This window comes from Eumetopias jubatus, unplaced genomic scaffold, assembly GCF_037043125.1.
Source record: "Eumetopias jubatus isolate StellerSeaLion01/CBP00866 unplaced genomic scaffold, mEumJub1_p1.0 scaffold_10, whole genome shotgun sequence".
In the NCBI taxonomy this organism is placed as follows: Eukaryota; Metazoa; Chordata; class Mammalia; order Carnivora; family Otariidae; genus Eumetopias; species Eumetopias jubatus.
The window spans coordinates 46,156,239-46,443,889 of NW_028274816.1; the positions used below are offsets into that span (position 1 = coordinate 46,156,239).

The window sequence follows — 287,651 nt, forward strand, 5'->3', positions numbered from 1 at the left end:
TCCGGGCATCACGGCGCCGCCGGGGCCCCCGGGGGCGCCCGTGTAGTCAAAGTCGCCGCCGCCGGCTCCTGCGGGGGCCGCAGCCGCCTTGGCCTTCTCCTGCTGCCGGCTGTGCTGGAACAGGTCGGCCAGGAACTCGTCGTTGAAGGCGGCCGGGTCGATGTAGGCGCTGATGTCGATGGACGTCTCGTGTTCGCAGATGCCGCCCAGCGGCTCCGGGGCGGCAGGTGGGGCAGGGGGTTGCGCGGAGCCCGCGCCCCGGGGAAAGCCGAAGGCGGCGCTGCTGGGCGCGTGCGGGGGACTCTGGAGGTGGCTGCTCATCGGGGGCCGCGGCTCCGCCTCGTAGAAGTCGGCCGACTCCATGGGGGAGCTACAGTCCTCCCGGCATGGCGAGCCTCGGCGGCCTCCAGCCTGCGCGGGGCGCCAATGCTTCCACCGCCCACCCGGAGCCCCGACTCCTTCGCGCCCGCGCAGCTCCCGGTCGCGAATGGCCAGGCCCGCGCGGGCCCCGCATTTATACCGGGGGCGTCGCCCTTTAGAGTCCGACGGCGGAGCGGCGCCTCCTGGGTCTTAGCGCCTGCCTCCCGGAGGGGGTGGTGAGTGGGGCAGGAGTGCGGCGCGGGCCGGGAGGCCCCGGCGCAACGCCCACTAACACCCTGCCCCGCCAGCGGGACCCGGACGCGCGCGCGATGCCCCATCCTGGGCCGAGCTGTCGCCCCCGCACACACGTGGTCGGTGACTGGGCCCCCTCCTCTAGCTTCCCCGAGGCACCCACTTCCAGCCAACGGTCGGGGAGTCCGGGAGCACCCAGACGCTGCGCGGGGCGGGGCGGGGCCGGGAGGGGGCGAGGTGGCGGGAGGCTGGTGGAGGGCCAGTCTTGGTCTCTGAGCTACTGCGGCGCGGACTCGCTTTAAAAGCTAGAACTAGTCCTGTTCGGGAGCCGCGTCTCTGCTAGGCGGCGGCGTGGAGAAGGGGCCGGAGCCGGGGGTGGGAGGCAGGGAACAGTTTGGGACGTGTGGCCCAGCGCACACAGCTGCACGGAGAGGCCGAGGGAAGCGTCCTGGAGCGCGGTGATTTTGCGTCTTTATCTCTGATCTCCAGGCGACCCCACCGATTCCTCGCAGAAGTACCTCTCCCCCGCTCCGCCTCTCACAGTCCTTTGGGGTCCCACGGGCTCTGCACCGCCGGGCGCTAGGACCCCGCGAGGAGCGGAGGGAATGGGAGGCGGCTGAGGCCGGGGAGCCTGGAGCACCCTGCCGGTCAGTCCGCTTGGGCTGGAAAACTTTTTCTTTTTGATTACTTCTCCTAGCCGTAGCGCTAGGGTTGCTAGGCGCGCGGGGCTGGCGCTGCTATCCGGCCCTGGGCCGCCAATTCTTTCCTGTGGGACGGGCCCAGCTGGATTCCAGGGCTGGGGTACCGGGGCGAGGTGGGGCGCATAGAGGGAGGGGGCGAACTTGACTCGGGACGGCGATCCCAAAGCGGGGTTGGCAGTCAACCGGACCAGGATCCACTGTCTCCCCCCACTCCCTGCCCATTCTGGTAGGAACGGGGTTGCCAAGGGAGCCGGGGCGTCCCAGAATCCGAGCACCTACTGGGAGAACTCTGCCGATGGTTCGAAGCGCGCGTGGTTCCCGGGATCTTGGGGAACAAGGTGGCCAGGCCCGGGTGCCCCCTGGCCGCCGCCTCCGCATTCACTGCCGCCGGGGGAAGGGGTTTCAGGCAGCGCGTCTCCCCAGCCACGTGGCGCCTCGCAGTTCTATTCCCGGGATCGCGGGTGGGGGCGGGGGGCCGCCGCCGGCTCCCGTGGGGCCTCCCGGGACCGCAGGTCGTCCCCACCGCCCCTTACGACTTTGTGCGCTGAAGCCCGACACCGCCTGGGTGCCGGTGGGAGGTGTGCCTGCTTGAGAAAAGCCGGGCTGCGCAGGTCAAGACCCCCTCCCGGCCCGCGGCCTTCCCAAGCCTGGCAAGGCGCCAGAGCCCGCCCGGGAGCCCTGGAGGAGGCGCCCCGCAAAGGCACGGCCGGCCCCGGGAGGCCAGGCTTCCACTGTGGTCACTGTAAAGAAGCAACTTCGTCTGGGGAACACATACTGTGCTTTAATCAAGTTCCTATTCAACATATTCTCAATGATTAATGGCCCAACTGCTTCTTTATTATTATTATTATTATTATTATTATTATTATTATTATTATTATTGGTCCAGAGCTCATACGCGAGATATTTTAAGCTTTTGGCCTGGGAGTAAAAGTAAATATATTAAATAAATAACCTTTGTGCGCCCAGAGCCGCTCTCTGGGCCAGAGGCAGGACCCATTTCTGCACCATGCCCCCGTGGGGACCTGGAGGGAAACCCATAAACGCTCAGTGGAATTTTCATTTTTTTTTCCTGTGATGCAAAAACTAACGGCCCGTGGCAGGGTATTAAGAAAGCAGAGGGTCCTGAAGGTGTCCCGTGCCTCGCATGCACACCTGGTCTGCCCTCCCCCCCCCCAGGGCTGCTGTTGCCAGGACAGGCAGCAAGAATGTCTCCTCTTAGGCTGGGAGGACACTGTAGAGGCTCTGGGGCTGGGGAGGAATAAGGCTTCCATAACAAGGGAGTGTGGGGGTGGGGGTGGGCAGAAGCACAAGTGGGGCCCACACCCAGCAGCCCCGGGTCCTCCCACAGTGGAACTAGAATTCTCCCCATGAGGCCGGCTCAATGCCCACAGATGAGAGGGGGCCTTGCCCTCTCAGAGCTCTGGGCACGGGGGGCGGGGGGGGGGGGAGACGAACAGGTCAGCACACAAAGTCTGCTAGAAGACAGTGGCCTTCCCACAGAGGGGGTGACCCCAAAAGAGCAGGGGATGGGACGGGGCAGAGAGCACTCGGTCCCTTAGTTCAGGAGACACAAATGGGGTTGAGGAATAGGGGTGCTCTAAGAAAGGGACGCCCTCCCCTGGTGAATATGGGGCTCTGAGGGGAGGCAACAACCACATTTGTCTGGGGAGGTACCCTGGGCTAAACTGTGCCCCCCCAAATTCATTCATACAGTATGACTGTATTCTGAGATGTGGTTTTTAGGAGGTCATAAGGTTGGGGTCCTAATCTGATAGGAGTCATGGCCTTATAAGAAGAGGAAAAGAACGAGGTATTTCTCTCTCCCTCTCTGTCCCCCACTGCCTCCCTTCCTCCCTCTGCCATGTGAGGCCAGAGAGAAGGCAGAGTGTGTAAGCCAGGAAGAGAGCTCCCACCAGAACCTGACCACGCTGGCGCCCTGATCCCAGACTTCCAGCCTCCAGAACTGTGAGAAAATTAACGTCCGTTGTTTAAGCCCCCCTGCCTGTGGTAGTTGGTGATGGCAGCCTGAGCTAAGACAGGTGGGTTAGAGAGGGCTTCATGCAGGAGTAGACCTTTGAGCTGCGCCTTGAAGGATGAGCAGGAATTTGCTGGAAGGATGGGCAGACAGAACGGCAGGTGCAAAGGTGGAGAGGCTGCGAGGGCATGGCATGTTCTGGTAACAAAGGACAAGATGTGTGGCGGGCTGGAGTGCAGGGATTGCTGGGGAGCGGCCTAGATAAGACTGGATCCACAGACAGGGCTGGGTTCACGGCCAAGGCCGCTCCTGGTAAGGACAGAACCTATCTCAAAGGCTTTTGCTGTCCAGCTCTTAGCAGGTGAGCACTGTGATCCAGTTTGGGTTCCTGAAAGGCCACTGTGGTAGGGGCTGGAGAGAGGAAGGTGGACCACATGAAAAACAACAGAGACCGGAGGCCCCGGGGGAGGGTAGAGGACAGGGATGGATTTGAATGTCAAGACTTAGAGTCTGGGTGGGGGCTGAAGGCCTGGCTTCTGGCTGGGGGTACCATCCCTCAGCATATGTAATGCAGGGAACATAGAGGGTCTGCTCCAAAACCCCTCAGGGTCACAGGGTCTTATCACCTGCGGTTCACCTGCCTGTCTGCTTTGTGGCTCTGGAGAAGGGGACAGTCGCCCAGGAACGGCCTCCAGGATCTACCTGCCATATTTTAGTTTTCCCTTTGAGATCTAAGAGAACACGTGGGGATAGGAGGAAGCCAGTTGTGGTCTGTGGGGCTGAGGTGTGGGAGCGTCCAGGAGCCTGGAGCAGGAGAGTCTTGGAGCTGTCCAAGCCCTGACTCAAGAACTGGCGGCCGCTCCGGGGTGAGACCCCAGGGCTGGTGGAGCCGCTTTGCACGGGAGGTGCTCACGGCTGGCCGGGGTTTGTGGCCCGATAGGACGCGTGCGCAGTCAGTGTTTGGCTGGAATCCCTCGGGAGGGAGATGGCTGCATGGCTCATGCACAATGGAGACAGAGCCGGTAATAAGAGCTGCACCTAAATCCTCTGACCACCTTTACTATTCTTTTTTGTCTTAATCGATGACACTTGGCAGCTCCTGAGGAGAGACCCGAGGGAGAACTCTCCAGTGTGCTTTGGCCTTGATATGCTCAGCAGGCAGGGCCGGGGGACAGGGACCCAGCCCCAGTGGGACCAGTGGGACCAGCGGCAGGCTCGGCAGACTCGCCAGGCCTGACTTCTGCCACCGCAGGGGCCAGAGGAGAGAAGAGGCATGCTCTGGCTCTGGCTCTCCTTTTTACAAAGGAGGAAATCAGCAACAGAAGGGAAAATGCCTTTTTCGTAGGTGTGAATTGTGCTCCCAGCAGGTCAGAAGAGGAGGCTCTGCCCAGCTGGGGGAGGTAGGAGCCCTCCCTCCATGCATGGTGTGGTGCCGAGTTTTGGGTGCTCTGGGACGGAGTCCAAGTCCAGGGTCATTCACAGCGCTGAGCATTCTGAGAAGACAACCAGAGCCCTGGGAAGTTTTTGTTTGACTCCGAGTCAACCTTCCTAATGCAACACACACAAAAGAATTCATATGTAAGTGTGAAACTTAATCAAATTCTGAAGAGCAAGACTGGAACCAACCCTTCTGATTACTTTTATCGAAAGCTTCGTGCTCTGACTAGGGGCCCTGAGTATCTCATACAATATGTCTAACAGAGTGACTCAATAAAATAACCCCAAAGATCTTCCTAAAACATAGACACGTGCAAAACAAAACCCGAATAACTCATTATGACAAATGCATGGGTTAATGAGTTTTACACTAAGTTGTTTTGTTTTAGATATTGGCAGGTACAGTGTATGAACTCAACGGACAGTCAGCCAAGGGTCTAGTGTTTCTTACCAACAGCGTTTGGGCAACTTGGAGAAGGCATTTTTATCCCTCATTAGATTATACATCCTGTTCCAGCAGCAGAAGGCCTAGTGATGTGGGGGATCCTTCAGACCTGTTAAAACCCCTCCTTCATCACTTACGAGCTGGGTGACCTTGGGCAAGTTGAATGTCTCTGAGCCTCCGTCTTCTTTTCTGTACACGGGGGACAATAATTCATTGTCGTGCATTTCTCAGCTTGTTCTAGGGCAAAGCACCCAGAAGTCACACAAGGCATAATTGACTGTATCAGCATGAGCTAAAAATTATTGAGCTTAGGAAATGTAACTATATTATATGTACACCATATGAAATCATAACCATGAAGATTCAGATCTGTAAAAGATCCATACTGTCAGGTTTGGAGAATCAACTGGTTTCCAATTTTCTCTTAATTTTCATCGACTGTGATATGTGTATGGGTTTCCGCCTCCCTTGTCACTGCTGACAGATACCAAAAATTTTAGAAAGAGAAAACTGAGCCGAAATTTAAAATTCAGAGAACTCTCTCCATTATCTTAGTGTTGTTTAGCAAATCGGGGCAAAGTCTCGAATTCCGTTTTGTTAGAAAACGCCCTTGGTAGATGATGGACGCCAGACCTCCCCATCCAGCATTCGGAGAACACTCCAGAAAGCAAGCAGTGCATGATGTAGGTAGGCCCACTCCACATTTTTGTGGGATCCGGAACAAGAATACTATTGGCAGCCCCCATACCATCTGTTTAAACACTAAAAGTTATCAGACGAACCAACTGTTTGATCAAATATGTTCTACGTTTCTGCCTTGACAAATAAATCTCTGTCATGCCCTAGAAGTCCAGGATTAAGTTTAGAATTTGACCCTGGGACATGATAGTGCAAGGAGAGCCAACCACCCCCTTTTCTTCCCACCCCTTGTGCCATCCCCCACTGGAAGGGTCCTTCGTTGGGTGGGAGTAGGTTCCCAGCCTGTGCCCCCCTGAAAATCTCTGCCCTCCTGTCACCCTTTGGATGAGGGGCATGCTCACTGCCAAGTCCCTGGTGAGGCAGCCCAAGTGGGCCCAGGCAGCTGGCTCTCGGCTCCGTGGGCAGAGCCTCTCTTGGCCCAGTAGGCTTCTCACCCCGAGGGGAGGGAGCAGCAAGAGGAGGGCATGAGCGGGGCCCTCTTTCCTGAGTCTAAGAGTGGTGGTCCCAGCACTGTGGTGGGGCCGCACTCGTTCCATGTGAGCAGGGGGGCAGTGACCCCAGCACATGCGGCCTTGTCTGGAGACCCCCGGCCCTGCTTCTGGGGGAAGGCCTAACAGTCAACAATAATTCCAAACCCTTTGTCCCCAGTTCATCTCTTCCTTCCGTCCTCAGATTATCCTGGTTCCACCCTTGTCCCCACCGAGGTAGCCTCTAACTGATCTCCCTGCTGCCCTCCCTGCTTCCTTGACCCCCGACTCCCCCCACCCAAAGCAGCCCGAGTTCCCCATTAGACAGGCACTTGGTTCGTGTCACTCACCTTGGTCAACCCCTGTGCCCGCCCACTGCATGTGGGAGAAGACAGGCAACGAATGTCTCAACCTGGCCGCGAGGCCCTGCAGAAATTGGCTCTCACCTCCTCTCCTCATGCCTCAGACTCCCCCTGGCTCCCCACTGCACTGTTTGCCAAGCTGAGCATCTCCCAGCCTCCGGGCATTGCACTTTGCTCTCCTGGCTCCCTGGAAGCTTCTTCCCGATGTTGGAGCGACTCCTTTCCTGCCATCCGAGTCTCACCTTCTCCAAGAGATTCCTCTGAGGTACAGAGAGTGACCCACGAGTCAAGCCCCCCCCCCACCCCGTCCCTCCCGAGGCCACTGTGCATTCTCATTTTCTCCTCGCACTCTCTGGAAAATGGTCTTGTTGACTTATTTTACTTGTTCCCTGTCTGGCTTCCCCCCCCCCCCCCCAACTAGAATGCCAGCTCCACAAAGACAGGACCTTGTCTGTCCTGTTCTGCCTATTTCCAGAGCTAGAACAGGCCTTGGCATATGGGAGAGCCTCAAATATTTGTCGAATGAACACAGAATGGATTCTATTCAAGAAAACTGCTACGCGGCCACCCTCCCAGAACTCGGTTCATTCCCAAGACTAGGAGGGCAGCTCGAGGGTGGCCCCCAAAGATGCTTGGGAAGACCCAACCCCCTAAGTCAGGGGTCCCCCAGGGCAGACCCATCCAGAGCCTCCTGAAGCCATGCCAGGCAAGACTGCCAGGGCCGGGAGAGTCTGCATAGTGCCTCTGGGCTAACTTGAAAGAAGCCCCCTCAGGCAGATGTGGCCCCCAGGGGCTTGGCTGAGCAGAAAGTACCTTTGCCAGGAGGGAAAAGAGCCCGTTTCTCTGGAGAGATGCAGCCCAGCCAGGACACAAGGCTTGGTGCATGGAGGCCTCCTGGATTGGGCTCATTTGTGTAGTGCAAGCGCTCAGCCCTGCAAAACAGCCCTGGGGCACCCTTCCACCTTGGCTCCAGAGCACCCTCTGTCTGTACGGTGCTGTGGGGTGGGTGCCCCAGGAGAGCAAGGCTTCATCCTTGGGCATGACTGGACATCAGATCCACCTGGGAAAACAGGCCTTCCTCCCTGCAGGCTCACATGGAAGGCAGGGGCTACTTCAGCGTGTAGATCTGGCAGAACCCCAATGCTCAGGAGATGGGGTACACTTCCCTCGCACTCCCACGCACCCACCTCTTTGACCCTGCTCCTTCTGCTAGATGGTTCCAAGTATCAGCCTCAAGGTGCATCTCTAAACACAGACAGGCAAACACTTGCATGAGGTGAGACACCAAATCTTTTGAAAATCAAAGCAAGAGATTGTAGGTGCTGGATCATGAAGGCTTCAACTCTAGTCCTCTTTCCTTATGGTTATTACTCTGCTCCCCCCAAATCTGAGCCTCTCCGCACGGTGGGCAAAACTGACACTGATTTAACAGGAGAAGTGAGTTGCACATGGTGGGGCTACCCAGTGTCTCCAAAGGCCCCATCCGTCCTGGCCCACTAGATGATTCCCCACGGAAGCCGTGATCAGGTCCTGCTCAGGCTGCGGTAATGTACTATCAGCTTCCAGAGTTAAAAAAGAAGTTGCAAAGATTACCCTTGTTGACACCCAGAATTAATCCTTACCTGAAAAAAAGCAAGGTGGGGGACAGCATGCAGCTTCCCCTTCTCTGGGGGGAAAATTATTTAAATATCCATATGTAGTCAGTGTACAGAAAGAAGGAAGACCTTAGGAGAAATACACACCAAGCTGTTAACAGTGGTGTTGCCTTAGTAGGACACGGGAGAGAACTTGTTCTTTTTCGTTTATACACTGGTATATATGGGACTTTTTAAACAGAGGAGTATATATTTATTACTTTTATAGTTTTATAAACTATAAAAATATTTTAAGTCACCTTAATTTTACAGTTTTATAATTTTTATAGTTTTATAAACTATAAAATGTTTTAAAGTCATCTTAATTTGCTCTACAAATATATAATGCCATAATGGATTGCAGAGTTTTGTAAATAACTTCAAAATGCTTTTTAATGGCTCTATTTTCCAAATTGAGAAATCCGGACATGTGCTCTAAGCATAAATTATGGTCTGATCTGTGACTTTGCTCATACGGAGAACCATACCTAGTCACAGACCCCAAATCACATTTAGTTCTATTTTTTACAAGTCAGCTTTATCTTAAATGAGAAAAGCACACGTATTTGTATATAAAGAACTTCTATAAATCCATGTGATGAAGAATCCCCAATCCAAAAGAAAATGGGCATATACAGAGAGTTTATAAATAAAAAAACAGCAAATGCATTTTAAATGTGTTTAAAAATACTAATTTTTTAGTATTTTAGGAAAACGCTTGATAATGTGCTGTGCAGATACATGGAACAAACACGTAGGATGATATATTGATCCAACCTCTTTGGAGGACGGTTTAAAAATGCCTATCTAATTTGAAAGTGTCATTTCCTTTCACTTAACAATTCCACTTATAGAAATTTAATCCCATAAATTCTCATATGTACCTACATGGATATTGCCCCAAACACTTCATAATTGCAAAAGGCTGGAAACAACAGAATATCTGTCTATTAATAGGAGACTGGTTAGGGTAGGGGCCCCTGGGTGGCTCAGTCGGTTAAGCGTCCAACTCTTGATTTCAGGTCAGGTCATGATCTCAGGGTTCTGGGATCCAGCCCCATGTCAGGGCTCTGCACTCAGTGGAAAGTCTGCTTGAGGATTTCTCTCCCTCTCCCCATACCCCTCTTCCTGCTCATGCTCCTCTCTCTCTCCCTCTTTCTCTAAAATAAATAAATCTTAAAAAAAAAAAATAATAGGAGGCTGGTTAAGTAACCACAGACAGCTGGTTAATTATCCTCTGTGTCTCTGTTAAAAAAGATGAAAATCTATATGAACACGTATGGGAAAACTCTGATACATTCATTTATACATACATATAATACATATACATAAAATACATATAGGCGTACATAATAGATCCATATAAAATACACATACACACATATGAATATGAATATATACATTTACATATATAGTGCAGAGAATGGGTATGTCTCCATTTGTGTAAAAAGAAGGGGGAGGGCCTACCTACATGCTTATCTCGGCCTAGAACATCTCAGGGAGGACACGTAAACAGGGAAACTAGAGAAGGAATTGCAAGTGGGTGAGAAATTTTTATTATACATTAAGATATATAAAAGAATTAAACAATAATTACATAATAAGGAATTGGGATTGCTCCAAAAATTGCAAAACATGATTGCTGAATATTCCCCAAAAACATTAGTTTTGGGATAATAAGAAGGGAGTTTAATTTAGCTTTTACATAATTGAACAGAACTAAACAAGAACTCTCAAACAAGAGCTTTTTTCCCCCCCAAGAAAATCTATAAACCAATCAGTTATAGTAAAATTCTTTCATGCAACATGAACTCATTTACCCCAAATATGGGACTGAGCTTCCTGTCCATATTGATTTAAGCAGTTTCAGGGACTGCGGGCGGGGCCGGGTTATACCTTCCTATCCCTCCAATTGGTTCTGTCTCTGCCATTTTCAGTCAAAATTCCAAAGGTCACTTGGAAAGCACAGGACCCACTAAGCTGTCCAGACACTCCCTTTTGGCTAGATAACCCCCCGCGGCCCAGATCCCAGCGCAGAGTCTTGGGAACCAGGGGAATGCTGTTACCAGGCCTTGTCCAGTTGGTCAATAACTGGAGGTGACCCTGAACAAATGGAGAGTTTCAACAAGTATATCTTTAGAATTTGATTTTTATTATAATTGATCAGAAAATCCAGCTTACATTCCAAATGCAGTCATTTTATCATAGTCAAGGTGCAATAACAGTTAAACAAAAACCAGCATGAGTCATGCTCCTATAAAACTGTCTGCTTACAGAGTTTGGCTTTTCTCTAAACGAGGGAAACTCAAAGTCAGGCAGCATAGAAAGGGGTTGTTCTGGCCTCTTACTGGGAGAAATTATTATAAGAAAAGCAGGTCACACGGGATCTGCCCAATGGCTCACTGACATGGAATGTGCACATTGATTGAATTCTTTGGTTGCCCAGCACCATTTGAACACCCTTCCAACATCCGGGGATGTCCCACCTCCCCACGCAGAAGCCAGAACCGCCCTCTCACAGCTGGGATGAAGCCTGTGAAGAAGAGTTGACAACGTACACACTGATGAGAGCCACTGGCATGACTGAGGGGTATGAAGGAACGGGTGCTGCTGGACCTCACTCTGGGAGGGTGACCAAGAGTGTCTGGGGGGCAGTGGGCATGGAAGCTGACCACACAGCTTCTATTCTGGATCCTCTGGTCCTACTAGAGATGTGGCCAACTTCCTAACATTTTCTTGAACTCTAATTTCATTCTCTTTAGCTAGTTAGCATGGATTCTATTGGTTATGCCCAGCTGGGATAAGTCCCTGTCTTGGATGACTAATGAGAACTGGGCCAAGATCAAAGTCGCAGATGGCTCTTTCCACCTTCTCTCTTCCAGCTATGGCTTGGTCCTGGTACCCTGCCCTCTTTCCAAGCCATGTCTCATAGCCAGATGAAGAAAGACAATGTGGAATAAGTGGCTGGTTTGAATGCCATTCATGCACAGTGACTTTGACAAGCAGCTTAACCTTTATTGCTCAGTTTTATCATCTCTAAAATGGGGCAATAAAGCCATCTTTGCCTGACAGAGGAGTTATACAATAAGCCATTAAGAGCACTTAACTGTTGAGGATGAACTTTCCCAGTAAGGGTACAAAATCGGACTAATGTGGGATGTTAGGAAATTTCTTATTATAAGTACTAAAAATCAAAATCCCTTTCACAATAAGATCAGGGATTCCTAGCATTTTTTTTTTTTTTCCTGGCCATGGACCTCTTTAGAATCAGTCAACAAAAATAAAAAGATATATCCAACTATAAGCTCTGGACAAAATCTAAAAATCGACTACTGGAGATAAGAAATCAACTACTGGAGATACTAGAGAATGAAAAAAGCAGGCAGATGCTGCAGGAAGGTTGACACTTAGAAGAAAAGAACATCACAGAGAGAGTTTCTTTCTTTTAAGGAAGCTCGAAGGCAGGCCCCAGTATATGCATGCAGGGCAGCTAAGTTCTGATAGGAAACCTGCAATATTATTAGCTTGATGAACCTGAGAACACAGTTTAGGACAACAACTGTCACTGGAAAGTGGGGAAAGGGATCCAAGAAAAGAGGGGTGGTGCCCAAATTCTGTGCATAAACTCTACCCAAATCTCTGATTGACTCCTAAGCTCCACATGCATGGGACAGACACCAAGCAGCCAGCTAAGGCCACCCACTACAGGGGAGACAAAATTTAGTGTGAATTTAGTCAAATTTACCACAAGCTAAAATCTAAATCAATTTTTTTTCAGAGGAACATAACAGAATCCAGCGATTCTACAACGTGTCATTCGCAATGTCTAAGATATAATCAAAATTCTCTAACATACCAAAAAACAAGAAAACATCGCTCATTAAAAAAAAAAAAAAAGACAACCAATGGAAACCACCTCCAACATGTTTCAGATACTGGAATAGCAGACAAGGATTTTATTTTTATATTTATTACTTATTGTTTTTATTTATTTATTTTTTAAATAGGCTCCACTCCCAGCACAGGGCTTGAACTCAAAACCCTGAGATCAAGACCTGAGCTGAGATCAAGACCTGAGCTGAGATCAAGAGGTGGAGGCTTACCCAACTGAGCCATCCAGTCACCCCTGGAATAACAGACAAATATTTTAAGGTGGCTATTATAACTATGCCCAAGGATATATAGGAAACATGTTTGCCCATAAATAGAATAATAGAAAATCTCAATAGAATATAAGTTATAAAGAAAGACCAAATAGAAATTCTAGAAATAAAAAAGCCAATATTAGAAGTGAAAATTTCAACATCAGAAATGTTAAAATCCACTTGATGGCTTTAAGAGGAGAAAAGAAATGACAAAGGAAATATTCAGTGGAATTAAAGAAAACTCAATAGAAGTTATCCATCCTGAAGATGACATTTTTTAAAAAGACTGGGAAAAAATGAGCAGTGCCTCAAAGTCCTGTGGGACAATACCAGAGGATTTGACATCCATGTAATTGGAGTCGTAGAAGGAGAGAAAAAAAGGGGACAGAAAATGTTTGAATAAATAGTTTAAAGAAATGGCTAGATTTGATAAAGGCATAAATTTCCAGATTCAAAAAGCTCAGAAAACTCCAAAGCGGGATCTTAAAAACAACGACATACCTAGGACATTGTAGTCAGATTGCTGAAAACTGGATGGAAACAACATCTTGAAAGTAGTCAGATAAGACGACACATTTCATACAGGGGAACAAACATTCAAATAACCTGGGACTTCTATCAGAAAGAAAGGAGTATGGAAGGCAGTGGAACAATATCTTTAAAGTACTGGTAGGCAAAAAAAAAGTCAACCCAGAAATCTATATCCAGTGAATATATCCTTCAAGAATAAAGGTGAAATAAAGATATTTTTAGATTAAAGAAAAGCTAAGAGAATTTGTCAGCAGCAGACCTGTACTACAAGAAATGCTAAAGAAAGTTTGTCACCCTGAAGGAAAGTGAAACCAGATGGAAACCCAGATCTGTAAGGTGAAATGAACATCATTGGAAATGGTAAATATGTGGAGAACTATAAAATATAGTTTTTGTCCTCAGTTTCTTTAAAATATAAATAATTGTTTAAAGCAAAAGAAAATGTAACACGGTATTATGGAGTTTATAATGTATGTGGGTGTAATAATTATTACAATTAGAGCATAAAGTTTAGGGGCTATAAATGGACCTATATGATTGCAAGCTTTCTACATTTTATGTGAAGTGGTGCAATATAAACTCTTAGCAGACTATGAAAAATTAAGGATATATATTGTAATCCTAGAACAATAACTAAAAAAAAAAAAAGCAAAGAGATATAGCTATGAAACAAGTGAAAATGGAATTCTAAAATATATTCAGTTACTCAAAAGGAAGGAACAGAAACAGGAAAAGAAACAGAAGGGGTAAACAGAAAACAAATAGTAAAATTTATTATATAAATCTAACTATATAAATAATTACATTAAATAAAAAGGATTCGTATTCTAATTAAAAGGCAGAGGCTGTCAGAATGGATAAAAATGCAAGGCCCAATTATATGCTGTCTAGAAGTAATGTACTTCAAACATAAAGACTCAAACAGGTTGAAAAATCAATGGATGGGAAAAGATATATCATGTAAAAACCTTAAACATAAGAAGGTTGGAGTGATTACAAAAACATCAATAAAATAGTATTAAAGGCAAAGAGTGTGATCAGAAAAGATGTTCCATATGATATAAAGGTCAATACATTATGCACCTGAAAATAGAGCCTCAAAATACATAAAGTAAAACTTGATAGAACAAAAGGATGCGACTGGAGGCTGAGGGTGGGAGATTTTTTTACTTTCAGTTTTATATACTTCTTGTGGTTTAAATTTTAATACCAAAATACATGCCTGTTTAGCATCATCATCACCATCATCATAGATTTCCAGAGAGATGAGAGGGAAAGGCATTCCAGACAAAGGTCATGTGTGTGCCAGTGCAGGGAGGTGTAAGAGCACCTGGTGTATTCTGGGACCATAGATTTTTGGCATGCCTGAAATACAGAGTTGGGTTGGTATCACTGAGGAGGGATACAAGGTAAGCAGCAGATGAGCAGAAGCCAGACTTAGAAGAGCCTTATAAGTATGTTAAGGCATGTGAGCTTTATCTTGATGGCCATGGATAGTCACTGAGGTGTTTTTCAAAAAGGAGAGAACCAAGAAGAAAAAAAAAAAAAGGAGGAGAGAGGATCGTGAGGATCACATTCGAGTTTCAGACAGATGATTCTGACTTCAAATTGGCGGATGGTTTAGAGGGGACCAGAGTTAAGGGCGGAGTGACTTCTGGATGATCCTTCAGTAATGCAGACTAGAAATGCTAGGGGCCTAAACTGGGAGAGGAGAACATCGATGGAGAAGAAAGTATTGTTTTGAGAGTTTCCTTCAGAAGCAATACCGCAAGAATTTGGCATTTCTGGATCCAGATGATGACACACACTGACATCTATTAACTCTCAAAGTTGTGTTATGAAGCCTCTTGGTGAATGCTACTTTATTCCCATTTCCCCTAAAATAGTAATAACAACATAGTAATTATTATACCATTTAAAGTTTGTTTTATTCAATACAACCCCTATCAGAATCTCAGCTGGCCTCTTTGTAGAAGTTGATGCACTGATCCTAAAATTTATATGAAACTTAAGGAACCGAGAGTAGCCAAAACAATCTTGAAAAGAAAAATAATATTTGGAAGACTTATACTGTCTGATTTCAAAACTTACTGTAAAGCAAAAGTAACTGAGACAGTGTGGTCCTGGCATGAGGACTGGTAGATCAATAAAATAAAATTGAGAGCCCAGTAATAAGCCCATGTATCTATGGACAATTGATTTTTTGACAAGGGTGGCAAGACTATTCAGTGGGGGAAAGAATAGTCTCTTCAACAAATGGTGGGACAGTTGGATATCTATATGCAAAAGAATGAAGTTATACCCCAACCTCATACCATATACAAATATTAACTCAGAACAGATCCAACACGTAAATGAAAGAGCAAAAACGATAAAAAAGGAAAACAAAACACAGGGGTGAATTTTCATGACCTTGGATTAGGCAATGATTTCTCAGATATGACACTAAAAGCACAAACAACAAAATAAAAAATTGATAAATTTGATTTATCAAAGTTTTAAAAATTGTGCTTTAAATGATACTATTAAGAAAGTGAAAAGAGGGGTGCCTGGGCGGCTCAGTTGTTAAGCATCTGCCTTCGGCTCAGGTCATGATCCCAGGGTCCTGGAATCAAGCCCCGCATCGGGCTCCCTGCTCCGCGGGAAGCCTGCTTCTCCCTCTCCCACTCCCCCTGCTTGTGTTCCCTCTCTCGCTGTCTCTCTTTCTGTCAAATAAATAAATAAAATCTTTAAAAAAAAAGTGAAAAGACAACCTACATGATGGAGAAAATATGTGCAAATCATATATCTGATAAGGGACTTGTATCTAAAATGCATAAAAAAACCTTTTAGAACTCAATAAATTAATACATTAAAAATGGGCTAGTGAACTGAATAAACATTCCTCTATAGAAGGTATACAAATGGCCAATGTGTACATGAAAAGATGTTCAATATTATTAATTACCAGAGAAATACAAATAAAAACCTCGATGAGAAATCAGATCTTAAAAACATTAAGATGGCTATAATCAAAAAGGCAGATAATAAGTGTTAGCAAGAATATTTTTTTAAAGATTTTATTTATTTGAGAGAGAGAGCGCGTGAGCAGGGGGAGGGGCAGAGGAAGAGGGAGAAGCAGACTGCCTGCTGAGCACGGAGCCCTGTACGGGACTCGATCCCAGGACACTGGGATCATGACCTGAGCCAAAGGCAGACTCTTAACCAACTGAGCCACCCAGGTGCCCCTGTTAGTGAGAATGTTGAGAAGCTGGAACACTTGTACACTGCCGGTGTGTGTGTGTGTGTGTGTGTGTGTGTGTGTGTGTAAAATGATGCAGCCACATGAGAAAAGTCTGGCAGTTCTTCATAAAGTTAAACATAGGTCTACCATTTGACCCAGCAACTCCACACTTTGGTATATACTTAAGAGAAATAAAAACATATGTCCACACAAAAACTTGTACACGAATGTTTATAGTGGCATTATCTGTAATAGCCCAAAGGTAGAACCAACCAAAATGCTCACCACCTGCTGAATGGATAAACAAAATGTGGTCTATCCATACGATGGAATATTATTTGGCCATAAAAAGAATGAAGTATTGCAACATGCTACAGTATAGATGAACTTTGAAAACATTATGCTGGGAGCGCCTGAGTAGCTCAGTCAGTTAAGCATCTGCCTTCAGCTCAGGTCCTGATCTCCGGGTCCTGGGATTGAGTCCTGTGTCAGGCTCTCTGCTCTGTGGGGAATCTGCTTCTCCCCCTCACTCTCCCTCTGTGCTCTCTCTCTCTCGCAAATAAATAAATAAAATCTTAAAAACAAAAACAAAAACATTATACTAAGGGAGAGAAGCCAGTTACAAGAGACCACATATTATATGATTCCATTTATATGAAGTGTGCAGAATAGGCAAATCTATGGAGACACAAAATGAATTAGTGGTTACCTAGGACTGGGAAGATGGGAGGATGGGGATGGGGGTGGTAGCTAAAGGGTATGTGGCTTTTCTTGAGGCTTTAGAAAATGTTCTGTAATCGCGAGGATGGTGGAACAACTCTGTGAATGTAAGAATCATCAAATTATACATTTTATTTTTTTTAAGATTTTATTTCTTTTATAGAGACACAGCGAGAGAGGGAACATAAGCAGGGGGAGTGGGAGAGGGAGAAGCAGGCTTCCCACTGAGCAGGGAGCCTGAAGTGGGGCTCGATCCCAGGACCCCAGGACCATAACCCGAGCCGAAAGCAGACACCTAATGACTGAGCCACCCAGGCGCCCCAAATTGTACATTTTAAATGGGTGAATTGTATGGTATGCAAATTACATCTCACTAAAGCAGTTACGAATAAAATTGCAAAACAAGGAAAAGGTTCATTTTATTTTTAATTTTTTTAAAAATTATACAGCTAATCTATGTATATTTCACACTTAAGACACTCAACATAGAGCAGGATGTAAAGGGACAAAACACTAAATTGCCACCTATCCCCAAATTCTAATCCTACTTTCAGTCCTGAGAGGAAGTCGCTGTTAGCAGCTTAATGAAAATCTTTCTTCACATTTTTCTTTGTATGTGCATATGCATGAACATAAACAAGATGTAGATTCATAACTTAGTTCTGGAATTTAAAAAATAGGAGGACTCATGCTGTATGTATTGTTCTGCTGCCTGCTTTTTTTCATTTAACACTGTGTTTTGGAAATCCTTCTGTGTCATTATGTACAGATCTTCCTTTTACAGAAACACTGCAGATTATATTTACAAAGTATTGCATCAGTAAAGATGTAGGTAGGCTGAATACGTAATAGGGGAATTGTTGGGTTGAAGGGGATAGGGCCTAAAATTTGGCAGATACTGTCAATTGTCCTCTAAAAAAGCAGTAAAATTTCACCTGCCCACCAGTGGTGAATATATATATATACCCTTCCCTACACCCATGCAAACCACAGACATTGTTAGTACTTTTAAATTTTATTTGTTTGATATCTCATTGTTGTTTTAACTTCTGTTTTCCTGATTACTTGTAAGGTTAATGAATTTGGATTCCACAATGTTTTCGTTCTATTTTTCTTAAGATATCTGGCATATTTTTTTTACAACCCTTTAAAACATTTTTTATCCTTTTTGTTTATCCTTGGATTTTGTTTTGTCCCTATCTCTTGTAAATAGCAAAGTGTTAGATTTTCTTGATTGTAGTTCTCATCCATTTGCCTGATCGGAGAACCAGAAAAAGGGAAACTTGCAAAACCTCACAAAGAGTTTGTTAATGATAAATCACTAAAACTAATGTTGTTTAAATGTCTGTCTCTATAGCTAACTGTATGTTACCTTTGTTTTGCTACAAAATTAAAGTTTTAAAGTTTGTTTATGCAAAGGGCACCTGGGTGGCTCAGTCGGTGAAGCATCTGCCTTCTGCTCAGGTCATGATCCCGAGGTCCTTGGCTGTTTTCCTGTTGGGATGCTTCTCTTAGAACTCAGTCCCCATGTTGTGAGGAAGCCCAGGCCACGTGGAGAGGCCCACATGAGGGGCAAGGCGGGGGGCTCCCAGGCCACAGCCAGCACCAACTGCCAACCCAGCTTTGGAGTCTTCAAACTGAGGACCGAACACCGGGAGCAAAGACGGGCAATCTCCACTGTATCCTATCCCAATGCCTGCTTCACAGAAGCTACGAGCAAAATAAATGGTTGTTTCCCACCGCTAAGTTTTGGAGTAATTTATTATGGAGCCTTAGTAACTGGTATATTTACTAATAAAGAGAGTTTTAGAGGTGTTCCTCAATACCACCCAACTGGGGTGGAGAAGAGAAGGCAAGCTGGCTCAGAAATTTTCTTATGTTTTTCTAATAAGTCACTCATCCACTTTCCTCAATGAGATATGTTTAGAACTGTTTATACCATCTTCTTTTGGGTTTTCTCCTTCTGTTTCTGAGTAGAAATATATATATTTTTTTATCTTTTTTTCATTAAAAAAATCTTTCGCTTGCTTTGAGTTAATAGAATGTTCTTCATCTCATTCTAGATTTTTTTTTTTTTTTTATTCGACAGACACAGCGAGAGAGGGAACACAAGCAGGGGGAGCGGGAGAGGGAGAAGCAGGCTTCCCGCGGAGCAGGGAGCCCGACGCGGGGCTCGATCCCAGGACCCCGGGATCATGACCTGAGCCGAAGGCAGACGCTCAACGACTGAGCCACCCAGGCGCCCCTCTTCATCTCATTCTTTTCCCTCTGGGAATTAGAAATATATAGAATTTATACATCATCTCTTCTTCTAGGATTACGATTACATTTTTTAACTCACATTTTCTATCAGTATCTGTATCCCCCCCTGAACAAGATGAAGAACTGAGCTTTCACTTCCTTCCTCCCTCTCTTCCCCGCCATGTTTCATGTTAACTGATCTGAGCTTGAGTTTCAGACGGTCTTAAAAAAAAAAATAGCCAGCAATTATTCATATTTAATTACGGGCGCCTGGGTGCCTCAGTCTGTTAAGCGTCTGCCTTCAGCTCAGGTCATGTTCCCAGGGTCCTGGCATCAAGTCCCGCATCGGGCTCCCTGCTCGGTGTGGAGTCTGCTTCTCCCACTCCCCCTGCTTGTGTTCCCTCTCTCAAATAAATAAATAAAACCTTTCTAAAAAATTTAAAAAATTATTTATATTTAATTATAAGCACCCCCTCTACCTCCGATTCTTTGCTTGACACTGATTTTAGTATAGCGTATCTTTCTTGTGGATTCATTTTCTGACTTGCTGGAATTCACCTTTTAGCAAATGTTCAGGACTGTCTGGGAGTAACTTTCTGAATCTTTGGATGACTTAAAGATGTCTTTATTTTGTGTCTTCCATTTGGGTGCTACTCAGACCTGGTACAGAGTTCTGGGTTTAAAAACAAATTTTTCCAGAACCATCTATGCAGTGTTCCATGGCGTCATAGTGACCAGTGTACCCAGGGAGACACAAGGCTAACACAATGGTCACTCCAGTGTGGGGACTCCGGTAATCCCTCTCCCCCGGCTCTGTTTTGAAGGATTTTCTCTTTATTTTCGGTATTCTGAATTTCATGAGTTGGGCTCTTTCTTCACTCTTCTTAGCAACCTAAGGACCATGTCTTTTCTTCCGCTCTATAAATTCTTCTCTCTGAAAACCCCCCATTCCCCTCTTGCTCCCCTTCCTGTGTCTAAACTGCGCCAACACCCCACTCTAGTCCCACCAGATAGGACCCCCTCACCTGCCTGTCTCACCCACCTCCCCTCCATTGTGACCAGGCAGGTGGTTTCCTCCCAGCCCAGGTCCAGGCCTTTCCTCCTGCTCTGGACCCATTGTTCTCCCCCCACCACCCAGGGGCCCGTCCATGAGCATTCAACCATGTGCTCCTCTCCCCACTTAAGGAAATCAGGTGCCTCTCTCTCAACTCCACACCCTCTCCACCCACCTCCATATTTCTCAACTCTTTATTCACAGCCGAGTCTCTTGACAGAGTTGTCTCCATGCGTCAACTCTACTTCCTCACCTTTCATCAGTTTGCCCACACAGTCCAGTGTACTCCCCACAGCGCAGGTGTGTTCCTGAAACTGCTCTGGGCAGGTGTCTTCCAGCTGGACTCTGCAGTCAGCCCTTGGCCCTCACCTGCTTTCCCTTCCCGGCAGCATCTCCACCCTCTCGTGTTGGAACACTTTCTTCTTTCAGCTTCAATCTGCTCCTTCTCCATCTCCTTTATTGGCTCCTCCTTTGACGGAAGTGATGCTGTGTCACTTCGAGCTTCCACTTGGCTGGTTCGGGCAGAGCCACCCCATCTTCTTTCTCTGTGCTCTTGTCCTGGGGGACCTCACCCTCTCCCCTGGCATTAAATACCATCGATTTGCTGTTTAGTTGCAGATCTGTGCCTCCAGCCCGCTGCCAAGTCTGAGCTCCATCCTCTAACATCTCACCTGTCCATGGATCTCAGAGTTGGCCAGTCTAAGACTGGACCTTGTTTTCCCTCTGAATGCCCCACCCGATCTGCTTCTTCTCTCCACTTACTCAAGCCCAAGTCCCAGGAGTCAATCCCTACATCTCCTTTTCTCTTGCTGCTCCATGTCTGATCTCTTAGCATAATCTATTGACCGTATTACCCTTCATTATGACTCAACATGAACGTATCAGGCTCTCCTCATGCCCAGGGCCACTACCCTAGTCCAAACCACTGACTCTCACCCGGACCACAACATCCCCCCAGCTGGGCTCCTTGCTTCCGGTCCTGCTTCCTTACAATGCATCTTCCATCCAGCGGCTACAGACATCCTCCCCAAAACACAATCCAGCTCACAGCTTCCCCTTACACCTAAAATAAATCCTACAAGTTCCTGCCTGGTCCAGCTCTTCTCCATCCCTCTAATGGCATGTGATGTCATTCTGCAGCCTCACCCTCACCCCTTCATTCATTCAGAAACCCTGGCTTTTTTACCTCCAGCCTTTCACACCAGCACAGGTACTTACGGATCACTCCATTTTGCAGGGAATTTGCCCGGTGAGGAGGAGATGGACAATGGAGCAAGGTGCCCAAGGATGCAGCAAATTGGATTAATGCTCCGGTGATATGATGACGGGTATTTAGCTTTCTGACTTAGGATGAAAAGGGGCCGGAGAGATCTATGCTGTAAAAGGCCTTGGAATGCACAGGGTGGATGAAAAGTGAAGATCCACCACATGCAAAGATCCTCAACTTGGGAGGAAAAACACAAAGAATCCAATAGAAAAATGAGCAAGGGATTTAACAGGCTTTTCACAGAAAGAGAAATTCAAAGAGCCAATAAGCATGTGAACAAACTGAGGTACTCTTCTTTTCTCTAAGCTCATGAGGTAGGGACAAATAAAAGAGTGGCTGGTGAGAATGTATGAAACCAGATTCTCTCGCACATTGTTGGTAGAAACATGAATTGCAGCAATGCTCTGGGGAAATAATCTGGCAGCGTCTATTAAAATTAACTTGCATGTCCCTTTTGACCCAGAAATGACACTACTAAGAATCTATCTTATAGGTATAAAATTACCAGCCTGGAAGTATATTTGCCCCAAGACGGCGTTTTAGCAACTGTTTGCAATATCAGAAATCTAAGGGCAGATTAGAAAAAGGTTGTAACAAAATGGAAAATTGTTCACAATTGTTCACGTTAAGTAAAACAGGAAGATAAAAAATTCTATCGACATGACTATGAATCCGCCAACATGGACTAAGCATATGGACAAGAATGCGTAGAAATATTGATTTAGATAGCTGACGGGATTGTGGGGGATTTTGCCTTGAATGTCTGTTGCTATCAGAACATTGTTTTGCCAATAATGTAATTTTTAAAAAACACATGTGGTGAGTCCTGGAAGTGATGGTGGTTTAGGGGGCAAAGGTTAATTCGCCTTGACGGCCATCTTAAGCTTTCAAGCTGTTCTTTGGGAAGCCGTGAGTGGTGGGTGGGTTTGGGGCTTGGGAGTGCTGGAGGTGGGTATGGAGGTGGAGGGGGTGAGGGTGGAGACTAGAGGGGAGTCTTCATGGGAGGGGAAGTCACTGCCACTCTATATAGATCAGGGTTGGCGAGGATTAGATCTGGGGCAGCAGAGAAGGAAGGCAGGAGGCAGATTCGGGAAGCCATTTGGAAGAAACCACCCAACTGGGTAAGTGAGGAGGAGGAGGAGGAGCAGAGGTGACTCTACCCGCCTTACCCGGCAGGGAAAGCCTTGCAGCCAGCGGAAGGTTTTTTTTTTTAATTTTTTATTGTTATGTTAATCACCATATATTACATCATTTGTTTTGGTGTAGTGTTCCATGATTCATTGTTTGTGCATAACACCCAGTGCTCCACGCAGAACGTGCCCTCTTTAATACCCGTCACCAGGCTAACCCATCCCCCCACCCCCTCCCCTCTAGAACCTCAGTTTGTTTTTCAGAGTCCATCATCTCTCCTGGTTCGTCTCCCCCTCTGACTTACTCCCCTTCATTCTTCCTCTCCTGCTATCTTCTTTTTCTTTTTTCTTAAAATATGTTGCGTTATTTGTTTCAGAAGTACAGATCTGTGATTCAACAGTCTTGCACAATTCACAGTGCTCACCATAACACATACCCTCCCCAGTGTCCATCACCCAGCCACCCCATCCCTCCCACCCCCCACCACTCCAGTAACCCTCGGTTTGTTTCCTGAGATTAAGAATTCCTCATATCAGTGAGGTCATATGATACATGTCTTTCTCTGATTGACTTATTTCACTCAGCATAACACCCTCCAGTTCCATCCACGTCGTTGCAAATGGCAAGATCTCATTCCTTTTGATCAGCCAGCGGAAGTTTTTAAAGACCTAGTGTGGGAAGGGAGGAAACGTAAGAGCTCGATTTCAGACATGCTGAATTCGGAATTTGAGAGTTTTCTGAACTCAATTTGGAACAGGGAAATGTTTGCTTTGAATGACAAAGTTAAAATATATATATATATATAAAATATCTATATATTTAAATATATATTTATATACTTTTTAATATTTATATATAAGTATATATGTTTATATACTTATATATAATATATATATTATATATATATTCAAGAAGCCAGAGATGGAATATTCTTCAGTGATTTGACTGACCTGTAGAAAGATAGAAAGACTGAACTTTCCCTTCAATAAGACAAAGCTACTTTCAGCAGAGGGATTTCCAAAAATAGCACTTCCTCACTTTCTGATATGGCTTTATCTTAGTATTTTTGTCTAATATTAAACCCAGATTCTTCTTTTTTAAGTCTTTGTGATCTTACTAGGATATTTTCCCCTCCTTAACGCCTTTCTTTTCTTCAAGAAAGAATTCCCGTGCTGGTTTTGCCCATTGTGTATTTGTAAACAGTGGACACCAATGACCCAAACTACCCCTTGGAGCTTTCGTCTTTGCTATGGACCAATTCCTCCATTCTTTTAATAACTTTGGTTCCTCTTTACACTCTGTCAGCCTTTTCCCTATATACTTGTGGTAGAAAGCAGCCCTAGCCAAGCACGGTTTTCTGGGTGTGGCTCTACTGCACTTCCCTCATCTGGGCAGCCATGGTTCTTGCTGGCTTTTTCGGGTTCTCTGGCACTAGCTGGTCCGTGACCTTCTCCCGCAGAGACTTCTCCAATCCCGACCACCCACTATGGCTACTTTCAGAACCCTCTGCCGTAGTTTATAGATTTACACTTTCCAAATCAGATGTGAGTGTTAGAACATCCCAGCTTGCCTACTCGGGTGGCTATGGCCATTTTTAAAAAAGGAAGACAGCAAGTGTCATCGAGGATGTAGTGAAATTGGAACACTGACACATCCCTGGTAGGAATGTAAGGTGTTGCAGCTGCTGTGAAAAACAGAATGATGGTTCCTCAAAAAATTAAAAATAGAATTACCACATGATCCAGCAATTCTACTTCCGGGGATAGCATCAAAAGAACTGAAAGCAGGGTCTCAGGTATTTCTACACCCGTATTCACAGCAACATTATTCACAATAGCCAACATGTGGAAGCAAGCCATATATCCATTGATAGATAAATGGGTATACAGAACGTGGTCTAGCCATACAATGGAATATTACTCAGCCTTAAAAAGGAAGGAAAGTCTGACACATGTTATAACCTAGATGAACCCTGAGGCCATCATGCTAAGTGAAATAAGCCAGTTGCACAAAGACAAATGACGTATGGTTCCACCAATATGAGGGACCTAGAGTAGCCAAATTTAGAGAGACAGAAAGAAGAACAGTGGTGGGTAGGGGTGGAGAGCTATTGTTCAATGGGTATAGAGTTTCCATTTTATAAGATGGAAAAACTTCCAGAGATTGGATGCCTAGCGATGTGAATGTGCTTAACACTACTGCATCACACACTTAAAAAGGGCAAAACTGGTAAATTTTGTTATATGCATTTTACCACAATCAAAAATTTTTTTGAAAAATTAAAAAAAGGAGAGAGGGAGGGGAGTCAGGATCCAAATCCACGTCATCCAATGACAATGCTTATTCTTAACACTAGGCTATGCGAGGCCTACAGGTAAAAGGATCCATGCACCTCAGAAGGCAGATTATCTGTCACCGGCTCTTGCCAAGGCACGTGCTTGGAGATGTCATTCCCCAACCTAAGGGGCTTATTGGTCGAGGCCTTATATGTCCATTCAGAGCACCTTCCCCTGTACCACCCCTGCCCAGAGATGTTCTAGTAAACCATTTCTGTAACTCCATTTATCCTCAGGAGCAGAGCCCCACCAGCAAGACCATTCTCAATCAGTTTAACATAAGTAGCACATCCTCTAACATTGAAGCTGGAGTTTCGGGGTGCCTGGGTGACTCAGTCAGTTAAGCGTCCAACTCTTGATTTCAGCTCAGGTCATGATCTCAGGGTCGTGAGATCGAGCCCCGTGGTTGGTTCTGTGCTCGGCGAGGAGTCTGCTTGGGATTCTCTCTCTCCCTCTGCCCCTCCCCCCGCTTGCAAGTGCTCGATCTCTCTCAAAAAATAAAAATAAATAAAAAATTTGGAGCCTTGTGAGTAGCTAACACACAGCCCCAATACTCACCTTACAAAATGCACTCATCTTTATTATTTGTGTGCTCATTTGGCTTCCTCATGCCAGTATAAGTCCCTCCAAGATATTCATATGTATCTGAGGGACCCTGAGTCTAGGCTTGCGTTCGCGAAAGCTTTTCTGCATGGGTCAAGAATATTCTGTTCATTCTTTTACCTTTTGCATTCTTTGAAGATAGGACCTTGTCTTGTGCTTCCCACAATACTACCATGCTTATACACATAATAAGCATTTAAAAAAGAACAACTTATAGAGATTTTCAAACTTGATGAAAGTAGAGAAAATAGTATAATGAACACTCATGTACTCCTCACTGTGTCAACATTTTACCATTCTTGATCCCTAAAATTTAATAAATACATTATGAGATGATAGCATTGAATGAATTTAGTCCAAAAATCGAGAATTTAAATGGAAGAACTTCTTGGTAGGTACATTCAGTTTTGTTTGTTTGTTTGTTTTTAGCAAGTTCCAATGTGGGGCCCAAACTCACAACCCTGAGATCAAGACCTGAGCTGAGATCAAGATTTGGACGCTTAACCAACTGAGCTTAACATTCAGCTTCTTAATAGGTGACAGTGTGGAATACACTATTTCCACATAGGTAGGCCAGATTCTACCTGTCTGAGATCATTTATATCTAATTCTGCCAAATGATAATCTGGAGATGGGCTAGCTAAGTTACCTCTTTGTGTATTTTCCCATTGTGTAAGTCCAGAATGCTGCAGGCTCCTTGTTTACAAACAACAGAAACTGAGTCTGGTTGATTTAAAGCAAACAATCTACTGAAAAGATTTGGAGGAGCTCATAGAATCCAAGGAAAAACAGGACAGCCTTGTAAACGACAGCAGCCAGGGCAACTCCGGGACCCTGAAGAGGAACCTATTGCTAAGTCTATTCAGGGTGCTGCTACTGTCCAGATGAGATGCGCCAACCATTCTCTGCTTGTCACTCCTGTCACCACTTGAATTCCTAAGAGACATCGTCCCCCTTTTGAATTCCCAGGAGAGAACGTTGATTGCTCACTCTAGCCTGGGTCATGTGTCCATGCGCATGTGCAGTCAATCACTATGACTCTAATTTGGCCAGGCCAGTCTAGTTCCCCAAAGAAGAATCTTGTACTCTTATCAAAAGAATAAATGAGGGATAACAAGAATGAGCAGAGTTCACCCAAAGACCCACTGGCACTTCTCCTTGGAAGCACCTTCCATCTTGGTGTCTTGTGAACTTAATTTGTCTTATGTGGCTTCAGACATGGGTTTGATTTTAAAAATGTTAAGTAGTTTCTAACTAATCCCTAAGATAATAGCACCTTCTGGTATATTGCCTCCCTGTCCTGTCTGACCTTTCGAGAACAGATCATGTCCAGAAGAGTAAAAAATCCACACCATCCATTTTTATCCCAATCTCCCCAAGTTTATTTCACTTTATGTCATCAATAAATGTTTGGAGTCTCCATACAAGTAATTTTCTTTTGGCAAATTGAGTTATACTTCCCTATTAATTTATTGCTAACCTCAAAGTTGTCATCCTTACATTCGACTCTTCTTTCGCAAGTGGTGGTCACGACAGTGAGATTCTCCTATGTGCTAAGTGGATGCTCTGTTCAAAGACTACTTCATGGGAGGTCCTGATATGAATACTTAGTAAGAAAAAGTTCTGTAAAGTGAAGCATTCTTCTAATTTTTTTTCAAAGGGATTTATTTGCATTTCATGCATTTTTTAAAAAGAATACATAAATAGATATTCTAGGGAAAGGAGATGGAAGAGACTGAATCAGTAGAGTAACTATAAAAATTTTCCATTTCCTTTTTCTACATCATTTCCACCTTTTATTTTAGTCCTTCATGTTTCAGAACTTAGCTGGTCTTTGAGTCAAACACTTGTGGACTGGGTTGAATGCATACCTTCAATTATGATAAGTATGTGTTTACCCCATCAATTAAAATTGGGACTGTCCCACAGAAGATTCCAGGTGGCTGGTAGAATCTGTTCTTCAGAATCCCTTCCTATTGTTTCTTTTTCCTTTTTATCCCTTTTCTCTTTGCTTATAGTTTGACTTTCAAAGTTTTTTCAAGTCTTCTGGTTACAGACATTCTTAGGAAACATTTGCTGTATTTTCCTGGCTTTGGGCAAGGCACCCAAACTCACACTGATCTTTCATGACACCTACTAGGCTCACTATTTTCAGGATGGTCTAGATTTCACTCATCGTTCAAAGGGGAATACACAGAAATGCACAGCATTGAAGCGTCATTTCCACGATGGGTAAGTATACCATGCCATTGGAGAGAAAGATGGATTTTTTCAGAGTTTCTTTTTCACCTGAGAATCTCTAGACAAATGGATAATTTTCATCAATAAATTTTTTTCTGTACAACATTTTCCATGAGCTAGCTTCTCCCATTATGCCACTCACTCCTTGGCTGATAGAAGCCTGTTCCTTGGCTAATGAATGCATTCAGGAACACAGGCCTGGGCCACTCTAGACCAGTGTTGTCTTAGAGAAATAGAATATGAGCCACATAGGTAATTTAAAATTTTCTGATAGCTATATTTAAAAAGTAAAAAGAAAGAATTGAAATTAATGAATTTTAACTTACACAAATATAGAAAAAATATTTCAACATGAAATCAATATAATAATTATTACAGAGTTGGTTTATAGTCTCCCCCACCCTCCGCAGTCTTTCTGAGATATAACTGACATTTAACATTCTATAAATTTAAGGTGTACAACATAGGGATTTGATATATGTGTGTATATATATATATATGCATTGTGAAATTTCAGGTTTTTTGGTACAATGTATTCAAAATCTGGTGTGCATTTTATACTTAGAACACATCTCCATTTGGACACTAAATTTTTATTGGAAATAATTGATCTGTAATTAAATTTCATAAAATTGACATTGAAAAACAGATTCACATACCAACATTTTAAAAATGTTTCCAATCACTAAATCATGTATTGGCTCAAAATTTTAAATATAAATTACTTAAAATGAAATAAAATTGAAAATGTAGTTCCTTAGTTGCACTAGTCACTTTCAAATGCTAGTTTTTTTTGGATATTACAGCTCTCGACTCTTATTACTCTAAGTATGGTCTATGGACCAGAGGAAGTTGTATGACCTGGGATCTTGTTAGGGATGTAGCTCCAACTCTGTTTCAGAAGCTAGTTTCCTAGCATTCGAAGCACATTAAAGCATAAAAAGGATACTCTAGCCCAGTGGTCAGTAAACTTTTTTTTAAAGATTTTTTATTCATTTATTTGAGAGAGAATGAGAGAGAGAGAGAGCACATGAGAGGGGGGAGGGTCAGAGGGAGAAGCAGACTTCCTGCCGAGCAGGGAGCCCGATGCGGAACTCAATCCCTGGACTCCAGGATCATGACCCGAGCCGAAGGCAGTCGCCCAACCGACTGAGCCACCCAGCCGCCCAGTAAACTTTTTTCATCATGGGCCCTCTTCGTGTGCCACAGACCATCGCTGTTGCATATTCTTATTTATTTTTTTACAAAAACTTAAAATGTAAAAATTATTCTTAGCTCATGGGCCTGTAAAAACAGGCTGCCAGCCACATTTGACCCACAGGCCATAGTTTGCTAATACTTGTCTAGACCGAAACTGATAAAAGAACAAAAGAATCTGTAGTCCTTTCTGGTGACCCAGTTACCTGGTATATTCTCATTATAACAAACAAAGGTAATTAAAAAGATAACATGAATTTTATAGGGTAAATTTGCCATTACCTACCCAAATGTAAATATGTACCCCTTGACCCACACATACCACTTCTGGACATCTATTCTACAGAAAAAATACAATTACACACACATACACACACACACAGGCACACACAACATAGCTATTATATATGTTCAAAGATACTCATTGCAGCAGTGTTTGTAGAAGCAAAATATCAGAAATATTATAAATGTCCATCAATAAATGTTCTAGTAAGTTATGATAGCTTCATTATCACAAAACACTGTATAGTTATCAAAAGAAATGAAGGAGATCTGTATACAAGGACATGAAATTATGTCCAGGACATATTGCTAATCGAAAATAAAGTTACAGAATGGTATATTCTCATTTTAAAAATTAAGAACACACATGTGCAAACATGCACTCACATAACCCAGATTAGTTCAGTGATTACCCCTGTGGAGTAAGAGCTGGGATAAAGGGGCAGAAAGTAGAGAGAACTTTCACTTTTTGCTTCATACATTTCTGTATTATATTCATATTTCAATAGGTGTGCATCATTTCTATAATAAAAGTAATTTAAAAGGCGATTTCGATTTGTGGGCATATGACCACCATCTTACTTTATACTCTTTTCTGTTCTCCCTATTTGTAGTAAGCATATTGAGCTTATACCTAAAAAATTAATCATGTCAGTCATTTTCCATTTCTGATAATGAGGGTCAGAGTCCTAGCTGAGATGAGCCCAACATTCTGCAGTTCTTTTCTACATGAAGCATTTCCTGATTCAAAATATTATGGAGGTGGGTTGCCCAACAGAAATCGAGATAGAAAAACAACGAGGAATCTGAGAAACCAAAAATTTAAACTTTCATTTAAAATCCAGGAGAGGCTACACTCAAAAAGGGTAAACTGGAAATAGACACCCTTCTCAAAAAACTGAATACAAACTTAGACATCTTTCAATCCCAAACTAGATTAAGGTAATTAGCTTTTCTCTACTTGCCTGCCAGGAGGCAAAATTAAATCCTCTTTGAAAGATGATAACATTCACCAGAGTGTCAAATTATTTACATAATTTGTCATCCATAGTAATTGTATTCAAGCTAATATTACCAGGATGTCTATTAGTTATAACCAAAACCAAAAGAAAATAGCATATAGAAAAATAGACAATAATAAATAAAATTTAAAAATGAAAGAAAAATAAAATAGTAGCTAGGAAGTAGTATAGGCAGGTCCTCAAGTGATCCATAATATTGTGATTATCAGAAATGGACTTTAAAATAACTGAATGAAGTCCTAGCTAGAAAAATAAGGCAAGAAGGGGCAATTAAAGTTACAACTTTAGAAATTAAAGGTATAACTAATAGAAAATCCCCCATAAAACTCTTATTATTTATAGACAATATGATGGTATATGTAGGAAATTCAAAAGAATCTGTAAGCAAACTCTCACAATTCACATGTGAATTTAAAGAAAGTTATCACATCAAGTCCAATATATAACAGTTTTCCATGTGTATATCAGCAACAAATAAGAAGTCACATGTAATAGCATAAAAACATCAAACGGCCTACAAATAAATCTAAGGAGAGATTCCAAGTGCTATAATTTTACCCTAACAACTCAAAACGTTATTGAGAAAAATTTTAAAAGGTCTAAGGATATGAAAAGATATGAGATGCTTATGGATTAGAAAACTCAACATAGGGGCACCTGGGTGGTGCAGTTGGTTAAGTGGCCCACTCTTAGTTTTGGCTCAGGTCGTGAACTCAGAGTCGTGAGATTGAGCACAGAGTCAGCTAAAGTCTCTCTCTACCTGTCTATCTGCCTCTTCCCCACCATGGGCGCGGGCGCTCTGTCTTTCCCTCTCTCCCTCCCTCTCAAATAAATAAATAAATCTGAAAAAAGAAAACTCATCACAATAAATATTTAATTCTACCCTATAGTAATCTATAAATTCAGTGTCATGCCAGTTAAAATCCCAGATTTGTGTGTATGTATTTACTAAAATTGGTAGGTTTATTCTAAAATTATATGGAGATGTAAAGGGCCAAGAATAGTCAAGGTAATTTTGAGAAAGAATAAAGCTAAGGACTTATATTATTAAATATCAAAACCTATTTAAAGCTATAGTAATTAAGACAGTATGGTATTGGCACAAGGACAAATGAACCAGTGGAAAATTATGTAGAATCCAGAAACAACCACACATACCAACAACTGATTTATGACAAAGGCTGTGGAGTAGTGCAGCGGGGAAAGAAGGATTATTTTTTTCTTAAAAAAAAAAAAAGATTTTCTTTATCTATTTGAGAGAGCGAGGGTGAGCAAGCAAGAGCACAAGTGGCGGGAAGGGGCAGAGGGAGAGGGAGAAGCAGACTCCCCTCTGAGTGAGAGCCTGATGTGGGGCTCCATCCCGGGAGCCTGGGATCATGACCTGGGCTGAAGGCAGATGCTTAACTGACTGAGCTGCCCAGGCGCCCCAGGAAGAATTATCTTTCTAACAAATGACGTTAGCCAATCAGATATCTATACAGAAAAAAATACATTTTTCCTTCTATCTTACCAACATGAAAATCAAATTCAGATGGATTGGATATCTAAATGCAAATGTAAAACAATCAAGTTTTTAAAAAGGAAACAATAAGAGGATATCTTTATGACCTCAAAGTAGGCATGGGCATAAAATGTAGTAACCATAAGAGAAAATAATTGAGAAAGTTGACTATATTAAAATTTGAAACAAAGTATTAGGAGAGTGATAACACACAAAAGTGGGGAAAGCTATATGCCATAAACATAGCGGACAGACTCATACACAGACTATGTGAAGATCTCCAAACCAATAAGAAAAACTCAGACAACTTAGTAGAAAAGTGGGCAAAATACTTGAAAAAACAATCATAAAAGATGATATCCAAGTGGTCAATAAACATATGAAAAGATGCCCAACTTCATTCAATATCAATTATGACAACCACTTTGGGAAAATAGTTTGGCCATATCTGCTATAGCCAAACATGCGCATACCTATGGCCCAGCAATTTTCCTCCTTGCTATATATCCATCAGAAATGCATGCAAATGTTCACCTAAAGGTATGTACTAAAATATTTCCTAACAGCACTATTTATAACAGTGCCAAGCTGAAAACTACCAAATGTTCTCAACCACTGAGTGGATAAATCAGTGAAATACTGTATATAGTGATAAGAATGAATTATCCATAACCAGACAAACAATATGAACAAATTTCACAAAAACAATATTGCGCAAAAGAAGCCAGACACAAAAGAAGACATATATAGTAGGTCGAGACTAAAATGGCCCTCAATCATTTTTGCCTCCTGGTATTCATGCCCTTGGTTAGTCACCTCCCCGCTCCCAAGTATGGACTGAACCTCATGACTCATTTCTAATGAATAAAATATGACAAAAGTGATAAAAATGTCACTTCTGATATTAGGTGGCAAAAGACTGGCTTCCCTCCCAGGTTCTCTCTCTCTCTCTTATTTTCTCACTGTGAAGGAAGCTGTTGCCATATCAGTGGAGAGACTCATGTGGCAAGGGGGTCTTAGTCCAACAACTCGGATCCCAACAACTCAGGGATCTGAATCCTGTAACAATCTGCCACTGGACTTTGATCTTCCCTCAGCTGAGCCTCCAGATGAAGCCTAAGTCATAGATGACAGTCTGAATTCAGGAGATAACCTTGAGTCAGAGCTACCCAGCTGAGCCATGTGTGGATTCCTGACCCACAGAAACCGTGAAATCGTAAGTGTTTCTTGTTTTAAGCTGCAAAATTTGGGGTTGATTTGTTATGCATGGGCTCAGCAACATGGGTTCCCACTCACCAAGGCCAAATAGGTTAAGGCTGCCACTGAGTTCCCAGTCTGCCAGCAGAGACCAACACACTATGGCACTATCCTCCAGGGTGGTCCGCTGGCTACCTGATGGCAGGCTGATTTCATTGAACTACTTCCAACATGGAAGAAGCAGTGTTTTGTTCTTACTGGAGTAGGGGCGAATGGGTGTCTCAGTCAGTTAAGCAACAACTCTTGATTTCAGCTCAGATCATGATCTCAGTGTCATGGCATCAAGCCCTGCGTTGGGCTCCACACTCAGCGTGGAGTCTACTTGTTCCTTTCCCTCTGCTCCTCCCCCTGCTCGTGCACTCTCTCTCAAATAAATAAATAAAAATAAATAAAATCTTACTGGAGTAGACGTTTTCTCTGGGAATGTGGCTTTTCTTTCCCTGTGCACAATGCTTCCACCAAATCTACCATCTGTGGACTAACAGAATGCCTTATCCACCATCATGGTATTCCACACAGTATTGCTTCTGATCTAGGAACTCACTTGACAGCAACATAATTGCAGTGATGGGCCCATGCTTGTGGATTTCACTGATCTTGCCGTGCTTCCCACCACCTTGAAGTAGCTGGTTTGATAGAATGAGAGAATGGCCTTCGAAGACTCAATCACAACACCACCCAGGTGGCAAAATCTTGTGGGGTTCTCAAGAAGAGTGTAAGTACTCTGAGTCAGCATCCTATATATGGTGCTATTTCCCCCACAGCCAGGATTCACAGGTCCAGGAATCAAGGCGAAGAAATGGGAGTGGTACCACTTAGTATTACCCCCTGTGACCTACTAGCAAAATGTTTGTTTCCTGTTCCCACAAATGTGTGCTCTGCTGGTCCAGAGGCCTTAGTTCCAAAGGGAGGGAAGCTTTCACCAGGACACACAATGATTCCATTGAACTGGATATTACGACTGCCACCTGGCCACTTTGGACTCCTTGTTCCTTTGAATCAACAGGCAAAGAAGGGAGTTACTGTGTTGGCTAGGGTGATTGATCCTGATCACCAAGGGGAAGTTGGACTGTACTCCACCAAGGAGGTAAGGAAGAGTAGGTCTGGAATAAAGGAGATCCCTTAGGCATCTCTTAGTATTACCATGCCCCGGGATCCAAAGGTCAATGGAAAACTACAGCCCAATCCAGCCCAATCCAGCCTAATGGTCCAGGCTCTTCAGAAATGAAGGTTTGGGTCACCCCACCAAGTAAAGAATCAGGACCAGCTGAGGCGCTTGCTGAAGGCAAAGGTAATATAAAAACAGTAGCAGAAGGTAGTTACCACAGAGCTGATTACAGAAATGATGACTGTCGTTGTCATGAGTATTTCCTCCTGATTTTGTTATGAACATGTGTGTGTGTGCGTGTGTGTACGTGTGTGTAGCAAATGTCTTTGTTTTCCTCCCTCTTATTCTCTTTAATGTAACATAATTTTATATTATATTTATATTATACTATAAAGTATCCTAATATACTTTATATTATACTATTTGAGTATTGTTCATTTGAAATCATAGTATTTAAGTCATAGGATATCAAGGAGAAGGGTAAACATCACTCAAGGACTTAATGCCCTTTTCTGGGAAAGGGGTTGATGGGTTTCAGTTGTATGCAGAATAGTTGTATCGTGTTAGGTGGAATTATGATTGTCTTTATTTGAAGATTCACTTGGTTTAAGAGATGCCATGGGTGCCAAGTTGACAAGGGGTAGAAATAGGGAAAGAGGGAAGACAGAAAACAATGTAAAAGACATGTTGAAAATGTTTAATGTCATATAACTGGGGTCCCAGAGCAAGAGGAAAGAGAGACTGGATTTAAAGCAGGCTATATGCAAGGAAAGCCACACCTAGGCACATCATAGTGAAGATGCTAAAATTTAAGATGATGAGAAATCTGAAAAGTATCTAGAGAAAAGAAAAGACATATTATCTTCCAAAGGAGCAATACAATTGACAGTTTTTGTTTTGTTTTGTTTTGTTTTTAAAGGAGGGATTTGGGGCAGAGGGAGAGAAAGAGAGAGAATTTTAAGCAGGTTCCGTGCCCAGCACAGAACCCGGCACAGGGCTTGATCTCACAACCCTGAGATCATGACTTGAGCTGAAATCAGGAGTCAGACATTTAACCAACTGTGCCACCCACGCACCCCAACAGCTTAGTTTTTGATAGAATAAAAGCCAGAAAAAAAACCCTAAAATAATATCTTTAACATGCCAAAAGAAAATAATTGCCAACTTAGAATTCCACTTCCTGTGAAAATATGCTTCAAAATGAAGCTGAAGTCAATAAATGTTTGGACAAACAACAACACAAAATGTTTAGACAAATGTTTAGAGAGGATTAATCACATGTATACTCACTGTAGTACAAATGGTTAAAAGGTGAAGAATTCAAGAAGCCCAAGAAAAATAGTCCCAGAGTTAAGGGTGGAAATTCAGGTAGGATTAAAGAGTGGCAGAGAGAGAAGATGTGTGTGTACATCTAAGTGGACACTGGCTACATAAGACAAAATAATAATGACTGATGAGTTTTATATACACGTAGAATAAAAAACATATGGCCACAATATCATGAAAGGTGTGAGGGAAATTTATCAGAGCAGACCCGAAACAAAGATGTGAGTTCAAATAATTGATTTGGGAAGTTTACCCAGATAATATCACTGTGAGGACTGGGCAAGTGAGGTGGGGAAGGGAAAGAAAGAATGAAGTGTGCATAATCCAGCCCTTTACCACTATGTGTAATTGGAGCTTAATCCTGCTTAGAAACTCTAGGGCCAGAGGAGAACAAGCACCTCTGAGTTAATCCCACTTGAGGGGCAAAGAATCTAGGATATTTGCCCACTATCCCTGGTCAGTAATTGGTTGAGGATTACTTCAGGGAGTTTTAAATTTCCTAGCACTTTCAGCCTCCTCTGCACCCAGCATCCGAAAAAGTGCCCAAACCAGGTTAAGTCGTGGAAGCTGGAAGTTGTATGTTGAGCCAATAGGCATGGAAATGGTAAACACCAAGGGGGTTTAGGTGGGCCAAAGAAAGTACTACAAAAAACAAGGGAGTTCAAAAATTCAAAATTTATTTTTAACCGTCCAGGAAAAAATAAACGAACAAATTTATATTAGACTCTAATAAGCGGAAGATGCATATTGTTATCTTGTGATGTCAAAGAGTAAAATTATATGTATTTGACAAGTTAGTGGAAGGGAAAAAGGATTGATAAAAATGGCTGGATTAATCAAAAAGAAGATAAAAAGGTTGAAAAGATGAGCATAGAAGAATGGAATGAATGCGGGACAAATACTAAGATGGTAGATTTTAATCTCGATGTGTCATTAATTGCAAAAATTGTAAAAGAATTAAGTATTCCAGTCAAAAGACAAAGACGATCAAATTGAACAATAGAGCACAAAAAATGCTGCTTAGAAGAGACACACTTTCAATATAGGATCCAGAAAAAACTGAAAATAAAAAGATGGGAAATATAGACACTGTAAACAACAACCAAAACAAATTGGGTGCAGTTCTATTGACAAACTCTATGTTAAGACAGAATGCATTACTAGGCCAAAAGAGGATTAATGAGACACAAGTCAGTCACCAAGGAGATATGACAATTTAAATTTGTATGCATCTAGGCACATAGCCTCAATATGTATACAGCAAATGAATGGAACTAAAAGGTGATTCACATTCATAGTGAGAAATTTCTAGCACATGTCTAAAGGACATACAGAACCAATAAGAATATGTAACATGTAAACAGGATTAACAAACTTAATCTAATTAATATATAAAATACTGCTCCTGACATCTGAAGAATACACATTCTTTGCAAGAATGTTGTAACATTTACCAAAATTGACCATATCTTGGGCCAAATTTTAAAAGACTGAAATCATATAGGATGTGTTTTCTTGCTATAATGGAATTAAACTAGAAACCAGTAATAAAAAAACGCCAAACCCCCCAAATGTTGAAAATGTAGAAACACTTTTAAAAACCAACCGAGGAATAACTGAACTCTATGTGTGAACTAATGATGTACTATTATGTGGCTAATTGAATTTAAACAAAAAAAAAGCTTCTAAAAAACCCCCAAACCTAACGAGTCAAAGAAGAAATTGCAATAAAAATTGGAAAATGTTTTGAACTGAATGATAATAAAAATGACATAATAAAATGATTGGATGAAGATAAAGCTGTGCTTTCTATACATAGCTTAAAATGTTTATGTTAGAAAAAAGGCTGAAAATCAATGAAATAAGTATCCATTTCAAATGCTAGGGAAAAAACAGCAAGTAAACCCAAAGAAAGTAGGAAGTAAATTATAAAGATTAGAATAGAAACAATGAATTAAAAACAAATGTATACTAAAGAAAGATAAAAATTAGTTCTTTGAAAAGAATATTAAAATCTATAAACTCTTGGCAGGACTGATCAAGAAGAAAGAAGAATCACAAATTATCAGCATGAGACTGACAAAGAGGATATCACACCCAATCTTCAGACATTAAAAACAAGAAGATAAACAATGAATTTTTTGTGACAATGAATTTGGAAATTTAGATGAAATTAGAAAAAAAAACAACCTACCAAGAGTGACAAAGAAGGAAGTAGAAAACATCTGAATAATCTTGTATCTATTCAATAAATCAAATTCATGATTAAAAATCTTCCCACAAAGAAAACTCCAAGTCCAGATGGCTTTACTAGTGAATTTTATTAAACAATTAAGGAGAATAAATATTTATTTTCCAGGGACTACTTAAAGAGAAAGTACTTCCCAACTTTTATGAGGCCAAAATAACCTTGATCCCAAAGCTCAGAAGGATAGTATAAGAAAAGTATAAGCCAATCTCTCTCATAAATTTATATGTAAAAATCCTGAACAAAACATTATTAAACTAAATCCGGCAATATAGAAAAAGGATAATACATAATGACCAAGATCTAAAAAAGTGTAGGGATATACCATGTTCATGAACTGGAAAACTCAATTTTGTAAATGTCTATTCTCCTCCGATTCAATACAATCCAAAGAAAAATTCCAATAGGTGTTTAGGGAAGTTGGCAAGCTGATTCCAAATTTATATGATACAAAGTGCTAAAAATAGCAGAGACAGCCTTGAAGAAGAATGAATTTGGAGGATTTATACTGTCAGGTGTGAAGACTTATTATAATGATACAACAATATGATGGTGTGCACAGGCACAAAGACAGACCAATGAACAGGACAGGCAGTCTGGAAATCCACACACACACACACACACACATACCTAATTTATTATAAATGTGACAAACGCAGAGCTGTAAGGAAAGAATGGCTTTTTCAATACATGGTACTAGATCAATTGGACATCTTCATAGGAAAAACAGTGAATCTTGACCACTACCTCAGATCATATATAAAAATGAATTCTTGTCAAACTGGTGATCTAAACATACAAGTTAGAACAATGCTTCTGGAAGAAAATACAGGAGAAGATCTACATTACCATGAGATAGACAAAGCTTTCCCGAACAGAACACAAAACATAAATTAAAAGGTTGATAAATTGGATTATATTAAAATTAGGAAATTCTGCTCATCCAAAGACACTCCTAAAAGAGTAATAAGGCAAACTGCAGAATTGGAGAAGATTTTGCTGACTTATGTCTGACAAAGGACTTATAAACAGGATGTATAAAGAACTCTCACAAATTAAAAAAAAAAAAAGACATCCCAATAGAAAATGATTTGAACTGGCAGTTCACCAGAGGATCTCCAAATGGTCAATAAACGTGGAAAAGGTTGCTCTATTTCATCAGGTATCAGGGAAATGCAACTAACAGGATAATGAATTATCACTGTATACCCCCTACCCCCACCAAATGGCTAAAATAAAATGACTGACGATACCACGTTAGTGAGGATGTAGAGTGGAGTATATTCATTTGGTAGGGCCGCTGTAACAAAGCACCACAGACTGAGTGGCTTAAACAACAGAAATGTATTTCCTCACAATTCTGGAAGCTGGAAGTCCAAGATCAAGGTGTCAGCTGGGTTGGCTTCTTATGAAGGTCTTGGCTTGTAGGGGTCCATCCTCTCCCTATGTCTTCATATGGTCTTCCTCTGTATATATCAGTGTCCTAATTTCCTCTTCTTATAGGGACAGTCGTATTGGATCCCAGGCCACTCTGATGACTATTTCATTACCTCTTTAAAGACCCTGTCTCCAGGGGTACCTGGATGGCTCACTTGGTTAAGCATCTGCCTTCAGGTCAGGTCATGATCTCAGGGTCCTGGGATCGAGCCCTGCATTGGGCTCCCTGCTCAGTGAAGAGTTTGCTTCTCCCTATGCTTCTCCCTCTCTCTTTCTCTCTCAAATAAGTAAATAAAAAAAATCTTAAAAAAAAAAAGAGGGGCGCCTGAGTGGCTCAGTCATTAAGCTCTGCCTTCGGCTCAGGTCATGATCCCGGGGTCCTGGGATCGAGCCCCGCATCGGGCTCCCCGCTCTGCGAGAGGCCTGCTTCTCCCTCTCCCACTCCCCCTGCTTGTGTTCCCTCTCTTGCTGTGTCTCTGTCAAATAAATAAATAAAAAATCTTTAAAAAAAAAAAGACCCTGTCTTCAAATACAGTCATATTCTGAAATCCTGGGGGTTAGGACTTCAATGTATGAATTATTTTAGGAGGATACAGTTGAGCCCATAACCTGGAGCAGCCGAACCTCTCATATACTGGGAGTGTGGATTGATATAAGTCCTCTGGAAAATGGCTGGGCACCACCTAATAAAGCCAAACAGACACAGGCCCGGGGATGATTCCATTTCTAGGTGTATACGCAATAGAAATGCAGACACAGCCACATCAAAAGGCATGTATGAGAATGGTCATGGAAGTATTCCTAACTGCCCCCAACTGGAGACAAATCAAATATCCACAGTGGAAAAATGGATAGATAAATTTTGGCATATTCATACAGTAGAATTCTATAGAATAATAAAAACGAACGATCTGTTGGCACTCCCACCATAGGTGAATCTCATGAGCATAACATTGAATGAAAGGAGCCAGATACAAAAGCGTACATTCAGCACATTCTGTAGAATCGCATTGACACTAAGTTCAAAAATAAGCAAAACTACTCCATGGTGTTCCAGGAGGGAGAAGGAGAGTGACAAGGGGCCGGGAAACACAAGGGGGCTTCTCTCCCTTGATCTGGGTGCTCGCCTGGTGCAATTTCATTGAGTGGGCACTTAGGTTTGTGCAATTTTCCTCAGTATATTAGTTCAGTAATGAAGATAAAGCCCTAACCCAACTGATCCCGCTCTGCAACGGATTTTAAAAAGCCACCTTTATCAGGACAAAGACCACGTCCCTGTTTTCTGTCCATGTCAGGTAGGAGGCCATGAGGACAAATTGGCATTATTCTCTCCCAGCTGCTCACGCCACTTTGAATTCAGTTCCTCAGCAAGTTTGGGAAATTTCTCCCCAAAGACTATACCTCGCATGGACAAAAGAACATTAAGTTGACTATTCTTAGAAAGAGGAGCTTAGATAAGGGGACTACTTTTTATGATGGCTTTGAGACAGGATTCAGGAGAGAAAAGAGCTCGGGTAAACAAGACGAGAATAGAGTCTAACAAATTCACGCAGGCAGCGTCTTCATCCCCGAAGGATCTAAACCTAATTTTCAGCACAGATTCCTCTTAAGGACTTAGATTCTTTATTCCCAACTGATTTTTTCAGCTGAATTTGGGCATTAGTTTGCAGCACCATTCCCAAAGCCCTCCTTTCGCTGCCTCTTCCTGACCCCACAGGGCAGAGCTGAGCGCCAGAAGCTTCAGCTTTGGAAGCCTCTAGTTTTGATGTAACAGGAAAAAAAATTGAGCTAACTGGAGAGTTACCTTTGGAACGCTAAGATTTGGCATCTATGGTCCTCATAGGTGGAAGTTCCCCATAGTTCCCCATCCCATGTGATTCTGGGAGTATCTGGCTCCTTTCATTCAATTCTGTATCCAAAACCAGAATTGTTTTCATGACAATCTCAGTTTTACAAAAACCCCAGAATTGCAGGTGGGGATTTCCTCCTACACAGGTGCCTCCTTGGCCCAAGGCCACATGACTCTTTTGCTTTTCCGGGTTAAGGAGAGCAAAATCCTGGCAGGGGTCAAGGGCGCTTTTGGAAATAGGATGGTGATTCCTAAACCCGTAGAAGAAAACACACTCTATTCCCAGGTGCGTCCCACTCGCTCTTGCTCGGACATGTTTTGGACCGATAGGCCCCTTTTAAAACATAATTCATTCAGTATGTCACTTGGGTGGGTTTTACTTAAATTTCAAATTAAAAAAAAAAAACTCCCTGAAGGAACAAATTTCATGTCAAGAGATGGCGACTGACTTTTCTCCTCAGTCTAAGTCGGACTGCCTCTCTGAGCACATATCCATACATAATCCTTGCGAAGTGGCTGGGAGGAGGGGAGAAGACATTTCCCCAAAGAACAACTGTGGTTATATCTACAATAGCACGTCCTAAGAGGAAAAATAAACCTGCAGCTCTCAGAGCAATGAGACACCTGTAGAAAGCCATTCTAGATAATTGTGTTGTCTTGGCATACTGGCGGGGGGGGGGGGGGGGGCGGGGAGAGGGGGGAGTTGATTATCTTGATTACAAATCCGCTCCCACACACCAAGGCCTACTCTGACCATCCTACTTAAATGTACTCAGTGCCACCATCTTTCCTCATTATTCTTCCCCTCCGACCCCCCCAAGATTTACCACCTTTTAAAACAGTGAGGAATGTGACCCCAGGAAGGCAAAGATCTCCTTCCGGTTTGTTCCCTGGTACATACTAAATGCCTAGGACCAAGCCTTGCACGTAACGAGCACTCAATAAATGCTCAGGGACAATTTGAAAATTCAGTACCTTCATTAACCAAGTGCCAAGCCTCCTAATCTTCTTGCCTCATCTTGAACTGAAAACTTTGATTACTGAAAAAGAGAACTAGACCCGTACATACAGGGAACAAACTGATGGTGGGCAGAGGGAAGGAGGTGGGGGGTGGGGAAAAAGGGTAAAGGGAAGGGGGGGTACAGGCTTCCAGTTTTGGGATGAATCAGTCACAAGGATGAAAGGTACAATGTAAGGAGGAGAGCCAATGGTATTGTAATCGTGTTGTATGGTGACGGAAGGTAGCTACGCTTGGGGCGAGCATAGTATAATGTATGGACCCTTCCAATCACTACTTTGTACCCCCGAAACTAACATGCGTGTCAATTTTACTTCATTGGAAAAAAAATCAGTCTTTGCTATTATGCAAAGGATATTGTAACATATTTTCCAGAGACAGAATTGGGTTATGTTACCCTATCCTTTTATAACGCATTTAAAATACACTATTATTGGGGCGCCTGGGTGGCTCAGTCTTTAAGCATCTGCCTTCGGCTCCTGGGATCGAGCCCCGCATCGGGCTCCCTGCTCAGCAGGAAGCCTGCTTCCCCTCTCACACTCCCCTTGCTTGTGTTCCCTCTCTCGCTCTCTCTGTCAAATAAATAAATAAAATCTTTAAAAAAAATAAATAAAATACATTATTATTAACAAATATTAATCTAATATGAGGGTATAAAAATTCTGGAAATTAAAAAAAACTTACGTATGTAAACATACATCCTCTATGATGTAAAGCAAATTTGGGGTTAATTGAAGATTCTCTAAAGACAAACTCAAAGACACAACACATTTGTCTTTAATCATGGCATGAAGTGTCTGTTTGAGGAACACCATATGAAAAGTGCATGTCCAATTGTGATTGGTAAGACCATGTAGAGGATGCCTGGTTTGTGCCAGACCTCTAATTTCCCCCTCTAATGGGGAAATTAGAGGTCTGGCACAACCCTTCAAGATAGTGTTACACATCCTTCAAGATAGTGTTACCATCCACATCTGTAGATGAGGCGACTTAGGCCCCAAAAGGAGAACGAACTGGCCCAAGGTCACACGGATTTCAGATGATAATCTGGTTTTGTTCAACACCAGGGTCTATCCCCAGATGCTGGCTAGCTCTCCAGAAGAGCGCCCAATGCCATTTCACGTGATATTCACATATGTCATTGGTTTCATATTCTTAGTCAACACATATGTTTTGAGTAATTGTTATGTTCTTAGCACTGTGCCGGCTTCCTTGGAGATTGCTCTAAGAAGCCTGCCCTCTCACTGGGAGGCACTCATGAACCCCAGGGAGACCATGTGAATGGAGGCGTGGGACCCACATGGATGCTAGGGGAGTTCTGAAGAGGGAGGAACCCTCATGGGCTGGGCTCCTGACCCTAATCATGGAGTGCCCCTTTGCCTTGTAAGCCAGGCAAGGCCATGGGTTGAGTTTGGAGCTCAGCTTCTGTCTCCCCTCACAGTGGCACCTCAGTCTTCATGAGAAGTGACCTCTCGCCACCGTGTGGTCTCAGCTGTGACTGTAGGCTGTTGCCTCCTGCTGCCCACCAGCCTCTGTGGAAGCCAGAGAGGCAAATCCTTCCTCTCTTGGATGCTGGTGGGATGTGAGGAGGCATGGGACAGCCAAGTGTGGGGCCCATGGCCAGCACCTTGGATCTTGCGTGAGTGACACAAGGATGGCAGGCCACTTGTAGGCATCAATGACAATGGTGGATGGAGGTCAAACCAAAGGAGCCATGTCTTGATTGGCTGCTTCTGGGATGAGGCAGGGACAAAGACCCCTGAGAACAGGTTCATCCCCTCCCAAGTCTGGGAGTCTAAGAGGTCTTCCCACAAACCCCTTTGCAGTTGACACAGTCCTAAATTCCTTGTCCAGTTTTGATTGGAAATGTGAGTTTTTTCCTTTACCCTTTATCCGGAACTTAACATGGATGGGTATCGTTCATGAGAAAAAACATTCTAGGGACGCCCATCACTGAATCAGAGGGTGAAGTCTGCTTTTAGGAAATGGTTGTTCGCTTACTCAGATGCTTTCTCCATCAGTTGGAGTGTGTCTGATTCTTACCTAATAATTCTGTATTCCTCTGAAGTTCCCTGAAGCTTGGTAATCGCACAAGAAGCCACCAGGAGTCATGGAGTCATGAGCGACCTCAGGCCCTCCAGGCTGAGCAGGGCTCAGCCTCGGGTAGTAAGGAGGGCAATGCCAGGGCCCTGGGTACCCTGCCCATCTTGCTCTGTGGGATGATGCAGGGAGAGGCTTTCCTATATTTTGGCCCAGAGCACAAGATCTTATCTGCAAAACCACAACACATCACTCTGGCCGGTCCCGAAACCATTAAAGAATTAAGCCCGGGATGACCCATTTATTGGGTGAATGAAGGCTGCACGCTCCAGCACTGTTCATTACCTTCCACAGTGTGATGTGCTAATTCACAGAGTATATTTTCAGTGCACATCTGCCCCTTTAAACTCTGCACCCATAACTACAGTGTACAACTGTAATTTGAATTCATCAAAGCCAATTATTCCAGTTCCTTTTTTTCAACTCAGGGTTTTTTTTTATTTTATTTTAAGTTGTCATGGGAAAATAATTCTTAATAAATCCCTTTAAGCACAGGGAACTAGGGCAATTACAGACATTTTAAGAATTATTGAAACATTTTAAAGTTTTTTGATTTATGTTCCAAAGGACATAAGTAATCCTTTCTTCTTCTTCTTCTCCTTTTTTCTTTTTGGAAGAGCTTCAGTTAATTTCAAGGACAGACATTGGGCACACAGATTGTTCAAATCTAATTAATTATCTGGCTTTGCCCACAACAGTCACACCTTCAAAACATTGAGGTTGTAGCTAATAATCTGAAATTCTCCCACACTGAAATAATTGCACACACCCTTTTGGGCCATGACAGATATATATACTGGGTGAATTACAAGAAGGGAAGGCACACCCCCAGAGGGAAATCAAGTTTTGTTTGTTAGTGACTCATCAATTTAATCATGTATTAAATATTCAATATCTGATGTAAAACATTAAAAATCCTGAGGTAGTACCTTGAAGCAAAAAAATATACTAGTAGGGTTATCCAATTGTATTAGTGTTTTTTGTACCCCCAATTAGATTAGAAAATCCCACAGCTGGGGAAAGCGAGGCTGGGAAGCTCCCAGGGATGGTACAGCTCACTGAACCTGATGAGGCTGAGGGGTGGGTTCCTTTCAGTTTATGATCCACGGGAAGCTGAAGGCCAGTGACCGTTGGCCATTGGAGAGCTCTCCCCATGCCCAGGGACATTCACTTGGAATTAACTGACTGCATTAAAGCATGCATCAAAAAATGAGTACAGGGTTTATGACTCATATTTGCAGTTAACCTAAAAAGTACTTGATTTTTCCATGCATTGATAAGCTTTAAAAATAGAAAGAGAAGGGAAAAATTGACCCTGAAACCTAAAAGCTAGAACGTGGCAGCCATACGTCTCTCACGGTTGAGAGCCAAACCCTTTCAGTTTATCCCATAAAAAGACCTGGTATACCAGGTTAAAAAATAAAACCATAAACTCTGTCAGAGTCAAAGTTGAGTTAGTGCTATGTAGGTCTGGAGCACAAATACAAAATGAAGTGTTAGCACGGGCCATGACATGCCCCGGGAATTATCAGATGCATCTTTTCTTTGGCACAGAAGTTTGGAATTCACGGCTCCAAAGAAAAAAACTGCTTGTCAATCCAGACTTTGGATCCTGACACTGGCAGCCAGCTCCGTGATAATTCCATGTGTGAATCGAGTGGTTTCTAAAGGCAAGAGAGCTCTCCCTGTGGGGCTCAGGTACTGTTGCCAAGGGGGCATCTTCCAGCCATGTTTCCTAAGATCAGCTATGATCAAGAGAAGCTGGTCTCGAGGAGGATGCCCTGCGTAAGGTGAGAGAGATGAGCCGCGAAATTAAGGCAATATTAATACAAAAGCTGGACAGGGCAGGCCAAAAGATGGACTTCCACCTAATGATCATTGATGATTCAAGGGAAATCGGTGTTTGGATTTGTGTGTCTGAGTATAAGTGCCAGACTAGGATGGTCTAAGGCTGATCTTCCATTTTCCGGTGCACAGTGGGCCATGAAGGACCACCCCCCGCCCCGCCTCAGCCCTCAGTCCCAGGACCAAGCCCTTCTGATGCAGGGCTAGTCCCAAAGTGCCCCAGCCTCTTGCCTTCACCCTGAAAGCAGTCTGAAGAAGAAATTCACACTAAGCAACCAATTGCTGACGAAAGGTTAATTTGTGGGAGGTTCTCATTATCCTAGGATAAAGAGTATCACATGCACACACGCGCAAACACCCACAAAAAATTGGAGTGAATCTAAAATTCCTTAAAACAGGAACCAAAACTTCATACTAGAGTGAAAAAAAGCTATGACTGGGGCTTTGCCTTGAATATTAAACAAGCATTTCCCTTATATTTTGTTTTATAATTCAGGAAAGTCAATTTTGTTTTCTATTTCAGAAAACCTGGGGTAAAATTGCAATCATGCACAGTCCTTGAACAAAGAATGTGTCAGGTGTTGATGGGTGAGGTTCTGTTTATGGTGTGTGATGATACTCTATGGATTTCCCCTTAGACTGTGGCAGTGTGATAACACTTTATTCATTTTCCCCCAGAGTTTCCCTTTGCTTTAAACTCATTCTGTTCCATGTCAGTCTCCTTTATCCCTCGATTTCCCCTCCTCAGTTGGTCACCTCTCCAAATCTTGCCCCATCCACCTCTGTCAAGGACTTTGCTTGTGATACAAGCGATCAATATGACTTGGACAGACTGTGTGAAATCTGTCCTTTTTTTTGCAACTTCACGTCAGGTTAGATTTATTGTATGTGTATGCCAGTCCGTTGCCCCAAAGAACTGACCCCTCGAAAGGGTCACACGAAAGGCAAAATCGCTCCCCTGTTGGGTCAGGAGTTGTGTAAGGGAGAATTAGTTTTGACCATGGCAAATTCATCATCCATGGCCATTCATATTTTCATGTTATGATTATCTTGGATTCTCTGAGCAACTTTGTAAATATCAGGCTTTGGGTAAAGAAATCCCCTTTTTACTTCCCAGAACTGAATGATGGCCCATTTATTCTTTTCCAATAATATAAGCCTAATCTTGAACTGAAGCCTAAAACTATAAATTTTCCTGAGTAACTAAAGCTTTGGCCATATCCTCAAAATTTATTTTATGCTGTTCTCATAATTATTTTCCGAGCATAACTGAAATTGCCATTTTTATTATATCTGAAAGATTTATTATACCCAGAAGATTTTCTTAAAGATAATTTTTCTTTTGATTTGTAAGTTATTCAATTATTTTGTTGATCCTTTTATTTAATATCTAGTTTTAATTGCATTGCAGACAATAGAAGCTCTATTTTTTTGGAATATATTCACATTTCCTTTTTTGCCTAATGTAAATTTGTGTGTGTGTGAAGGCTTAGTGGATATTTGAAAAGAATGCATGTTCTTTGACCAATACAGCACTGATACATTTTAGGTATTACGTCACAGTTATATGTTGTTATTCAGATCTTTTATGTCTTTTAAAAATAAAAGACACAATTTACATTTCATACAATGCACTGATTTTGAGGCATACAATTCAAAGTTTTCTGGTATATTCACAAGGTTGTACAACCACCGCCATATTCTAATTTCAGCCTAACCTTGAAATCTACTTCAGATTTATAATGACTTAGTCCCAGTGGAATAGACACTTTAATCCTAAAAAGCTCCATTCTGCCCCCTCTTTATGTTATTATTGTTATAAATATTACTCCTCTATATGTTAACAACTCAATAATACATTGTTATGATTAATGCATTAGGTAGTCTCCCGCATTTTTAAGAAATAGAGAAGAAAGGAAAGCAAGTACAGTTGACCCTTGAACGACATAGGTTTCAATTGCATGGGTCCACTTATATGTTGATTTTTTTACGGTACAGTCCTGCAAATATATTTTCTCTTCCTTGTGATTTTCTGAATAACATTTTCTTTTCTCTAGCTTCCTTTATTGTAAGAATATAGTAGGTATTACATAGAACATACAAAATATGTGTTAACCGAGAGTTTATGTGATCAGTAAGGCTTCCCGCCAAGAGTAGGCTATTAGTGGTTAAGTTTTGGGGTAGTTAAAAGTTAAATGCAGATTTTCACCTGCAGGGGTGGTCAATGTCCCCTAACCCCTGCATCATTCAAGGGTCAACTGTGTATATTTTTAGAGTTGTTATAGTACCTTCTTATTGACCCTTTCTGGTTCTCTTCATTTATTCCTGTAGATTCAGATTACCACCTTGTGTCCTTTCCTTACCCCTACAGCTTTGCTCCTACTTTCCTTCTATGTAAAGTTATTGTCAAATATATTGTATTTCAGTGTATTATAGACCCAACAATACAATTACATACACATTGCTTTATAAATCAGTTTAGGGAAAACAGGAGAAGAAATATATAATTATGTGCTGTCTTTTGCAATTACTACGTAATTACCTTTACCAAAGCTCTGTGTATGTGTGTGCGTGCGCATGCACGTGCATTCAAATTACTGTCTGAGGTCACTTACTTTCTGCCTGAATATATTTTGTCAGTCAGGTGGGCTTATCAACAAATTGTCTCAGGTTTTGTCTATCTCAGAATGTCTTTATTTTGCCTTCATTTTTTAAAGATAATTTTACTGGATATGAGATTATTGGTTTGACAATATTTCACTTTCCACTTATCTCTGGCTTCCATTCTTTCTGATTAAAAGTCAGCTGTTAATCTTGCGGGGGCATCCTCATCTGGGATGGGTTGTTTTCTTTTGCTGCTTTAATGATTTTATCTTTGTCTTTGTCTTGCAACATTTTTACTATGATGTGTCTGGGTGTGGATCTCTTTGTTTATCATACTTGGAGTTTGTTGAGCTTCTTGGCTACAAAGATTAATGTTTTTCATAAAATTTGGGAAGATTTAGCCATTGTTTTTTCAAATACTTTTAATGTTCCTTTCTTCTCTTTCAGCTAATTCCTTTATGTGTATTTTGGTGCATATAATGGCATCTCACATTTTTCCAAGGCTCTGTTAATTTTTTGTTTTCTACTTTATTATTATTTTTTTACCCTCTATAGATAGATGTTGACCTATGTTTAATTTCACTGATTTGTTTCTGCCAACTCAATCTTCTGTTGAGCCTGTCTCTCTAGTGAAGTTTTCATTTTGATTATTATACTTTTCAACTCCAGAATTTCTGTATTGCTGTTTAAGTAATTTTGTTTCTTTATTGCTGTTCTCTGTTTGATGAGACATTGCTATCATCCTCTCCTTTAATTCCTTAAGTATGATTTCCTTTAGTTTTTTGAACATATTTGTAGTAGCTGCTTTGAAGTTTTTGTCTATTTAACCACCTAGACCCCTTCAATGCCATGCCTTTGAAATATTTATCTGCTTGACCTGTCAGAAAAAAAAAGAGGCATATTAATATATCCCATTAAAAATGTGGTTTTGTACTTTCTTCCCTCATATTTCTAACTTTTAACTTTCCAAATTTCAATGCTGTTACGAGACACATAAATGCTTTTTCTTTCTATTTCGGTGTTTTTTAAACACTGAGCAGCTATAAATTAATACTTGGCATAATGAATGTCAGAATATGTACCCATCCAATTTAAGCAAAAGAACATTATCACTCATTTTTTCACTTTTTATTTTAAAGAATGAATTTGGAGGATTCAGTCTCCATAGTAAAGACATTTACTACGATCACAGCTGCTTTAATAGCTATGACTTAAGGGTATATTTTGATTTTTTGGGTAGGATAAGTATCTCTTGAGTACTTTTTCCTAAGTCTGTAGTGAATTCAGAGGGTACCTTCTAAGGTCTTCGGAGTCTAGATATGCTGAGGTCAGACAGAGCATGTAGGTCTTTCTTTAGAAAGAAATAGTTTTGGTCTTAGTCTTCATAGAAACAACCACAAAAAGACACTGGACAGAATTTTAGCCTCCAGCTTCTCTGGGCCACATGATGCTCTGACATTTCACTTCTCCAGAGTCAATTCTCTTTCCTATTCTTGTTACCTCCAATTTCACACTTAAATGTATCTGTAGGGGCACCTGGGTGGCTCAGTTGTTAAGTCTCTGCCTTCAGCTCAGGTCATGATCCCAGGGTCCTGGGATCGAGCCCCGCGTCGGGCTCCCTGCTCAGTGGGGAGTCTGCTTCTCCCTCTCCCACTCCCCCTGCTTGTGTTCCCTCTCTCGCTGTCTCTGTCTCTCTGTCAAATAAATAAATAAATAAATCTTAAAAAAAAAAATCTGTAAACCACTGTCTCGCCGTTGACTCCTTGGGGATGAACTTTCCTTCCGATTTACAGAGTAAAAACAAACCATAATATGAGAACTTCTCAACTTTCTAATGGCAAACTTACAAACCTGCACCGAAATCTACTCTTTCCTCTTCTCCTCTTGTTAAAATGGGAGGACCGTCCTGCCCTCCCAGGCTCTGTGAAGCGAGATGTGGTCCCATGCCCTCCCTTCCCCTTAGGAAATAGCTCCTGCCGTCCTTCCTATCTGTGTTTAAACATGCCTGTCCCTCTCACCCTTACACACACACACACACACACACACACACACACACACACACACACCCTTTCACTCCAGACTTCCCTGCAGCTATCCTGCTATCTCCTCTTGCTTCACTTGTAGAAAAAGCTGTCTAAACTCATCATTTCTTCTCCTCCTACTCATTTCTCAGTCTGTCACCTGTCACCTGTTACCTGTTAAATCTTTACTAATATTCTTGCCTCTGATCTTGCTTTCCTTCAATCTGTTTCTCACTGTAGCAGCCAGAATAATCCTTTTAAGATGCAAATTTGGACACATTCTTCCTCTCCTTTAAAGGCTTTCATGACTTCTTATTGATTTCAAGATAAGATCCAAACTCCTTGGCAAGGCCTCCACTGTCAGTCTCCTTAATCTCCTCAGCCCTCTCCAACTCCAGGCTCTGGTCACAGCTTGCTTCTCACTGTCCCTGACTGGTTCACTGTGCCTCCCCTGGTCTTTCATTTTGCACCTTCGCCAGGCTCACTCATACTTACCTCTTGCACTCCAGGGAGAAAAATGGGACGCCTTTTCTGACCTCTACCACTCCAAGACCAGATGAGGCCCCTTCCTCTTTATTTCCCTGGCACCTGGTACTTTATCCCTACTGTGTGGTGCTTACCATATCACACTGTTTATTTCTCTCTGTCTCCAACTAGACAGAAAACTCCTGGGAGTAAGGATCATTTCCTAATCACCATCTCACACCAACATTGAGCAAAGTGCCTAGCACATATCAGATGGACTGTAGATTTTAAAGTAAATGAACAAATAGCTCCTGTAATAGCCTGGAAGGTCAGCATCATCTGTGATTTTTTTTTTTTTTTTTTTGGCAACTAAAGAAGGCTGTTTGTTTTTATTGTGGTGAAAAAAACACATATCATAAAATGTACCATCTTGACCATTTTCAAATGTACAGTTTAGCAGAGTTAAAGTGCATTTACATTGTTGTGAAACAGGTCTCCAGAATATTTTCTCTTGCAGAACTGGAACCCATACCCATTAGAGAACAATTACTCTTTCTCCTCTTCCCCTCCCTCTATGGCCTGTATCTATGAATTTGACTCCTTTAGATACCTCATGGAATGGAATAGTTCAGTATTTGTAATTTTGTGACTGGCTTGTTTCACTTAGCGTCGTATCTCCGAGTTTCATCCATGTAGCATGTTTATAGGATTTCCTTTCTTTTCATTATTTTTACTTAAATTCAATTAATTAACAGATAAGGTATTATTAGTTTCAGAGGTAGAGTTCAGTGATTCATCAGTCTTATATAACACACTGTGCTCATTACATCTGGTGTCCTCCTTAACGTCCATCACCCAGTTACCCTCTCCCCCTACCCGCTCCTGCCTAGTTTGTTTCCTATGATTAAGGGTCTCTTATGGTTTGTCTCCCTCTCTGATTTTGTCTGGTTTTATTTTTCCCCTCCCTTCCCCTATGCTCCTCTGTTTTGTTTTTTAAATTCCACATATGAATGAAATCATATGATAATTGTCTTTCTCTGATTGACTCAGAATTTCCTTTCTTTTTAAGGCTGCAGAGTACTCTGTTGTATAGATATGACACATTTCGTTTATCCATTTACCCACTGATGGACATTTGGGTTGCTTCCACCCATTGGTGACTTTTTATGATTTTCTATGGTATTTATAATTCTGGTTTTTTTTTATAAGTTTTTGACCCTACAACATTCAAATATAGTACTTCAGATAATATAAGCAAACATATGCTTTCTAGAAATACAAAGTCTTTATTAAATATAATATTTTATTGTTATAAAGTTATTCTACTCTTTCTAATAAAAATTTTATCATTAGAATCATATATATTTCACAGTATAAATCCTTGTTAAGAACAAAAACACTTATATAAGACTAGGTATCAATCAGTTCAATTTATACAGAAGAATGAAGCTAATAAAATTCATCTTTATAAGGTCAAATTAACTTAGAAGTATACAATTCTTACTTGAGAGTCTGCAACTACATATATAAAATCATATATGCAAACTATATATAACATATATGTATAAAATCAGTCAATAAATGGTAACATAATATCATATATAATTTACAATATATATATCTCTTCCAAAGCTAAGTGTGTATCTCTTTTTGAAAGAAGGAACACAAGAAATTAATATTGATTTTATTCAAACAACAGACAGCCCAGAGGAGAACATTTTTAATCGACACCTGAGATCAGGTGGGGATGGATAGAGTTCTGTGCACTAATGGTCAAATTACAGTGCAATCCATACAAATAGACATTTGGTTCCTCAAGGGATAAAAAGGCAAAAGAAAGAAAGGTGACCAAAAAAAAAAAAATCCAGTAATAGTCTGAGTCGTCATCCTGTTCCTTTAAGCAATTACCCATGTTAGGCCTATCTTTTCTTCCAAGCATCACCTTCATTTCTTCTTGTTGAGCTTTGAGAATTTGGTCACCACTGGTTGGGGCTAATTCAAATGGACATTTAAATAAGTTCTTTAGCTGCTATTGTTAACAATGATACAATGTATTTCCTTGTATCTTTGTTGGCATGTGTGATGGTCTTTTAGAATAAATGACTGAATTGAAATGATCAGGTCAAAGGTATGCACACTTCTAGGGTTTCTATTGCAAATTGCCAAATAGTCTATAAAATCAGAAAGATTTTATAAAATTACTTTCCCACTGACCAATTTACCTTCTCGCTAATGCCATTTGGTAACATGTTTTTTGATTATTTTTAATCATAGATAGAATATGGTATCTCATTGATTTAATTTGCATTTGTTTAATAAAAGATATTTTTTCATGTCTCAGGCCATTAGTATGTCTTGTGAAACGCTTGTTGATATCCCCTACCTTTGAATATTGTGGCATTCATCTTCTGATTGATTTTCTTTTTTTTTTTAAGTAGGCTCCATGCCCAGCATGGAGTCCAGTGTGGAACTTGAACTCAAGACCTTGAGATCAAGAGCTGAGCTGAGATCACGAGTCAGATGCTTAACCGACTGAGCCATCCAGGCGCCCCTGATTGTTAAGAGTTTCTTGTATGATAAGGAAATTGATACCTTGTTATATGTTGCAAATACTTCTCTAGTTTCTCATTTGTTACTAATTTTATTTATAGTATATATGTATATATATAAAGATTTTATTTATTTGACAGAGAGAGACACAGCGAGAGAGGGAACACAAGCAGGGGGAGTGGGGGAGGGAGAAGCAGGCTTCCTGCTGAGCAGGGAGCCTGATGTGTGGCTCCATCCCAGGACCCTGGGATCATGACCCGAGCTGAAGGCAGATGCTTAATGACTGAGCCACCCAGGCGCCCCTCCTTTGTCTTATTTTTTTTTTTGCCAATTTTATTTCATTTTATTTTTTTAATTTTATTTTATTATTATGTTAATCACCATACATTACATCATTAGTTTTTGATGTAGTGTCCTTTGTCTTTTTTTGACCTGGGAGTCAAAGTTAGGTAACCTCCACGTGGCAGGTTCCTGTCCCATAAGGAAGCAACTTGCTAACATCTGTGGGAGCCGTGGGGCAGGGGTTGGGTGCTAATCAGGGAAATTTTTCTTGCTGTCTGTTGTGCTTTGGGAAGTGTTACCTCTTGTTGGCCACTGGCTCCTCTCTGGCAAGGATAACCTGTGGTATCTGCCTAACAATGCAGTGGGTGGTACAGGGGATGAGGGAGGGGCACCTGTCTCTTCAGCACAATGGCGGCTTCTACTCCCAAAACCCCAGCAAAAGCTGATCTGACCCTGGAACAGTGATCAAAATTAGAAAATTAACATTGACATGGTACTAGTAACAAATCTCTAGACCCAATTCGATTTTCTCCAGTGACCCCACTCATGTCCTTTTTATGGTCTAGAATTCAACCTAGCATTCCATGTTACCTTCACCTGTCTCCTTAGTTTCCTCTAATCTGGGACAATTTTGCAGCTTTTCCTTGTCTTTCATGACCTTAACTTTTTTTTTTTTTTTTTTAAGTAGACTCCTGGCCCAGTGCAAAGCCCACCACGGGGCTTGAACTCATGACCCTGAAATCAAGACCTGAGCTGAGATCGAGAGTGAGATGCTTAACCAACTGAGCCACCCAGGTGCCCCTGACCTTAATATTGTTTAAGAGTACTGGTCAGTGATGTTATAGGATGTCCCTCAATTTGAATTTAGCTGACATTTTCTCACAATGAGATTGAAATCATGCATTTTTGGCAAGAATGCCCCAGGAGTCATGTACCTTTCCTGGTGCATTGTAACAGGGGTCTGTGATGTCAATATGTCGTAGTACTGATGATGGTAACTTTGCGAACTTGGTTAAGATGGTATCTTCCAGGTTTCTCCGATGTAAGATTATTAATTTTTAATTTTAATTAAAATTAAATTTAATTAAAATTAAAATTAATTATTAATTTTCCCATTGTAATTAATAAGTATCTTGCGGGGAGATACCGTGAGACTAGGCAACCATTCTGTTTCTCATTATCCTTTCACCCATTGATTTTAATATAAATTGATGATTCATCCCCATCACAGTTATTATGGCGGTGTTCATCTAAAGGTGATTCACTATTTCAATAACTCCTCCCACATTTAGTAATTGGAATGTGTTATAAGGAAGAGCTGTTTCTTTTCTGTGATTTATTGGGTTATTTAATTAGCTATTTATGTCAGTCTGAACTCATAGCTATTTATTTTATTCTGCAACTTACAATTCATGACTATTATTTATTTGGTCACTCAGTTGTCCCAGATTTGGCCATTGGGAATGCCTTCAAATTAACTCCTAAGTTCTTGTGATATGTCTCTATCAGTTTTGGAGCATTTTTTCACTTCCTGGCACCATGAGATGTGCCAGATTCTTCTTGTGTTTGCCCTGCCCAATTCTGGAATCAAGTACTTAACCAACGAACCCTAGTTCTGTTCACTGACGGAAGATATTTAGAAACCATGATTTGGTCTGTCGGTGGGATCATTACTACTGGGGTGTTTTTGCTTTTGGGTCCTCTCAGTGGACAAGGCTAGAGAACACACATAAATATGTTCTCACACACACCTATGCACATCTGTATTTATTTCTGTATCTATCAGTCTGTGTATATACTACAAATCATGAATTCATCCTGATAAACTCAGATTCCAACCCAACACCACCTTTTCCCTCATCTGTAACTTCTTTCTCCAACAGTGAGAAACTCCATCTCATTGTGGATGAGATGTGTGTGGATGGTCTGTACCTATCGTCATGTGCTCACATGGTACGCACCCACCCCCGTGCTCACAGACGACATGTGCTATTCTTAAGTGCACAGGTGACATCTTAACTCATGGGATAACGAAGTCTGACATGTGGCGAAGGGCTGTATAATGGACATTCACAGTATTTACTAGTTACTATTTACTAACTGTTCAAGTTTAAACCATGTCAGATTATGCCAATGTATTTACTTGTTTGCTCAGTCCTAGCATGTACGTAAAATAGTTTCACAATTGCTACCATACCCCTTTGAAGAATTTAGTAACTAGTGCATATTATTTGCGTACAGTTATTTTTGTAGTTAGCCTTATCCAATCAAAATACTATTTTCTAAAGTTATTCAGGTTAGGTTCTGTCTTTGTCACAGTGTGGTTATGTTGTTCATTTGTAGTGCAGTTAGGTTCATTGGTTACTATTTGTACTTTACTTCGGGTTCCTCCCACGTCCTGGTTGGTGTTAACTATTTATTTCTGGGGTGTGTGAAACTTGACCGTGGTTCTCAGAGTCAGAGCTATACAAAAAGGTCCACTTACTCTCCGCCCATCTACTCTACCCTCTTTCCAATTCCCTTCCACCCTTGTAGATAACCAATCTCATTCGTTTCCAGTGTATGCATCCCGGGTTTCTTTTGCATTAATGATCCCCTGCCGAATCTTGATGGCAAATGGACAAATACAGTAGCCAAGGCTTAAAAAGACATGGTAATGAAGAGTACAGATTTCTCAAGGTGGAAGGTGTGGGTCAGTTGGACATGTGAGCTACTTTGACCAGAAGAGGTGCTAGCCAAGGGTGAGGAAACTGTAGCACGGATGGGAGGGGAGGCGGGTGATGAATATTGGTGTAGCCTTGAGGACAACTGCAGCAGTAGGCACTGTAGTTCGTCTACTAGCTATCTTCTGGCAAATCTTTCCAGGAAAGGAGACCATCCAGAATCCTGGAGAAGCTCTTCACAGGTGGGATTAATTTATTGTAGGTAGTAAGTGGATTCAAGCCCTGGAAGAGGTGGACTGCAGTAGACGTCGTGGTGTAACCCTCCCCCCGCCACGCTTCCGGATCCCCATTCGGAACAGAGACACTCATGGCCTCCTGCCGCGTGCCCCCCTCATAAGTACCTGGCACAGCATTGTGCGCATAAAACAGAACCCTCTCTTTCTATGAGACAAGAACAGAGTATAGCAGACAGGAGAATAGCAAAAAGCACCACAGTGTGCATTTGAATGTTAAATCCTATGCCACTGAGAAGAAAGCAGAGGGCCAGCACGAACTAGAATAGTCAGCAAAGTTGAGATGGTCTCCAACCTCCCTCACCAAGTATTTCTTGGCCAGCTCCTGGAGCCCCACCACGAGGCACTGCAGCACTAACATGGTCCCATGACCATCATCAAGGTCTCTTGAGGACAGGCCCTTCGGCACAAACACTACTTCTGCTTCTTCTTTGCAGAGTTGATCCCACAGCCAAGGGGGCTGATTCATGATGTTTACAAAAGCACAAATCCTCCAGGCATCAAAGCAGCTCCCCTGGGCTGAAGAAATGGGATCATTCACAGAGGTGGGGGGGGGGGGATGTCCCTGTCTTCACAAAGACTGCTACATTGTGCTTGCCTCTCCAAATCTCAGATGTTTCCCCAGAAACCTTTGCAAAGAAAAAAGAAGACAACGGGGCGTCTGGGTGGCCCAGTCGGTTAAGTGTCCGACTTTTGATTTCGGCTCAGGTCATGATCTCAGGGTCATGAGGTCAGTCCTGCATCAGGCTCAGTGCTGAGCGTGGAGACTGCTTGGGATTCTCTCTCCCTCTCCCTCTGCCCTGCCCCGCGCCTGCCCAGTATGTGCATGCACACGCTGTCTCTTAAAGAAAAGAAACCAAGAACTGGGTCCTAGGTAGCAAATGCTTTTTGGATGGACAAATTATTTTTATGCCTCCCATGTGCCGACACCATGCTAGCTTCATGTCAGTTTACTTAATCCTTATAACAACTCTATGAGATATGTACTGTCAACCTTCTTTACCCATGAGGAACAGAGCTTTAGCTATGTTAAATACAGCCAACATCACTCTTGTCTGTCTCCAAAGCCCATCACACTGCCATGACGGAGACTGGTGTCATATATATCATACGTAAGCCAGTAACAAAAGACAAAAACCAAACACCCATTTATCTTCAGTTTTGTGCTTCATAGGCACTGGAATAATTTGCATTACAATTATTATGTAGCAGGTAATCAGTGCTTATTCAGGGAAGTGAAGATATAAGAATAAGACCCTTCTGGGCCCACAAAAGATACAGATGAGCTCTCCTGATATGCATGACGTCATGGCCTTATGTATATAGATGGCACATACCTATCGTTATATGCCCAGACGGCAGGTGCCTAGCCTCATGCCCACAGATGCATGCAACTCTCCTCCTGTGTGTGGATGATCTGTACCTATCGTCATGTGCTCACATGGTACGCACCCACCCCCGTGCTCACAGACGACATGTGCTATTCTTAAGTGCACAGGTGACATCTTAACTCATGGGATAACGAAGTCTGACATGTGGCGAAGGGCTGTATAATGGACATTCACAGTATTTACTAACTGTTCAAGTTTAAACCATGTCAGATCTTTCTCTTTCAGGCATTGGACACGCTTACAAAAGTTACAGTGTCCTAAAACAACCATTCAGCATCGTAGCCATTATGATTCCAAACAGTGCTTCCAAAGGTAAAATGAGGTATAAGTTTTGCCTTCAGGCATGGGGAGCATATCACATGGGGAAGCACAAATCAGGCAGCCAGAGCAAAGGAGGGTCCATCAGAGTGACCCCAGTGTGATCCGCCATGTGAAGTGGATATTCCTGGATGTGTCTGCTCAGCACTCCTTTTTCCTTTGGGAAGTGCCTCAGCCACTCCCTCCCGAGCTGCCTTGTCAGTGCATCGTGACCTGTTCCTGGCCATTTGGTTATTTCAGGGATGAGCACTTGACCCAGCTGGGCATCGCGATCCCAGAGTCCTTGCCTAAGACTTTTCTAACAGGGACTTAAAAAGAGAGTCGGCTTTTCTTTAGTGACCCAAACTGTGAACATTGAGGCTGTCAGTGACTGGGTGAAGAAAGTTGGTGTGCAAGGAAAAGATCAATGAAACCAATAGGCACACACACACAGACACACACACACACACACACACACACACACACGGACAGAAAGGCAGAGACAGATGTGAAGACATTTGAGTTCTTGGTTCTGATATAGCATGGGTATTTCATGAAGAGGGCCCTAAAATCTTTGACCAAGTCCTTCTTTCTGCTAAGGCTGGGCAGAGATGGTTTGCAGTTATTTCCAATAAAAGGGCCCTTACCAGTACAGAATGGTTGATGATCCCTGTCCTAGTAATGCTAATATACTGCAGTAAATACCTACTGAGAGGCAGACATGTGGCATTGTCTCAATGCTCAAAATATAGATGTGGCCCAGATCTCCTGTCAGAGATGGTTAATTTGGTATATTAATTTTTGAGAAACTTTCCAAATATAAATTTATGATAAGTACTTAAGTATTATAAGTACTTAAGATACATTTAAGATACATGCATAAGTTTGCATAGTAAACTTTTATTGATCTGGCTTTCTAAACAATAAGAGATTTGAAATTACCAAATTTTTCCTTACTCTACAGACGCAAGTGAAATAAGATATGGTAACTAGGGGAACTATTCCAAAAAACACATTTTAGGATACACTACATGGGTGCGTACCATGTGAGCACATGAACACCTTTAATATTCAGTGGCTGAATGAATCATCAAAGCTACATGAAGCACAGCTTGACCTTGTTTTGAAGTGTATTTTAGTATCCTATAATTCTATGATATAACTTGTTTATAATTCATGTATGAGCATCATAGTAATAACAGCTACTACTTTTGAGTTCTTACCATGCAGCAAGCAGGTACCATTCTGGGGGCCAAACACACATTGACTCCTTTAACCCCCACAGCAATCCTCTTGGGTAGATACTGTCGTTATCCCTATTTGCAGATGACCGAGAGGTTACATAATTTGCCCAAGGTCACACAACCATTAAGAGGTTAAGCTGTGGAGAGAAGAGCCTGATACTACAGTCCACACCTGTTAGGTAACTAAGATAATCATAGTAGGTCTCAGGTAAGTAGCATAATCAACTAACAAGACATCCTACCTCTCAAGTCCTTTAGAGGGGATTTTAATGTACTACTTGTTTACAAACTCTTTGGATTTGTAGAATATGGATCAGGTATCAGTGAGGCAGAGATCTATGCAGGAAACCTTTCTTATGAGGGTTTAGGTCCCTGTGACTTGGAAGAGAGCAACACGGTGGATTTCCTCAACCCAGAGACAGCCTCGGCGAGGCTCTCCTCATTTCCTTACGGTGAGAGCAAAGCTTTCCAAGGCTTCTTATCCTCTTAGGGTAAAAATCAGAACTCTTCCTGGGCCACAGGCCTTGTTAATTTCACCAGTCTCCACTGGGACACTGGGACACTGCGCCTCACTACTCTGGCCTTACATTTCTCCCATCATAAAACCTTTAGACAAGGCATTTCCTCTGACTGGTACATGCACTTCCATGGGCACTACCTAAGCAAACCCTACTCATCTGTTAGACCTTCCCTGAACCACAGACCACATCTGGTTCCCTTCTTATAATCTCACAGCATCTTGTACTTCTTTTTTGTCGTATTTATGAAAGTGGTAACAGAAAAATTGTGTAATTACTGAATGTCTGTCTCCCTGGCTCTAGGGGCAAGCTTCATGTAGGCAGGGGCTGTGTTTGTCTTGTTCGTTGCTGAATCTCCAGCACTTAGCCCACAGCTTAGCAGGTAGTTAGCACCAAAAAATATTTGTAAACTAAGTAGAAGAATTACCAGCTGCCAGCTGAAGAGGAAATAAATACTTGAGTCTCCTTGGCATTGACCAGACCTGCTGAGTGTGAAGACCTGCCCAGACACAGAGAACGCTAGAGCAGCTTGGCAGAGCGGTCAGCAAGCCAGAGGATAAATGAGTATACCTACAAAACTTTTTTTTTCTATACGACTTTTAAGTGATTGGCAAGTGGTGAGGGCAAAATTATGATTCTGTAAGCAATAAAATACAATCTAGTTTTAACAGTGCTAAAATCTTGATCAAAGAAATTTCAAATCAGAACACTGAAGGCCAAAGTAAAAGAAACAGTGGTTTTGATGGTATTATGTCTTGCTACCAAGTATGTTTCTATGGTTAAGGCTGTTCGCTTTTAGTTGCAGCCCTTTTAATTTTGTTTTATCTTTAGTTTTTGCAAAGGTTTTTATTATCTCTTTGCTGATTCCTCGAAACAATCTTACGCGGAGAACTGGTGCCCTGGCCTGGGCGATGAAGAAATGTTTCCTCTTTCAAAGACTCTTATTTTTTGTACGATAAGAATTGCTAAAGAGGAAGCAATCAAACCTATCGCGCTGGCTCTGTCCTCCACCCAGCGCGCTGCTTCCTGGTTTCAGACGCTTTCAGATCCTCCTGTGGTGTCATTGGATACATAAAACTGGACTGCCATGCGTTTTTTTGAGATCCCATCTCTCAGTCTGTTCACCTGGATGACGCCACACGGGAATCGGTCGCGCAAACCCGATTCGTTTTCCGGTGACAACGAACCACAGTTTGCAGCGTTCACCAATGTGACATCAGTCCTAAGCCTACGCTGGGAAAACGTGGCTCTACCACTTTTCCCGCAAGTTGGCAGCTGCCTTAGCGGCCGTGAGGTCCTGCACCTCCCCCCAGGCTCCGTCGGGCGCCCCGCGTCCCGGGAGGCGCGTGTCGTGGGCCGCTCCGCGGGACGGTCCCTGCGGATGCCCAGGGGGCCTCCCCGAGGACGCGGCGAAACCCCGACGGACTTCGGCGACTGAAAAAACCACCGCAGGAAGTTGTGCCTCCCAAAGACAGGTGCTGCCTTCGCAAGGCTACAGCTCCCCAACGCCTCCAACTCTCACAGGTCCTTTCTCGCCGCGGGTCTCCCACAGCCCGGAGCCACCGCCCCGCGCCAACCGCCGAGGATGCGGGCGGTGCCAAGAGCCTCGGTCCGCTCCCGCCACACCCGCCGCCCCGCCGCCCCGCCGCGCCGCGCCGCGCCTCGGCCACCGCCTCCGCCACGTGCCCGCCTCCCGCAGCCAGGCCGCTCGCGATTGGCTGGCGGCGCCGCCCGTCGCGAGGGGCGGGCGCGTCGCCCTCAGGCCGGCGCTCCTATTGGCCGTGGCGGCGGCGGCGCGCGCGGCCCGGGCGAGGAGGGGAAGCCGGTGGCGGCGGCGGCGGAACGGGCGGAGGCTGCCGGTTTCGTAACCGTCGCTCCTCCTCGCTGACTCGCGGGCTGCGAGGCCTGGGTCCGTCGCGCCGCGCCGCGCGGGGCCGCTCGGAGTGGAGGCCGCCTGGGGGCGGGCGGGCTGGAGGCGCAGGTAAGGAGGCCGCGGGCGGGCGGGCTGAGGGAAGAGGAGGAGGCCGCGGCGGAGCCGGCCGCTCTCCTGGTTGCCGGCCGGGCCCGAGGAGACCCAGCCCGGCCTGAGGCGGCCGGCTGGCCGGGAAGGCCCCGCGCGGCCCGCGGCGCGGGCGGCGGCCCCGCGCGGCGTCTGATGCAACCTGCTGGCAACACCCGCCGGGGCCGCTGAGCTCATCCCTGGCCGCGGCCCAGCGCCGTGGCGCCACCCGCAGACCCCCGCGCTCTCCCCGGGCGCCCCTCGCCGCCGGCCCGGGACGGGGCGGGGCGGGGGACGAGGTGTGCCCCCTCCGGCACCCGGCCTCTGTTGGAGAAGCGGGCAGTGGTGACAGGCTAGGCGCGTATTGGCCCCTGGGGATACAGGGTGTTCCCCAGAACAGCAGTAGGTGGACCGTCCCTTGCTGTAGTGCCACATCGGATCTTGCCCGCCCCTCCAAGACCGCTCCGTGAGGGGAGGCGAGACTTCGGTTCCGAAGTTAGTAGAGCGTTCAAGTGGGTAGCGAAAGTAGTTGAATTTTAAGTCCGTGACTTTACAGAGCTAATCCTGTGCTTACTTACGGAGCTGTAATTTGAATATCCTGCACTTGACCGCTGAACGAAGCTGGATGAACGTGCAGCTACCACAAGTGGAATAGGAAAGAGAAGGGCCAGAAACGGAGCGCTTCTTTAGCCTGTCGCAGCGAACATAGGAAAATAGCTAGCAGAGCGGTCTAGATGAAGAGGATGGAGATGCATGTTTGAGGGGGAAGGATCATCTGTTCTTCCGCGGGGGCTTGTATGTTTTTATTCGTCAGAAGGTTTGATTGTTTGGTTGGCCTGGTGTCTGAGGTTCATGTTGTAATCTGGCACCTTAAAACGTGTCAGTTTCAGAAAGGTTTTCAGGTTAGTGGGTTACACAAAAATTGGTAGTTCTCTTTCTGAGCCTACACTCAGCGAATCCTTACGTGAAGAGATTGCCCTTAAGTTCAGGTAGGATAACGCGACTCCCAAATAAATTTCGGAAAGAAAATACTGTAAGGGCTTGCTTGACCAAGAAATTCTGCATCTTAAAGTTCTTGATACCGAAAAGTTAAAATCTGGTCAGCTATTACCACTTGATCAGTATGGGGGATGAGCTGTTCTTAAAGTGGAGTCTGTTTCTGGGAAAACTTACTATAAACAAGGCTAAGTAATTACAGGATGCCAGTGAGTTGAAGAATTTTTTGATTTCTTGATTCCTGCTTCTGGTGGGTGCACTTGGCTGATTCAGTCATTTTTAATACCTGTCTGAAAAACAGGAGGAAACAAAATTTCATTTTTTCAGAATATCTTTTAAGTTCTCCAGAGCATAACATGACTGTTAGCAGTTGTCTGATCTTGGAGAGGTGGTTTCTTCTGTAGGGATTTAAACAGCACATGGTGAGTCCCTGGTAAAGACAAATAGGACCTCATGGTGCTGAATTTGGTCTTATGGTCTAGGATTGCCTCACCTGATCACAGTAATGGTAAATGGGGGTAGCCACAATTCCAGGTATGTTGTATAGTCTTGGGAGTGAGTGCTTCCACCGGTTCTTGTAGGTACATTGGTCTCCTACCTTTTTGGCTTTCCAGCCCTATCAGTTAAAATTTTTTTTTGAGTATGATTTCCTCATAGGGGTATATTTATAAACAACGTGTGTACTGTTTTATTTTTGTATGTTGTAAATCCTACCAAAGGAAAATTAAAAAGATGATGTTAAAAAAAGACAGACGAATGTATATTTTCTCCATACTCCAGTGGACCACTCATGTACTCCCCAAAGGGAGGTACCCTTCTTCATGGACCCCCGTGTTGGGTCATGAAGCAAGCAGTGGCAACTAAATAGAAATCCTGCTCATTTGGGTATGTATTGACTTTGCTTACCTTGACATCACGTATAGTAGAGTTGTCAGACCCTGGCAAAACATACCCAAGAACTTGAGGTTATTCATGGGAACACATAACTGGCTAAATAGAAAATAAAGGTTCTTAACTGAGACGAAGAAAAGACCAGACAAGAAATGTTCATTGTATAGACTGGGCACTCGAAGTATCAAGTGGAATTGTATTTTTATTTTCCTGTACACCTTTAAGAAAGACCAAGAACTTAGGGTTGGAAGACTATAATATCTTCCTAACACTCTTGATTTAATTGTGGTTGTTTTAAGAGATGTTAATGCTAGAGAATATCATTTCTATATAGGACATTTATAAAAATAAATGTTTTCTCTTAGCCTCTGAGCCAGTATTGGACAAATATTTCTCCAGCACCACCACTCTATGGCTAGCCCCTGCACTAGATGCTGGGCGTATGGATATGAAGACAAGAGTCCTGCCTCTAGCTTAGTCTACAGGGAGCCACAATATAGAACTGGCATTGACAGAGAAACTAGGGGAACAAATTGGACAGCCACACAAAGAAAAGAGAAAGCATGACCATTTAGGGGATTGGTAGTGGTTCGGTATTACTGAGGTGTGAAGCGTAAGGGAGCAAGGGCTGGAGAGAGAGTGAATACCTTCAGTTTGATGCTGGACACTAGCGCAGGTTTCCGTGCCCCGTTGGTCTGGCGACAGTGGCTGGAGGGTGCACTGCTAAACTGGAGGGACGAGTGCCCCCTGGGGAGATGATGGCAGCTGGAGGTAATTCCGTGGTGGTAGGATGGAGAGGGATGGTGGTTTTAAGTTCTTTTGGGAGGTGGGTGGGTGTACAGATTGGGAGTAACGGAGAAACATCTGTGAATATTTTGGAGTGTAGATGCTCACTGAGGATATATGAGTTAAGAATTTATTTTGTGGGGGGCGCCTGGGTGGCTCAGCTGGTTAAGCGTCTGCCTACGGCTCAGGTCATGATCCCAGGGTCCTGGGATCGAGCCCCGCGTCGGGCTCCGTGTTTGGCGGAGAGCCTGCTTTTCCCTCTCCCTCTGCCTGCCACTCTGCCTATCTGTGCTCGCTCTCTCTCAAATGGATAAAATCTTTTTTTTTTTTTAATTTTATTTTGGGGAGCATGGGGAGGAGTATTTGGTTGTATATAACGTGGAAAAAAAAGTGACAGGCGGATTAGGAAAATTCTTAACAAGTTTACTTTCCCAAATGAAACTTAAGAGAAGTTTGTTTTACTCATTCTAACCTTTCTGAGTTTTCAGTGTGTTACTGATTTGAATGAACACTACTTGAATTAAGAAACTTGAATTTAAAAAAGTTTACTCAATCAGACCGTCTTTCTTAAGATCCATTGTTAGGGCGCCTGGGTGGCTCAGATGGTTAAGCGTCTGCCTTCGGCTCAGGTCATGATCCCAGGGTCCTGGGATCGAGTCCCGCATCGGGCTCCCTGCTCCTTGGGAGCCTGCTTCTCCCTCTGCTTCTCTCTCTCTCTCTCTCTCTCTCTCTCCCCCTCCCTCCCTCCCTCCCTCCCTCCCTCCCTCCCCGCCCCCCCCAGTCGCTCATGAATAAATAAATAAAATCTTTAAAAAAAAAAAAAGATCCATTGTTAATCTGCAGCATTGGCTCTCAAACCTCAGTGTCAACAGAATCACTTGGAGGTCCCTCTGAAACAAGACTGCTCAGCCCCATTCCTAGAGCTCCTGATTCTTATGTCCGGGGTAGCCTGAGAATTTGCATTTCTGACAAGTTACCAAATGATGCTGCTGCTGGTCCAGGGACCACACTTTGAGAACTACTGCTCTTCAGTTTTTTTTCCTGCTCCCTGCCTGAATGATTCACATCTAAGGAAACGAGGCACCACCCTGCTTCCTGTGGAATGAACTTTGGTAGTATTTGTCCTCACAGGAGCCAGTCTTTCATTTAGGGTTGAATATCCAGATTTGAAATAAACTAATTTTTTTCCCCATTGTAGGTGCTCAGTATGGAAGGAACAAAAGCATAAATGACAGTGGAAACTGTGAAATGTGTAACTTTGGAGGTAGCTATTTTGCTTGTGTAAAAACACAATTGATAATCTGGAGTTAACTCTCTTGGACCATTTGGCCCTTTGACCCCCCCCCCTTTACTTGGTTTACTCTCCTTAATGGATATTTTTTCACTTAAAACTTACTTCCTTGGCTTTGGTTGAGGAACTTAAATAAAAAAACATTTTTGAATTATTTTTATTATTTCCAAGTTTCCTTGCTTACATTTTTACCAATTTGATAGTTTCTTTGTTTTTCAAGCAATGAGTACATCTTCAAAGTCCCCCCCTACTCTAGTACCCTACCGGAATGAGTCAGGCTGAGGTAAAAGAGCTCTTCCCCATTCCCATATCTTCGGGTACAAAAATGGGCATGAACATCCCTGAATTTGGAGCCTGTATTAAAAGTTTTTAGTGACTTGGGAATAAAAAGCAAAGCATAAAGGGGTAGAAAAGAGTTTTTAGTGACTGAAGTTCATGGTGTATTTTCAGAGTCAGAAGGCATCTTACCATTCTGTATCCCTCATTTGCAGATGGGGAAGTCGAGGCCCAAAGAGGGGAAGAGAGAGGTCCAGAGCAAAACCGGGGGAGCCAGAGCCAAGACAAGAATTGACCTGGTTCCTGCTCTGTGCTTTTTGGATCATTGTTCTCTTTGAGCTGTCTCTAGAGATTGGTTAGCTTTAAAGGTTAAAACCATAATTGGTATATGAAAAATTTAAAAAGTTAAATAAGGTGACCATGATCATGATGGTTGAGATAATCTCTGGAGAAGTGTTAACGTTTTTAAAAGTCGACTAAAATTCTTAGGCTCACTTTACACCAAATAAATAAGCAATAATGTCGGTGGCCACTATTAGTGGTAAGGTGGCCCAAGTTAATACTGAACTGCCACTGTTTAACTGGAAGAAAAAAATAGGCAACACAACAAATTATCCAGGGAGATTGTGAAATGTCCATTATGGAAGATAGACTCTCTGTAGATAGCCATCCATGGCTTGGAAGGAAGCTTTCTCTTTTGCTGTACTTTTGGAGTGAGAACAGATGACCCACTAACTCAGGGCTGCATGCATGGCTTTGAAAACAATTGAAAGTAATGATAATACGGACTTTTTAAAAGGAAAGATTTTTAAAAGCAGACCTGGCTAAAGGTTTGGGTGAAGCTACTGGTGTTTACTGAGTTTTTCTCAAAGAGTTGTGAGATGTACTCATTCGAGGCATCATAATTCTGGCTCCAGGTTTTATCCACTGATGTAGGTTTAGCAGTTTTGTGAAAAGAGAACAGGATAGTTATGAACCATAACACTGCTTTCTGAATTTCCAAGAGTGCTGTGATTTTGTGGTGGACATGGGTCATTCGCTGAGTCAGTTTGTCTTGAAGTGGCCTCATGATCGGATAGGTATGCTTTTGACACATCTTAAGGCAGCTGTAATGACCTAGTTGGATTGATAGTAAAATCCAAGCATGACTAGTTTCTGAAACTGTGGCTTCATTTCTACGGGCAGCAGTGCAGGAACACTCGAGGGTTGGCATTCCCTCTGAGCCATGTCTCCCTTGTCAAGTGGGTGCCGGCGCGGTCTTTCTGTCTAGCCTCAGCCCTATACTTGCTCTTCCTTGGGTGCATCATTAGGGCTTTTGTTTCTTTCCTTGTGGTTTCAGGTTGCCTGTGTTGAGATGTGTTTATAAATTATGTCAAGAAGGAAAAAAAAAAAAACACTGTTAGAAGCAGCCTGGTGGGATGGGGCAGCACACTGGAGGTCCCAGAGCTCCTAAATCTCTGATCCAAGAAGCTAACTTAAGAAATCTATGTAAACTACTATCTTTGAGGTCATTAAAAACAAAACAAAAGCCCCCTCCCCCACCCCCCCCAAAGAAGTCTTTTCAGAATATTCCATAAAGATGTACTCCGGGAGAAAAGTCAAGTTCTTGGTGACTTAGGTCTCTGCATATTGGTGTAAGGAGCATGCAGTGATCCTGATGAGTCGTGGAGATCGGGCACTCTGCCGCAGGATTGTTTTGACCTGAGCCAACAATTGAAACTTTGTCCCCCTTTCTTTGCAGGTGTCTCTTCTATCATAATTGAACTTAGGTTTTATGTGTTTCACCCAAACAGCTCAAATTTCTTTCTGGCAGATTGCCAAGTGCTATTCCTCTCTGCTACCTAATTAGCAGTATTCTTTTGTTTTTCCTTCCATTTTTGATAACAATCACAGACGGGCAGTACCCTCAGGGATGCAGGTGGGCTGAATTTGGCCTTATGGTGCTCCTGTACTAACTTACCTTTCTAAATTAAATGATTTAGACTTCTGAAACATTGGAACAGTTGGCAGTTGCTGTAGACTTTTCTCCGCATAATCAATTAATGTTGGCCTGCTGTTAGGTACATGCAAGTTTAATCTCATTTGATCTTGTCATTTCAAACATTTTAATGCAATTTATTTTTTAACTAGGTGCATGTGAAGATTTCTTGGCAGCTTAGTGTGGAAACCATTGATCACCTTGCCCTCATTTCTGCCTGTTCTGTGTCAGCAAGAGACAGCGCCCAAATGAGCAAGATAGCCCAGCAGAATAGTGCTCCGGGAATAAGTGTTATTCATACTCAGGCTCCTGCCGGCGGCTTACAGCAGGTTCCTCAGCTGGTGCCTGCTGGCCCCGGGGGAGGAGGCAAGGCTGTGGCCCCAAGCAAGCAAAGCAAAAAGAGCTCGCCCATGGATCGCAACAGCGATGAGTATCGTCAGCGCAGAGAGAGGAACAACATGGCTGTGAAAAAGAGCCGGTTGAAAAGCAAGCAGAAAGCACAGGACACGCTGCAGAGAGTGAACCAGCTCAAAGAAGAGAATGAACGGTTGGAAGCAAAAATTAAATTGCTGACTAAGGAATTAAGCGTATTGAAAGATTTGTTTCTTGAGCACGCACACAACCTTGCGGATAATGTGCCACCCCCTAGCACTGAGAATACGACTTCTGACAACGCAGGGCAGTAGACCTCACCCCTCCCAAACCTCACGCCTTGTGACTTGAACGTTAAAGGTGTGACTACGTACGTCACTCGTATCGACGGCCGAACCTTGTCTTGTCCCATTATTCGGAGACCCACTGAAGGCTGTTTTCTAGAATCAGCGCTGAAGAGTTGATTAGCTAAGAATGTTAGCCATGTAATTTGAGTATCTAGTTTTAAATGATACAGATTTTTTTGTGGGGATGAAACAAATTTTTAAGGTATATGGTAAAAAAAAAAAAAAAAAGCCCTGGACCTTGATATTCTTAATAAATCCTCACTTCCCAAGAAATGCTTCTTTTGTAGGTTGATAAAAGGAATGGGGAACTGGCAGGTCCCGCAGAACGGTCGTGGTTTTATTGGAGATGGTTAATTAGACTAAGAGAAGTTGAATGCCATCTATGTTAATCTATTTGTGGTTTTTTTTCTAAATTATGTATTAAAAATCCTTAGGGCTATAGAAATCAATCACTTTGTAATTTGGAGTGATTTTATGTATAACATAAACCTTGTTTTAGCCTAATTAGTACTGTTCTCCCCTAACAAGTATAAGTTTTTGAGTAGCGGTGCCAGGTTAAGTAAATTCCATTACGTTTTAAAGGCAATATACAGCCAGTGGCTTAAAAATACTAATGATTAGGAGGCAAATAGGTTTCTTAAAAATAAAGGTAAAGCATATTAGAATTATGCTTTCAGGATACCTTTGGGTTATTGGATTGGCATTACTTTGTTTTCTAACAACGAAAAACCCCCAAGAGTTTAGAGAAACTTGTATCTGTAAACTACAATTTTTGTTTCTGTAGATGCTGGTCAAGTAAGTAAATATTTTTAAAATACCATTTTGACAGCCAAGTTAGTAGACAGATGCCTTAACAGTTGACCGATTGGGATTTAGGTAGTTTCTCCTGTGTCCAGATATCTTCAGTGGGGCCATGATTATTAAAGGCAAAAATTTCTTGTGAAGGATCATCTGGCGTTTGATGTTAACCAAGTCATTATTAGAAAAATAATGTCATCAACTCTCTGCTGTCTCCCAAAATAACAGTCTAAGAAAACTTGAAAGCGTAAGGTTTAACCTTTAATTTATTTCACTTAAATACATCTTTTTATATTGTTTTTGTGACGTTTCTTTTTCTAGTTAGTGGGCTCTTCTAGACTTTTGTACCACTGCTTCTGTTTGTTCATTTGTATGCTTTTGTGTCCCATAAATTATTTTAGAAAGAAAATACTGATAAAACTCAGGATATTGACATTTTTGTTGAGACTAAAAAATGGCAGTCGCTAAAGTCGGTGATCGCTAGGGTCTGGTTTATATCAGTGTTGGTGGTTTTGATTGTCCTTGTTGATTTCTTTTTTTTCCTTTTTTTAGCACAATCCTAGCTCAGATTTTTTGGCTTCCGTGTATTTCTGTGTGTGTGTGTCTAGGCTGGTGACAAAAGACTGAGTCACATCTGATTAAAAAGTTTGTGTTACCAGGTATCTTATTTGAACATGGTCACTTAGTTTTTGGCCATATTGTTTCTTACTAGCACCTGGAACAGTGTAACCAGGATGGGACTCAAGTTGCACCCTTGGGTTGGTGCAAAAGTGCGGTCTGGGCAGGTAAAAATACCACCGTGACCTGCAACTCAGCAAAGCCTCTGGGCCTTGGTGACTGGAACCCAGTGTTGTTCCATGAGAGCCACTGTCCCAGGAGGGTTAGCTCCCCGGAGAGCCAGGAGACAGGATCGAGGTTTCTGTTAGGGTCTGATACCAGTTTACTTTGGCTGGAGTATCAGTCTATTTCTAGGTCGATAGGTGTTTTGACTGACTAGGAGGTAACCCGCAGAATCCTACTGAATCTTTCATAGCTGATTGATGTTATATAATTAACCTATTTAGAGGTACAGTTAGGTCACTTGAATCGTTAAGCGCTATAAGGGTGTTAGACATTGTAATCTCTTGTTTACTAAAAAAAAAAAATGTCTTTCAGAAATTGATGTCCCTATGGAATTTATGGTTACCAATTATATTAACTGACTTAACTGTCTTGGAGAAGAAGCTTTAGGGAAATCATCAGGGGTGTGCGCTCGATACTTCAAATCCAAACATAAGATTGAAACTTGAAAAATTGATTCAAGCTTTCCTGTTACCTATGCAAATTGGAACTTTAGCACAAGCCGTCATGTATGCGTAGAACAAAAATGTTAAACCATTGTCTTGACTGTCTTACTGAAGTGTTTGGGAATGAAAGTTTGCAGTTTGATAGATTTATCAGTATCAAATTGAGGGAAACCAGGTGTGGGGAATGGGTAAGTTTAGAGCTCTGGGAATTGTAAGATGACTTTTGTAACTTCTGTTCTGTAGGTTACATATGCACCGTTAGGGTTTGATCTGCCTTTACCGGCAGGTCCAGTGGTTTAGGACTAGGCTTTAGTGTAAACGTCTAGCTGCCTCTGAGTCATCCGAGATGGGTGCTTTGTGGATGGGGGTGGCAGCACGTGGGGAGATCAGAACAGCTCTTCTACCATCTGGCCTCTTGCGATGACTGGAATATGAGCTCAGATACTTTGGACATTCTTACTAAGAGGTAGTAAGGTAGTGATAAAATATGACCAGATGTTTGAAATTTAGGTCACAAGTGTGAAATTCTGAAATTTACATAAAAATAGTATGTACAATTTAGTATTTGGTATTAAAAGAAATCAGCCTTTGGTGTTTCTCACCAAAGAGGGCTTGAAACATACCTGGACAACCCAGTTAGCACTCAGAGTGCTTTTTGATGCCTTAGAAATAGGAAGCAATTTTTTGTTTGACAAAAGCTAGGGAGGAGAAAGTCCATTCTAATAGCTGTTAGAGATGCCTCTCAGGAAAAAGTCCTTACCTTGTTCTTTTTGTTCCTGGCTTTCCTCAGTTTGTGAGATTACTCTATTTTTTTAAATATAATTTTATTTCTTTCAATGAATTTGAAATAAAAAACATTGGAATAATGACTGTATTTCCTTGTGGGTTTCTTTCTGTTCGTATCCCGAGGAAGAAGTAGTCCAGATGTGCAAGAGCTCTGAAGAGCAGGCAGATGGTGGCCGTCTCCCCTGCTGTCCCAGCCCAGGGCAGGGGTGAGGGTCGCTGAGGGTGGGGGGGCAGGAGGTGCTTTTGTCCAAGCCTAGATTTCCCTGAATGGATGGGAACGTCATTTCCTCTGAATATAGAGGGCCTCTTCAGTGCTGTTCGTTGTCACGCGGTCTAACCCGGGAATGCGGACGAGGGCGGAGAAGGCAGCAGCGGGCTCGCCTGCTCGGGCGCCTCGTGGCTCAGTGTGTGGTTTCCAGTCACACGGTGGTAGGAGAGATGAGTCCTTGAGGCTTTGAGGCCTCGGGAAGGTCGAAGTAAGGCCTTTCCCCTAGCAGCACAGTTTATAGCGTGTACCTCCTCTTCATTGACGTGATGTTGTAGGGTGTCTCTGCAGATGAACGAGGCAATACTGAATCCATGCTGATTGGAGTGTTTCAAGGGAAGATGTCATTTAGAGACTCTTCTGTGATCTGTCAGCTTTTTTCATGTCTTGGGAAATAGGTTTCTACTTACTACATTTTAATGACAATCGTAGTGCGGTAATTATTTCTGTGGGTAGTGCATCCTATTTGGTTTTTACAAAGTAGTTGTAATTTGGGAGTCCATAAATAGTTTGTCTTGGGGAATTTTATATAGAGATGATTTGTGAAGGTGCCAGCTTTTTTTTTTCCAATAAAAGCACCTTTGGACCTCTGTCACTGCCTGGGTGTATCTAGAGTCCGTGTGCATTGTACGTGTCCTCGAAGGAGACCGCCAACGCCGAATAGTCTTGTACTGCCATGCACACTCCTCGCACAACTCTGGGCCTGGAAGGTATGTGGCGGTGCCCGCAGGGTCCGGGGTGCAGAATTGGGCTTGGAAGCGAACGGGCCTGTTGTACTTTCCGTGTCACCCAAATGACTACATCTGGCCGGGCCTTCCCGCTCCGCCACCTTTCCCTTCTTCCCCCTAAATGTGCTCCTCTCCCTCCCCCACCGCACAGAACCATCGTCCTTCTCCCTTGCCTGGACTTGGTCTCCTTGGACCACTGCCTGCTCTCCAGGACCTTCTGTCATTCCCCACTGCACCCAGAGGGAGACCCGTCTCCTTGTGACGTGGCTCCCCTCATCTGCGGCCTTGCTTTCCCTTCGTCCTCTGTCCCCCATTACTTTGCTTTGGCTGCAGGGCTTCTCCAGACTCGTTTTACTCCAGGCCGCCTTTGAACAGCTCACGTCTGGGTGCCTCATCTTGTCTCGCTTTTCCCTTTCACTCCTTCCTGTCTCAGCCCCCTGGCTTTCTAGACAAGGTCAGCCTTTCCTTCACGGCACTTTTGGGTGAAGAGATTTGTGCTTGCTTGTTCAAGGCGAAGCCTCTCAGGATCCCCGAGGTTCGGAGAGCAGGGATGGTGGTTTTATACTATACCAGCACAGAGTATCTGCTCAGTTATTTATTGAATGAATACCCAGACCCTTCCAGGGTTTCAGAAAGGCTTTTTGAGTGCTGTTCCACTTTCTGGAAGGGTCTCTGAGGTGTTTCTGAAGCTGTGTGCATTTCTGCAGGGGTCTGGAGGCATGAGGAGTTGGGTGCACCCTCTGGACCACGGGGCAGAGTGGGCTCTGGCGGCCCCCAGGGCCCCACACCGCCGGAGGGTGTCCTGACTCACCGCCCTGGGGCGAGACCAGTCAGACCTATGCTCCCAGTGCCCCCCTGTGATAAAGAACATGTAGTTAACGGGATTTCCCCTTACTCTTTTGACCTTCTTGCTTGGTAATCACAGAAAATGTACGTGAAACGGGCAGTTTTGGTATGAGGCGTCTGAAGGAAAGGAAGGAGAAAGATGTGATAACAGCCAGCTGCGTTTCTTAACACAAACGAAACTGTCCATTTAGAGCGCTAGCCTCACTGTACCCGGGTTTATCCAGGGGCGGGGGCAGCTGAAACCCCGGACGCCAGGACGTGTCCCCCGCAGGTGCAGCCGGGGCAGAGAAACATCGGTGAACGGAGACTCCTGACACTCAAGTCCATCACTGCAAACCGCTCAAGGTCACAAATAACTTAGGGACTGCCTGAGCACTGGAGCAAACCTGAAAAAATGGGTGTGATCGATCTGAGGAGCAAACCAGGTAAACTGTGATCTGGAACCGAGGTGGTCTCATTTTAATGTGGTCACTTTGCAAGCACTTTTGTGTTACTGCCGCAGGAAGAAATCGGTTTGGCCTCAACGCTTCAGTGACTTCTCAAAATGTCTAGCTTGGGCTACAGAGTTTCTCACCCCATTGTGGTTTCATCTCTGGTGTCCCTTCACCTTGGCCCGGAAAGTCCTGGATGGGAGGCCTGTGGAGAGACAGGCCCGGAGCGGTTTCTCACCCAGCTCCCCCGCTCCTGGCGGGGGCAGGGCTGCGGGATGGGGTGGGGGGTGGGGGGCTGGGCCAGCAGAGGGGAGGACGGCATTGTGCATTCGGCGGGGACCAGGCCTAGCTGGCCCCAGAACACTCCCTGCCTGAGTGGAGTTTGGTCCGTGGGTTCACACTTAGGGAAGACAAATGGTCTCCGCAAACGGAAGCCACTAGAAGGCTCACCTCTGCCACAGAGCTGCCCTAGGTGGCCGTGTCGCTCAGGTGGATGCCAGCTTTGCTATGAAAAGGGCATCAAGGACAAGGCATCCCTGCAAGTCTCACATTTTATAGAACTATGCCTTTAAGTGCTGCATAAAAATTCTGCCCCCTTCAGAAATCTAGCTTTGAGGCAGTAGCCCCGTCCTAGAAAAGGCTTCTTCCTCTAGCAGTTCACCTTTTCATGTGCAAAGGCCCGTGCAGGGTGGCTCCACGCCTGTGCCGGCTCTCTGCCCCGTCAGCTTCTTGGTCCGTGCGTGCCAGGCTCCGCTGCCGAGCGAGAAAGAACAGAGAGGAAGCAGTGCACAAAGGACCATTTTGGGAAACTTTTTATTGCAAATTCGACTCTGCACATTGATTTTTGAGAGGAAACACTGGAAATGGATCTTCCCAGAGCAGAAGAATGCAAATGACAACAAGACACATTACAGTCGCTATTAAGGAGCAGAATTCTTTTCCATTAGCACTTTAAAAGCCACTGTCATTCAAGCAGAGTAAGAGCAGATTCAGGTGTGATCTTGCAGAAGGTTAAGAAAGAGACCCCCCCCCCCCCCCCGCCCCAGGAAACCACAAGCTCAAACATGGACGCAGCCATGGGATTTCTGAGCACCCATTTCTCACTGCTTGAGGGCCAGGCAGGAGGCTGCCCATCGTGAAGATAGGTGGCCAGGCTGGGTCCCTGGTCCCACTGGGCACTCCCAGCTGGCTCTACTTGGGGCCAGAGAAGGGAGTAAAGGCCTTGTCACTGCCTGCCATGCACGCTTCGATCTCCTCCACCGTGCGGGGCACACAGGTGAGCAGTTCCATGCCACTAGCAGTCACCACGACGTCCTCCTCGATCCGGACCTGCATCACAATGACAGACACTCATGGGGCGCCTGGGTGGCTCAGTGGGTGAGCATCCGACTCTTGGGCGTCGGCTCAGGTCATAATCTCATGGGTCCTTGGATTGAGCCACGTGTCGGGCTCCACGCTCAACAGGGAGTCTGTTGAGATTCTCTCTCTCTCTCTCTCTCTCTCCCCCCCCCCGGCCCCTCCACCCTACTTGGGCGCGTGAGTGTGCACACGCATGCTGGCAAATAAATCTAGAAAAGAAAAACTCTGGGAAAAAAAGAATGACACACTATTTCTGAGTTGGTCTCACACACCAGATTAGAGGCTCAGACCAGCCGCTGGGTTGGGGGAGCCCCTTCTAAGGAACGGTCTATCTTGCCTGTGATGGAAGGGGCTGGCCTCCAGGCCTCCGTGGGAGGCTGTTGAGACGAAGCCTCCTCCCATGGGGCCATCTGCTCCTGCCACCTGCCCACCCAGTCCTTGCCCCTTGCCCGGGGGACGGGGGCCCCAGAGTGGGCAGGGGTTTTGTAGAATCTGCATCTGTCTTGTTGAGGAGCGAGGCACCGGTCTGTGACAGACCATGAGAAGGCACATGCTGGGTCCTTCTCAAGGGAGGAAATGAAGATCATCCCCACCCCCACTAGGGCTCCTGTGTCGAGACAAAGGGGTGACGCACTGCAGTGTGCACGTGTGGGTGTCCAGGGGGCTCGGACGCGGGGCCTGTGGACACTCACCCCACCGAATCCCCGGAAGCGCTGCAGGACCTCGCGGTTGAAGAAGCAGGCGCGGGCCGGGTCGGCCAGGGCCTCGTCCAGGAGGTGGTCGATGAAGTAAATGCCCGGCTCCACGGTGAGCACCATGCCCGGCTCCAGGTGCCGCGTGGTACGCAGGTTCCGCAGGCCAGGCTCATCGATGCGTTCCACGCCCTGTGAGGAGAGGAAGGGCCCGGAGGACCCCAGCGCTGGCACGGATGGAGGGTCCCCGCTGTGGCGACAGCCAGATGGCCCCTAAGGCCCACCTGCTGAGCCCTCCCTGCTCTCACTGGAACTGCCACGGGCACTTCGGATGAGACCCTCCACTCTCTGCAGACACCCCCAGACTTGGCCGGTTCCTGCCCCTCGTTAGCCCCCGCACTGCCTGTGGGAACCCTGTGGACACCTATGTGCACGCCCGCGGGCCGAGCTGCCCGAGCCGGCAGCCCTCACCCAGGCCCTGTCCCTGCCAGACAGGGCGGCAGAAGCCAAACTCGGGAAGCCAAAAAAGCTCTTAAGGCGGCTGCGAGGCTTCCCGCGCTGCATCGTGTCTTCCAGGCAGCTGGAGTGGAAACCGGCCCCAGAAGCGCTGGGCCCCGCTCCCCCAGGCCAGGACCCAGGTTTTCCGTGGGGCCTTCCAGGAGGAGGAACAGGTGCTGTCCCCAGGACAGGCCTGACGCTGCTGTGCACATGCACGAACGCGCACGCGCGTGGAACCTGGGGGCGTGGCCCCAGGGGAGCACACGTGGGGGGCCGGCCCCCGCCCTCACAGAGCAGGCGACAGTGGCGGCGTGCTCCCTGCAGAGCCACCCTCTCCCCCCGAATGCCTACCTGGCCTGGGCCCCTCGATTCACACGGCAACGCCAACACCTGTCTCCCTGGGTCCCCGAGGCCGCCATCCGGCCCCCGCCCCGGCCCCTGAGCATGGGGTGGGCAGTGAACAGGCGTTCTGGTCGGGCTCTGAGCCTGCCCTGCCCCGCTCGCAGCTCTCGCCTGGAAGCCCGGCTGCTGGAGACGGAGCTGTCATTTCTGACTGTTTGGGGGCCAAGAACATCAGACTTCAATTAGTGGTTCATGTAAGGTAACCAGAAACAGGCTGGCTCGGCCTCCACGGCCGGGCACAGCAGGGAAGCCTGTGACGGGGATTCCAGGAGGGTGGGGACAGCAGGGCACGCGGAGAAACTTGTGCACGGCCACCCCGACCTGGCCTGAGTCGGGCTGGGGCAGAGGGGAGGAGGGGACACCAAGGCACTGTGACCCCTGATGGCTCACGCTTTGGGCACAGATGCCCCACTGGAGTAGCACCCGACCCTGTGCCACTTTCTGCCCAGAGGGGCTAGCCCAGGCAGGAGGGCCAGGGACGCACCCCCGTGCTCGGATGAGAGGTGCTTATGGGGCTGGCCGGTGGCCTTCGGCCATCTCCACTCCGTGCCTGCCCTGGACACGCCCTCCCTGTCCCTTACCTACGTGCTACCCGCTAGGTGCCTGTCCCTTTCCCTCCACTCCAAGGTTGTCAAAGCCAGGGGCCCAGCAGAGGCAGCAAACTGGTACAGTCAGGTACCCCTGTTCCCCCTCAGTCACTGTGGGCCCACGTCGGGCCACTCCATGGGCGCGCCCAGGGGAGGATGGTCTGCTCAGGCTTGTATAGAGACAAGCCCTCCGGAAAATTTCAGGACCGCCCATCCAATTGTGGGTGAGGGGAGAGCGGGAGGGGGCCCTGCCGCGACCCCCCGACCTTTATCCCTTCAGAGCATTAGCTCCCAGGAGTCTCCCACCGCGGGCACTGCCCGAGCAGGCCTGTGCGAAGCATGGGGGCTGGGCAGTGGAGAGCAGCCCCCCCAAAAGGGGAGAGGCTGAGCCCCCCGCCCCTTCAACCCTGAGACCTTCCGCCAGGGCAGCAGGCCGGACAGGGCCTCCACTTTTACTGGGCTCTGAGCAGAGGAGACCCAGATGTGTCTGGAGGCCTGAAATAAAACAAATGACTTTTATAGGAAAAGCCATATTTTTTTTCTACAATGTTTATCTGTCAAAAGAATAGACTCTGTGAGCACAAAGGCCTGCTTACTGGAAAAGATAAAACAGTTTGCTGCCAATTTTCTCTGGTGGAAAAAAAGCGCTCTGGCGACTAATGAATAACGAACCTCAGTTAACAATGTCTGGAAGGCCCTGCTCTTGGCTCCCTGTACACAATGTGATGGATAGAAATTAGGAAATTAAAACTGATTTTGTTTCTCCAAATTTAACTGTTTACACTTGAGGAAAAAAAATAATTGAATAATAATGCTCCTCTTGAGCAATTTTTTCCCCCCAAAAATCATTCTTCGTGCTTTCAAAATACCCTGCAGCCAACAGGCCCAGCCTAGTCTTGGCTAACTGGCTGGTGGGCCCCAGGGCGTGCACGATTGCATAAGCAGCCCCCTGCACCTTGGGCGCCAGGCCAGGCGGCAGGGCCAGGCTCACCCCCGCCCACCCGGGGCCCGGAAAGGCTGCAGCCACCTGCCGGGCAGGGCCTCCCCAAGGCTGGCTGCAAGCGCCCGCTGGGTGGTCCTTTCAAGAATCAGTGGGTAGGAAGGGGAGGGAAAGCCTTGTCTGGAAATGCCCACAGAAGCCTCCCTCTCCTGCTAAGCGTGCCTGGAGGGCCCGCAGACGAGGAGGCCATGGCGGTGTGCTGGCCCAGGGGGCTGGGGCTGCTGCTGGGCCTGTGAGGGGCGCTGGGCTCTGCTAGTCCCAGGAAGGACCCAGGTCAGCCCCTTATGGCAGTGCCTCACCGCCCCGGCTTGCATGAAGCCAGAGGCAGGAGGACACCATGGTGGTGGTGCCAGCCCGGTCACTAGACCCAGCTTTGGGGTTCCTGCTGCTCTGTGGGAACTGCGCGCTGACCAGAGATCTACCACCCCGCAGGGCAGGGGCTCCCCCCAGTGCACAGCCCGGGGCTCGCCAGGCAGAGCACACACATCTGCCACCAGGCCCCAGGCCAGGGCCACCAGATGAGGCACACTCTAGGCAGCCCCCCACCCCACCAGCCCCCACAGCGGCCCCGGGGCCAGGATCAACCAATGGGTGCAGGGCGAGGAGGAGCAGGGGACCCTGTGGGACCCCATTCCTCCTCCTCTTGCTTGTCCTACTGCAGCCCAGCTGGCTCCCAGAGCCCCGCCCCGGGGAGGGCCACTCATGCTGACGTGTCCACACTGACCTGAGGGTAGCCTCCCACGTCGTGCACATCAATGCCCAGGAAGTGGCCGAGCCCGTGAGGCATGAACACGGCTCCCAGGTGGGCCTGGCTCATGGCGTCAATGCTACCGCTCAGGATGCCGATGCGGATCAGCTCCTCCAGGTGGATGCGGTCGGCCAGGCGGTGCAGGTCAGGCCACCACACCCCTGCGGCTCCAGAGGAGGCTGCAATGAGCTGTGAGGACTGGCTGTCTGGCCGGGGCTCCCCGGGGCAAGGTTTGGGGGGCCCATGAATCCCCTGCACGGGCTGAGGCGGGATGGCCGGAAGTGGGTGGTGAGGGGGCTGTGCCCGGCCCAGCTGTCCAGGCCGGGCTTTCCCCGCTGTAACTTGGGACCTCGAGACCTCTCCTCTCTCCCGATCGTGCCCTCAGGGGGAGGCTCCTGCGGCCCACGGCCAGGTACCCAGCTTAGGGCTACTCCGCAGCCCACACCACGTCTGCCCTTGGCCAGAGCAGGCTTCTGGGGCCAGGGGAGCCCGGGAAGACCCCTGAGCATCGGGAGGAGAAAAGCGTCTGTCCCCGGCAGATGGGGGGGGCGGCCTCAGAGAGCCCCAGACCAATGCTCAGAGCCTCAGTCTGTGGGGTGAGGGCATCCCTGCACACCCCTAAGTGGGGCTGAATCACCCTTGGAGCTGCAGAGGGGAGCAAAGGTTTCCGGGGCGAAGGTGCGGCTGACGCGGCCTCACGGCCTGGCTGGCAGGGGTCTGCGGCCCCACCCGCTACGAGCAGGGGCGGACCATCTCCACGGCAGCCCAGACATCCAGGCCCCAGACTGCTGATCGAACTCATCCTTGCCCCATGCTTCTGAGGCAAAGGTCACCGTGGAGAGCACGTCCCCAGGCACTGAGTTTCGGAGTGTGAGCAAGCTCCGGGGCTCCGCCCAGGGCTCTTGGGCAGCCACCCGCAAAGAGCCTCGGCTGGTGCCAGGGCACGCTGGCCCTGCCCACGGGGCTGGAGAGTCCCCACCATCAGCCTTACTCCACGGCACCAGGCACTCAGCCTAAGCACCAGGCGAGGCTCAAGGCCGGCAGAGCTCCCTGGCCCGCCCCGCCCCACCGGGCTGAGTTTGGGGCAGGCCACGTGCTGGCTGCGACCAGTGCGCCAGGCCGACAGGGTGGGGGCAAGCACCCCTGTGCCGTGCTCCAGCCAGAGAGGGGGCCAGTGCCGGCCCTCGTGGCCCCCTCCACGTGGCGGGTGACCCTGGCTCCCACGAGGCATCCCCACGATGCCCTGCCCTGCACACCCTCCATGACTGATGGCGGCTGCTGCAGAGGGGCGCCCCCGGCATCCCGCACCATCGGGGGCCAGCGCGGGCCCCGTGCTGGCAAGGGCTGGGCTGGCAGGGCTGGGCTCGGGGCTCTGAATCTCTTTGGCTGGCAGGGGGCAGCCCAAGGGCTCCATCCAGGGCGAGAGAGAGAGGTGAAAGCCCACTCAGGGACACGGGGCATCGCCCCTCAGACACATGCTGGGCGCCAGACCTCCAGGTAGGCCCCCTTCCCCACCAGGGCAGAGGCCCCACAGTCGGGGTCTTGGGCTGGCTGGAGGCACAGGGCTGACCCAGCCTCCTGGATCCCCGGGGTCCAGCTCTGAGCGGGCGGCTGGGGCTGCACCCTGGTCCATTCGCAGGGCAGGGGCCAGCCCATGGCCCCAGGCGCAGGGAGGCCGAGGGGAGAAGACCCGTCTCTAGAGACAAGAGAGCCTCCTTGGGCGCCTGGGTGGCTCAGTTGGTTAAGCGACTGCCTTCGGCTCAGGTCATGATCCTGGAGTCCCGGGATCGAGTCCCGCATCGGGCTTCCTGCTCAGCAGGGAGTCTGCTTCTCCCTCTGACCCTCTTTCCCTCTTTCCCTCTCGTGCTTTCTATCTCTCATTCTCTCTCTCTCTCAAATAAATAAATAAAATCTTTTAAAAAAAAAGAAAAAAGAGAGCCTCCTTGGAGTCCAGCTCCTGAGGCCCCGTTCTGTTCCACCTGCCAAGGGCCACAAGGTGCCACAGTGGAGGGGGGGGCGTCCCGGGCTCTGGCTTTACCCGCAGCACACGGCGGGGCGGGGCGGGGCGGGGGGGGGCGGGGCTGGGTTTGAAGCCCTGGAGGCGGAGCCCGGTAGGCGGCTCTCCTCGGATGCTCGGGCATCCTCAAATGGAGAGCTGGACACCAGGTTCCCGCTCAGCTGCTCGCCCGCCGCCGTGAGCCCCAGATGCCTCCCTTTGTCACACAGCTGCGACGCTGGTCCTAGAAAGCCGGCCGCAGAGGCTCTGGCATCTACCGGGAGACTGGGTCAGTATCCCCCCAAAACTGTCACTGGCCCAGCCAGACCCCGGTTCAACCCTTGATGTTGGCTGTACTCCTGGGGCACCAGCCCGAGCCTTGTGTACCCGCTCCTCCCGGGGGCCGACCTGCTCTGCCTCACTGTCCCCAGGCCAGGCCACCTGTCACACATGCTCACGGAGGCCTCTTTGAGTCACCCGCCGCCTGAGACTCCTCAGTCCCCAGGGCTCGGCCCCAGTGGGCTCTGCCCTGGACAGCCCCTCCCCCCCAGGTCCCGGTTAGGCCCCTCCCTGCACCTTGTCCCCTAGCCAGGCCTGCCTGCTCGCTTCTCCTGTCGCTGGACCAGAGAGCCGCTGCCTCCCCTGGGCACCCCGAGGCTGGCCTAGCGAATGCTGGTTCAAGGGAGAATGCACAGCAGGCTCGACCCTAAGTTCTGCTCCCGCCCAGAGACTCTGGGCCTGAAAGTGCCCCCGCGCAGCTCTGCACACTTGCTCCTGGCTGGCCTGGCTCCTGGGGCTGAGGAAGGGCGTCCCGTGCGCTGGCTGAGACCCCGACTCCAAAGCAACTCTGCTTCTCTTGGGCAGGGGCCTTTCCGGTGGCCAAAGGGGAGCCCCAGGAAGCAGCCTGACGTCAAGCCCGGCGGACTTCCAAGTGGGCTGCGGCCTCGGCACAGCGGGGAGTCAGGTATAAATCACGCTCCGAGCCGGCAGCTCGGCTCCTCTCCTGTCCTCCTGGGGCCGGACGCGAGGGCCGGGGCGGTCCCCACGGCGCCTCTAGTCCTCCTCGCCTGCGCTCCTCGGGCCGGCCTTGCGCACGCTCTCGTGGCTGGCAGTGGGCGGCTGCCTGCGTGTGGTTAGGGTTGTGACAGTGATTCAACCTCCAGCAACTTGGCCCCAGTGTCTGGCCCGGATGGTGGTTACGACACCCTAGGCCAGGGCAGGGGCCCCGAAGTGTGTGAAGGTTGCTGTCCTTGGGCTAGGCTGGAGCAGTGGATGCGAATCAGAGAACTCCAGCGGCACCCCCCCAGGCTCCCCCCCCAACCTCAGAAGGCCCAGTGGTGCCCTCAGCCTGCTCGTACTGGGGATGGATGCCACACTGGGGAGCACACTGCAGACTGGGGGTCACCAGCCCTGCCCACCCTCCCGCCTCCAGCAAGCACCGGAGCTTGTTCCCTTTTCCCTGGACATCTCCTGAACCCGGCCCCTGACCTCTCCTGGCCTCCTGCCGCCTTCCTGCAATGCCTCATTCCCCCTGCATCCTGCAAGGCCACTCTCTTTAGAACATGGGTCAGATGAGGCCGGTCCCTGCCCTGAGGACAGAGCCCCACGTTCCTCAGCCTGGCCTCCCTCTCACCCGCCCCTGCGCCCACAGCCCTTGGTGGTGCTGGCACTGCCCTGTGCCTTCCACCTGCTGGCCCCTTGGCTGGGACCACCTCGCCAAAGCCCCCACCTGCCCACACTCACTCCCATTCTTGCTGTGGGCCTCTGTTAAGGCTTTCTCCAGGAAGCCCTCCCTGACTGCCCCTTCCTGTGCTGCCAGAGCTCTTCCCGCCAGAGGACCGTCAAAGCCTATGCGCCGAGAGGAGGGACCCGTGTCCTGCTCCATGCCTGACCAACATGTGGCCTGAGGAGGAGCCCCAGCCTCCCTCAAGGCTCTCCTGTGTAGTCAGTGCTGTGACCTCATGGGCCCGGGATGCGGGTGTGCCCCTGACCCTGCTCCTCTGGGCACTCAGACCCCAGGATGCCAGGCTAGCAGCTGGGTCTGTGCCCTGCCATCTGGCTGTGGGCTCCAAGGGACCAGAGCCCTGGTGCCCGGGCCCCAGCATGTGTCCAGACCATCCCCGGGTCACAGGCTGGTCTTCCGTGCCCACCTGACGCCCCTCAGGCCACACCTTACCCCGACGGGGCCCGGGCCCAGGCTGGCTCCTTGGAGCCTCCGCAGCATCCCTCACAGCCCGAGGCCTCCTGCCCAGAGCGCAGCAGCCCCAGGGGCTCAGGGCCCCGAGCTCAGCCAGGAGGGCCCGGAGAGCTGAGTCCTCATGGCTACTTCCAGACAAAGAACACACTTCATCCAAAGACAATGGCCCTCAGGAGACCCCGTGTGCGCCAGGCCCTGGGGGTGCTGCAAGCAAGGCGCAGGGCTGGGTCCCAGGGCAGGCCCCAAGGGCTGCAGGGAGCCGTCTGGTAGGCCAAGCTGGCGTGGGGCTGAGAGCCTCTGGCCCAATCCCCCCCAGACCCGTCTGCTGCCAGGACCTCCGGGGACCCATTCACCCTGTGGGAAGGGCAGGGGGCAGTGTGCGCCCCGGACTGCAGGCGCCTCTATGCTGAGCAGAGCGGGACTGGCTCTTGAAGCCTCTGCAAGCAATACCCCCACCTCCCCCGGCCCCCCTCCTGCCTGCAAAGAGCCCGAGGGAGTAAAGGAGGCCAGGGAGGGTGGGAACTTGCCCACCATCCTACAGCCAGCAGGGGGGCCTCTCAGGACAGCAGGGGCCACACGGGTCCTCAGCAGACAGCCCTCCCTGCCCTGACTCCTGCCACAGAGGAAGCCCGCAGTCTGCGTGGCACCGTCCCCACACCTCCGTCTGCGGCATGCCTAAGGAGAGGCCCGAGGGGAGTCCGGCCACTCCAGCCCCTGTCCCCATCCCTGCCTGGCAGGCAGGCAGAGCTGGCTGAGGCACCCCAACCTCAGGCCATAGCAGACACATGCTGAGCCACGTGGGTCTGCACGGCTCCGGGGCCCCGGGTCCTGCCTGCCGTCCGGCCCGCTCTGGAGGCGGCCTGCTTCTCACTTCACATGGGCTGTGCCTCCCCTCCATGCAGGTGGCCGGGACCCTGACCACAGCAGAGTGGGAAGTGAGGGGAGCTAAGCACACCTGCTCGAGTGTGGGAATGACTGGGGGGGGGTCGTCTGCATAGACAGAGACTCCACCGCCTTTGCAGCCCAGGAGCAGTGGGGCCCCTGAGCCCAGCATGCAGACTGCACCCCCTAGGCGGGGTCCCGGTGGGGGCATGGGCTCAGAAGTGGGGCGGGGGCTGCAGCCTAAGCGTGGGAGGCCAAGGTGGGCAAATGAGCAGAGAGAGGGAGGAGATGCTGGGAAGTGGGAGGCGAGGCTGCAGAAGGCCTAGGGACTTCCAGGTGACCTCAATGCTCCATGGTGGCTGGAGGGACAGAAGCTGCAGAACGGCCCCGGCGCGGCGGCCCACGGACACCCTTCTCTGAGGTGCTCTCTGGGCACACTCCCTGGTCTGCTCAGGGTGGGCCGCCGGGCCTGACACAGAAGCTGGGGAGAGCTTCGATTCCAGAAGGCAGCACAAGGCCCCTCCCTGCAAGGCCGCAGGAAGCAGTCATGCCGTCTCAGCGGGTGTGTGTCTTGGCCCAGCAGCTGAACCCACAAACCGGGGGCATTTCCGCTAGGACAGGACATGGGGCTGACCTGGCCATGGCCTCCTTGCAGCTCTGGGGAGGCGACCTGCCCCCATCGGAGCAGCTCTGTGGGCACAGGACGCCCACCCTGCTTGGCCGGTGCGGCATGGGACCCGACGGGGTTGGCCCTGGGGAACCATCGGCAGGGCCGTCTGTGTGTCAATCCCCAGCATCGGTAGGAGGGGTGGGCGCTACAGCAGGGACTCTGCTCCAACCCCCCCCCCCCACTAGGGAAGCTCAGGGGCGCAGCGAGGGCCCAGCCTGTGCCCAGCTGTGTGTTGGGGGAGGCCCACCTCACGCGGTGTGCAGAGACCAGCTCAGCTGAGCCCAGCCTGGCTGGGCCTCAGGCTTTCTGCCTTCCCTGAGAGTGACATGGCCAGGCAGCCTTATGGCACCAAGGTGCCCAGGGGAGTGCGGGAACAGAGCACCAGGCCTTTCTCAGTGCAACTGGAGGCCCTGTGGACTAGCCTGTGGGCCTGGCCACTTTCTGGGCAGGATCGGGGTTGCTCTGCCAGCCGACTCAGTTGGCCAGGACACCGACCAGGGAAGTGCTACCCGGGTGCCAGCAGACTTTGCTTGTGTGTGTCGGGGGGGGCGGGCAGGTGGGGTAGGCCAGGCCTGGGCCTTCACCCCCATCTCTGCACCGGGCAGAGGCTAAGCAGGGCCAGGGGCTTGAAGCCTGGAGCTCTGAGTTGAACAAAGCTTTCCAAAGCTCTGCCTGCCATCCCTCCAATCCTCACCCATCCACCAGGGACATGTTGGCCTGACTCTGCCTGCCCGTCTCTCCAGTGTGGACCTTGGAGCCCGCCAGTGCAGCCTCTCTGCACTGCAACCCACCCCCACCGCCTCCTCGAGGGACCCACCATGGGGCGTGGGGGCTCATAGGCAGCAGAGCGTGGCTCCGACCTCAGAAGGCGGGAGCACCAGGCCCTTCCAGCTCCTGGCCTGGACTCCGGGACATCTGAATTCGCAACTGCCCGTGCGCAGGTGGAGAGTCCACTTAAGGGAAAGGCGACAGTTTGCTCGGCCTGCGAGGTGATGGCCCAGCGGGGGGCGGCTGCCAAGTGGCCTGGCATGGGGAGCTGGAGGCAGAGGGAGACCCCTCCTCAGACGCCATGCTTGCAGACACCAGGGAGCGCCTCACAGCCCATGGCTAGTGGCGTAGAGAGAGCAGGAAGGGTCATGCCCCTCGGGTGATGGGACTGCGTCTCCAGGCTGGACTTCACTGGGAATGGGTGATGCCTTCCGTGGTTTAAAGGTCAGGCCCCCACCCCCCTGCGGGAACCCGAGCCCACTCCTTCCAGCGCCCCTCCTGCACCTCCCCCACGGAGTCACAAGCACTGTTATACTACTCCCTTCTTCCACACAAAAGGGGGACTGGCCACCCCATTCTGCACTCTTCTGTCTCCATGCAACAAGCATCCAGAAGGTTCCCTGTGTCAGTGCTCCCAGAGTGACTAGGCTTTTCAAATAAGTGATGAACATGAGATGCTGTTTCCTTCTGCAGCCACCAAACCACGCAAGTCCTGTCACCTTGTCACCCCAGCAGGGGCTTAACTTGTAGGTTTTCCTTTCTTATCTTCCCTTGGGGGCTGAGTTGCCTGGCCTGGGACTCCCCTGACTGCCAGTTTCCCTCCATGGCTCCCCTAGCCTCTGCTGGGGGCCCGGTGGCCGGATGGGGGCCGTCTGGAAAGGCCTGCTCAGTGTGCCTCTCAAAGTGGCACCTGCTGAGAGTCCCTCAAAAGCAGCACCTTGCTTGTGCTGTGACTCATCCCAACACCTGGCCGAGGGGCCCTGGGGCTGTTTAGCCAACACAGAGCCAAGAGGCTTCAAGAGGCCACACCCTGGGGCTTTCACAGTTTGGGGATCTTCTTTTCCTAAGTAAGGGTTCCACAGAGGGACGCCAATCTGACTGCACGATCCCTCTGATTTCAGAATGAGCTTGGAGTCCAGCCTTCGAGGATGTCATGGCCAGGCCCCCAGAGGGCCCTGTGGCAGCCGCCCACCATTCCCCAAACACCGCGAGACACTTGGCCCCTACCAAAGCCAGCGGCAGCCTGAACAAAAGGGCACCCAACACCCAACTAAACGCCAGTGTTGGCGTCCGCCAGTCAAGCTCTCACTGGAGTGGCCCCTGCGGGACAGGACAGGGGACATGCTGACGTCGCAGTGGCCCCTGCGCGCAGGGGTTCTTGCTGGTGGAGGACGTCCGATGGGATGTGGGGTGACTTTGGGCCGAGCTCCCCAGTTCCCAGCCCTGTCCCTCCGTGGTGGTCAGCCCCGTTCCCAGGGCTGCTCCTGGGGATCCGATATCATCTGGAGTCTCAGCCAGTTGTGTGAGCGAAGGGGGACAGAGTCAGGCTGTGGAGTGCAGGACCTGCCTCATGGCCACTAGCATCCTCACCTGGCTTCATGGCGCTCATGACAGCACGGCAGCTCCGGAGCACCGCCTCGTAGATGGCCTTCTGGTCTGCGGTGAACTTGCCATTGGCCGGGAAGGAGCACGTGATGTCGGAGGAGAAGCAGTAATACTCTCCACCCATGTCGAACAGGCTGTGGGGAGAGGAAGCTGTGAGGTTGGGATGCCCTCCACCCCTCCTCCCCCAGGAGGCTCAAGGACAGCCTGCTGGGCCCTGGGGGTGTCAGGGTGCTGAGCCCGAGCCACCCTGCTGCATCACTGGGGCAGGCAGCAGTATGGGGCCTCCCGCCCTGCTGTGTCCTCATGCTGCCGTCTCGGGAGACCTCCGACCCCAGAGCAGGGTAGCCTGGAGGGAGTGGGGCCGATCCTGCACACATTCCCCTGCCTTCCCAGGCCTCTGCTGGCCAGGCATCTGGATGCCCAGCTGCGGGGCCTCACCTGGAGAATGAGGGAGGGGCAGAGATGTCCCCAGGCCCCGACTCACCATGTGGCCTCCCTGCGAGCACTCCCAGACCCTCCCAGTACTTCCCTGCCCCAGCACTGCTCAGGGGCCTTGGGATGGATGAACCCACCCGACAGACAAGGTGGGCTAAGCCACACCACCCAGCTCTCCTGGGCCCCAGGGTCTGAGTGAAAACCCAGTGGAAGCGTCCCTCTCCCCGCTGGGATGGGACAGACGTGCTCTACTGAGGCGTGAGGGAAGGACCGGGAGAACGTGGCAGATGGCAGTCCTCACGTCCAGCAGGGTGCCCCCACATCCCCTGGGGTGGAGGGTAGGAAGCTACGGAGGCCCTGAGCTGGGGTCTGAGAGCCAGCAGAGGCAGGAAGGTGCTGGTACAGACAGGCAGGCTCCTGAGTCATGAGTCCAGCTCAGCCTGCCCGCTGGACCCCCTGTGACCGGGCCCAGCGCAGCAGGGCTAGGAGGGCGCGGGCTGGGCGTCTCCGACACCTTAGCGGCCTGACCTTGTGCACAGGGCCCAGGAGCCAGGGCCTCCAGGGCCTCAGTGGTCAAGGGCAAGAAACAATCCTCCCCTGCACCCTGCATGCTGGAATGTGACAGGATATGTGAAGGGCTGCTGGATCACCACGCTGATGGGACCCCAAATGAGAGCAGGAAGGGTGTACAGATGGAGCGCCCCCCCCATCCTGTCCCTCCCCGAGCATCTCAGCAGGCCGCTCAGCAGCAGGCATACAGAGGGGGCCCCTTCATCAGCCAAGCATGACGCTGATGGAGACAAAACTAACTGAGGGACAGTATTCTGCTGCGTCCTCAGGGCCAGGTGACCAGAGTCGACGGAGCTGAGGGGCGGGGCTGCCCTCTGCAACAGTGTCTGGCTCCATCCTCCGAGGGCGGGGGGTGGGGTCGGGCTGCAGCTGCATAGATCCTGACAAACCTGAGCCCAGGGCAGGGCTGTGCTCTCCCCCAAACCCAAATCCTCGTGGTGAGGACAGCCACTCAAACACTGCAGGGGCCACCTGTGCACCTGCCTTTGGGGTCCCAATCCCCCACGCCAGACGACAGAGCAGGGGGTCCTTGCCCTGCCAGTGGAGGAGTCGGGCCGTGTGGCCTGACAGGCAGCACCCGCTACTCCAAAGAAACAGAGTTTTAAAGGAAAAGCTTGAATGCTCAGGATCCCCGGACGCTCTGCTGGAATCCAAAGTCCCCAGCCAAGCGCTTTTTCATCTCCTTTCTGATTGCAAAACGCCATAAACAGTGTCAACAGTGCAAAAAGCACCAGATAACACCTCAGGTGATTCTCAGGGGGTGGGGGGAGAGCCCCAAGCAGTATGGCACGGGAACTTCGGGCCGGGTCAAAGTCACAGACTCTAGGGGACCCTGCCTGGGACAGGCTCGTGGCGGGGCCCTGGGCCTCACTGGGGGTAACCCAAAGACAAGACAGGGAGGCCCTGAACAGACACACCCAGGCAGCTGTTCCCCAGGAGGCTCCAGATGCACCCAGGGGTTTGGGTCAACAGCTGCCTGCAGGCAGGCTGACTCCTGGGGGTGGGGGGGCACTGGCCCCACAGAGCTGGCTGGGAGGGCAGGGGACATGAGGCTCTGAACAGGGACCCAGCAAAGCCCCGTACCTGGGGGTAGCAGCTCAGAGCCCAGCGACAGGCCCTGTTCTGACTCCAGCGCTGGGCCCCCCCGGGCCTCAGCACTTCTCCCTCTAAGATAGGGGCGCCACCGCCGCTGTGTCCTCTCGGGGCCGGTGTGGAGGCAGGCATGGGGAGTGGGTTTGTGTGGGGCCACGGCCCAGTTCCACTCTGGGAGCAGAGCATTCTCATCTGGGCCCCTCCGAGGCAACAAAGGAACACGGTTTGTGGTTTATTGATTCAGAACGTCCAAGAACGGTCTGAGCAGACAGGACAGAGCTGGGGGCCTGGGCGACACAGGCCCGTGGGGGCCACCCCATCACGGGGCAACGTGCAGCGGCACCGCTGGGGCAGACGGCTCTGCTGGACTGTGCTGATCTCAAAGAAAAACAGAAATAGAACTACTTAAAAAACGAGGAAGCCCACAAGAGCACACCGAAGGCTGGAGTCTTCTAGAGCAGTGGAGATAAGACACTCCTCTGCAGCAGCCAGACTCCTGACAGAGCTCTCCAAACATGCTCCTCAGAAACACAGTGAGAACGTGGGACAGGGGCGCTGGGAGCCCCTCGGCCGGCCTGGCTTCACTGTTCGGACTCTAGAAGACCTCGCTCGTATTTGCCGTGTGAGAGCCGTCCGCCCACCGCAGAAGGAAGTGTTTGCCTAGGCGGCCAGCTCCATTCTGCCCAGCGCCGCTCAGGCACGGGGCTGGAGTCTATTTTCGTGCTCTCAGTTCCCTATCTTTCTCCGCTTAAAAAAAAAAAAAAAAAAAAATCCTCCTCAGAGTTCCTACACACGTAAGTTATTCAGATTCAAGCCAGTCCGGAATGCAAGGACGAAAGTGGCCTCTTTCATAAATCATCTCCCTCCAGCTCCTCTGTGTCCACTTCATCCGTCCTCCGAGCGCAAAGCGACAATGGGGAATTCGGTCATCCTTTGGCTCCACCGAGCGCTCAGGACCCTCCTCCCCCTGCCTGGGGACACCCACCAGGGCCGCTACCATCTTTGGCCGAGCGAATGCGTGTGATAATCTAAGACATCTGGGGAGCTGTTACGCATCTCCAAGCAATACACTGGCGTCTCTTTGCTCGTATGTGTTTATCTGGTTCTATTTCTGGCCGGGATGAGAGGTTCTGTCTGCCCTTGGCTCCTCCCGGGCAGCTTCATGCCCGGGCTGCCCGCCACCCTTGGCTCAGCAGGGCCCTCCCCAAGCCCCCCTCAGTTCCCCGGGCCCCACAGCAGGGACCGGCCGGCCCACAGGCAGAAGGCCTCCGAGATGGGCCAGGGACAGAGGCTTGGGAAGCATTCTGGGGAAATGCTGCTATGCACATACAAGGCTCTGCGCTCAGCGTCCCGAGCCGTGGCCTCGCCCCCGGCCGCCTCTCACCCAAGCCCGGCTGGCGCTGGGCCTATTCACTAGGGCAGGAGCATTTCAGACCTCAATTCGCCGCCACCCCAGCCTGTGTTCCAGGCAAGGCCAGGGGATTTCTGAGAAGCAGGAAACTCCTGCTTCCCTCCAGACCTCAGCGTGAGAGAGGAAGACGTGCCGCTGGCTTTCCCGTTCGTGTCCTGCAGCGGGCAGCCCCTCCGGACGAGGCACGTGGCCCGCCCCCCAGCCTGCCCTTCCCCGGACTGCCCAGCCCCCGCTGTGACCGGCGGGGCCGAGGCCATCACTTGGAGGCCACAGGCTGACTCATCAAGCAGACCTCTCCCCAGTACGTTCTAGGCATCCCTGCTCCCCACTCCAGTCATGGGTCGGCTGCTCCTGGGGGGCCCAGGCAGACAGGAAAGTTGCCCAAGCGACCAGCCCCCAGAGACCCAGAGCCAGCGGTCCCTGGCACACAGGCTCAGGCCGGGGGCGTCCTGCGTGTCTGGAAAGAACTGTTGTTCCCATTCTACAGACGGCGTGGGGAGAAGGAGAGCCCCCGTGTGGGGCCAAGTCCCCTGGAAGGGCACTACATGGCACCTGGCCCGCTGTGTGGGTGGGACACAGTGACCATCAAGCCAAGCACTCACTGCCACCGCGGCACAGCGGGCAAGGGCTGGGCGTCAGGGCAGTGGCCTCTGCCGGGGAGGGACGGAGTCGTGTCACGAGCCCAGCACATGCTTCATTTCACTTTTTTGGTCAGCAGTGTCCCATGATGTCTGTGAGCACCCAGGCTGTCTAGACCAGTGCTTTTCAAGCCGGGGGTGATGAAGTCAACTGCGTGGGGTGCAGGCAAGGAACGTGAAGTACACAGAATGGACAGACCATGCGGTGGGGTACCCGGTTCTAGTCTGGGTAGGTCTGCGCATGTGGGACGGGGCCAGAATGTGAAGGTGCTTCTCACTGGGACGGAAGGCTGACGGCTATGGCCACTGCTCTGGCTGTCCAGGCTAGCGGGGTCTGTGCCCCCCTGAGACTGTTCTCTTACCCTGAGGCCTGGGCATGTCTTTAAGACCACTGAATCCTTGGTATGGGGCTGCTGGGTGAGAATCAAGTGTTCCTCTGAGGAAACAGCCAGAGGACAGGGGTCAGGGAGCAGGCTCTGGAGGTGACACTCGTTCTCTGAAGTCAACCAGGACATCAGGCACCAGGACAAGTGAGGCCTGGAGGCTCCCTCAGTCCAGCTCCACCACCAGCCATGGGGGGAGCCCCCCTCACCCCAGCTCTGCCACCAGCCCTAGACACTCGCCCCTCCATGGGGCTGCAGGTGCCAGGCAGACATCAGAGCAGGTGGTTGCCGGGAACAGGCAGGACCGTCCCATCACAGCCTATGGGACACCAAGGGGGCTGCTGGGGCCCCGGGTTAGCGACAGGGGGCCCCCTACAGCCTGCAGGCTGGGGGCAGGGTGTCTGACAGCGATGCAGACTGCTGCCCACGGCACGGTGGCCTGGGACGGAGGGGGTGAGGTAGGGTGACTTCCCCCACGCAGTTTAACATCTAGTCCACGTCAAGCCTGTGGAACTAACTGGGAACGAGACAGGGGCAGGAAGGAGCCGGCGGTAATGGCACTGGTGGCAGGAAGGGTGGCCAGCTAGGGAAAGAGCCTTCCTTGACCACGATCCCTCACAGGTCTGTCCCCCCATCTGTGGAAGGAAAGGACGGGGCAGCTTGGGGGTGTGACATGGTCAGCATGTGCCACTGACATGCCGGCAACAGGTCAGGTGTCTCCAGGGGCTTCCCTGGGAGGAAAGCCCTTATTTCTCTAGGCAGAGAGAAGTGCAGCTTCGGTCATCATGTGCCGTGTCCCCACCTCTGCTGGTCAGCAGGGCAAGGCAAGAGAGAGCCAGGGCAACAGGCTGACCATTATCATGGCAAGGAGAAATACAGGCCCCCGACCTCTGAAGGAGAGGAGAGGAGAGGGGGAGTGGACCCGGCATGGGGCTGGGACAGGCCTCTCCCCCTAACTGGGCTGGCTGTCCCCTCCCACACCCTGGGGTCAGCACAGACAGTGGGCCAACAGGGAGAAGGCCAGCCCACACATCCTGAGACAACGCTGCCCTCTTCTGGCCAGTGCTGGGACGTCCGGTGCGCCACCCACTGGCTGCATCCTGTCTGCAGCTGGACAACCCAGGCCTGGGCATCCTTAGACAGGTGCTCTAGAAGGTTCTAGAAGGATACACAGGGTATCCTACCTCAGGAACCACTCCCCTGCTCCCTGATCGGATGGTAGGGCAGGAGGCAGCAGTGGTTGAGGAGGGGTGTCCCAGCTGTTTTCCAAATCAGGACCCACTGGAGGCACAGCCTGGGCCCCTCCTGCCTCTGCCCCTGGGGTGATCCTGCCGAGGGGCCCCGGGGAGGCAGGAGGGCTGCAAAGGCCAGCCTCAGACCCAGGAGCCCAGCACAAGGGAGGATCTGACTCTGGGTGCACTGCTTCCCAGGGGATTTGAACACAGTGGCGTTCCCTGGTAGCCCATGGGTGGCACACCAGCCCCATGGCTCCTCCATCTGCCTTGGGGACTCTGGTTTCCAAAGCCCAGGCTGGTTCTGGGAAGCCAGGGCAGCCCATGGGGGGCCACATCTGTCTTCACAACATCTGTGCTCACACCCACCTGGCTGGGGCTGATTTGGTGGGGAGGGGTCTTCTGGGGCTCCTACCCAGAAAGAGTGTCCAATGACAGTAGCCACCATCCTATGTGTGAGCACGTGAAGAGCATATGCATTAGCAAGTGTACCACACTCCTACCACCCTGTCTGACAAGGTCTGCCACTTGCCTTAAATGCCTGAACAAAAAGCAACTGATGGTTTCTCTAGAACCAGGGCTGGGAGACAGGTTCCTGGAGAACCCATGAAAGGGCTCTGAGAACCAAGGGCAAAGGCCCAAGAGGCGCCGCCCCCCCGCCCCAAGAGGCCTCATGGCTCTGAGGGAGCTGAGTGCGAGGCCCCCAGGGATCTGAAGCCACATCAAAGTCTGGTTCCCCACCTGTGGCTCATGATGAGCAAGTGGGGCTGCATCCAGCAGGAAGACATGGGAAGGGGCCCACGGAGCAGGCGTGGTGGGTGAAGCAGCCCTTGCTGTTCAGTCCTGGGAAGACAAGGCGGACAGGGAAGACGAACCAGTGTGCCTAACTCACAAGCCCTGTTCCCAGGGCAATGACTGAGGCCTACAGCAGCTTCGACCGGGCTCCCAGGAAGGGGCTGGTCCCGGAGGGACAGAGGCATTGGGGGGGGGGCGTGGGTCCGGCCAGCCTCATGCCCCACACCTGGCACTCACCTCGAGGACAGTGCAGGGCTGAAAACACAGAACAGGCCTCGGGGTTCAACAGCTATCTGCCTCAGGCTCTGTGGTGCCTCTTACCGCCCGTCTGTCATGGAACCCGCTGCTGGAAGGTGGGCCTCAGGGCCCCAGAGCACAGGCAGAAGCCCAGCCTGCTGGCTCTGAGGACGGGCACCACTGCCCCTCTCACCCGCCAAGGCCATGCTGTGCCAGGCTCCCCACTCAACACTGCTTATTCTCGCTGAATCCTCCCAGAGCTGAGTGTGGATGGAGAAGCTGAGGCTCAGGGTACTGGCCACTCAGGTAGGGAGGGGGAGGGCAGGGGCAGGAACTAGGGACCCTCCACGCTCATCGTCACACACCCCAGGCTCTCTGAGGCTCCCTGTCGGGGGCACGTCTGGGACCGGAGGCAGAGGGATGGAAAGCTGGGCCGCCCTTCAGCCCCCACTCCCACCTTCTCCAGTAGAGCCTGACTGCCCTGGACCAGCTCTGGCCCCAAGCAGCCCCTTCCTCAATGTTCAAATATCTCTGGGGCATTTTCATCTGACTTCAAGGGACTGAGCCCCAGGACCTACCACCAGGCCGACACCTGGAATAGTTGTGCTCTGGGAGACACTCAGCTTCAGGAAAAACTGCACCATGCTCATCTTTTGGTTTCATACCTTATGATGAAGTATCGTGGCTTTTACGTTGGGATAACAGAGTGATTTATTATTTACTGAACTCAGTAGGCGCGGCAGATCAATTTCAATAAAACAGTGGATTGTAAGTGCCACCAGCAATCTGGCAGTAGCAGTAATCAACAAAACATGTTGTTCTAAATGCTGAATAAATTGACTATAATAAACTCATAATTATTCTACTGGCTACATTTCAAAGTTAGTACTAGAAAAATCAAATCACCAATTTGAACTTGGCATTAACATCCATGGGATTCCTGGATCAGCCCTCAGTCGTCCTGCCCTAGCTGCAGGCAGGAGCTGCAGGTGCCACGTGCTGCCAGGAGGGCCGGGGCCACATCTGGGCCACGTGGGAAGCTGATATATGCTGCGCCCTGGTCAGCCCAGCCCCACCCGAGCAGCGGCCAGTCCAGGAACGCAGCTGCGACCAGCCTCTCATGGGGTGAGGACCGTAGTGGGGGCAGATAGAGAGTGGTGAAGTAGCCACTCCCTCTGGGGTGTGCCAAGTTCACAGAGGAGAAAAATCATGGCCACATGGCACTGCCACAGGGCCCTCCAGGAGGCCAGAGCTGGCCCCAGGACAGCCAAAACCCACTGGTATGGCGAGGTCTCTGCCTCTGCCCGGGGACTGGATTCCCACACCCTGGCCTCATGGCCCAGCCAGAATGGGCAGCACGAAGAGCACCAGGACACAAAAGTCCCTGGAGACACCAGGTGGTCTCTCTTTGGGGCCACCAGGTGGTGTCTCTTTGGTCCAGAGGGCACGGCGCTCCCCTGTCTGCCCTTAGTCTCCAGCTGAGGCACATCTCAGGCAGCCACCCCCCTCCCTAAATCCCTCTGGCTCTGCACCTGGACCTTCCTTGTGTCTCAGTGACCTCGCCTACAGGTTGGGGCGTGGGGCACGGGGCGGGGGCAGGGTGAGAAAATCTACCTGAAGAGACGTCCCTGGGGCCAGGTACAGGGGCAGGTCCTGTCAGGGTTTCTGCACACCCTTAGCCCCTATGCCAAGAAGGACACGAGCCACTCTGGGAGGGGTGCAGACACTTTGGGTGTCCCCCTCTGTATGCTCCCATCCCCACTCTACTGGCCCAGACCCCCCAGGAAAGGGCACATGAGCTCAGCCCTTGCCTTTCTGACACATTTCTTCTGCCCCTTCATGCCATTCTGAGAACTGTGTGCTAACTCCACTGACAGAAAAGTAAACTGAGGCTCCAAGAGGGAACTCAGGGGCTTTGTTTCCTCCCAGAAGGTAGAACTGGGCTCTGGGCAACAGCAGCCCTAGCCAGAACAGCCCGTCCCGCTACTGCCCCCGGGGGAGTGCAGAGCCCTCAGCCAGTCACCAAGCCCAGTGTGCCCTGCAGCAGGGACGGACCCCCCCCTCCCCCGCCGTGGGGTTGGGTGGCTGTCTGAAAACACTTAGCAGGGACAGCTCAGAACATGGCTCGGGCCCCCCAGTGGATGCAGGCCAGGGCCTCCTGTGTGCAGGTTGCCCTCTTCCCTGCCTCAGGGCTGGGCTACACGTGCGGGAGGCCAGGTTCTGGCCGCCGGGCTGCATGGCCGGAACTCCAGCTGGGGAACGGAGCCTGGCAGGGCGACACCCACAACCCCACACGAGGCACGATGCTGCCAGGAAGCAGGCTGGCAGGATTCTTGCTCAGGTGCCCCAGCAACTAGGAGCTGCAGGCCCCAAAGATCCGGATGCGACAGTGCGTGCCCCCCACCGCAGCCGTGTGTTGATGACTGTGGCAAGATGTCTGAAGGCCAAGACAGGGTGGCCTCTGGGTGGCTCTCAGTGGCTCTCAGCCCAGGCTTTCCTGAGCACAGGAGACATGTGGTGAGTGAGACCAACCCCTCACCACATGTCTCCTGTGGGCTGGGCTGGCCCTGCCTGATGTCTGGGCGATGAGAGGAGAAGTGGGCAGTGCCCAGTGTCCCTGAGTCAAAGAGAGAGCTGGTCCAGGTCAGCAAGGCACACACAGACCCCTGCCAAGACCCGGCGCAACTGCCCAGAGAGGTGCGGCCTATGCTCAGTATGAGCCCTCCACCCCCGGGGAGGGGGGGCGTGAGCGGGAGTGCAATCCTGCCAACAGGGGAGAGTCCATCGGGGGGCTGAGGGCTGCAGATCCTGCCCACATCTGCTTGGTCGGGGCTCTAGGAGGTGCCCTGAGCACCTTAAGGTGTGCTCAGGAAAGCCCCGCAAACAGTCTTGAAGGTCAAGAGCCACCTCTGACCTCCTGAACTCATGGCCATTTATGGATGGCTAAGGCTGGCAGGATTCAGAGGGTGGGAGGCTCCCCAGGGGTCTTCCCTGCGCCAGACTAGGTGCCCGCCCTCCTGGTACCGAGACAGGTGTGAGTGTGGCGAGTGCGGGGCAGGAGCTGGGGGCCAGCTCAGGCCCCCTCTGAGGCTGTGCCTCAGCAACCCCCCACCACCTGGCACAGGGTCCCCCGCACCCTCTCTTGGTGCTTCCCTGGCCTTGCAGAGAAGGAGCCATGCAGGTGGGCAGCCCTGGTAAAGAAGTCTGGGCCCAGAGCAGACCTGGGGGCCTCACTGTGCTCAGCCCTCTCAGGGTGGGACCAAGAGGCCCTCCAGTCAGTCCCCCTGGAGGTGGAGACCCCCCCGCAACCCCGCGGGTCACATGCAGAGCCAGGGCAGGGCCGGCTCGGGGCTGGTCTCACTCACCACATGTCTCCATCCTGGATGGTCCGGTCATTGGGGGCCCCGGCATGTCCATAGTGCAGCACCGCCGAATTCTCGCCACTGCAGAGCACCGGGGGAGGTCAACAGCCCATCCTCACCAGGATGTGTCCCTCAGAGACACACCCACGGGGATACATGCAGACACGCAGACACGCACACAGCCGTGCACACCCACAGCCACAGGCTGCCCCATTCTCAGGGGCAGGCCCCGGCCCACGGGCAGTACCATCCCCCGCTCCAGCAGAGGCCCGGCTGGGTCAGACCGTACAGCTGGTGGCCAGCCTTGTGGCTCACAGCGCCCATGCTGACACGGCAGGGCTCCCCCAGATGAGCGCTGTGTGGGCAGATGCCCTTGGGGCGGGGCATGTGGGACTGGTGGGGGGACAAGGGTCTGAGGCCCGGGGAAGGGACCCCGAGGAAGCTGTCTTCTCCTGGTTTTGGGGGGGGGGGAGGCCCAGGGGGAAGGGCCCGGACATGGCCTCACTCCTCTACTCAAGCTTGCTTCCCTGATGAGCGATGCCTTTAAGAAAAAAAGGACTTTTAAGTCTGTCCAAAGGAAAAAAAAAATCCCACCTGGGTGTAATATTTATGGCCCTGTTCGGGAGTCTCAGGAATCATAAAAGTAGAAATAATGATTTTTCTCTCTATCCACCAGAGAAGAACATTTCCAAAGACTGAGACGTTCACATGTATTATTCATGTGCCGAGGACGTGCGCATCAGCAGAGCTGCTGGTTCTGTCCTGGCTGGGCAGAGGCCAGACCCTCTGACCCAGGGTGCAGAGCTGGACGAGGCAAGCTAGGGTGCACCCGGGAGCCGAGGGGGCCACCCCCAGCCAGGGTGTGCCCCTCAGAGACACACAGACAAGCACACAGCCGTGCACACCCACAGCCATGGGCTGCTCCGTTCTCAGGGGCATTTGAACCCCGTGGCCTCTAAGCACACTCAGCTATGTGCAGCTGACACACACAAAGCCCCCCCTCCCAGCCACAATGTGCCGCATGTGGGGGGACACCCCCCACCACAGAGACCCGGACCCACCCACCGTCGGGATGTTCCCTACACAGCCACACTGACGGCCACACACACACAGACACGGAACCACGGCCTCCTGCACCAGCATGGCTCCTTCTGCCTCTGCTGCAAGCAGAAGCCGTCACAGTCCTAAGTCACACCCTGGTCCCCACATGCTGCCTGTGTGCCTGTGTGGAGGGGGAAGGAAGGCTAGCCAGCAGCCCCAGGGGGGCAGCCACCCTAGAGAGGGTGAGGGAGGGCACGGCAGCGAGTGGGCTGGCTCCCTCCTGCGCCCCGCATGGGCCAGAAGCCTTAGGAGGGGAGAATGGCTTAGCTTCAGTGGGCATTGCTGTGGGCATGGTAGCAAGCAGGTGTGTCCAAGTTCAGGGGATGGGGAGGGGGCCCCCACCTTCCCACAACCTCCCCTGTCATTCCCACTTACCTGCCACAGATGCAGGTGTAGGAGCTGTGGCGCATGCCCCCCCGGGAGTAGCAGTAGTGCTCAAAGAGGCTGCAGGGGAAGAAAGGACGTCAAGACGGAGTTGCCAGAGGATGCACGCCCCCTGCCCCACGCAAATCCTGGGCCCAGCTTGGCTTGCTTGGCTGTACCCGCAGCAAGACCTGAGCTTCCCTGCGTGGCTCTGCGAGGCTTGTAGCCTGGAGCCCAGGGTCGGCGCAGGCCACAGAAGCAGAGGCCAGTGAGGAGAGGGAAAACAAACAAGAGATGCACCACCTCCCATGCTGGGGGACCGCCCAGTGCCCCGGGCCCATCGGGAAGTCAGCCCTGGTCTTGCGGGAGGACGGGCTGGGGCAGGGGCCACCGCTGTCTCCCTGGGACTCCCGTGTCCACTGGCCACAGCCCACCCCACCACGAGGGGCTGGACATGAGCTCTCCCAGCCCCGAGCTAGCCTCAGATGGCCCTGGGCCTGACCCTGGGGAGGGGCACGGGGAAAGGAGAGCAGAACCGCTGGGCACTGGCCTGTAGGACAGGGTCGAGGGGCAGGCCCTCACAGAGACAAAGCAGGGCAGAGTGGTCTCTGGTTGGGGGCAGAGGGGGTGGAGAGAGGCAGGGTCTGAGGACAGGTCCTCCTTCTCCTTCCTCAGGCCAAGCAGCAAATGGCCCCCTGGACAAGCTCCCACTCTGGGCAGGGGAGGCAAAGATGAGATCCTAGAGGGGGTCGCTAGCCCCCAGGGTGAGCCCAGAGCCAGAGCCTGGGGAGGCCTCCTCCAGGAGCACAGGATGTCAAGGTCAGAGGGTAAGGCACCCCTGGCAAAGGCCTGAGCCCTGCCCCCTGCCCTCCTGGGGCAGATCCTGCAGATGACTACAGAGGCTGATGGACCAGACCAGCCACATGAACACCACCTCAGGAGTGCTGAACCCTCGGGGGGTGTGGGCAATAGCTGAGAAGCAGGTCCAGGGGGCCCCACCCCACCCACCGACCCCCAGGGCAGGGGCCCAAGCACAGGGCTATGCCACTGCCCCCGTCCTCGGAACACCAAGGCCGCCCACGGGCATGCTGAGTGGCAATCCTGCCCTGCTCACTTGAGGCCTGTTTCGGGGAACGTCTGTATGGAGGAGCCTAATCTTCCAGGCGCTGTAAACACCAATTACGTATAATTGTTATGATTGGGTATTAAGTAGTTGTCACGCAGGAACGGTTCTGCTCCGTTCAATCGGCTTCCAGACTTGCTTCACAAACCTCCCAGGATAATTGGGTATCTGTGAGTGAATGATTTCCTCAACAGAAAGGATTTCAGGAACTGCCAGGGAGGCAAGGAAGGGCACACACTCCCCCCCTATCAGTGCCCTGTATTCACAGCAGGGGCACTCTGGGGCTGCCACCAACTTCCACCTCTGTCCCGGAGACCACGGGGGTGGCGAGACCAAGTCACAGCCCCGTGTGCGGCTACAGCCCAGCCGGTTCCTTCCTGGGGCCAGCTTTCCAGCGCCAAGCCCCGGCAGGCAGCCTCTGATACCAGGGCCTCGGACACGGGGCCCCCCGCGCAGCGAGCCCTCATGAGGGGAGGACGCCCGATGCACCATGGAGCTGCTCCCTTATGAGGAAGACCCAAGCCTGTCTGGACAGAGCAGATCTCGGGGCCGCATGGCCATTCTCCAGGGGCTGGGGACAGAGGGCCTCTCCTGGGGCGGGGACAGGCAGACAACTGTGGGAACAGCCAGGAAGGCCAGGCCGAGGGACAGCCGTACCGTGTGCGCATGCGCACATGAATAACCAGGAACATTCTGCAGAGGCCTGAGGACACGGGGTGGGAGGGCGGCTTCCCTCCCCTACAGCCTCAGCGGCCTGCATTTCCTGGCCGTGTCCTCTGCTCAAAAGAAACAGCCTTCACGGCACGCTCCGGCTTCCATTTAAGAAAAAAGCACTTTAGGGTAAAAGGCACAGCTTACAGAAGCACTAGACTGAGTGAAGGCTGACCCAGTTTTCACCTGCGGATTGCAGCCCGGCCCTGGGGCAGTTTCTAGCCACAGGAAGAGGAGAAACGCCAGAAGCCGAAAAGTCACTCGAGCTGCAAATGACTTGAAGTTCTTCAAATTGGACTTCAGCATCTAATTTTGTTTGAATTAACTTTTTTGACACGATGTGAGGACCAACTGGGGCTTTGGTGGCAATAACAGGCAAACACAACAGGCCCACGTTTTCTGCTCACGCGCCTCGGAGGTCCCTCTCTCTGGACCCTCAGGCCTGGGCTGTGGACACATGCAATGGTCATGTGTCCACATTGAAAGATGTGTCCCGCGCATTTCTGGTTCTCAAGGGACAGGGGTGCTGAGCAGTGCATGCTGCAAACTGGGGCCACATGGGTGACATGGAGCTCCTGTGGAGCCTGGCAGGAGCTCGGTCAGAGCTGCACCCATCCCACTACACAGCTCACAGACCAAGGCGGTGATAGAAGGACAGTTGATAAAGACCCCTCTGGAACTTTATGGAAAATATGGCCAACTGTGAACCAGACGAGGATCAGGTGACCCATAGCCAGAGGGGCCTAACTCCTGAAGGACATAAGTCTACAGCCAAATTCAGCTGGAAGCTACCCATTGGTCCCTCTGGAGCCAGAAGGAGACAATGGCAGAGTAACTGAAAACCGGAACCAGAAACCGTCCCACCTCCCCCACTCAAGAGGTGCTACATGAAAGACAGTACGTAGAACCACGTTCATGGGACAGGAAGGAAGAGGGAGCTGCCAGGCTTGGGAAGCTGGAGGCCTTGGCTTTCACTGCCATGTGGGGACAGGGACAAGGCCTCAGGGACATAAGTAGCAGAAGAGAACGAGACCCTACCCACACATACAGCTGCGGCCTGGGCCGGGATGCAACCTCAGCAGAAGGGCAGACATGGAGAAAATTCGCCAGCATCAAAGCAGGCCATCAGGGAGCCTGCCTGGGCTCTGGGGAAAAATAAAATACCAGCCTTCCGTCAGAGTTCATAGTGTGGGTCTCTCCTCCGTGGGGTTCAGGGTCCAGCGTGAACTACCTGCATGGTTTGGAGTGACACAAAGCCAACTGGGCGGCCACAGCCTCAGGCCAGCCAGGGTCTGTGTGCACGCTATGTACACACACACACACACACACACACACACAGAAGATGAACTCACAATCTACACTTCATCCACAAGAGTTGTCAGACCCCCAAGGATTTCTGGTAACAGAATTTCAGGGACTATATGCACCTATGAACTGACACCTAACCACAGAGCATGAAAACACAACAGGTAGTTCCTATGAAAAACCATAACAAAACTTCTGGAAGTGACCAGTCTACCCATCAGCAGATGGGGGCAGGAAGCCAGGCAGCAGGGCCAGTAGCCCAGAGATCACCTCCGCCCACTCTTTCATCTGTGACTCTCGCCTGTGTGTCGGTGTCCTGCGGGGCCTACCCACCCCGCTTCCTCCTGCTCGCCTGCGTGGGGCATGGGGTGGGGAGCACCCGACCAGGCACCAGGCACGTGGCCCGGCAGCAGGGGGTGCTTCCCGATGCACAGAGGCAAGCCGGGGTCTCATACACACCTGCCACAACGTGGTCCCTGAAGCTCCCCCTGGCATGGCCGTGCCTCTATCAATTTACACTCCTTGCCTATAAATTTCTCCCAAGCAAGACACGAGTGGAAAATGCTTTGTCTCCAGGCATCAGAGAGAACCTTTCAGTCACCTGGGAGAGTCTGTGCTGTGAATAACGAGGTGGATGGAGCTACTGCGGCGACAGAGGGGCAGGCCCATTTGTCAGTGCCTAGAGATGACGAATGGGGCAGGGAGAGCAGATGCCAAGGCCCAGATCTGCAGGAACGGTGTCTCTGGGGACAGCACTGGGGCCTCCCCCGGGGCCTGCACGTCCAGCCCATGGAGCCTTCCTGGGCTCACGGCCCAGCTCCTGCCCTCTGAGGTTTATCACCTGATGAGGAGATAGCCATGGCCCTATAAAAATGCATCAGCTGCCCAAGATAATGGCAGAAGGGCTGCCTGGGGCAGAGAGTGTCAGCGAGCTATGAGCACAAGCGTGAGCGCCGGCAGATGGGCCAGCTGGGGAGGCGAGCAGGGGCAGCATCAGCCCCCTCCTGATGCATGGCGGTTCCGGGGGATGCTGCGCCAGGAACAGGAATGTGGAAAGGAAGATGGGCAGGCCACTCAGCTGAGCTGCGGGTCTAGGAGAGTGAGTGGTTAGGACACGGGGTTCTCGTGTGCAGCCGAGGCACTCCAAGCTACACGCAGGGTCCTCCTGGGCCAGGTGCAGTCCACACCCACTGTTACTGCGGTCCCCAGCGGGTGCCCCACATTCTCTCCTGGCAGAGGCAGGCTCCTTGTGGCTGCCCCCCACGCCCTCAGGCCTGTGGGTTCTCCACCCTGTGCCGTGTCCCGTTGTCCTTGCTCTGGGCCACGTGCCCAGCCTCCCGGGGGCACTGCTCAGTACTGACACTGAAGCCAAATCCCAGCTCTGCCACGTACCAGCTGTACGGCCCGTCCGTGCCTCAGTTTCCTTGTCTGTAAGATGGGATAACAGTACCTCCCACAGAGCTGCTGTATCACTTCTGTGATATGACACACAGAAAGCGCATGTAACAGTGTCTGCCACATCCTGAGCCCTACAGGCAGGACACATCAGCTGTTACCACTGTGGTCGTTCAGGGGCCTCAAAGGGCGTGCACACAGCAAGGACCCCTTGAGGGAGGCCAGGCTTAGTCAAAGAGTCTCTTGTCCTTTAAAGCCAAACAGAATCCCTCTGTGGCCCGGACCCCGGCGCCCACACGGTGCAGTGCAGCCCCCCGCGCAGGTGGACATGCACCGCCTCCCCAGGACAGACGCGCACACGGGCGTCCCCTGACACAGGGCGTCTAGCTGCCTCTGTCCCACTCACGCGTCCGGAAGTCTCGCCTCCTTAGGGAAGTGCCCTGGCCTCGAGGAGTGAGAAAGGAGGGAGTGGGGGGGGTCTTGTGATGTTTTGGGGCTAATGACTATGTTCTGTGCAGTTATCACAGCACTGAGTTACTTTGGATTCACATTTATTCTGATTAATTAACTACCCTTGTTTTTTGGATATAAACGACAACCAGGTAATGAATGGGACAGGCCTTTTGGAGACCTGAGTACTTACTAAAAGAAAATTCTCGATAGTAAGAAAACCACAGTCCCACAGAGAGGAGCCCCGAGACTCACCTGGAGGCGAGTGGAGTGTTTTCTTGTTTTCCTGCTTCCCCCAAGTGGAGGCAGCAGCTAGAGACGACTCGGATCCAGACCCCGAGGAGGGGTCTCTGCTAAGAGTCAGCAGCAGGAGAACAGCTTGCCCACGGAACCAGAAGCACACACCACATTACTGTTGCATTTCCAGGGAAGGGTGGATGCTATTCCACTCGCTTCTTCTGGGGGTGATCAGATGTCGTCAGAAAGCACCCAGCAGAAGAGCCCCTATCCCGCCCTGGTAATCACTGCCACCCATCCCAGGCTCTGCCCAAATTCCCGGGAGAGCCCCAGCTCCTGTAACCGAGTTCTCTGTGGGCCTTCTGAACGGCGGGTTCCGGCCTGGGTGGTGGTGAACCGACAGGCAGCCTGTCCCTCTCCTTCCCAGGCCCCCCAGGGAGGAAAGACAGAGAGCAAGTGAGGGAGCCACCACTGAGGCCTGAGAGGGTTTTAAATGAGCAAGTAGCACTCACACAGTTTGTCACCAAGAAGGGACTGACCTGGACTAAACCTAGACATGCATTATTAACAAAACTGGAGCTCACGGCACAGCCTGCAAGACTCGGCACCACCTGGGACACGGGCCATACGCAGTGGCTGCAGCGGCCGTCTCCACCATCAGCAGCTCCTTCTGCCGCTGCCCCACCTGAGTCCCCGCCGGGGGACAACGACACCTTCCCACCCAGGGCCTCCCATAAGGCCCTGCCAATAAGAGAAACCGATCAGCCCCCGGCAGCCTCCAGCGTTGTCAAAATCCTTCGGGGGTCGGGGGGAAGGAGTGGTTTTCCTACTTTGTGGGAAAAAGGCCCTGCAAGGGAAGACTCCACCCAACCGGAGGCAAGGGTGGCAGCAAAGACAGGGTCACGGCAGGAAGACGAGGAGCACCAGAGAGAAGCCACTCACTCTCTCCCCAGGAGCGGCGTTATCAAGGTACGAGATAATTAGCATTTTAATTGGATAATTGGGAATTCTAAATTGCCTATCTTGTATTAGGCATAACTGAGGACATAACATGACATTCAATTAACAAATATTCCTCTTTATCCTTGACATGCTTGATTAGGTTGAATTTCCGAGTTCTTTGGTATCAGCGACGGGATAAAGCCCCGGCCACGTCAGACGGCTAATAAATGCAAATCATATATATATGGAAAAGATTTTAGAAATTCTCTACACAAAGGGAAAAAAAACCTCACCCAGAATCTTATCCCCCAGAGATAACCTCTGTCAAATATGCTGTTGAACATCCTTCTAGGCATTTTTTTTAATGCATAAACACGGATTTTTAAGAATAATAATGAGCTGTATGTTAAAATAATAAAACCTTTTTCAGAGCCATTTTTTGACCGAAGTCTGACGTGCATACAGAAGAGGACTACGACCATAGGGACCCAGCACGGTGACCTGGCACAGAGTGAGCACGCCCGTGCACTCGGCACGTGGGGCCCCTCCCAGCCTGTCCTCCCTCCCGCGGGCGCCTGACTTCCATCACTGCATGGGACTTCTGCCTCCTTGTGACCTTTGCGTAAAGGGAATCAAACAACAGGCCCTCTTTGTGGGGCTTCTTCTGCCGCTCCCATTGATGCCCGCAAGACCCGCCCAGGTGGTGAGTAGCTGGCGCTGCTCCTTCTGTTGGTAGCGTTCCACTGGCTCCGTTCTCCTACTGCCGAACATTCTGGCGGTTTCCAGACTGCGGCTATCACGAACAGGGCAGCTGTGGACACGCTCGTCCGGTCTTCTGCGGCAGTGTGCACGCACCTCCACTGAGCATACTCTGGGCCTGGAAATGCTGTATCACTGGATTTTGTATCCGTTCGGCTTTAGCAGGTAAGTAACGCCTGTAGGCGTTGTATCAATTTATTCATTGGCTCATAACTCCTACTTCACGCCTGTGCATGGGGCCCCACTGAGCTCAAAAGGCCCCCCCACCTCCAGTCCTGAGACATTTCTCTTGCTAAAGCAACATCATGTTCCCTTGTCCATAAATACATGTCTATATTTTTGGGGGGCACTCTGTCCAGAATCTGACTACTTCTCCCCCCTAACGCTGGTGCAGGCCACCTTCTTCTCTCGCAGGTCGATGGACACAGTGGAGTAGCTGGTCTCCCTGCTTCAGCCCTTGTCCCCTACAGAGGGCTCCTTTGATGATCTAAGTAGGAGCACACAGCATCCTGGCTTCATTTCCCTGTCCCCTCTAATCTTCTCCATCTGCCTCCCTGCTGCTCCTGGGGCTGCCGGGCAAGCTCCCACCGCACAGCCACCAGAGGAGCCCCATTCTCTCCTCCTGGAATGTCCGTCCCAGACATCCATAGCTTGCTTTCTCCTTCAGGACTCTCCTCCAATGTCCCCTTCTCAGGGACACCTGTCCCCAGCTCCTTGGATAAAGTACTCCCCTCTAGTCCTCACCATGACTTTCATCCATCCATCCATCCATCCATCCACTTGTCCTTTCTCACCTCCATTAGGTGGGGTTTTGTCTATTTTGCTCGCTCAAGTGTCCCCAGAGCCCAGAATAGTGCCTGGCCCACCAACACCTCTCCGCACATGTCTGTTGAGTGGTTGCGTGGGCAGTACCACAGCCTATAATTTACTCCCCCAACTTCACGCTGTTGGATAGCTAGGCTGCTTCCACCTCCATCTTACGATGGACACCCGTGGCCATATGCCTAAATTCCTAGAAGGAGAATTACATGGGCACATTTTCAGTCTCCGGGCCCGTTCTGCCCAACAGACCCCAAAAACGTTCATAAGGATTTTCAGGGTTTTGAGCGGCGTACCATGGGGCCTGCCTGCCCACTCAACTGTGAATCTGGCAGGCAAAACCAAAAAGTACTTCGTTTCATCGATTAACTGGCAAGTTTACATGTTTACGTCCTCACAGTTCTTCCTTTCTGAGTGGCCTGTTTCTTTTTTTAGAAAAATGAATGTTCATCTTTCTCCTATTGATCCTTAAGGGATTTATATATGAAGGACACTAACTAGTGGTTTCGACTATCATCTAGGTAGCAAGCAGCTGGCCCATTCTGACCCTCTGCAGGACCTTCTTTGCTGATTTCCTAAAAGAATGGCAGGGCAGTGGGGGAGGTGCTGCCGACGACAAGGGGAGGACTGACCCGTGCCCTTCCGGAATGGTGGTGATATACAGGAAGACAAAACCTGGAGCCTGCAGCATGCAGCTTAAGTGGAAAATTCTAGGTGTGTGAATCCAGACCCCTTTGGGGCTGATGCTCTTGAACAAGTGAGAGGGCCCCAGCTTTGGGAGGCCCAGGGAGAGCTGTGTAAACACAGCCACTGCCAACAATGTGCCTTCATCTGGGATCAACATCTGCTCACATCTGACCCAATCTCACCAGCCCTGGCTGACGTCGGCAATAATAGCCTTTTTGGCCCCAAACCAAAACCATCCCCCCCGCCTTTAAAAAACGCACCAGGCCATCCTAGGAATCATCCATGGAGGATCAATGTATGACCAGGAAGGGATGGAGGGAGATAATTCTCATTTGACACAATCCAGAGGCTACTTTCCCTCTCAAGGATGCCTGCACCCCTTCCTCCCCTCCCCAGGAAGGTGCAGGGGAAGGACGCCGGTATGCGGGGAGCCTTCTGGAAGAGCAATAGCTAGCATTTCCCAAAGCATGACAGAAGTCCATGAGATGACATTAAGGGACACACTGATACACGTGTTCTATGTACTACCTATTTCTTTTTAAGTGTTCCATTCCATTTATGGTAAATTATACTGAGTTTCACTCATGACAGGGATATAAAGCTTTCTTTTAAAGGACACTTAAAGGAAAAAAAAGTAAAGAAACTAATAAGCAAATAATACTACAAGTGGGATAAGAATTTGGCAGACAGTGTGAGGGTGTTACCTGACTGATGCTAGATGATCCTGATGTAAGGCTTCTCTGAAGAAAAACCTGATTTTAGTTGTGGGAGTACCTTGGTCCGGAAGCTCCCTGAGCACTTGACTGTCTTCGGAAAATAGCTGGTGGGAGGGACTCAAAAGAACCCAGATTCTTTCCTATACTCCCCCTTGCTCCTGTCCCTGGCTCAGCAGCCTCAGACACCCAGCCAGTGTGGACCCTCAGGGCAAATGCCAAACGGGGCCCTCTGTCCTTAGCACCCGGAATGCTGAGGGGGTCTCAGGGGACGATGCCACCGCCAGCAAATCTGGCTAAGGGTCTGGGACAAGCAGATGCCAAGTTCTTACCACGCTGCTCGGCTCTGCCACCGAGTGAAGTCAGGGAAGCGCTTCCCTTTGGCCTGAATCCTGGCTGGAGCCTGACTTGGCAACGTTTCTGTCTTCCTTTATTTAATAGCTCATCATAAAGCCAGGTCATTAGACGGAGCCTGTTCAGGGCAAGGACTCTCCCAAATGCCCACGTGGGTCCACGGGTGTACAAGTACCTCGGGTGCCCAGTGGCCACCCCGCTCCGCCTGCGGTGTCCTTCGAGGTACCACCTGCCACGAGGCCCCACTCCACAAATTCCTCCCACCACCCGTGGAAGAAGCAAAACTTGGAATCCTTCACCACGAAGGTGCTTCCTAAACACCAATCCTGCAGAGCATGAGGGTCCTGGATCCCACTCGGCGCGGCCAGAACAGGACCCCCTCATCATCCCTTCTACAGGAAGAGAAGGCTATACTTTTTAAATCCCTCCAGTGGGTCTGTCTTTGTTTCTACAGAGCCCAGTGCTACCTTATTTCCAAACATCAAATTTCTTTCTCAGCCTCATAATCTTAAAAGTACTTCACAAATTTGCCGTTTTGGATAGAATTTTCTCTGGAAAGCACCGTTTTATATCAATGCCTCTCTAAAGTGGCGATCCGAAGCATCAGCTGGCTCTCCGCATCCCAGCTCCAGCTCTGGCCAGCCGTCTGGGGCTCTCCTCTTCTGACTCAGTCACCTTCTGGGCCCCACGTCCACATTTTCTCTCCCAACGGCCTTCCGCTCAAGGCTCTGACACCAGCCAGGCCCAGACGCGCACACACAAACCATTCTAGGTATTCCAGGCACAGGGCACGAAATACAGGGAACCGGTCCCCTGGGGGTCAGGGTGCCTGGGGCCACCTCTCGGCTGGAGGACCCAGGAGAGCTGTGTCGCTGTAGCCCGGGATCCCGGCCATCTGCAAGAAGTGAGAACGATGGCCACCTCACCAGGTGAGCACTACCCCAGGTACCTAAGACACAAGATGTCCTCTTTGAGAACATTCTCCCAAGCTCTGGGGAGCCACAAAGCCCAGGTCAAAGGCAGACTGTCAATGGAAAGAGGCCCAGACACCGTCCGGCAGGCCTGGGCGGGCCCTTGGTGGCAACAGCCCTCTCCGCCCTGCAAGTGCTTGCATTCCACGGCAGCACCCTGGCTACTTAGCATGGGCTGCCAAAGACCCTCTCCTAACGAGCCTTCGCGTCCCCGCTCACAATTCCAAACGTTATTTTAGACACACCTGGCTGAAGGAGCAAAAGCAATGCTATTTATCACTCTGGAAGTCTTTATCCACTTAAGGTGATGAATGGGAGAGCACCCACACCTGCCCTATAGAAAGATCAGCCCTGAAAAGAGGAGACGCTGCCAGTGGGGGGCATTCTCCAAGCATGGAGCCAGGTGGGGTGACCACGGGGCAGCGGGCTCTACTCTCCAGGACCCCAGGGCCTCAGCACCAGCTCGCGCCACACGGGTATGAGGTGGCTGGGTGGTGGGGGGACAGTCATGGGTGCTCCCCACCTGTCCCCAACATGTTGCAGGATGTCCACTCTGGGTCCGCAGGAACAGGTGAGGCAATTTAAGAACTCACTCTCATACTCTGAGCCTTTCCCCTGCTGACTTCCCAAAGGTGCAGCGTGGGTTCCTAAAAGTACTCCTCCAACCTCCATGAATTAAAAATTTTGGTAACTTAAGCCTATTTATCAATAGCTAATTAAAAAGGTCTAAGTCCTATGATGACAGGGTGATTAAAAGGTTTTTGAAATAATCCATTTTTAATTAAAATGCTACCCTCTCTTGATTTCTGGATAGATTCAAAGGAAAGCTTTAACAGATGTCTTGTTCTCAAATACACATTATATAAAGCCAATAATTAAAAGTCATGCTTTTAATTACATTTTAATTATTCTTTGCCTATTGATGCAAAGTTAAATATTCTTTCTTCCTGGTACGAATACTGCTAACCAAAGCCAGCAGATGACCAGCAGGAACTGTTCCGTGTGCGAAGCCCCGTTTCAGAGGGTTGTATCATGAAGGTGCTCTGGAACTCCTTGCCCTCCTCCCGGCAGATGGCTATCCATTTCTGGTGAACTGCCTGGTCCAGAGGTGCTCTCCTGACTCCTGGCCTGGAAGAGTCATGCTCCGAGGCCGAAGCACCAGCGATGTGATGAGGGTCTGCATTTCCCCTCCTCCTGTCCAGCCACGAGGCCAGGAAAGTCTCGTGGCTTCTCCATCCCCTCCCTGCACACACTGGGAAGCGTCTTACCAGGGGGACGCACACAAGCAACCAAATCACCCACCCAACTTCAGCAAGCTTACGAGATGCCAGGAGAACCTGGAGGAGGGGGCAGAGGGAGTCAGGCTGTGAAGCGGCGCTGCTCCGTCTGCCCTGTTGGCCTCTCCAGGGAGCGCCCATACTGCCCGGCGTGCCCGGAGCACTCTGTTTCGGCCTCTGCCCCCAACCCCAGCCCCGTCCCTGCCGCCAGCACCCATGGGCTCCCTTAGCACCAGGACTGCTACAGCCCCTCCGCCCTGCTCCCTCGAGTCCACCTGGCTGCCCTGCTAGCCTTTAACCAGCCCCCGCCCCCCGGACCCACCTGCCCGCCCCAGAGGTGGTGGCTGGAGGAGGCTGTCGGTGGCCTCTCCCCTCTCTCACTATCAAAAGCCCTCCTAAGGTGAGCCCTCTCCTCTCTCCTTTCCCCCGCCCCCTTACACACACACATGCCCTTCATGGCTTTCACTCTTGCACACGGCTGTGCACCTTTTCCCTACCGGTCTCGAAGAGAAGTCGAAAGTCGTAGACAAAGGCCCGAGGCACCCTATACCCAAGGCTGGGTACAGGGATGAGCACGCAGTAGGTCCTCAGTAAACATCTGAGGAAAGGGTAACAGGTGGCAGGGACGGCTGGCTGGAACACGCCCAATGCGCCAAACAGAACACGCGCACATGCGCACGTGCACGCACACACGCGGCCTTAAACCCCAGCTGCTCCGGGGGCGCCTGGGCGGAGACCTGGCCGCGTGCTCACCTGTCCCCCTGTAGTCAATGGGACCGCGGGACTGGCTCTTGCCAAACGGAGCATGAGCGGAAGTGACGTGGCATGCCTTCAGGCAAGGCTTTTAAGAGTGGACATAAGCTCGCCATGCTTTCTCTCTCCCGTCTCAACAGGAGCAGAGGACTTGGGCGACAGAAGTAGCTCGGACACTGGTGGAGGACAGCCACAGGGCTCGCCTCACACTGCGACGTGAGCCAGAGATAAACCTTCCCTGTGCTCAGCCACTGAGACTTGCATTTTTGTTGTTAGTGCAGCAAAGGCTTTCCTATGCTAACACACGTAGGAATTTATAGACTATGGTAAAGGAATTTTCGGTCAGGGAGGTAAAGACATTATTTCAAAGATGGCAGGCTGACGTGTCATTTCGTGAGGGGGCAAAAATGCCAGCATCCTTGTTAACCCATCACTCTTAAATGCATTTCAGGTAGACCAAACGGTTTGTAAAAAACAAAACCATGTGGATAACATGGATTTGTCACACCGTACATACCAGTGTGGAAATATTTCGTAACTACACAGAAAAGTTTTTAAAGAAAATCGTAAAACCATAAAGATAGAAGACAGATGCAAGCAGCTGAATTGTATTGAGGTCTATGTGAGGATGCAAAAGGCATGAACTATACAGGAAAAGATCAATTTGACAATTTACATTTAAACAGTGCACCAAACTGGGAAAAAATATTTTGACAAATAGAACGGTAACATGAAGAGTCCTAGAATGAAGTGCTCTGAGATATCACTAAGTTGACCACAAATGTCCCAACAGTAACTTGTGCCAAGGACACACAAGCCACAAAGACAGAGAAAGCACTTGCAAGAGAAGATGAACCTTGCCAGTAATCAAAGAAGCGCAAATAAAGGTGACTATTACTTTTCCCTTATCAGCTGGTAGAGATGAAAAATAATAAGAGCAACACAGTTAACTCTGGGGCCCGAGGGGACAGGCAATCACAGGTGTGTGTGTGTGTGTGTGTGTGTACGTGTGTATGTGTGTACGTGTGTGCACACCCAGCTCAGTGGCAGAGAGCACGGGTTCTGGAGGCTGCCTGGCTCCTCCAAGACCCATCTGTCTGCTGTGGGATCATGGGCCAGTTTCTTAAAGCCTTTGTGTGTCCTATAAAGTGCAGAGGATGCCACTCCTCACACCCCATGGTATTAAGTGGGAAAATTTCTAGGAAGCACATGGTATGTGCTCACCGGACAATAACGTCACGGTCAGCTATGAGGGAGAATAAGTTCTAGAGGACAGAGTGGCTTTGTGCATCAAAATTCCCCCCAGCAGTTCCATTTGCAGGAATTTACCCCAAAGAGATGACCAGTTAAACACTCGAGAGAGAGATGGATAGATAAGGTTGATCACTGCATTGTTGTTCACACCGGGAAGTCCAAAGCCACCGGGCCATTCCTGGCAGAGGACTGGTTGAGCAGATTATGGCGGGGCCCCACAGGTGCAGTGTGCCCTAGCTCAGAGACGGAAGAAATATCCACTTGACACAGGGGGAGGAACAGTGTGATCCCAGCAGATCAAAGTCTGTCCATCTGTGCCCCTGGAGAGACCCAGAAGCATGTTTGCTAAAGCCACAGGGGTTAGCGAACCTCTATATCAAGGGAGATTTTTCATACCTTATTATAATGTTCTGTACTGCCTGAATTTCCTATTGGAACATGTAATATCTTTTTATCAGAAAAAAAGTTTCATTTTGAAAATAGTTTTTGGAAGAAATGAAAGCTCCTTGTTAAAGACCGGCTGCCCCACTGCCCCTCGCCCTCCCCAGGCCTCTTAGAATGTGCTAGGCCCAGTGGACACAACCCACACAGCCAGGATCCGGGACTCCTTGAAGCCGCCACACGGGGTCGCAAGTGCACACCGCCTGCCGCCCGCACAGCTTGTGAATGCTTTAGCCCAGCTTGTGGGACCGCAATTCAGAAACTCAGTAGGCAAGGCTCTTTGGTACGGGGTGTGGAGAATCCAAGCCCCGAGAATGTCTGCTCAGCCCTGCTTCAAGAGCCCACTTAACTTCCTTCTCTGGAGTCAGATTCTGTGGCGAAACCCCCCGTCTGCACAAAGAGATAGGCCTCCTGCAGTGGGACTGGGGGTGTCAGAGCCCGCTTGGAGGACAGCCCTGCCTGCTTCCTCCGGCTGCCCACACCATCAACGCTGTCCTCAGCAGGCCGCCCGCCCCTTGGGGAAACATGGGTGGCTTGGGATCCCACTGGAGTGGAGGGAGCAAGGGCCAGGATGGGGCCAAACAGGCAGCTTGCAAGGACGGACGGAATTAAGGAGCAGATCCACCTCTGGGGCTGTCTCCCCTGGGAACAGAAGGAAGTGTCTCTGCCCAGGGGGGCGGTGCTGCTCCGCAGAAGCGAGACTGCCACTGTAAACAGATTCTACAAATCTGTACGGGGCAAATCGCCTAGAATGTATACAACATGACATTTGCCAAATGCCCCAGAAAGAACTCGGATTCAGCTGCGATCGGAGGGGCCTACCATTCGTAGCGTCTGGATCCCCCAGTGAAACTCTCTGCCACCGGGGCTCCCTGCACAAGGAGCCTGGAGACTGTGGCCCAAGTGCACATCTTCCAGAGGCACCTCCCCTCCCCCCACCCCCGGCTCCCCGCCCCTGTACTGCCTGCAGCTGTGCTGGGTGCACCGTGTCAGTCGCCCAGCCCCTGCAGTGCACTTGAAGGGAATTGTTTCTACCCACCTCGTTCTGGGACTACTGGGGGGTCCCCGGGGGCCCGGGAGCTACACAAACACTTCTAACCCATGAGAATTGGCTGCCTTTCCTAGCCTTCCTCGCCTCGGGCAGAGAACGAGCTCAGTGATGCCTCAAAGTGCCAGAGAGCCCGGAAACTTCAATAACTAGGGAAGGAGAGTTCTTCATGAAATTTTTGTAGTCTGGTTGCTAGTTCTCACCTCTCTGAGTGTGAGCAGGTGTTTTATCCTTAAACTACAGAGCTAGAGCTCTCCTCTCCCTACTAAGGGGGCATTCCCACTGAACAAACACAGGGCACACCAAGGCCCTTGAGACTGTCTTAGAATAATGATGCCCATTCTGTACCTCCGGGGGGCTTAACTCATTTATAAGGTGATTTCAATAATAACTACAGATTAATTCTACATTCTCTTTTTACCTATTTCACTGACTACAAACTGCGAGGAATTAGGTAATATATTACAATAGGCTTCTAGGGACTTTTTATTAACTAATGCCCCGTATTTAAAAACCTTCCCGCCAAATGAGAAACGTTAAGAAATGCGGTCCCTTTTATAAATTGCTTCTAATAGACTCGATATTCAGGTCCCGGCCTTAACAGACAGCCCAGGCCCAAATGGTCATTTTACCGTGTCAGCCTGTGGCTCTCCAGAGGCCTAGACATTTGGAAAGGTCGAGGACCACTCGCGCTAAGAGACAGCGACAGCAGCCTTCCTGCCCAGACTGCCACTGTAATAGCTCTGCTTTGTATGTTTGCTTTTTGCTTTTTGTTTTTTGGGTAAGCCTATTGGTTGAACTGTAACACATATGGTAAAGGACATACATCTCAGGTGTCCAGACTGATGACGTTTCACGACCGGATCCCTGCGATCCAGATCCAGAACTTTTCCAGTCTGGCAGATGCCATGCCTGTCTCTCCCCTCCACTCTGCTACCCCATCACCATGGTTCTGCCTGTTGGAGAGCTTCGTGGAAGTGGGATGAGACAGCACAGGCCCTGGAGTCCGGCTTCTTCCTCCTGACGCTGCCCGCCTGGTACCTGTCCGTTTATCCCTCTCTACAGGGGGGCTTTGGGCTCCCCCAGCTTCAGAGTACTCCCAGCCATGTACAGAATGTTCTGGCGCACGTCTTCTGCTGTGTCTGCTGTGTCGCCAGGTACAGAGTGCTCAGCCCAGTTGTCTTCCGGTGATTGTTCCAACGTCTCTGTTTTTTACGTTTGCTATTTTTTGGCCTACCAGGGAAGAGAGTTTCAAGCCCATGCCTTTAGGACACAGAGGCGTGAACCTGAGTGTGAGGCATCGGAGTGCCTGGCCAGGCGTGGGAGCTGCCGTGGCAGAAACAGCCTTGTCCTAAAGTCAGAACTTTCCCTGTGGGACCACAGCACAGGCGGCCCTGCCTCGGCCCCAGAGCAGGATCACACATCTCGAAGACCCAGAGAGCAACAGATGGCTTCGGACACCCCCTCAGAGATACCTGTCTTTCTGCAAGTAGACACCTCAGCAGCAATAAAAACTTGGTCAGGAATGAGGAAGAGGGAGTGAAAAACACAAACCAGCTCAACCAGGGAAGAAAGCTGCGAGCTGGGGGCACCCAGAAGTGGCTGGGCAAGGTCCTGCCCTTTGAGAGAGTTCCCGGGCTGGGCCTCAGGAACGGGGTTGGGAAGGAGCCAGGAAGGGCAGGAGGAAGTCCAGCCAGTCCGCCTTGGGCCTGTCCTCCCTGCTTGCAGTGAAGGACCGAGATGGGGCCCGGGGGTGGGGGGCTGCACAAACAGACATTTGAGGACAGCACAGAGAAGGGGCCAAGATAAACACCAGGTCCCACGGAAAAGAGCTCCAGGGCACAGGCCCGCTGCACCATGAGGGACAGGCGCCTGGCACTTGGGGCAGCCAAGTGCGGGCAGTTGAGGGTATAGCTTCCTAGTCCATCTGGCACTTCCAGGCAGAGGAGAGGGAAGGCCCAGCCTCCCAGGACTGTCCCAGTAAAGCCACCAAGCTGAGGATCCTTTGTTTTCATTTCCAAATTCAAAGGGCCCTCTGGCTAAGCCAGCGTCTGATCCCGACTCAAAGCCATAGGGGACCCCTGGTGAGCCCGACATAGAGGAGCCTCAGCTGTGACAGCCCAGGGGGCTCGGAAAATTGAGGCCCCAGAAGCCAGTTTTAGAAGTTTATGAATAATAAATGCAATTAATGTGATGGAAAACAGAATTTGGAAGCTAAGCTGCGGCCCTAGGCCGGATGACTCACCAGGTCACCCTCCCTTGTCACTTCCTGCTGCCCAAGCCCCTCAGAACAGACAGGTGGTCTGGAGGCAGGGGCACCGATCCCCCATCTGGCCATAGTCCAGAACAAAGAACAACTGGGGCCTGGGGTCTGGCTGGAGAACAAAGGCCCCCCAGAACCCACCCCCTTCTTTAGCTCCGGGCGCGATGGGCACAGCGCGCCCTGGTGGTTAAGAGTTCCTGGCTCCTGAGCCTGCCTATCCGGCCTCAGCTTCCTCCCCCGTGAAATGGGAATGCGGCCCACACTTTGCCTGGACGTTGTCACGTAAGTGCTGGTCCAGCATCCTGGGGGGTCAGCATCTCCGAGGGCTGTAAGCAAAGGACTGCCTTGGGCCCCTCATACCACATTCCCATGGTGGCCCCCACTTGGGCTCTGACACCAGCCCTACACAGAGGTGCTGGTGCTAGTTTGAGGCCAGGTCATCCCCTCCAGGCTCTCAGCAGGTCCTCTGCCTGTCTGGTGCCTGGCACTGACTATTCCTTCGGCAAACATGGGAGGAGGGGAGCAGGTGTGGAGAAAGGGGCTGGCCTTCCCAAAACACTGAGGAAGAAGAAAGGCGGATGGACCTGGGGGAGGAAAGGAAGAGCCTGAGGTTAAACCAGCCCAGACCTCCCCCTGACTTCCCGGCCCCAGCTTGGTGTCAGGGTGCTTCTCTGGCCTAGGGGAGGTGGGGGAGAAGGAGCAGGGCAGAATGAGGGGTCACTGTGGGGGAAGGGGAGGGAAGGGCTCCTAGTGCCTCGCTTAGAGGCTGGCCTGAGCCTTCTTCAGTGTCTCCTGCTGGCCCAGGGCACGATGCTACTGCTTGACAAGCTGGGCACAATCAGGGGCTCCAGTGGGCCCAAGGCTGAGAAGCCCCCCGCCCCTGCTGTGGGGCGTGAGCCTAGCGCCCCCGGGGAGGCCCTGACGGCTGCCGCAGACCCTCCTCATTCTCCCCACCGGGGCCGTCCGTGAAGATGGCTGAGGTGTTAGCAGAAGGCTCGCTCACTTACTACAAATTGCGCCTTTATGGGAAAATCAATGACACTGCCTCCTTAGTCTCCCACCCTTGTTGCTGGTCTAAAGTAATTACTCCACAGGGTGACAGGCTGGAACTGGGCCAGCGTTTCCAGGAGTGCCTGACTGCCCCCAGCCCTTGCATCTCGGGGGGCGGCCCAGGAAGGGAAACTGTCTGGAGAGATCCATCCATCACACCCAGCTCTCCATGCTTGGTCCTTGGCTCTGCCTGGCAACACCATCACACGCCTACTATGCGCTAGCCATGACGTGCTATGATCGCAGGGTGGGTGAGCAAGGCAGACTAAGGCCCTCAATCCACAGAGACATTCCCTGAGTGAAGCTGAAAGGGGCAGAAGCCACGTGCTGGGAGAGCACAGCCAGGAGGACGGGACTCACTGGAGGACTCACTGGAGGACTCCCTGGAGGAGGGGGTCTGCAGCAGAGGGCGGAGCCAAGTGCAAAATCCCGAGGCAGAGAGAAGCAGGGCATGTGAAAGGAATGGCAACCAGGACTGAGGAGGCAACTGGAGCATGGGGAGCAGCAGGGAAAGCAAAGTGAGCGGCGCAGCGGGGGGAACCCCAGGATGAACCCCGGGAGGCTGGGGGAGAAAGCACCCTCCCACCTCCTACCCTCAGAACAGCTGCGTTGCCTCCTCCTGGCAAAGCTACTCCAAACATTAACTTCTCAATACAGTCTACTTTCTTTCAAGATCCCTTTAAATGATAACTTGTTTAAGTACCAACATCAATTGGCCAGCAATTCCATGAACAAATGCTTCTCTGCTTGTCTCCAAGTTCCGCCACTTTTATTTGTCCCCAAGTATTTGGCAGGAACCAGTTACATCAATAAAGAAACGTCAATTTTTAACAGCCACATGAGATGCAAAAGCTTCAGATGGATTTTTTTTTTTTTTTTTGTCAGCAATCAGGGCGCCTGGAGGAGCAGTTATTAACAGCCACTGGAGACACACAGGCCGGCCCAGGAGACAGGGCTCCAGATTTAGCCTGGATTAAGGAGACACTGCAGGCACCGGACCTCTTGGCGTCATAAATAACACTGAAATTTTACACCGTGGCTGAACTCTTCGTTGTCACAATCGTTTAGGTCACGGAGTGTATGATGCTGTATAGCAACATGACAAATCTCTTTCTCAACTGCTAAGTGCATAGAGCCCATCGGAATAAATCCAACCAAACTGCCCGCTACAGGTGAGCAGGCAGCGACACAAGGGGGAGACGTGAAGGGGGTGGTAGCATCAGAAACATCTCGGACAGTGATTTCCGGACGCACGTGGACTATGTGGAGAGGGGCCTGTCTTCTGGGTGCCCCTTGCCACTTCCTGCCATGTCGCCTCATGGTTGGAAGAGGTGGGGTTCCAAACCCTTGATAACACAAGGAGTCTGATACCCAGGCTCTCCCCCAAACAACCAAGTCACAGCTGAGCTAATGAAAGGGGCGGAGAAAAGTGATGCAAGAAGGATGGTCTCTCACCATGAAATACGAGGATGGAAGTGCATTAATGCAGTGGGTGATCCTCCTGGAGAGCTGGAAGTAAGCCTCCAAGGCCTACTGGTTGGACCACCGCCCAGATGTAAGCCTCAACCAAGGACATCACCGGCCAACAAGACTTCAGGAAGTATCGGGGAACTGGGCCGGGATCACAGAGGGCAGCCCCTGGGCGCTGGGTTTCGGGCACGAACACTCAGCTGAGCACGGGTAAACAGACCCATCTGCTCCCTGGCCCTGGGGAGTTGTCCCAGAGGCCCACGCCGTGCGTGTTTGGCAGGAGAAACGGTGCCCATCTTACAATCCTGCCCCAGCCCAGAGCCCCAACCAACACAGCTGCCTGCTTCCTCTCCTGGGGCAGACTGGCCTGACTTTCTGGTTGTCAGAAAATGGAACCTGCAGGGCCCTTCAGCCTCTAACATGCAAGGGCAAGACCACTCCAACAGCCCGACCCCAGGGTTCTTCCTGCACTGGTTGCTCTCCTAGGAGAACTGTGGAGCCTCAGATAATGGCAACTCTTTGGGACTGAGGGGTGGTCTCTCCCCATTCTTTAACAGGAACACAGCAAACAAGCAGAACGCTTTCTAGCAAAAAGGTATCTGAGGGATCTGTTCTCCAGGACAAGCCAGTGGCACGGTTCTCCTCCCAGAAGTGCAAAAGTGTCTGCTCTTGGAGGAGACCTGGAGGGGCAGTTTGAGGGGCTGCTCCAGTCTGGTCATGGCCTGAGGAGGAAAAAGCATGGTATGGCCTGGCATGTCTCACATGCATCCATAGCCCCCAGAGTATCTGGGCCATGCCCGGGTCCTGCCCTTCCTGGCCCTTCCTGGCCCTCCACCTCCCCTGGGCTGGGCTCCCAAGCTGCTGGGGGCCATGACCTCTGCCAGGATTGGGAGCAGCACTAGACCCTCTAAATCTGCTCCCGGAAGGGCCAAACCTCAGTAAAGCTGGGTCAGCACAAAGGCCCGGGGGCCAGACACGGGTAGGCCGGCCCCTGTGTGAGATGTCCACTGAACCTCCCTGAGCAGCTGGGTCTGCTGGAGGACCCAAGCCATTGGTTTTAGCTTCCTGGGAGCTCTCTACAAAGAACAGGCCCAGGGTAAAAGGGACCTGGTCCAGGCAGGACCCTACCAGAGAGCTGGCTCCTCAGCTGTCTGTGGTCACGGAGCCCAGCAGCGCCCCCGAATGTCAGCCTGCCTGGGACTAAATCAGATCCTGCCCTCTGAGGTGCTGCCACCCTCGGGCCTTGATGAATGCCTTCCATAAACTCCCCAGAGCAGATGCCAAACTTTTCAAGATGAGGTTCCAAGAAATGTCCTTAATGATTTTATGCTGACTTTTCGTCAAGCGTAGCAATGGTCCATTTATAACAACTCTAAATGACATCCAGTAGGCCCTGTCACTGGATGGGTGACCCTGGCTGGAAACAGACCTTGCCCCACCTGCTCCTCTGTTCTTCCCTCTGCTGCCTCATTTTCCCTAGGCACAGGGGTCTGGACTCTCTTTCGGTCTTCCCCACCTCGCTTAGTGGCAACTCCATCCTTCCAGAAGCTCAAGTCAAAAACCCTGGAGTCACCCTTGATGAGCCAGCAAGTGCTGCTGGCTCTACCTGGTCTGGAGCAGAATCCCTGATAACTGCTGGGCTCCCGGGATGGCCAGGCCTGGCATAAAATATGCCCAGCACGCGCCTGCTTCTCACCTCTGACACTCTGACTCAGGGCCAGCACCCTGTCACCTGTGGTCCCCCCACCTCAGGGCCTCCTCACTGGCCCCCCCTGCAGTCAGCTCTCACTACCACCAGATCAAGTCTCTCCCCTGCCTGACCCCCAGCCCCCGGCCCCTCTTCTCTTCCATTCGGGCCTCTCTGCGGTTCCTCTCCTGACACCCCAGGGCTCAGCCCCCAGCACCCAGGTCTCGTTGAACCTCTATGACAGGCCTTCAAAGCCACCATATTCATAAAGGCAAATCACTCCCAGGACTCTGTTATCTTTTCCTGTTTTTATTTCCCCCCTAGTATTTGCTACCACCAAAAATGCTGCACATTTTACTTACTTATTTTGCTTATCTCCCCTCTCGAGCTTCACACACAGGTTTTCCTCTGTTCTGTCTCCCTGCTTCTAGAACCCAGTGCCTGGCACCTGTGGTTACCCAATAAATGTTTATAATCCAATGAACTGGCACAAGCAGGCTGGGAATGAGCCAATAGTCACCAGCCCACAGGTGGCCTGCCTGCCAAGGACAGGCGGTGCGTGGCGGGCAGGTGTCGGCCCACTTGGCCAAGAGCTGTGGGAGGGTCAAGCGCGCTTCTGCTGTACTCTGGGCAAATGGTCAAATCAGAGCTCCCTGAAATGGGATGCCAACTGTAATTCCTAGCAAGTTGCGGCCATACCTACTACATCTGGAAATGATTTTGGAAACTCCTGGTCTTGCAGGGACAGGGAGCTTGGTTGACGCAGATTCCATCAAGCCCACAGAGATCAGCTCTGGCTCTCTCAGGCCTCCTGAGATGGCATCTAAGTCTGCCTGCGAGAACACTGCCATTTAACAGCTTTCTGGAAAGGCCGGTCTTGGTCCGGACCTGGGACCACCAGTGAAGGATTGCCACACACCACATCGCACACCAACACACGCCCCTTATCTACCCTCGCAGGGGCGCGGATCTGACTCCTTGATAACCACTGGGCTGTCGGGTTTACCAGGGCCGGTGACCACATCCACAGGAAGGGAGGCCGCCCAGAAGGGCGCACCGCCCAGGCTGAGGTGGGGGGTGGGTCGTGACCCTGCTCTGACATGCATGACTTTGGCCCCAGTCAGGTGGATGCTCCTTGGACCCCAAATCCTCCAAGGGTTGAGTGAGGAGCTGTCCTTCCCCACCACCCAAGGAACCAACCCTGTTCCTTCTCTTCCTCGGGAACACCTGCTCTGTGCCAGGCTGCTCTCGGCCCTGGGGCAGGCCTGGCTCTGTCGGTCCTGACTACAGCCTGGAACCTGCCGGGCCTGCGCTCCTGGGACACCTAGGGCACCGTCCATCCCTGCTGGTGACCTCTCCCCACCCCTCCACACCCTCTCCCATCTCTACCCCACCTCTGCCCCGTGCCCAGTCTGTCCCTTTGCTCCAGACCTGTTATCTCTGCAGGGCCCCAGGGGAACAGTTTTAGAGGCTGCAGCAACCTCTGAAGGCCACACCCTGGCTCTCAGGTCACAGCTGCTGGGCTTTCTTGCTGAGGTGGACCCTGACCTGGGGGTCAGAGGGGTGGGGAGGGGGTGGGTTGAGCCTCCTGCCCCTTCTTAGGTGGTCTCTTTCCACTTCAGGGGACCGAAACTTCTTCCTTACCCACAGTTGGCCAGATTCTGCCCCGATTTTGGCATTAGCTTATATGTCGTCATAATTCATGACATCAACGTATTTGTCCTTTTTAATTTTTATAGGGACTTTAAAAAACAGAACTCCCCACAGGACCACCGGGCCTTTCCGGTACCCCACACTGTACAGTGGTAACTGCTAGGGTTCGAATCCCAGCTCCTGACCTGCCAAAGGTACGACCTTGTCAAGTTACTTCCGCCTCCTGGTTCCTTACTTTGCTGGCCTATGGAAGGGACCACACAGTAGTCCCTACACTCAGAAGGTGGCCATGAGGACGAAATGGGCCATACCCTCATTTGATCACAGCAGAGCAAAGGGCCCAGACTGGGCTGGTGTGTGGTTAGCCCTCGGGAAATGCCCATGGCGCTGCTGCTGCCACCATGGCCACTCTGTCCTAGAACTCCACGCCACGGGAGCACAGCCACCCTGGCACGTAGAGTCCCCAGGGCTCAAGACAATGTCTAGCAAAATGCTTGCTGCAAGAGTGGCCTGACTCAGGGAACTGTCCCCGGCCTCATGGGTTTCGTGTCTTACGTGCTGGCCCAAGCACTTCTCACTCCCCGCTTGCCCCTCCTGGAAACCACCACCTTCCTGTCCCCATGTGTCACTAATGTGTCATTTCTAAGACCCCAGAACCATTGCCTCTGGGTCCTCCCCACTCCTCCACCTGGATGGCAGCCTCAGGTTTGTACCCTGTCCCTGGAAGACCTGTCCCAGGGTTGTCGTAAGACCCACTTGCCTCCTGCCCAGGGCCCAAGGGGACCTATGAGGGCCAGGCCTGTGTGTAACCCCCCCACACACACACACGCACACTCACTCACTCACTCACTGGAGGCTAGGGCATGAAATACAGCCAGGCCCTGGCTCAAAGTGCAGCGCCAGGGCCCTGGGGATCTCTGTCCCGTCCAAATTCATGGGCCTCATAAAAGCACAGCCTGAGGGCACAGCTTCTACCATTTTCAGCAGGAAATACACTGACTGGGAGGCAGGAGGCAGCACAGAAAGCAGACAACGGACCTCAGCAGGAGCAAAGCTTAGTCGGCCCCGCATGGCCCGACACCACCAGGTGGCCAAGCAAGACGTGGGGCTCACTGCTATCCTTCCCCGACCCCCGCCCCCAACGTCTGATCCACCACTGGGTCCTCAGCTCCAGCTCCAAACTCATCCTCCCCTGGCCCTGCCGCCCAGCCTGGTCCACAGCAGCCTCCCTGCTGCCCTCCTGCTGTCACCTCGGCCTACTCACCATCCAAAGCCACGGCCTCATCTCCCAGCTCCCTCCCCAGTCACAGAAACCTCTGAGGGGCCTCTCACTGAGACCTGGCCCTGCCACCAGCTCCTCTCTTACCTGCTGGGCCTCACCCGCTGTGCCCTCTCACCACGTGGCAAGTGACGGCTGGCTCTTTGCCGCCCTCAGCCCCAGCTCGAGGGTCACGCTGGGCCATGACAGCTCCCCGTTCTTTCCTGGACTCCAACTTATCACCACGTGTCATTCTCCTGCTTGTCTGGCTTCCCCTCTGGAATGTCAGCTGTGACCCTGGCCAGCCCCCTAGGGCCAGCCCTAGCCCTTCCAAACGTGGGCACTGCTGAGTCACCTAGGGAGCCAGCAGCCAGGAAACCAGGCCTGATTTCTCCCGGAAGCAAAGGCAGTTACCGGCTGAGTTGTGGCCCCCCTCAGAATTCATATGTTCAAGTCCTAACCCCGGTACATCAGAATGTGACTACATTGGGAGACAGGGCCTTTAAAGAGGTGACTAAGTTAAACCGAGGTCTTCAGTGGGAACCTCATCCAATCTGACTGGTGTCCCTATAAGAAGAGCAAATTAAGACACAGAGAGGCACGAGGATGTGTGCCCGTGGGGGGGAAGGCCACATGAGGACACCAGAAGGCAGCCAAGGAGAGAGGCCTCAGAAGAAATCAAACCTGCTGACACCTTGATCTTGGACTTCTAGCCTCCAGGACTACAAGAAAATAAATCTCTGTTGTTTGAGCCCCTCCATCTATGGTACTTTGTTATGGCAGCCCCAGCAAACTAGACACCTCTGGGCCAGAGGGATGAGAGAGGTCCCCAAAGGGAGAGAGGCGGTGGCCACAAACCACCGGGGTTTGAATCATCTATGACCTGAAAGCTGAACTAGAGTCCCACCAGGGTCAAAGCCAAGACCTCGGAGGAGGAAGCAGGACAGAGGCCGGAGGAGCCCCTCCCTAAAGCCAGCACCAGCCACAGCTTCATGGCCGGCCAGGCGGGACCAGGATCTTTGCGGCAGAAAAGTGAAGCAGACCCCCAGCCAGCCCACCCCTGGCTGGGGTTCTGGCTCCCCAGCCCCACAAGGAAGGCTGCCAGTCTGAGCCATAACAGACTGCAGCCTCTTGGAGATGCATTTCTTGCCTCTTCAAAGCATTACGGATTGATTGCCAAGTCTCACCGTAAATCAAAAGAAAGTCACTACTCATTACCTACTTAGAATTCCCCGAGTTCTTCCTGGGAAACCATTTCTCAGCTGTTTGATCTCTGAGCCACCAGCACTATCTCTAGGCATGCCACCCATCACGGCAGCCACCAGACACTTTTTTCTTCCAGGCTCCTTTCTCAGCACCTAGATGAATTTCTACCTTTCTTCAGTTTCAAGAAGAGCTGCCAAGATAAATGATTCAAAGACTCCAGCTCATGCTGAAAATATATGGACTGTGTACAGCCAGTTCTGAATAACCCCACGCCGGAGGGGAAGGCACCAACCACACTCGTGCTGGACGGGTCACACTGGCAGCCAGGCCCCAGACTCACTAGGACACTCCCCTGTGCCCTTTCATCCACGGGATAGTGACACTTGTCCAGCTTCAGCCAGCACCAGCTGCCCATTCCTCGGTCAAGCCCCTCCTACCCCTGAGTAGAATGTCGCCAAGTGCCCCAGGGCTTTGCCAGCTGGCTGAGGCTACTAGGAGCAAGGAGCGGCCCCATTTCCAAACTCTGCATCCAGGAGGAACCTCTTTCCCAGTCCTGCTGCTAGTACCACTTTCCCAAGGAACCCCTGCCCCCAAAATGGCTCCTTTATCACCCAAGGCGGCAAGGCCCAGCTGACATCCGCTTCCCCCACCCAGGGTGCCCATCTCTAATGCCACCAGCCTGGCTCCAGGAAAAGCAGTCAAATCCCACTTCTCCTGCTGGGGTGAACAGCAAGGCAAAGTAAAACTGCAAAAACAAAGTTCAGCCAGGCCCTGATCCTAACAGCCACCAGGCATTTGCTGTGTGGGGGGCTGGACGGGCAGGGCTCTCCACCAAGGAGCCCCAGTCACCCCTGGCTGGAGGGCTGCCTACTGCGCACCTGGCCCTTGCCAGGACACCTGGAAGACCCGCCTGAGCAGCCCACGGTGCTGTTCCTACAGGGCATGAAGTGGGAAGAGCCCCCACCAAGGCCCAGACACAGAAGGTCGGCAACTGCTACTCACAAACAAGGGCATCCTGAGTGCTGTCACGAGTGTAATCCATCCAGCTGGCGGGTGCGTGTGGCACCCTTCAGGGGAAGGCCTCAGGGGAAGGCCCCAGGGGAAGGCCCCACGCAGGAGTGCAGGGGGCTGGGGAACAGAACGGCCGAATAAACATGAGCACAGCTGGCTGGGAGGGCGAGCAGTGGTGCCGGAGCCAGGAGAAGCCAGCCCACGCGGCCAGGGTCTTGCCCAAGGGCGGTGGCTGTCATCTCATTCTGCTCAGAGAAGCAAGGCACAGGAGGAGGCCCCGGAGCATGGTGGCGCCAGAGGCCCAGGAGGAACCGGGGAGGCTCGGCAGTGACAACACGCTAGCCCAGACCCCCTGGCCTGAGGCCTGTCACCTCCACCAGCCATGGGCAGCCTGGCTCGCAGACAGCCTCGCGTCTCCTGAACCCCCAGAGCCGCATGCGGAGAGTCCCACATCCATGAGAGCTGCAGGTGAGAGGCAGCTAAGCGGTGCCGCGCTGCCCCAGCCCATCTGACCAGCCACCCTGACCCTGTGCTTTACCTCACTCTACTCTGGGACAGCTGCGGGAGGAGGTGGCACGCCCTTGGACAGCCACTGGATGAAGCCCAGAGGCTCGCACTGACTGCCCACACCACCCAGTCTGCATGCCAGACACCAAGGGTGGCCCGGTGCAGGGCTGGGGGAGAGGGGGGGCTTGTGCGGGACACGGGCCTGACTCCGCAGAGGGCCCAGCACCCAGAGCCTGAGGTTGGGGCCTCTAAGCAGAGAGCCCCTCTCTGTGGTTTCATCACAAACTACCTCCAGGTTTCAAGAGCAGACATGCCTGCTGGCAGATACAGAAACGGGCTTTCTGAGTTCCTGGATTAAACCCTTCACCACATCTACAGAATTCTGAGTTAGGAGGGGAAAACTCCCAGCCCAGAATAATTGCTCCCAAAGGGAGCATCTTTCTGCACCAGCATGTAATAGGTCTGGATGAGAATTTTCTAAAGACCGGTACCAAACCTCGCCACAAAATCACAATTGTCTGCCTGCTCTGGGCGCCAAACCTGGACAATGGCTTCTACAGGACAGTTGTGTGCCGGACGCGCGTGGGACTCGGAGCAGTCACCTCGGCTGGAGCTGAGCCGGACCACCTCCCCTCCCAGATGGACCCTGGCCCCCAGGCCGCACCCCCACCCCTCCTTTCGGCCCCGGGGCTCCTTCAGGGGATGCAGGCAAAAGGGAAAGGCTCTTCTGCGATGGGGGTGCAGCCTGGGGGCACCTGGCAGGTAAACTAAACCAGCGAGGCCGACCAGAAATCTACACACGAAACCTGAGAAACAGCCTTTCTTCTTCCCCATAGTGCTCCCATTTTTCTTAAAATACATGAGCCTTTGACTATCTTATTTTTCCTTCATTTGATAAAGACATTGGTATAAGAAATCCTTCTCGACTCTGAAAACAGGTGCAGCCTGAGAGCAATGAATACGGAGGTGATGGAGGGGTGACGGAGGAAAGGGGCTGCCTGGTGCTGGGGGAGGTGACAGGGAGTGGGGAGGGGGGTGCCTGTGGCGTGTGCCCGCAGCTGCTCAGTTCCCACTGGAGTGCTGCTCCCTGGGAATTCCAGCCCAAGCTTACCAACTATTTCAATTTCTAGGAAAAGCCAGAAAAGTCTCCTGATTTTCATTAATGACTCAAAACAACCAAAACAAACCAGAAAACCTGACTGTGTGAGCCAAACGAAAGCTGCCTGTGCACTGGGGGGTCCAGACCAGAGGCTACCAGTTTACAAACTCTGGCCTTTGTCTTGCTAAAAATTCCTCCTCGGGAGTGAGAAATGGGGGTGCTAGGGGTCCCCCCACCAAGACCCTAGCCTGACAGAGGCTTCTGGAAGCCCATAGGAGTGTCAGGCAAGTCTCACAGGGGCCCTAGCGGGAAGGCAGGCCAGCTAACGGGGTATGTCCAAAGCCAACACAGGCAATGGGAAGGGAAGGGAAGATGTCTCCCACTGCCACCAAGAGAAGCCTCAGTACTGCCACACACACCGATTTGGCTTACACCCCTGCTCAGCTCCTCTGGTGGCTCACCTTGCAAAGTGAATCCACAGGCAACCCAAACTTTCCTCCCCCTTTCTTCTGGGCCTGAGCAATTTCACCAGCACCCCACATCTGGGGCCAGTCAGCCATGCAGAAGGAGCCAGAGCAAGTCTCCCTGTGGGAAATGGGAGGAATAGACTCTGCAGCCCGTGTTTTTACAGGATCCACAAGACAGCACATCTGAGCAGACCGTCATGGATGGAGAACGGGTCAAAATGGGAAGGGGCTCTCCAGACGAAAGCCGTGGTAGCCACGTTATAAAAGTGTAATGAGTGAGCCACAGAGCCAGTGTGCAGGGGTTACCACAAGTGAATGGGAAGAGAAGCCTGAGAACTTTCCACTGGTGCAGAAGTGGGAATTCTGAGAGAAAATATAAGGGCCAGAAGAGGCATCCCGGGGACCTGATATATGCAGAACAGGAATTTAAAAGGAAGGTCCTAAAGTAAAGAAAGGTTTCATTGTTCAGATTAAAGGACCGGATCCTAGTCCATCATGGGAGCTCATAGGGATGACTCCAGGCCTGTCTGCACAGCTTCTGGCCCGCCGTGGGTCACCCCATTAGCTTCTGTAACTGAAAAGGAAGCCACAGAGAGACTGGGGAGTGACATAATAAATAATAATATCACAGGTCTCAGATAACATGACCCAGGAGGATAAATGCTTGCCTCTGGGGAGTGACCAGTGAGATAAAAGGAGACACAGAGATGTGGCATGCCCGCTTGTGTGTGCAAAAAGCCACTGCTGCTGGCCTGTCCTTCATACACAGATCAGCCTTGCTGGTGGCCAAGCGGCTCCTGACTCCACAGAGCTGTTGCTGACATCACTGGACCTGTCACCTGGATCAGAGTCGACAGGTTATGTCCTCCTCCACCTCCTCTGGTCTGTGTGGGAGGTATAACAGCTTCTCTGCTCTACCCTTCATTGGCCTAAGTCAGAAGACACCTGATCTAAGTCTCACCACTTGAATCATGCGGTCCTCTGTAGCCCCCAACCTCTGCACTGACTACTGGCTGAAGAACTGTACTAACACAGAGAGCTCACACCTCTTCTCAAGGGGCCGCCTTCACCCGGGCCTCCAACCTGGCCGCCAAGGCTGGTGGGATTCTGACTCCCTTGGTATAGCCGAAGCCCAGGTCAGCACCAAGAAATGGCACCAATCCTTGGGAAATATTGTCACTCTCAAGAATAAGGACAGACTCCTATACACATCAAGTCAAGACAATTAAACAGTTCCCTAGAAAGGAGAAAGAAGACGATTTGCCCAAGATCTCTGGCAGCCATGGAGGGAATGACTTCATGGAACCAAGATCCAATACCAGTTAAACCATCCCTCGCAGAGGAGGCAACAGAAAAACTCTCCAATGTGCAAGGTCAAAGGACAGGCATTCAAGGAAAGGGAACACAGGGTACAAAACAGGGGTCCATGCTGGATTCAGTATGACAGCGCTCATTCTGAACAACTGTGATGAAAACAACTACAAAATAACACAAATGTTGAAAATAACTCATGGAAAGAGAAGTGAGACAGTAAGAAACCGGAAGGATGGAGGCGAGGGGAGGATAAAGAGTAAAACCATGCTAAACTTCTCCTTTTTCCAAGTCAGGAATCGATATTATTTGACTTGTTCACAGAGGTAGAGACCATAGAGAAATACAGGTCCTTTCTTCTTAATTTAAAAGTAATTCTACACCAAAAATGGGATGCACAGAACAAAGGAAACTTCACCAACTTTCCAGAATGACAGAAAACAATTTTCTTAAAAGATTTTATTTATGTATTTGATAGAGAAAGACACAGCGAGAGAGGGAACACAAGCAGGGGGAGTGGCAGAGGGAGAAGCAGGCTTGCCGCCGAGCAGGGATCCTGATGCGGGGCTCGATCCAAGAACCCCAGGATCATGACCTGAGCTGAAGGCAGACGCTTAACGACTGAGCCACCCAGGTGCCCCGACAGAAAACAATTTAAAAGCCAGAAAGGTGGTACAGAAACCAGAAAGCAGCGACAGATGCAAATGGCTTTCCTAACACCCAGGGGCCCTGCGTTTGGAACATGTAAACTACAGCTGATGAACAGAGTTAAAAGCAAGGAGTAAGCAGCGATATACCAGGAAAATGCAAAGTAAGAAAACATTTAATAGCAAAACCAGGAGCAGATAAAGTCAGATTCCACACAAAAAGGATTCTTAGGTCAAAAAGGGTTCCTGTAAAAAGGTAAAATACGTGATTAAAAAACGTAACAATCCTCAACCTGTAAGCCTCAAACAACTTGGTATGGAAATGAGTAAAACAAAAATCTACTGAGAACCACAAAGAGGAATTCATAAAACTACCTCTCTTCATCCTAGAGAAAATGTCCAAAAATAGGGGAGGAGGCAGAAGACTGGAATAAGAAGAGAAAGTACATCCAAGTATATACTCTAAAAATAAAAAGTTAAAATTTTCCAATAAATGTTTAATGTTTCACTTTATTCCATAAAACACCGACAAAACTATTTCTAAATAGGCCACAAAGAAAAATCTCAAAACTAAGAAAAATAAAATTTACACAGACATTCTCTAACTTCGATGGAAACTAACAACCAAAAGTTAACCAAGAAAATTAACCAACCACATCTATCTGGAAATTAGAAGAAATGCTGTTAGTTCATTTCTTAGGTCAAACATCAAATCACCAAAACTTCTTAGGACATGGTAAAGGCAGCATTCAAGAATATTTGAGCCAAAATTCATTTATTACTCCCTGAGAAAAGGATAGGGAAAAAAAGCTAAGTTTCAACTGAACAAGTTAAAAGAGGACTGTTCAAAACAAGGTCAGGAAGGAAGGAGAAAGGAATGAGGAATAAAACTGGGGATCTAGGAGTTAGACCAGCAGTGGAGCAGATGACGACATTTGGAAGATGACTGTATGGAAAGATCAACAAAATGGCTATGATTATGGCAAAGCTCCTCCATATAGAAAAAGCAGACACACAGGCAGGAATGAGAAAGGGAAAAAAAAAAAAAAGAAAATGATAAAAAGGAAAAAAAAAAAACCCTTCCAGGAAAATGTACTATATTGACTCTAAGAAGGATAAAGGATAAAGCCAGGCTGAAACAATCCCTTAGGAAAACCTGAAAAGTTATCTAAGAAATCCTCCCCCAAAGAAACAGTACGCTCTGACAGTATCATAGGACTTCTTTCAACGTTCAAGGAACAGACAAGCCCCTCTGCTTTCTTTTTTCTTTTTTTAATTTTTTATTTTAGTTCCAGTATAGATAACATCTGGTGTTATGTTAGTTTCAGTTTTCATTCAACAATCCTATACACGACCCAGTGCTCTTCACAAGTGCCCTCCTTAATCCTCTTCCCCTACTTCTCCCAACCCCCTTAACCATCAGTTTGTTCTCTGCAGTTAAGAGTCTGTTTCTTGGTCTGTCACTCTCTCTCTTTTTTTCTCCCCTTTACTTGTTTGTTTTGTTTCTTAAATTCCACATAGGAGTGAGATCACATGGTATTTATCTTTCTCAGGCTAACTTCTTTTGCTTAGCATTATACTCTCTAGACCCATCGTGTTGTTGCAAAGTCCCTCTGCTTTCTAAACTGTTCTAGAAAACAGAGAAATTTGGAGAACTTCTCAAATCACAATCTCAAAAACGCTGATCTCAAAATACGGCAAAAGAGTTAAAAAAAATGTATAGCTCAAGCCCCTATTTTGAATCTTTAATAAAATGCTAGTAAAGAGTAACCACAAAATCATCATGATGCTGCTGCCTGGTCTACATACTGTCCATGTGCTGATTCACTGAATCCTCCTAACCACCCTATGAAGTGCTCTTATTATCCTTTCCCCAGATGAGGAAACTGAGGCACAGGAAGTGGCAGAGCTGGTACTCAGACGCAGGACACACCAGTCTCTAGAGACCATGCTCTAACCACTGCTATATATTGCCTCCCTATTTCAGTCCTGCGGCGTATCATGGCAGCAATCTGCCACGATGAAGGGGGGTTATGTGCGAGGGACGCTACACCAGCTCCACACTAGAAAGTCTCTGTGTAAAATTCATCTAAGGTAACACCTAGTGCCCGATCTTGGTACGTGAGGTCACGCTCTGGTCAAAGGAACCGGGGCTCCCTCTGGAAACGGCTCATTCTGGGGCTGGGGCGGGGAACATACAAAATGAGCCTGGAGTGGCCTGCAGTGCGGTTAAAGCAAGGCAGGGCTCGAGAAGCAAAATGATGGGGGGTGGATGATGTCGGAGGGACACAGGAGCCAAATGATGGAGCCTCCAATGCCCAAAGCGAGAATGACGTGAGCAAGAAAATAAGTAATATTGGATTATAACTCAAAGTATAAAGTAAGCATCTATGGGTCCATGTAGGTATGAGTAAATAAGTGATTGAAGAAATACATGAACGGGGAAGAAGAGATAAACGCCCTATACAGCAGAATCACAAATAGTGTATTTAGATACTCCCCCACCAAGGGGACAGAACATAACTCCCCGCTCCTTAGGCGTGGGCTGGCCAGTGACTTCCTTCAACAAGTACTGTACGGAAGGTGGGAAAGAGCAACTTTCCAGTGGAGAAACTTGACAAACTGCCTCAGGGAGGTGATCAAGATTAACACCGGTGGTAAGTGAGGTTCACAGAATGTACCCCTGAAACGATGTGGTGCACGCAACACTCTTCCTCTGTGGTCTTCCTCCCAATGACCCATGACCTCTATCTAAACTCTGAGAAAAACATCAGAAAAACTAAAATGGAAGGACCTTGTACAAAATATCTGACCAGTCCGCCTCAAAACTGTTAAGGTCATCAAAAGTAAGGAAGTCCGAGAAACTGTCACAGCCAAAAGGAGCCTAAGGAGACAGGACAGCTAAACACAGTGGGGGTCCTGGGTGGGATCCTGGAACATAAAGAGTATCGGGTAAAATGTAAGGAAACTGTAATAAAGTGTAGACTTCAGATGATAATAATGCGTCAATATTGTTCATGAGCTGTGACAAATGTGCCACAGCCATGTTAATGATGGGGGGTGGGGGTGGGGTAGGTGGCAGCTAGCTCATATTCCTGTAACTTTTCTGTGATCCAAAACGATAACAAAATTAGAAGTTTATCAATTGCCTGAAACACATACGCACAAAAGGCCAAGGGAAATGCCAAAAAGGCACCTGACAATATTCAACATCCTCTCCTGATAAAATCTCCTGGTAAGCCAGGGAGAAAACACTACTTCCTTAAAGTGATGATATATATTTATCAGAAGTCAACAGTCAGAATCGGGTTCAGTGGTGAAATACTACAGGAAAATCCATAAAGAGGCCACCACTCCTACTTACTGGGATTCTCAGGGGGCAATTCGCCAGCATTTGAAAAGGAAATGCCTATGTCCCTTGGCTTTGTTCCCAAAAGCTCTGATTAGGGCTGCATGGACCAGGCTGCATATTTGCAGGAAGCCTTTGCCTCTGATTCTTTGTCCACCCTTCTGGCTGGATACCAGGCTGCCTTGAACCCTAAATGTACCCATTTTCCAGTTACTCTTACAGGCAAAATGAGCTACCCTGGCTTTAAGCCCCAGAGCCCTACACCCCTTTCAGACACAGGCTCTGCTGAACCGCAGAGAGAGAGCTACTCCCTCCCGTCATGTCCGGTCGTGTGCACAGAGCAGGCTGGGGGGCACACGGGATCTGCCCTGCCCAGTATGGGGTGGTCCAGGAAGAGGTACAGCCTGTTCCGAACACGGAGGAATCATCTTTCCCAGGTGGCCCTGGCTCTCGGAAAGGGCTCAGCTCACTGAGGTGCGGCCAGCTGGGTGCAGTATTCGTGGGCTGCCTTCCTGAGAGGGGCGGCAAACAGAAGGGGTTTCCTGACCCGTCTCATGGTAGGCCATGTGTGGCCTGCCTCCAACAGCCAAGGAAGCACTGGCAGGAAACCTGCATCAGCCTCACAACACAAGGCAAAGAGCAGGTTCCACCATGCCTGGACCTGGGGTCTCAGCGGGCCCTTTTTGAACAAACCACGCTGTTGCTTCATCCCTTAAAATGGCCAGCAGAGAGAGGATGTCTACTGTGGAGGGGACAGGGCACTGCCCATGAGAGTGACCAGGCCCCTGGAGAAGGCTCATCACATCCATTCTCACCCGTCGGGGCTCAGGGTCAGAGGCTGCTTGGACCCACACCTGCCCCAAAGGCCCCAAGCGAAACTCCAGCACCTTCATGGGGGAAGGTAAACTGTGGGTGGCCTCACTGATGCCCAGGCTTGCCTAGGCTGAGAGCACACTAGGTCAGACCATTCCCAGGTGACTAAAAGCTGCACAGAGAACCTGCACAGGTTCTCCAGAACCTCCCAGGAGGAGGAAAATATGGGCCTTTTGGTGACATCCATCACCAATGAAACCTGGATCCTCTGCATGACCCAGGAGGGGCACAGCCAGAGCCAAACACGGTCATGTCTGACCACCATGCCCAGCATGCCAGGCAGGGAGAGCCCTGGGCAAGACCAGAGCGGGGCATGCCAGTCCAGGCACCTGAGCGATGGCCCTTCAGTGATTACAGCGCACCAGGAGGGATGGACAAAGAAGAGGGAGCAAATCTGAGAAGGGTCAGTGGTCTCCAGAGACCTGGAAATGCAGCCCCTGCAGATGTAATGGAGAAGCCAGTCCCATCATCTGGGAGCAGGGGGGCCTGTGGGATCTGTGGGGGAGCTGGGAGTGAGAGATGAGCTCAGGGGTCAACTGTGTCGGGCGAAGCCTAGGGCTTGGGTTGGGGGTGGGATAGGAAAAAGCAGCTTATCTGTGTCAGCAACCTGTGCTTTCTACAGCTGTAATCACAACGAGTTAGTAGGCTTGTGGTTGTGGAGTTTCCTATAAACTCTCCCATCTTCCAATTATCCTCAGTGGAGTTAAATTTTTTTAATCCTCAAAAAAGATTTAAAAAATGGCTTTAACAACATAGCAAGGGTTTTACAACTTGCTCCCTGGGGTGGGTAAATTGAAAGATCAGCTACTTGACCCAGCACCCCACAGCTTATGTGGAGTGTGTGTGTGTGTGTGTGTGTGTGTGTGTGTGTGTGTGTGGCATATATGTCTATGGTATGTGAGTGTGGTATGTGGTGGGTATGTCTCTGAATGTGTGATATATGTGTATGTGGTATGTGTACAGTACATGCGGGGTACACGTGTGGTGTATATGGGCGGTATATGATGTGTGTGTGGTGTGCATGGTGTATTGTGTAACTGTGTGTGTGTCCATGTGGTGTGTGTGATGAGGTGTGCATATAAATGGTGTATGTGTGGTATGTGTGATGTCAGTGGGCAGTGTCTGTGTCTGCGGGGTGTGTCTGTGTGTGCAGTGTTGGTGGTATCTGTGTGTGTGTGGACGTGTTGTCAGTGGGTGGTATCCCTGCGTGTGTGGATGTGTGTGGGGTCAGTGGGCGTGTTTGCACGCACGTGGGCGCACAGGGTCAGGGCGGGAGACTCCGTCCCCTCGGCCCTCAGGCTGCCCCCCCCCACTTCCCAGCCCTGACTCAGTGGGCACACTGCACACACAGGAGGTGCCTCGCTCCGTCCGGCCAGAGGGCAGGGAAAGGCAACGGGCCCTCAGCAAGCACAGATGGGCAAGTGCTTTATTAACAAAGGACTGGAAGAAAACAGGAGGCTACCGGCATGGGCTGTTGCCTGAGACAGAATGGCAGAGCGAACCCAGGCCTTGTCGACGACCTCCAGGCAGGGTTGGGGGTACAGGAGGACCCCGGCCCGGGGAGTGGGATGGCCCAGCTGTCCCCCCGCACACCTAGCAGACCCTCCGCCTTATAACGCCCTCCTACAACCCCCACGGAAGCTGTCACGGGAGGGCCCAAAATGCCCCAGTCCCAGCCTAGAGAGAAAGATGGCATAATTTCAATTAAGGTCCCAGGCTGTCAAAAACATCGTTATTAATCTCTTTGCGGCAAATGTGAGCCGGGACCTACTTACACAGCCAATTGAGCATGCTCTAAATTAGTGTTTGCAGGTAACGGATTCAGCTGCCAGCCCCACGCCAGCCGGGTACAAGCTGGTTACGCCACTGACATGAAAGAATATGAGTCGGTAAAATGGATTGCCTGATTGGGCCTGCAGTCAGATGCTGTTAGTGCCCGATTTACCCACACATTAACGTCTCATTGGTTTAACACAATTTACTACACCTCAATCGCGGAAAATGATTTTCATTTCCTCTGAAAACCCTACTCACACGCACAACACAAAGGAGGAGGGGTCTTAAAAAAGCCATCAGCTAACTTTCTTTTTCTTAACATGCCCTCAAGATTTTATAATAAGCCTTTGATAATAAAACAACAAAAAACGAGGCTTAGGACCTTAGGTTCGCAGGCCAGCCTCTCTTAAGCTTGAGTCTGAGCACCACTGCTTGAAGCTGTGCCCTCTTTTGAGAAAATCAGCCCCATCTCAGCCTCCGGTCCCCTGCTCTCACCCTGCCTCTAGTCCTGACACACGAGTCCCTGCTCTTCTTGCCTTGTGTCCCTCTGTGGGGCTGGTGCTGGCCATGCTCCTGAGAGAACATTCTAGGGATGCTCTTTTGACCCCTTTGGGTCAGCGGCCTGCATAGGAGTCTGGCCGCCCTGGGCCTTCCTGGGCATCGGTCCAGCCTGCGTTACAAGGGCCACACCCCGCAGGGAAACAACACCTGCTCTAGAGGAGATTTTATACTCCCCACCTAGTTACAAAAAGAATTCTAAAAGTTCACAGTGGTACAGAGGACAGCAAAAAATAGCTCAGGACATTTCCCTCTGTCTCCCATCCATCCAGCCAACCCCCACACGCATACTTCTTGACACCAACTGCGGGGCCGACACTGTGCATAAAGGAGACCGGACTTCAGGAAGCCTCCAGCCTCCCAAGGCCGCAGACCACAAAACTGTGTCACAGAGCCACCCGGGCAGTGACAGAGAGACACGCCTGTGGGGAGGAAGCTCAGGGCAGAGAGAAGTTGGCCCCTTGCTCACCACTGCAAAATGCCCCCACGGGCTTCGGCTGGCACTGGCCGTAGGGAGCGCCCTCGTCAAATCTGGCCAGGGACACCCCAAGATGTCTCAGGACAACCATCTTTCCACCACCTCTGGGGGTGACCCCGGTCTGCCCCCACCGGTCACCCTGACCACCTGTCCTTCAGGAACAGACCCCGTCTCTTGTTCTCATCTTCTCTGCCTCAGCTGTTCCCCAGCGCTGTCCGCAGTCCAAGCCTGCACCCCAGGAGGGTTCCCGCTCTCAGCTCTCAGGGCAGGTACCGCTTCCCTTGCATACCTCCTACAGCCAGCCGTGGGAGGGCAGGGCATACAGCAGGCGCACAACAGTGCACACACCTGGCGCGTCTAGTTGAGCCACTCGGTAATGCCACTCGGCGCCCTCAGGGGGGCTCTGGCATGAGCGTCAGGCTCATTTCCCCTGATCCACAGAGGAGGCAGCCATGGGGCCGGGGGACTGGAGGGTGGGGGGTGCCCAGCAGTTTGAAGACAAAGCTCAGCTTAACAAAGGCCCCTTCACACAACCGCCAAAACTGCATGTGTAGACTCTGGATCCCAACAGAGACAGACCAGCGTGGACTAGGTATTGATAAGATTAAGGAATTACTGTTAATTTGGTTAGATGTGATGATGACGTGGTGGTTTTGTAAAGGGCAAAAATCCTCAACTGGAGACACCTACTTCTGGGCAGCTGAACTGACATGACGTCCGGGGTTTGGTTTTAAATATGACGACAAAACAAGGCGAAACAAAAACCTCGGTGGGGACTTCGAGGTTCATTATCCTCGGGGGGTGGTGGATATTCGAAATTTCTCATAATTTCATAATTCAAATCTGATATTTGAAATTTCTCATAAAAAGAGAAAAAAAACCTCCACGCCCTGGGTGGGGGTGTAGGGAGCCGGCAGAAGTATTCCGAGGGCCCCCGGCCAGAGCTCACAGGCAGGCCCGGCTGGGCGGCAGCGGGCTCGGGCTCTGGACCCAGGGGGGGTCCTGCCAGACCCGGGAGCCAGCTTTGGAGCTAGACTGCTGGCAGCTGAGGACACAAGGCCACCAGCATGGAGAGGATGGCAGGGCTCCACTCTGGGGCAAGCCAGTCCTGCTCTAATTTCTGGGTTATTTTCGTTTGATGCATAGCCATGGGCCAGTTCAGCTGGGAAGAGATTTGTGGGGCAGTGCCAATCTGGGGGACCGCTGCCCGGCCCACCTCCCAGGTAGCCCCGCAGACCTCCCCCATCCCAGATCCTGGTGGGGGGTGAGGACCCTCGGACTAGCAGAGCAGATACCGCACTGCAGCAGACCATGTGAAGGCAGAGGCTGGGACAGCTCTGTGTGCCCGTCCCCATCCTCCTCCAGCGTGACAGAGCTGGCTCCCTGAGGAAGCTCTTGTCCCATGCCCCCTCCCAGGACGCCACAGCAATGAGTGTCCTCAAGGCCATGTTAACCTCCTCCTACTTGGGGTAAGAGGAGAGAAATACAGAGGCCCTCTGTTCCGGACTCCTTTCAGGGTGAGACTTTGAAAAAGATGCCTCTCCCCAAGCCACAGGATGGTGAACATACATGCCCGCTGTGCCCACTGCGGACTCTGTGTGCACCTCGCCCTCACCACACACTGACAACGTGGGCAGGCCAGAAAGGCTGGGAGGGGCATGAGGAGGCAGAGCGGGCCCTGAGGGCACCCAGGTGGGCTCTACAAAGTGGGGAAGGGGGGGCAGCACCAAGCTCCTGCAAGGCCAGGTCAGAAAGGGCAGCCCAGAACGGAGGTGGCGGTAAAGGTAAAACTCTTTTTTCTTGTACTCACAACACTCTGACACCAAATGTGTGGGTTTTCCACACCAAGCAATTTTCTAATTCTCTGTGGTCACCAGCTGGATGTCCTACAATTTAATTCTGACACTAACTGCCAGAGTCAGCACAGACCTCCCAGGTTAAGAGCTCAGTACTTATGACTGACTGGCTATAAACTGGGGGTTTCCATGACCCCTTCCTTGGGTTTGACCATTTGCTAGAATGGCTCACAGAACTCAGGAAAGTGCTTTACTTACTATTAGCACTTTATTAGAAAGGATACAACTCAGGAAGAGCCAAACAGAAGAGAGATGCACAGGGCAAGTTGTGGGGGAAGGGACAAGGAGCTTCTGTGCCCCCCTCCCCGCCGCCTGACACCCTTCTGGCTCTCCCACTGCTTAAGGTTTCTGTGGAGGTTTTGTTCCGTGGGCACGGCTGAGTAAGTCACTGGTCAGAACTCCACCTCCGGCCGCTCTCCCCTCTCCCTGGAGTTTGAGGGCAGGGCTGAGAGTTCCAACCCCCTAATCTAGGGGTTGGTTCCTCTAGCAACCAGCCCCCACCTTCTAAGAGTCACTCAGGTGCGAGTGAATAGGGCTTATTATGAATAAAGAAACTTTCACTGAAGGAATTCCAAGGGCTCTAGAAGCTCTGTGCCAGGAACTGGGGGCAGAGACCAAATAGGCATTTCTTATTCTGTCACAGGGGGAGAACTGGCTGCCTCTTCAGTGTCCTCTCCCCAGCGGGGCTTCCAAACAGTACCATCACTGGGGGGAGATGGCCTGGGGGGCCTCCGGCCTCCGGACCTGGGCGGGAGGAGAGCCACCGCGGCAGTTTGGGTCTGACCCCAGGGCTTCCTCAGGCGATGGCTCGGCACGTGCTGCTCATCACCTGAGGAAGCCCTGGGGTCAGACCCAAAGAGGGAGGGTCCCAAGCGCAGAGTGGGGCTGAGGAGCTGGCCAGGTCACACCCATCGCGGCTGGGCCACCCCAAGAAGTGCTGGGGGGTGGGGGGCAGGGGCAGTGGCTCGCTGTGGGCCTAACTGGAGCCGAAGGCCAATGTAATTCTCTAGAACACTTTATGAGCCACTTAACCATTCCTCGACCCAGTCGTCCAAGCACAGCTGATGTAATGGCAATGTTAACACATAAAAATGGCAAGCTGCTTTACTAGCGGCTTTCAGAGTCACAAAAGCAGCTATTTGGTGAAGTTTCCCGCAAACTGCAGAAACAAAGTCCAAGTGGGGAATGATGGGGCACTAAACCATCCCGAAAAGTCATCAAAGACCATTATCATCAAACACTGTGCCCAGAGCCAGGCAGGTGGTCACAGTCCGAAGACAGACACCCTGCCCCGGTGCCGACGCCCCACTCAATTCTGCACACGGGCCTGTGGTGCTCATCTGGTACTGGCTGGGGGAACATCAATTACTGTTTTTCACATTTTAATTTTATCCAGAGAAACACAGCAGCTTACCTCTCCATCTCATATTCTTTCATTCCCACTTTTACGGCCTTCATTACCTGGAAGATGGATATTAAGCAAAGACATTTGTATTAAGGAGATAAGTAACACTGCCTTATAAATAATGTATAGCAGTTTTTCAAAAGAAACTCTTCTTTAAAAAAAAAGAATGGTATGGGTGCACAGTGGTGCAGACATGTAACGAATTCGAACTTTTTTAAAGCTCCAAGAGCCATACAGTTTATTTAAACCACTCTGGAGCCCTTCCATTTGGGAGCCCGTGAGCACCTGGCACCAAGCTACACGGCCGGCTCAGGCGGCGGCCAAGATTTAACCAAGATGTCTCGTGAATACTTAATGCTCGGAAAGCGATGCCTAGCCTAAAAGGTTTCCTTTGTTTAGCTGTCATAGAACACACAGAAAGTGAATTCATGCAAGAAACTGTGGTCCCCAAACGACCCTTGTCTGTCTCCGGACACAAGGCTGTGACTGTCACTACACAGGCACCAAGCTATCCCAGTCACCCTGAACGTCCTACAAGAAATACGCTTCCTTATTCGCTCTTGCTCCTCAGGTAAAGTGGGAAGGTTTGGAAAAAGCCGCATGAGAGAGGCTGTTTTTAGAAATGGACAGTAATCACTGTGCCTGAATGATGGGTAAGGACAGGAGAGTCTTTAAAAGGAGCTGGAACTGCTGGAGTGCCAGGAAGGAGAGCCCCATGCTCTGAGCGGGGACTTCTTGCTGGGAAATGTCCTCAGGGTGGGTGCCTTAAGGTGAGGGACTGGGGCAGAACCTCTGCTGTCCCTGCCCTGCCCCCACTGGGGAACAGAAAAGAGCCATGACCACATCTCTGCCGGAAACAACGCTTGCTGCCTACTCACATGGCACCCGGGACCGGAGCCACCACGGGACCGTCCATCTCAACGAGGCCCTCCCACCCCACTCAGAGCCCTGCTGCTTGCCCGCTCTGGCGAGTCCGTGCCCAGCTTACCTCCCGGTGGGCCTCGCTGGAGATTCTGTTGGTGTAACGCAAAACCTCCAGCTCCATGTCCGTCTTAAAGACCCGGCTTCAGAGAGAAGAACAAAGGGACAAGTCAGTGATGCCCAGTGTCAGGGACTAGCCGGACCCCCCCCCCCCCACCCAGGGAGACCTCAGGGCCCACCATACCCGGCACAGCCTGGGAAGCAGCACAGGGCTGGCTTGTGCCCAGCCAGGCCACTGGGGCATGGGGGTGGAAGGGCCACAAAGCCCCAGAAGTGATACGCTGCACTAAGCACTGCCCATCCTGGTCTCATGCCAGGCTTGGGTGTGCAGGCTGTTTCTAGTTCTGCGGTTTCTGGAAACCGCTGTGGGTGCTGGACGAAGCCTAGATTCTGCAGTCAGACATGTCCTGCCTCACTGAGACTCAGTTTCCCCATCCATAAAATGGGGATAAAATCTACCTGGCGAGGAGGCTGTTGGACCTGAATCAAGTGTGCCTGACTCCCAGGACTCTGCCCAGTTGGCTGAAGAGGGTTACCGTTTCCTCCCACCCCACCCACCCGCCCCTGGGAAAGCCGAGGAATCCTCCTCCACCTCAGTCAGGCCCCCTGCGGGATCCAGGGATGGAGGTGGGAACAGTGGGTGGTGCAGCCACTTCCAGCCATGAGTGCAGGAAAGAATGTGGAAAACAGCCAGTCTGCAGAGAGGAGGAGACAAGGAACAGACAAGAGAAGGGGGCTGTGTGGGGCAGGCAGGCACAACCAAGAGGCCCTGCACTCCTTCCGAGACTCAGCTGTACCTCCTGCAGCTGGACTCTGAGGGTCCTGGGGGCCCTCACAATAAATCCATGCTAATCTGCCCAAATGTGGTCAGGTTTCTGGTCTTTGCGATCAACCTCATTGCCAAGTACGACTCAGCTAGAGAAGCTATGTAAATATTTGTTTTCAACCTCCACTTCAGATGAGCAACTCCAGGCCATGGGGCATTTCAGTGGCAGCTGTGACCAGTCATTAAGAGCTCAGCATCCTTGATGCGTGCCCTGTGGCCAGCTCTGCGTCCTTTACCCAAGGTGACACATCTTCACCAATGCTCCCACATGGCCGCCTCTCCCTCTCGCGAAGGGAACACACTCAAGCACCCTGCAGATAGGCAAAGCCAGAGTGTCTGATGATGGCAGACCAGTGCCTGCCCCCCGCCCCCCCCATTCACTCTCTCATCCAGCCGCTGTCTGCGTCCTGAAGCTGGACCAAGGCCAAGGACAGCAGCGAAGAAGCTCCCACCTCCATCAGAGGCAGCAAACCTCTGGGGACTTCACAGAAGCAGCCCAAGCCAGCCACTGACTCACACCGTCTCCATGGTGCCATCCAGCTGGGACAGCCAGCCATCTGTCACAGGGAAGTGACGAAGGCATCTTGCAGCACTGTGACGCCCTCCTAAGACCGTAAAACCTTCTGGGGAATGTGGAAAAGATAAACCCTTTGGCCCAGTGAGACTTTTTCCACATGAATAGCCTTTCTTTCCTGAGGAAGCAGACCCTGAAGCCTGACACTCGGCTCTTTATCATCAGAAGGCGTCTCTGATTCCCTACCAGGGGGCCGGGAGCGGTCCCACCTGGGGAACAGGAGCTGCTTCCTGTGCCCTGGAGGTGAGGGTCCAAAGACTGGGCAGCACTCGGATGAGCAGCTCAGCTCCTGAGGCCCAAATCCACTCATAGGATAACCTAGCAGCCCCTGCTGCTTCACTCCCCACTGCCACCTGCTCAGTCCAGCCCAAACAACTGGTATGCGGGGAGTGGGCTCCTCTGTTCTCAGGTGCAGTGATGACCAGAAATGACAACACAGTGGGGAGCCAGGTCCAGGCTGTGCTCACCCCCAGTCCTCTGCCCCTCTATTCAGCTTAGATCCCTGGTTCATCCTGCCAACATTTCAGACCCCAAGGCCCTGTGCCCACACAGCCATATGGGCTCGGCCAAACCCCCACGAGGGATGAGGCAGAGCCTGGGCCTGCTGCAAGCATGATCCGGGGCCACAAGGTCTGCAGGAAAATCCGCGACTGGGCAGTCGGCATAGTCAGCTCCCAGTCACCAGCCCCACCGGTCGGCACCATCTCAGGTCTGCTCTGACCCGCTGGGGGACATGCAGACCTGGAGGGTTCCTCTCAACTTTGCCTCCCTCAGATCTCTCCCCTCCCTTCACTGGGTCTCTGCCGCTTGTCAGCGGACGAATGAACCCTATCCACTCCTCTCCAGACCCCCAAGCCTTGCCCTCCACGCTCGGGTTCTCCTCCCTACCCACTCACAAGGGAAGGAGTGGAGCAGGCTCAGCACCCCAACATACCCAGCTGGGCTCAGAGCCCACGTGGCCCCTATTCCTGGGAGCTCCATGACCACCCACTTCCCCTTCCTCCTCCTCCTCCGGGCAAGCTCTATCCCCCACTACCCTGCCACTTTCCAGAAGGAAAACCATAACCACCTTTGCTTTGGGAGGGGAGAGAGAGCTGCTTTTATGTTTCATCTCAACCCTCTCATCCATCTCCTCCCCTCCCCTCTTCTCCCTTCGGCCTACCCCACCCCCACCCTGCCAGCCCCCATCTCACCAACGTGTGGGAGAAGGACTCCAGGCTGCCAAATCCAGAGGCAGTCCATGACCGCCGAGAGGAAGCACAGGGAGCCCTGGATCCTCTGGCACCACTGGGCTGCTACCCCTCCTCCATCTCCCTTCCCTGCTCCCAAAGCCCAGTCTCTGGCACAGGGCTCTCCGCTGCACCTGCCCCTGTAAGCCCCCCAGGCTCCTACAGCTCAGCCTGACACAAACTCCCCCACCTCACCCCACAGCTCCGCCACACCCCTGCTGCTTCAAACAGACACCTGCGCATCATCCCAGACACCTTCGTGTCATCCGTCCACTGCTCCCACATCCAAGTGACGACCAAGGGCTTCAATTCTCGGCGCTACAACCTCTCTCAGACCCTCCGTTTCTCTCCATCCAGACCCCACTGCCTCCAGCCTGGACAACTCTCCGGCCTCTTCTTGCCTCCAGGCCTCTGTGCTCACTGACAGCAGCTGGGGATCTTTAGGAAACACAAATGCGACCATGCTTTTCCTTGCTTAAAAGCTTTGGGGACCTCTAAATGTCCTCGGGATGGAGTTAAAACTACTCACGAGCCTTCCCATGCCTGTCTCCACCACCTACCTCCCCTCAGCCCCACAGCGACTCTTCTGCTCAGGCCCTTTCACCTCTAGCTCCCACCCGAACCACACCTTTCCCGAGGTGGAGGAGGGGCTCCCCCATACCCCTTCCCTACGTTTCCAGGGCAGTCTATGGGTATCCTTGGAGAGCTACCACACGCGTGACTCTTTTTACATTTAAGTCTCTTCCCAAAAAGGCCGTGGTCCTGGGGGGCAGGGTCGCCGCACCCCAAGGGCTTGGCCCAAAACAGACACGCAGGAACCAGGATTAGAAAGAGTACCTGGGCATTGCACCAAAGCTGGAAAATGCCTTACTTCCAAAAAGGAGAGCTCATGGCTCTTTTCAAAGAAGAAAAAGAGGGTTCCTCCACCCCACCTTGGGGAGTTTGGCAGACATCGTGGGATATGGCTCAGCCAGGCCTGCCCTGCGCAGGACAGGGGCACAGCCTGCCCGGGCTCCAGCAGCCCAAACTGCCACAGCCAACGCCCTGCCCTGAGCCACAGAGCGAGGAAGAGGCAGCCCTAAGAGTTGAACCCCAGGAGCCCACTGCACAGGCTCTCCCCACAACCCCTCCCTGCAGTGGGAGCACCCCAGTCTACAGAGGGGCTGGGAAAAGCAGGCCACCAGCTTCTCCAAGGAGACTTGGTGCCCAAACCACACTCTCTTCCCATCAGAGACGCCAGCACTTTGACCACCGATGCTGAGGCCTGCTTTCCTTCCTAGTTTGAATTTGTGGAAGATGACAAACCAGGACTTTACCTGGTTTACTCAGGACTTATTTTTAAGTCATGTTTAAAAAAAAAAAAAAATCAAACTGAACCAGGACAAATTATGCCATAAAGGCGGTTCTCCAACAAAACCGGCCTGGCCCAACTGAATCCGAGCTTTAAAGGCCCTGAGAACAGGTGTCTGCCGTGTGCCGGCTGACCTGATTATCCATAGGGCACTCTGGGTCTAAGTCTTGCCCAGGTGCCAGGCATCCAGCCTGGCCCAGTTCTCTCCAGGACGCAAGCACCAGAAACACTTTTTAAGATGACTGTACAAAATAACAAAACCTTCCAGCATTCAGCAGTTTCTCCCTATCTTCAGGAAGGACTGAGCACCCTGAGTCTGATGAGGCTATTTCTATGACTCCTGGACACGAAAAGATAAGGAAGAAAGGATTCCACCACGGTCCAGCTTCCGCTGTCCCAGGCCCTCCAGAGTGAGGGCTGCCTAGGGTCATACTCAGCCCGAGCCTCGTCTGGCCCCAGCATGTGTGGGGTGGGGGTAAGAAATGTGATCTGCAAGTCTTCTATCCCCAGAACAGGACCAAGGCCTCCTCCTCCATGAGGCACCAGAGGACGCAGCTTTGGGACAGAACAACACAGATGCAGTTCACAAGTCTGGGCTGAGAACAACAGACTCTTTGACTAGCAAGAGGAGATGGCTGACATGTGCAGGCGATATAGGCCATCATGCAGAGTCCCCTGGCCTGTGGCCCTGCCTGTGAGCATCAATGCACCCAGGGGGCCACTCACATGGCAAGGCAGCACCCCAGGCAGGGGAACAGAAGTGGGGGGAGAAGGCTCCTCCACCACATCAGGCCCAGAGTCCCCTGCAACAGGCTAGAAATGACAAAAACCAGACTCAGCTGAGATTTATTTGTGCAATCTGGTTTTTTTCCCCTTCAATATGCATAGGTCACAAAACTGCTTCTGGGCATTAAACCCAGGATTAAGACACTAATTAGCTGAGGTTTGAATTCTCCACTGATTAAAACAGTAGCAAGACAGGGGCGCCTGGGTGGCTCAGTCGGTTAAGTATCTGCCCTTGGCTCAGGTCATGATCCGCGGGTCCTGGGATCGAGCCCCCTCTCCCTCTCCCTCTGCCTTCCACTCTGCCTACTTGTGCTCTCTCTCTCTCTGTCAAATAAATAAAAAAAAATCTTTAAAAAAATAAACAAAATAAAATAGTACCAATACAGGATGAAGTATATTCAAAATCAGTCTCTAAGCATCAAAGTGCCACCGTGGTGAACAAAACCCATTTGAAGGGACAGGAATTCCATCTCTCCTGGAGATGAATGTGCAGAGGGGATGGTTCTGTGGGAGCCGGCAGGCAGGAACTCAAGGCCACAGGACCCCACGTCCATTCCTTCCACACCCCATGACCTGGTGCTACAAAGGACAAAATCCCAGAACAAGAGGGACAGAAAGGAAAGAGCTACTTGGAATTACATATCCTCAGGAGGCTCAATCAATAAGTCCTCTCAAAGAAATTGGAGCCATGAAGAAAATGGCGGTCTCGCTCAGCAGTGAGCTAAGTGTGCTTGAGACTTGACGTGGGCCAGGCAGACACGGGCTGCACACAGGGGAGGCATGGGAGGGTCCACCTCAATGTGCCGGCCCGGGGCCCAGCCGTGCCTTCCTTTCTGCCGGATGGCGCCCACACCCCACCTCCTGCCTTCTGGCATATGGTCATTCAAGGCCTCACTCTGCCCTAGGATCCCCACTGTCCACTCGGCTTTCTCGCTAACGTAGGGTTAAATGCCTCTTCCTCAGGAGACAAAGAGAGCAACCCAACTGAAATACTTTTCACACAGTCCAAGAATCTAGGTCATCATCTACGTATCTTTTCTAATTTGGGACATGTTACCCAGGACGCAGGATCCTGCCGTGCTTCTGCCCCTGAACCATCCACACCTCGCCATCTCCCGAGCACAGAAAAGGCAGGGAAGGAGAAACAGCTATGTTACTCCCCTGCCTGATTAACACACACAGGACACCTTCACTCTGTGTAATTAACAGTTCTAAAATCGGTGTGTGACTCAATTTAACACAGTCTCACTTAAAACCCAAGAAGGCACACGGCAACTGCTGACATGCTTGTTCTTCTGTGACGCTTCCAGAGGTACTTAACTGGAATCCCAGGCACGGAGCTATTAAGACGGTACAAAAGTATCTCCCTCTATTTCCTATCCTAACTTCAGATCAATTTAATCATCTGCGGAACAGGAGAGTGGAACCACAGCCTAAATTATGGAATTGAGACGCCTGCTCTCAAGTTTCAACTTTTGACCTCCACATTCGAACTGCAATACCCAGCATGAGAAATTATCAGTTATGATCTCATGTTTCCAGGAAAGAGTATGATTATAGAGGAATTTACAGGAAATCACAAAGGCACTGCTTGAGCGAATGAGAAACAATAAAGCAGTCACAGAGAGGAAATGAACGACATCCACAAAAACAAGGAGGAAGGAAGCATCCTCTGTGCTGGGAGAGGCTGTTCCTGGCCTCTATCAGACCGGCCCTGGGAGGAATCCCAGACCCCCAGTCCAGTGGCTAACAGGGAGCTGGGGTATGTCAGTAGCAGGGGGTGTGGAGCGAGAGGAAGCTCAGCTGCACAGCCCCTGGCCTCCACCCTCACTATACCCTGGCCTCACACAGAGCCATACCAGGCCCTCCGAGCACCCCTGTGTCTCCCATGGCCAAGAGAGGACCGAGAGCACGGCTGAAAGTCAGGCAAACCCCCACCCCCATCCCCTCTAGGGTGCCCCTCAGATACACAAGGGGCAGCACAAGATCCTGGGACTACCTGCCTGGGCTCAGCTCCTGGCTTTTTCTCAGGCAAATCCCCTCCCTGTGCCTCAGCTTCCTCATCTGTAGAATGGGGATAATCAGAGCACCTAGCTTAGAGCATAAACAAAATACCTCTTTGAATAAGGGGACAAATGTCAAGTGCTTAGCACAGCGCCTTGTACACAAGAAGTCTCAAAAGGCGACAGACAGGGCGCCTGGGTGGCTCAGTTGGTTAAGCGTCCAACTCTTGATTTCGGCTCAGATCATGATCTCAGGGTCATGAGATTGAGCCCCCCATCGGGCTCTGCACTCAGCGGGGAGTCTGCTTGGAATTCTCTCTCCCTCTCCCTCTGGCCCTCCCCCTCACTCACGCGCACACACACACACACACACACACACACACTCTGTCTCTCTCTCTCTCAAATCAATTTTTTTTAAAAAAGGCAACAGACATTGTATTAAGCTGAGTTAGCACTTGACTTCTGTGGGAGCCGGCGGGCAGGAATTCAAGGCCACAGGACCCCATGTCCATTCCTTCCACACCTCATGACCTGGTGCTACAAAGGATAAAATCCCAGAACAACAAGAGGGACAGAAAGGAAAGAGCTACTTGGACTTACATATCCTCAGGAGGCTCAATCAGTAAGTCCTCTCAAAGAAATCAGAGCCATGAAGAAAATGGCGGTTTTACTCAGCAGTGAGCTAAGTGTGCTTGAGACTTGACGTCCACCAGGCAGACACGGGCTGCACATCAAGGGAGAGCACTTCTGCTTTGCATGTGAGGAAACCAAGGCTCAGTGCTATAGGCTGAATGAATATGGGTCTCCCTCCAAAACTGATACACTGAAACCTAAACTCCACTGTGTTGGTATTCAGAGGTGGGGACTTGGGAGGCAAACAGGTCATGCGGGCAGAACTCTCGTGAATGGGACTGGTGCCCTTATAAAAGAGACCCCAGAGAGCTCCCCGCCTCTTCTGTCCTGTGAGGACACTGTGGGAACACGGCCACCTAGGGATCAGGAAGTGGGTTCTCACCACACACCGAGTCTGCCAGCACCTCAGTCTTGGATTTCCCAGGTTCTAGAACTGTGAGAAACACATTTCTGTTGTTTATGAGCCACCCACCATGGTAATTGTTATGCCGGCCCGAATGGTCTAAGACACCTGGTGAATCTTCACAAGTTAGATATCACTGCATAGCCACTGGCAGACGAAACTGAGGCTCAGAACACTTAAGCGACTTGCCGAGGGGACAGGCTAGGGTTAGCGTTTGGATGTGCCTGAGTGGAGGGCTTTTCTGTCACCGCAGGCAGCCCCCCTCCATGGGGCCTAGACAGAGCGGGTAATGAAAGCGTTCGGGACACAGGCACCCAAAGATGTGTCAATCATAAATTGTAAATTATGTCAATCATAATTTAATGTCACAGAAAACCCACTCTCCCGGAAACGAGGGACCAGCCTGTCATTCCACCCAGAACCCTTCCTTCACTTCCTCCAAGAGGGCAGTGATCGTGACCACCATGGATCTCACTCGAGAATGACTGCAGTCATTACAGAGGCCAGAACCCACACTATTAAAACACACCCTTGAGGCAGTAAGGACAATGTGACATTTCTAAAATAGTTCTACTGCCATCAAATGTCAAATAAGTCCTTTCTGCTGCCAGCTTTGATAAAGTTGGGAAGTATTCTTATGAATGCGGAATCCACCTCAGAGCCTTGGAAATGTCACTAGAATTAAAGCATGCCTGTTCCAAAGTAACGAACTAGTGACTTGTTCCTCAGGAGATGCTGGAGCGTACAAGCCAGCACGGTCTCCAAAGCGTCCAAACTGTAAGCCGCCATGAGGGAGTGTCACATGCGGGGCGTAAGTGGGTGCGGGCCCATTCCTGAGTATCCAGGATTTATTCTTCTGTCAACTGGGAGCTACAGATGGGCCAGGCATCAGTGACTTTATAAAAACAAGAAAAGGCGGCTGTGTGCTGAAAGGACACAGGCCCCATCCTCAGAGTGAGTGTGGCTGCCACTGGAGGGCTACCCTCCAGTGCTCTCACGGTCAGTACCAATGCCTGTGATGGTGCTTGGATTTCCACCTCTGGCCCAGCCTCGCTCCCACTGGAACCTGCTTCAGACTCAACACAACCCAAACAAGTCCCTGATCGGCCACAGCACCTGCTCTTCCCAGCCATCCCCGTCCCACTGACACACTACCCAGCCATTCAGGACAAAAAACTGGAGTCACCTTCAACTCCAGCCTTCACCCAGGTCACAGCCAGCTCCTCCCAGGGGTGTTCCCCTTGACCACCACTCTACTCTCAACTCTGTCACACTGCCCTTCTACTGCCACCTGGATCCTGCAGCAGCCTCCTAAGTGGCAACCACTTACCTCTCTTGCCCTACAACTGAGTCTCCAGTCTGAGGCCAAAATGCCTGCTTGAGTGGGAGGGCCACTTCCAGGGCCCGCAGAGGTGATGATGCCCAACCTGAGAAGGTTTGCCCTGCTGTGACCTAACAGAAACCAGTTATGCTGCAGGTACGTACAGGCTGCCGGTATCAGCACGGAAGGAACGGAGGCAACATAAGAACACATACAACAGGATGCCAGCTTGTCAGGACACAGAAGCAACACGAGGAAAACATGTTTACCTTTCTGGTAACAGGATTATGTATGATGTTTATTTTCACTGTTTTTATTATCTACTCTGAGCTATATGAGCGTGGCTCATTCATGGCAGGAGTTTTTAAAAGTCTCCTAAATAAAAGATAAGAAAAATTCAACTGACCTTCAAGTGACTCAGGCCCTTTTGGAAAGTCAGACCAACTCACACACACACACAAAAAGAAAAAAACAGAGAAGAGAGTTGTTCTGGGGACTATCTTGTCTGAGGGGCTCTCTGAGATGGGGCAGGGTCTCTCAGCTTCCTGAGCGGAGCACAACAAATAGCCAAAGTAGCCATAAGCAATACTCACCACTCCACAATTTCCGGATGAAGAATGGTGTTATTGACATTAAACCTGTAGAGGAAAAACAAATCAAGCCTATTAGTTCAGTGGTCTATCATCTCCCCACAAGAAATACCTCTTTTAAGGCATACCAAGAGATGGCATGACCCAGAGAGGGCCCCAAGCTTTAACTTCATGACCCCCGGGCCCATAGAAGGATTGCTGCTCACTTCCTGCCCCAGACTTGCAGGCAGGCCAAGTGCTCTAGGTGCAGTCAGAGAACATGCTGTTCGGCTGCAAAACACCATCCTCTACTCTCACTAGGCAGACCTAAAGGCCACAGCTTCCTTTGTCAGGTATACCAACATACACACAATAGGAGTCCCAGAAAAAAAGGAGAAAGATAAAGGAGAAGAATTTTTGAAAAGAAAAAAAAAAAGGCCCCAAACTTTACCAATTTAATGAAAAACATGAATCTACACATACACAAAGCCCAATAAACTCTGAAAAGGATAAATCCCAAGAAACCCACACTCAGACATATAATCTGTCAAAAGACAAAGAGAAAATCCTGAAAGCAGTAAGAGAAAAAAAATGCATGACATACGAGGACTTCTCAGTAAGATTAATGGCGGATTTCTCATCAGAAACCATAAAGGCCAAAAGGCAGTAGGATGAAAGAAAAAAAAAGGGTCAACCAAGATTCTATATCCAGCAAAGCTATGATTCAAAAATGAAAGGAAAATTAAAACAGTCCCAGACAGACAAAAATAGAGAATTTATTGCTAGAAGACTCTCCTACCAGAAATCCTAAAGGGAATCTTTCAGACTGTAGTGAAGAACACTAGAGTAACTTGAATCCACGTGAAGAAAAAAAGGCATCGATAAAAATAATTACATAGGCAAGTAAAGCGACAGAGCAAATGTATTTTTTTGTAACTCCTTTTTTCACCTCTCTGACTTAAAAGACAACTGCATAAAGCAGTAATTGTAAATCTGTGTTGACTAATGGAACATGTGAAGATGCAATCTGTATGCAACAACAGCACAAAGGAGGGGACAACATGGAGCTATACAGAAGCAAAGTTGTTGTATGCTACTGAAATTAAGTTGACATTAACGAAAACTAGACTGTCACAAGTTTATGAGGTCACTTGTAGTCCCCCAGGTAATAACTAAGAAAATAATTTAAACATACAGAAAAGGAGATGAAAAAGGAATAAAAACAATGTATCACAAAAAAATCAATTAAATACAAAAGAAAGTAGTAATGGGAGAAGCTGAGGAACAAAAATGACATATGACATATCAAAACTAGTAACAAAATGGCAGAAGGAAGTCATTCCTTACCAGCAATTACTTTAGATGTAAATAGATGTGATTCTCCAATTAAAAGGCGGGGACTGGCAGAAGGAATTAAAAGAAACATGATACAAGTAAATGTTCTAAAAAGACACACTTTAGAGTCAAAAACACAAACAGGTTGAGAATGAAAGGATAAGAAAAGATGTATTATGCAAAGAGAAACCAAAAGGGAGCTGGAACAGCTCTATTAATATCAGACAAAATAAGGGTTAAGACAAAAAAATTTACTAAAGATAAAGGACATTTTATACAAATTAAAAGATAAATTCATGAACAAGACATAATAATTATAAACATAAATTGCGCCTAACAACACAGCCCCAAGATATAGGAATCAAAAACTGCAGAATTGAAGGGGAAATATATAACTCAACAATACCTGAGACTTCAATACTCTGCTTGCAATAATGGATAGAACTAGATGGAAGATTGACAAGGAAATAGGAGACTTAAGCAACACTATCAAGCAACTACACCTAACAGACATCTCTAGACTACTCCACCCTCCAGTAGAATACCCATTTTCTCAAGTGCACATGGAACATTCTCCAGAATAGATCGTATGTTAAGCCATAAAACAACTCCCAATAAACTTATAAGGACTGAAATCATATTGAGTGTGTCCTCCAAGCACATTGGAATGAAATTAGAAATCAGTAACAGAAGAAAAACTCACTAATCTGTGGAAATTAAATTTTATACTCTTAAATAACCAATAGGTCAATGAAGAAATCAGAAGGGAAACTGAAAATACTGAGACGAATGGAAACAAAAGCACAACATACCAAAACCTACAGAATGCTGCTAAAGTAGTGCTTACAAGGAAGTTAATAGCCAAAAATACCGATGTTAAAAAGGAAGAAAGTTATCTCAAACCAATGACCTACTCTTCTACCTTAAGAAACTAGAAAAAGAAGGAGCACCTGGGTGGCTCAGTTGGTTGAACATCAGACTCTTGATTTCGGCTCAGGTCATGATCTTAGGGTCTTGAGATCAAGCCCACGCCAGGCTCCGCACTGAGCATGGAGCCTGCTTGGGATTCTCTCTCTCTCTCTCTCTCTCTCTCCCTCTGCCCCTCTCCCCCAACACATGGTGCACTCTCTCTCTCTCTAACAAATATAAATCAAAATCTTTAAAAAAGAAACTGGAAAAAGAAGAGGAAACTAAACCCAAAGCAAGCAGAAGGAATAGAATAATAAAAATTTGAGCAGAAATAAGCAAAATAGAGAATAGAAAAACAGTAGAGAAAAATCAGTGGGATAAAAATTGGTTCTTTGAAAAGATCAACAAAATTGACAGTTTTAGACTGACCAAGAAACGAAGAGAAGGCTCAAGTTACTGACCAGAGATAAAAAAGGGGACATTATTACTGATTTAACAAAAATTAAAAGGATTATAAGAGAATATAATGAACGACTGTATGGCAACAACTGGATAATTGAGATGAAAAAGACAAATTCCAGGATGCCTGAGTGGCTCAGTCAGTTAAGCTTCTGCCTTCAGTTCAGGTCATGATCCCAGGGTTCTGGGATAAAGCTCCACATCTGGTTCTGTGCTCAGTGGGGAGCCTGCTTCTCCTTCTTCCTCTGCCCTACCCCCTGCTTGTGCTTTCTCTCTCTCTCTCTCAAATAAATAAAATCTCTAAAAAAAAAAAAGAAAGAAAAAGACAAATTCTTAAAGACACAAACTGCCAAAACCGATACAAGAAAAAAAAAATCCAAATAGACCTATGATAAGTAGACACTGAATTAGTAATTAAAACCTCCTCACAAAGAAAAGCCCTGGATCAAATGCCTTCATCATGAATACCAAATGTTTAAAAACACATTAACACCAATCTTTCATTAACTCTTAACTTACTAAAACTAGAAGAGGAAGGAACACTTTTCAACTCATTCTACAAGCTCAGAATTACCCTGATACCAAAACCAAGACATCATAAGAAACTATAGCTGGAAATCTCTCATGAACACTGGCACAAAAAAAAAATCTTCAACAAAACACTAACAAACAAAATCCACCAACATATCAAAAGGATATACACCACGACCAAGTCACATTTATCTCAGGAATGTGGTTACTTCAACAGACAAAAAGAATCATATAATACACCATATTAACAGAATTTAGAACAAAACCACACAGATGTAGAAAAAGGATCTTACAAAATCCAACAACCTTTCATGATAAAAACACTCAATGAACTAGGGAGAGAAAGGAACTTCCTCAACCTGATAAAGGTATCTACAAAAAACACACAGCCTACATCATAGTTAATGGTCAAAGATGAAAAGCTTTCCCCTAAGATGAGGAACAAGGCCCTTCCTCTCCACTTCTGTTCAAAACTGCACACAAGAAACATTTATCATAGTCATCATATACTGGAAGTTTCAACAATTTTCAAAGCACTGAGATACAGAAAATACTCACTGATTACAGTAGAATTAAACTAGAAATCAGTAAAGACATGTATCATATGACCTCACTGATATGAGGAATTCTTAATCTCAGGAAACAAACTGAGGGTTGCTGGAGTGGTGGGGGGTGGAAGGGATGGGCTGGCTGGGTGATAGGCATTGGGGAGGGTATGTGCTGTGGTGAGCGCTATGAATTGTGCAAGACTGTTGAATCACAGATCTGTACCTCTGAAACAAATAATGCAACATATGTTAAGAAAAAAGAAAAAGAAGAAGATAGCAGGAGGGGAAGAATGAAGGGGAGTAAGTCAGAGGGGGAGACGAACCATGAGAGATGATGGACTCTGAAAAACAAACTGAGGGTTCTAGAGGGGAGGGGGGTGGGGGGATGGGTTAGCCAGGTGATGGGTATTAAAGAGGGCACATTCTGCGTGGAGCACTGGGTGTTATGCACAAACAATGAATCATGGAACACTACATCAAAAACTAATGATGTAATGTATGGTGATTAACATAACAATAAAAAATTTTTAAAAAGTCACAGAGGGGAGGGGGGCGGGGGGATGGGTTAGCCAGTGATGGGTATTAAAGAGAGCACGTACTGAATGGAGCACTGGGTGTTATACGCAAACAATGAATCATGGAACACTACATCGAAAACTAATGATGTAATATATGGCGATTAACATAACATAATAAAAAAAATTATCATAAAAAAACAAGAAATCAGTAACAGGAGGAAAACTGTAAAATCCCAATTTGTTTGGAAATTAAGCAACAGACTTCTAAGGATGTGCTGTTCAAAAAGGAAATAACAAAATTAGAAAATAAAAGCATGAAATATCAGAACTGGGGAAACGCAGGTAAACAATGCCCAGAGGAAAAGGCATTTAGTGGAAAAGAACACTGAAAACAATGATCTATGCGGCACCTGGGTGGCTCAGATAGTTAAGCATCTGCCTTCAGCTCAGGTCATGATCTCAGGGTCCTGGAATCGAGCCCCACGTCAGGCTCCCAGCTCAGAAGGGAGTCTGCTTCTCTCTCTCCTTCTGCCTCTCCTGCTTGTGCTCTCTCTCTTTCTCAAATGAATAAATAAAATCTTTAAAAAAAAGAAAGAAAGAAAACAATGATCTAAACTCCTATCCCCAAGCATGTCCCTTTCTTTTTTCTCAAGAAGCTAGAGAAAGAACAAACCTAAAGAAATTAAAAGGAAATTAAAAGGCACAGAAATCAATGAAATAAAAGGCAAACACAAAATAAAGAAAAATCTATAAAGCCAAAAGTTGTTCTTTGACAAGATAAACATAATTAGAAAGGGGACCCTGGGAGACACAAAAAGATCAGGTCAGGGCCCACCATGTGTGACCCAGAGCTCAAGCTGGCAGTGAGAGAGCTGGGGAAGCATGGCATGGTCCAGCACAAAATACAGGCCTCGGCAGAGAAGCTGGGGCAAGCCTTCAACCCTCTGGATTCTAAGCCCTGCTCCATCTCAGGTCAGGATTATTATACACAGGGCATGCTGGCTTATGACCAAGCAGGGACTCTCTATGGCCCCATTACTGATGTTTGAAAACACCTATCTAATGCCGTGGTTATGGAGCTGGCACCCCCACGGCTGGCTGAGCCCACTGAAGAAGGAAGGACAGAGGAGAGAAGTGGGAAGGGGGCATTCACAGGCTAGGAGGACTCCAGATCTCCAAAGCTTTTGGCACTCCTAACTACACAAATAAGGCCAACTCAAAGTCACCTGAAATGTTGCAGAATCAAAGCCCTACTTGTGAAATATCAAAGAGACCACAGGCAGCCAACCTCGTTCAGAGTCAAGAACAGAGCAGCAGATGACATAAATCAAGACAACACAGACTCTGTCTCCCATTTCCCCAAATGTCACTTTGACGTTGGGAAAAGCAATGGCCTATCTACTCAGCAGGAAAACACAGCAGTAAAATTTCACTTTACAAAATGTACGTACACATACACACATGCTCCTACAGACACCTGAGCAGCAAAGTGACCCAGCACACAGTTGCAAACACAACAAACATGATGAACACACACCCAAGCAGGCACGCACTTAGGAAGAGGTGCAGGCAGACACACACAGATGTATATGCAACACACACACACACACACACACACACACACACACACACACACACACACACACAAACCCAGACAGGCATATGCTTAGACTAATACACAAAGATCGACCCCTAAATATACATGCATACAGAAACACATAGATTCACACAAAAGGGCACTCGGATACAAAAATACTCAGAGAAACACCCAAGACACACACAGAAGAGTCCAAAAGACATTCCCCCCGCCCCATTGCCTCTATCCTAGTTAGCATTTTCTATGATAAGCATGTATCAGGTTGGGTAAAAACAACAACAAATCCACCAGTGCCTAAGAGGGTGGGGAGCAAGTGTCCTGGAAGCTTAGGGTAATTCCCTGGTGGGCTCAGCCTGAAGGATGGGTGACAAAGGGTGAGCAGGATGGGCCCAAACTCCCCTGCCCCAAGCCCCTGGCCTTCTCCCTGCAGTTTCTAACTCCAGGAAGGAGGTGAGACCCACCGGAGAACATGCCCTGCAAGGGCCCCCCACTGCCTTCCCCTGCTAGGGTTTGGGGCGGGTTCCTGTCTCCTCATGGAGATTCCATGGACCATAATGAGAAGCTCAAGTTAACCAAGAGTAACTTGATATGCAAGTTAACAGTAACCACAAAGCCAAGTCCCCCCACCACAGACCGGCACTTCATTGTGATCATCAGGCTTTAACAAAGTGCCTCTATTTCCTGGGTTTGAAAATTCACATCTTGGGGCGCCTGGGTGGCTCAGTCGATAAGCGTCTGCCTTCAGCTCAGGTCATGATCCCAGGGTCCTGGGATCGAGCCCCGCATCAGGCGCCCTGCTAGGCGAGAAGCCTGCTTCTCCCTCTCCTACTCCCCCTGCTTGTGTTCCCTCTCTCGCTCTCTGTCAGATAAATAAAATCTTAAAAAAAAAAAATCCACATCTTTGGGGCGCCTGGGTGGCTCAGTTGTTAAGCATCTGCCTTTGGCTCAGATCATGATCCCAGGGTCCTGGGATCGAGCCCGGCAAAGGGCTCCCTGCTCGGTGGGAAAGCCTGCTTCTCCCTTTCCCACTTCCCCTGCTTGTGTTTCCTCTCTCACTGTCTCTCTCTCCGTCAAATAAATAAAGAAAGAAAATCTTAAAAAAAAAAAAATTAAAATTCACATCTTTGAATATTTATATCCCTACATTAGCAACCCCCCAAATTCAGCAATTTCATATTAAACTGCTTATTTAAATGGAATTAACTTATAACCAATTGTCTTCAAATATGCAAGGCAATTTGAGTAAATGCCAAAAGATAAGAAATATGCTTATCATGAACAACCAGCTGATGTAAAATATCGACCATATTTCTCTCTCAGACAATGACATGAAACTGAGCCCTCCGCAACTCACTGCCCTGACCCAGGGCTCCTGGGCAGTCTGCCTGCTCTGGAGGGAACTGTCTCCTGGCAGGTAGGCACCACCATGAGCCACCTGGCCCCTGCAGATCTTCTCCTCCAGGGTCAGCCTCCCTCTCTCTCTCCCTCTCTCAGGAAAATGTGCTCAGAAGTCTACCTCCTCAGATGCTAGCAAAGATTTATCATGTCTGCCCTTTGCTCCCAGCCTACAGGAACCAATTGCTCCAGGCAGCCGTGGGAGGGAGTCCACAGGGAGAAGCCCCATGCCCTCCGTACCACCCCCCTACCCTCGCCTGTCCACCCAGCTGTTCTGTGGCCAGGGCTAGCCGGAGCTCAGGTGAAGAAGCTCTTAACTGGGTGGACAGGTGAGGCCACTGCTCTACGAGAAGCTCCTTTCTCCCCCCAGGCCAAGGGACAAAGGTGGCCGGGGATGGCCCATCAGCAGAAACCTAGAGGCCAAACCTGAACTTCTGCCACAGCAGGTCAATCAAAAATCCAAGACGTGGGGTGTTTCAGAGAAGTCCAAAAGGGTCAAAACCCAAATTTCCAGGAATAAGATGCTTTACTAGGGCAGTAAGAAGCAACCAGTGATGGACACCGATGGAAAGTGGGACAACAGCAAGACTCATCTTGCTCAGGAAACAGGCTATTATTATCCACAGCCAGCAGCTGGAGACGAGGCAGGCAGGTGAATGTGGCTGAGCTGCAGCAGCCCTCAAGGACAGTGGCAGAAGGCACGAGGGCACCAAGTCAAGGTGCTGGCAGCCAGGGTGCGTGGGAGGCAGGGGACCGAGCGGCACCCAGAGCCCAGGAATACAGACAGGACTTTCCAGCAGGCAGCTGGAGGCAGAGACTGGAGCCCAAAGTCATACCCGTGGCATGCAGGGTAGGGGCACCCACTGCAGGCTCCTACCCAACAGAGCAACCCCTGAGGGCCGAGCTACTCGAAGGGTGCCCCAGAGGGAAGGGAGGGAGGACCACAGGCAGGCCAGGGGACTCTGAAGCAGAGACACATGTGGGAGGGCTCTCACCAGCGGTGCATCGGTGCATTGGCCAAGACACATGGGTATGGAAACAATCCCCCAGCTCCTCCGGCCTGCGGCAGGGGGCAGGCTCTCAGCCCAGCAGCGAGCAGCTGGGGAGTACCCCAAGTCAGCCCCATCTGGACTGGACTACAGATCGAAGAGGGCCCGGCCAGGGCCTGGGGAGAACCGGCAAAGTTAAGACAGTCCCTGGCTCTCCAAAAAAGCTTCTAGATGCCGACTGGGTGGGGAGGAGGTTTGGCAGAGCACAGGCTCCTCTGGGCTCTTGGTAGGGGCTGAGGGGTCCCACAGAGCAACAGGGACCAGAGGCTGAGGTCCCGTTCACAGCAGGACTCCTCCTAGGGAAGAGGCCTCAGCTGCCACGGCCCACTGACTGTGATGGCCCTGGAATCTGCCCACGCCTCCTCTCTGGGAAAACCTGGGGAGCGGCCAGCTGAGCTCTGCTCTCAGGGGTCACATCCAGAGCTCCCTCCCATACTGCCACACCTGTTCCTGGGGTGCTGGGGAGGCATTCTCGGCACCAGAAACCTCTGGAGGGAGCCGGCAAAGAACCTGCAACGCACTGGCATCGGGAATCTTATAATCAGTGATCCCGAAGTCCACCCGGCCCACTGCACAGAGATGGGGAGACTAAGGCTCAGGGGGGCAACAGGGCTTGATGGGGATGTGCTTGTGAACAAGTGAACACCTGTTTCTAGAGCACCAGCTCCATGCCAGGCTCCGGGACAGAGCAGGATCCTGCTTCACCCCGTGCAAGCCCCAGCAACACCATTATGCGTGCAGGAGCTGAGGCTCAGAGGGCACGCTCTGTTAAGTGAGGTGACCTCCCTCCTCTCACTCAGGGCCCTCCCCACGAGGCAGAGACTTAGCGGAGGCTGGAGGGGGCAGCCCACAGGAACACAGATGTTGGTGCTGGTCGAGGCAGGTGAGCCAGGCAGCGGCACCTCGGCAGGGCTGGGGGACCAAGGGAGGCTGGGCCCACGCCTTCCGCTCGGCTCCAGGGCCTGGGGGGACATGGCAGCTCCACGGCCAGCATTTCAAAGAGCGAGCACATGGCTACTCCAGGGAAATTCCCAAGAGGATGCAGGGGTTTGAGCAATGAGAAGCAAACCTGATACTCGCCCCCATCCCATTGCTCTTATCACTGGGGGAGCGATACATATTTATGAGCTCATAATCCTTCCTAATCACCCCTACATCACACAGATGCACAAACTCCCTGTGGCTCAGGCTCATACATAATTATTAGGCGCTTCCTCTGTCACCGCCTCGGTCCACCAAAGGACGACAGGATGCAGTGGCACAGAGTAAGTGCGGTGGGAGAGGAGCTGGGGATGGAGACCCAGGAGCAAGGCTGGGGGCCAGCCACACTCAGCAGCCTGGGGGAGCAAGTGCCCCCCTCGAGGGTTCCTCTGCCGCAGCCTGGAGCCCCACAGACCGCCCCCCACCCCCAGGACCAGTCCCCAGCCGGCCCAGAGACACAGCCCAGGGAGCAGGAAGCTCTCTCCAGGGGCCTCGATATGAGGGGGACAAGGAGGGCAAGGCCCCACATCTGCCTTCCTGCCTGGACAGGCCCAGGAGGGGGAGCAGGGTTTGGAGGATGGGCCTGGAGCCAAACGGGGGGAGCGAGGACAGGTAAGGGGGTCGCTCTCTGAGACTGGGGCAACAGCGGACTCAGGCTGGGAGAAGTCAGTGCCAGGACTGAGGAGAGGGGCTGAGAAGAGCAAGGACCACAGAGCTGAGAGCAGGGCTCTAGAAGGAGAGTAGGCCCCCGCCTGTGTGTGCTCCCCAAGCCCGGGCAGGTCTGCACTTGCATTATGGAGCTCAACAGAAAAGCAGAAGTTGAAGTGATCCTAGGCAAATCATTTTTCTAAACATTTCCTCATAATACCCAATCCGACTCCTTCCCAGCATCCTCCTGTTCGTGTATTTTGTGTCTAGCTTGCAGACAGGGCAAGGCCTGCGGGGGAAGAGATGAGCGGGGGAGGAGGGAGACCATTCCAGGGGCCCCAGGACTCACGCGCTGATGCCCTCGAAGGAGGCTTCCCTGCAGATACTGCCACTGTCCGTGTTGACGCCACGCTGTAGAGACAGAGGGAGCATGAAGGGTGGGGCAGGCACACAGGGTCCCCACCGCCTACAGGGGAGGGCCCGCCTCCTCCATCCAGCCTCAGGACTGGGGAAGAACCTGGAGCCCCCACCCCTGCCCAGCAAACATATCCCTTCCTGCCGTTCAGGTAACTCCCAGCCAAGCCTGCCCTCCCACCCCTGCTCAAAGGCAAGCTGTCCATTCTCTGCTGCAGCCTGAACCTGGAGGAAAGGAAAGGGCTGCACAAACAGCATCTCAGGTGCATGAAAGCCTCCTCCCTCAGATCACTTAGCTAAAACCAGCTCAGGCTGGAGGTGTGCACACACTCCCCACTGATGGGGTCCAAAAAGCACTGTCACATCCAGCCCTCCCGGAGATGTGGGTAGGACCCGACTCCGGCGTGAAGGGCGCTTCTCAGTGACACCACGGAGCTGTGGTACATCCCTGTCCTTTCCCTGACCGGGAGGAGAGTGGAATTCAGACAAGAAAGGAGACAAAAAGGACTCAGAGAAAAGCGTGCCATCCCCAGAGAGGCAAGGCGTTCCAAAGTGCCCTTCTTCCTCAAGAACAGCAGGCCAACGCTGAATAATGCCCCCCAAAGAAAACACGCCGGGCCATCTCCGACCACAATCATCTCACGTAATCTTCCTGCTCGGCCATCAAAACAGCAGAGTGGAAAAAAGACGCCATGTGAAGTGCTTTAAAAAAAAAAAAAACAACCAAGAAGAACTATTTCTGAAAAAGAATCGATGAACGAGAGAAAAGGGTCACTTTGGGAGGGAAGAACGGTTGTACACTCTCCATATTTGAAACTCCCCAAGGTCAAAAAAGTGCAAGAAAGCTGGCTCTTCTCTGAGCCATTTCGCTGCCGGAGGGCCGCCACAGCCCTATTTAAGGTGCCAGGGGCCCACCGGGCACCCCGACCCACCCCCAGGCCGTGGCAGGTCATTCAGTGTACCCAATTCTATATCGGATGCCAAAGGGCCCAACAACCTCGCAGACAGGCACGACAGGTGTGTCTTTAAAATTCTATTAACAATGGAGGAGACACACGGTGGAAGCACATTGATATTCTACATCCACAAACTCTGTGAGCTCGGCCTGACACAAATACATTCTCCAGCTGGGTTTTAACCCTTGGAGTAGGCGTGGTGTCTTCTGCCAGGACCCGGCACATTCCAGGGACACTGGAGGATGGAGGACGTGGTCCCGGATGTATTCAGCCATCTTGAAGGATGTGTCGCTACGTGTTGCCCAATGACCATTCCTCCAGTTTCCAAATCCTCTGCAGAGGCGGGCAGCTCCCTAAAACCCTTCCCCGTGGTGTCCAATCCCTGGACACCAGCCACTTACCAAAGTGAGGAGGACAGAGGGGCTCTGTGACGTCAGGACACTGGCGATCTGAAAGGTCAGAAAGAAAAATCCACTTCAGAGCAATTGCAAAGACATCTGATGGAGATGATACACCACCATGACTTAACGATATCAGCTCACATTTATGGAGCCGGTGGTTAAAACCAGGCAGTGATGCCGTTGTCCACATCCTGCAGATGAGGAGACCGAGGCTCACGGACACCAAAGGAATTCTGAAAGCCACGCGGCTATCAAGTGGCAGACGGGGATTCACACCTACACCTGGCACACCTTCCCACATGCCGCCCTGCCTCCGAGCCCCACACACATCCCAGGCTCCATGCCGCCAGACCCCCCCCCCCGCCCCGAGGCCAGCACCTCTGTCCATCTGCCACTCCCTCCTGAAAGACCTGTTCCTACTACCTCTTAGGCACTGATCCCAACAGCCTCCTGTCCCCAGGGCAGACACCTCCCTCCCTGCCCCCCGTTCATCTCCTAGACTGTGTGGAGGAAGCTTCCCCCAACCCCACCCTCTGTCCCCCACCCCACACCTCCACTCTCCATCCCTCCTCCACCTTGACCCACTCAGGCTCATGTCCCTGCGTGCTGGCTGCTTTCTATCCCAACCCCATGAATAAGCATGCAACCTCATCTTTCCATGCCTTTGCTCAGGCTCTGACCCCTGCCTAGAATGCCTCCTCCCCATCTCCGCTATAGTGAAGCCCTTTGTTACCCAGACAGATTCATTCACTCCCTCATCTCCTGCCCCATTCCCTTGGCAAAGTGCCCACCACACTGCATTAGCCATGACATCTGTACCCGAGAGCGCCAAGCACCCTGGTGGGAGCACTTTCTTCCTCTCCTGGCCCCCACGCCTCAGTCTACCCTGCATCAAGAGGCCCCTGCTGTATTTGAGCCCCCCCCCAAAACTCTTTCACACCCTGACACGGGCGAGCGGGAGAAGGATTTGTTGTTTGTTGTTTTAACAGCTTTCCTGAGCTATCACTGACAGGCTCTACAATGCACATATTTAAAGTGCACATTTTGATAAGTTTTGACATATGTATGTACATGTTTTTTAATACTGAGAGGCTCCCAGAGAAAACCTGGAATATACTGAAAACTGTAAGAAGATAAAATACACCTACAATCCCATCCCCAGAGACCTTTTATCTCTGCACATGAAAACAGAGATCTGTAATGACATCTGGATCATATGAAGTTACACACTTCACTTGTTTCCTGAGATGAAGTATTCTCCAGCCACGGGATTTTTACCAATCACTACTGCCAGGGGAGGGGAAACGCCCAACGAGCCCCCTGATCATGGCCTGTACCAGTCCCTCCAGACATCACCTCATCTAACCACCTGGGAAGTTGGGGCTACTTGTGTCCAGATTTCACAAATGAGAAAGCCGACGGGTTCAATCATTTGTCCAGGTTCATGGTTAAAAACGAGCAGAGGCCAGAATTGAATATACGGCTGTATGGCTCTCTTAATGGACACGGCACAGTTCATTTTTTATTCATTCATTCCTCTACTGGACACTTAAATAACTTCCAGCGATTAACTAGTGTAAGAGAGACCCCGATGAACACTCGTCTATACAAGTCTAGTTTCTTACCATAAAGTCCTTTAAAAATGTATTTCCTTAAAAAAAAAAAAGAGAGAGAAAGAGAGAGAGAGAGAGAGAGAGAGAAAGCGACCCAGTGACACCCCTGGGTGAAAAGCCATATGCTTCGTTGAGGGTTTTGATGCTGGTGGCCAGACGATCCTCCAGATGTGTGCCAACCGCCCTCACCCCACAGCACACAAGGCTCCGCCTCCCCGGACCCTCCTCTCTGACTCCTGCCATGAGGACAACTGAACCCCCTCCCCCCCGCCTCTGTGCTGCACACACCAACAGCTCAGCTGAATCCCTGCCACTCTCACAGGTCCTCCTGGAGGAGGGGGGATGCATTAAAAGGAACAAGAACTGTGCATGTCAGGCCCCTGGGTGTGCTGTCACGTCGACATGAAGGGTCTCCATTCATCAGCACAGAACAGCTCCGTCAATGACAGTGGCAATACCGGAGAGCGAGCAGGCACCCGGGGACGGTACGTGCTACTGCCCTTGGCACAAATGTGTGGTCTGGTGGTTTTTCTCTCAGCGATGGCTCGGGATGTGCTGGTTAGGAATGATGGAGAAAGTAGGCCTCTCTGCGCAGCCTGATGCGTAGACGGGCCGAGAGCCGACACACCAAGCAAGCTGGGTGTCTGCCAGTCCTGGCAAGACAGCATCTCTGATTGATCACGACGGCCTGAGTGGGCCCTGGTTCCCTCTGCGGTTGTAAAACCTCTCCCAGCCTGGCAGCTCCGTCCGCCCTTCCACATGGAGACCCATTAGCACTATGTTCTCCTCAGTACACCCCGATTCCACGCCTCAGAAATAAAGGAGACGGGATGCGCCTGTGTGTAGCCAGCTCAAATGCAGCGCCAGCACACAGGACAGCTCGGCTCTGTCAACTGTGGGCCTCATTTCCACGGAGTGGGGGCCACTGGGGACCCATCAGCTTTCACAAACCAGTGCTGTTAAATGCCCCTGACATGCTGCATCCCAGAGCCAGCATCAATTTCCTGGGCAGCCAGGCCTCTCTGGCAGGTTGAGGGAGATGGCACAGGCAGAACTGATCAGAGCCTTGTGCACAGGGACCCTCCCCTGAGGACATTCAGAGGCTGCCCAAGGACCCCTCATGCACCCTCACGCTCAGGGCCCCAGCCAGGCCTGCTGGCTACTCTGCCTGGGCGATGGGCCAGAGAAAGGGGCAGAGCAGTCCTCAACCAAGGCTGCCCTGCTCTAGGGAGCTAGGCTTCACCCTGCAAGCACCCAAGCTTGTGAACTGTTTTGGGGTGCCTGGCTGGTCGGTTAAGCGTCCGATTCCTGGTTTTGGCTCAGGGTCATGAGACTGAACCCCAAGTCAGGCTCCACGCTCCATGTGGAGTCTGCTTAAGACTCTCTCCCCCTTGCACGCACACATGCTCTCTCTCTCCAAAGTGAATAAATAAATCTTTAAAAGCAACTGTTTTTCACGGCCATCTGAAACAAGGGTGCAACTTGGTGGCTGGCAACGTGTCTAAAAATCTGAACTTGTTTCTAAAATGTAAATACCAGGAAAGCTCACAAACACCATGGAGCTGCAGCTCCTCCTGCACAATCGGGAGTTTCCAGCAACTCTGGACCAGCAGTCCCACGTAGCAGCTGTCCTTTCAGAGGTGCCACCCCAGCCCCCGCCACTCCCTGATGCCTCCCAACACCAAGGCCGAGAGGCAGGTGGCATCCATCACCGTGCCACCACAATGGTTTCTTACACCCGTCCTGCCTGAATCTGAGCCGGTGACCCTGGCATCTCCCAACATCTGCCTGGGGCCGAAAAGGAGAGAAAGTGCACAAGATGGGGCCCCCACCCTGCCGGCTCCCCTCCTGTTACGAATACCAGCCTTGGCACGGCACTTGAGTGCGATGCCTTGAAGCACTTCTCAAGGTTCTCCTGAGCACCCCTCTCTCAGGGGAACCACCATTTGCTCTACCTTCTCAATAATTAAAAGCAGAGTCATCTCTGGGGATGAGAGGAGATCTATCAGACACCTGCATTTTATACATGACAGCGAGTGACCAACCATGGCCTGGGGTGTGGGGGTTCCTGCCTTCTTTTAGAAAAGACAGGTGTGAGCTGCTTCCCAGCTGTGATTTGTCACGGATGGCCGAGGCTGCCCAAAGTCAGCTGGGGGTTAGCACCACAGAACTGGCCTGGGGAGCCCTTCCCCGACACAAGGAGCTTCCTGCCACCTTCCATGATGGAGTAGGCTCCAGGGATCTCAAAGGCCTCCCAGCACAGGTGTCTCCACGTAGTAGTTTATAGTATCAGGCTCCATTTCGAACCACAGAAAACCAAAGACACTTGGGAGCCTGGGTCACCCCCTATGTGTGATGAGACAAATGCAGAAGTGGAGGGCCTCTGGGGTCCAAAGGTCCCGAGGTTGCCCCCTAACTCTGCGGCTCCCCGGCTGGGGGGCTGCGGGTGAGGCCCGTCCCCTTGACCTTGGCCTCCTCCTCTGCAACGGGGCAGGAGCTGTGGGCCCACCACGGAACAGGGCGCAAGGGATCCGTCTCGATGTTACTGGAACCTGCAGGTGCCACCCCACCCGAGTGAAGCACCTGACCAGCTGTCAACAACAAGCCCCCGTCTCTAGTAAGAATCAGAGCAGTAAGTCAGGACAGAATTGATGAACCATGACAGTGATGACGACAGGACACAGCAGCCAGTTCCCGGACCCGAGACCCTGTCCTCTGAACTCCTCCGAAGCCTTCATTTAAGATTCTGCTTTGTTTTGTTTTTTTTTTTTTTTTAAGATTTTATTTATTTGTTTGAGAGAGAGAGAATGAGAGAGAGAGAGCACGAGAGGGAGGAGGGTGAGAGGGAGAGGCAGACTCCCTGCCAAGCAGGGAGCCCGATGTGGGACTCGATCCCGGGACTCCAGGATCATGACCTGAGCCGAAGGCAGTCGCTTAACCAACCGAGCCACCCAGGCGCCCTAAGATTCTGCTTTGTAAATACAGACTGAGAGTGGGCTGCTCTGTGGGGCTGTGATTCTGCATGACAGGCTTTCCTGTCCCGACGCTCCAGACCTGCGTCCCTGCATCTGGAGGCCAGCTCCCCTCCTTCTCCCCAGAAGTCACAGGATGAATGGAGCTGAGGTTCCCCCAGACATAGAAGCAACAATGTCAGATGGCAGCTGGGCAGGCGGTAGCACAGAGATGCTCTGAGTCGGTAGGGCTGAGTCCCGGGCTGCCCCCTCCAAGTCTCTGGGAAGGTCAAGGTCCCCAAGAGCAACAATGTTAAAATGCAGTTTATGGAGGCAGGAGGGATACACCTGCCAAAGGAGAGGGTCAAGAACAAAATCAGAACTAAGGAAAGAGCAGGTCACTGCTCCCTAGTACCTAGTACTCACTCCCTAGTACTTAGAGATACAAGGTGAGTAGCAAATGACCTCATTGGGGCATGCAAATAAATGTTCAGACTATTTGAGATCCTGTACCCAAAGAGATCAATACAACAGGTCACATGTGTATTAACAGACTCTTTAGATGCTATGAGTCACCCCCAGTAACTTGGTATTGAAATCCCAGGACAAAAAAGAAAGATCCATCAAAAGCCCCCTCTCTCTGTCACCCAACAGGGCAGCAGGCGCTGCAGACACAGGCGCCCACGGCCTCGTCGATACAAGCTGCACTCCTTCCCAAGGCCCTCCTGACAGGCACCGCCCTGCCAGTCACCTTCTGCAGCAGCCTGCGTCCTAGCTGCTGAGTTCAGCCCTGGGTCTCAACCAGCTCTGACGCCCACATGCCCCTGGAACCAGGCAGGCAGAATGTGACAGTAATGTCTGGGGGAAGGAACTGGGCCTTAGGGACAAATATAAAGCAGCAAAAGGCAGACTAGAGAGCAGACAACAGCCAGTATCCAGCATGTCCACTGCAGGTCCCAAGAGCCGGGGTGGGAGGGGCGCCAGTGTGGACCAGTCAGCAGGGGATGCAGCGGGCTGGCACAGGCCTCGGAGCTCCGGTAGGATACAGGGTGGGGGTGGGGGCGGGGAGTGGGACAGGCATTCTAGGGCAGCAGAACTGGAGCAGGACCATGTCTGTGTTGGGGACAGTACTAACGCTGGCCTGCGCTGGGGCCAGGCGTCCTCCAGCAGGCTGCGCTGGGCCCCTGCCCCAGGGCTGAGACACACTGCTTCTTCACTGCACTGTGGGCCTGGCCGGGATCCCTGCAAACCTGCCTCCCACCCAGGGCCGTCAGTCCCCACCAGAGCCTGTGTCCTACCCAAGGGAAGGGGTAGCTGCTTGGTCTCCAGCTGGCTGACTCATCAGCTGCTTCCACACTGATCCCCAGCTCTTAGGTACGTCCATGTGTGATCTCGGTCTGGCTGGGGAAATGTGGTGTGGGAGGGCCCCATCCAGCTGACCCTGCCAGGCTGGGCTAGACCTTGAGCAGCAGGCCTCCTGGTGCTTATGTTCTACCTAGCACTCACCTACACACGGTGTGGGGGTTATAACAGTGCCCAGGGATGGAGCAGAGAGGTCTCCCTGTGGGCCTGGCAGTGGCTGCAGTGTTGGGGGTCTTGGTCCCCCAAGGAGACCGTGGGGGCGCATTGCTGTGCTCTCACCCCTGCCCCAGCCCCGTCCCATCAGCCGTGGAAGTCAGGGGCAGCGCCTCGCGACTGCCCGGATTCAGGACAGATGCAGAACCTCCCAGAAGGACAGTCATTCACCTACCCAGGCCACATGACACCAGTGGGCATCCACGCTGGGAAGTAGATTAAAGCCAGGAAACTTCCAACTGCACCCCACCCTACAGGGCTCTCAAAGTCTGGGGCTTTTCTGGCAGTGGCAGCTGTGGGGAGGACCTCCCAACATGTGGAGGCCAGGGCTGAGCTGGGGGGGACATTGAGATGAGACCTCCCAGAGATGTTCTCCCTCTGGGAAGCTCAGCAGCCACAACCCAGGAACCAGAGGCCTCCAGCCACTGAGTCAGGGGCACTGGGCCAGGCAAAGGGGGGGCCTCTTCAGGGAAGTCTGAGGTACACATCCTGCCGGAGCTCCCCAAACGAGGCCACTGCGGCGGTGGCTGGCGGCCGGGTGGTGGCATCCCACCACAGGCCGCCAGGTTATGGCCGTGAGAGGAAGGGGGTGAGGGAGGCCCTCAACAGCTCAGAGAGGAGTTGGCTGCTACTGACCTCGTCTGTATACTGGACGTCATCCACGGCATACTTCTCCTTGAAGTACTCCTTGGAGTGGATCCTCAAAGAGAAGCACAAGGAACACCAGGGTGAGGGTTTGGCCACACTCGGCACAGGCTGCCTTCCCGCCCCCAAGCCCAGACCGTAAAGCCCCGGGCCACAGAGTGAACACTGAACCTCACCTGCCTCCCCTGACCTCCCCCAGGTGACCTGTGCCCGACCTCGAAGCCCATGACCCTGGCCACTGGCAGCAAGCGTCTACAGACCACACCTCCCCCTCCACCACCAGTGAGAGTCCATGGGGGGGGCAGCCAGCATACCCTCTGGGGCATGAAATAAGCTGCCTCCCAGGAGCGCCCCGCCCCCCATAGAGCCTCTTTAGAGGAATGTTTTAAAATTAACATTTGAAAGAAGTCAATATCAGTATTACTCACTGTGATGAGAAACATTCAAGCTTACTCATCACCCCTGAAAAATCAGCCATGAGAAGACAGAGACAAAGGGAGGAGGAGGTTGGGCCACCTCCCAAAGGGCTCTGGGTCATGGCTGCAGTCTGGAAAGGAACACCCCCCCCCCCCCCCCGCCTCCTGGTCAGTGGCTGAGTTGATGTCACTGCTGGTGACAGAGCTCACACGAGGTGGGGCACTAGCCACATGAGGGGAGGGTGTCACCAGCCAAGTCTAATGACGCACACACACCATCCTGCGCCATCCCACGCCTGGGCACCACATCAGCACGGGGGGGTATGCCCCCAGCCTGCCTGTGATCGCATGGTATTCTAGTCACCAAGTGTTAGATCCGAAAGAGGCCTCAGGGGAAAACAGCAGATGGTTTTCAGCCTGTGCTTCCTGGACTCTCAAGGGCGGGCAGATGACACGGGGGTGAGGGTGCCAAGGACAGGGTGCCTGGGGAGGCCCAGAGAGGCCAGGGGAGGGAGCACACTTCTAGACTTGGAGAGGACCATCTCCAAAAGCGAGCTCCCTGTGCCTTTGAGATACCAGTGACTAGCGTCACTGGCCGGGAAACAGACGCCCATTCCCTTCCCTGAGCCCTTGCACCACTTCTCACCGGGGCTGGAGGCCCCAGTTCTCCGTCTACCACGGACAGCTCACTGACCCTTGGTGACTAAGTGGTGACACAGCCATGCACAAAAGCACATGCCATAAGGGTGAGGTGGGGCCATCGGCGTCCTCACCACATCCACCCTCCACTGCACCGGCTGCAGTCCCAGCGCCAGGATAGATGCCCTGCATCCTCAACAGGTCTCCAACCCACCTCTGGCCTCGTCACTTCATCGCTGGCAGCTGTGATAGGCATCCAGCACAAACTCCCAGAAGCTTTGGGAAATGCCAAGAACCTGCTTTCAAGAGATGCTTCCTACAGGGGGCATCTCAGCCATCACCCCAGGGAACGCATGCCTGCGTGCCCTGCCTGAGAATCTTGGCGGTCAGGCCTCCGCACAGACCTAGACTTGAGACCCGGGAACATCTCCGTGTACTCAACCCGAGGTCAAGGTCTTCACAATGTGGAACCAGAGGAGACAGGAGGAGGAGGGATAAAGGCGAGGCAAACACAAGGTAGCCGTGACCTGCGGGCGGCTCCAGGGCTGCGCGCTCACCTGTCCACCCCTCGCCTGCCAGCCACAAGTCATCCGCTTGCCACAGGAGCCAAGGAGAAGCCAGGGCCGGGCAGCCCACAGGAGAGCCTGCCGCTGCCACCCTGATTATCTGGGAGGCGGTGAGGGCGGGTGCCAGCTCCCCAACGTGCCCCCTGTCCTCCTCAAAGAGGTCAAAGGACACAGTCCAGAGCACCCAAAACCACCCAACTACCACTGACCTGGTTCTCAATAGGAATGATCACCTGACAGATACAATCTAAAAAGCCGTGAGTATCTTTTCTGGCACTCTGCACGCCATTCTTTCCGAAAGGGCAGAGATAATTAAGTTTGAACACTACCTATTGCTCATGTTTGGGGGCTAATTATGGTAAAAATAATTTAAATGTCACCCGAAGGGATAAGCCAGCCACCAGAGGCTCAGCAGCCGCGATCCGGCAGGGCTGACGGGAGAAGGAGCGATACGCCCACGAGAGCCATACAGAAGTGGCGGGAGAGGTCGCGGGGCAGCTACAGACCCACCGAGCACCAGGCGGGGGGCAGCCACGTGGAGGGCCTGCATCCTGCCCTGCCTGAGTCTAGGGTCCCGCAGCGCAGCTCGTGGCAGATCCCACCATACAGGAGGTTCAGATAAAGCCACTGGACCGGGAAAGAGTGGGTCACAGGGGAAGCCGGCCCCACCCCAGAAACTCGCCCTTCAAAGGGAAGGGACAGCTCTGGCAGGAGAGAGGAGAGAGCCTGGCACGACTTAGAGGAGGCCTTTCCCAGAATTCAGGGTCAGGGTCGACACAGTGAGTAGCAGCACCCCAGCGGGCCTCCTGCGCGAAGGAGACATTGAAGGAATTCGAGTGGTGCGGACACAATGGAGCTCTTGAGAATATGGAATTGCCAAGCACAGGCCTTGCTGGCCAGCTGGCCACCTGCGTGTGGTTAATGACTAAGTAAGAAGACCCAAGTGCAGCAGTCACCATCCCTTCGCAGGGGCCTGAGTCCGCCTTCAGCTGCACCCACTGCTGCAGCCTCTCATGCTGCTCACGACCCAGCACCGCAGCTTGCTCCCCAACGGAGGTTGGCAACCACTTCGAGAAGCCAGTGGCTGGTCAGAGAAACGCAGATCTCTCCAAAGCAATGCAGGTGCCTGATCCTGAGGACCGTGCCCGGGAATGAGGGACCCTCTATGGGCACTGAAGCTGCCCCGTACTGAGTCGCAGAGACAGTTCCCTGCCTGCTCAGAGGACCCCAGACACCGTGCAAGCAGCCAAGGCTGCCACCAGCTAAGCCCGGTCCTGACAAAAATGATGGGAGACACTCACATCCAAAGGCACCAGACTTTTGTGAGCAAAGATTCCAAATGAAAACAAATTAGGGGCTACCACACTGCTATCCCAAAAAAGGCCTGGGGTGAGGAACAGGCCAGGCCCCACGGCGTCTGCTGCCCTGACAACAGGACCCTGCCCTTTACGCAGGAAGTGGCAGATCTGCAGACGGGAGTGCTGCTTCCCTAGATGACTTTGGATTGCGGTATCTGCCAGATGGACTTTCAAAAGCCATCAGATAGAGACTCAAAAGGAAGATGAGGAGCTGAAGGTCAAATGTTCAGTCTGGTGGGTTTTGATTGCAAAGGCCAGGTAATCCCAACAGCCTCGCTCCCAAGCCCTGTTAATCACGAGAGTGTCTGGAAACAGCCACACGCAATCAGATCTGGCCACTCCCCAACTTCAGCCCCAGACAACCAACCCCTTCGCCACTGTCCCGCTGTAACTGAGCCTTCTCTCCCAAAGGCTCGGGACATGGGGGCCAGGAGAGGACATATGGGGGCAGAGGAAGGTAAAGGTCTGCCTGGCTGGCCACACTGGGGAGCCAGGTCTGCAGGAGATAAGGGTCTAGCTCTCTGCTGTGGGGCCGGAAGGAACTGACCTGCTCATTCTGGCCTGCCCAGCATGGAGCCTTTCCAACAGGGAGACCCACACTGCAGACCCATCTCTACACTCAAAGGTCACACAAGCCTCTATGTCCGCACCAGATAATCAGCTGGCTCAGCAAAGCAGGGCCAGACTAAAGAAGAACTTTTTTTTATAAAGATGTATTTATTTACTTATTTATTTTAGAGAGAAAGAGAGAGTATGTATGTGCACGAGCAGGGGGAGGGGGAGAGGGAGAGAGAGAATCTCAAGCAGACTGCCCGGTGAGCATGGAGCCTGACTCAGGGTTCAATCTTACAACCTTGAGATCATGACCTGAACCAAAACTAGGAGTCAGATGCTCAACCGACTGAGCCACCCAGACACCCCTAAAGGAGAACTTTTAACAGCAGCCCTGAAAACAAGCCATGGCCAAAGCACAGAATATTATTCCTGTATTACTGAGGATTACACTTCAGAATAGCCAACTGCTAACAGCTGTTCCCTGACCAATCAAGTCCTGGGTTTTAAACCCTCCAGTCAAGTGCCATTTGGCTCCCCAGATGGTGGCTGTGGGGAAACATGATGAGATTTGCTCAGATTTTCCCACTGGATGGTGGAGTCCCCAAGGCAGGGACAGGCCTCTCCGCCCACAGCCCTGGAGGATGTCCACCCTCCAGGACAGGCACTCCCCAACTTGATGCAAGACAAAGCAGGAGACAGAAAGTCCAGTGAGGCCCTGCTCAGACCCTCCCCTAGCCCCCCATCCACGCCCACATCTCACGGTGGAGCCCTTCCGCCCTCAGGACTGGCACTCTCAGAGCCAGAAGGCAGGGTCCCGGGGCAGCTCAGAGGGCAGCCAGGTCAAAACCATGGGCACTGCCCAGGCACTGGGGCCCCAGCTATTTCTGGGACGTGCCACTAGCAGGCAGGGCGGAGGCCACAGCTCTGTGATCATCTCACATGCAGGAAGGGTTCTGGAAGAATCCTCTTACCAAGACCAGACCTACACTCTCACCAGGAAACTCCTCAGCACAGCTGTACCAGTTACTAGGGCTTTGTAGCAAACCATACTGACATTTTTCATGTTCACGGACTCTGAAGGTCCGGGCTTGGGACAGAGCCCAGAGAGGACAGCGTATCTCTGCTCCACGAGGTCTGGGACCTCAGCAGGAGGACTCAAAGGCTGGGGTTTGGAGTCACCCACTCTGGCAGGTGGTCTGGCTGTCAGCCAGAGCCCCCCTACCCCCGCTCCCATCCATGAGGTCCCCTGACACGGGCGAGTGTGGGCTTCCTTGCAGCATGGCAGCAGGGTTCAAGGGCAGGTGTCCCATGAGCAAGAACCAGGAGTCTAGCCACAGGATGACCCTGCCACCTTCACACATCAAGGCAGTCACCAGGTCTCGACCTGGAGGAGCGGGAGGGCGGGGAGCCCACCTCTCCAACGGGAATGGCCACAAATATTCCTGGGGCCACTTCTGGACATCACAAGCTGCCTGTCCCTGGCATCTTTACCACCGCATTTCATTGTCACAAAAGGTAGCCATCTGCACAGTGCCCATCTCCATGACAACAGCCCCGGTGGTGCCTCATGAGCAGCCTTGTCACCGTCCCACAGATAAGGAATCAGAGGCCCCGATAGTGACAAGACCTGCTCTGTGAAGACGCCCTGCCCCGCCATCCAGCCAGCTTCCAGCAAGACTGACCCGCACGACCTGCACAGGCCACGCCACCACCCGGAACCTGTGCCTCTTTAAAGCAGGGCAGTCGTAAGGATTAGACCAGGAATATGCTAAAGGCCGACTATCAGGGCTACAACGGAATGGGGAGGCAAGAGTTGGGTGAGGCAGAACCACCTTCCCGTGAGCACCCATGTCTTCAGGCCTGGCCTTGCTGATCTAGCAGGAGGAGGGGTCCCCCAGGCCAAACCGGAGGCCAGTGTCTCTGCAGGTAAAAGACAATGTGGCAAAGCAGGCAAGGAGGTCCAGAGGACAGAGCAAGACATCTACTGTGGCCGGCTCCCCTTCTGCAGCCCCCTTCTCACCCCCTCCTAGGGCTGGGCGGCGTGGAGCTCTGGGGGCTCTCACTGGGCCTGGCTCACCTTGCCCAATGCACCACCCCGTCCCTTGGGAAAAAGGCAGCACAACCTTCCCGTGTTCACCCTAACCCAGGCTTGGAGGCCAATGGGAACCTGCTCATTACAGCAGGGACCTGTTTAGGCCATCTGCCCCAGAGGCCTCTGAGAGGGCCAGGACCTAGGTGCCCAGCCATGCCCTCCAAAGGCCAACTGGATCGGGCACGCCTGCTTCCCACCCTCCCTCCCCAGGGCCAAGCGGGAAAGCACGCTGCCAGGGAAGCCCGGCGAACTTCTCTTCTGCTGTCAGTTCTGCTTCAAGCTGTCTTCACGGGCCAGGAGGCCTCAAAGCAGAACTGTTACCAACTTGTGAGCCTGAACCCCTTCCCCAGGATGACAGAAGTCTCCAACAAAGGAGGAACCGGAGTTTGCACTGAAGGGCTGGTGGGGGAGGCCCTGTCCCGGCCCTCTGCACAGAGCCACAGGCCAGCCAGCCCACCTGGTAATGAGCCTTCGGGGACACCAGGCAGCAAGGGCTGCAATTCAGACATTAGCCCAGAGGAATCACTCTCCAGGCAGAAATGACACGCTGAAGGTGATAAGCATTTAGCGGGATGCCCTGAGTGCCTTGAGCACCCATGCTTAAGTATGGCTTCTGCCTCAGTACCTCGGAGAGGCAGGATGGCTCCCACGGGGGGTAGACACGGCCAAGGACCCTGGCGCTGGAAGGTGCCGCAGACGATGGGGAGGAGGCCTCCGAACATAGCCCAGGCCCCAGTACCACACTCCTCACACAGCACAAGCCTAGAGCCCCCGCCGGGCCTCATAGGTGAGCCGACTGAGGCAGGGCCTCCCTCAGAGCCAGAGACAGGCACACAGCAGCACCCAGCAATGCCCCGTGAGGGGTGGGCCTCAGAGAAGGGTCCAGAGCCAACCCCCACGACACCCAAGTTTGGGGCCACCTCCCACTGATGCCTCGCACAAGTGATGGCCCACTGGGGCCAAAGCCTCCAGCATTTTAACAAAGCTGGGAATCCAGAATTTCAAGATTAATAAATAGTACCTCCACACAGACATGACCGTAGTCTGTGGCCATGGCTCTGACACCCCTTCCCAACCAAGGAGACAAGGCTCCAGCCCCGAGCAGGCTGTCAACGGACCCGACCACTGACACCCCCCCAACCCCACTGCTCCTTCCCTCCTTGCCACTGCAAGCCAGGCCCTGCCCCCCACCCCGAGCCCAGTGGGCAGCAGGCCCAGTCACAGGGCCCCGATGGCTCCTTACTTTCCCATCCAGGTGGCATAGCTCGCAGGAAGCCTGGGCACAAACAGGGTGGACTTCCCGGTGCCAACCTCAATCGTGCCGTAGCAGCCTGGGTCGGTGACGCCGAATGCCCAGTGAAAGAAAGACTCCTGGGACGGAAACAAGGACCTTGGTCACCAGGTCAGCAGGACAAAAACGTGAGGCCCAAGGAGATAGGTGGGGTGTCAGACCGAGCCCCCCAGAGAGTCTGCTCAGGCCCCCTCGGCTCTCGGAGCCTGCCCCCAGCTGCACATAGTTCCCCACCTGTGCACGCTGCCCCCCACCTTGCCAGCAGCAGGCTGCCCAGCACCCCCTTCCAGGATTTGGCACGGGGCAGCCCAGCTGGCTCCTCCCACCCTGCTCTGGGCCTCCTCTGAGGATGCACGGTCCATGCACGTGCCCGAGCCCCACCCCCGCCACTACCCCCTCTCTGGCCACACCCCTTAGCCGCTGGCCGGGCACCCCAGGGCACACTAGGACACGGGTGCTCACGTGCACCACAGGCCCGGCACAGCCCTACCTGCACCTCTCTGCTGCCCCCATGCCCAAAGGTGGGCAAGATGCCACCCTGACTTAAGACACCCAGGCCAGACATCTGCATGGAAATGGATTTCTCCATTTAGGACTTACTTCCTTCTCCCACCTCCTGGGCAGCTGATGACTTCAGTGTTTAGCAATAAACACTGAGCTCAAATAATGTTATAAAGGTATGAAGTGGAGGAGGATCTCTTCTAAAATTAACCTTGCATAACAGCAGAAAGGGAGCCAAAGGCTGAATTTAGGAGATCGGTTTTTAAACCATAGAATACGCAAACCTCAAGAAGCATCGAGACTAGTCAGAAAAAACGAGACCTCCACGTCTCTAGGAACCAGGGGACTGCAGGCTTGCAGCTGCAAGAACATGGCACAGGGACAGTTTCCAGCAGGAGCCACTTTCAGCAAAAACAGTGCAATTGCTCTCAGCAGCTGACAGCCCGTCAGTGTCCTGTGGGTGGGGGACACAGCCCAGCTGGGGAGGCCACATCTGGCCGCCCCTCCACACTCAGTTCTCCTTCACGTTTCCCTGCCTCCTCCTGGCCCGGATGCCAGATGGCCGTGTCCCCAAGGCTCTGCCTGCCCCCAGGGAGGTTCTAGAGTTCCCAAGGTGTCAGGCACCAGCTCTGGGAACAGCAGGGAGGAGAAGAGAACAGTATCCTTAGAGTCCAGAGAAGGGCTTCTAATTAATCCAGCTCCCCCTCTGGCAAGTTGGTTCCTCTCTGAGGCTCAGTTTTATCATCTGTAAAGTGGGTGCAAAGCTGGGATCGATGAGAGTGGGGCCAGCTCAGGGCTTCTCCAGCTTTCTGGGTGAGCCCCTCTATTGAGGGTCCTTGCTCCTGCTCCTGGAAACTGGGTGATGCCAGTGATTCTCAGCCACACCACATCTGGGCTGGCTTCCTGCTGCTAGGCCACCCTCTGCCACACAGGATCCCAGAACCTCAATGCGTCCCTAGTCTACTTCCCAGACCAGGACACCGAAGCCCAGGGAGGGTCACCGAGTCAGCAATGGCCAAGTCGGGATGAATGTGCGGGCCTCCCACTCCTGCCCAGCACCCTATTCCCATGCCTTCTCTCCAGTCCTTGGCAGCCCGCATCTTCCCTGTGCAGGCAGAATCTGGCCCCCAGAAGTCAGGCCTCCCCATCTGCACCTCTGCCCAGCTCACCCCCTTATCACTCACTCCTGTGGACACACACCCCCTCCCCAGCCTGGAACACCCACTCCCACCTGTACTTGTCAGAATTTGCCCTGGCCTTCAGGGCCCACGCCAAATACCAAATATCGCCTCTTCCATGAAGCCTTCCTGCCTGCGTGCTCCCCTAGGAATGTCATTTTTCTGTATGCTGACCTAAGAGCTGAGACTGGCTGGCATCAGCTCTGCCCCCATCCACAGCGAGGAGGGCTCTACCCCTCCAGAGTCGGGGCTCTGTGGGTGCCCATGCCTCGGCCTGCCCTCTGACACCTCTTCCAGGGCCCCTTGGGGGTAAAGCTCCCCAAGGCCCACCAGGCCCGATGCCAGGGGAGGGCAGGTGGCCCACCGGAGGCCTGGTGCCCAGTTGAAGGCGCAGGAAGGCAGCAGGGCAGGCTCACCTGGCGGAAGAGGACGCCGGTGTCAGTGCAGTAGCGCTGGGTGTCGTCCCCCCCCTGCAGCAGCACGACACTGCCAGCCTGCATGGCCGGGTTCTTGCGCAGCCGCTCACACAGGCGCTGTCTGTTCAGAGTGAAGAGCGCCAGGGGCACCTTCAGGGTCTCATTCCCCAGCCAGAACGAAGGTCTGTAAAGACAGAAGCACACGTCGCCACCTGGGCTTCTGTTAGCACCACGGAGCCCAACCACCACCTGCGGCCTGAGGTCACTAGAGGGCCGAGCCTGCTGGGGGACCCAGAAACAGCCCCTCCCTGGGCTGCCGAGGACCACGGGGCACCCCACCCTGCCCTGCTGTCCCTGAGCCCTGGACCTGGAGTGGGGATGAGGGAAAGCTGCATCTGCTTCACCAGCCCCTGGAGGGAAAGCCTGCAATGGTTTGCAGACGCACTCAATGCCTACCCTCAAGGAGCTTACCATCCACACGAGAAGGGTCTATGATCTGGCCCAGACAACACTGCATCGCTGCCCTCGTGGCTGCATGATGTATTCTCTGCAAGTCACAGACCCAGCAGCGCAGGCTGGGGCACCCACCTGTCCCCAGTGCACATACACAGGACACCCAGTACCAGGGCCCAAAGCGGGTCTGTGCCGAGGGGACCAGGGTGAGATGGACGGGGCAGTGGCAGCCTTCAGGTGCTGTCCTGGAGGACAGACGTCACAGGAGAGCAGGCAGGTGTCTCTCCCCACCACACTCCCATTTACGCTGAGAAAACAGCTTACCCTCCCAGCACCCACTCCCCAAAGCCCACCTGCCTCTGGACCCTGCAACCCATGTCTATTCCCAGGTTGCTCCAGCACCACGTTTCCTTCCCAGGATCACTCTTCGCATCCAAGGTACAGGAACCTCACCCTCATAATAGATAAAAACACTTCCCTTGACTGCCACTCACCTCCAGCAGTTGCTTTCTCTCTCCCCTTTGAAGGAAATAATCTCTGCAGAGTCACTCAAGCTCCCTGTTCTAGTGTCCCAGTAACCCATGCTCTCCTCAATCCCCACCCTGGGCCTCGGCCCACCCCTCCCTGCACTGTAGCCCCTGCCAGGCCACAGTGACCCCCACTCCCAATCAGCACTGGCTTCCCAGTCCTTACCCAGCCTCCGGGCACTCAGGACCCTGGGGACCACTCTTTCCACCGCCCCCAACCATGCTCAGGCTCCCTCTCTCCTTAGCTCCTCCTCCAGCTGGGGAACCCCCATCTCCCACCTGGACAACCACAGGGAACTCTCCAGGCTCTCTTTGGTCCCAGCTTCCCCCACAGCCTCTTCTGCACCCACCCAGAAGGACCCTTTGCAATGCAAATCTGAGCAGGCCCTCCCCTGCCCACCCTGCCTCAGCTATCAAGTGCACTTGGAGGAGAGCTACCAGGCACTGGGGGGATCCAACCCCCACTTTGCCTGCAGGAGCATCCCACCTCTTCTCCAAACACCAAGGACACTCCACGGGTGCCCGGATGGCTCGTGTTCTCTCACTGTATCTAGGCCTCTGCAGAAATGGCCACTCTTCCCAGAAGCTTACCAGTACTCCGTCCAAACCTTATCCCCTATTCTTTTCACTCCTCTCTAGAGCACACGGCACTGCGTAACATCATTTATTTACCTGATCCTGGTCTCCCCAGGTAAAATGTAATCTCTAGGAGGGCAGGGACCTCGCCTCCTTCCTGAATGAAGGACTCAACGGAGGATGGAGGTCAAGTTCCAGGAAGCGTGCTGGGGGCCAGGCCCAGGGGGTGGAGGAGGAGTCAGGCAGGGCCCTGTGGTGTGTGCCTGAGGGAGGCCCCGCAGGCTCTCCAGCCAGGGGGCAGCAGGTGCGCAGGCAGGCCCGGGAGGGCAGGCACGGCCCAGAGCTGGTTCAAGAGAGAGGGCTCTGCCAGGGACCGCATGAGAGCCGGGCAGATGGCACCTCCCACATTCACCTGGCCATAGGCTCCTCAGAGGCAGGGACACGCGAGCAGGTGACACCTCTGGCACATCTCAGGACGGTCTTCCCTGGCCTTCCTTTAAACTTTAAACTTGCCTGGCCCTCTACTTAGCACTTGTACCTTCCAGATCCACTCTCCCTGTTCTGCACGCCCCCCTCCCAGGACTTCAATAAGGCTCCAGGTGGATTTAGCCACTGGGAAGCAGGGCAGGAGACCAGAGGGTGGAGGGAGGACAGAGAATCCATTCCCTGCTCCCTCCCTGGTGGAACCTGGAACCTGCTGGCTGGGGGTCCCTCCCCTCAGGGCCACAGCTCCCAGGCCTCCCTTCTCCCAGCACCACCTTTGCTGGCTCCCGGCCAGCTTCCTGCCTCTTCTCTCCCAGGTCCCCTGAACCTGCCCACAGCGCTGTACACTGACCCTGCATTAAACTCTCCTCAGCCCTTCGAGTGAGGCTCTGCCAGGTCCCTGGCTGAAGTGACACAAACACCTTCTAACGTAAATGCAGCCTGTGTTTACTGGTGCTCACTGGAGGAGCTGCCTCCACGCACAAGAACGTAAATCCAATAGGCACAGATCTGTGTCTGCCCTGGTCACTGCTGCCCCAGTGCCTAGCACCCTGCTTGGCACATGGCAAGTACTCAATAAATATGTGCTGAGTGAACAACTGTCACAATGTGGGGTCACCCGCACAGCTGTGCAGACCAGAAATTGCCACATCAGCTCCAGTGCGGCAGGAAGCAGAACCCTGGAGCCCAGCCTGGCCAGAAAGGGTGGAGGGGTCATGCACACCCCACATATGTCCACAGGATGAGAACACCCCGGTCCCTGGGCATGGCCTGCCACCCACCCTCCCAGAGCAGCTGGACAGGGGCCAGGACTTCCTCGAGGCCGGGCCATTTTTCTGCTATGCTCAGCCACAAGGATCAAAGGGCAGAGGCGGCAGCTCGTAAACATGCCTGCATCCCAGCTGGCCGTGTGGTCAGGAACTGCAAGTGTAGCCACCAGCATCCCCGCGGCCCCCCCCCCACTCCTTCCCCTCCCTCAGCAAAGCCCGTGGAGCGGGTGGCCCAGAGGAGAACCTTGTCTCCGCACACTCCCCAGGGGTGGAGAGGGGCCACCACCGAGGCACCACGGCAGGTGGCACTGGCCAAAGGTGCCAGACGCATGCAGACTCCATAGCACAACTGGCTAGAAGTGCCCGATTCCAACCAGCACCCACCCCCTAGCCCTGCCCACCTCGTCCCCCACCACTCCTCACCCCTCTCCCTAGCCCTCTCTCCTCCAACACACCAGATACCAGCTCCCCCTGGCCTGCCACCATGCCCCCACCAGGAAGGCTCTCAGAAGGGCTGGGCTTCCTCTTGTCCAGAACCTTCTGAGAGGCCTCCATGCCTCGGGGCACCTGGACTGGGACCTTCTGGCCCAAGGGCCAGGCAGCCCAGGTCAAGACAGGAAACTTGCTAAGAATCCTCTCTGGGAGTGTCAGCTGCTACCGTGAAAAAAATCTGCAATAATGCCTGGGTCCCGGTGGGGCTCAGCCACAGCAGAGAAGGGCAGGCCAGGCGGGCCGATGAACTGCAGCCACTCCTTACGACAGGGCACCCCCAGAATCAAGGTTCATAGATAAACGCGCCTTTTGATTTCTCCTGGTGTAAACCAAACCCCGTGAGAGAAGATTGGGCCCAGAGCCAGAGCAGGTGACTTCCTGCAAGCTCGGCAAAAGCAGCACCAATAAAACACCTCTACCTGCTTCCCACTGGCGCTATCGCTGGCATCCCGAATTTAGAAGGCAAAAGCCAGGTCATCCCCAAATGTCGGCATAAATAAGGCAATGGTCGAGGAAAACAGCAGGGGCCGGCGGACTGGCCCTGGGGCACCAGAGACCCAGAGCACAAGCTCCAGCCCCAACGGGCTAGCCCGACCCGGCCAACCGTGACCAGGAGTGGGGCTGGCCTCAGGGAAAGTGTGATGCTGCTGCCCCTGCAACCCATTCCTGTCCCCCCAGACCAATGCTGAGCACTTCCTCCTCGCCTCGTGGCCATGTGCAGAACTCGCACCCAAGGCTCGTGGGGATTTGCACACAGAACTGAGGGACTCCATCTACTTGGATGTGAAAAAATGGTATCTTTATGGGCTTTAACCTCTCATCCCAATTCGCCTTTTCTTCAATTATTAATGTCAGCAACTAACCGCAGCAGTATCAGCAACATACGAATCTGTCAGCAACAAGCACAGGCATTTTCCTATCACATTACTGACGTCATGGCAACTCAAAATGTCACTCTTGTTCACCAGTGCTTCAAAATTAAGGTGGTTATTGGGCCTGCTGCTTTTATTACTTAATGGGTTAATAAAGAAGCATCTATTACTATATTGTAAATTAACATTTTGATAACTGTATTTTAATACAATTGGTTTTCCCTGTAATCCTCTGTGTTCCATTTTATGCATTTAAAAACATCACGCTGAGAAGGGGGCACAGGACTCACCGATACACATGGGGTCCATGGCACAGACAAGGACAAGGTCCCTGCACTAGAATGCGATGCCGCTTCTAGATGGGGCCACGCTGCTAAGCTCCTGGCAAGAACCAGCCAAGGACCTCCTGCTTCCTCACCCTCAGGCTCCAGGTTGGGCTGGGCACCGAGCCCACTTGCTGGCAGTCAGCAAGGGCAACCCACTCACCCCGGCTGGAAGGGTCGGGGGGGGGGTAAGCACACACAGAGATGGAGAGAAAGAGAGCTATGTGGAGTCAGGACCAAGCCTGGAAAAGGGCCGGGGAGGGCAAAGGGACACTCAGCAGCCAGCCCGCCTCCCACAGACCCACCCTTACCCATCCACCGGGGTCAGCCTGACTCCTCTTACCCAGGAGCACAGGGTTCACGTCAGGGTGCAGACAGGCTTTGATCCTGAACTTGATTCCTCAGGTTACTTTTCTCCCGAAACGCTGATTCTGGCATGACCCATGATTCAACAGGTTCACACCCAGGGCAGCCCATCTGCATTTCCTTGCTGGCAAAGGCTCTCTGGACAGCAGCTCCCTGGGAGCCACTCCATTAAAAAAATTAAAGGAGTTTCTTCATCCTACGCAGAATTGTGTCCCCCTCCCCACCCACATCTCCTTTCCTCAAACACTGGGAGCCTCCTTGCAAAGCAGGACAGCACACTGGACTAATTTAAAGTAAATCCCCCTTTTCTTCCTTAGGCACCATGTCACCCAGCACCAATCACAGGGTGGCCACATGGCCTGGAGGTACAAACTTAACTGGTCCCTGGGCTCCAAGGTACCAGCAGAGGCAGGAAGGGAAGCAACCTCTCAACCACAATTGGCAGGTGTGCTGACATGGAAAAGCATCCTCTCAGTGGGAAAAAACTGGGATTCTCTGGGGTTCTGAGCAGGAAGCTTGTATCGGAAGTCAGGAAGGCAGGCGGTCAGGGAAGGTTTCTAGGAGGAGGAATCATCATCTCAGGTGGGCCTGCAAGTATGTGCAAAGTTACACCAGAGGCCAAGGGCACTCCAGGGCCAGCGAGTGAGTGGGCACAGCAAAGAAGGGAATGGGGAAAAGCCACGTGACAGGTCTGGCTACAGTGGGTAAGTCTCAACTCTGGCCATGGAAAGTTCAGGCATGGCTCAAAATGAAGGTAGGGGTCCCTCCCACCAAGTGCCTTGGGATGAGGGGGAGAGGAGTCAGGGAGGACTTTAGAGCAGACCCTCTGGGGGCTATGGGACCCTCTGTCTCATACTTGGAAGTTCCTGCCCAAGCTGGCAGGACAAGAGCAGGATCAACCCTGAAACCCTCCCCAGGGGAGCTTCTCATTGCATCTGGAGTTTCCAGTTGAATCTGAGATACTAGTTGAGGACTCCCATTGCTCCCCAAATCACACGGAGCACACTCCAGTCACCTGAGACTTTCACAGCCTCCCCTGGCCCAGGCTCTGGTAGGACTCTACAGGCAACCAAATCCGACTCCCAGGGGAGGTCACGGCCATGACTTGATGGCATAGTGCCTCATCATGCCTGACAACTCTGATCTATCCCCCTGTGTGCAGATGGGCACAGAGATTTGTTGGAAACACACTTAAAACCTCCTCCCCTTAAGAAAGCTGCCAGGGTTTGACCTCAGATTCAAAGTGTCCAGCAGGGCAGCCCCATACTAGTTGGGACGGCTCTTGCCAAGGAGGCCCTGTCAAGCTCTGGAAGCTACCTGCACTTCCAATAGTGCACCTCTCCAAGAATTCTGTCATTCTGTGTTTCCCCCTCCTTGCCTCCCCCCATGGCCCAGAGGATCAGTTTTGCCAGAAGAGCCCTCCGTCCAGGATTTGGCCAGTTCCAGGCTCACCCCCATCCAAACAAGGAGCCTGGCTCCTCTGTGCCTTCAGGAGAGCAGGAGGACAGCATGGAGCCCTGAACCCAAATGCAGCCCCTAGAATTCCCTATGACCACCTGGCCAGCCCAGATATAAAGACAACAGACCTGCATCTGGGCACTGGCCTACAGCTACTGCTCACTCTGCTCTTTCAGACAGGCTCAGAGGGTCGGTTCAAGGATCTGACCCCAGGTTCCTTAACACTCATCTGGGACTTCATACGCACAGTTCTCTGCCTGAGGGGCACCCAAGGACTGGCACACATGTCATCCAGGGACTGAAGCCCACCCACACTTTCCCCTGAGCTTAGAACCCATGCCCCTCCATGGCACACACCCAGACCAGAGGCAGAGAGGACACAGGCAGAGTGCCATGTGTCCATCTGCCCCAGTGGCCTGTGAGCCACTAAGGGTAGGCCCTGTACTGTCCCTGGAATACAGCAGGTGCCCACTGTTTGATTTGTATGTCCTAGGCTCTCTCAACCTTGGGGGCCACTTGAGCAGCCATCTTCTGTTGCCATTCTCCCCACCTCCCCAAAAGTGAGCCCACTCGTTCCACCATTCTGATCTCAGTTCCCAGCCTGGCATCTGGGGCAGTGTCCCCTCTCTACCACTTCCCCTCCTAGCCCCCAGCACCACCAGACCCATATGCCATACCCATCATTGGGCCTCCCCTTGAACTCACACACAACCCTCATCTAAAGAGCACATCTGATTAGATTAAAACCCATAGATGGCTCCAGTCGCTCATGACAAAGTCTGGAGAAGCCAATGGGACACCACGCCTTCCAGCACAAGGATGCACCCCACCCTCCCCCATCCCCAGCACGGTCTTAACTCTCAACCTTTGTCACTCACCCTTTGCTCAGATGTCCCCTCCTCTTGGACACTCTCCCCAACACTTTGGTGAACCCATCTGTCCACACTTCCTGCTATCAGAACCCTTCACCCATTCTTTCATGCAGCAGAATTCAGGAAGTACCTACTGTGTGCAAAGCACTTACCAGTGAGGCCCAGGAGTGAACCAGAGAAAGCCCCTGACCTTACATTCCAAATGAGAAAACAAGAAACAAGTGAAATAAATGTACAATAAAGTTTATCAGAAGGTGTAAAGGACTGCAAAACGTAGGATAGGTACTGTGGGAAAGCGCCTCTGAGGTGATGTTCGGGCCCTGAAGGAAGCGGGGACGTGCCCAGTTGGGGAAGGGGTTCGGAGCCCTTCTCAGACACCACCTCCTCCCGGGAGCTCTCCACCCCCGCACCCGGCAACGCCGTGCGCCCAACTGAGGGGCGTGGCCGCGGACGCGCCTGCAGACCCGAGCCCCCACCTCGGCCACACGGCGGAGTCGCCACGCGCGCGGGTGGGGCCTGAGCGCCAAGGTGGCCCCGAGGACCACCGGGCAGCGGAGAGGGGAGCTCAGCTGCCCCAGACTCGGAGCGCGGCGCCAGCCGCCCGGGGCTCCGACGCCCGCCAACGCGCGACGAAGCTCGCTGCCCGCGGCCACACAGCACGACCAGCGGGGCCGCGGCCCGGCGGCGGGAACTATCAGCCTGGAGGCCCAGGCCCCCTCTCCGCGCCGCCGGCCAATGGCCAGGGACGGGAGCAGCACTCACCCGGTGGCCGCCGCCATGTTCACCCAGCAGCAGTGTCACGTGAAGTGAGGCACACGCTGAGCCGGGCAGAGTCCCACTGCGGGGCGGGGGCGGGGGCGGGGCAAGCCCCGCCCTTGCCCCGCCCCCTCCGGCGTCCAGCGCCGCGAGACCTGAAGGAGCCGAGCGGGGGGCGCGGGGGGGGGGGGTGGTGGTGGAGTCCCTCCACTCGCAGGCGAGGGGCGGGGCCGGGGTGGGGGGCAGAGGCCTTTCCAGAGTAAAGGAGTGTCCCCAGGCAGTGGACACCTCGTCTCAGCCCCACCCCACCCCTGGGGGAGGACACCCCGGGAGAGAGAGCCTTTGACCCAATCTAGGGGCGGGGCAGAGGTGACCCCAGTAGCTGAAGAAGGGAAATGACTTGAGCAAAGGCGAGGGCTGTTGGAGTAACCAAAAAGTTCAGTGTCCAAGAAAGGGGGTGTGGCAGTGAGAGGTAAGACCTCAGAGGTAAGCAAGGGTCAGATCCTGCAGGGCTTCCGGTATATGAGGCTGGGAAGTTAGGTCTGGTAGGACCTTTCCAAGCTCCCTCAACTGCAGGATGGAGGAGGACCCGGAGGCAGGGGGGGCCAGTGAGGAGGGCTGGGGAGAAGGGCACACATGGAGGGCACAGTTCAGGAGGGAGAATCTACCAGAAGGTATCCCGTTTTGCTCTGCTGGGCACTGCTGTTGGGTGCAGGGTCCTGCAAAGAGTTGGAGGAAGGGGTATCGGGGAGGGAGATTGGGAAGCAGATGTTCCAAGGGAGCAACCTAAGCTGCAGGTGTTTTAGAATAACAGTAATACGGACAACTACTGGCAACAGGTACAGAGCACTTACTGTGACCCTGTCCTTTGCAAATGTTAGCTCATCAAATCCTCACAACAGCTCTGTGCGGCAGGCTCTGCCCTTAAGGCCATTTTACAGATGGGGACACTGAGGCCTAGAGAAGTAGGTAACTCGCCTGAGCTCACACAGGAGCCAAGTTTATGCAGTCACACCCCTGACTAGTTACCCATGCTGGCTCTGTAAAGGAAAGGAGCCCAGGGCTGGGGGTGGGGGCACCCCTGGGATCCTGGGCCACATGAAGGTGTGCAGATGTGCGAGGACAGGAGGTAGGGCCCAGCACATGCTCATGGGGATCCTGACCCCAGTCCCCAGCTATCTCAAAGCTGGAGGTAATTTCTGGTTGAAGGGCTTGGGTTTGGGGATACCTCTTGTTTCTTTGTCAAAGACAAGGATGTGGGTCACCATGGCCAGGCTGGGGGACACCAGAGATGATGAGATGGAGAAACAGCTGTGATGTATTCCCACAACGCTGGGAAGAGAGCCAACCCCTTAAACAGGGGGAGGAACCAAGCCAGACCGTAAGCAGAGTGGGTGACACAGCATGGCCACTTTGAATCCCAGCACCATCCCTGGTTTCCTCATCTGTCCGGTGAGACCTAATGGTACCACCTCATGGAGCTGCTGTAGGGTGTCATGAGCAAACATCCTGGCACCTTTAGCCAGTGGCACAGCCAAAAGAGGTCAAGGCACAAGGAGGAAGGTGGCACCTCCAAACAGCCCTTTGCCCCTCCCTGACCCAGTTAAGGTGGAGAAGAGTTGTTGGAAGAGGGGGTCCCCATCCTTGCTCCCCCTTCCCACTACACATATAGCAGCTCTCAGAGGTCTCGGTCTTCCAGGTAGGACTCCCCCAGAGAGGGTCATCAGGCTCCTTGCCAGTTTCCAGGGAGGAGAGCAGAGGTACAAGGCTCTATACCATCTGACCCTGGGCCCCCAAGAACATGCCCCCCCCAATAAGCAGTTGCTCTACCTTCAGCTAAAGAAACTCAATTCCCTAAAAAAGAGACACTTTGTAAAAATAACGAAGGGTGAGCAGAATGAGCTTTTCATGTTCCTTTGCGGAAGGAAAACCTGCCCCTGAGCTAATTAGAGCCCCTCCACCATTTCTTTTTTTTTTAAAGATTTATTTATTTATTTATTTGAGAGAGAGAGAATGAGAGAGATAGAGAGCACGAGAGGGCAGAGGGTCAGAGGGAGAAGCAGACTCCCTGCCGAGCAGGGAGCCTGATGTGGGACTCGATCCCGGGACTCCAGGATCATGACCTGAGCCGAAGGCAGTCGCTTAACCAACTGAGCCACCCAGGCTCCCTCCATCATTTCTTTTGACATAAAATATGTCAAAATTAAGCCAACTGCCAGTTCAGAGTGTTTATTAATATGAAAAATAAGTAATTATCCTAAACATCCACAAAATAAAAGAGGGAGGGCACCTACTAACTCAGTGGAGCTCCCTGGTATGTGAGCAATAATAGAGAGGCCCTGTCCTTGACTCTTGTGCACCCAGGCCCATCTGGACCGAGGGCCTGCCCTGCCGGTGTTATGGGAGCCTGGCACAGAGGGCTGCCTGCCACCACTCACCCCACCCCATCAGAGGCTCTGGCAGGGCCGGGCCCCACCTCCACCGCCACCCCCACTCTTCCTCATCAGAAGCTGGGGCTCCCGGAGAAGCAGCCCTGGGAGTGGGAGAAGATTGCATAGTTACTCATGCAGGGCAGATCCGGACGCTGTTGGGAGCCAGGAGGCAATTGGAGAAAGATTGATTTTAGAGAGTTGGAGCAGGAGTGTGTAAATCAGCGACGGAGAGCACCAGGCAGCACGCTCAGGCCTTAAGCGATGTCACCTTCGAGGTCACGGGCCTTTGGCTGAAACAGTCTGCCATCGTTGTGACCTACAAGGGGAGGTGTTTGTGCTCCGCCAGCCCAGCAGCCGGAGCATCGTAACTCTCCCAAAGTGCCCTGCCCCAGCCAGACGCCCACAAGAAACTTCGTCCCGGGAAGTCTCCTCGTTGGAGCTCCTATGGCTCCTTTTGTCCCAGAGACACTGTCCTGCCACGTTCCTCCACTCTGCCCACCCCCCACAACCTAGCCATATGTTCTTGCAGCCCCATGGACACTGCTGACAGTGGGCTGCCTGAGATGGCAGCCCCAGAAGTGGCCACCAGCCAGACTGACACAAGGGCCACCCTTGGGGCCTCATAGAGGTGTCCCCTGGAAAAGTCGTGACATGGGCTTCATCCATCTTCAGCCACATACTGAGGACACTGGTCTGCAGGAAGGCTCCATGGGACCACACTGGAGGTGGCCTAGACATGGCCTCTGCCCTTGGGTACCAAGCTGTCACCTTTGGTGCCACTCCAAGATTGACGTTGTGGGGGGTCGGGGCCCAGACCCTGTGCTGGCGGTCCGGGAGCAGAGGAGGAAGAAGAGCCCACCATCAGGGGGAACAGGGGTACGGGCTGCTGTTTTGTCCTGTGATCCGTGGGGACTTACTGATTCTGGGCAGGAAAGCAGTGGGGGCCGAGCCCACATCTGGGGCTGGAGCTCCGGAGGGTCAGAGGACAGAACTGGAAAGAGCCAGCAAGAGATTCTGCACCTGCCCCATGGGAACACCAGCTTCAGGGTGTGCAGCGTGTGACATGGGGTGTCATTTGGGGTTTTTGTGATTGTCTTGCTTTTGATGAGAACAGAAGACTGGGCTCAGGAAGCCAGCACCAAACCACTGAACAGAACGAATAGAGGGGCTGGGAGTATGTGGATGTGAAAGGGGGTGGAGTGGCACGTTCCTACCCCACCTCTCCTGGAGTTGGGGGGAAGGAAGGAGCATGATGGAAAGGGGAAAGCCCAGGAGGCCGCCTCTCCATCACGGCTCTGGCAGGTCCCAGCCTTCAGCCTCTGCAATGTCAGCAAGGATAGCCACAGCTCTCCCATTCCTGAGGCCAGTGTGGCCGCCCCTCTCCATTGCCCCCCCAAGAGCCCCCCACCTCGCTCCTCCTGCCCTTCTTCCCCTTCCTGCAGAAAAGAGGTGGCAGCTAAGGGGCCCTCCCTCAAAGGCCGTCAGCATCTCAGATGAAGTGGTCCCTGCTGAGTGCTTTGCCAGGGTCTACGAGGCAATTCAAGATGAGAAATGGCATGGTGGCTTCGGGAAGGCAAATCATTCTAACAGCACCTGAAAAACATCGACGGAAACAAGCTCTTTGTGTGTGTGTGAAAATGGGGGATATATTGTTTTTCACTGTTTGGAAGACTGTTTTCTCATCTTGAAATCACAAGCTGTTTTCTTCCAGAGAGACTTATAAATACATCCAATTATCGACATTCAATATAGGAAATAAAGTTCTGAAATGGTTGTCTTCCGCACATGCGGAGTGGGCTGGCCAGGTTGCGCTGGTGATAATGACTTTTATTTCTTGCGAATCGTATCCGTGCAGAGTGGCTGGTCCCTCCACCTTTTATCGTTTTCACCTTTATTACATTTCCCCTGTTGTGCTGGGCTATTCATTGGTGTAACTTTATTACCACTTTCAAGATCTTGATAAAAATGAGTGAGAGTCCTAATTTCAAGAGTATGAGTGCCAAGTCCCAGAGCAGGGGGATTTGGTCATGTGGCTTAATGTCCTGGGAGCATCTGAAGTCTCCCTGGCGGGGGGATGGTTCTCCCTCGGCCCAGCTCCAAGTTCTAAACTTTGGCCCTTCCTGCTGACATCCATAACTGCCCCTCTCCCAGGTTCCAGTCAGGGTGGCATTTGAGGGACATCTTTGGCCCTTCATGAAATCACCCACAGACTGTGTCCCCAGAGGCCATGTAACCTATGCATGTCACCAGTAACACTCCGGTCACCTGTGACTCTGCTTCTCTTGACCTCACACCTGTCAACCCTTCCTCCCTCAGTACTTTGTCCCCTTCCTGCTTCTGCCTTCCTGAGGGCCTTTGTCACCACTCCCCCATGTGACTGCCAAGGCTCCCCAGCTGCCTGCCTGCCTTCAGTCACTCCCTATTCAAAGTCCCCGTGCTCATCAGGATTCTTTGCAGCAAACAGCCCCTGAGTCTATCTCAAGCAGAAGAGAGATGTGTTGGAAGGATGTCAGGCAGCACATCTGAAGGAGAAGCAGGCTCAGAAAACAGGAGCTAGGTGAGTGGGTAGCCCAAAGCACAACCAGGCCACACCACACAATGCTGCCCAGAATACTTGCCACCACCTCTGCCCTTGGGCATAATCTTGGACACAGCATCCTGGCTTCACTCCCCCCACCGCCAATGGCCAAAGCCCTTGGCAGGCAGTGCAGCCCATTGCAAAGCCCAAACCTCATGCCCACACTCTGGCTATCTTGCCCCTTTCCACTTTGGGGCAAGGACAGGAGGGGAGGGTTGGCTACCTGGCATCTCACTGAGTCCCGTTCTTCAAACAGGCGGGGGTTAAGACGCTGGTACATATATACAAAGCCCCATGACACACAGTGATGGATCAGCTTGGGGTACTAGCAACACCTCCCACCCCAAATAAAACCATGAAAAGTCCAACTTGGACAAACTAGTCCTGAATATTGTGAGCAAAAATCTAGAATGCAATTATTTCCATTGCAGGACAAGTATGAGTTTCTTGCTTCGTGGTTTTTATTTTCAGTTTACATGGGAAGGTATGTAATTTTCATTCCCTCGGCTCTAAAGATCTTGCCTGGCCCTGCCTGTGTATCACTGACAAATAAATATTCCCTAAGCACAAAGTGGCCCCTTAGAAATCACATCATGGGGAAAGAAGTGCCTGGGTTTCAAAGTCAGAAGCCTAGGGGCGCCTGGGTGGCTCAGTCCGTTAAGCATCTGCCTTCGGCTCGGGTCATGATCCCGGGGTCCTGGGATCGAGCCCCGCATCGGGCTCCCTGCTCAGTGGGGAGTCTGCTTCTCCCTCTGCTCCTCCCCCCTGCTTGTACATGCTCTCTCTCTCAAATAAATAAATAAAATATTAAAAAAAAAAAAGTCAGAAGCCCGGTCCTCTGACTTCTCCGATCCTCACTTTACCCATTTGGAGAGGGAGACAAGATGCCTTTCTTTGCCTCGCTGTGGGGCAGTTCCAAGGGTGAAATGAGGTCTTGGGAGGCAGTGTATATACAAATGTGGCAGTAGTCCCTTTTGTTATGATGATACTTCTTCTTAGAGAACATTTACACAGTGGTTAAGAATGTGGATGTAGGAAACTATATCCCATTCCTGGTTTTACTATTTGCTCACTGTGTGGCACTGGGAAAGTTACTCAATCTCTCTGAGCCTCAGCTTCCTTGTTGGTGAAGCGGGGGTGATGGGTCTGAATTTGGAGGGTTGTTGTGGAGATGAGATAGGGTGGTCCTATGAGACACAACACAACCCCTGGCTCCTGATAGCCACCATCTTTATGTCAATGGTCAAATGAGAAGTAGGGGCATCAGAAAAGGACCAGGCCCCTTATCACATGCCCTGTGAAGTCACTCTCAGCCCTGTCCACCTACAGAGCAATTTTGACATAAAGAAGTGAGTCCATAACCCCAAGGCCAGGTGGCCAGTGCCCACTCCCTTCAAGAAGACTGGCTGGGTCCTGGGGCTGCCTGACCACATTGAACCATCCCTGGGCTCCCTGCATGTGGCCTGGCAGTCCAGCCAAATGCAGGGATGTGAAAGAGCATCTTGCAGGGAAACTGAGTGAGTGGGGAAAACTGCAGGGAGGGTGTTCCTGGCCGCCCCCGGGGCCTCTGGCCCTTCCTGGAGCTTCAGTCTGCAGGGCTCTGCATGTAGGCATGGATTTGCATGTAGAGAAGAGGGTCTGCCAGGAGGTTTGTGAGAGGGGCTAAGGACATATAATAGATTGCAAGATTGCCCTCAAATTCTTGCTGCGTCCACGCTCTTGCTTAGTGATGCTGCAGCGCCTCCCACCTAGAAGTGGCATCAATTTCTCCAGCCCTTGAATCCGGGTTGGCCACGCAACTTACCTTGGATAATAAGACATCAGCAAAGGCAGAGGCCTTGGAAGATGCTCACCCACTGGAGCTTACCCTCTCGCCACTCTTGGAAGCCCTGTCACCACGTGCAGATGCCCTAGCTAGTCTGCTGGAGGGTAAGATGCCTGTTGGACAGCCTGCCAACCAGCAGACATATAATATAGGCTAGGTTGGCCTAGATGATCAGCCTCTACCCAACCTGATAGCTGAATGCAGACTCATGAATGAGTCCAGCAGAGACCAGCCAAGCCGACCCCCAGAATCCTGAGCTGTATAAACGATTGCTTGGAACCATTACATTGAGTGACTTGTTCTACCAGTTTATTAGAACCAACACAGGGCAGAGGGAAGAGAGCCTGGGGCTCTGGCCCAGAGCTGAGGCTGGGGGCAGACGCCGTAGGGGCTGTTGGCACTAGGAACTTTGGGAGCTGCAGGGTTCGAGCAACACTATTGTGGGGCCCTGTGAGGGAAGTGTGACCTTCACCTCACCCTTGCCTGGAGCACAGCCCAGCTTCAGCTTGGAGAAGGTCGCAGGGACGTGGATTCTGTCCCAGCACCGCGTGGTTGCACTATCTTGGGGACCCTAGGGGCAGCAGAGCCCCACGGCTGCATGGCTATGTGAGGCTGGGCAATGGTAGTGCAGGGACGTGGTCCATCAGTGGGGCTTCCTGGGCAGCAGACTTGAAGCACAGGAAGTGGGAGGACTCTGTGAGCCCCTGTAAGAATCCTTCTGAGACCCCCGGGGACACCTGGAAGAGATTTTCAAGGAGACTGGAGGGCCCACGTCATAGAGATGGGGCTAGAGCCAATCAAATGGAAATGATTATGTCGATGGAACAATGCATGCACCAAAAGCCAGTGACCCTCTAGCCTGGGGACGTGGCTTACACGGTCACATCCCAGTGCAAGACTGGCGTGGGGTGCACCCGACATGGGCTTAGACCTGGGTGGCCTGGATGGGTAACTGAGAAGTGACAGTCAGCAGGGAGTTCACCCCTCCATCAGCCTTGCTCATTGAAGATGAGGGTCCTGCTGCTGAGACACCTGCCCAAGTCCAAGGTTGGGACTATCCAAGCTGAGCGCCCTCCTCCACTTCCGAGCACCAGCCATTATATTCTGAGCATCTTTTATAAAGATTAATAGATATCCCAGAAGTTGCCACTGCCGTGCTCAGTCCAGATGGTAACACGGCCTTGGCCTCAGACGTCAGGTTCACCAGCAGGGTGATGAGCCAGCCGGGGCCTCGCTCCCCTCCCCATCTTTTCTTTTTCTTTTATTTTTTTTAAAGATTTTATTTATTTATTTGACAGAGAGAGAGACAGTGAGAGAGGGAACACAAGCAGGCAGAGGGAGAGGGAGAAGCAGGCTTCCCGCCGAGCAGGGAGCCCAACGTGGGGCTCGATCCCAGGACCCTGGGATCATGACCCGCGCTGAAGGCAGAGGCCTAACAACTGAGCCACCCAGGCGCCCCTCTCCCCATATTTTCTGAACAGTCTTTGGGAAAGTCACAGTTTTATTTCCCGATCTCAGAGATCAATATTGAGGGCTTGAGAGAGAATTTACTGGAAATCAGCTCACAGTGGAAACAGACCACAAATTCGCCTGCAGGACCAGCTGTCTGCCCTCTGAGCACCAGGAGTCTCTGGGCCCCTCCCCACCCCACCCCCACATCGCCCCAACCCCCACCCCCAGCCTCAGCACCAGTGCCTGTTGGGAGTGGGAGTGGCAGCTAGGCCTTACTTCACAGGGCTCTGGGAGGAGAAGGGACTGAACATTGCCACGGGGCACCACGTCTGCCTGAGCGAGGAGGTGGTCAACACCGAGGGGAGGAGAGCTCCTGAACCTTCATGGTTGTTCCCTGAACTCCAGTCTACAGGACTGGCTGCCCAGAAAGCCAGTTTTAGCTTGGGACTGGCACCAAGGGCAGGCTCTGTCGCTTCTGTCATGAAGGGATACTTGCTATGTGAAGACCAGGGGCCCTTTCTGTGAGGTGCAAGTCCTCCGGGGAAGGTCCACCCAGCTTGCATAAGCTCCAAGCTCCTCCGGTGTGGTTTGGGGGGGAGGGCATTGCAGAGAGAAGGTAGCATGCAGGCCACCCCTCAGAGATCCTGATTTAGTGGGCTGAGGTGGGGCCCTGTCAGCTGCCCCGCCAGGGATGAGGCACAGGCACTGGCCATCAGTCCTGAGCTCATCCTCCAGCACCCACATGCTTATTTCCTTCCTCCCCCGCAGTGAGGCTCTCTCATCTTCCCGCCTGCCCATGAGGCACCCTCCCGCCCTTCCCACGGCCTAATCCAGAGAGCTGACTGGCCTGGTCAGGGCACCTGTGGTACCCACGGGGCCCCAGCCTCCTGGCCAGAGAGCCCGCTAGTGCCTCCGTTCCACTCTAAGACTGACACAGAGTAGAGCTTGCCGAGACAAACGTTATAAGGCCCCTGGGGAAATCAATTGGAGTGGCTACTTTGGAGAGCACTTTAGAAATATCTATTAAAACCAAAAAAATTAAAACTCAGCCTTCTGACCCATAATTGCAATGCTCATGATCTACCCTGAGGCTCCCCCTCCGCGTGAGCACAAGGAGATATAAACCTTGATATAAAGTGCTCTCACTGCAGGATTATTTGTGATAGTGAAAAATGGAAAGCAATCCATGAGTTCATAACTCTCATCTGCTCGCATGCTGTGAGAGCAGTTAGGAGGAATGTCCTAGATCTACAGGTATCCACGCGGAGAAGTCCCAACAGCACTTTGTTGAGTGAAAAGTCGGAAGCACGGCACACACCGTGTTATGTCATTAATGTTTACAAACCCATGAAACAATAGACTGTTCTATGAATTCTCTGTGGACACGTTTTTGTTATAAAAGCACTTACAAGGTCTGGAAGAAGATAAACCAAAGGTTGTCTTCTGGGAGTGGGGGAGAGCACTGCAGAAGAAATCAAAAAAGAATGGAACTTTATGTAGTGGTCTAATTTCTTAGAAAGGAGGACATAATCAGTCATTTGTGTCATCAAAAATAAATAAAACCACTTTAAAAAAGAAAATCTCTATCTCGGGAAGGTGCCATAGCCTGTGTGTGTGTGTGTGTGTGTGTGTGTGTGTGTGTGTGTGTGTGTGTGTGTGTGTGTGTGAATCCCTTGCAAACTGGGGAGCTGGTTTTAATCCAGAATCTGTTGGAGCCTCCCAGCTGTCCCCTGCACCCCCAACTCTGGCCCGTCCCCACGACCGTGCTCTCCCTACTTCCAGCTCCAGAGTCCCAGTCAGACCTGGTCAGGGAAGGGAGGTTGGTTGGCTTATGCTTTGAAGGAAAAGGCTTTGTTCTTACTTACAAGGATCATGGGCAGAGCATTCCAGGCCAGTGCCAAGAGAGTAGATGTGATGCACACAGCATGGGTCTGAGAACCCAGGGGAGGGTCCCACAGGACCAGCCAAGAGGGGCCTCAGCTTCACGCAGAATAGAAATCAAACTCGAGCCACAGAAAGTGAAAACAGAGTTTATCGAATAGTGTGACAGGTAGAGAAGAGCAGAGGGAGTGTCTGGGAGACTCGGAAAGGAAAGGAAAGGAAAGGAAAGGAAAGGAAAGGAAAGGAAAGGAAAGGAAAGGAAAGGAAAGGAAAGGAAAGGAAAGGAAAGGAAAGGAAAGGAGACTGAGTCTCATCCTTGTTTGGGGCTGGGAGTTTATATTAGAAAAGGGTCTAGGGTGGGGGCACCTGGGTGGCTCAGTCAGTTGAGCATCTGACTCTTGGTCTTGGCTCAGGGCATGATCTCAGGATCAAGAGATCGAGCCCCGCATCCTGCTCTGAGATCGGTGAGGATTCTGCTTGAGTTTCTCTCTCCCTCTCCCTCTGCCCCCTCCCTGCACATGTGTGTGCGCTCTCACTCACTCTCTCTTTCTCTCTAAAATAAATAAATAAAATCTTTAAGGATAGAATAAAATAAAACAAATAAAAGAGGGTCTAGGGTACCTGTTCCTCCAGGGTAGGGTCCCATCAAAGGCGAGTGTCATGCGAACAGTAGGAGTTATTCCATAAAGTACCGAAAGTAGGGGTGTTGAGGCCAGCATCAGCTGAGGTTTATTTGAAGCTAACGTCCTAGAACATGTTCAGGATCTAGCTCTTCTTAGGTGTTCTCAGGTGTTTGGGGCCGAGGACAAAACTGAGAATGATTAACTCCCTTGCTTTCCCCCCTGAAGTGGGATCGGAGTTTCTTTGGCTTATTCAGAGGCAAAACACGGACCATGAGTAAATGGGGCCGAACAGAGAAACTGTAGAGACAGAGCCTTCCTAAAATGGAAAGCTTCAGCTTCCCTCCTTCAGTTGGGTAGTTGGGGCTGTTGGGTGGGGTGACTATGCTGGCTCATGGGAGCCCAGACCCCACGTGGCCAACCCCGACTTGCCACCCCTGCCCCCCGCTGTGACTTCCCACCCCACTTGCCAGACTCTGCCGCCTCCCTACTGACCACCATCTCCCAGCCTCCACCTCTGCCAGGAACCTCACCACCACTGCCCCCTGACCCTCGACCCCCATCTCCACCACACCAACCACTACCTGATCCTCAGTCCACCAACTCCTGCTCCCCATCCTTTCTCTCCTCAACCCAGGGCCTGCTAGCTCCTCCCAAAGAAAGAATCCTCCTGCCCTTGTGCCTACAGCCCTTGAGGGAAACGAGGAGCCAATCCATTGGTGGACTGGCTGCCAGTGAAACAGACATGGGGTTTTAGGCATTTACTCATCAAGGAACGGACTCTCCCTCCTCCCCCTCCCTAGGATTTGCAAGAGGAGCTCAGCCTCCTCCTCCCTTCTGATTTCCAGCTTCCTCTGTGGTTTCCATGGATTCCGAGATTGCTCCCAGCACCTGAGCCCAGAGAGAGGGGGAGGGGAGTGAGGGAGTGGGGGCTGGGGGAAGGCAGGGCAAGCTGCTCTTGGGCAGTCCCCCTCAGGCCCACCTGCCTGACCACTCCTCCCAGAGACCCCAGAGGGGCACCGGGGCTCCCAGGGGAACTGACGTGTCTCATCCTCCTTCTGGAAAGCCCAGGGGACTCCAGGAAACCTGCTCCACCCTGAACGACTTCAAAGCCAGCTCACTGAGGGGGCTGTCACCCCCAACCAGAAAATACCAACTGTGGCCACAGCAAGAGGGAACAGTGTCCAAACTGGACCCTGGGGACCCAGCCAAGAGCCCACTTGGGCTCCATGTTTCTGGGGCTCTAAGTGCTAGCTGCAGAATCTGGACCACCGGAGAGAAGGTAAGAAAGATCTATGATGGGTAGGCTCTGACTATCGTCCACTTGGGGGTATCCATCCTGCCCAGTTAGGCCCTTCCATTCTGCCAGGGCCCATGGGGGCACTGTCACCGTGGCTGCCCAGCACCCCAACACCCTTTCTCTCTTGAGGGCTGCTAGGTATGCAGGCCCCAGGCGTGGCCAGGCCAGGGCCCTGCCCAGGGTCCAGCTTAGCCAGAAAAGCTTCAGCGGGCTGCAGGAGCACCACAGAGCCGGGGCAGGCTCTGACTGTAGGTCCAGGACCGGTGGGACCGCCAGGCAGAGGCTGTACCCCTGGGTTCTTCCCACAGCCTGGTCTCAGCAAGTTCGGAGAGCTGCCTCCCACTCTTCCAGTGAGGCCCTTTCCACGTTCCTTGGCTCCAGTCCACTTTTGAGAGCATGCCTGACACGTTTGCCAGTGGGTGGGTGGTCTTCACTGGGCAGTTAGATTCTTGGGAATCTGTTGTGATCTCAGGGACCACCCACTACGCGAGGCCTCCTGATGCTCTGCCTCAGCTTCCAGTAGAATCCCCTAGAGTCTTTAAAAGCTAGTGCCTAGCTTCTCCCCGCCCCCCACCCCCAGATCAGCTGAATCAGAAGTCCCAGGAATGGAGACAGGATCCTGGGATTTTCGCAAACTCCCTGGTTGACGCCGACTGAAAGTCAAGACTGAGAGAGAGCTTTGTGACAGAGTCCTCCCCAAATCTGTTGGTGGGGACTGCGGGGTAAGGGTCCCACATGAGGGATGTCAGGGGTGGTAATGGGCAGGGTGCCCTCTCTTCTGACCAACTTCACGACCAGCTCCCCACTGGGTCTACATCCGTCCACTCTGCTCCTGCCTCCTGAAGGCAGCCCACGGGCCCTGCCTTCTCACCTTCCTTGTCCCTTTCCCCCTTACCCCAAATCCTGGCTCCATCTTCACATTCAGCCTGGATGAGCCATGAAACCAGAAAAGGAAGCCATCTCTCTGTGACCTTAAAACACACGGCTCACCTCTGATGCGGCCCACCCCACTCCTGGGTGCGCCTTACCCTGGCGGGGGGAACGTCCAGCCACAGACACGGGCCAACCTGCTCCCGGCTGCCCTGCTCAGGATAGCCACAGACTGGAGCTGCCCACGTGCCTGCCAACGACAGATTGGATAAATAAAGTCGTGTTCTCATATGGTGGAATCCATGCCAAGGAGAGGAAGAATCTCAGAAGCACAGTGAGGAGTGGGATCAGTCAGACACAGAAGAGCGTATGCTGGATGATTCCATGCCTGCTTTACACTCCGAAGAACTGAGCAGTTGCAACAGAGACCACAGGGCCCGCAAGCCCCAGATATTTAGTACCTGGCCCTTTACAGGAAAATTTGCCAACTCCTCACCTATATGGCAGGGGGAATGGCAAGGGACAGGGAAGAAGCAAGACTTCTCAATGAGCGCCCTCTTTTAGATCACTTTGGTTGTTGGAGCTTATGAATGGATGTATGGTCTGTTTATTTAAAAAAAAATAGAATACAAACAAAATCCATGGGGAAAATAATGAAAAAGGGCACCCAAGACCTCATCGAAACTGTGGGAAGTCAGAATAATGGCCACCCGTGGCTGGTAGGGCCTGGGAGGGAGCACAGGAGAAACTCTGGGCCCAGCGATGTTGGGTTTAGCTCATCTGGGTGGTCTCGTGGGCGTCTTCAGTTCGTGAACGCACAGGGAGTCGCCCACTGAGGATGTATGCACTTTTCGGGATGCCTGCTAAACTTGAGTGAGAGGTGGAGGTAACTTGTGGGGCTGCCCTCCAGTAGGAGGACAAGGAAGATGAGGGAAGCGTTTGCAGCTCTTACTAAAGCAGGGAAGGAGAAGAAACCTAAACTGCCAGGTTCGTTTTCAAGTCGGCTGAATATTTGCATCCTGCCGGGGATCTGTCCCTCTGTGCCTCCAGAGCCACCCTGTACCCCAACGCCTAGGTGCTGAGAGGTGCGGATAGGAGGCCAGACCAGCCCAGCCCAGGCTCCTTGTCCCCCGCCCCCCTTCCCCAGACCTGTCTGGTGCCTTTCCACCTTGCTCTACTTGGCCTCTTGGCAACATAGGGTCCTGGGGACCCCTCCCTCCTTCTTGAAACTCTCCCTTGCTTTGTCTGCCACCTGCCCTCCCTCGGTGGAGATTCAGCACCCCCCCCTCACATCATGGGCCTCCCAGGGCTCTGCTGAGGACCTCACCTCCTCTATCTGATGCCCCCCGCCCCCCCCCGCCCCCCCCCCCCCCCCCCGCGCTGGTAACACAGCAGCTTTATCTCCAGGCTAGATTCTTCCCTTGGTTCCATTTCCTTTGCCCAAAGGGATCATAATGCCTCTCAGGACTCCTCGGGCAAGACCAATAGCCTCAAGCAGCCACTCCTTGACCTCCATGTTATTCCCCATCTCAGTGACCCTGTGGCCAGCTGTCCCCACAGAAATCTGGTGTCACCTCACCTTCATGGGTACATCCCATCCATCACCAAACGCTGCTAGCTCTCCCCCTAAAAATTTCTGGAATTCCTGCCCCTTCCCGGCAACACTGTCCTGGACCAAGCTCCCTCGCTCTCTCTCTCTCTCTCCTCACCAGGGATATCGCTGGAACCTTCCACAAGGCTCTCCCAGCTTCTGCTCAGTGATCCTTTAACTAAAAGACATCTAATCTTGTCCCTCCCCGGTGGCTCACAGCACTCCAGGGGTGCCATGTTACTCTTAGGCGAAAGCAGGGAGGTGTCCGGCAGGACAGTCTTGCATGTTAGAATTGCCCGGAGAGCTTTTTTTTTTTTTTTAAAGATTTTATTTATTTATTTGAGAGAGAGAATGAGAGAGAGAGAGGGTCAGAGGGAGAAGCCGACTCCCCGCCGAGCAGGGAGCCCGATGCGGGACTCGATCCCGGGACTCCAGGATCATGACCTGAGCCGAAGGCAGTCGCTTAACCAACTGAGCCAGCAGGCACCCCGCCTGGAGAGCTTTTAACAATGTTGTATCCCACCTTACACCGAGCCCCAACTGAGTCAGGCCTCTGGGCGTGGGGCCCCAAACATGGGTACACCTCCTCCTGCCTTCCGTGCTCAGCTCCAGCCCCATCTTTCTCTGTGCCCCCTCCCCCCTTCCTTCTCCTCCTCATCCCACACTCCCTGTGAGCCCTGCTGTCTGTCTCCCCCACTAGAACTGCACACCAGGAGGGCACAGCGCGTATCTGCCTCGTCTCCTTGACAGAGACTCTCTCTTCGACTAAGCTCAGGCTTCTCTGGGCCCCCTTCTCAGCTAGGCCTCCACCCTGGCCCTTAAGGACTGCAGCCTCAGCACGAAGTCATGACACCCTGCCCTAAGAGACTTGAGCCCACTCTAGCGTGGTTCCTGACAGCTCTAGGCCCTATCCCTGTGCAGCCCAGCCTCCCTTCGCTTCCTGCCTGGGAAAGCTGAAGGCCGCCCTGGAAATGTGCCCCTTGTTCCCGCCAATACCTGAGGATAGGACCCCGGCTCTCAGTTTCTGGGGGAAGATAGGGGCCTGTTTCCATAAGCTCCCATTAGCAACCCCCACCTGCTTTTTGCCGATTTTCACTTCCCAGACTGCCCCAGCCCTGCTTGCTGGCCCTCCCCACGAGCCCCCCCGTCCCCACGCCAAATGCCCGGTCACCTCCACACAAGCAGAGCAGTGGAGCTCGGTTATACCCGCGGCTCTTTCTCCTACTGCAGTGGCTACTAAGATCTGTCTTTCTGGCCTTCCCCTAGCCTTTGGCTCCACTGCTCTTGTGTATCCTCAGCTCTTTATTCTTGAGGGAAAGGCGGGCAGGACGTGAACAGGCTGGTTCTGCCTTGCTGATGAGGGTCTGAGGCCCCAGGCGCTGCACTTGGCCGAGTCCGCTCAGGAGGGAGTGCCCCCGCCCCTAAGTGGCGCCCCTGGTGTATTGACTTCCTAGGGCTGTTAGAACAAATCCCCGCATGTTGGGCCATGTCCTCCCCTCCTCTGTCACTTGTAGGGACACTCATCATTGGATTTAGGGCCCATCTAAATCCAGGATGATCTCATCTCAAGACCCTCCACTTAGGAACATTCACAGAGACGCTTACTCCAAATCTGGTCACGTTCTGGGGTTCCAGGTGGACATATACTTTGGGGACCACCATTCCCCTCGCTATAGCTCGGGCTCAGTGGGCACCCAGCCCTCTTGCTGGTACTCACACTAGCATCACCCTGGGTGATAAGACAGATCTATTGGGGAGAGGGCCAGGCAGGGAAGATCTCGGGAGTATGGAAGGGCCTGAGATAAAGAATCTTAGACTCCCCCACCCATGTTCCGGCAGACACATCCTCTGTCCAATTCTCCCCATGGGTGAGCACTTGGCTCAGAGTCAGGAGACCTGGGTTTGAAGCCTGGCCCTGCCCCTCCACTCACTTGCGATCTCTGGTGATCAGGTCCCCTATCTAGGCGAAGATAAGTCCCCCTGCTCCTTGCAGCCCTAGCTCCAGTACTGTGAGTGTGAACTATAGTACCTCCTGCTCATGCCTCAGAGAGCCTGGCATGCCCCACACATCCCTGCCTATGGAGGGAGAGGAAGGGTGGCTGGGTGTGCCTGGGGACAGCGTATGCCTGAACTGGGCATGCAGTGTGATTTGGGAAGCCACTGAACTTCACAGATGGTCATGTCCCCACCGTGGTTTATGCAAATCGCTTCTCCCTTCTCCTAGCTTCAGTTGAGTCCCCTTCAGACTGTGGAGGAGGAGACACAGGGTGACCAGGCCCAGAGCAGGATGCAGTAAAGCCAGATACCATGGGCAGTCCTCTGGTAACAAGGATGGGGGCTGTGAGCCTACTCAGCAAGGTTTCCCAGAAAGCCACAAACGGGGTGTGACGTCCACACCGGGACATCAGGGGACTCACCTGCCAAAGGGCCCATGGAGCAGACGGGACCCTGATGGAAACAAGAGATTCATTCCCAGGATACTTGCATAGACCCCAGAGCCATCTCTAGGGTGTGCAGAGAAAGCACACACACCTATCCACTCTCTCCCCAACCCAGAGACATGTGACTTCCTGTGTGGGGTGATGTCCCCTCCCCATACTCAGGCCGGGGGTCAGAGTTGGGCCATCCACATTCTCCTGTCGGAAGATTCAAGTCATGGAGTGTAGCCAGAATCAGGGCCAGCCCTGAATGGAATAATGAACACATCACATGGGCTTAGCAACCGAAGACTCTGCCATGATGGTCCCCAAATAATATTTTCAGCCATGGTTGTATTAGGGTTGTGGGATTATAAGGGATATTCTTCTCTGCTTTCCAAACATTCGCTAATGTGCTGATATGATCTTCATCATTAAAAAGCTAAACATTGAAAAAATTATCTCCCAAGTTCCTTTTGTCAAGAGTACAACCAGGATAATTATCGTTCCAAAGAGGCGGCTCAGGGGATGATCCACTGGTGGGGACCTGCGAGCCCTGGCCCCCCCTGCTACTGCCCCCCATTCCAATTCTGATCACCAGAAGGTTACACAGCGGCGGGGATTTCTGCACTTTCGCCCAGAGTCATTCTCACCAACCTGCAAGTGAACGCCCTGCCTTCAGTTTCTACTGAGGATCAGTAGACACAAAGCAAACGTGTAGACTGTCTCTGCATTTTCCATAAAACTGCTCTCACAGACACCATCTGCGGAGTTGTCCACGTCTCTTGCAAAGATCCAACTGACAAACTCCTATTAGAGTCATGGTTGGGGGGGCGGGAAGGGAAAGGCTCTCTCGATCAACCCATAAGCCCCTGAAGAGCTCGACCACGTCTGTTTCGCTCACATTGTTTTTCACAGTGCCCAGTGCGGTACGGGGCATTGACTAACTGTTCAAGTATCGTTTGTAGAATGAGAGAAAAAAGGAACTCATTGATTTGCACAACTTAGAAGTCCAAAGGTGTGTCTTGGCATCAAGTACAGCTGGATGCCAGAGTCCCGATAATAGCATCAGGAGTCTAACCTCCCACCCTTGGCTCTGCTTTCTTGTGTTATTTGCCTTCCTTTTTGGGCAGGCTGATTCCCTGTGACAGCCAGGAAGGCCGCAAGATTGTCCAAAGTTACTCCCACATACCAGCTTGTCATCCCATAGAAAGAGAGGACTTCATTCCCCAAAGTCCTAGGGAGGACTCCGGTCAGCTGGCCTGGGCCGCATGCCCATCCCGGAACCGACCGGGGTGGCCCAGGGAATGAGGTCCTCTCACTGGCCAGGTCTGGGTCATGTCCTACCCCTGAAGCAAGGGGGAGGAGCCAGCTGCATCCCACTCTGGGACACCGAGCCTCTTCTGCCCAGCAAGGACAAGCGCAGGTACTAGAAGAGGATGTGGAGGGAAGCATGCAGAACCAAGGCTGCCCCAGTCTCTTTAACGCCCCAACCTGGACTCCAGATTTTGCCCCCTCTATCCTGCACTTCCCCGTCCTGATAAATGGTACAACCCCCAAATATTCTGTTCCTAGAGCCAGGACATTGCAGGTTGATTTTTCTTTGTTCTTTTCTTTTCCCTCCCCTGTGAGCTCATGGCACGTGAGCCACATAGGCCCCCTTGGGGCATTGTGGCCACATAGGTCCAGCCACCCAGCAGTCCGGTCTTAGCCCAGCAGCTGCTTGACCCCCAGGCCCCGCACAATGTCTCTGAAAACCAAGGAGTGGAGACGACATTATGCCCATTTCATGGATAAATCCACCGAGGTCAGGCTGGGCTAATGATACCTCTCCTCAGGCTACGCAGGAAGCTGGTGGCAGAGTCCAGGCCTCCTCAGACTTAGTTGAGAAATACACCCCCTGCCGCACCCCACCTTGGCCCGTGGCCCCATCCACAACTGACCACGTGCACCAAAAGGCATGGCCCTTTTATCCGACGGGCTTCCCCAGCCAGCCATGACCCAAGGTCTCCGGCTTGGGAGCCCTGGGCTCCCACAGTGTGGGCAGGAGGAGGCCAGGCTCCCGTGTGGACCCGCAGCCATGCTGGGATAGCACTGAGAACATCTTTCCTTGGGAGCTCCTGGGCTTGGGTTCCAAGGCTAGCCATCACCATGACCAGCTGCTGGACACCCAGGCACCTGCCAGATGTATCTGCACTCGGGCTAAACTCTCGGTAAAGCAGGACCCTCCATGGTTGAGGCTCAGAAGGCCTCCAGACAGGGCCAGTTACTACTGGGGACAAACATACCTTTGCTCATGGGCTCCTTGGTTTGGGGGCATTTTAGTCTCTGATACAGAAGAAAGGATGTGCTTCGATTCAGAGAATCCAACTCAGCTCGCATCACCTGCACCCCGCGAGGTGTCTGGCAGGTGCAAGGTGCAACTCCGGGCAGTGCCGTCCACTCCATTCCTGTGCCACGGCGCCCGCAGGAGCTGTGCATCCTGGCCTGACGTTCTCACTTATGCTATACCGTTCTTCCCACCTTGCAGCTCCGTGGTAGCCTTGTCATCTGGGCCACTTGGGTCCTCCAAGAAGTGGATGCAGAGATGCAGTGAGGGGTGCAACAGGTTTCTTGGGGGCAATGTCTGTGGGAGAAAATAGGGGAGGAAGTGATTGGTCAGGGAGAGCCTCAGATCCCAGTGGAGATGTGATAAGATCTCGGCCAACCTAGCAGTGAGCTCTGCAGCAAAACCTGCCCACTAGAGGAGTCCCGCAGGGACCCAAACGGCCCGGTCCTAGTGCCCCTGCCAAGGGATGCCCAGGAAGAGCCTGGCTGTGGCTTGCAAGCTCTTTGCAGCTCCATGGCAATTCCCGAAGGGGACTGGAGGACCTCCCTGGCAGCCGTGTGACCATTTCACAGATGCAGACGCCAGAGCAGAGAGAAGTCAGTGACTCCTAGAGGCACGTGGCTGGCCAGAGTGGGGCAGCCTGGCCCAAACCCTGCCCTCGTCAAGCGTGGGCAGTGCCTGGCTCTTGGCTGCCGAGATGCCATTTTCCACCACTGGTCAGGACTCCGGGACACGTTCCCCTCCCGTTCTCCAAGAGGAACAACCACTTGCAATCCATACAGCCCACCAAGACAATGGCCTGCCAGAGGACCCAGGTCCCTGCTAGACCTTGGCCAAAGCTCCTGTCCCTGGGGAATGTGAGTGGGAACAACAGGCAGTGATTCAGTCCTCACGAACGTCACGAAAGTCTTGCTGTGTAATGAGAAGCCTCTTGGATGTGGTGGCTCTTGTTCTAATAGAGATCCATCAAAAAGCTGTAGCGCTCCCCCATTCTTTCCAGGGCCACTGGGGTCCATCTGCCTGTCTGCACAGAGGTGCCTCCCCATTGCTACCTGCCCCCGGGCCTGGGACAAAACACGACAGGCGATCCGATGGCTGCTTGTCCACCCTGCCTCATTGTCAGCTCCATGATTGTCCAGAAACGCTTCCCGTCTGGGTTTTAAGAGCTGGGTTTTTAAGATTCCCCCGCCCCCCCGCCGCCATGGCTTTCCCAGCACTCCCCGTGATGGCAGACTGGGATTGTGGTCCTCAGGCCTGGCTGCACATTTGAAAATTATGATGCCGGGATCCCACCCCTGAAATTGGTCTGGAGTGGGGCCTAGACCTTGAAATTTATGAAGACCTCCAGCGTGCAGCCGGGACAATCGCACAGAGCCCCCCGTTCAGTGAAGGCCGTGTGCTTGGGGTTTAATCTCTGTGGCCACCATCTTGAAATTCTTAATAACTTTTATCCTTGAACTTGTGCTTTGTAGGTGAAGTCCAAAGTGGCAATGGAATGTGTCCTGAGGGCTTGGAGTGCCCCATTTCTACCCCCTCCCCACAGCCCAGGATGGGTTTCCAGATGCTTACTGCCCACCTCAACCCCACGACTACTGACTGAGGGGCTGCCTCCCTGGGCACCTGAGCACAGGCAACAGGAGGTCAGGGTTGGGCACTGAGCTGCAGGATAGGGACCTGGGGGCCCATGAGGATCTGCATTCAGCCCACAAGTACCCCCACACCCAAGAGAGAGAGGCATTAAATAGCAAAACAATAAAAACAAAAACTCCCACCAAGACAGGTAAAGAAGGGAAGAAAGGAGAAAGTTTTCCCTGCTCTTTGAGCCAGAGGCCCTGTGTTTTCTTCCTTCCTCCCTCCCTGCTTCCCTCCCTCCCTCCTTCCCTCCCTCCCTGCTTCCCTCCCTCCCTTCCTTATTACCTCCCTCCCTCCCTTCCTCTCTCTTAGCCCTGGGTCCTGCAATGATGTAGCTCTGCCTCCAAGGCTCGTTGATGGTGCTGGTGCTCACCCTCTGAACTCACATCCTGGGCTATACCTACTGACAGCACCGCGGCCCCTTCCCAGGGGGCCTTTCTCTGGGAGAAGAGGGGGCATTCGCACACAGCTGCAGGAAAGTCTAACAGGGGGCACAGGGAGGACCATCGCTCTTCTCGCCCCCACCTCCCCCCACCGCTCTGAGCTCCAGTCTTCTGCCTCCCCCTCACTTCCCATCTAATCAGGCCCTGGCCTTCATTCTGCCCTCCCCTACCCCTCAGTGTCCCCTTTGCTTGGACTGCTCCTTCCAGCCCTTTCCTTGCTGGCTCCTGGGGTTGTACCCCTACTGCCCCCTTTCAGAGGGCCCCTCCTGAGCCCTGTTGCACTTCCTCCACAGCTCGTGACGATTTCTGAAATTCAATTTGGTTATGTGTCTGCCGGCTCTCTGCCCGTCCACTCTCCCTCCTTACTTCCTGAGGGCAGGACTTTGTTTCTCTCACTGACACGTCCCCAAAACAGTAAGACACACAGCTAGAGCCCAGTAAACATTTGGTGAAGGCACAAGCGAGCAGAGGCCTAGCTTAGCACTTGGGCCCCGAGTCTCCATCTAAGGAATGACATCCAGGGTGCCAGGTCAAGACCCAGGTGGACAGACCCCGTCGGGCTGGCCCACGTGGGGTGCTGTATGGAGCGGACCAGACTTGCTGCAAAATGCTTGTCTCGTGCCATCCTGTTGGCAAGGTGGCAGGGAACACCAGTGGCCCTGAGGGAGTGAATGACGAGGGAGGAGGTGAGGTGTTGGATACACTCAATTATTATCCCAAACCTTATCATCGCTCATAATCTGCCTGAGATAAATCACAGGCAGGTAATTATTATGTCAAGCCAGGTAGCAGAAAGAAGTTTTAAAATAGCAATCAAAGAGCTTCCTGGTTAATTCAAATCTACCCTGATTCCCTCCAGGGGGTAAAAGTGCTTTGGCTGTAGAATTGGCCAGGCATAGAGAAATGCAATTGCTCAATGCAAAATGGGGACTCCTGGACTTAATGTTGCTCTCTGTCAGGTTTCAGAATAGCACACCTGTCAGGAGTCCTAAATCAATGATCACCCACCCGGAGTAAATCATATTGCAGTGACGTTCTATTTTTTGGGTGTCAAACCCAAACTCCCCATCCTGCTTGCCCAACGGCACCTGCCTCTGCTCCAACCGGGCCTCGGGCCCCAAGCCTCTCCCTAGTCCTGCCTCGGGCCCTTGGCCCCTAGGCTTCCCACACCGGCATCCCCTCGCCCCTCCAAACATCTCCAAGGCTCAGCTCGAGCCACTTTGTCTCTGGGCATCCTGTGCCCCGAGTCCTCCAGAGACCCATCCGTGGGATCTGTCTCAGGAGCTCCCACCTGCTGTCCCTACCCTCAGGGAACAGTGCTAGGTTACCTGTCCCTGTACTGGTCAGGACCCAGGGCTTTCCTAGAGCTGGGTCTGCCCATTCTCATTCACCTGAACAAAGCAGCCCCCTGGGGCCAGTTCCGCCCAGCAGCAGAAACCATTTTGGGTTAACCTAAGCCAGAACAGTGGAGTGGGCTTACTGGAAGGATGCTGGGCATGGGGAGGTCTCGGGGGCGGGGGGGGGGGGGCGGGCAAGGACAGAACACCCAACCCACTCTGGGCCAAGCAGACCTTGTCCAGGGCAGAGGCCAGGCTGGATTCAACCAATGTCTCTGGGCTCTGGGCTTTGGGCTCTGGTCAGCTCTATTGGTGACAATCCTGGGTTCCACATGGTGGCCAGGTAGTTGCACCTGTCCAGGTGCGAGTCCACTAGCTCACGGTGGACACTGCTCCCACTTAACTCAGATAAAAGCCCAAGGGGTGAGTTCTAGGCGGTCTGTGTGGCCAGTGTCCCACGCACATCCCAGAGCCAATCACTGCGGCCCAGGAGAGCAGGGATCTGATGGGTTCAGGCCGTGGGCCACATGCTGCCCTGTGCAGAGCAGAGCTCCACCCACAGTGTGCAGGCTGAGAACCTGGGAGAACTGGGGCCTTCCCAGGTGGGGAAGGGCTCTGAGGGCAGGGAGGCGTCCTGCCGGCAGCTGCTGTCCCCATTGCGACCTTGGACACCTGAACTTTGTTTTCCCAATTAAAAATTACAGGGTTTTCCTTCTCGTAGATGCTGCAATTCCAGGATGGTGATTTATCTGAGTAGAAACCTGCCCCTGCAGTACATCCCCCCCTGGCCTGGAGGCCTGGGAGAGCCAAAGGCCCTGCGGAGCAAGGGGATGTGTTGTCCATTTTCACCCTTGCCTTCGGGCGGGGCGGACTTTACCTCAGATTTGTAACTGGTCAGATCAAAACGCCATTCACGTAGGGGCAGGGAACCGTCCCGAAGAAGGCCTTCAGATCCCCGGCCCCACCCAACAGCAGTGACTTCACGTGCATGCCTAAGCCGCTCACCCGCAGACTGAGACCCTCCAGATGAAGTTTAAGCCCATTCCTTTGGGCCTCCTTGTCCTACCCCCATTTCCTCTCCTGTCCAGCCTCAAATCCTGCCCTGTCTGGACCCAGGACTTGGGGTCAGTGGTCCTTTCACACCTCTGGGCTGCCGTTCCCCCACCTGGCATGTTCTTCCAGCCCTGTCCAGCAGGTGATCCCTACCTGTCCCCCATCACAGAGCGAAGCTGGGGAGAGGCCACTCTCACCTTCGAGCCCAGCAGCTCTCCTGTCGGCCCCCAATTCCTAAACCACGTACACGGGCTGATCTCCCCATGCGTCATAGCTGAGTCTCCTCCCTGACCTCATCTAGTCTTCCTGGACCCCCTGTCGCCGCGCTGGTGTGGCAGGCAGTGGGTGATGGTTAACACATACTGGACGGAGGATCCAACAGCATCCCTGGGAGGTGGGACCACGTTTCTGCGGCTGGGACTCAGAGCCTGCCAGTCCCTGTTAGGAAATGTCCCGAAAGGGCTTTAAGTCAGGAAACAGTTTCTTCCCTGGGGTCAGTGCTGTGGCTTCCAGGGGTGAGGGGTCCTCAAGAGAAGGCACATGGGGAATTTGGGAGAAAGTTCAGGAAAATCTCCCTGGGAGCCCCCAGCACAAGGATCCCTCCATCCTGAGCAGGATGGATTGGCTGCCTCCACCCCCAGGCTGGCTCTGGAGGAGGAGAAGGAAGAGAGTGTCCCACCCCCTGGGAAACAGAACAGGAGCATTGGTGCGGTTGCGGGCGGGGAGGGGAGGGCCTGCTGTGAGTCTTGACAGGGGCACGCTGTCTGGGGGGCTCTTTGGGACCCATCTCTGGGGCCTCACTGAGCAGCCGGAGGTGACCACTCTCTCCACAAGTTTTAAACAAGGGTTCTTGGCCAATATAATAGGACTACAAATAAAAAGAAAAGCAGCAATCTTCCTAAAAGATTAGGAAGAAAGAGACAGTATTATCATTCCTGGCAGATAATGTTTATGTTTACCTAGGAAATCCAAGGGAGTTAACTGCACAATGATTAGAGCCACCGAGAAAGCCTGGAAAAGTGGTCAGATGGAAGATACACGGAGAAGAACCCACAGCTGCCGCTGCCGCCGCCGCCGTACCAGTGACTAGCTGATTGGAAAATGAAATGCAAAAGGGCCCCCTTCACAACACCAACAAAGCTACATATTATATAAACTTACACGTGCGGGACCCAGATGAAGAAAACGCTACATTAACGAGGACAATAGGACGTGGCTGGTTTAAGGGAAATAGTTCTTTCGGGTGGGGAGACCCAGCTGGTGTGGAGATTCCAGCTCTCTCCAAGTTTATCTGTGTTTTTAGTGCATATCTGTTACAAATGAAAAATCCCCAAGCAAAGTCACTGGCGTTTGAGAGGAAAATGCACCGAGTTCCTCAGAAAGAACACGAGGGGCCAGGCTGGGGGCCATCGCTGTCCCCACACATCAGACGTGCTTCTGCCACACCCCAGCCCCGCAGGGACACTGAGGCCCGCTCTCCCCGCACGGCTGTGTGTCACCGCGGGGGGGCGGAGGGATAGGCTGGCTCTGTGACCTTGGGCCTGGGTGCTGTCCCCTGGCAGGTGGCCCCCTATGGGTTCTGAATCTGCGATGGGAAGGTGAGAGCCTCCCGAGGGAAAGGGTGGTGGGCCCAGGGGAGGGGGCCCCCGGGCTGAGTCTGGACCAGTGAGGACGGCTGCGTGGTGATGTCTCCCTGGGCTCTCAGGGCTCTCGGCCCCTTGCGGACACGCAGGGGAGAAGGCAGGTAGGTCAGGGAATGGAGAACTATAAGGGCCTGGCCTCCGGCTGAGGAGTGGTGGCTCCACCTCTGTCCTGACCCTCTCCTGTGGCTTCCTGAGACTGGGAGGCAGAGTCTCAGATCCCCTTGGCCTGCTGCTCCTTTTGTTGTGTGACCCTGGACGTGACCACTGTGTCCCTGGCGTTCCTCAGTTTCCCCTTCTGTAACACGGGGGCGGGTGGCTGGATCTCAGGGACTGGTCTCTCCAACTGGGCTGCCTTTCTTGGCAGGTGGAAACTGCCCTCTGATAAAGGGGAACTGGGATGTCCAGCTGGTTGGGGAGAGGGCTGGGGGGGTGGTGCAGACCAGAGCCGAAAGCCCGGGACAGCCTAGGAGGGAGGTCCAGAGTCAGACTCTTCCAGGGCCTGGAGATCTCAAGCCACTCACCCTTCTACAGAGGGACGGACAGACAAATGGGCTGTAGGGAGGGGGCATGGACCAGTGCGTGGGTCCGTGTCCTCAACCCTACATATGCCCTTCCTGCGAGCCTGGAGATTCCCTTTTCCCAGCATCCCTGGGACCTGGACAGCCCCCCCGGCCTGCTGCTTCCATGCTGGAATTGCGGACACTTTGCTGCAGGATTCATGATGGGGCTGGGTCAGAGCTGTGACTTTTTCTGCCTTACAACCGAGGTTACTCTCAGATTCATGGGAGCCATAAGCCCGCGCCCTATTTCTGCTCTAATTGAGGCTATTTGTATTGTGACTAAAATAATCAGAGACAATTTTATTGGTATATTTTAAAAAACAATTACATCCCATACATTTAAGTTTTGTAACCACAGTGACAATCTGATCACGGACCCCAGGGCCCCAGCTTGGAGGGCCTGTGCTAGAGGAGCCCTGTCCCAGCCCCAGCACCCTGCACCTCCCCAGAATTGAGAGCAGAGGTGACGCTGACAGAAATGCATCCCCAGGGCCCAAGGCACAAGTCAGGGGCCCTCCAGAAGGCAGGAAAGATTGGAGGGCAAGCATGCCAGCCCAGGGAGCCTGGAGCACTGCAGGGAAGCAGAAAGAGGGGTTCTCTGGGTCCTGCCCAGACCTTGGCCTAAATCTGGTCTTTGTGGTGGACATCTGTGCTTTGCCACTCAGCAAGGAGTCATCTGCCTACTGGTCACCCCATTCCTCTCTGGGGACCCCCCCAGTCTTTGTCCTCCAGCTGCTGCAGCTGCTGGCTTTCCCACCAGCTCTGGGGTGGGCCAATCAGAGCATTCCCCAACCATGGTGATGGGTTCAGGGTTAACTCAGCCTGTTACCGACTCAGGAACCTGGAGCCAGGGCTAGCCCCGGATTTTTCCCAGCACATCCCATTTGGGGTTAAGTCTGTTTGAGCTGGGCTTTGGTCCCCATGATCAAAATAGTTGTAACTGATGTGACTTCCACAAGGGAGAGAACAATAGCTCCTGCCTGGTGGGTTTGGATGAGGACCAAGATGCAGGGAGATGAGTCACGAGCAGCAGCAAGCATAGCCCCCACCCCCAGCCCTATAAACAGGGACTGTGGCTGTTGTCAGGGGCATCAGGGAGCACAGATACTTGTCACCAGAACAAGGAGACGGGGAGAGGCTTAGAGGGCACATTGCAGCTCAGGAAGGGCCTGGGTCTTTTTGGGAGACTCTGGTCCCCGTGTTTGAGGAAGGCAGGAATGGTTTTTCTGCGGACTTGGCTGTGCACCCCTTGTCTTCACCGTCAGGGCCCTCCTGCATGGGCCTGACACGGTGGATGGTGCTCAGCCCAAGGCCCTGGGTCACGGGAGGCCCTCAGCTAGATTCCTTCTTCCTTTTCCTCATCGGCATCTCTCGGCTCTCAGCAGAGCGGACTGCTGGGGCTGTGAAAACCTTGGGGCCAGCATTTGGAGCTGAGCAAGGTCTGGCCCGTGTGCCCACCAGCCTCACTATGCCCCCAGAAGCAATCGAAACTCCCGGCTGCTGGGAACAGGTTCTCTCTCCCACAGCATCCGCGCCGCCCCCCGCCCCCGCCCCAGGACGCTACATTTGTCAAAACTGCTAACAGATGGTGGGAGCCTTGCCACCCTGCCTGCCCAAAGCAGGCTTCTCTCTGCTGGGCTCAAATCATCTTGGTCTTAAACAGCAGGGAGAAAGCCCACCGTCTACCTGGTGGGGGCAACACCTTCTACCCCGGGGCATCTCCGGTGGGTCCATGGCTTGGGAAAGCGTCAAGAGAAGTACCGGGGCTGGAATACCCCTCGGGAGTCCCAGCCCCCCTGACTGCTGGTATAGGGCAGACACTCACCCTTGCACACCCACGCACACTCACATGCTCCAAAGTTCTTGCTTTCTTCCAGAGCAGAGAAAGTCCAGCAGGTGGCCTTCTGTGGAGCTCCACAGCACCCACACACCCCGGGCTCTGTGTGAGGTGAGCCCGGGAGACCGCGTGCTTCTGGGCACCCATGTCCCCCCCAGTCCTCAGGGCTCCCAGCCTGACAAGGTAGGTTGTAGCTCACATCCTCGGTCCTTGTGAGTGTTGGCGCCACCAGAGATCCCGGATTTCGTTCTTTCCTGTTGTCAGCCCTTATGTGCCGCAGATGGCTCTGAAAATCTAGCTGCCCTCCTGGGCCCAAGTGTGAAGTGCAGAGGACACGAGGCCCACAAAATCCCCACAGCCACAGGGAGACACACAGACGCAGGGCACCTTTGGCACAGCTAGCCCCTGGGGTTCAGTGCGTGTGTGTTTGTGTGTGTGTGTGTGTGTGTGTGTGAGTGAGTGAGTGAGGGAGACACCCTCATCTCTGGCTCTGGGTTATAGGCCTCCCCTTCCCGGGGTCCTAGAGGGCACAGTCTGACAGTGAGCCCACCCCTTTCTCCCCCAGCAATGGCTGACCCTTTCCCCCAGTGGTGGTCTCAGGGATTCCCTCCCACCACCTCTGATCCCCAGCGCCACAAAGCCATCATCCAGACACATGGACTCCTGGACAACTTCCCAAAACCATCTGCACACCCAGGACAGGCAGTGCCTCCTGAGGGGCGTAGGCCCCTCCCCCTCAGATGTCACTGTGCACGCAAGACGTGAGTCTACCTGATCTTAGACACCCACGGTGGGCACCTGCCAGTCCATTCCCAGAGGCCCTCCCCTCTCCACTCCAGTGTCGATGAGCTGGGCCCCTCCAGCGCAGCCCCACGGAGGGGGCCCCTGTGTCTCCTGCCCATCACCTAGCCAGCCCGGTCTGCTCAGCTCCTCCTGACTCAGCTTTGTGGGAATCAAGAAAGACAAGAGTTCCCTGTGGGCCCCGACAAGCCAAGAAGCCTTCATGGAGGAAACCCTCCTCATCCCTGGGCCCTCAGACCAGCGGGTGGCCTGGGTCAGGATGGTCAGCCGGGACCTGAGGGTGTGCAGCCTCGGGCAGTGGGCAGGGGGCTGGGCCTGCTGGAATGCGGACCCCTGAGGTCCTACCTTCGGGACCCATTGTGAGCCCCTCGGGGGGCTCTGGGAGACACCAACTGTGTTCCCTGCTGGTAGAAGGGTAGCACAGATGACCTAGAAGAGAGAGAGGGGGAGGGATGAAGAGAGAGAGTGGGAGAGGGAGAGGGAGGGGAAGAGAGAGTTTGAGAGTCCCTCAGAAGTATCTGGAAAAGCTGCCGTGCAGACCAGGAGCTGGTGAGGAGCAAGGGGAGTCCAGGCGGGGCTGCTAGAGGGACAGACAGACAGCATCTGGGCCCCACAGGAGATGAATAGGTCCACCCTAAAAACAACCCCAGACGTCTGTGCCAACAGTCCTAAAGACCTCACTCCACCCCATCCCCACTCCTTGTTCGGAGGAGGGAACTGAGGAACATGGAGCTGCTCCAGGTTCCACTGTGGGGTGTGGGTGTCGAGAACCCAGACCTCTGGACTCCCAGTCTGCTGCTGGGTTCTTGCAGAAGGCTGCAGATGCCCCTTCTGGCTTGGATGTCCAGAGACTTAAGACCCCTCCCTCCGAGCCTCTGGGAGCCCAGCAGGAGCTTGAGCAGGTCAGAGTCCCCTCCGTTCTCACCATTCGGCACCGGATCGTTTTTTTTTAAATTAGCTCTGTCAATTACACAAGTAATACTTGCTGGCTTGTTAACCTATTTCGAACAACACAGAAAATACAAGGTGGAAGCTGGAAGCGCATCCCACCCCGGTCTGTGGTCTGTCTCCACTAGGTGCCAGGTGTTCTGCGCAAACCAGAGCAAACCCTTCTCCAGCTCTTTGAGCGCTCCTTCCTGCAGAATCTGGGAGGAGAGTCTGGAGCGGGTGAACCAGGGACAGCCCCAAGGCCAGGCCCAGCGACCCCACACCGGAGCCAGCCCCTGCCCCTGCCGCCCCCCCCCCCCCGCACCCACCCCTCCCGGCGCCAGCCCCCTGCACTGCGCCCAGGGACAGGGGCTCATTATCCCACCCTGTCTGCTTTGGATGCTGCAGCTGTTCCGTGTTTAATTACCGATGGGCTGTGACTATGCCAACCCATGAATAAAATTACAGTTGTTCTGCAATGCAAATACCACGGCACAGGAGTCTGAGGGTCTGTGAGGTGCTCATTTTGATTGGCTGGCTTTTTTAATGAGAAAAGTTTCATTACACTTTAAAGAACATTAGTAATGATGAAACTCACACACCTAAAGATTTATATAGCGCCGCAAACAAGTAGCAAGGAGAAGGGAAGTTATTTATAACCTCAAATATGCTCCTGCTCATCTGATTGCATTGTTTTAGGGGGCAGAGCATTTTTAGCTGATAATTGCTTTAATGATAAATGTGGAAACTTGAGGACCAAAATATCCAAAGTGTCATTAAAAGACAAAACACTCAGCTACAATTGGGATGAATGAGCTGACCTAATTTAGGGGAGGGGGCTGGAGAAGGGGGAGCATGGCTTCAGCAGGGTACGGGTGGAAAGGGGGTAAGAATTCCAAAGAGTCCACCGTGGCGGGGGCTAGCCATCTGCAGGGGCCCCGGGGTATCGATTCAGCCTATGGAACTGAGCCAGAGATGTGTGCTTGTCCTGTTGAAGCCACCACTGCTGGACTGTGGGACCCTTTTGTCCTCTGTTGTCCTTGGGCATCTCCCTTCTGAGTGATGGCCACACGCTCTGTGTGACCAGACATCTCATCTGAACTACCGCTGGATGATAGTACAAAGTTTGGATGCATGATCTAAAATCCATGTAGATTTGAGGGGCCCCTGGGGGGCTCAGTCAGTGAAGTGTGTGCCTTCGGCTCAGGTCATGATCTCGGGGTCCTAGGATGGAGCCCAGCACTGGGCTCCCCACTCAGTGGGGAGCCTGCTTCTCCCTCTCCCTCTACCCCTCCACCCTGCTCGTGCACAAGCTTGCTCTCTCTCTCTCTCGAATAAATAAAAACTTTAAAAATAAAATAAAATCCATATAGATTTGAATCCAGAACATCTGATTCGACTTCCCCTTTCACTGAGAGAACATGGAGCTTCCCCAGGAAGGCAGGCGTTTGCTGATTAATAGGCCTAGGAGTTGGCATTTCCCTTGCTAAGTTTTCCATGGAGATCTCCTCCTCTGGGGACACAGCTGAGCCCAAAAACAGGATAGCTGAGAGGGAGGGTTCTCTGGCTGGCCTGGGTCCGAATCTCCAAACAGAATAGAGCTGACGACAAACTTAGCACCTTTGGTGCATTTCATTTGTTCCCTCATTCTGCCAACATATATTTATGGAGGGTTTACCACGAGCCAGGCTCCTGGCACATTCAGACGAGGAGGATAGAGCCTGAGCCTCCAAAAGTGGCTGAATGGGTGTGGCAGAGACAACCGAGCCCCATGAAGTCCCGGTGTGACAAGGATAGTAATGGAGGTATGGATCCCCAGCTCAGGGGCCAGCAGAGGACAAGGGCCCAGCTCTGCTTGGTGGGAGGAGGGGGCATCAGGGAGGGGGTTGTCCCCACCTGCATGAGTTTGCAGCAGGCACCCACCACCTCCCAGTCTATGGGAGGGAAGGGGACTTTGTGGGCCAGGAGCACAGAGAGTTGTCTATGGGGGGCGGGTATTTAGGGTGAGGTGGAGCGTCAGGCCAAGGCACCGGGGGCTTGTTCCCGAGGGTGCCTTGGCAGAGCTGGGGTTCAGAGAGACCTGGAGGCGGCTCCGATGGGGGCAGGGAGGGAGCCTGGAGAGAGGGATGGGCCAGCAGGCAGACCTGTGAGAAATAGGGAGAAGGTGGAGTCCGTGTTTTCCGCTTCCTTTCTCTTAGAGGTCAGCCAAGCAGGGTGTCTCCCGTCTGTTCTGCCGAGGACCCTGTCCCGGAACGGGGAGGCAGAAGAAAATGGGGCAGGAACCCCAAACCAGCTTTGGTGTGTGCACGCGTGCAGTCTTGTTCCTCTGCGTGTGTTTACCTGTGTGCCTGCCTCTGTGTGTACTTTGTGTGGCTCCCAGGTGTGCGCATGACTGCGCACGCACATGTGTGTTTGTGCTGTGTGTACATGTGCCTGCGAAAACGTGTATGGCGTGCTCACGTGTGTGTCGGCGTGTGTATCATGTGTGAGTGGGCACGCTGTGTGGATGTGTGCTCGTGCGTGCGTTGGAGGACATGTGTGCACGCTCACCAGAGGCTCCATGTCTAGACCAGACACTGGGTTTTTGTTTTTGTTTTTTTAATAAAGTCTGACACCTGGGAATGGACACAGTCTGACACTGGCGCTGGAGCTTCTCAAATGAATCGGGGGCCGCCCCGCTCACAGCTCATCCCCTGGGCAGCTCAGGTTGCTGGAGTCTCCTTGGTGAGGGGAAGCAAATGGAAACTAAATAATAACTATGGGTGCTGCCTCCTGACACAGCCCACGCCAGGCTCGGGGGAGTGTGCAGGGCGAGAAGGCAGCTAAGGGTAGCCAGACGAGGGCCCCCACCCCCACCTGGGCCCAGCCAGGCCCTTGGCCTTGGGGGCCCTGAAGAGAGAAAGGTGCCCCAACACCTGGGTGTCTGTGTCTGCGCACATGGGTGTGGGGGGCATGTATACACACATACGTAAGGGCGCACATGTACATATCTGTGCAGAGCATGTGTGCGTGAACATGGGTGCACCTGCTCAGATAGGCACGTTGGTGGCTGCATGTGTGTGTGCACAGGACCTGTGTTTCCTGATGCAGGAACCACTGTCTTTGTTGACCACAGAGCTACCCAGAGTCGCATCCGAGGACACTGGGGATGGGGGGTAGCTCCCTAATCCACCAGTGTCAGAGCTGCCCACGGGAACAGACCTTGCTAAGGGCTACAGGGGTTGCCGGGCGGGTGCAGGACAAACTCCAGGCACTCTGCACCATGCCGTGGTGGGTCGGGAGTTCACTGCCCATGCTGGAGGCCTGGTCTCTTCCCACGGTTTTGTCGGGGGGGGTCAGCCGCCAGCACGGCCCGCAGTGACGGGGTCATTTTTGGCTTTGAGGCACCCTTCTTGGGCAGCTGAGTCCGTAGAGCTCTGTTTCCTCTTCCCCCCCTCAAGGCTGGGGCAGGCAGAGGGGCTGGGAACCGGGCTGTGGCCAAGGGATGCGGATGGAGATTGAGTGACAGGAACTTGCCCATTTTGGTGACAACGGCTGGGCTGCAGGTGTGACTCAGCAGCCTGAGGGGCTGTTTGGGACACAGTAGACAGAGACGCCAGTGTGAACAGCCTGCCAAGCTGCTGGGCCAGAGGCAGAGAGAAGGTAACCCAGTGGGCAGGACCGAGGACAGAGCTGAACCATCTACGGTATGCTGCTCACCCGGGAACGGTGTCGTGATCCATTTCACAGGCGGGAAACCAAAGCTCACAGAGGTTGTGGCCACTCAGCAGGCCGGGTCAGAGCTATGGCCTGCACCGAGGTCCCCTGAGCCCATGGTGCCGCCTCCTCCATGCAGCCCTCCTCTCTTGTCACTCCAGCCAAGCTGCAGGGCCTCGAGGTGCCAAGACGTCTGAGCTGAGTCTAGACATGGGGCAGCTTCCTGGTGCAGACGCTGGGCAGCTGTGATGTTGGACAATACACAAGGTTTTCCTTTTGCCTCAGCCCAAGGCCACAGATCCCCATTTGCTGAATTATCTCCATTTGCTCATTGTGCTCTGAGGGTGGGGGGGGGGATCCCTTATTTTGAATTTTAGGGAATGGTACTAGTGAGGTGGTGGATAGAGATCTGGGCTATGAGGCTGCATTTCAGAGGCCCTGCAGAAAGAAGAGGCTGACTCTGGGTCCCAAAGAGGAGCCCAAATGATATTCAATTTTGTAAAGGGAATATTAGGTGTTAATTAGTCCCTCTAAAATCACTACTAAGGGTGTGTGTGTGCATGCATGTGCTTATAAATATATGGATGTGTATATATTTGTATATAATACGTGTGTGTGTATATATATATATATAAATTATTATTCCTAGATGAGTCTGGGGCTAGATTAGTTTTATAGGATAAACCTAAGTAGCACAGTGGTGTTTTTTTCCCCCTGGAAGTAGTATGTTTATCCACCAATGTTCTTTAGTAAAGGCTTGACTTGGAGGCAAGAAGATAATCCCAACCTTAGGCTTTCTGTAGTTTATACAGAAACACAGAATGCAATTTCAGCCTAACATACGATTGAACCACAGATGTCGTGTTGTAGCAGGAATAAGAGTGACAACTTCTGTTCTGATAAGGAAAGCCTAAGCATCACTCAGCGATCTGCTCAACAGGCACTGTTGGAAGGGCTTTGCAGATATTCGGTGTCTTAATGAATTCAAGCCATACAACCTGAAGTAGGTGCTGTTCTTTTCCCTGCCTTCGGTGGAAGGAGCTGAGCTTTCTCTATCTCCAAATTTCCCAGAGATGTACCATCAACTTTATCACAAGGACAATATGTTTGTCCCTTGTTCAAGTTTCATTGGGGGAGCTTACTCCTCAAGCTCTAGCCATGGGCACGTGTGGTGAGAAAGTGGTCAGAGGGTAGTAAGTGACAGAGCCTGTAAGTTCACAGGCAGGAGCTGTGTGCGTGGAGGGGGGTGGGGAGAGGAGGAGGCCTCGGATCCCTCCCTGAAAAGAGAAAAATGCAAAAAGGAAACCCGGACAATCCTGCTGACATTTAAGGAAAGCCAAAGCCACTTGGCAAACTTTCGGGGAGTTTCTGCTAGGTGCTGGGCAGCTGAGCCAGAGTAGGGGGATCACTTGCACCACTTGACCCACAGTCCTCTTTCCTGGGTGTGGGGAGAAGTGAAAAAAAGTGTGGTATCAGGGAAATTAAGTCCAGGAGATGCTGGTGGACATGACACATGTCTTCTCCCCTCCAGGGTAAGGCTTGTGGTGAGCACAGTCATGGGGATGTGGGGGCCGGTATCTACTACATCTCAAGGGCCTTCAGAAGGCCCAGCCACGGGGCCACGAGCACATCCTTGGCTGCACCAGGAAGCAGCCCTGGGTGCTGGGAGGTTTCTCTGACCTGGACATTAACTGGTGTGGAAGAACTCCTTCCAGAACCTTCTAACTCAGAGAGGTGGGCTAGAGAGGGTCGAGCGTGTGCACCTTTTGCCCCCAGGGGCCACCAGCCACGAGGTTGGCTGTGCTGGGCCTGGACAGAATGAGTGTCCACACCATGCAGAATTCTGTGGCCAGATTCTTGTCGGACTGTCCCTCCCCCACAGGGCGGGCTCAGTCAGCTCTCAGGAACCCCATCCCAGAAGAAGAGGGATGAACCTCGCTCACGCAAGGGGATGGAGCGTGCTCCAACTTGGAGGCAGAGACCTGGGAGTGAGGGTGAACTCAGCCACAAACAGCTGAAGAAAAGGTGGATGGAGCAGAAAACCATATTGTGATAATATCAAGGAAGGAGGAAAAACCAAAATTTGAAAATATTTATTCCAATGACAGTAGAGGCCCCGTGGACAATTGACTCAGAGTGAGTTCGAGAGGGTTTTTCAGAATGCAGCAAAAAAGGAGCAGAAAAGGTAAAGGTAATCGGAGAGGGGATGGCACTTTTGAGGACAAAAATATTGGAAATCCAATAAGGGTGAGGACTGTTAATGAAGACTGGAACACAATTAGCAGAAAAGAAAAACATTCCAAAATACAAAAGAGGAAAACTCGCTGAAGTGAGACAGATCTGACTTGTACGTTGAAAGGGTTCACTGTACACTAGGCAAAACAAATAAATATTGAAGGAGAGCTGGTGGGGTGATCTAATCTCTTGGATGAATGAAGAGTAAGGGCCTACAATGACAAAGAGATCAGCTGGCCTTGTTTGTCCCCCTGCACCCCTATAGTCCTACTCTCCTTGGAGTGAGCCTTGCCCTGACCGTTTTGCTTCTCTTTGCCCTCTTGCTTAGCCTTCCCTGCTCCCACTCTCAGCCCATCATCATGAATCCCATTGCAATCTACCTGCACTCTGGCCCTGCCCCTGGGCTGTCCAGATGGCGCAGATGGTAAGAGAGTCCTCAGGGACCAGATGCTGGCAGTGCCCACAGGCTGAATCTCAGCCAGTCAGGCTTTCCCAGACCAGGACCCCTATCTGCAAGTGGGATCTAGATAGGCAGAGAGAAGAGACCCATCCTTCTTTAAATTTAGATCAGTCAGTGGACAAACCCTGAACAGCAGAAGACACATAACTACTGGGCCACGCTGTAGATCAAATGAGTGACCTGCTGTCCTGAGTCAGTGGGCCCACTGGGAGTGTGCTGTGCCCAGGCTAAGCCAGATGCCACCCGGGAGGGTTGCCAAGTCCCTGACCACCTACCTACCCTATGACCCAGGGAGGGAAATGGCCTGCCAGCCAGTCTCTTCTGCAGCAACTGTCGCCCAGAAGGACGAGAAACATAATTAAAATCTCAGGTGCCTTTTCCCAAGGGTCATTCCAGCTGGAGAGCCTAAATATCATACAGGGTATGAATGTGCTACATTTATTATTTTCACCATGGAGACGTCCAAGGAAACTGACCTTTTCAGCTTCAATAAAAACGGATTTTCCTGTAGGTCCTTTGATAGCAGCTGTGATCATGAGCCAGGCTGAAACTCAATATTAAACACCAAAGAAGAGAAAAAGGAGGTGCTTTCCCTTGGCCTGTGGGGATTACTGACATCCGCCTGCAAGTACACATGGGAAAGCATGTGGGGGGGCCTGGGACTTGTCTGGAGAGATGCCTACCACTGTTCTTGGACCCTCATGGCTTGGACACCCCTCAGCATCAAAAGTGCCTATTATTCATGCACTAAGTTCAAGGTGGATTGCACTTAGAACAAAGCCATAGTAGTGGGCTGCTTTGGAATTCAGAAGGGCTGGTTCTGGTATGCTCAGGACTCATTGTCCCCGCTCGTAATATGCCCAGGAGCCCCCCAGACATCTCACTTTGACTTATCTTCCCCTAAAATGCAGCCCAGGGCTGGCCATCTTGCTGTTGCTTGGCCACGCTGGTGGGAAAAACCTTGCAGACTTTCTGCCCCAGCAGGATAGCCAACAGGTAGAGGAACAAAATAACACTCAAATGGTAGCAATGTTGCCTTGCACTGAAACAGATGTTTAACAGTATCAAAACCAGTTCCCCTGAAAAACCAGTGGCTTGGCTGGGGGATGGATGCAAATTCCAGACTTAGCACAACGTAATACCCAGAATGTTCAGATCTCCACAAAAAAGGTGAAGGGGGTTAAGAGGTACAATCTTCCAGTTATGAAACAAATAAGACATGGGGATATAAAGTACAGCACAGGGAATATAGGCAATAATATTGTAACAACTTTGTATGGTGATGGATGGTAACCAGACTTATCGTGGGGAAGATTTCATAGTGTACATAAATATCTAATCACTAAGTTGTGCATCTGATGCTGATACAGTATTGTATGTCAATTATTCTTCAATAAAAAAACCAAAACAAACAATGGCTTGACCTCAGGCATTTCCTCCTCCCCCTCCCTACCCTGCCCCAGTGAAAGTGAAGCAATTTTAAAAGGTAAAAACCAAGAAGGACAAAGAAAGATGAGGAAGTTATAGCACGAAGGATTTCGATGAACTCCAAAAGGCAGAAAGAAGAGGAAGAGTGAAATCTGAAAGAGCAGAGCCAAGAAAGTAGCATCAGAGGTGCCTTGGAGGGGACACTGGTGAGTATGACTCCATGAACCACAGCATCCCCAAGCTCAGCAGTGGAGGGGCTGGGTTCCTGGAGCTGGAAATGGGGGGGGGGGGGGGGGGCGTGGCTTAGGAGGGATTAAAAACAGGACGAATGAATGACATCCCAGAAGATGGCAGGGGATGGGAAACTATAGGAATCTGTCCCTCCATCCAAGTAACTATTGAGCTGGCAGGAGGTGTCCAAAACAATTATTTTAGAACTCTGGAATCTGGTTGAAAACTTGCAGGACCCAGGGTAGAGTCTGATGAAGAACTTGGTAAATTTCTGTAAATTCTCACATTTCAGGGTGGCTACCATTCCCTAGCCACCAGCCCCTTTGCAGGCAGTCATGAGGACAGAGGCCCAAGTTTATGCTCCTGGTGTGGCTTACACGTGCCAGGGTGGGCAATAAGGAACTTGTCCCCCAAACTTCAGGGTTGTGTGTTTTGATGGCTGATTGCTGTTTAGGACTCTGGGATCATGACCTGAGCTGAAGGCAGATACTTAACCCACGGAGCCACCCAGGCGTCCCTATTATTATAATTTTGATTAGGTTTGCAACTTTTCCCTTTTTCCTATATGATTAAAAAAAAGGCAAATGTAGAGAATAATAATAGTAAATCTATATTAATGAGCATTAAATGTATAAAAATAAAATCTGTGACAATAATAATATAAAGGAGAGGGATGGAGATGTATAGGACACAGTGTTTGCATACCACTGAAACTAAGTTGGTATTATTTAGGTTCTTATAAATTTAAAATACTCATTATAATCCCCATGGCAGCCACAAAGAGAATAACTTAAAAAACATACAAAAAAGGGAATCAAAATGGAACACTACAAAAAATAAACTAAATACCAAAAAAAGGCAATAATGGGAGAATTGAAAAAAAACCATGTCAGACAGACAGAAAACAAATAGATACAAATCTGTGTCTATGTGCTGAAATGGGACAATACAGAAAACAGCAGAAGTAAATTCTTCACTATCATTAAATGTAAATGGATTAACCTCTCCTACCAAAAGACGGAGATAGGCAGACTGAATAAAAAAAACAAGATCCATTTATATATGGTCAATAAACTCACTGTAGATACAGGGACACAAAGGACTGAAAGTATAAAGATGGAAAAAGATATTCTAGCAAATAGTAACTAAAAGAGAGCTGGGGTGGCTATATTATTGCAGGCAAAATAGATTTGAAATGTAAAAAAGGATTAAAAGAGACAAAGAAGGACTAGGGAGAAGATGGATGGATGGATGGATGGATGGGTGGATGGGTGGGTGGGGGATGGGTGGGTGGATGGGTGGATGGATGGGTGGGTGGATGGGTGGATGGATGGATGGGTGGGTGGGTGGATGGATGGATGGGTGGATGGATGGATGGGTGGATGGGTGGGTGGGTGGGTGGTTGTATGGATGGGTGGATGGATGGGTGGGTGGGTGGGTGGATGGATGGATGGGTGGATGGATGGATGGGTGGGTGGATGGATGGGTGGGTGGGTGGATGGATGGGTGGGTGGGTGGATGGGTGGATGGATGGGTGGGTGGGTGGGTGGATGGGTGGGTGGGTGGGTGGATGGATGGGTGGATGGGTGGATGGATGGGTGGGTGGGTGGGTGGATGGATGGATGGGTGGGTGGATGGGTGGATGGATGGGTGGGTGGGTGGGTGGATGGATGGATGGATGGGTGGATGGGTGGATGGATGGATGGGTGGATGGATGGGTGGATGGATGGATGGGTGGATGGGTGGGTGGATGGATGGATGGGTGGATGGGTGGGTGGATGGGTGGATGGATGGATGGGTGGATGCGTGGATGGACGGGTGGATGGGTGGGTGGGTGGGTGGATGGATGGATAGATAAAAAGGTCCAACAAAATATAACAATTATTAACAAATATGCACTTAACAACAGAGTACCACTGTCTATGAAGCAAAAATGGGCAGAATTAAAGAAAGAAATAATTCTATAATAATAGTTGGAGACTTCAATACCCCACTTTCAATAATGGATTGGGAAACAAGACAGAAGATCAATAAGAAAGTAGAGGACTTGAGTGACACTATAAAGCAATTAGACTTAACAGCCATACACAGAACACTCCACTCAACAGTAGCAGAATACACATTTTTCTGAAATTCACATGGGCTATTCCCCAGGATAGATCATATGTTCGGCCACAAAATAATTCTTAATACGTTTTTAAAAATTGAAATCATATAGGGGCACCTGGGTGGCTCAGTCCGTAAGGCATCTGTCTTCAGCTCAGGCCATGATCCCAGGGCCCCTCGTAGTGTTCCCTGCTCAGCAGGAACCTGCTTCTTCCTCTCCCTCTCCCTCTGTCACTCCCCCTGCTTGTGCTCTCTCTCTGTCAAATAAATAAATAAAATCTTTTAAAAAAACTGAAATCATATAAAGTATCTTCTTGTCTGTTTGTTTTGTGAGAGAGAGAGAGAGAAGGGGAGGGGCAGCAAAGTAAGAAGGAGACGCTCCAGCAGGCTCTGCACTTAGCAGAGTCTGACACCAGGCTCAATCTCATGACCCTGACATCACACCTCAGCCGAAATCAAGAGTCAGATGCTCAACCAACTAGGCCACCCAGGTGACCCTCATATAAAGTATCTTCTGATCATAGTGGAATGAAACTAGAAATCAAAAACAGAAGGAAGAGTGGAAAATTCACAAGTATGTGGAAGTTAAAACTCGACACTCTTCAATTGCCGATGTGTCAAAGAAGAAACCACAAGGGAAATTAAGAAATACCTTGAGACTAATACAAACAAAGCCACAACATACCAAAACTTATGGGATGTAAGGAAAGCAGTGCTAAAAGTGTAATTTATAGAAGTAAACACACACACTGAAATATAAGAAAGATCCTTGGGAAGGCAAACTGGTGTGGTCACTGTGGAAGACAGTATGGAGGTTCCTCAAAAAATTAAAAATAGAACTACCCTATGCCAGTAATTGCACTACTAAGTATTGCCTCAAAGAATATAAGAACACTAATTCAAAGGGACACATGCACCCCTATGTTTATTGCAGCATTATTTACAGTAGCCAAACTATGGGAGCAGTCCAAGTGTCCACTGATAGATGGATAAATAAAGAAGATGTGGTATATATACACAATGGAATACTATTCAGCTATAAAAAAGAATGAAATCTTGCCATTTGCAACAACATGGATGGAGCTAGAGTGTATAATGCTAAGCGAAATAGTCAGGGAAAGACAAATACTATATGAGCTCATTCATCTGTGGAATTTAAAAAACAAAATAAGGGCACCTGGGTGGCTCAGTTGGTTAAGCGTCTGCCTTCGGCTCAGGTCATGATCCTGGGGTCCCGGGATCGAGCTCCACTTGGGGCTCTCTGCCTAGTAGTGGGAGCCTGCTTCTCCCTCCCCCTCTGCCTGCGACTGTCCCTGCTTGTGCTCTCTCTCTGTCAAATAAATAAAATCTAAAAAAAAAAAAAAAAAGTGGACACATTGCCACAGATTTTACAGAAGTTAAAAATATTATAAGAGAATACTGTCAACAGTTGCATACCAACAAATTGGAAAACCTAGATGAAATGCACAATTCCTAGAGGCACACAAGCTACCAAAACAGACTCAAAAAGAAATAGAAAATCTCAAAAGGCCCATAACTAGTAAGATTGGATCAGTAATCAAAAATCTCCTAACAAAGAAAAGCCCAGGACCAGATGTCTTCCCTGGTGAATTCTATCAAACATTTAAAGAATTAACACCAGTTTTCCCTAAGAAAATTTCTTTCAAGAATACCAAGAGGAGGGAACATTACCTAACTCACTCTAGGAGGCCACATTATATTTACACCAGAGCCAGAAAAGACACAGTAAGAAAACTACAGACCAATAGCCCTTATAAATATCATGCCAAATTCTCAACAAAATAGTAGTAAACTAAATTCAGCAGCATATCAAAAAGCTTATACATCATGACTAAGTAAGATTTATTCCCAGAATGTAAGGATGGCTCAACATTCAAGAAAAAGATAATCAATCAATATAATATGCCATATTAATAAAATGAAGGGAAAAACACATGATCATCTCAATTGATGCAAAAAAAGCATTTTACAAAATTCAGCATCTTTTCATGAAAAAAACACTGAATAAACCAGGAATAGAGGAGAACTTCCCCAATATGAGAAAGGTTATGTAAGAAAAACCCACAGCTAATATTATATTCAATGTGAAATACTGAATGCTTTTCCCCTGAGACCAGGAAGAAGCCAAAGATGCCTGATTTTACCACTTCTATTGAACTGCTACTCACAACTTCTATTCAGTCTTATTGGAGGTTCTAGCCAGAGAAATTATGCAAGAAAAAGAAATAAAAGCCATCCAGATTGGAAAGGAAGAAGTAAAATGAATTCTGTTCACAGATGACAAGATCTTTTTTTTAAATTAACTAACATATAGTACAGCATTAGTTTCAGATGTAGGGTTCAATAATTTATCAGTTGCATATAACATCCCACAGATGACAAGATCTTACAGGTAGAAAACTCTGAAGAATCCACACACACAAAAATTAGAGTTAATAAACAAATTTAGAAAAGTTGCAGAAAATAAAATCAACATGCAAAAATCAGTTGTATTACTGTACACTTGTAATGAACAATTCAAAAATGAAATTAAGAAAGCAATTCCATTTACAATAGCATCAAAAAGGATAAAATATTTCAGAATAAGATTTGTACACTGAAAACTATAAAACACGGCTAAAAGAAATTAAAGGAGATGATAAATAGAAATAGAAGGACATCATATGTTCATGGATTAGAAGACTTCATACTATTAAAATGACACTACCCAAAGTGAACCACAGATTCAGTGTAATCCCTATGAAAATCCCAATGGTTTTTTTTTTTATGGAAATAGAAAAACCCATTCTAAAATTCATATAGAATCTCAAGGGGTCTGAACAGTTTTAAAACAATCTTGCGGGAGAAAAAACACACCAAAGCTGGAAGACTCATATTTCCTGATTTCCAATCTTACTGCAAAGCTACAGTAATGAAAACAGTGTGGTACCTACAGAAGGAAAGACATTGAGGGGTGCCTGGGTGGCTCAATTGGTTGAGCACCTGACTCTTGATCTCAGGGTTGTGAGTTCAAGCCATGCCCAGCTGGTGCCTACTTAGAAAACAGAAGAAAAGAAAAGGAAAGAAAAGAAAAGACATTGAGACCAATGGAATAGAATAGAGAACCCAGAAATAAACTTTTGAATGTGTGGTCAACTGATTTTCAGCAAGGGTGCCAAAATGACTCAGTGGGGGAATGGACAACATTTTCAACGATGTCTGCAACAGATGTCATATAAAGAACCGGAAGTGAGAATGGCATCAGACTTTTCAATAACAACAGTGAAAACTAGAACACAATGGAACAATGTTTTTAAAATTTTGGGGAAAGATTCCTTTTCAGCTAAGATTCTATACCCAGCCACACTATCTATCAAGAATGAAAGCAGAATAAAGACATTTTCAGACCTTCAGATAGTAAAAATATTTTCCAAATACCCTTTCTCAGGCAGCTGAAGAAATGGCACTAAAGAACATGCTCCAGCAAAACAAGAAATAACAGAAATGACATCACAGGATCCAGGACATGGGGGATCGATAGGAAAAGATTAAAAGCTGCTCCTAGGTGACAGTTTCACACAGATTGCAGCAAGAGGCAGAAAGTTCCAGAAGGGAAGGTCCTCAGGAATAAGACAGAATGAATGTGTTAGAGCAGAGGTTCCCAGATTTTCTTGGTGCATGGTGCCCTTGTCTTGGTAATTTTTTTCTTGTGTTCTTAGACTAAAAGAAATACCTAACAATTCTGTTTATTAAATATTTGGGTCCAAACGACTCAATCAATATTTATGTCCTAACAACTAAGTAGCCATTTGAAAAACTAGTACACATTAATTGAAAGAAAAATTTTTAATTCCATTCTTTAATAACCACAATTACTTCCTAGTGAGATGTGTATGTCTGTTGGACACCGCACATCTACTCAACACTTTAAATCAGATATATACCTCCACCCTCATTTTGTTTCACATTGATCTTTGCCCAGTGCTTACTTTCTATCACAGTAACTGCTGAAAACCCAGCTTTGCAAAAACATGGCATGATCATAAGGAATGTCGTTCACACTATCATTGAAACAGTGAATTACCTTGTGCTAGTAGTTTGTGATATCTAACAAATACCGAGTAACACTGTGTTGTTGCCCTCTAAAATTTAAAATACCCCATGGTGCTTCTGTGTGGTCACTATAACATCCTGGGGCGTCTTGGTGCAATTTTGAATTGTGATATTAGAGTGTATCAAAAAATTTTTAAAGATTTTATTTATTTATTTGAGAGAGAGAGAGAGAGAGAGAGAGAGAGAGAGCGAGCACTAGTTGGGGGAGGGGCAGAAGGAGCTGGCAAGTAAACAGCAGACTCTCCATCGAGTGTGAAGCCCGATGTGGGGCTTGATCCCAGGACTCCGGGATCATGGCCTGAGCGGAAGTCAGCCATTTCACTGACTGAGCCACCCAGGTGCCCCCCAAAAATATTTTTAATAAGCTTGTGGCAGAGATTTCAAAATATATGGAAAAAAGTAATGATGGGTGAATTGAACACCAGTCAAATAAAAAAGTGAAGCAATCACCAACTCTAGAGGGAAAGCAAATGTTGGACAAGAAAGGAGATGGGACGATGTTATACTTCTTGACTCGATAATAAATAATATTTACAAAACCGTCATAACATAAGCAAACGACTCTAGTCTTAACCAGAAGTGTGACCAGGAATGGTGGAGGAGAAGTAGGGAGAGGGGACATAGGAATGCTAGAAACTCATTCATGTAGTGGGATATTAATATAGAACGACAGACCCGCCGCATGAAGACAGGGCCGGGATTGTGACTGTGGACTGGAAACATGGAAGGAAACACGGGGGAAACAGGTGTAAGAGGTCAAAGCGTGGCTTCTGCGAACAAGATTGGGACATAGAGAAGTAGAATGCTGTTCCTTATTATAAATCTTCCAGTAATATTTGACTTTTGAACTACGTGCATGCATTGCTTTGATAACAACATTTAAAAATTAAACAAAACAATATTAAAACCTAACACATGTAACCTAGATGCCCCTTATGATCTACATAATCTTTCACATGCAACAGAAAGTCTAAGAACCCTCCCGAGATTTGTGCAGATCTGAGCCTGACAGTGTGTGTGTGGTGGGGGGGGGGGGGGAGTGAATTATATTCTCACGGTTCTGCCGCCTCTGCTCAGCGTCCTCCGCTCGCCATCACGCCTCTGCGATCTACTCATCATGGCCCACCCTCCCCAGCTTCCCTAGCCTCTCCAAGTCAACAAAGCCAAAGTCTGTGAATGTTCGGACCTCTGAAGACGGGGTGCTTCTTAGACTCCCCCACGGTCCACGCCAGGGCTCCCCCGCTCCGGCTGGTCCCCTGCCCCCGTCCCCGTCCCAGCAACAGAAGCCCCCAGGAGTCCCAGCTCTCATTGCCACCACTCCAGGCCCACCGCGGTTGTGCGCGCGCACGCACGCACACGCACTCGTACGCACGCGCATGCGGCTCTGCACGCGCACGCGCACGCGGGTCTGCACAAAGAGCAGACCTTCTGAGAAGAACCTGAAATGACCATCTTTCCTTCAGCAGGCTGCAACTTCCCAGAAGAGAGTGGTGGTTTTAAGCAGCAAATGTTTCCTCCAGTATACGTCACTCCCCCGACACTGCCAAGCACAAGAATAACAGTGACTGGGTGCTGTGACTCACGGTGGTCCGACCATGTGATGATAACAAAGCGCTTCCCTGGCAGCTGGCGTTCCCCATGCTCTGCGTGTGGGCACGCAGGGAGCCATGCAGTGTGGCCTGGCCACCGTCCACCTTCGCCGAGCACGAAGATCAATGCTTGATGCACTGATGTGCCGACTTCCACTTCAGCAATCCAGAGATCCAGAATAACTCACTTGCTGGGCTCCTGATAGGAAGCCTGGGGTCAACGGTTTTAGGTGTATGGAGCTGTGCGTCACTCACCCAGAAGAGCTGAGAAAGGACTTTGGATCTCCTTGCAGCCCCTGGAGAATATCTCCGTCCTGCGGGGCGGAGGACTCAGTTTGAAGAACAGTTCTGTGCCTAGAGTATGACCCCCAGCTCATGGAGAGCAGCACTCTGCATTTCTCTCCCACCTTCCCAGCAGCATTATCACGGGCCTAGGGGACATCTGGAGTCTAATCTCTCTTCTCCAGGTGGCCAGGGCCCACCTTTGGTCTTCCTGGCCTTCCTGAGGACACTGTCCGTACAGATGTTCCCGGAGAGGTGCTGCCTCCAGCTGGCTGGCACCAGGATGAAGCTGCCAGTTTCCCCATGAACAGGACAGCCTGCAGGAAAGGACTTACTGACCCTGACCAGCCCTCACATCTTCGGGCTGCCCTTCCATGTGTCTACTCTGCCCTGTGGGGCCGCAAGGAGAGGGCAGTGGAGGGTTCCAGGGGAAACGTCCAGCCGCCATGATAAAGCCAAACCTCCAGCGTTGGCAGTGAAATGAACATCCCGGGTAGAGCGCTGCCCAGAGGCGACGACAGTGACCACTGGCCTGGCCACACCAGCCTCCAGTCCAACCCAAGTGTGGACGTATGGCCTTTCCCTCAGGAGTCCAGAGGACAAAGGCCAGCTTGGACTCCTTGGGCCTGGGGGACTGCTTTCCTCCCAGCTCCTGGCCTACCCCATGGGCATCCTCATCTTGGAGCCTGTCCTCCGATGCCACATCTCAGGGCTTTTGTCTCCTTTGGAATCTGCCCATCCATCCCTCCCCACGCCCCTCCTGCCTCCTGCCTGGGCAGACACAACCTTCTCCCCTTGTCCAAGGTTCCCTGAATGAGGACCCTGGATATAGTCTTCTCTTTGGGCTGAACCTCCAAACTCCCATCCCCTGCCCCCACCTCACCAGGACCCCCTTCCAGAAAACTCAGGTGCCACTAGTCAGAGGAAGGGGAGCCAGGCGTCATCGAGGATGGAATGCCAGAGTCCCATCACATCCACATCTCGAATATTCTCCCTGGAGCAGGTCAGTCTTGCAGCTGTCATCAGAATCCCGGGGCACATGGGCTGGTGTGGTGGACCTCTCGGTCCTTCCACTGAGGTAGGACCTGTGTGTTGGCCAGGTGACCCTGAGCTGGGTCACTAGTGCTGTCCTGAGCTGGTTGCCATAGGGCTGTTCCCTCCCAGTTCCTGGACACCCCCTGCCCCCACTCCCAAGTCCTCCATGGAACTCCCTTTTGCTGGGGCCCTGGCCTTGAACCTCGAACACACCAGCTATGACTTCCTGAAGAGCCACCCCTGTGCCCCGGGTGGTGGTGGGGAAGCACACACTGTCCTGAGATGTTCTGCGTCTGTGGAAACGTTCAATGTCTGTGAGGCAGGAAATGCTCCCTCCTTCCACCAGCAAGTCTGGTCCTCACCGGTCTCCATGCCACCAGGGCCAGGATCAATACCAGTGTGAGCAGAGCTGCGTCCTGAGTTGTTAGTTGTCCTTCTTGGTTTGGAGCATAATCCATAATGCTTCTCCTGGTGCCTGGCTCCCTACAGGCTCTGGGGGTTGCTGAGGAGTGGGGCATCCAGTCAGGGTGGGGGGCACAATGTCCCGGGAGCAGTTCTGGGAGGACCATGAGGAGCGGGAGGCTGAGCTGGCTGTCAGCCTCTTTAGCACGGAGTCTGGCTGCCCCTGATCTCGGGGGCACACGTACCCATCTCCCAGTCTGGGGACCCTCCCCAGACCTCCTCATGCAGCTGAGCTGCCCACACATCCCTATCTGTCGAATTTGCCAAGGATAGTTTGTTAAGAACCGTCTGCTTAGCCATAATGAGACTTGGCCCTTCTGCTCTGGACCTGGCCGGGGGTGTTCCAGGGAAACAGGCTTTCCAGGGATGCTTAGGCATGGCCGTGCCGTATCCTGGCAACCAGACCCAAAGCCAAGTCCTCCTGAGACCCTGGCTCCAGCCCAGCGCGGGGCAGAGTGGGGACCGGCAGCCCTGCGGGGCTGCCCTCACTGCCCACCCCACCCCTCAGCGGCACCTGAGCTGCGCAGGAGTCTGCACCCCTCCCTGGGCAGCCACGCCCTGCTCTGTACTGGCCTGCTTTGCCACCACCGCCTCTCTGGGCCCCCAGGGCTGACCTGGGGGTCTCCTCCTCTGTGAAGGGGGGTGGGAGGGCAACATGATTCCTGCAGCGCCCACCCCCGGGCCTGTGGCTCCCCAGCGGCGCACACCCTTCTGCCACTTCTCATTCTCTGGACGATTCGTTTAAAAACGATAGCAGTTGAGGTGACTTCAGGATCAGGGTGCGTTGCCTGCGGATCTCCAGACTCAAAGCTCCCTGTCCTCAAGGCAGACTTTCTCTGCAAGCCCGGCTAGGCCGTCTTCCCTGAGTACCTTTCTCTGCCCTTCTGATCCAGGAGCTAGAAAGGGAAGTGGCACACTCCCGGGCGCAGCCCCTCCCACCATCTGTGGGAGGCCTCAAGTGGGTGACGCGGCCCACGGCCTGGGCAGGAGCCCAGATAGGTGCAGACCAATCCATCAAACCACCTCCCCTCCTGCAGCAGAGCTTTGGGGAGACAGGGCCCGGGCTGGAGCTGGAGGCACCCTCACTCCAGGACTTCATCTTTGACCTCTAGAGTTCTCCTTCACTGGGTTTCTGAGAACATCTCTGATATCTCTCCCATTGGCAGCTCACAAGGGAACACAAGCCCCCAGAGCCCACAGTGGCCCACCCCCCCCACTTCCTCAGGCCCCAGGGAGGGGACCTCCTTGTGGGGTGAGCCCACCCAATGGCCTCAGATCTGTTGCTTCGTGGGCCTCCCCCCAAGCCTCTCCCCTTGGAGAGTCACAGAGACTAGGAGCTTGCAGGAGAGGAGGCTGCTCCATCCCCTGTGGAGGGAGTACCATGGCTCTACACCGGGGCCCCTCTTCAGGGCTGATGCCGCCCACCTCGGCTGGGAATATTGCTGCGTCCTTCCCCTGGAATTACCTTGGCAGCCAGCAAGCCCCTCTCCCAAAGTTAGGCCCCTTGGGGGTGATCCCGGATCCTGGCTGATGTGGGGGTACAAAGGCCTGTTCCTTGCCTCAACTGGGGGGCAACTCTGAAGGGCGGCTCTGGAGCTTTCTGTGGGACTGGCTGGGGCCTCAGCTGTGACCCCACTTCTCTCTCTGCCCACTCCTGCACTCCTCACTTCCTTACGGGGGTCCCTCCTGAGAGCTCTTCGTGGAAACCCCCTGCCCCAAACTCTCCGCCTCAGTCTGCTTCCAGGAAACTCAGCCTAAGATGCTCCTGGGCTCCGGGGCCAGTGGGCTGTGGGGATGAGGGGCTTAGACTCCCATCCTGCTGGAACCCACCACATGCTCAGAGTCATAACACTCCAGGTCCTGACCTCCAGCTGACCGAGGCATGGGTCTGACCCCCACAGGCCTCCCCTGGCTCACCACCTTTGTGAAGGGCTCCCTCGGTGGTGGACGCTGTTAACACTCCTCCCAGGCCGTCTGCCAGCCCCTTCGCCCCATCTGGGCACCTCGTGCCCCGATTCTGAGAGCCAAACTAACAACTTCTCAAAGGTCTGCCCCAGGGGATGGGGAGCTGCTTCGCCCACAGGCCCAGGGAGTCCGTGTCCCTTGGGGAGCCCTTAGCGGTTTGTTGTTGTTGTTGTTTTACAAACACAAGAACAAAGCTTTTAACATCTTGTAGCTAAAACATTCTGGAAGGGAAATCCGCTCTCACAGTGCGCTGACACCGACTTGGAACCGTTAAAAGCAGGCCTCATCCAGCCTCGACTGACGGTTTGCAGGGGGTGGCCACCAGCCCTCTGCTGTCAGCTTGGAGCTCATGGAGGTAGTAAGAGGAAGGCCCACCAAGGCCCACAGTGACTGGGGCAGGAGTGTGAGAGCCCAGATCCTCACTTCAAGGGAGGGACAGCTGGGACTTTGCCCAAGATGGCAACTGCGTCTGGCTTCCTCCCTGGGCTCCGCGCCCTTCCCTTCCTGCTGGTGCCTGGGAGCGCACGGGAGTTCCTCGGGGGTCTACTCCTGAGAAGCCCACCTGAGACACTCTTATCGGAGAAAAAGTGGAGTCTAGAGAGGACCAACACACACACACACACACACACACACACACACATGCACACGCACACACACACACACACACACACACTCACTCAAGCCTGTGGGCCTTGGATTTCCATGTTTATGACAGGTCGGGAAGAATTTTCTCCCACTCAAGGATCCACCATGTAAAGATTGCTCACCCACGTTTTCTCCCATTACTTTTGAGAGCTTCAGTTGTTATAATTAAATCTTTAATCCACTACTTGGAATTTATTTTGGTGCACGGTATAGGGAAGGAAATCAATTTAATATTTTTCATAAACAGTTAACTAATTATCACAGCGCTGCTTATTTATTTATGTGGTTTTTAAATTAAAAATGAATTAGTACATGACATGATTGCCAAGATATTAAGTAGAAAAAAACAAAAAAATAAGAAAACAAAATGCAGAACAGTGTGTATAATAAGCTCTTATTTGTTTAGCAAACTACAAGCAAGCGCCTCTCTATGCGCAGGCAGTTCCTAAAGGCTTTCTAGAGACCGTTTCCGTGAACCGTTAATGGTGGTTGCCTCCAGAGAGACAGACAGGGTTCCGGAGAGGAGACCTACTTTTCATTGAATACCCTTTGACTTATTTGAATTTTTTATCATGTTCAGCTATGCCCTTTTTAGTAAAAAATAAATTAATTTTAAAAATTCAAGACTCTGTAAGTTGCAAGTAAGAAAACACAGCTGAGCTAACTTGAGCATATGGGGACACATATTTTAAAGGATGTAGTGATCACCCACGGAGCCCAAGGCCAGGAGGGCCACGAGTGTTGAACCAGGGATGCAAAACTAACACAACGGCTCCTCCTGCCTGTCCACCTGTCCCCATCCTGGATCAGAGGACTTTCCTCCCAATGGAAAGTGTCTAAAACCCACCTGTCCCTGCCCTTCCTGCCTTCCTTGCTCAGGTGGTCTTGAGGTTCCTCTTCTCAGAGCTCACCTTCTTTTCACTTGACTACTTCAAGTGATACCACATCCCATAGAGAGTAGTAAGTTTCATTTAGAAGAGGCGACATGTTAAGAATCTTCTCGAATAGAACTGCACCCCATTCAGTTGCCAGTCTAAAGCAGATACCATTTCTTCCTGCCCAAGGGAATAGGGGAGTGAGAGGACCAATGGATTCTTGCCTTCCACAGTTCTCTGGTGGCTTGCTTCCCTGGCCAGCAGCCACCCCAGGGTCCATCGGTCAAGGGGGGGAGTTTTTGACCCAGTGTCCTTTGGGGTTCATTCCCGAGAAGAGCACTGGGGAAGATCCTCCCTGAGGTGGCTGACTGCCTTGGTAGTCTACTCCCAGCTAGACTCCGAGCTCAGAACTGTGGATTTCCTGAGGGACTGAGAAGCAATCACAAACTCCTGTTGGCTAGGCTTTCTCTCCTCTAGCAACACATGTCTTACGAAAATCTGAGCCATGCATAGAGGACAGGGGTCCTCTATGCCTTTACTCTCTGTTGGCCCCGAGTCCTAGACCCAAGAGCCAATAAGCACCACGATGCTTCTCTAATATGTAACCCATTTGGGGAGGCTTCTCAGTGTTAGGTGTGAGGTTCTCACTTTTGACTTCTTCACTCCTGTCCTGTCTCAGTCAGCACATTGTCTTTCAAGGACTGACTACTTGTAACTCCACTTCCTGTACCAAGGTGGATATCTGTCACTATTCTTCTGATTACACCATCCAACTAGAACAGGCTTAAACAAAAAAATATGTTTTTTTTTTTTTTTTTAAAGGCTGTAGAACTGGTGAATGGAAACTAGGCCTCAGGAAGATCCATCATTCACTCACAGCCTAGACTCCCATTGCCACATGGTTGAAAACATGGCCACCAACCTTTCCTAGCTAGATAGGTGACAGGGCTAGCCACATGAAGGACTGACTTTCTCAGCCTAATTCCAAATTCCTGGCCAGAAGATCTGGACTGGCCCAGCTTGGGTTAGTGCCCACCCCTGGTTTAACCCCTCAGGCCAAGGTGGAGGGTTGGGGAGAAGACAGTCACATTGTCCAAGATGGCTGCTAGACACCTACCAACGTTGTCAAAATAAGGGGCTAGGATTGGAGATTATTTTGAGCTGAGAAGGCACCTCTTCAAGGTGGACAAAAATCTAATGGTATGGAAGATTACTTTTCCATTTCATGAGAAATATATGTAAATTACAGAAAAAGCTTTAAATTCAGGAATCAGGAAACATCCTCGATCTCATATGCTAAAATAATATTATTAATGCCTTGGTGTTCAACTCTCCTGCCCCCTCCTCTGCTTCATCCGTGGGTGCACATCCTTCCAGTCTTTTTTCTCTATATTTATAATAAATTTTACATATATGGGGGAGCAGAATATGAATGCCCAGCCTACTTCATTAGAGAATCTAAAGTCTTTGATCTTTTTTCTCTTCTCTGTTGTATTAGAGAGACAGAATGCTAATATTTCATCTCTCCTCCAGGAAGGTTTGCATATTAAGCCCTTCCTGCCCTTGAGAAAAGAAAGGGTAACCAGGTTTTTGGCTGCTAAATGATAGGCTTAATGGCTCATCAAATCAGGCCTATTGTGAAAGAATGAGAGAAGATGAGGGGTTTGTTGGCATTTGAGGTGAGCAATAAACAATACCCTTCTCTCCCCACCAAGTTTTGAACTAACCGAACAATAAAATTCAGTAATCAGGCAGATGGAGATGAAATTGTCAGCTTCAGTTCTGATGAGGCTGACTTGAAGTCCCGAGGATCTGCAGCCCCTGTTGGGTTTCCTAATATTACACCCGCCACATATCCCCTCCCCTCCAGCTGGGAGAGTGGTTAGTGACACCCCCTTGCATATGTATCTACAAAATATGGATCATACCATATTCACTTCACTCTGAAATCTGCTTTATCCTTTATCAATACCCTTTGCTTTACAAATCTCCCTTAACTAACATCTGAGTTGTTTTAACGTAGGGACTATAATGAACATCCTTATTTTTATTGTTTTTAACCTGTTTGATGATTTTGTATAATAAATTCCAAGAAATGGATCACATTAAAATTGTGTATGCATGTTGCTACATTGGTGTCAGAAAGATGCTAATAATTCAGAATCTGCCTAACAGGGTATGAAAGTTCCTGGTTTTTTTCCCATGGGCTCATCAGCATTGATAATTATCCTTTTTTGCTCTTTGCAAATATGAAAGACCAGAAACATATTGTTTTAATACATATTAATGATGATTACCAAAGTCGGATGTCTTTTAATGTTTCTTGTGCATTTGCACTTTTTTTGGAAGATTGCATTTGTCTTTTCATTTTTTTCTTATTGATTTTGTTTTTGTTTTTTTTAAGATTTTATTTATTTATTTGACAAAGAGACAGCGAGAGAGAGAACACAAGCAGGGGGAGTGGGAGAGGGAGAAGCAGGCTTCCCGCCCAGCAGGGAGCCCGATGCGGGGCTCGATCCCAGGACCCCGGGATCATGACCTGAGCCGAAGGCAGATGCCCAACGACTGAGCCTCCCAGGCGCCCCTTTCTTATTGATTTTTAAGAGCTCTTTATATGTTGAGACAATAACCTTTTGCTCATTGTAATGTATTGCAATCACTTCCCATTTACACTCCCTGTCAAATTTTGTTTTCTGGTTTTATGGAAATCATTTGGAAATTTTTCACTACACACATGCCAGGTACATTACAAAATATTTACTATATACCAGCCACTGTTCTAATTGCTTCACATACATTAAATTATTTAATCCATACAACAATAACCCTGTGAGGTTCATGCTATTGTTGTACCCATTTTACAGATGCAGAGATAAGCACAGAGGTTATATAACTTGCCCAAGGGCACATAACCAGTAAATAGGACTCAAGCTCATTGCCTGGCTATGAAGTCCTTGCTCTAAACATAACCTAATGCTGCACGTATTTACTCTAAACCCTGGAGAATCTGAAATGTTTCCTTGGGTTGTGGCTGGCATATGCATGTTACAAAGCTCCCCAGGCAGTTTGTCATACCCCAAGGATGAGCACCAGTGATTAATGGTGTTTTATTTGTGTTTTGCCCTACAGACGTTCTAAATTTTTATGTAGTCAAATTTGTCCTATTTCTATTTTTCTTTAGTACTACATTAAGAAAAAGCCTTCCTCAGCCCAAATCTGCCAGTTATCTATTGCTGCGCACAACACTTCACTCCAGAGTATAGTGGCTTAAAATGATAAATATCTATTAGTTTTTATGATTCTCTGGATGGCATATGGGCAAAGCTCCACTGGGTGGTTTCTCTGCTGGTCTCACCGAGGATCACTCATGTGGTTAAAACTGGCAGTTGGTTTTCGCTTTTGGGTGGGATGTCTTGGTTCTCTGGTAGAGAACCGCTCTTCCTCCAAGAACCTAGGCTGGCCTCCATCATAGCATGGTGGTCTTCGAGCTATGAGAGTTTTAAGTAGAAGCTGCAAACATCTCTTAAGGTAGAGACTCCAGACCTGGCCCAGGGTCACCTCCCTGACTTATACTGGCCAAAGCAGGTTATGAGGCCAGCCTTGATTCAAGGGGTAGAGAGACAGACTCCACCTCTTGATGGAAAGAACACCAAAGCCACATTGCAAAGGGCCACAGACACAGGAAGACGGATTCGCTGGAGGACATTATTGTAACAATCTACCACAAGATGTTGAAATCACTCTTCTGCAGTGTTTTCTAGTACTTTTTTTTTTTTGAGGTAAAATTCACATAACATAAAATTAATCATTAACCATTTTAAAGTATACAAGTCAGTGGCATTTAGTATATTTACAGTGTTGGGAAACCAACATCTCTATCTAGTTCCAAGACATCTTCATCACCCCAAAAGAAAAACCCATACCCGTTGATTGAGCAGTCATTCCTGAATCTCTTACTCAGCCCCTGGAAACCACTGCTTTCTATCTCTATAGATTTTACCTATTCTGGATGTTTCCTATAAATGGCAGCATACAACGTGTGGCCTTGCATCTTGCTTCTTTCACTCAGCATCATGTTTTTAAGGTTCATCCATGTTGTGACACATCACCAGTGCTTAAGGTTCATCCATGTTGTGACACATTACCAGTGCGTCATTCCCTTTTATAGCTGAATAATTCTCAGTGGTAAGGATATGCCACACTTTGGTATCATTCATCAGTTGGATGGACCTTTGGGGTGTTTCCACCTTTTGGCTTTTATGACTAGTGCTACTATGAGCATCTAGTACTCTTGATTCTTCTTACATTGAAATTTTGCCAGCATCTGGGATTCAGTTTTACACTGTTAGATGTAGAAAATTGAACTCCATGTTCTTCCTTTTATTCCAATGATGTGTATTTATAGACTATCCTTACAGCAACGTCATCTGCCACTCTCATCACGCACGCCCTTGGGCAAGTTACATAACCTCTTTTGTGCTTTAGTTCCCTAATCTGTAACTTGGGGTAGTAATAGTAACACATCTCACAGAGTTGTTGTCTTCATTAAATGAATTCATACATGTCAAGTGCTTAGAAGAGGGCCTGGCACATGGGAACTCCCTGTTATTAAATACCCTTCATTAGGGACACCTGGGTGGCTCAGTCAGTTAAGCATCTGCCTTCAGCTCAGGTCATGATCCCAGGGTCCTGGGATTGAGCCCTGCGTCAGGCTCCTTCCTCCATGGGGAGCCTGCTTCTCCCTCTCCCTCTCTCTCTCTCCCCATCTCTCATGAATAAATAAAATCTTTTAAAAAATTATTTAAAAAAGTACCCATCATTATTCTTAGTCATCCCCAAATTCTACATATGCAAGAATCCACTTTGGACGCTTTCCTGTTCTGTCATTCTCTTTGTCTGTTTCTATTTGTAATGAGCATTGCTTTATATTTGTCTTCATTTCCTGTAAGCCAAGTCTACCTTCATTGTTCTCTTTTTAAAAAAAGTTCTTCATTCATCTTGGCCATTTGGAATTCTTCCAATTAAATTTTATCAGGTTCTTCCCCCTAAATCCTGCTGGGATTTTTATTAGAGTTACATTTATAAATTAATTTAGGGAAAATGGAAATATTTTTATTGCCAAGTCTTCCTATGCCATAACATGGATCTTCATTTATTAAACTCTTATTTTATATCTCACAGTACAGTTTTGTAGATTTTTTCATATAGGTATTATAGATTTCTTTTGGCTTATCCCTGGATATTTTATATTTTTGTTGCTATGGTAAATGGGATTTTTTTTTCATTATATTTAAGTAGTTACTATTTGTATTTAGGGGAACTATGGATCTCGGTTCTTGTTTTATTGTTGATAGTCTAGTGGCTTTTCATTTTTTTAAAAAAAAACATATCTTCCTATAATTACCTTCTTTTCTCTTTTATCCACCATTATATCTATTTTATTTTTTTTCTTGACTTATTGAACAGACTAAGACTATCAGAACGCTATGAGGTAATGGGCATTGCAGGTGTGAGAAGGTTTTGAGGAGTGGCAGTGGGTGGCAGGGAAGGTGTCTCAGTGCAACAGCATGGACAGAAGTTTTGCAGGAGGAAAGTGGTGATGTATCCCCAGAATGGTGCAAAGAAAGGAGAAGTTGGTCTTGAATACCGGAGTGGGGATTGTGGGTTTGACTTGGCAGTGGTGGACATCAGACTGGTGTGGTTGGGTTGTATTTTGGAGGCATGGCTCAGACTGTGGTGGAAGGTACACCACCGGGAGGTAAGACCCAGACAGAATGACCAGAGGAGTCTTCAGCAATCATCAGATGAGTGGTGCTAAGGATGGGAGCTGGGTAGGAGTGTCTGCTGTGCCCTTTGTGATGAGGGTCTCCATGTCTCCCATTGGATTAGGTCCTGAAACCCTGGGGCCCGTGTATCCTGGGGAGCATACCCAGAATGAAGGTTCATGCTTCTCCTAAAGAGGTTCAAAGGTGGCAGAACCAAGCTAATGGCCCTGCACCCCCTCCAGTCTCACCCTCCAGAAGAATGTCTACACTCTCAGTTGTACATCCAAGAGGGGGAGGGGTTTTGTGGGGTTTGTTCTTGTTTCTGTTATTGATTTTGGATGTAACATAACTAGCAACCATAAAAACTCAAGATTCTAGGCCTCAAAGGGAAAGGGCTCCAGCCTTTAGGGTAAACCCATCTCACACATCAGTGATGGTGACATTCTCCTTCTGTGGTCAAGGCGCCTCAGGTCCCCTCCTCTGTTATCTGGCTTTGGTTGGCTCAGCCCCACAAAAGTCTAGGGTCACAGTGGTCATCTCCAGGTTGGGGGGGATGACTGGGGTGCAGGCCTAGGCGACAGTGACTAGTGTGATAGCAGCACTTCCCCAGTCCCTCCCCTCTACCCAGTATCCCCAGAGCAGCTGGTCAGGCTTCTTCCCTACCCTCCCTAGCCAGCCATCATACAGAAGAAGAGCAAGAGGCAGCCAGAGGAGGGGGCCCCCATCTAGAGACTAGAGAGGAGAAGCCCGCTCAACCCCCATCGCAGCAGGGGCTGCAAGGAGCAGGTAGGCAGCTGATGGGTGAGAAAAGAAGGGACCGTCTGGGGGCAGAGAGGGGAGCAGGTTGATGGGGGATGGCGGGGGCCCTGTGAGGAGTTTGGGCAGTGGGGCATGTGCTCTAAGATGAGGGTTTGAGTGTGGAAAGAGGATCACCTCAAAGTCCTCGAGGGCAATCAGCGTGGGCGAGAACCAGCCCTGGCAGAGAGCCCTTTGTTCTGCTGAAACCCAAACTCACTAAGGAGGCCAAGCCCATTCCCAAGCCTCACCTGATTCTGCTGGGCTTTCTGCTGGGTCTGGCTGCCTTTTGGTCGTCTTGATTCCAATCAGCACATGAAAGCAGTGCGAGTATCCCTGGCTTCTGGGACACCAAGGCCCAAGAATGATGGCGGACAGGAGATAAACCCCGATTTTCTGCCCAAGCCCAGCGCTGGATTCCCGGTTGGGACTTTGATTTGATAGTTGGCAAAAGAGTGTCTGGTAGTGATGTGGCGGATGGGCTGCGGGCGGTCAGAACTGCTCCGCCCACACCTGCCGATGCTCAACAGCCCCACCTGGTGGTGCCCGGGCTTCACCTGGGCAGGGCAGAAACCCTCAGATCTACCTCTGGCAATACATAGAAGGTGCAGGGTTTTCCGAGTCATCCCAGGCTGACCCGAGGCCCCAGACAAGTGGGAGACCACTCGCCCTGCAAGCTGTTCATTCTATTTATGGGGATCCTGGACCCTCCCTCAAAGAGTTCACCAAAGTTGCAGCTCCCTCTCTCCATGACAGACCTTGGCTGGTGGGCAGTGCCCCCACCCCATCTCTGCTTGGCTGGTTGTTCACCAGTGGACATGAAGGACCAATCCAAGTCCGGCGTTGGCTTTATTGTTGTGTGTTCATGTTTGCTGGGAGGAGAACCTGTTGGAAATCAGCATGGACAGAGCATTTTAATTAACAGAGCTGGTCTGAAACATTAGGTTGACGTGAGTTTGCTCAGCGCTGAGGATGATCACAATCTAACATCACGAGAGAAAAAGCAATGAAGGAAATAGATGAGACAAGGCAATATTGGGAGTTTATGAATCCTGTGCATTTTCTTGTGGCTTCACAGTGATCGCTTTTAAACTGGCTGTCACCCATGCGTGAATTATCACCTCAACCTGGGAGGATGGGAGGCCGACAAGACATACACCTGCGCACAGGACATGGGCACTCGCCCGGCTCATAATTCTTTCTTATGCTGCAAAAGTGGAGAGCACTGTGATAGCAAAGAGAGATGTGACCCTTGTGATGTCTTTGGGAAAAAAAAAAAAAGAAGAAGAAAGAAAAAAACCAACCCTGGGGGCAGGAGAGGAAAGAGGAGAGCTAAGAAATAAATAACAAAGCAGGATGCTATTTACATACCCAGGGAAGGCCTCTGAGACTGCGCTCAGTGCCTTGGATGTCAGTAATAACTCGGTGATGGAAATAAAGAGACTCTGCAAACCCACATCGCCTGAGATGGTATCAGCACCATCTTTCCCTCTGTTTCCAGGCAAATACCAGCACAGCAGGGGGCCAGACAGGCCTGTCAAAGGGAACAGTGACGAGGGGGTGAGGGGGGGTGAGTCCAGTGGTCCCCATGAAGACTCAATTATGTTGGCTGTGAAGAGATTAATTAGAATTGAATTTTCTATTGATGTAAAGCTGCCTTTTGCACCTGCCGTTGGCATCCTCATTACTGGTTTTCTATTACGGGGGATTATATGATGCAGCGAAATAAACTTTATGCTTCCCGAGTGGTACTCTTCAAATGGGTTTACTGTACTTAAGCTGGTGGAGAAGAGGTTTACCTGAGAGATATATGATTTAACCAATTCTCTTCTTCTTCTTCTTCTTTTTTTTTTACACAAGGGGAACCTCCATCCATTTGTGGGAATTGTAAGGCGCAGAGGTTTTAATGTCCAATGGCCCGGTGATAAGCTGTGTGAGGGGAGGGCTTGTCTTACTCACTCTGTGCCTGGACACTTACGAGGATGACGAATTGGAAGGAATCATGAGTCACAGCGAGTGATTCTCTGGAAGAGACGGCCCAGAGACCCGAGGGTAGGGAATCGGAGTCCCTGGGATTTCTGTAACGTGCCCCTTGGAGAGGGGGTGCAGTGGGGGTGGAGAGAGGATGCTGCCCCCGTGGAGGGGTGGGCAGCATCTGTGGTCTGGGGAGAGCTGGTGACCAAACATGGCGTCCTGTCCCATGAACTACCTGCCCCTCCCTTCCAAAGTCAAGTTTGGGAGGCACTGGTTCGGAGTGGGACCATCTCTGCCCAGGACAGGCTCAGTAATTGTTCATTAAATGGAAAATAGTGGCATCACCCTCAAGAGCACTTCATCCTCCCCCACTGGGATAATGACTAACCTTTTGGCCTCTGCTGTCCCAGCTGTTAAATGGCTAGAAACGGGGGGAGGAGGCTCTGGGAAGCAAATAAATCTCAGCAATTCTGTGTAAATCCGAATTTCATCTAAATCACCTTAAACGATGATACCTTCCAAATGTGCCCTGAATCTGGGTCTCCAAGGAGGAGGGCAGTCCCTTACGTTCTTAACGTGGGTGCACCTGGCATCCAGTTTTCTTGGGGACCCCCAGGAACTGCAGTTGGGGGCCTAGATGGGGCATACCAGTACAGGCCCGTGCTGTCTTTCCCTGATATTTTTGGGTTGAACTCAGTGTGAGCCCCAGAGCCCACAGGTGTCCTTGCTTCTTCTGAGCAACCACCAAGGTGAATGCTGAGTCACAGTCCTTGCTTCTTTGAAGCATCGCCAAACTGGTTCAAAATGAAGGCCAAAGGACTATCTGGTCCCTCCCGTGGCCAGGCCAGTCCTGCTCTGGTCTTCCTCTGGAAGCAGCAAGGCATCCTTCACAAACGTGGTTCACCAAGGAGGTTTCCAGGGCTCCTCAGCCACCTCGTCCAAGTGGCGGGAGGGCTGGCATCCAAAAGGGTCAGGAAGTGACGTCGGAGATAAAGCTATGCCTGACTCAGGAACAGGGAGAAGCCAGGCCTTGGAGGGGGGGAGGGGCTGGTCTCCGTGCCTTTTATATGTTTTACCCGGACGAGGTGAAACCTCTGCCTCATGCATTCATTCAGTAAATATTTATTGAGCACCTACTACCTGCCAGGTGCAGCTGGGAATACAGCAGTGAACGTGGCAGGCATGGTCTCTGACGTTCCGGAGCTTATATTCTGCTGGCTCAGTGGGTCTTTCTAATTAGACACTCTGTCCTTACTCTGGAGCTAGAGCCCAGAGGGAAACCAGTCACAGCCACAACCACTGCCTCTGGGCGTGTGGAGAACGAAGAAAAAACTGTGAGATGAGGAAATGTTTTAAAGAAATAGCTTGATTGTAAAATACAACAGATGGAAAAAAAAATAAGCCAAAGAAACGGATGGCTTAAGGAGTTATTATAAAGACCACCATCAGGGGCGCCTGGGTGGCTCAGTCGTTAAGCGTCTGCCTTCGGCTCAGGTCATGATCCCAGGGTCCTGGGATCGAGCCCCGCATCGGGCTCCCCGCTCCGCGGGAAGCCTGCTTCTCCCTCTCCCACTCCCCCTGCTTGTGTTCCCTCTCTCACTGTGTCTCTCACTGTCGGATAAATAAAAAATCTTAAAAAAAAAAAAAATAAAGACCACCATCAGATCGAGGACTAGAACTTCACCAGTGTCCCCAGAAGTCCCTCATGTGCCTCCATGTGCCTCCTATCAATCTCAGCGGCCGTCCTCCCAGCAGAAGCCACCCCTCCGCAGACTCCCACAGTAATCTGTTCTCTGGCTTTCTTTAGAGGGTCTCACTTGAGTGTGCCTTCCTAGACAGATGAGGTATTCTTGCCCATTGTAGAAAGGCAGATCTATCTTTTGAGTTTCTTTTAATCTATAGGTTTCCCCCCTCCATCCCTTTCTTTCCTTTACAATTTATCTGTTGAAGAACCGGAGCCTTTTGACCCAGAATTACCCATTGTCGGGATTCTGCTGATGGATACCCTTGATGAAGTTCAAGAGTGTTCCTCTGCATTTCTTGCAAATTGGCAGCTGAACCCAGAGGTTGGATCAGACTCAGGTTCGGTCATTTTGGCAAGACCAACGGGTGGTAGTGCATTCTTTCATTGGGAGGCATGTGATACCCATTTGTCTCACTTTTTGTGAAGTTAACCATTGGCTGCTCAGTACCTAGCTCTGTTCATTCACTGGCGGTGTCGAAATGGTGATATTCTAATTCTATCATTTCTTTTTTATATATCAACTTGAGTACCTCTATAAAGAGATGCTCCTACTTGTCTACCACATGGCTACCCAGTGGTACAGTTTACATAGTAAATTTGTTTCTTATAATCTGAAGGCAGTGACGTTTTAAGAAGCATTATGTATTAAAGGTCTAAATATACTTGATGGGTTTCAATCCATTACAATTATAATCTTTATTGAAGCTCATACGGTTCCATATTTGGCCACTGGGAGCCTCTTGCAGTTGGCCCCCATGTCCTTTTGACACAATCGTTTAGTCTCTGCCATCCTCCTTGCTACCTGGTATGACAAGATGTGCCCGGCTCATCTCACATACTTCTTCCTCTGGACCTGGGATGCAATCAGCCACGGAGAAATCAGACCTGGAGAAATCTGCCGTTTCTCCAAGAAGTCCTGGTGTCTATTAGTGGAGAATCTCTTTTAAAACAAAACAAAAGAAAACAAACATAAAATGTCAAGAAAATGAGAAGACGAGCCACAGACTGGGAGAAAATATTGTAAAGACATATCTGATAAAGGTCCGTTATCCCAAATATACAAAAAAATAAAAAGAAATGAGCTATTGAGCCACAAAAAAGACGTAAAGAAACTTAAATGTATGTCGCTAAGTGAAGGAAGCCAATTTGAAAAGGCTACATCCCTATGATTCCAACTGTATGACATTCTGGAAAAGGTAGAATTGTGGAGGCAGTAAAAAAAAAAATCAGTGGTTGCCTGGGGTCAGTGGGAAGAGGGGGAGGGAGGAGGGATGAATAGGTGGAGCACAGAGGATTTTTTAGGGCAGTGAAACCATTCCATATGATATTATAATGGTAGATACATGTTCTTATACATTTGTCAAAATCCACAGGATATACAACACAGAGTGAGCCCTAATGTAAGCAATGGACTTGGGTTGATGTTGGTCAAGTTGTACCAACAATGTTGTACCAACAATGTACCTCATGACCACTGGACATTGATGGTAGGGGAGGCTGAGTGTGTGGGGAGGGGATTTAAGGGAAACTCTCTGTACTTTCCACTCCATTTTGTGGTGAACCCAAAATAGCTCTAAAAAAATAAATTCTATGAATTATTTCAAAAAAGATAAAAACCTCATGAATGAATACTGATTCTTAAATTCAAATTCAGAGTTATTGGGCGTGTTTACCTAACGTCTTCTTTTTTATACCTGAATTCTTTTTCCTCACCCCAGACTCATAGCACAGGAAATGACAGAATTAGCATATCCAGCAATGACTCTTACCTTATTCTGTCTCACACTCACAATAGTCTCCGTGTAAAACATTAATACTTCCTCGATCAACATCATCATTGAAAACAGGTAACATTTTCCCCTGTGCAATCTCATTTCCTTATCCCTCCTCTTTATAAATAGCTGTTGTACATCTATACCATCAGAGCATCTAGCCTTCATACACTTCTACTCTTTCCTCTTTAATCCTCATTTATTCTTAATTCTATAGACAGTTTATATTTAATGTTCACCTCCTTATGGCGATGTCCCTCTGGTCACCTTGGCTCTCTGAGGCTCATTTTCTGGTAGCTTCCTCAGGAGGTTCTCATGGGGACAATATTTCCTGAATTCTTGCATGTTGGTGTGAATTTGTACCCTTCTACACTTGACAGTCAGTTTCCCTGGATATAAGATTCTTGGTTCACATTTTATTTTCTTGAGTATCTTAAATATAGTACTCTACTTGCTCGTGGCACGTGTTGCCATCAAGAAGTTGACAATAATCCAATTTTTTGAATCCTGTGCTATTTTTGCTTAGCTACTCAAAGGGTTTTTCTTTTTCTCTCAAGCCTCATGTAAAACTAAAATTACAGCTTGGTTTTGGTCACTCTGGGTCAATATTTCCAGGAATGTGGTGTGACCTTTCAATATGTAGTTTCAACCCTTATTTTGGAGAGATGTTCTTGAAATACAGCTTCTGTGGTTTGCTCTGTTCCCTGATTTCATTTTTTCCCCCTTTGGGGACTCCTATTCTTTGTGTGTTGGGTGGTCTTTACCTCGCTTCAAGATAGGTCACTTTAAAAAAAAAATTGTTTGTATCATGCTCATTTCTTTTTGATCTCTAGAAATTTCCTGTTTTCCCATCCTCTACTTCTTGTAAGGTGTTGTCCGTCATGTTTACCCATCCTTGTATTCTTTCCAATTTAATGTCTCAAAATGATGTCTTTTAGACCCAACTCTTTCTTCAGTTTGTCATTTCACTTCTGAGCTTTTCCATTTCTGATTTCGGTTGTTTGTTCCTGTATCATCTCCTTAATTTATTTTAGCTCTTTTTGAAATAGTAGGTTATAGGCTTTTATTTGTTTGGTAGGCACATCTCTCTGGTGTGTTTTTCATCGTCTGTAGAGACAGTGTTTGACCGCTTATTTTCTTCTTTCTTAAAACAACTTTGTGTGGGATCTGACCTTGATCCCTTTCTGCTGCTCATTTCTGTAAAGGTGAAATTAATTTTTCTGGGCTTTTAAAAGGAGGTTTCATTCGAGATAGCTTTTCCAACTTCCAGCTTTCTAACTTCACAGAGCTCCCTGTTTCGTTTCATGCAGTTAAAAGGTATGTCTCCCCTTTCATCTGGATCTTCTGTTTGCTTCCTCTCTATTCCTGCTCTGTTCAGTTTTGATCCTTCTTTCAGTAGTTTCTCCTTGGTGTGGGGCCCTGTCCTGGAGGGAAGACCTGGCCAATCAGCCTCAGGAGTTTCCAGGGGCTAGGCTGCTCCATCCTCTTGAAGTGTTCTTACCTGATGACCCTTTGCGCTCACACATTGTTGCAGTGGGCAAAATGCCTCCCAGTTTCAGCTACCATTGTAAAACTGGAGTCCAGTGCTTTCCAGTGAACACCTATTGGCTATTTTGGGGTGCTTCTGTTCTCAGGCATGACAAGCACCCCATTTCTTCCCTTTGCAAATATTTTGATGTTTGAGGAGATACACTACCCACTCTTTCTATTGTGAATGTTCCCCACAGGTGTTTCGTCTTCCTATCTAGTTGGGCTGTCTGTTTTTATTAGGGGATTCAAGAATATTCAAAATTTTACCACCAGCACTGACACCATCTTCTGAAAAATGCCCTGGGGAGAACTTTTAATATTGTTACTTTAACAGCACTAAGGCATGCTATATCACAAGCAGACCAGAAGAGAAAAACTATGTAAACATCTGCTTCCAAAGCCTGGTGACCTTGGCGATTTATGTGGAATGTCTTGTGCTGACCATGACATTGTAGCAGACCCTGCTGATCCCCTCACTGCATCTGAATTTAACCCAGGAGACAATTCCAACTTCTACATCTCTTGAGCTTCTACATCTTTCCTTTTCTCTCTCTAGAGCTTTCCCTGGTACCACCCATTGGCTTGCTTTGTGCTGCCTGAGATCACTGTCAAATGAATTGCCTGAGCCTAGATGCTTGTCTTGGGTCTGCTTTGGGGTGAACTCAACCCAAGACAGATGCAAAGCTGTGTTCCAGGAGCCTTGCCTGTTTCAAACACCTCTCATGTAGTATAACCTGCTGATGATTTTCAAAAATGGAATGATGTTAGCTTCATATTTTTAATAGTCTTTGGTGAGACATATTTTTATTCTACACAAATGAAATGCTTGTCTTTCCTGTCCACACACCCCTTTATTTCCTCAAAGGGCCCTGGTTGATTAGCTGTTTCCCTTAGACATTGTCTTTCCTAAATGCTAGGTTTGTTTTCCCCCAAACAGCAACCCTGTTTTCTAAATGTAGAGTCTATCCTTTTTCTGGGCATGAAAATGAGAGTCCTTTGTCTGTAGGTGCCAGAATGTCTTTTGCGTTTAACCAAATATATATTGAATTATCATCCCTGGTTCTTTGTGGCTGGAAGTCTTATGAATAAGGACAGGGCAGGTGAGATAGGTCAGGTCAAATGCCACCTCTTCTGTGAAGCCTACCCTGATGTCCCAGGGAAGACCACTCAGACACCTCTCTCATCGCTCCACCAGAATCTGCCTTGCATTCTATTCTGTCTGTTCATCTGCCTTATTCCTTGACTGTGAGCTGCTCGCCTCAGTGCCTCCCCCCGATTCTGGCCCAAGCAGTCCTCAACAAAGGCTTTGCTGGGCAGTCTCTGCCTAAAGACAGGTGGTTCCAGACACCTGAAAAGGAGGCTGGGGCTTCACCCTCGAGCCTGCCTCCAACTGGTGCATCATATCAGCACATCTCTAACCAGGGCAGAGTGGGGGCCCCTGCCCTGCCCCCCTCACCCCCCGCAAATCCTGGGACAAGGCACAGAGCCTGGAACAGACACAAAGGGAGGACTCATTTGAGCCCAAGCCATCACTGCTGAGAACAAGCAGACAGGAAGCTCTGTCTGAGGACAGGGATAGGGAACAGAGTGTGACAGGCTCCGTGCTGGGACCTGCGGGGCTGCCTTCATGCCACAGGGCCCTTCGTGTGGTGTCAAAAGAGGAGATTTGGGTTGTCTTGTTTTGTTTTGTTTTTTTTAAACCTAACTTTAGACACTATTGACAGCAAGATGTCTCCAGCACGAAAGCCAACAGGGAGGCAGTGGCTCAGTGTTTCCATAGCTACAGACAGGACGCCACTGGGCAGTGTTCTGAACTCCAGAGCATCTCAGGCTCTGCCTGCAGGATGAAGTTTCCTGGGCTCTGGGAGAACTCAGCAATGAAGTGGCAGTGGTTTAGCATGGTTTCTGCTGCAGCTGCCTGCTATTTCACTGACAGGGTTTAATTTCTCCAGGTATCCAAGGCTGTCCCCTGAGATCACTCCTGCGTCTGGGAATCCTGGGGAAGCTGGAGATGTCCCTTGCCCCCACAAACCTGCCGCAGGTCACGGCATCTGCTTCCAGAGCCTGGTGACCTTGGCACCTTCTTGGCACTGAGGGATGGCTTGGCAAGGCAGGAAAGGCAGTTTCCTGGGTGGCTGGCTGGCTTTCAGTGACAGGTTGGCCATGGGATAGGAGGTGCTGACAGGATGTTTTTGCATTACCTGCATCCAGTTTGGAAAACCGTTGGAGGGTCTGCAGAGCCAAACCCTATCTGGCTTTTCCAGTTTTCTCCCTCCCAGGGATCCTGCAGGACAAGGGTCTGGGTGTTCTCCTCCAAGGCTGACCTGGGTGTTTCCCGTGGTGATGTGGTTCCCCCAGAGGAGCGGGCAGCTCGGATGCTGGGGGGAGGGGAGGGGAGGCATTCCTGAGCCGCTGCCCTTGTGTGTCCCGCTGAGGGACATGCTGCCTGACTGATGGGCTCCTCCTGGTCTGTCTCCCTGGATGCATCATCCACCAGGCTTTTGTTTTCAGTCCCGGCGGAGAGATTCCTGCTGCCAGGCGGTGTGTGGGTTCCCCGCACAGTGTGAAAACACCACTTGCTCAGGACTGCCTGGAGAAACAGGGTAGTACCTGTCGCTGTGTTTGCATCGCTGCTCAGGCCGCCCACGTGGACTAGGGCGCAAGCGCCTCTGCTAAAAGGGTCTGAGCAACCCTTGAGAATAACCATAACCCAAGGCCTTGGCGAGATTTTTAGAACGTCTGCCCTGGGGGCAAACAACAATCGCTTAGTGACCCCTTGGCGTTCTGGCTGGCTCTGAGGACACAGACAGACCTGTGGCTCCTCCAGCATGAGGCCCCCAGCTTGGCTGTGAAATTGCCACATGTGTGACTTCCATCTCCGTGTCACGTCTTGGCACTTCTCTGACTACAAACCTCCCAAATCAGGGAAGTCCCAGGGTGCCCATCCTCACCCAGTGGCGGGCTCCTGGGGGCATCTGATAAATGTTTCTGGAGTCTTCCTGCTCTGTTCAAAACAATCCTTTCTTTCCTTTCAACATCTTCAGACCCAATTCTTAATAGTAAGCATTCGTTGTAGAATAGCATTCACATTTGCATTTAAAAACATGCTTTTAGCTAGCTCAGGAACTGGGAAGACACTTAAGCCCCGCTTTCCTGCCACAGGATGGAAAGGCACTAGTGGATGTATAACCCTTGGTCAGGGTGGAGGAGTTCCGGAAATGCGCTCTGGGCTGATGATGTTGGAAAGGAGATCCTGCCCTGAGAGGTCCCACTGGCCCCCTCGGACCCCACAGAGCGCTCGGTGGGGCTGAGAGACCTGTGCTCACTCTGCCCCGGGGAGTGACCAGCAGCCCCATGACAGCGGGGCCGAGTTGTGCCAATCTGGGCTAAGCCAGCAGGGGTCCTGGAGAATCCACAAGCTTTCCCAACTAGGCAGCATTTAAAAAGAAGTGCCATGAAATGATTTCATATAGTGATTTCCTCATTGTAATAATCACCCCAGTTAATAATGAACAGCATATAGCAAAAAAAAAGGAGGCCCACTTGAGGGACTAGAGAGAATTATGTATAATGGGCTTGTTTGTACCTGGAGGCAGGTAGATGCACAGAACTACCACAATGGTGGGAGGAGTCAAACCCTTTACTATCTGAGGCAGAGGAGACTGGCTCCTGCAAGCCTAGTCCCACTGTCTTTGACTGACAGTGAAAAACTCAACTTCAGCCCCGTCCTGCATGACGTGAATGCTGAGTTAGTTTGGTCCAAGCGAAAGAGCATTTACTGAATTGTGGCATAAAATTATTCTAGAATTTTAAATTCTTTATCCCAGAGTAAGAAAGAAAAATCTCCACTGTTTAGCGTCTACAGGACCCCTCCTGCAGTGCATCCCCCCACCTGAGTGTCCTCTCCCATATCGTGGGCAGGCCACCTGAGGGCTGGGCTCAAGATCTGTGGGGACTGAAGGAACAATCAGCAGCAGACCAGCCCAGTGGTGTTTTGTTTGTATTTTGTTTTGTTTTTTAATTAAGAAGCACCAAAATGAACTTGAGCTTGGCAAGACCTCAAGAGCGACACCAGGCTGGCTCTGAGCCCAGTTTGCATGGATGGACTTGACCTGGGCTTGGGCCTGCCTCCCTCTTGGGCTCTGGGTTCAACAGGGGTGCGTCGGCAGACCCGCTCATCCTAGATCGGGGGAGGGGGACATCCCTTCCTGCAGACCCCAGAGGTCCTCTAGCCCCCCACCCTGAGTGCTACCGTCCTCCCTCCTGGATGCCTGGCTCCCCCCCCCCCCGCTCTGTGAGACCCCTCCAGTGTCCTTTCCAGGAGTCCTCCCTTTTTGCTCAAGTTAGCCACAGTTGTTACTACGTGCTATTCAGAAACCCCTATCTGTTCACCAACCCTCGTTCGTGTTAAGGATGGACACTGGCGTCATCTTAACCTGCCTCGGGAAGTATTTTTATGATGGTGGAACTTCAGAATTTGCAACAGGCATGGGGGGACGTGGGGTTGCCCAGAAGCCAGCAGCATTGCTAGGGTAGAGGGCTCTCCCCCAGGCATGATGGCATCAGGAGATTGCAGGTGACTCAACAAAGAAGGGAACAGAGGGACCCATTCCCTCCAGCTTCTCCAAAATCCAAGGGGTGACGGAAAAGGAGAAGGGACATGGGGAGTGGAGGAAAAGTGGCAGGGAAGGGACGTTCATCCAATATGGTCCCAGGTGGCCAAGGGAAACTCCCTGGGCCTCCTCTCTAGGTGAGGAATTTTTAGGAATTGTGACATTACAGCACAAGCCCGGTGGGGGTCTCAAGAGCCTGGGCTACCCTCCCCTTACTGTTCAAATGGGGAGGAAAGGCTTGGCCACGGTCCCACACCGAGGCCACCGCAGAGGCAGCTGGGGAAGGCAGCTGTGTTCCTGGAAAAGGGGCTCCCATCCGGACAACGCTGTGCTCAGCCTGTCACAGCGTGGGGAACTAACTCTGGGAAACCCTGTGGTCACAATATTTCAGAGGCCAGCACAGGGCCAGACGCTTGACACCCAGGTCCTGAGGTGGCTAATCTGAGTGACTCAGAGCAGGCCAGCCTCGCCACCCTGCTTTCCAAAATGTCTTCACACCCTTCCCTCACTTCTGCGGATCCTGGCCGCAAGAAGCAGGTGGAGCCTATTTCCCAAATAAGGAATCGGGCTGGGATTGCTAGCAGACCTGCTCGAGGCCACCCAGCCTGTGCCTTGGAGAGCTGAAACCCACCCCCTGGTCTATGCCATCATTCTCTTCTCTCTCCCATGGGATGCTGGTGTTCCTGGATCTACCACTCCAGATGGCTTCCCTCTCTTCCCCAGAAAAGCTCTCTGGTTCTTCTCACAGAATGGAAAGTTGAAGACTCAGGATGCAGTCTTACCACAGGGGCTTACGTGCCCTTCCTGGAACACAAGGTCCTTCCCCCACTGTGCTGCCTTCAGCTCCGCACCCAAAGGTAGGCGAGAATCTGCACTCCAGGGGATGCTCCGGGAACCCAGAGCCCGGGGAGGGGGGTGGTTTGCCTGCTATCCTCCCCCAAACCTGGCCTGGCCCCCTCCTCCTGCCTCTTTGGCAGCAAATAGAGTGGCTTCTGAACCTCCGTGACTTCTTCTGGGGCATGGGTCGTGGACTCCTGGTGTGATCTGATGCAAATGTCCTTGTACCTTCGTTGGGATGCAAAGGGAGAAGTTTGCCACTCATCTTTCAGCAGAGAAACACGTATCAAAAACTGCAAGTGAGCACACAGGGCTTCATGCCGGGAATTTGCAGCGTTTCTCCGCCTCTCTCGCTGCAGAGGCCGAGCCTGACTTTCAAAAAAGGGCACGCAGCCCTTGGCAAATCCCGAGGAGGAAAACCCAGTGCATGTTGGTGCCAGGGGCCTGGAGCCCGGTTTGGGGATTTCCCCGAGGGCCTCTCCAAGCAAGAAGGAAGTCTGAGTGAAAAAATTGAAAATCTCGCGGATGTCAAAGGAATGCAGCATTGTTGATGCCTAGCAATGCCTGCCTGAATATTAGATGCAAATAAGTGCTAATAAGTACAGTTGGAAACGCTAATGGAAAAACAGTCCTTCCCGGGAGGATCACTGCACACAGCCGCATGCCATACCTGGGAGGGCCTCACCGGCCCCACTTGCTGCTAGCTTGGTTCTCATAAAGCCTGCGTAGACTTGTCCCGTGGAAGTAGAGCTTGTGTGGACTTATCCAGTGGACACACTTGTGGTTCAGAGCCTCCTCCTGGGTGTGAGGCTGGGCTCAGGGGATGCGAGCTCCTCTCCCCATTCCCTCTGCACTGCCTGCTGAGTGTGTGTGTGTGTGTGTGTGTGTGTGTGTGTGTGTATTCTCTTGCAGGAGCGTGCTTAGTACTGAAGAGGTTCCCTGACCACCAGCTTTCTTTGGCAGGTGCCCAGCCAACTTGTGGCCAGGACCCTGGGTGGTGAGAGACGGCTGGACGTATGGGGACAAGGCAGGGGAGGGGCGGGGAGGCACAGGGTCAGTGCTCTCTGGGCTCACCAGGCAAGTAGCTTTCTGCTCACTTCACCGCCACCCCCCAACTTCACCGTTGTTCACCATCTTTCCTCCTGCTCTGCTCTGCTAGCTTTTGGTCATGGGCTGGGTAAGGATGCCACTGCCCTGTCTGTCCTGACATTTGCGTCCTTGTCCCTGATACTGTTCATCAGATCTGCACCTGACTGAGGAGTAGGGCGATTTCAGCCCCATACATACTCCCCCCGCCGCCCACATACAAACACAAGTAACACAGAGCCAGTGGAACCCAGCTAGGCCTGGGTCTGGAACAGTCTCTGAACTCGGGATCTTGGAGAGGAAACCCCACCGAACCTACTCCACTTTGGAATCAGCAGCTCAAACATGGCTCTGCCACCCTCCGGATGTGTGGACTCCAGCACCCTGGGGGCATCCTTGTACCTTGGTTTCCTCACCTGGAAAATGGAAATAATAGAGCCTACTTTGATGTTGCAGGAATTAAGGAAAATCATGATACTGCTGGTTTGCTAAAGTTTGTCTTCTCTCCTTTGCTGTTCTCTCTTTGTGCTGAGCTCGCCTTAAGCATTCAGTCTGGGTGCCTCCTAGGCCTTCTGGAGCCCTACTGCTGGGGACTCCCTGGCCTTCCTCAGGAGCGGCTCTGCTCCCTGCCAGGGCTGCCCCTGGCCCTCCCCTCTCTGGTCAACCCAAGGCCATGAGTCCACCTCACTCCCCACCTCTCCATCTTACCCTCCGAATTAGCAGGGTGGAGTCGCCAGGCCAACCAAACAGCAGATAAAATGAGAGGAGGGTGAACATCCTTTCTTTTACTAAAGCTTTCCCGGCAGGTTTTGGAAAACACTGGGGTCCCCTCAAGATTAAGAGGTGACTCATTTACAGCTTCATCAAGTTCCGGTGAGAAGCCAGCCGGCCTTCCTTCCCAGCACCTGCTTGCCCCCTGCAGGTGGGGGCTGCGTCTTCTCAGGAAAAACAGGACTGGAGTCAGAGCCCCCCCTCTCCCCCTGCCCATCCGGGCTCTGTCCTGGTGCTCCGTGGCTGTGGCTCTGCCACTTCCCTGCTGTGTTGTTGAGGGTGTGTATGGGGAGGAGTCGGCTGACCCAGGTTGACCTGGTTCACGAACCCCGCCCCCCCCAAGATCTCAGGACGTGACCCAACAAGCACTTCTAGGAGGTAGCCCTCAAGGAAAAGCCTGGGTCATGGGTCCTTTCAGCAGAATCCAGAGCCCCAGGAATTTGGGGATGGGTGCAGACACCTGGGACCAAGGCCGCCCAAGACCTTGACCAAACTCTACTGAGGCTGTAGGTCAGGGATCCCTCAGAATGCTGCTACGGACCACGCCTCTGCGTTTCCCCAGCCCCGCGCCCTCGCAGCGTCGGGTCCTGAGCGCGCGCCCCTGCCCAGCTGTGGTCACGGCCCGCTCCGGTGACGCCTAGTCATTTTCCCAGGTCGGCGCCGGCGTGCGACCCACCGAGGCAGTGACAGCACTCCGGCCGCGCTCTGGAGCCAAGTGGCAGCCCTGAGGCCTGCTCTCAGGGAACCCGGGAGACGGGCGCAGCCCCCAACACCACCGCCCCCACCCCCGCGGCCGTTGGACCGCGCCCAGCGGCGGCTCCCTCGAAGCGCGCGGCCCGTGGGGCCGGCCGCGGGAGCCGCAGAGCGCGCGTGGGCGCGGCGCCCGCGAGCTCCCGGGAGGGACCGGCGGATCGCGGGAGTGATCCCCTTCCCGGCCCGGCCACCGCCACCGCCACCGCCACCGCCACCGCGGGGCGGGGCCCAGGCCGGGGGCGGGGCGCCGGGCGGGCGCGGCGTTATTTCCAGCCTTGCCGGAGGCTCCGCTCGCACTTCGCTGGGAGCCTTCCCGGCGCTCTAGCCGGATCTGGCGGTGCGGTGGGGAGAGGAGAGGGCGGCGGCGGGAGGCTGGAGGTGGGAGGCGGGGGACGGACCCGGGCTCGGGGCCGAGGAAGAACACGCCACCGCACCCTCTCCCGCTCCCTCTCCTGCGCGCTCCGGCCGCCGGCCCGCGCCGCTAGCCTCACCCACCGCACCGGTCTCCGCTCCGAGCGGGAGGAGGCCCCGGGCCCGAGCTGGGGCGGAGGTCCTCCCTGCCGCGCGGCCCCCGGGAGCCGAGGATTCGCCGTGGAGGACCGAGCCCGGGCTGGAGGCGCCCGCGGCCCCGCGAGCGCCGGCTGCGCCAGGTAAGTGCGCTGCGCCCCCGCCCCAGCCCTGTCCCCGCCCTGTGCCGGCTCCTGGCCGGGAAGGGCGCCCCGAGGGGTCCCGGGAGGACCCGGGACTGCACTGCGTCCCGGCGCCGAGAACCTGCACCGTTAAGCGTTCGAAGCCGCAGGCGGAGATAGGGCGCGCGGGGTTCCGGTCCGGCCGCGCGCTGGGGACCGGCTCCAGTAGCGGGAACTTTAATTAGACTTTTGCTCCATGGCTTTCACTTGCCGCCGCGCGTCTGTGCACTGCCGCCCCTCGGGTTCCCTCGGTCCCCGCGGATGCTGTGCTCCTCTTCCCAGCCTTGGGTGCCGGGCGCGGGGAAGCAGCGTTGGTGTTGAGCTCGGAGAGAGCCGGGCTGGAGCGCCCGGGGCGCCCGGGGCTTTCCCGCTCGCTCCAGTCTGGGACTCGGGGGCGGGTTGTGGCGGGCAGGGGCGGGGGAGGAGTTCGGAGCTGCCAGGGCTTCCCAGCGAGCGGCGGAAGGTGCCCCCGCGCTCCGTCGCGCGCGTCCCCACCCCGCCACTCTCCAGGGCACCGGCCTGTTTTGTACTTGAGGCGAATGTGTGTGCGTCAGTGATGTGTAAAGGTGTGCGCGTGCAAATGTCCGGGAGTGCGGGAGTCCGAGCCTGGAGCTGCTCGGGTGGGCGGAGCTGCTTCGCGGTGGGACCCAGCCGAGCTCTGGCTGCGGCTGCAACTCCAGCTGCTAGCTTCCAGTTTTGCATGCCAGCTCTGACCTCGCCAGAGGCCGGCGCAGCCAGGCGAAGGTGCGTTGGCGGGTTTTGGTAGTGCCAGTGTTGGCGCTTGATTCGGAGGGTCCCCTCTCCCTTTCCAGGCGCAGGACTCTTGCCGCCCTAACTTTCGCCCTACATCTGGTCCCCAGGCCCCGCGTAACCCCCGACCCGGAGCTGGCGCGGCAGCCGTTCAACGCCCTGGGCTGTGAGCGCTCGCTGCCGGGCTGTTCTAACCGAGAAGTAGGGGCCGTTCCCGGGGCTCCCCGTCTTAAGCCGTCTCCGGGATCGGGTGGGTCTCGGGTCCTTGGGGCGCCTCCCTGTTGGACCCTGCTCAGTGATTGGCTATGCTAGGGAGACTGGGCGGCAGGGCGGTCCGTGTCTGGCCCCGCAGCCCAGCCGGAGCGGGAGGCGGTTGAGTGAAGGGACCATAGCCCCTGGGGGGTGCATGGTGGGAGAGGAGGTGGCAGGCGGTAAGGGACAGACTGGCCCGTTCCTCATTTCTGGGATGCTTCCAAGCTGCACTACCACGCTCACTTTTTTGGGTAACCTCTCACATCCGAGTTCACCTTGACCCTTGCCTACGGGTGGGGAACTTTTCTCAAGTCCTGCCCTAGAACTGGGCGGCCTCTGGAACGGAGTGGCGGAACCCTCTTTAAAATTTCCCAGCTGTATGGCCTCTTCTGCCCACCCTCTGTCCCTGTCCCAAAGGCAAGGCTGACAGGCTGCAGGAAGAAGTGACCTTCTGCTCCCTGTAGGAGACCCTTTTAAAATCCAGGCAGCCCACCACATATGGAAGGACAGGGAGGGAGGAGCCCTTGCGGGGAGTGGAGCCCTCATCAGACTTGCCTCTGTGAAATGACCCACAGAAGGAATAAAATGCAGACCCTGAAGAGGTTGAGTCTCTTAGGATGATCAATAATTTAATAGCATTTGAACACAGACAACCTCAAAGTCAGACCCCATCCCATCGCTTAGCCCATTCACCCTGAGACACACCAGTGGCATGGCTTATTTATTTATTTACTTGGAATCAAACTCCACAGAGTGAATTATGTTTCCTTGGTATTGATTTTTGACCCCAAATTAAAAAGTCAAGGCTTTCTTAAAACAAGGTCAAGGATTAATTATTTATAGAGAGACATCAATCAGCTGACGTGGGGGCTCATTTATAAAATGCCAGAGCAGGCAAAAGGAGCATGGGCTGATTTTCACTGGCTCTGGTTGGGAGAGGAGCAGACTTGTCTGACCTCCTGGGCTTGGCAAATCTTCGCTGGATTGTGACCAGAGGAGGAGTCTTTGTAACTCAGCCTGCTGTCTGAGACGCCTTTTTAATCTTGTAGCCAGAATACCACTTGGGAAATTTCATGGATATTTGCTGTGTTTCCATAATGAACATTTACTGATTATGGAGTATCAAGGGAATTTCATTTTTTAAACATTTATTCAAATGTCTGTTTACGTAAGCTAATAAGTCTGGGAAAGTTCGGTGGCTACTTTTTTGCCAAATGGTCTTTGGGAAAGCATGCTGGTGAGCTCCTTGGGGAATTTGCCTGGGATTCACTTGGAAGGTGGGAAGTCAGAGACTCCTGATTGGAAACACCCTGGCAGACTACTTCTCTGCTCTTCACTCAGAGCTTGTGCCAGTGGCGACCTGATAGGCTTTTTGTGGTTTTGCTGATCGAAGTGATGGGCGCTGAAAGCTTTTACTGTGATTTGCTGATGCATCTGGTTGGAGGCACCTGTGGTGGGTGCTGGAGTCTTGTGCGGGCTGGTGGGAGGTACGGGGCCCCCTTCTCTGGCCTGCTGCCTGGCTTGGAGTGGGAGATGTCTGTCTCAGCTGCCCCTGCTGCACCTCCCTGATTCTCCCCGGTGGGTGTGGCAGCCACAATGGAGAAAGTGTGGAGCAGGGAGGGAGCCTGTGGGCAGGAAAGTGGACCAAGGGTATGGCAGTGCCTTCATGAACAGCTGTGGCCATTACTAGCGCTAGTAAACACTGTGTGAAACAAGGGCCCTGCCTTTCAGCTAATCAGAAGGTAATGAGTTAGAAACAGGAGATTTATGGAGTGCTGGGCCAACAAGATCATTGTGGCCCTCCTGTGGGACCCTGAGAAATTAAAAAAAAAAAAATTGAGGATGGTTGTCTGGATGTGAATGCGGGAGATGGTGTTCTGGAGCCTCAGGAAGTTTGCTGGGAGCAGGCAGCCTGTGTGGTGACAGCATGGGGACAATAGGCTCCCTGGCACTGTCTTTGGAGTCAGAGCCAGGACTAGTCTGACTCCAGAGCAGCTGTTTTCCCTCCCTCCTGGGAAAAGGCTGCACCACGGCAGAGGGAACCCCTGGGTTCAAACAGCCAGGGGACAGGGCTGCATTAACTCAGGTGGCAGAGGACACGGGAGATGCCATCTCATTTCTTCCCAGCCGGAAAGTGTGTGACCCTGTGGTCGGTAAATCACTGCGGCAGAGGATGAGACTTACAAATTGGTGGTGGGAAAAAGTTGTGACTTTTACCCTGTACAAAGCTACCTGTCATTTGCGATCTGGAGCTCTAGCACGCACCTGCTGGCCCAAATACAGCCTTGGCCACCAGCAGAGTGGGGGAGCCTGCGTCTAGGGAGGTGACAGCAAGAAGCAACTCTGATTCCATCTCGAAAGCCAGGAAGTCAGAGAGTGCATGCAGGCAAGGGGCAGCGTCTCCCCATCCCTGCTCCCCAGCTTGAAGGTGGGCCATACCTTTCTGGGAAATCAGGGCTTTTTGCTGCTGGGGACCGAGGGCAAGGCTCCTGTCTCTGCCAAGCCATGGACAGAGGTGGCCCTGGTGAGCAAGTTATTTGAAGTAAATGGGAGTTGTCAGCATTGAAACCTGGAGCCAGAGGACTCCATCCCACATTCCCATTGTCTGACCAGCTATGGCTGTCCTCCATTCTCCATCAGTGAATGCTTGTGGAGCAGGTAGTAGGTGTCTGTCTCTGGGCCAGCTCCAGGGACAGAAAGTAAACAAAACTAAGAGTGGCCCCTACCCCTGGTGGGTAGCCATTCCCTCATCACTGATTCATCACTCACTGATTGATGCTCTGCCAGACGCCTCCGCCCGTTACTAAACAAATAACCGGTGCATGTGTGTTTCTAGGCCGTGATAAGCATATAAAGGAAACATCTGGGTGCTTCGGAGATGCATCATAGCATAACCTGACCTGGACTTGAGGGTCAGGAGGACTTCCCGGAGGAGGTGACACTTCAGCGGAGGTCTGAAGGAAGAAACCTGGAACTAAGAAGCAAGGAGGGGCAAGGCCAGAAGGAGGGAGAGAGCTTGCCTGGCACTGCGTGCACAGGAGTGAGAGGGAGTGTGGAGGGCCCATGTGGCCCACAGAGTGGAGGGGTTGATGCATTTGGAGACACAGCCAGAGCCCTGGCCATGTAGGGCCTTGAAGGCCAGGGGGAAACTTGGGACTTGGCCCTCCCAGCTGCTGTAGTGGAGGGAGCCCAGTGAGGAAGGAGCTGCAGTAATCCTGCAGGAAGGTGACCCAGGTTCTAAAAAGAGGCGCAGGCCGATGGGAATCTGCCGGGATTCTGCAGGGGCCTGGTGCTGGATTTAGTGCGGGTAGGGAGGTAGGGAGTGCCATTGGGACCCCAACTTCTGGAGCGCCACTGGGAGCTGTCAGTTCCCTGAGGCAACCTCCCCACCCCCACTCCGAGACCAGGAGTTCCAGACCCCTGTCCCCTCTGGTCAGGTCATGTGCTCCAGGCCTGGGGCTCAGGCAGCCGCCTCTGTGCCCCTGCCCACATGGCCCACCTTCCAGCTTTCCTCTAAGCTCTTGGGCTTTCTGCTACCTTCCCCCCAGCAGGGAGTGAGACTCAGTAAGTGACAGTCCAGCGTCCCATGCTCTCCAGTGAGGACAGGCAGTTCTGATGCCCACTGTCCTCTAGAGTTGATTGCCCGGAGGGCTGCTGGCCAGAGGTGGCCTTGGCCTGTGTGTCACCCACTTAGCTTCATGGGGCCCTGGTAGGTCCTTTACCTGCCACCTACTTGTACCTGACCTGGCAGCTGGCCAGCACTGGGAAGGACTCCCCTCCCGTGCCCTTCCCTTACTCCAGCCCTCTCTCCTCCCCTCCTTCCTGTGGGAGCCACTCTGGACCTGCTCGTGCCCTCTGCTGGGGGCTCTGCCCCAGGCTCACAGCTCCCCAACTCCCTCGGATGTCAGCGAGTTTCCCTGTGGCTGTCTGCAGCTTGGCTCGGCATCCCCACAATCAACTTGGTCCACCCAGCTCTGTCTTGCAGAGCCGGGGTTGGGGGGAGCAGGTCTATGAGTCACCCCGCTTTCCGTTGTGCCCATGCTGCTGGCTGTGGGCCCTCAGCCGAGCGGCCGCTGAGCTGCAAGCAACAGCCCAGGTCGCTGTCACCTTGTCCTCACTCTGCCTGGGACTGAGCCAGCTCCTTCCCGGCTGGGCCAGACTCGGGGACAGGAGAGATGAGAGCCAAGGAGAGGATGCTAGGAGGTAGAGATCACTCCTCTGGCCCCAGGTGTTTCGGGAGCTGATTCCTCCAGCGCCTGGACCCCTTGTGTGGAGGGCAGCCTCACCACACTGGCCCTCCTTTGTACCCTGGTGGCTGCCTCACCACCATACACCACCGGACGAAGTGCCCAGGTGCTCACCGGTGGGAAGGTGACACAGGGGAGCCCTCTACCAGCAGCCCCTAGTCCAGACTGACTCACACTTGGCCAACTAGTCATCCCCCCGCTCAAGGCTGCCTCTTCTTGGGGGCTGACTCATCTCCCTGGACAAGACCCATCTGCCCAAGCCTGTGAGCACAGAGACCCTCCAGCCCTGAGATGTGGGGGTTTTGCTTCCTATGCTCCTGAGGGGAACACCCCCAGCACCCAGCAAATACCGCAGTCCTTCCGTGTGTAGAGCCGCCTGCTAGGCCCAGAGGAGGCTGAGTGAATATACGAGCAGGTCTCAGGGCATATAGCAAATAGCGCTCGCTCTGGCTGTCTGGGCCATGATGAGCTCGGGAGAAGGGACTTGGTGATGGCTGCTGGCTGGCAGAGTGCGCTAAACTTCACAGTCTGTCTACACTGCGGGAGCCAGGGTGTAATGCAGGCACCCTGTCTATACCAGCGGAGCCAGTGCCTGGTGCAGGTGGTCTATCTATACCGGCTGAGTCTAGGGTGGGAGCACAGGGACTTTCCATTCAGTCTGGGCCAGCCCCACTCCTTGCAGGACTTTATACGAGGTTCAGAGCCCTCAAAAGTCTCCATGGCTTTGGGCACGGTCCCTGTGCCTGGGCTCTCCAACCCTTCCCCTGAGGACATGGACCCTGTCCATCGGGCCCTGGCTCCCAGAGCTGAGGGGGCTGAGCCCACGGTGCAGGGCAATCCGTCTGTACTAGTTGAGCCCAGTTCGTGATGCAGACAGTGTTTATACGGGCTGAGCTCAGCACACAGTTCAGGCAGTCTGTCTACACTGGTCAAGTCACTGCATTATGCAAACTCTCTGTCTACAGTGTTTGAGCCAGTGCTCAAAGCAGGTACTCTGTCTCTACTGGTTGAGCAGGAGGGGGGTGCAGCCAGCCTGTTTTGGCTCCTTCTACTCCTTTACCAGGAATCCTCTTTTTAACCCCTTCCCTTATATACGTCTGGGTCCGATTTGAATGCTACGTCCAAGGAGCTTTTCTTCTCGGCTCCCTCCGCTTTCCCACATCTGATTCCAAACTCTTCAGCAGAGGCTGGTGCCAGGCCCAGGAGCGGTGTGGATGTGGGGCCTGGTGATGCATTGTGAGGTCCCCTGGATGTCCCCTCCCCCGTTGTGGTGCTCTGGGTACAGACGCTGCCTGTACTCAGTGGCCACTGCCTCGTCGCTGTCCCGCACCACAGCCATACATGTGCCTCTCTCTCACAGACGTCCTGTAGGTGCGGCTCACTCGGGTTGGGTCTGTCTTGCCATCTTCTGTTTAGATTTTGGGGGTCTTTGTCCCCTGATGTTATGTCACTTCCCGAGAGTTGGTCTCATCTGCACATTTAATTTACTGTCCGTTCATCCCTGTGAAGGCATGATCTAGGCCTCTTATTTATCTCTTCTCAGTTCTTCTGCCATGAATTCAAGTGTCAAGGGACAGCCATGGCCACCAGCTCCACCCCTCGGCCCGCTCCGTGCAGCCAGCCCCGGGTTCTGAACGAAGCAGCACCTGGGGTCAGACCGTCTGGGTTCAAATCCCAGCTTCACCACTTGATCACCATGTGGGCTAGAGGCTCAGTTTCCTCATCTGTAAAATGCGGATGACAAGTAGAATCCATGTCACAGTGGCCATATTATTATTCTTATTATTTCCTGTGTGTGGTCTGTTAGTCCCTTTCTATCTCAGGTGCAAGGAAGCATGCTGATAGGGGCCTTGCCTGGTAATGTGACAAAGGCTTAGGGGGCATGTGGCCCCGCTGGCTTGTGCCCCCTTGAGTCTCGCCCCTTCTAGGCAGGCTCCCATCCACACCTCTTCCCCATCCCGCGTTCAGTCCATTTGAAAACTTTTTACTCCAAGCAGAGTATGCATACAGAGATCGTGTGCACCATGCTGTGAGAATCCGCAAGCCAAACACACCCATGTCCAAACACACCAAGCACCAGAGCAGTGTCCCAGCGGTCCCTGGGTCCCCTTCCAGGCCCTTCCCCTCTACTGCGGGTAACTGCTGTCCTCCCTTGGAATGGCACTGATGGGTTATCCTTGTTTCAGAAACTTGATGTAAGTGGAATCAAGAGTCTGTACGCTTCGGGGTCTGGCTTTGCATCGTGTGTGAGATTCACCCATGTTGTTGGTTCATTCTTGTGACTGCACAGGATGCCATCGTGTGAACGTACCCCAGTTTATGTCTCTGTTCTCCAGCTGACCGACATCGGGGTTGCTCAGAGTCTGGGGCTGTGATGAAGAGTGCTGCTGCGGACTTACCCGCACGTGTCTCTTGCGCACAGGTGCACATCTTAACGAACGTCTGCCGAGAAGAGAATTGCTCGGTCTCAGGATGCGCACAGGTTCACCTGTGTGGGTGCTGTCGGTTTTCTGACGTGGTTGTGGTAACCATCCTGCGCTGACACCAGTTAGATGACAGTCCCCGATGCTCCACACCCTTGTCAACACTTGGTGTGGCCAGTGGGTCTCATTTTAGCCATTCCATGAGTATGTAGAGATATCACACTGTAGTTTTAATTTTATTTCCGAGATGACTAATACAGTTTATTATTTATTTCTTTTGCTAAGGATTTGTTGAACTTAACACTGTTATTCATCAAATTTGAAGATTCATTTCCATCTCCTAAATTTTTATCTTAAATGTCTGTGGGTGAGTCCCTCTGTGGGGCAGGTCTGAATCCTCCCACTGGAGTGCAATGGGTGCCGTAGACAGGTGTTTCTCTGGATGAGGCTGGGGACCCAGCCACTGGCCTCAGAATCACCCCAGGAGCTGTCAGAGATGTGGGTTCTGGGCCCCTGCCCCAGCCTGCAATCACCGAATAAACCCTTGTGATCTAGCCATCTCTCTGTGGCTCATCTTGCTTTCCCTTCACACATTTCCATGAGCATGATCACCTGTCCATCCTGTTCACTGCTGTAATCCTAGGACCTAAAACAGTCCTGGCATAGAGCGGGGCCCCATGAGTCCCCACTGACCTGCCTCTTGACCTCTGCCCTCTCCCACCCCAGCTGCCTTGGTGGAGATTTGTCGGTAGCCTCGGCTGCTATGGGGAGGTCTCTGGAAGTCGGGCTCTTGGGCCTTGAGGGTGTCCCGTTCTGGTGCTCTGTCCCCTCTAAATGACCTTCTCATCTCCAGAGCCAGCTTCTGACCAAGGCCTTTGGGTCCTAGGCCCCAGGCTCTGTGCTGGTGCCCCCAAAGCCCTGTTCACCTCCAGAGCTCCAGGTATTGGCCATTTAGGAACAACCCCTGGGTGACCTTATCTCTGATGGTCTTCTCTGTCATTGGGTCCCTGTGGAGAAGCGTGAAAAGCCCCCCAAATGCAGCACTCCATCCCTGTGCCATCCTCTGTTTCACAGATGACACAGCCTTGAGTCAAGTGAAGGCAGGAGGGCCATGTCTATGACCACCGTATCCACTCCTTCCCATCACAGGAATGGTTCTCATCAAAAGGGGATAAAGCCTCCTTTCTTTGGGTGTAGCTTGTCCCCTTTGTCCTCAAGTCTGACATACTTACTTGGAAGGCAGCATGGCCTGGGGGGTGAGAGCTCTGGATCAGACCCATTGGATTCAAATCAAGGTTCTGTTCTTGTTTGGTTTTGAGACTCAGCCCTTGCCCCCAGGGGAGAGAGGCTGATTCACACACAAGCCTGATGCCACCAGCAGGGTATGGCTAGGGTGGCCGAGATCTCTGAGGGTGAAGAGTGAGAACAAGGGATTCTGGCTGGGGCATGTGTAGGAGGGAGGCTTGGGCTGGTCCTCAAAGATGCTGAGGTGAGAGATGACACCTCACGGACCACTCAGTGTGAGCCCCACCCCTGAGGGTCCACAGGGAAAGGAGTTCTCAGGGAAGGAAGTGCACTGAGCCCCCACGAGAACATAGTCTCATTTACCCAACACACAAGAGCACAGAGCAATGATCAGAGTTCACTGGTGAGTTATGGAAGGCTTCCTGGAGGAGGTGAGCTGGGGACTGCATGTCAAACACCAAGAGCAAAAACTTCCTCCTGGTGCCAGTAGAAATTCTCTCCAAACTGCAGGATCATGGGGCACGGGCAGTGGGAGCCACATACCATTGGCTTTAAAATAGGGCAAGAAAGAATCCATGACACACACATTGTTTATGCGGTGTGGAGGCAGTGTGCAAAATGGAAGAGCTAAAAGCAGTTTGGGAAAAACAACACCTTTTTGTTTTGTTTTGTTTTGTTTTGGTGGAAAGACAGATTAGAAAGGTTTATGCTCTTCTGTGATAACTAATATGAAAGGTTTATCAAACTTAAAAAAAAAAACAAAAAACCTTGACACTTTCTCCAAAATTGATTTGAAGTCTTGGCAGATTTGAAGAATCATTCAGTAGCGTTTTATGGGTCGATGCTAATTTGATGCAGCAGACCCGCACATCATGCCAATTTACTGCCAAACCAACATTAAGCACGGACCTTTCGTGCAAGGTTTATAGGCGGGCAGCTCATAAAGATGCATGCTTGACAAGTATTCTGCTTCTCTTAGGATGTGCAATATGAAGTGTTTATCAAAAACTAACTAAATCGCCCTCGCCTTTTACTCGTAAACAATCTTCAGGGACTTCAGGCCCCAATCACAGACGATAATTCCTGTGCAGTATCTCGCCACTCTGGGTACTGGTATGTGGGGAGTCTTTGTCTCCAAAAGCCACGGGTAGCAATCCTTTGGGGTGGAGGGTGCCCTGAGGGACCACTTTGGAAATAACCTGTAACCCAGGCCATGGGAAAGCCGGTGACGTTCTTTCTACCGGGGTCTCCTAAAACCAATCGAAGGTTGCACCTAAATGAGATCTGTGGCCCCAAGGAAATACATCTCCTGCTTTCGTTTTTGTTTCCCAGGCTGATGTGTCATGGATGATCACCGCATGTCTCTCTTGGTCCAAATACGCGTCAGAGCCTTGTCAATAAGGAGATCACCGAGCTCTGTTTTGCTCGTCGGAAAGTGCTTAACAATAAAAGTTGCCGAAACTCCTGTCTTTCACCACTGAAAACCACAGCTCATGTTTTCCACAAAGGAAAAGTGGACTTCAGTGGTCCTCAGCTCCTCTGCCCCGCTCTAGTCCCCCAGTGCCTCCCAGCCCAGTGTTAATTACCCAGCCTCCAACGAAGCAGGTTCCTGCGGGGAGGGGGTGCGTGGTGTGCAGACCGCTGTCAGCCCAAGAGCCTCGTGGGTTTTCGCAGGGGGAAATTTGATCTTGGGCAAATGTCAAGACGTCTTTGAAATCTGTGTTATGATATCAGCTCATTGCCAGTGTAGGGCTTCATCTGGATTTCATAAATATTGTATGGACCTCAGCCAGCTGGAGAACACAACAGCTACCCCCCAATACACACACACACACACACACACACACCATCGCGATTGCAATCTATTGCTGAGTTGTCATGAAAAGCCAATTGGTGATATTTCAATCACAATGTTCTTGTAACAAATTCCATTCAAATTCCTTCGGAAAGGGAGCTAAGCCTTCCTCCTGCTGCCGAGAGAATGATATGCTAAATGTAGCTTCCTAGGGCCCTGGCAGCCATCCAGGGCTTTGTAATTTATAGTTCTCCTTCGTGGTTCTCCAAGTGACCTTGGAACCTCTATGCTGGTGGATTCCTTAGGTCCACACGTTGCCCTCCGTCATCCTCTCTTGTGAGACTGGTCCCCAGGCACGCTTCCAGCACCCATCAGCCTGGAGCTGGAGAGAAGGATGTGAGCAGGGGCACCCAGGGATTGGAAGATTGCTTGTTTGCTTGTGACCTTTCCTCTGAAATTGATGTCGGCCACGAGAAACTGTCCAATATTGTGTTTAAAGGCAGCTTGCAGGTGACAGGAGCCTCTCTCCAGCCCCAGCACACAGCAGGTAATCCTGGAAAAGAAGGGGAGGGACACTCCGTGCAATTACATTCATCAGCTATTTTTGGTTGGGGAATAAACAGAATGGCCCAAAGTGCGGCTGTTACAGATTCTAGCAGGGGAGTGGCGTGTAGGGAAGATTAATGTACAATTAAAACCTGTGTGCAGGTAAATTACAGGGTGACAGCTATCTAACGCAAACAGCGCAGACGTGTAATTAAGAGGAGTTACAGGCTCTCCAGGATGGATTTGCTGAGGAAAGTGTTAGGGAGCTGTCTGGGGAGCCGGCAGGACAGGGGCAGGCGCTGGGCCAGGGGGAGGAGGCAGGATGGTTGGGGAGGTGGTGATGGGGAGCCACACAGCCTGTGTGTGGGGGCAGCCCGGGGGCAGTGGGCACACAGGCCCCACAGCTCCTTCAAGGTGGAGCAGCCTGCCTCCCCAGCCTCGGCTGAGTCTTGTTCCAAGCTTCCAGCCCTTTCAGGGGCCGCCCTGCTCTCCCCACTCCTCACCTTTGGCTCTGTGGCCATGAGTGCCCATGGATGTCTTTTTTTTTTTTTTTTTACGTTTTTAATTTCTCCTGCTTTGTCAGCTTTTTAAGGAATATGTTACATTATGTGGAAATTGGATGCTAACAAGATTTGTATGAATAAATTAGACTCTTAACTTTTTATGTTATTACAGAATTGAAATGGACTCTAATGACAGTCAGAATTAATGTTCTGTTTCAAATAAATGCCGGGGATGTGACTGAATTTTCAGTGTACTCTCCTGTCTTGAGCGTCTGGCCTCTTCCTGTGAGGCCTTTTGGGAGAGAGAATGGGAGACACCTGGCCTTTTTCGTGGGATAGCCTTCTCGCCTGGCCTGCCCACCGTGGGGCTGCTGAGAAAATCTGCTGCCGTTGTTCCCAGAAGTAAACCGCTCTCCCCCCCAACAAGAACAGCGCTTGGCCTGGGGAGGGCTCCTTGCCCAAGGTTACGTCCCCCACTGTGTCCTCCCAGCCCCAGAGCACCCTGTGGGACCAGCTGAGGCCTCACTGCATTTCCCTCTGCGGGCTCCTGCGCCCTCATTTCCTCACTGGGGTCTCCCAAGAAGCCTCCCCAGGGAAGTCAGCCCACCATACTGGCTTTTAGGGATTTCAGATTTCCTACACCAGACCTCTGCCAGGTGAGTCTCTTCTGCTGGAATCAGAGTCCCCAAGGACCAGGCTCAGTCTTTCTGCTCTGTGTCCCCTTCTTGAACCCAGGGCTGGAGGAGGCGCTGACTGGGTCTTGGCCTCAGTTCTGGTCCCCCTGGTAGGGTTTGGACAGTAGCGGCGGGGCCAAAGGGCTCCCCTGGATCGGACTCCCCAAACTGCCTGGCTCTGAGTAGGGGGCAGACTTGGAGGGATTTTCTGTGATGAAAACTCCCATGTCCCAAAGGGGCAGGGTTGTACGGGGGCGGAGGACACTGGGTTGGGGACACCCGTTCCCACAGTTGATGGTGGGAGGGAGGAGGGGCCTGGTAAAGTGAGCAGAGAGCAGGAGACAGCCCAGACCCGGAGCAGCCTAGGTGGAGGATTCAGCCCGCACTTAGGACGCATGGCGACAGAGAAATGGGGTCTGGGATGCCGGGAACATTATCCCTTGGAAGGAAGCAGCAGATCCTGGGCACCAGCTGTCCTAGCAGGAAGGGATGGGGGCCCAGGGTGGCCAGATATTCGAACATTCAAGAACAGGCAGATTTTTGTATGAAATCTATTCCTTTAGAGTATGGAGACTAATTCAGAATTTAAAATCCAAGTCTCACCCTGACCACACGATATGTCTGTGACCTGCATCTGGCTTCTGGGCTGGAAGAATTTGGAACCCCAATCTTTATTGGCAAGGTGGACAGTTTCCGACCTGGAAAGCGAAGGCCAGGGGCAGTAACTGCCGAGACCACGGGCCATGGCTGTGCAGAGGGCAATGGTGGCCTGCCCAAATGTGTCCTCTGTCCTGCCTCCCCCCGCCATCTGCTGGGAAGGGGGTCCTAGCCAGTGGGGTTTGGGCATCCAGGCTGCTGGCTGGGCCTGAGTAAGGTTGGATTCTGGCAAGCTTAACCCTGCCCCGTCGGGCCACTCAGCTTGGGGTTCTGTGGCTGAGTGGGCAGCAGAAGAGCTCCTGTGGACCCCCATCCTACATCTGATAGACCTCACCTCAGCATTCCTGTCTCCTCCTTCACAAGTCCTAGAAAACCCCTGCAAAAGTGCTTTAACAAGAGTAAAAATAAGAAGAAAAAGAGTAAAAATAAGAAAATAAAAGTCTTAGCACCCACTCGGTGTGTTTTCTAGAGCTGGGGTTCCCATACATTGTTACGGAGAGGGAATAGCTTATATTTATATCTCTTTATGTACATAAACTCATAAGCATATTCATTTTATAAAAATGTAATAATTTTTATGCCTCCTGCACATAACCTGTTTAATCACTTTATATATCACGAACGCCTTTCCAGGGTAATGGATCTATTTCCATCCCGTGTTTGACACCTGCACAGCATTGCTTCATATGAATTTATCATAATTTATATAAACAGTTCCCTGTTGGACATTTTAGTGGTTTTCATTCTTGTTTTTCAGTTTGAAAGAATGGTGAAGCGAACATTCTTGCTGTATTCCTTTGTGTCACTTCAGGATAAATTTCTAGTAGTGGAATTGTTGGCTCAAAGGGTATGCATGGTTTTAAGACTTTTAATATTTCCCGACAAATCACCTTCCAGAAAGACCCAGCGGTGCATGAGTGTGCCTTTTTCACACGGGCGAATCTTCATTTTTTAAATCTTTGTCAATTTGATAGGTTAAAGAGGGGGCATGCTTAGTGCTTTTTTAAAACAACTTGAATTTTCATTAAAGTAATACATATATGTAGTTTAAAAAGCATAGGTAATAAAAGGCTTATAATAAACCCAGCACTCCTCTGCTTCATCCCTCACCATGTGTCCTGGGCCTGCTTCCCAGAGGCAAGCACCTAGGACTCTTTGAGCAACTTGGCCAGTGTGTATTACTACCTCTATATTTCTGCATAGCGTGTATTCTGCAGGTGTAAAATGGCCAACCAACTATCACAGCACCATTTCTGAAGCACTCACCCTTTGCTGACTGATTTTCAAATGCCATCATCATCGTTTGCTTAATTCTTATATTTCCTGGGGCCATTTGTGGTCTTTTCTGGTTTAGTCTGCCTATGCTAAAACCAGAACCCACTATTTTAATTAATGTATCGCCTGAACACAGTTTTAATATTGTACAGGGCAAGTGTCTCTCGTTATTCTGTGTGATATCACATTTTTATTCTTTTAGGTGCCTTTTAGAAATCTTGGGTCAAGGGCGCCTGGGTGGCTCAGTTGGTTAAGCTACTGCCTTCGGCTCAGGTCATGATCCTGGAGTCCCTGGATCGAGTCCCGCATCAGGCTCCCTGCCCAGCAGGGAGTCTGCTTCTCCCTCTCACCCTCTTCCCTCTCGTGCTCTCTATCTCTCATTCTCTCTCTCTCAAATAAATAAATAAAATCGTTAAAAAAAAATCTTGGGTCAAGTTTCCAATGATATCCCATAGAGATTTGTGTTGGGATTGTGTTTCATTTCTAGATAAACTTAGGACAAATTTGTAGATAGATTGACCTTTTAATATATTTATTATGTTTTGCCATATTGAGTCTTGTGATCCATTTATTCAACAAATATTTATTGAGAGCCAACTATGTGCCAGACACTGTTCTGGGCATTGGGGGTTATATCAGGAAACAAAACAGAGGAAGATCCCAGCCCCCATAAAACCAACATAATAATTACTTTGAAGAGCTAAGCAGGGTAAGGGGGATTGGAAGTGTGGGGTGGGGGTAGAACTGATGGAAGAACTGAGTGGGGTGGTCAGGGTGGGCGCCACTGAGAAGGTGAGACATGAGCAAACATGATATTTGAGGGGAATGTCGACATGGGCCATGCAAATGATCCAGACCAGTGGTTCTCCGCCTGGGGCAGTTGTGCCCCCAAGGGAATCTGGGGGTGCTACTGGCATCTAGTGGATACAGGCCAGGGTTGCTGCTGAACATCCTACAATGCACAAGACAGTCCCCACAACAAAGAATTGTCTGGCCCCAAATGTTGATAGTGCCAAGGTTGAGAAATCTTGATCCAGGGGAGTATCTGCCAGGCAAGGGGACACTTAATAAAAGGTCTTAAGGCAGGAGTAAGGAGTAGCAAAGAAGTGGAGAGAGGGAGGGCGAGGGCAGCTGTGAATGAGGCCACAAAGTTGGGATTCGGAGGGAATGGGAAGAGGGCCAATGATCTGGGCCTTGTAGGGCAGGGTGAGGAATTTGACTTTACTGCCAGTGAGGTGGGGAGCAACTGTGGGGTGTTGAACAGAGGAGTGCCATGATAGAATTATGTTTTGAGAGAATCGCTCTTCTTGCTAACATGCTGAGGGGCAAAGAGCTGGTGGGTTCTTACACCGAAAGATGCTGGTCTGAGCCAAGATGGTAGCGGTAAGGTGGAGTGAATAGGTCAGATTTCAGATCGGTTTTGAAGGCAGAACCAACAGGATTTCCTCATGGATTGAATGGGGTGTGAGGAAAGGAAAGCTTTAGTCTGAGCACCTGGAAGGATGGAGTTACCCCCAATTGAGTTGGGAAAGACAGTGGGCACAGCAGGTGTTGGAGGGGCTTAGACCGGAAGTTAAATTAACACATACTGTATTTGAGATGTCCAACACACATGCAACTGCAGATGTTGGACGTTTGGTTGGATATACAAGTGTGGAGTAATGGAGAGAGGTTAGTGCTGGAGATATAAATTTGAGAGTCAGCACGTGGTTTCTGAAACCATAAGACTGATTGAGGTCTGTAAAGGAGTGAGCGTAGAAAGTGAAGAAAAGAAGACCAATAGCTGACACGTAGACTAGTCCAACAGGAAGAAGTCAGGGAGATAAGGAGGGACCAAGAACATAGGCCAGGAAGTGACCAGTGAGGTAGGAAGAAACCAGCGGAATATAGTATCCTAGAGGCCAAGGGAAGAAAGTGCCTCAGGGAGGGCATTGGTCACCTGTGTCAATGCTGGTGGAGGACCAGTGATTGACCAATGGATTCGGCAGTGTGCCCTAGGAAGAGTGACTTTGGTGGAGTGGAGGGAACGATGTTCTGATTTAAGTGGGGCTATAGACAACGGGAAGAGTTGAGAATATGGGTAAAGAGATGCTTTGCTGCAGAGGAGAGCAAAGAAATGGGAAGGTTGCTGCTGAGGGAAGAGGGTTGAGAAGGTTTCTGTTTTTGCTTTTAGGTAAATGGGAGAAATAACATGTTTTTACGTTGGTGGGAATGATCCAATAGAAGGTGGAAAATTCTGTAGGTAGAAGAGAGAATTGCTGGAGCAAAGTCCAGGAGAAGGTAAGAGAGAATTGAAGTTGGTGGAAGTAGAGGGACTGGCCCTAGGAGCACAGACACTTCAGCTCTGGTGAGAGCTAAGAAGGCAGAATAGCGGGTGCAAATATAGCGACTGGAATCTGGAAGTTCTCTCCCTCTCCACACCCCCCACCGCATATATATAATCACATACCATTCACCCATTTAAAGTGAATAATTCAGTGGTTTTCACTATGTTCACAGAGTTGTGAACCCATATTCTCGTCACCACAAAAAGAAACCCTGTCCATGTTAGCAGTCACTCCCTATTTATACCTCCCCAGTCCTAGGCAACCCCTAATCTACTTTGTGTCCCTATAAATTTGTCTATTCTGGATTTCATGAAAATAAGTCATGTAATAGGTGATCCTTTTTTTTGGTTTTGTTTTGTTTTCACTAAGCGTAATGGTTTCTATGTTCATCCCTGTTGTGGTTGATTAATGTTCCATTGTATGGATATACCACATTTACTATTGTATCCTTTCATCCGTTGATGGACATTTGGGTTGTTCCCACTTTTTGGCTATTATTAATAAAACTGCTAGGTGCACATTTGTGTACAAGGTTTTTGGGAATGTATGTTTTAATTTCTCTTGGATATATACAGAGGGGTGGAAATCCTGGGTCCTTTGATAACTCTGTGCTTAACCTTGTGAAGAACTGCCAGATTGTTTTCCAAAATGTCTGCACCATTTGACATTCCCACCAGCAATGTTTGGGTGCTCTAATTTCTTCATCTCCTCAGCAATACTTGTTACTGTCTATTCTTTGGTTCATAGCCATCGTTGAGAGTGCAAAGTAGTCTATGATTTGCACTTAGTGTTTGATTTCATTATAGTTTTGATTTGCATTTCCCTAATGACTCATGATGTAGAGCTTTTCATGTGCTTATTGGTCATCTGTACATCTTTGGAAAATATTCAGATCCTTTGCCTATAAATTAATTTTGTTTTGTGTATTATGGAATTGTAAGAGTTTTTTATATATTCTGGGTATAAGTTCCTGATCAGATATATGATTTGCATGTATTTTATCCTATTTTGTGTATTATCTTATCACTTTCTTGATAGCATCATTCGCAGTGCAAACGTTTTTTAATTCCGATGAAGTCTGCCTTACCTATTTTTTTTTTCTTTTGTTGTTTGTTTCTTTGGTATTGTGTCCAAAAAGGCCTAACCCAAGGTCATGAAGATTTACTCTTTTCTTTTTTTTTCCTTAAGATTTATGTATTTATTTGAGACAGAGAACGAGCATGTGCATGTGCACACTCCCACAAGGGGAAGAGGAGGGGCAGAGGGAGAGGGAGAGAGAGAGTCTCAAGCAGACTCCCCCCTGAGCACAGAGCCCAACATGCCGCTCTATCTCATGACCCTGAAATCCTGACCTGCGCTGAAATCAAGAGTCAGATGCTTAACTGACTGAGCCACCCAGGTGCCCCAAGATTTACCCCTTTCTGCTTTTTTGTTTATTCATGTTTTTTATTTAATTTTCCTTTCTCTTTGTATTGGCAGGTGTTCCCAGGATAATATTAAGTACTAGCAGGCTTTCTTTGATCTATTCCTCACACTAATGTTTCACTATTTATCATGATGCTGTCAAAGGAATAAGATTTTTAGAACTTAAGAAAACAAAGTATCCCACATACATTTGTGTTTATAAATAATCAAGGACTTCTCCCCAAATTTATTTGATCTCTCTATGGAGATAAACATGGTTTTTCTCCTTTGACCTATTGATGTAATAAGTTATATTAATAGATGTCTAATATCTATTAATTATTGAGCAATTCTGTAATGTGTTTCTGGATTAATCTTAATTTGTTGGGAGTACATAATTATTTTATTATACTACTGTTTAATAGCCAGAAGTTTTATAATTTCCTTTGTGATTCTTTGACTCATGAATTATTGAGACTCTTAAACATTTCAAGGGCATTTTTTTCTTTTCTGCTTTTCAGTTATTACACTGTAGTCAGAGATTGTGGTTTGCATGCTATTGATTCTTTAATTTTTTTTTTTTAAAGATTTTGTTTATTTGACAGAGAGAGATAGCGAGAGCAGGAACACAAGCAGGGGGAGTGGGAGAGGGAGAAGCAGGCCTCCTGCCGAGCAGGGAGCCTGATGCGGGGCTCGATCCCAGGACCCTGGGATCATGACCTGAGCCGAAGGCAGACGCTTAACGACTGAGCCACCCAGGCGCCCCTGATTCTTTAATTTTAATTGAGAACTGCTTTGTGTCCTGGTTGGTATATGGTCTTTTTTTTTCCCCATTATACTTGAAATGATACATACCCTCTAATTGTTGGGTGCAGAATTCTACCCATATCATCTATATCATATATACCTATCTATATACAATCTTTAGCTCAGTTTTGTTACTTGTATTGTTTGTATCTTTTATATCCTTAAATTTTTTGATGCTTAATTTATCAATTTCAGAGTGAGATGTGTTAAAATCTCCCAATATGATTATGAATTTATTTTTTCTTTATAATCTTATCAATGTTTTGATCTTTATAATCTTATCAATATTTTTTAAAAACCATATCATTAGGTGCATATAAGTTCAAGATTATTATATCTTCTTGGTGAATTACTCCTTTTTTCTTTATGTAATGACTCTTTTAATCCCTATTGATGCTTGTTTGCCTTCCATTCTATTTTGCCTTATATTGCTATTATAAAAACGACCTTTGCTTTGTTATTTACTTGATATATCTTTTTAGTATCTCTTGACTTTCAGCATCTTTGCATCATGCTTTGGAAGGGTCTCTCAAAACAAGTTAATCTTTTTTTGTGTGGTTACTGCTGTATTTGCATTCTTTTGTTTTGCTTTATTTTGTGTTTTCTACTTTCCTTGGTTTTTCACTGTTTCTTCTTTTTTCAAAAAATATTTTCTGAGTAATATTCCATTTTATATATATATTCCACATCTTCTTTATCCATTCATCAGTTGATGGACATAATATTACTCAGCCATCAAAAAGAATGAAATCCATCCTTCCATTTGGAATCATGTGGATGGAGCTAGAGTGTATTATGAGAAGGGAAATAAATAAGTCAAAGAAAGACAAATACCATATGATTTCACTCATATGCGGAAGTTAAGAAACAAAACAAATGAGCACAGGGAAAAAAGACAGAGAGGCAAACCAAGAAACAGAGTCAACCATAGAGAACGAACTGATGGTTATCAGAGGGGGGGGTGGGCAGGGGATGGGTTAAATAGGTATAGGGATTAAGGAGGGCCCTTGTGATGAGCACTGGGTGTTGTATGGAAGTGTCGCATCACTAAATTGTACACCTGAAACTAAGATTACACAGTATGTTAACTGACTGGAATTTAAATAAAAACTTAAAAAATATTTTCTGCTTTCTACAGGATTGATTGTACTTTCTTTTTTTCCTATTTTGCTCCCTCTCCTGATTTGGAAACTACGTATTCTACTGTTTATTCTTTCCGTGATTACTTTCACATTTTTAGTGTGCACACTTGGCTTACTACAGTATGAATGTCACCAGGATTTCTGCCTTCCTCCAAAACAACACCATGATGACGGAATACTTCAGTTCTTCTTCTTCTTCTTCTTTTTTTTTAAGATTTTATTTATTTATTTGAGAGAGAATGAGAGACAGAGAGCATGAGAGGGAGGAGGGTCAGAGGGAGAAGCAGACTCCTTGCTGAGCAGAGAGCCTGATGCTGGACTCGATCTCGGGACTCCAGGATCATGACCTGAGCTGAAGACAGTCGCTCAACCAACTGAGCCACCCAGGCGACCCCGGAACACTTCAGTTTTGATCATATTCTCATCTCATATCTTTTGTCTAATTTTAGCACTATATGGTTAATAAGCTCCCTAATTTTTTAAATCAGTATTACTGTCATTAATATTTACAATTAATGGTTATTTCAGTTGATAGCTGTTTTCCAAGTTCTTTGCTCACTCCTGCTTCTTGCATCCCTCTCTCTGGGTTCTAATTCCTACTGCTTCACATAACAACTCTCCTTTGTTCTTCCAGGGAAAGCTTGTGCAAACTCTCTTGGATTTTGTTCATTTAAGTATGATTTTGCCCTGAATGGTTGAGCTGGGTCTAGAATTCTGGGATAATAGATGTTTTCCTTTAGCCCTTCGAAGACCTAGTTCATTATTTTCTGGCCTCTACTATTCATCAGAGGAGCCTGGAGTTAGTCTGCCATTCCTTTGTGGATAATATCTTTCTCTCTAGTTGTTTTTGTGATTTTCTCTTTGCTTTGATATTCCTCAGCTTCACTCAGGGTATCCCTAGGTATATAATTTTATTTCCCCCGCTTGGAAGTTGAACACTTATTTACTCAGTCTTATGGCTGTCTCAAGTTCTGAAAAGTCTTCAGTCGTCATCTCTTCAATAGGTCCTTTCCTTATTAGCCTTTGAAATTTTTTATTTATTTAACATTATGTATTAGCCTTTGAAATGCCAGCCACATGTGTGAGGGACAGCATGGCATTGTGGGTAAGAAAATGGACTCTGGGGATAGCTACATGGATATGACTGTACTTCAGGGCTTAAGAGTTGAGGACAATCACTTAAACTCTGTTTCTCAGTTTTCTCATCTATAAATTGGGCATAATAATAAACTCTTAGGTTGTTGTAATAACTTAATGAGTTAATATATGTAGAGTGATTAAAATGGCTCCTGGCATATGGTTGGCGCTATGTGAGTCTTAGTGATTAGTGTTCCCTGAAATGCTCCAGAGACCCTACACTGACACTTAACGTGATTGTAAGTTTTCTAGATGGATCTGACTTTGTTTCAGTCCCTGGGGATGCATTTCTGCCAGTCTCCATGATTATTAGTATCGTTTTGGACCTTCTTATTTTATTCTCTTCCTTGTAACCCCCATCTCCTATTTTCCATGGATGTGTGCTGGGTGGTTATGTCAGGTTTATCTCCTGGTCACTACATCTCCTGGCTTAACTAATCAATCTGTTATTAAACTCTCGTATTGCGTTTTGAATTTCAATCACGCTATTTTTTTTTTTTTATTTCTAGGAAGTCCGTGGAGATTTTTAAGATTTTTGCGCTATGTGTTTTAGTAATTTCCTGTTCTTTCATTATTTTTAGTCCTTTTGCTCACTTAATAATTTAGAACATAATTATATTATCTTTTTCAGGTTTTTCCTTATTGAGGTTCATAGAGTACTAGTCATTCTGTTTGTTTGTCAGCTGATTTTTTCCTCCTGGTGAATCATTTCCTTGAGCAGATTATAATTTTTTTTGAAATATTTTATTTATTTATTTTAGAGAGGGGAGAGGGGCAGAGGGAGAAGAGAATCTTAAGTAGATTCCATGCTGAGCTCAGAGGCAGATGCAGGGCTCTATCTCACGACCCTGAGATCACTACCTGAGCCAAAACCAAGAGTTGGATGCTTAACCGACTGTGCCACCCAGGCACCCCCAGATTATAATTTCTATATGATATTCTAGGAAAACAAAAATTATCCAAACTAATTTAAGATTGGTGATTTTTTTTTTAAACTTTTTTATGGTAGCCCTGTGCTTCCTGGGTTGTACAAGTGTTGCTTCGGAACATTTCAAAAATTGTTTCTGCCGGTAGTCCCATGGATGCATCAGTTGGGACCTGTTTTTTCCATTATTTCTGTATGTGGGGATTCTACACCACCTAGATGGTGTACATTTGGACTTCCACGGCCATGGTGCTTCCTTTCTTTCTGGAAACTGCCCATCCCCCAAGATTCTTTGTATTTCCCCAGACTGGGGTTGAGTGTCCCAGCCCCCATTTCACTGAATGGGATGCTTTCTAGAGCCTGAGTTTTTGTGCAGGACCTCAGGTCCAGCTCCTTGTCACAGGAGGGATGAGAGCCCAGGCTGGATCCCTGCCCCTTGTGGACACCGGCGTCCCTGTCCTGGCCTCTGGGGTCTGCCGTCTGTCACTCAAGGCCTCTGGGGTACCAGCTGACAATTTATGGCTCTGCTCTCACATCTCTTCATTTTGTGCACCTGAGGATTTCCTTTTCTTTCCTTCAAGCTCAAGTATGTATTTAATTATTTTATATTGTCTTTTATCCAGCATTTCCATGCATTTGGAGCTGGGGGTGGTAGTGGGGGTTGGGGGGGCATGCTGTGCATGTCGGCCATAATCTTTTATTTAGGATTTTTACATCTAGAGTGACAAGCAAGATTAGCCTGCGATTTTATTTTTGTTTCATCTTTGGCAGGTTTTGGTACCAGGGTTATGCGTTATTCATAAAATTAATTAGGAAGTTTTCCTCCTTTCTTTATCCTCTGGAACATTTTAAATAGCATAGAAAATTTCTGTTCCTTGAAGGTTTGAAATTTTCCAGTGAAATCTGAGGACTACGCCTCTGGGGGTAGGAATGATTGTTTTCCATACTTATTTTCTGGTCGGCTTTTCTACTTCTTAAATCAGTTTGTATAACTTCTGCTTCCCTAGACTATCATACATTTAATCAAGATTTGAAAATTTATTAGCATAAAGATTCCACGTGGTATTCTTATGCTTTAATAATTTTTTTTTTTTTTTGCATCTCTGGCTACATCTCTTTCACATTAATGCTGTTTTTTCCTCTCTTTCTTTTCTCGATTGGACTTTGCCAGAGATTTATATATTTTATTGACCCTTTCTGAGAAACAGCTGTTGAGTTTATTTATTCATCCTACTATTGAATTCCTAAAAATCAGTACTTCCTCCTGTCATCTTTAATCTCTTTTTAAGGCTTCTTATCTTGCTCTTTTTCTAATTTTTTAAGTTGAATGTCTCGGCCATTTATTTTTTTTTCTTTGAGAATAAAACACTTAAGGCAATAAAATTTCCTCTGAGTACAGTTCTGGCCACATTCCATAGTTTTGGTGTGCATAAGTTGTCACCGTCATAATTTTTGATAGCCAAAAATTGCTATTTTTATCTCCTCTTTGAGTATTTCATAGCATCTAAGTTTCCCTCTTGTTAATTTCTAGTTAGGTAGTATTGCATCCCATACATTTTATCAAAACTACCGTATTTTTTCATGAAATTAGAATGATCTTGATTGTAACACATACCATTATTTTCTGTACCATGAAGAAAGAAAAGAAAATCCACCACTAAATTCTAACATCCCATCATTCGTAAGATGTATCTTGGTTTCAGAGATGATGTGAAAAAAGTACATCTTAGAATGTCTGAAAGGTGGAGTTTATTGTTCATTTTTCTTTCTTTTTTTAAAGTAGGCTTCATGCCCAGTGTGGAGCCCACCCCGGGGCTTGAACTCACCACCCTGAGATCAAGACCCGAGCTGAGATCAATAGTCAGATGCTCAACTGACTGAGCCACCCAGGCGCCCCTGATTTGTTTTAAATTTAAGTACATTGTGGTTTGAGAATGTGACCTGTATTGTATTAGTTCCTTGCAATAGATTTGAACCTGGTATGTGGTCAGTCTTTTATAAATGTTTTACAGATATTTGAAAATAATGTACCTTCTCGATCTGCTGGCTCTAGGAATACACACACATATATATTTCTGTACATTCCATATATATATATATACACATTCACACACATGCATATATAAAATCAATCTTGAAACAGTGCTTTTCGAATTTTCTGTATCCTTGCTAGTTTTTTCTAGTCACTTGATCTTTTCCATTTCTAAATGACACCTGTTAAAATCTTCCACCCTGGTGGTAGATTTGTTTGTTTTCCTCGTGATTGCCACTTTTTGCTTTACAGTTGACTCTTGAACAACGTGGGAGTTGGGGCACCGATCCCCATTCAGTTGAACATTATAGTAACACTTTTGACTCTCCCCAAACTCTACTAGCAGCTTACTGTTGACTGGTCAGATGATAACATAAACAGTCGATGGACATATTTTGTACGTGTATTATATACTGTATTCTTACAAGGGTCGCTAACTTTTCCCTGATGTTTTTGCTATTTCTAGGCTGTGTGGTTCATCTGTGAGTTATTTCAAATTGTCACAGATCTCTAAAGATTTCCTAATAGACTATTTGCAACATATTAGTGTGTGAGGGGCCCTGCATAGTTCAGACGTCCATTGCATATATTTTGAAGTGCTTCTGTTAGATGCTTACAAGTTCCTAATTGCTACGTCTTCTTTTTCAGACTGTCCTTTCCTTCATTATGTTGTGCCAACTCCTTATCCCCCAGCCCCCCGCCAATTCCTTTTGGCCTTGAAATCAACTTGATCTGGTAATAACATCACAACGTCAACTTTCCTTTGGTTATTATTTCCTGGCATTCCACTTAACATGGACTTATTTCTGTTGCGTTTGAAAGGCTTTTCCACCAAGATTGATGGCCTTCATCTGGCTGGCAGTAGGCTCTCTCTGTGTCTAAGCACGTGTTTCTGAAGGCAGCAGAGAGCACGGGGAAATGCACACGCTGGAGAACCCGCATGCCTGAGTCTGGATCCTGGCTCTGCTCGGCCAGTGGTAGGCACTTGCACACATTCCTTCACCTTCCAGGGCCTTAGTTACCCCATTTGGAAAATGTGATCATAACAGTACCTCGCTCATGGGCTTGTTTTGAGCATTCAATATGACAATACATGGAAAACGCTTAGACCATGGCTTCACATAGAGCGAGCATCGCTGAATGTTAGATGAACTTAATCCCTAACCATTTATTGTTGTCACTGATATTTTGGATTTCTTTCTTTCTTTCTTTCTTTTTTTAAGATTTTTTATTTATCAGAGAGAGAGAGACAGAGGCAGGCAGAGGGAGAAGCAGGCTCCTTGCTTAGCAAGGAGCCTGATCTGGGACTCGATCCCAGGACCCTGGGATCATGACCTGAGCCGGTTAAGCTGACACTTAACCAACTGAGCCACCCAGGCGTCCCTTTGGATTTATTTCTATCACCTCATTTGTGGCTTCTGTTTACTACTCTCCTCTCTTATGCTCAGTCTAATCGATTAACATTTTCTTTTTTTCCTCTGTTGATTTGAAAATGGTAGATTTTTTCCCCTTTCCTTTGAGTACCCTTAAAATGTTAACATACATATTTAACTATAAACTTTTAGCATGTCTAAAGTTATTATCACGGTCATCCTTCAAACAGTCAAGGATCTTCACACATGAGGACTGCACACTGAATAGTCTCTCCCTCCATCTTCCCTCTTATTAGAGTTGAGGGGTTTTTTTTTTGACCTTAATACGAAACTGGTATTATCAATATGTAGAGTCAATGGTTAATTCAACTTGCTAACAAATTTTTATCAATGCTTTTGTTTTTAAAATCCTGCTCGTTTCTCTCTGGGTTCATTTCTCTTGCAGAAATGTATCCTTTTGTTGTTTTTTCACTTTTCTTGTTTTTCATTAAAAACTAGAATGACCCCTATTTACCTATAGCACTTGGAAAAAAATGTATACTTCACTGTCTGCTGTTGTTCAAACCATTGGTGGGTAATCTGTCTTTTCTTTTTGGTAAACTTTAAGATTTTTCTTTTTGCTTTTTATTGTGAAGTTTTACCAAGATGGGTGAATTTTTTTAACTTTACCCTGCTTAGCACTGTGTATACACTTTCTGCCTTAGAAATCATGTGTTTCTTCAATTCCAGAACATTCTTAGCCATATCTCCTCAGTTTATTGCTTTTCTTACCTGTGCCCCATTCTCTTCTTTGGAAACTCTGTATTCAGTGAATGGGGTGATTTTTCCAACAATTGATTGATTAGGATTCCAGAGTTTGGATGGACCAAAACTTTTTTTTTTAAGATCGTATTTATTTATTACAGAGAGAGAGAAAGAAAGAGGGAGAGCACAGACGGAGAAACAGACTCCCCTCTGAGCAGAGAGCCCAATGGGGGGCTCGATCCTAGGAACCTGAGATCATGACCTGAGCTGAAGGCAGATGCTTAACCTACTGAGCCACCCAGGCACCCCGGGATGGACCAAAACTTAATTAAACTTTCAGCTACTGATGGGAATTTATATTTTTCTACCTTTTTTTGCTATTAAAAACAATGCTGTAGCCAACATTTTAATCTTTCTTTTTTCTTAGATTCTTTTTTTTTTTTTTTGCATTCTGTTAGATAATGACTTCTATTGAGTTTTTTTTTTCTTGTAGGGTAATATAAGCCCATTTTTCTGAATTTTCTATGAGTGATTGAGAAAACTGTATTCTGTTTGCTGAGTGCAAAGGTGTAAGAGGGAGTGCCAGAGTTTTATTAGTCAGATCTTTAATCTTCTCACTTAATTTTGCTTGCATAATTTGTTCATTATAAAGTGTTAAAACCTTTATGACTGGGGATTTATTAAGTCTCCTTTTGCCCTAATCATTTGCTTTATAGACTCTTTATAGACATTGTGAGATGTATCAGTGCCTGTCTGGAGAGGTCACTCCACAGGGTTGACCCCCGAGTGTCCCCCTGAAGCCTTCTTTTTTTTTTTTCCAAGTTTATTTATTATTTTAGAGAGGGAGGAAGGGCAGAGGGAGAGAATCTCCAACAGGCTCCCCGCTGAGCGGGGAGCCCACCCCAGGGCTCAGTCTCATGACTCTGAGATCATGAGTTGAGCTGAAACCAAGAGTCAGACGCTTAACCCACTGAGCCACCCAGGCGCCCCTCTCTTGAAGCCTTCTTGGACCTCCTTCATGGGTGCTCAGGCTCTGCCAAGCGCCCTGACCTCCCAGTGGCTGCCCAGTCACCCATCCTGCACCTGCCGCTCTAGGTCTGCAGGAATTCCTGGTGGCATCTGCTTCCCTGATGTACCCTGCGCAGCTTTTCTCCAGGAATATAGGCTCCATGCCCTCACCCCGTTTTTATATTGATTGAGTCCTTTCACAGGAAACTGGGTGGGAAATGAATTAGGCTATTTGTGCCTGCTGCCACCCCCTTTCCTCCTGACTGCTGCTTTCCAAGCATGAAAGTTCTTTCCCTTACTCAGCTTGACCTCCTGCCTGGGCTCCAGTCTACCTGCGCGTCCAGGTGAACGCTGTCCACGTGTGCACGTGTTCGTGGCAGGAAGGAAGGGTTCCAGCACCCCTGGCTGCAGCGTGGGGACACAGAAGCTGTGTGGGGCGGACAGCCTGGGCTTGATTCCGGGAGAGAGGCCTGTTAACAAGGCCCGGGAACTCGTTCTGCTGATGGGAAGTTAGCACACGTGGCATCCGCTGAATACCTCCGGTCAGGCCCAGCACTTGGTTGGATACAGTACTGTGTGACCTCACCTTGTTCAAACAGCAAAGCCTTGAGAACCGCTAATGCGGAGGAACGCAAGGT

The 287,651-nt window shown here is 50.7% G+C and overlaps 3 protein-coding genes across 3 annotated transcripts in view; 1 reads left to right on the forward strand and 2 right to left on the reverse strand.

Annotated features, from left to right (window-relative positions):
* Positions 1-469, reverse strand: part of CEBPA (CCAAT enhancer binding protein alpha) — a 1,949-nt gene extending 1,480 nt beyond the window's left edge. The window contains exon 1 of the mRNA XM_028123499.2: positions 1-469. This exon is cut by the window's left edge and continues 1,480 nt beyond it. Coding sequence (XP_027979300.2) covers positions 1-363 — 363 coding nt within the window. The 5' untranslated portion in view covers positions 364-469.
* Positions 470-62,233: 61,764 nt separating this feature from the next.
* On the forward strand, positions 62,234-72,239 carry CEBPG (CCAAT enhancer binding protein gamma). Its single transcript, XM_028123692.2, has 2 exons — positions 62,234-62,326; positions 68,715-72,239. Exon 2 carries the CDS (start codon positions 68,811-68,813, stop codon positions 69,246-69,248), a length of 438 nt encoding a protein of 145 aa, XP_027979493.1. The 5' UTR covers positions 62,234-62,326; positions 68,715-68,810; the 3' UTR covers positions 69,249-72,239.
* A 3,223-nt stretch (positions 72,240-75,462) lies between these two features.
* Positions 75,463-186,842, reverse strand: PEPD (peptidase D). The gene is made up of 15 exons (XM_028123686.1): positions 186,775-186,842; positions 178,821-179,004; positions 176,678-176,805; positions 169,800-169,863; positions 163,025-163,072; positions 161,603-161,664; positions 151,308-151,352; positions 141,596-141,671; positions 140,617-140,663; positions 99,457-99,525; positions 97,984-98,061; positions 87,811-87,959; positions 79,684-79,868; positions 76,473-76,664; positions 75,463-75,750 (listed from the first exon to the last, which is right to left on the reverse strand). The coding sequence occupies exons 1-15, from the start codon at positions 186,789-186,791 to the stop codon at positions 75,613-75,615; spliced, it is 1,482 nt and encodes a 493-aa protein (XP_027979487.1). The 5' UTR covers positions 186,792-186,842; the 3' UTR covers positions 75,463-75,612.
* Positions 186,843-287,651: the final 100,809 nt, after the last annotated feature.

What these genes read in the sequence shown, in the direction of transcription:
- CEBPG (XM_028123692.2), top strand. Translation starts at nt 68,811, where the DNA reads ATGAGCAAGATAGCCCAGCAGAATAGTGCTCCGGGAATAAGTGTTATT.
- PEPD (XM_028123686.1), bottom strand. An exon ending in CCGGCGTCCTCTTCCGCCAG is followed by an intron (nt 176,806 to 178,820) that starts GTGAGCCTGCCC and finishes TTTCCGTCCCAG; the next exon opens with GAGTCTTTCTTTCACTGGGC. An exon ending in CATCCGGAAATTGTGGAGTG is followed by an intron (nt 141,672 to 151,307) that starts GTGAGTATTGCT and finishes TTCTCTCTGAAG; the next exon opens with CCGGGTCTTTAAGACGGACA.